General features: G+C 35.1%; 1 protein-coding gene across 7 annotated transcripts; it reads right to left on the bottom strand.

Annotated features, from left to right (window-relative positions):
- Positions 1-8,058: 8,058 nt before the first annotated feature.
- Positions 8,059-181,004, bottom strand: LOC123534159 (autism susceptibility gene 2 protein-like). Of its 7 annotated transcripts, XM_053518968.1 has the most exons (18): positions 180,578-181,004; positions 143,793-143,915; positions 111,855-111,998; positions 100,033-100,068; positions 94,484-94,510; positions 43,160-43,211; positions 39,395-40,103; positions 37,101-37,366; positions 36,372-36,592; positions 34,622-34,660; positions 32,471-32,566; positions 28,579-28,656; positions 22,300-22,419; positions 20,746-20,938; positions 20,275-20,337; positions 18,450-18,509; positions 17,929-18,115; positions 8,059-13,670 (listed from the first exon to the last, which is right to left on the bottom strand). In XM_053518968.1, exons 1-18 carry the CDS (start codon positions 180,815-180,817, stop codon positions 12,710-12,712), a joined length of 3,615 nt encoding a protein of 1,204 aa, XP_053374943.1. In that variant the 5' UTR covers positions 180,818-181,004; the 3' UTR covers positions 8,059-12,709. The 7 variants fall into 7 exon arrangements, with proteins under 7 accessions (XP_053374943.1, XP_053374939.1, XP_053374940.1 ...); XM_053518964.1 differs by lacking the exons at positions 143,793-143,915; positions 180,578-181,004 and adding an exon at positions 126,741-127,711; XM_053518965.1 differs by lacking the exons at positions 28,579-28,656; positions 143,793-143,915; positions 180,578-181,004 and adding an exon at positions 126,741-127,713.
- Positions 181,005-262,394: the final 81,390 nt, after the last annotated feature.

Raw genomic sequence — 262,394 nt, forward strand, 5'->3', positions numbered from 1 at the left:
TCCAAAACTAATGCAGATATGGAATTGAAACTTAACATGTTTCTTCGGGGTTATTAAACTAGTTGATAGCATCAAGTCCCATAACTCTGATATGCATTTTGGTCAAATTATGTCCCGTTTCGAACTTAAAACTCTTTCGATATTTAACATTTTGGGTAATAATTTCCTGCTTCTGTGACAATATTTCGAATAGTCGAGCTTGGCTGTCTTACGGACAGCTCTTGTTTAATTTTAAATAACCTAATATTATTACATGTTTTTTGGTTTATTGAAATATAAGAGTGAAACATAACAGGTGTTTTAAAGTGAAATTTATTTTTCATTTATCACTGGTATGTAACTACACATAGACACTGAAGAGTTAGAAATCTAAACAGGTAAATCGTAACAAAAATATACCGGTAGTTAAAGAAAGACAAAGAAGTATATTATTACTGAACAAACATAAACATTGAATAACTTTAATTTTTCTCACATGAACATTGACATGTTGGATATTGTGAACGATGTCATGAAGTTGAAATAGGTAAAATCTTATTAAACCCATGAAATAAAAAGAAAACTTGTGTATTTTACATGTAAAAATAGAATATCTTTCAGTCTTTAACACTAGACTTTGCATTTTAATCATGAATACACCGCTAGTGAAAATATTATATAATTATCTGGTGTTCACTCAGTAAAAACATTTTAATATTATACTGAACAAATATTTTCAATATTGTCAATGACGCAGAATGTGAATATGTAACATTTAAAACCTGTATCTCATTTGTTATTTAAAAGTACATTTTTACTTAGAATAGTTAGTATAGAAAATAGTATTAGAGGATTTGGTATATTATAGATTGTAGCTGCTGTAGACTGGATAATGTTTGTGAAGGTTTTATTTTTAGCTCGACTTTTCGAAGAATAGTCTAGCTATTTTACTCGCCCTGGCGTCGGCATCGGCGTCACACCTTGGTTAAGTTTTTGCATGCAAGTACATACAGCTATCATTTAAAGGCATATAGCTTTGAAACTTTATTTTTTCTTTTTCTAGGTCAATTACCAACCTCACTGGGTCAAGTTCCATAACTCTGACATGTATTTTGAACAAATTATGCCCCTTTTTGGGCTTAGAAAATTTTGGTTAAAGTTTCACATGCAAGTTACTCTCTCCAAAACAAATGCAGATATTGAATTGAAACTTCACATGTGTCTTCGGGGTTATAAAACTAGTTGATAACACCAAGTCCCATAACTCTGACCTTCATTTTGGCCAAATTATGCCCCCTTTTGGACTTAGAAAATTCTGGTTAAAGTTTTGCTTGCAAGTACATACAGCTATTACTAAAAGGCATATAGATTTGAATCATGTCCCATAACTCTGACAGGTATTTTGGGCAAATTATGCCCCCTTTTGGAATTAGAAAATCCTGGTTAAAATTTTGCGTGCAAGTACATACAGCTATTACCAAAAGGCATATAGCTTTGAAACTTATTTGTTCTTTTTCTAGATCAATTATCAACCTCACTGGGTCAAGTCCCATAACTCTGACATGTATGTTTGGTAAATTATGCCCCCTTTGGACTTAGAAAATTCTGGTTAAAGTTTTACATGCAAGTTACTATCTCCAAAACTAATGCAGATATTGAATTGAAACTTCACATGTGCCTTCGGGGTTATAAAACTAGTTGATGGAAGCAAGTCCCATAACTCTGATATGCATTTTGGTCAAATTATGTCCCCTTTTGAACTGAAAACTCTTTTGATATTTAACCTTTTTGGGTAATATTTTCCTGCTTCTGGGACAATATTTCGAATAGTCGAGCTTGACTGTCTTACAGACAGCTCTTGTTGTTTAAGATATCCAGTGTCTGCCGTTCACTGAAATATTTTATCTTTAAATATTACCTTCAAATGTAAAAAAAATCCTCATCAAATATATTTAACTTTATATAAGTACATTTTGTATGTAAAGCTATATTCATGATTCAGCATCACAGTAGTTTGTTAAAAAACTTCCAGTTTTTTAGTGGCAATACATATTTATACTGTGTTAAATTATACATGTATTACTTGCATTCTTGTTGAAACCTAATATAAAGTACCATTAATACACATAAACCAGTTAAATTTATGTTGGCTAAAGCTATAGTATAGTGATTCTATGTATTTTCAAATTTGAAACTGGGTCTAGTATCTTTTTAATATTCATGAATAATATTACTCACGAATTAAGAATATTTGTGAATACATGTATTAACCTTTAGCGTGCTGGTGGCAAGTGATTATGCCTTTGCAACTAGTGCAGACCAAGATTAGCCTGCATATCCGTGCCTGCTGATCATCGTCTGCACTGTTCACTATTCAGTAAGTAAATTATCAGTGAAAACGCCTTTTAATAGTAAGTGGTACTGCCCAAATTGTATGATGGACCAGTCCATTTTAGAAATTTAGCAGGGTAAAGGCTAAATAATATGATACAGACCATATAACTATAGGTTATCATGTCCTACAACCCCAAAACATTTCAAAATACATGAAATTGCTGAATAAAATCTGCACGAAAATGATCCAGTCTATAGTATATTAGATTACTGTGTGCAATAATTTATGTTGTTTTGTAAAAGCCAGTATAATGAACTAAAGTTATTATACTTTGTGAGGTAGCTGTTTTTTTGCTTTTTTAAAAAACATTTTATAGTGCTATTACTGTTTATTTGCTGATTTATTTTATACATTCCATTTCATCTTTTTCTTATTTTTTTTTGCTCACCTGAGCACAAAGTGCTGAATTTATGCTATTATGATACCATTGCGTCTGTCGTCGTCCATCATTAGCAATTGTCAATTTAAATCTGTTAACACTCTTTAGGTTACAATATTGGCCGGATTTGAATGAAATCAGGCCTTATTAAAATCTCAGACAAGTTTGTACTCAAGTCATATGTGTCAGCCCGGTCAAGTTGCAGAAAACCTTGCTAATACACTAGAGGCTATATTTTCGAACAGATCTGTATGAAACCTGGTGTAAACCAGTTTTAACAAGACTTTTCTGTAATTTGACTTAGTTACCTAATTATTAACCCCAGAATATGTTCAAGATTTCATATAGGGAAACATTCTGATCAAGTTGCTGAAGTTTGACCACTAGTGTTTTAACAGGAAAGACTTTTATGATCCGCAACAAACAAGGACAGATCAAGTTAGCTGAAAATGAAAGGGAGGATTTTGTCCACCATATTCAGCTAAAATAAGGGGATTTTGTTTGCTCTGTTCTATTTGAGTTGGAGGATTTTGTTCACTGTATTCAACAGAAGATTGTGAAAAAATATCTAATAGTTAAGAAAGCAGTTGTTGGACAGAATATCTGACAGTAAAGGCTCATAATGCATTTGTTTAAAATGTGGCTGCCACTTTTTCCGTTATGAACCTAAAATACATTAATTTCTTGTTAAATCCTATTACTGATTATAACTTTCTTTAACATTTGTCAAAGGTTTGAATATTGCAGAACATACTAGAATGTTTTATTGAATCTATTGTTTTTTATTAGCTCCCTTTATAGCTCTAACTAGGACAGTTCATGTGCAGTATTAAAAGTACATGTAGTGCTTTTCTAACCATCTGTCTATTGGGAAAGCTGTTTTATCTGTTTTCTTAAATAAAAAATGATGGACCTTTAATATAATAGTCCACTTATTAGTAAATGTCAGCCGCACATGTTTCATTTTGAGTTATTTATTAAGCTGGTAGAACTTCTTGAGGCATCTAGTATGGTACATTGTATAGTGCTCAGACATTTTGCTTTACACATTTTTGCTGCCAATTTATCACACCTGTGTCATTCAAATCATAACCAAAGTTTTTTTCTATACTTACGTTTTTAGTGTTACTTAAGCAGCTCTGAAGTGTCAGTCTATTAGTATTTTGCATGAAGAAAACAAATTATAAAGTTTTTCTATACTTTTGTTTTTAGTGTTATTTATGCGACTATGAAGTATAAGTCAGTTTTCATATGATGAGTAAGTGTGTACTTATTCAATTTGAAATGAGCCATGCCATGAGAAAAACAGCATAGTGCATTTGCAACCAGCATGGATCCAGACCAGCCTGCGCATCCTCACAGTCTGGTCAGGATCCATGATGTTCGCTAATGGTTTTTGTCGAGCCCACTTGCGGAAGCGAAGACATAGTTGTCCAAATGGCTGTTTGGTGTATGTCCGTGCCCGCGAAATGATGGTTAAGTGACTGCATAACGGTACTTTCTCTTTGATGTCATTCATTCCGTTCTGTTTATGTGACTATTTTTCTTTTTATGTGACTGTTAGAACAATAGAGAGAACAATGGGGGAGTCACATAAAGACCGTTTCATTAGAACGTCCGTGCGTGCGTCCGTCCAGATTTGTTTGTCCAGACCATAACTTTGACATGCATGGAGCAATCTCTTTTATATTTGGCATGAATGTAAACCTCAGCGAGACGGAGTGTCGTGCGCAAACAGCAGGTTCCTATCTCAAAGGTCAAGGTCACACTTGGAGGTCAAAGGTTAAATTCAATAATGACTTTGTCCGGAGCATTTCTTCTTCATGCATGGAGGGATTTTGATGTAACTTGGCACAAGTGTTCACCATCATGAGATGGAGTGTCATGTGCAGGAACCTAGAATTACTTCCCTTTGTTGTTACTATAAATAGCTTATATTGTAACTTTTATTACTGGTCGTAGGGAAAAATCAAGACCACTTTTCTGTAGTACAGTATGCATGTTACATCCAATTTTGAGGTGTATTTTAACCCATCTCTACTGGTAAGGATTTTTGTGTGGACTTAGATTTTTTTTAAGATTTACTTCCCTTTGTTGTTACTATAAATAACTTATATTGTAACTTTTTGCAGTCATTTTTTATTTGGCATAAATGTTTGCCTCAATGAGACAGGGTGTCGTGTGCAACTCCTAGTCCATTTGACAGCTGGTGGGCTCGACATGTTGCCCGTTGGCATCTAGTTTTAATTGCAATAGGGTTTGAAAGCAAACAGCATGGATCCTGATCTGCGCAGGCTGGTCTTGATCCATGCTGGTTCCAAACGCATATTGGTTTTCTCATGACACGGCTCAAATTTTCAAATGAAAATGTTTACCACAGGTCAGGTATCTATCATTATGTTTTTCAAAGAAAGAGAAATATGGTGATTCTTAGCTGCAGGCAGTATATAGGTTATTATATTTGTATTCAGATACTTGCAAGAGTTCTGCAGCGGAAATATTGCACCTTACATTAGAAACACACTGCTTCGGATGGGCTCGAGGATGAGTTCCGAATAGCATCCGTAATGAACTCACAACTTATTCGTAAGTCATCCAGTTTATCCATTCAGAAGTGTGCAAAGTTTTAAACATGCTCAAAATTTTGCCACTGATAATATTATTGTAAGGAATCCGTAACAGTTCTGAAAAGATTGTAAATTTCAGGAAGACAATCACTATGGTAAAAAAAATACGAGCTATTACAGTTTTTTTCCAGATGCAATAAGGTTAATTAAGATTCTGTTATGATTGCATTATTCGCAAAATCCTTTTTTTAGTTCCACATCAGGAGCAATCCGAGGATGAGAATTTCAGAACTCATTTGCAAGCCCATCCAGGGCAGTGTGATTCTAACTGTAGGAGCGCAGCCAGTATTATTCTGCGAAAGAACGTCATTACATACACATACTACACTTGTAATTATCATATATGATATGACTTTGTTCTTTAGCCCGGGTAAAATTGAAATTATTGTTGTTTAATAACTTTAAATGCTATGATAAGAACTTAAAACATGATGATATGCATGAAACTGACATCACAAATGACATCAACGAACCCTGCAGTTCAAATATCAGTATAGAAAAATATTGACATTTCAGGTTCCATTGTAACTTAAAGCCTATGTATAAATGCTCTAATAATTGTTATGCCCCTTAAGCAAGGCAGATAATAGTTACACCGTTTGATTGTTTGCCCGTTTGTCCAAAACACTTGTGTCTCAGTCAGACTTTCAAACAGGCAGCCAATTCTAAAATCACTTTAAACAAATAGAGGTGTATCAGAGGCATGAGTCAGGTCTGTACCACCAAGGTCAAGGTCACAGTCACAGGCAAGGACACTCCACTTCTAAGGCATTTGTCTTGTATTTGTGAGAACTAATTATACACCGTTTAAAGCTTCCAGGGCCAGATAAAGCATATTTGAGCCGTGCCATGAGAAAACCAACATAGTGGGTTTGCAACCAGCATGGATCTAGACCAGCTTGCGCATCCACGCAGTCTGGTCAGGATCCATGCTGTTCGCTAACGGTTTCTCTAATTCCAATAGGCTTTAAAAGCGAACACCATGGAGCCTGACCAGACTGTGTGGATGAGCAGGCTGGTCTGGATCCATGCTGGTCGCAAACCCACTATGTTGGTTTTCTCATGGCGCGGCTCATTTTCTTTTGACATAGTACACTGTATTTAGGATCAGTTGCATCAATTTCTGTCTTAAATAGTTTCACAATCCTCTATTTGTCAAGGACAGAAGGTTTCTTTTAGAGCTACAGCCATCTTTTAGAGCTACAGCCAAATGAAATTCAGTTTGAGAAAAAGACAAACATGGTATTACCTCAATGTTGTTTTTGATTTTTACAGCCTTTTGAGTGATAGTTGTATTTACTGTGTTTTGTGTCACATGGATGACATTAGTGTTTTCTCGAGCTTAATAACATTAATAATGCATGTGGTTAAATATTGTATTGTTAAGTACTGATATAAACTTAAAATATTTAAAAATAAAATTAATGTACAAAATTTACTATTTTGTTATTTTTTGCTGTATATTCACTGTGAAATCATTAATAGAGCTGCACCGTGAGACATAGTGTATTTGCAACCAGCATGGATCCAGACCAGCCTGCGCATCCGCGCAGTCTGGTCAGGATCCAAGCTGTTCGCTTTCAAAGCCTATTGCAATTACAGAAACCATTAGCAAACAGCAGTGATCCTGACCAGACTGCGCAGTCTGGATCCATGCTGGTCGCAAATGCACTATGTTGTTTTTCTTATGGTGTAGCATATTGGTGGGACACTTCATTTCATGCATTTCAGAGTTATGACAGTCTATAAAATTAAGTCCCATCAAACAAACAAAATTTAATCCAAGCAAACATGTAAAATTCCTATTGATTTTATGTTCAAAAGTTGAAATCCACAAATTCACATCCCAACGAAATTGCCGTTTTTACCAAACTTACGAAATATGCCCACAAAATTAAATGATTTTACAGAATTTTAAATTTGAAATCCATGATTTAATGGCTCTGCAAAGTAGCAATTTTTGCCAAAACCACGAAATTAAAATAATTTCACAGTATATTGTAGATGACATTGTAAAAGAGATTCCTTTCTCTGGTCTAATTCTTAAATGGGTTTGTTTCATTCCTTATTCAATATGCTTCTGAGATGTTATAATTTACAACAATATACGTAGCCAGAGGATGGATCTGTTACCACATAGTGTCCCTCGCGTCATGTCTTGCCGTGGGATTCAACTTGTAACCTTTACGATGGCATTCTGACAGTCAGTCTTATCACAAGAGACATGTATGCCTACATCTAGGTTTATACCAATTTATCAGGCATACCTTACAGGCTTGGACACTGAACATGTTCTGTCTGCATCCAAAGCCAAGAACACATGTTGCCTGTATTTCAGTTGGTGGACACTGAACATGTTCAACTCGTAGGTGAGACGCAAGGCTAAAGAGGCCACTAGTTTATTCCCTTAGTGAAGGGTTGTCCATGTCATTTTTGACAGAAGTCAATGTATCTGAAGCTATTCATCCTCCACCTCTGATTCAAAGTTGAAAACTTGTCAGTTACTTGCAGAGAACATGCCAGCACGAACACAAATACCAGAAACACTGGATAGGTCAACTGTTTAGTAACTGGAACTGTTGAAAAAAAAGTTTAAACTCCTCCAACAAAGTTCAAATCATTTACTTGTTCACTTCAGCAATATTAGTTATGGGGAAAAACAAAAGAAAAAGTTTACAATATTTTTGTCATTTATTCATAATTTGAGTGAGTGCAGTTCACATATTTAAAAGAAAAAAAAACAATGAAGTCTCACTATTTATAAATAGTCTATATATAGACAAAAATTATTACACTATTTCATAGTGAGTGAAAATTTACACATAATAGCATTTATAATAACTTTAACCATAACATCAACATATCATCAAAAAAAATTGCATTCATTTCAAAATTAAAATGTAGGAGATATGAATTTTGAAACAACATGCACAAATGATACATATATATATATATATATGAACAAATAATGTTTCATTTATGACGGGGCAATTATGCTAAAAGTTATGAAATTATAAACAAGACCAATGAAGAAAACGGCAGTATGCTCGGATGGCAGCAACCATTTTAATATGTATAACGCAAAACTTGTTTTTATTGTAAAGGTTACCAGAACAGGTAAGTTGATTTTAAACAACTTATTTTAGGGTTATTTTACTTAGTAAAAATTTCTTAAGACATACAAGGTCTACATGCATATAGAGAAGACTTGCCAATTTACCTACTGTCTATTTTTTGTTATGTAATTGGAAACAAACAATTATTCTTTTTATGTCTGAACAAAACTTGGGAAAGGACTGGCTTTCTACACAAAACATTATGACATTGATTCCTATGCACCTGTTTATAATGCTCTTTTTTATGCCAGCTCAAACTTCTCTTTTTTTATACAAGGTCAAATTTCTTGTTTTCATGCAATCTCAAAAGTTGTGTTTTTATGCAAGCTCGAAGTGTTTCTATAATGCATTCAGAAAAATACTTTTATTATTAACATGCATCTTGAACAAATAATATCAGGTTCCAATTCTATAAATTTTGACTTCGGGGACCAGTCTAGGAATGCATCTCTGCCATTGGTCAATTTCAAATTTAAGCAGAGAAACAGTCAGTCAGATGCTGGAGTTTGAGACTGGTCTCCAAACTCAATTTTTACAACCTTGGGATCTAGTTTACTACTTGAACACAAAGACAAAGGAACAGAACAGTGATAAAAAATGCTTACATGCTTTACCGGTAATATAAGTAACTTTAAGCCACATTTTTACCTATATGTAAACAGAAATCAAAGTTTTATATATTTACTACTATACCCATACTAGATATTTCTCCTTTTAAAATAAATACAGGAAATTCTAAGAAAAAAATATGTCTGAAAGTAAAAATTCATTAACACTTTCTAGGACTGGTAACCAGTCTAGTTAAAAGTTTGACTTGTAAAGAAAACAATATATTATGTAATTCAATGTTCACTAAAAGTTGATCTGGGTTCTGAACACAATTTCATGTCATAAACACAATTTCATTTTCAGTATATAATTTGCATAACAAAAATAGAACCTATATAGAAATAAATAATGTAAATATTACTACAAACAAGGAACCATTCCAGATCCAGGTTATTTTGCTTGATTAGTCATCAGCCCTACTGGGGTAAAACAAGAATAATTCTATGAATGTACAAATACTTGACCATAGCCCTTACCCTGCTAAATTTCTATAATGAACTTGTCAATCTTTCAATATGGATAGTACCATTAAATATTAAAAGGGGTGTTTATTAAAAAGTTACTGACTGAACCGCGAACAGTGCAGATCTTCATCAGACTGCACAGATGTTAATCTTTTCTAAATTTTTAAAATATTTTCTTAATTTCCATTTTTTTTTTTTTAAATATTTTCTTAATTTCCTTTTTCTTCACTTGAACTATCTGAGCAAAATTCTGTCCTGGCTATTTGTAGGTTTTGAAAAGAACTGGGGGACAATTTATGATTCAAAATTTGTATAGCTTCAGAAGTTGTCTCCCTTGAACAAAACATTTGGTGTAAACCAGCTAAACGATTCCAATCGCACTAAATTACTCCCCATTCAAGCTAAATCACCCCAATCAAGGTAAAATACACCAATGAAGCTAAATCACCCCAATCAAGCTAAATACCGAAATCTGGAAATTTGCTACGCATGTTCATAGACCATTCCACATAACAGTATTATATATATTAATTGTGGACATGGCAATATATTTCATATATTAAGAATTACATTTGTCTTAGTTTAACAAATGTTCATTTCATGAAAGAAAACACCCTGTCTAAAACTATTTCTTATATTATTCTCTATATAGCACTATGTAAAAAGCACTTCTAAAAATTTAATTTCATGCTTAACGGTCATAATTATATTTTTAACAAATTGATAAATAGGACACAAAAAACTAAATCAAATTTTACAGCTTATTATCTTATTTTCAAGTATATTTGGAACGGTATACAAAAACATGAAAAAATAAATTCAAAAGCATCAACATCGATATGAAATATTGCTATAAACAAAGATTTTTTTTTTTCAAAATGGGATCTTCACTGACACAACAGATTTGATATAAACTGAATATCGGACATTTAACAAGAGAAGTGAAAACTGCAAATACTACATCGTTTCCATGCCCTTGATCATTCATAATGTATTTGTTTCTTTGACTTGGAAAAAGCAATTACCTTGTGTAATTTTTCTATATTATCACTCTTTCAAAGCAATGAACAGTGACAAAAGCAGGCTTGACAGCAGAGGCCGTCTCTGAACGGAGACAAGACAACGGAGTTACATTCCTTATACAAGCCCCTCCTCCAGTCAGGTGACCCAACCAGGTCACATGACCAACAGTCAAAGTTCAGTGCTGAAGAACACTAGTGTTATACCGTCGAAAATTACACCACATAAAATACATGCTCCGAGTCAACGACACAAATAATTCATATTGGGAAAACTAGTGATAAAATTTTTTTGTCATCTGGTAAAACTGTGTTGAAAATGTAAAACTGTGTTGAAAAAGTAAAACTGTGTTGAAAAAAGTAGACTTCTATCCGAGATTTCCAAACATGTAGAGGATATTTGTCTGTTTAATAAAAGACCAAAATATATTTCTTCCAGTAAGCACAATATGCAATTATTTCACAAGTTTTTTCCAGTAAGCATAATATGCACTTTCAAAAGTGACTTAGCCAAAAGTAGAAATGTAGTGTTCATGAATGAAAATTTATGTAAAACAAATTTTGTTTAATTTTTTCATGTTTTTTCTATGGTTTTAACTAAATGTTACCTCTTTAGATATGTTTTTAGAAGTTTTTTTTACCAACTTCTACCTATTTTTTATATTTTTCTTTGTTAAATTACCAGACATATCTTAGTGATAATAAAAATTCACGAAAAAAAAAAAAAAAAAAAAAAAAAAAAAAACATCAGTAAGAATATAGTTAATGCCAATCCTTAAAACCCTTCAGAATATGTTTTACTTTTTTATTTAATTTCATTTAAATAAAATGGTTAAATTATCTACCACATATTCACTTATAACACCACCCTCTCTCCTCCTAATTTCCAAATATTTTTTTGACGTAAGTGAATACCAGCAATATGTTAGTGCTATAGTTGTTTAAATTCCTTCATCATTTGAGCCGTGCCATGAGAAAACCAACATAGTGGGTTTGCGACCAGCATGGATCCAGACCAGCCTGCGCATCCGCACAGTCTGGTCAGGATCCATGCTGTTCGCTTTTAAAGCCTACTGCAATTAGAGAAACCGTTAGCGAACAGCATGGATTCCGACCAGACTGCGCGGATGCGCAGGCTGGTCTGGATCCATGCTGGTCGCAAACCCACTATATTGGTTTTCCCATGGCACGGCTCATTTGTTGTATTTATAGTTATATTTATCTAAAAAATAACCTGATGAAGGTATTCTAAATACCGAAACCGATTGTTATAAGAAATAAGTCTTAAGCATTTCTGGTATTCAGACATGTTGTTCTCCCCTCCCACCCTTTTACTTAAGTTTTATTTAGAAAATGTAAAAAATACCCCATTTTCACGGCCTGAATAAATGCCCCCCACCCACCACCTATCCCCACTTTGCAAAATGTAACCCCCCTTCCCCCGGAGGTGTTAATAAGGGAATATATGGTACATTATATAATGTCAAGCCTACAAATTATAATCACAGACAATAAATGTTCAGAAATTACAAAGACAGTACCAGCGTATTGGCAGTAATACATGTTCTTCCAAAACCCTGAAGACTTTATCCAACATCAATTCATCTAATATTGTCATTTTAAATCACAGCTTGTTATTTTCAAATGAATCACAAAATTCTGTATTTGTGAATATATCTAGGGATAACGTTACAACGTTCTCCAGCTGTTCTACATATTTACACTCAAACCACAATCACCAAGTTATAACAATAAAATGGAAAAAGAACACACTATAATGATATATCCATATAATTAGTTTTCTCTCAAGAATTTCTATCTTTTTTAAACTCTTTTTTGAGACAGTGAAGTCTGAAAAGTTGTAAATATTTATTTTGTAAGCACTAAGCTGAAATAGACTTTCTGCTATTTCATTTATTGAAATATAAATTATTTTTCACACAGTAATTCACCCTGATTTTTCCATAAACGTATTTTTACAAGCTGATACACATGTAAAAATTTCTCATGTAAAAAGATCCAATATATCACACATTTAAGGTTGAGGTCAAGGTCAACATTTCAAGGACAGTCTAATGTATGACCTTGATCACCTCACACATTTTTCACTCATCACCATGACTACCGCGAATGAGCATCTGGGTCTGTAGAATTGGAATTACTATCCCTTTTACTCTCCCCTACCGAGTCTGTGGGGCTGACCCCTTTAGTTTTATTCACAGCTGGAGAGTTATGTCCCCTTGAACCGTGTGTACTTACTGAATGAATTAATGGTGGGGGCGCTCCTGGTAACATTGCCGGAGAACTACGTTTTATATGGTTATGTAATGCTGGACTACTTCTTGAAAAACTGTTACTCAATGAAGGATGTAAATGGTCTTGGGGACGTATTCCTTGAATTTTACTGTTTTCATAAAACATGCGTTCTCGTGTAAACGCTGGCAGTCTTTCAAGATAATCTCTTTCCCTTTTCTGTGTCTCCCTAAGAATCATTTCATCACGTAAACGTTCTTGTTCAAATGGCGACAGACCAGGAAAACCTGGCTGCAACCCAGGTCCTGGAAATCTATTCAGTAATAATTGTTCCCGAGCCTGCTCCATTTCTCTTTGTAAATTTTGTCTGATATTTTGAAAATCCACTGGTCCTTTATCAAAAGGGTTCCATAACGATGGATGTGGCGGTACCCTATCAGTCACTGAATACGCCAAAGCTGGATTTAACATCCGTGCCCTATCCATTACACTTCCTTGCAAAAATGCATCGCCAGTTCGTATGCTATTTGCAAGATATTCATTTTTCAACAACCGTTCTCGTTCTGCCGCAGCAGCCGCCATGAGATCATCTTCACGAGTAAGACTTTCTCGTCTTTCTTCTTTTACTTTCATTATATTTGAGTCCTCTGATCTCCTCTCAAAACTTCTTTCAGACTTCACAGAGTCAGCACGTCCATTTCGCATTGGTGACCTTGACCGTGACCTAGACTTCGCTAACATTTCACTTTCTCTGAAGCGATCACGGTCTCGACTCCTCTCATCAAGGGAGTTAAATCTGTGCCGATCTTGTTCCAATAGTCTTCTTTCCCTGAAGAACGAGAAAGCAAGATTCAATGTTAATTTTTGTATCACTACTAAGGATAAAGAAACAAGATTAAAAATTTCATAAAACACTAAAAAACTGATTTGCAAAATTACTCATTTAAAGTAAAACAAACAAAAAACAGTGAAATTATAAAAATCTAACAAGAGGACCATGATGGTCCTGAATCGCTCACCTATCCCCACATGACCCAGTGTTGAACTGAGTATGACGTCGTTATTTCTATTATTTGACAAAGTGACCTAGTTTTTCAGCACATGTGACATAGATATCATCAAGATAAAAAATTCTGACCAATTTTCATGAAGATCCATTGAAAAATATGGCCTCTAGAGAGGTCACAAGGTTTTTCTATTATTTGACCTAATGACCTAGTTTTTGAAGGCACGTGACCCACTTTTAAACTTGACCTAGATATCATCAAGGTGAACATTCTGACCAATATTCATGACGATCTCGTGAAAAATATGGCCTCTAGAGAGGTCACAAGGTTTTTCTATTTTTCGACCTACTGACCTAGTTTTTGAAGGCACATGACCCAGTTACGAACCTGACCTAGATATCATCAAGCTGAACAGTCTCACCAATTTTCATGAAGATCCATAGAGAAATATGGCCTCTAGAGAGGTCACAAGGTTTTTCTATTTTTAGACCTACTGACCTAGTTTCTGATCCCACGTGACCCAGTTTCAAACCTGACCTAGATAACATCAAGATGAACCTTCTGACCAATATTCATGAAGATCTCATGAAAAATATGGCCTCTAGAGAGGTCACAAGGTTTTTCTATTTTTAGATCTACTGACCTAGTTTTTAGCTCCACGTGACCCAGTTTCGAACTTGATCTAGATATCATCAAGGTTAACATTCTGACCAATTTTCATGAAGATCTATTGAAAAATATGGCCTCTAGAGAGGTCACAAGGTTTTTCTATTTTTAGACCTACTGACCTAGTTTTTGACCGCACGTGACCCAGTTTCGAACTTGACCTAGACATCATCAAGGTGAACATTCTGACCAATTTTCATGAAGATCCATTGAGAAATATGGCCTCTAGAGAGGTCACAAGGTTTTTCTATTTTTAGACCTACTGACCTAGTTTTTGATCCCACATGACCCAGTATCGAACTTGACCTAGATATCATCAAGGTGAACATTCTGACCAATATTCATGAAGATCTCATGAAAAATATGGCCTCTAGAGAGGTCACAAGGTTTTTCTATTTTTAGATCTACTGACCTAGTTTTTACCCCCACGTGACCCAGTTTCGAACTTGACCTAGATATCATCAAGCTGAAAATTCTGACCAATTTTCATGAAGATCCATTGAGAAATATGGCCTCTAGAGAGGTCACAAGGTTTTTCTATTTTTAGACCTAATGACCTAGTTTTTGACCCCACGTGACCCAGTTTCAAACTTGACCTAGATATCATCAAGGTGAACATTCTGACCAATATTCATGAAGATCTCATGAAAAATATGGCCTCTAGAGAGGTCACAAGGTTTTTCTATTTTTAGATCTACTGACCTAGTTTTTGATCCCACGTGACCCAGTTTCGAACTTGACCTAGATATCATCAAGGTGAACATTCTGACCAATATTCATGAAGATCCATTGAAAAATATGGCCTCTAGAGAGGTCACAAGGTTTTTCTATTTTTAGACCTACTGACCTAGTTTTTGACCCCACGTGACCCAGTTTCGAACTTGACCTAAATATCATCAAGGTGAACATTCTGACCAATTTTCATGAAGATCTTGTGAAATATATGGCCTCTAGAGAGGTCACAAGGTTTTTCTATTTTTAGACCTACTGACCTAGTTTTTGATGGCACGTGACCCAGTTTCGAACTTGACCTAGATATCATCAAGGTGAACATTCTGACCAATTTTCATAAAGATCCCATGAAAAATGTGACCTCTAGAGTGGTCACAAGCAAAAGTTTACGGACGCACGCACGGACGGACGCACGGACGACGGACGCCGCGCGATCACAAAAGCTCACCTTGTCACTTTGTGACAGGTGAGCTAAAAACAGTGACACAATCATACTAATGTGTGTGTGTGTTCGGGTTTAACGTCTTTTTCAACAATTTTTCAGTCATATAAATGAGTGTCTACTTGTAGCAGTGAGCACAATGCCCAACTTTATAGTGCTGCCTCAATGGAATATCACGCCGTAGACACGTGACATGATACCCCACCCAGTCACATTATAACCGACACCGGGCTGACCAGTCCTAGCACTACCCTCTTATTGCTGAGCGCCAAGCGAGGAAGCTACTAGTACCATTTTTTACGTCTTTGGTACAATCATACTTAAAATGATTCTCATAACATATACAGTAACACACAGAGCGCTCAAATATGCAAGGAAATGCTGGAGTTATCCAAGTTTTGAGTGATCCAAACATAGCGAATGTAAGGTAAATGGCAATAGACTCCATAAATCATTGAAATCTGCCCTGATACTTAAACCACAGATGCCCTAGCGAGTGGTTTCTGTGGCAAAACACCTTTAAATAAAAGCAACTAGAGCTATCACTAAAGGTGATGAATGTACCCCCCGCATGCACTGACACAGTACATTGCAATTTTACGCACACAAGATTGCATAATTACCTGGACTGTATGTATATAGACTGTATGTATACAGTAAAGTAACAAAAAACAAAGTCCTATAACTATGCAGAATATTTATCTAAAAGAATGTAACATGCACCAGCCCGCCCGCTTAGCTCAATAGGTAAGAGCGTTGGTCTACGGATCTCGGGGTCGCGAGTTCGATCCTCGGGCGGGGCGTATGTTCTCCGTGACTATTTGATAAACGACATTGTGTCTGAAATCATTAGTCCTCCACCTCTGATTCATGTGGGGAAGTTGGCAGTTACTTGCGGAGAACAGGTTTGTACTGGTACAGAATCCAGGAATACTGGTTAGGTTAACTGCCCGCCGTTACATGACTGAAATACTGTTGAAAAACGGCGTTAAACCCAAAACAAACAAAAAAGTAACATGCACCATGCACAACTAGGGTTGATACTGATCACTTGTGTGAAGTTTCATTAAATTGTGTGTAAGGGTTTGGTAGATTAGGCATGCACAAGATTGCATATGCAGACATAGTATGTTAACAAGAAACAAAGTCCCATAACTCTGCAATTTTTGTCGCTGAAAGAACCTAACATGCCCCATGCACAACTACTGTTGATACTGATCACTTGTGTGAAGTTTCATTAAATTGTGTCAAGGGGATGAGGAGAGATGGTGCGCACAAGATTGTGTCTATGTATATAGTACAGTAACAAAAAAACAAAGTCCCATAACTCTGCAAATTTTTTTTCTGAAAGAACCTAACATGGCCCATGCACAACTACTGTTGTTACTGATCACTTGTGTGAAGTTTCATTAAATTGTGTCAAGGGGATCAGGGGAGATGGAGCGCACAAGATTGTGTCTGTGTATATAGTATAGTAACAAAAAAACAGAGTCCCATAACTCTGCAAATTTTTTTTCTAAAAGAACCTAACATGCCCCATGCACAACTACTGTTGGTACTGATCACTTGTGTGAAGTTTCATTAAATTGTGTCAAGGGGATGAGGAGAGATGGTGCGCACATGATTGTGTCTATGTATATAGTATAGTAACAAAAAAACAAAGTCCCATAACTCTGCAAATTTTTTTTCCAAAAGAACCTAACATGCCCCATGCACAACTACTGTTGGTACTGATCACTTGTGTGAAGTTTCATTAAATTCTGTCAAGGGGATAAGGAGAGATGGAGCGCACAAGATTGCATCTACGGACAGACAGACAGACAGACAGACGAACAGACAGACAGACAGACAACCTGAAACCAGTATACCCCCCCTTACAACTTTGTTGTCCGGGGGTACAATAAGCACAACATATTCATTTGAAAGGAACCATTAAACCTCAGATTTCCTGCTTCAATATAAATAATAAAATTTCTATGTTACTGTAACCTGTAATATGTTTTATTGAACACTGGAGGGTAGAGTAGAGTGTTTTCACCGATGCGAGAAGAAGAATATATCACTTTAAAAGTAGTTGTAGGTTCAAAAGGGAATATACTGATCTCTGGGTAACTAAGCACAGCCTTGTTACTACCTAACATTTACCCTCAAGCCAGATATTCCAATCTGAGTCTACAACAAGTGAAATACAATGTACTCTTTTATCATATGTAAAATTACAGCACTGAAGTAATCAATACCTCTCTCTATCTTCTTCCCTCCTTCTGTCTAGACTATGTTCTCTTTCTTCTTTCTCTCTATCCTCTGTTTTTGTCCACGGACTTGAGAACGTGGACGAAGAAGAGGGGCGATGTATCCGTCCCCAATCCTGAGATCCTGAAGGAACACTATGGGGCCCCTCACGACTAGTCGACGGCAATCCATTACCTTTGTAGATATATAAAAATGATAAGAAATTCTTGGCATTCAAATCAAAAAAAGAAATCAGAAAATTTAAATTCCAAAGTAATTTTTCAATAAACAATACAGAACAAAACTTATTTACCATTATTCAGTTATAACCAGTTTCTTTTAAATTGGAGAGAAAATTTTCCAAAATAACTGCTAAATTGAATACTGCAAAAACCCTTAAATTCTGTTAGCAAACAGTTAGGGCTTTTGGCCAAACACCCACTTCCACCAGTTCTAGTGCTGTATCAATGATCGGCAAAACAGAAAAAAAATTATGCGGAAAAAAAAAAAGGTATATTTATGCACTTACCTATACCTAAAGGTAAACTACTGCCTATGGAATATGGTGAAGGCCGTGGGAATGATGAAGCTAAAAATAGAAATAGCAAACACTGAAATTTTCACTAAAAATGATAAAACATATGACAGATACGGATTTAACCCTAACCCTGCTAAATTTCTATAATAACTCTGCCATCTTTTCAATTAGGACAGTACCATTATTAACTGTTAAAAGGGGTGCTTACCAAAAAGATACTGACTTAATGGCAAACAGTGCAGATAATGATCAGACTACACGAATGTGTAGGCTGATCAAGCACTGGTCGCAAAGGCAGAATCCATCATGTCCAGCTTGATAAAGGATAAACATAATTTCACTTCAATTTGGCTAGACAATTAACTTCAGGATTCAGGAATCAAAGGTAGACTGGAATCAGAAATAATAGCTGCCTCTACCTAGGTCCAAGGTTATAAACCTGAATTTGGAGACCAGTCTAAATACTCCAGCATCTGATTGGCTGTATCTAAACACAATTCTTAAACTGACCAATGGCAAAGCAGCATTCCAAGACTGGTCTCCAAACTCTGTTTTACAACCTTACACCCAGAGATCAAAAACCTATCCTCTAGACTGGTACTCAGGCAATCAACTTAATCTGAAACTTAGTATATGAAACTACACTATAGTTACATTAGCAAATTACCTTCCCTGTATACATGTCTTCACAGTTACAACAACAATGATAATTTGAGGAAGGTAATTAAATATTATCAAATTGGCACTCCTGGGTTTCTATCTTTCATAAAAAATTATATCAACAGTTTTCCAAGGAGGCAAATGACCTGAACTGCACCCATATATATGATAACTATGTTAATATGAATGTTTTCTGGACATGATAATACAGCTAAAATATGCTAATTGACTATTAACTTTGTGCACTGTCTCAACTTTTCTGGGAAAGGATGTTTTTCATTCTGCTAATAAATCTAGTCATGTATAAAACTAGAATTGTGTCCGCTGGCAAAACTATCAAAAGGCCATATCTGCACTTCAAAAATTCCATTCTTTGTGGCCATTTGCTCAACAAGCTTGTTTATCCATGAAAGTTTGAAGCAAATCAGGCTAATAGTGTGGAAGGAGTGTGACACAGAAGCTTTTAGGACATACATACAGACATATGGACAGCAGCAACGCTGTATGCTCCCCACATAAATGTGGGAGGCATAAAAGCAAGACCTTATTTGGTAATTATACGATTTAGTGAGACTTCGCTCTGTCAGTCTATATTCTTAAAAGAATTTCATTATCTGTTTTACAGATTTTGGTCTACAGTTTGCTAGTTAAATAAATAAATGAATTATACTATATGACATACAGAATAGTGTTAAGGTGTACTCTAAATAAAACCTGACTGAAGGAAGCTGACCTTAATAAATTATTAATTTCAATTCAATGACACATTCTCTGTAATTAATTTGGGCTTTTTGGGCTCGTACAAAAACCATGTATTGATATGAGCTAAACTGACCCCCGTAAAAATGCCAGAATAGCTTATGAGAATGCAATAGCAAAGAAACATCTACTCCACTGACTTGAGATTTCTGTAAGATGAAATAATTTGGCTAAAAAAGTCATGTCAGTCCCAGTCCACTATAGATGTCAGGTCCCAGTCCACTATAGATGTCAGGTCCCAGTCCACTATAGATGCTCCTATTCCATTACATTCACATTGTACAACATTATAGATTTTTGATAATGAAGCAATTCAGCAAGAAAGATAATTATGTTAAGCCTTATTATGTTGTATAATTGATTATCTCCCTTTTATCATATAGGAAAAGTTACATACCTAGATGACTGGCTGAATTTAACAGACTGTGAGGGTTGGAATCAAACAGGCCTCTTCCTGAACCTGAAATATGTATATCAATGATTATTTTACGTTCATCTTGGCTAAATACTCTCTCTTAATATTTTTTTACAGCTGACAAGTGTTTATTAACCCTGACCCTGATAAATTTCTATAATGAATTTGTCCATCTTTCAATTTGGACAGTACCATTAACTGTTAAAAGGGGTGCTTACCAAAAACATACTGACAGAATGGCAAATAGTGCAGATCATGATCAGACTGCACGGATGTGCGGACTGATCATGATCTACACTAGTCGCAAAGGCAGAATCAATCGTGTCCAGTATGTCAAGGGTTAATAAACAGACAAAAAATTCAAGTCTACAGAAGTTCCTGAAATAAGCAGATGGGGATTCCTCATCCCAAAACTAATGGAGATATATCCTAGCTAAGAAAGCGATATTTTACCCATTAATGAAGAGCTAGCGCTGTTTGGCAAGTCTGTTGGTCGTGCCAATGTTGGGCCCTGAATCAGGTGACTAGGTGGCCTCAGTGGGTCCGAGGGTTTCGAGTCCGAGCCTTTATCTGAGTTCTGTTTCTGCTGATGATGATAGATCTCCCAGGCAATACGAACATGGACAGCACACCATTTACCAGGCTTCTGAAGAAAGAAAGTTGTACAATATATATTTCGTGTACATTGTATTAGTAAGAGTATAAACCACATTGGGACTCCGTGCAAATCCGTGAAACAATGCCATTTTGTTAATTCTTTCTTGAAAGATATCAGACTGCTCGTAAACCTCACAGAAAGTGACATTTTATATTACTTCACCAATACTTTTTATATGAAAATAAACAGTTTTTCTTTCTATACAAAATTTACAGTGAATAAAAAAATTTCAAACTGAATTCAGTTAGTTGTATACAAGTAGTTTAAAATAAAACTTTTACAGCTATCATGTCTATTTTCATGTCAGCTTGATGTCTATTTTTGAAAAACTCTTTGGAAAATCTTGTCTGTTGTTGTATTTGGGGGTAACATTACTTCTCTGTTCATGCAGAAGTAAATAAAATCAGTTGCCGCTTTCTCGAAAATATTTTTTCTTTTATCAATAATATCAATCTGCACTTCTATCTTAAGCCTAATGTTATAGATACAGTAAGATCCTTTGCAAACATAGAGTGCAAACAAGCAAAGGTACAACAGAATTAGTTTAACACAGTCTGTTCATCAGACTTTTTCTTCAAGTTATAAAAAGTTGGGGACCAGTCTCAGAGCAAAAAGCCTACCACTGGTCAATTTCGAAACGAAACAACCAACCAGATGATGGCGTTTGGAAAAAGTCTCTTAATGCAGAAATGCTCTCATAAATTTGTCTACTTTCTTATATGAAATATGGGTGGACTAATGAATTTTAAAACCAACATTTTTCTCTCTCTTTTTCAAGAACATTGTATGAATAAAACAAGTCAGTCTTTAATATTACTGATATTACATGCAACACAAAACAGGATTGCTAAAATCATGGCTTTACATTAAAATGTCGTTTCAACACTCCCTAACACTGACTTTGTCATCAGCACTGTTCAGTGAAAAAACAATATCTTCTTCAGTTTGGCTGTTGGGTCAACAAGTTTAGAAGATTGACTGGTGCATGTTTGGGAATGTTCAATTCTTACATTAGCAGTGTCTGAGGAAGTGTGACATGAATACAGTTCAAATACAAAGATCTGACTGTGGCATACGAGTAAGCCATCAATGTTTGTGCATAATTACGCCAACACATTTCAGGTCATGTCTTAACTTTCTAGCTTTAAAGAAGACCCCTGATACCCTTTCATGCATCATTTCTGGCACAGGTGGGCACCTAGGTAGAAACAGACCTTCCGCAAAGCCAGCTGAATGACTTTCTCACATGATAACCCAAAATAGGTTCAAACCTTAAGAGATGATGTGTAAGTTAGAGACCTTTACCATTCTTCCACCCCTGGTTTGACAGATCAGTGTAAAAATCTTACCTTTGCAGTAGTTGGTAAGTTTTGCTGGGGTGCTGATGGAATGTGAGCTGGTGACTTTTCCAACTCGCGTCCAGGACCTATGAACAGTGGTCCTACAGCTGGATGAAGCGTAGCTATCCCCTGTAACATAAAACATGCAAAACTGAAACAGTGATCAAAGCTTAGAGGATGCAAATTAAAAACTACAGGAATTTGTTTCATACGGGTCTAATGTTGTTTCTCAACAGTATTTTAGTAATGAACTCGCTGTCTGCTAACTTAACCAGTGTTCATGGGCTTCCTACCAGAAACAGCTTATTCTCCAGAAGTTATGGACTGCTTCTTCACATGAATTGAAGGTGGAAAACTAAGATATTTCATTATATATCAAAACTTTTGTCTACCCTGATGATATAAAACTTCTAACCAATCTCTTTTCACTGTCTATTTCTCCACCCACTAACCCTTTCCCTGCTAAATTTCAAGAATGAACTTGTCCATTTTCAAATCTGGACAGTACCATTAACTGTTGAATGGGCAGCTTACCAAAAAGATACTGGCTGAATAGCAAACAGTGCAGATCATGATCAGACTGCATGTATGTGCATTATAGAAATCTGCCATTTTGAAATATTGAAAAATACAACCCCTTCAGTATGACAATTATACTGCATAAACCTATGATACATAATTCCCTATGATAAATACATTTCAATGGGACTAAAATGCAAGTTCTGGTTAGGCCAGAAAAAGGTTGTTTGTTATGAGTAACAGGATCCTGCCTTGCTAAAACCACCTCCTGGAAAGATTTTTTCCCAAGTTTTGGAGTAAAATTTTCAAAAGTAAGCAAAATCATGTGAGTCTTATTTTGGAATAAATGCAAATCGAGGGGTGAATGCGAAAGAGTTCTAAGTGCATATAAATAAAGAAGCACTTAGAACTTTTTCCCATTCACCCCTCGAAATGGACTTACATACCCTATGATGTTACCATAAACATTTTCTTTTACACATCCTTTCAAAAGTAGCAAAGTAAATTATTTATAAGCTTTCACAGATCATCCATTAACAAGCCTTTAAAGTGCCAGGTAGATATGTTTTGCTTATTAATGATTAATAAGCCATCTTGTAAGCTCATTACAGGTTTTTGTGCCTTGCAAATGATTTTATGAAACAAGAAGCAGTATGTTATTATAATCAGAATATTTAGATTGTTCACAAGCAAAATGCAAATTGCAGCCACAGAATATGTAAAGTAGAAAACTATACACGCTTGTATCCTCCACTACCTAGGCTATACACCCCACCTCCTGAATCCTCCACTACCTAGACTATACACCCCACCCCTGAATCCTCACTACTAGCTTAACCCTGAACTCATACTATTCCCACTCCTGAATCCTCCACTACCTAGGCTATACATTCCACCTCCTGAATCCTCCACTACCTAGGCTATAACCCACTCTGATCCCACTACTAGCTATACCCCCTGAATCCTCCACTACCTAGGCTATACATTCCACCTCCTGAATCCTCCACTACCTAGGCTATACACCCCACCTCCTGAATCCTCCACTACCTAGACTATACACCCCACCCCTGAATCCTCCACTACCTAGGCTATACATTCCACCTCCTGAATCCTCCACTACCTAGGCTATACATTCCACCTCCTGAATCCTCCACTACCTAGGCTATACACTCCACCTCCTGAATCCTCCACTACCTAGGCTATACATTCCACCTCCTGAATCCTCCACTACCTAGGCTATACATTCCACCTCCTGAATCCTCCACTACCTAGGCTATACACCCCACCACCTGAATCCTCCACTACCTAGGCTATACATTCCACCTCTTGAATCCTCCACTACCTAGGCTATACATTCCACCTCCTGAATCCTCCACTACCTAGGCTATACATTCCACCTCCTGAATCCTCCACTACCTAGGCTATACATTCCACCTCCTGAATCCTCCACTACCTAGGCTATACATTCCACCTCCTGAATCCTCCACTACCTAGGCTATACACCCCACCACCTGAATCCTCCACTACCTAGGCTATACACCCCACCTCCTGAATCCTCCACTACCTAGGCTATACACCCCACCCCTGAATCCTCCACTACCTAGGCTATACACTCCACCTCCTGAATCCTCCACTACCTAGGCTATACACCCCACCATCTGAATCCTCCACTACCTAGGCTATACACCCCACCTCCTGAATCCTCCACTACCTAGTCTATACACCCCAGCTCTTGCATCCTCCATTACCTAGGCTTTATATCCCACATCCTGAACTTCTTGTCATTCATGTCTACTGTAAAAGCATATATTTTCGCTGGGTCAAAATTTCGCGAATTTGAAATTTTGATTATGTTCGCAAGGTTTAATATTCAAGAAATTGTAAAAATAGTATCCTACTTGAATCTGAATTATACTAATGGTAAGTATTTATGCGAGGATTAATTTTTCGTGAGATGTAGGGCCTCGGGAATATAGCAAAATTTAAACCCTCGCAAAAATTTCTGCTTTTACAGTAAATTTTCTATTTGCAGACCATTAAATTTATTTTCCAACACTGAATTTCTATCATTGATCACTTAATTAGTAAGTACTTTTCAAATGTTGTCTAACAGATAAATCCAAACCCCACCCCAAATTACAGACCTCAACATTACTGCTTTTCTCCACAACATCAGCAGCTTTAAATTAATGTAGAAATAAGTTAGCCTTCTTAAATTAAGCTTAATTATTAAAAGTTGAATTGATTGCAAACTTCAGTAAGAAAATAGCTATAACAGAAGACAGCTAAATCAACACACAGTCGCCAAAGCAAATTTTGAAACTTCAAATCCAAATATTTTTTTTCTAATTCAAAATATGTCATGACCAGATATTAATTTAAAATTCCTCCATTATCAACAAAGCGTCCGAAAATCTGCACAAGCTCGACATTTTGATGATTTCCAAAACAAAAAATATTACCCACACAAGGTTAGATATAAAAATTTTTTTAATTTTCATCAAAGGGGACAAAATTTGACGTTTAAATTAGTACATTCATATGTATAATGGACTATGCGCATCATCTAGTTTTATAACCCTTAAGGGGCCACATTTAGAGTGTCAATTCAATCGATCCTTGATTTAGTTTTGGAGATAGAAAGCTTGCATGAAACTTAACCTGAAATTTCAAATCCAAAAGGGGGCATAATTTTCAAACTACAACCAGGCTTCATGGGCATACTTGAACCCATGAGGCTTAATGATCTTAAGAAACAAGAAAAAATTACATTTAAACTAATACCTTTAGGGTTACAGATCATGTACATGACTGGCAAAACTTTAAACCTGAGCATTGTTCATTAATTACCAAACAGGGGTTCATGATGCTCAAAATACATGTCATGAGTTATTACTTGATCCAGCTTGAGGATATATTACACTTGGGGTCTAGAAAACGAAAACATACTAGTTTATATATAACATGGCTTTAGTAATAACTAATGAATTGCACTGAGACTTATACACAGAACATTGTTTCATAGTTCAAAAGCTGGAAATTTGCGCAAAATGAAGTCACGAATTCATGGGACTTGCTGAGCTAACTGAACATGGGTTGTGATATATTACCCCTGAAGACACATGGTGATGAGTTTTCAAACTACTGACTGGTTTGCTGAGATAATTTAAAATGCATGTCATAAACATTAAACCAAAATTTTATAGTCTTAGAAATGGCGATGGCTAATTATCACTAAATCATGGCTGGTTAGGACTTTGACCCATTCACTGGAAATTGTATCTAGAAAAAGCTGAAACATGAAGTTTCAGATCTAATTACCTTTAAAATGTGCTGTAGATTATTCACTGAAAACCATAGGCCTGATGATTTCTTAACCAAAAATGGTGCAAATTATTACACCAAAATGAGAAGTCAGATATTTAAAATGGGACTTGGTGCTATCACTATGATTTATATAATAACCCCGAAACAACTTTGAGTTTTCATAAACAATGACTTGCATAGTTTTAGAAGACATGTAACTTGCATGTAGAACTTTAACCAAAATTTTTTCTGGTAATTCCAAATAGGGGCATTACATTAATGTCAAATCATACTTGTGCAGAGTTAGGGCACTTGAACCTAGAGAGAGTTAATTATGACCATGAAACAACGATAAAATGAAGTTCAAACTAAGACTTTAATGTATTCTGTCATACTTATTGAAAAACTTTGCAGGTGTACACTCGACACTACTTTGCCGAAGCCCGACGAATGCAGAGATCGGTGAAGCGAATACGCAAGCTGGGTTCATTCAATAAGTTCGAGCTAATAAAACAGCAAAATATCTGCAGACAGATCAGCTTTTAGAGTACATTTATTGAGATTTCATAAAAGTATCGCACACTTGAATAATTACGGATACATTAAACAAGTTTTTTTCCAATTTGCATTTATGTTCATAGGAGCTAAAATTTCGCATAATTACAGTAACATATTACCTTATTAAATAAGCAATATATTAAAGGTCTAAAAGTAACAAATCATTGTTCATTAGATTATCTTTAGAAAAATTAACATTTTGATGTGCCCCATAACAGAAAGCATATGTAGAGTCACCCGAACTCTTATTGCACCAATAGATTACACTGGATTTTACAATTCTTGATAATTTCACGTGTTATACATGATTGTAAGGTGCTTGTTCTGATACATTACACCTGAAACATGGGTTACAAGTTTCTATAAAACAATGGTATAATCATGGGTTTAGCTGCTTTTCATAAAATTCCTGAATACCATGGTTGCTGATAAAATTACAGTGTGAAATCATGGGTCTTAAAAGAAATTGACTTACACTGAAACCAATGGCTTCAAATAGAATACAATACATAAACCATGGTTACAAGCATTTGAACATATAATTCCTGAAACCAATGGGTCTTTACAAGAATACATTCCTTTACATTGTAACCATGTGCTTGCATGAGATTATTCCACTCACTTGTAATACATGTGGGTTTCATCATGTCTTACATTTAACCATCCTGTACATGATCTTGCATATGCTTCGTTACACTTGGAAACTCATGTTGCATGAGATGTATTACTCAGTTCCTGAAACATGTATTAACATAGTTCATTAACACCTGAAACCATGTACTGGCATGACGCTTGTTATTATTTACTTCAATTCCGGGGGACTGCATGGGAAAATGATGTTACACCTAAACATAATTGCTGAATTATATTACACATGTAATCTTTTGCTTACATGAAGTTCAAACTTACTTGTAAACCATTGTACTTCATGAGTAATTTCATGTCCTAAAGTTCAGTGAGGTGTGCATGTTAGTAAATACACTATCTGTACTGATCATGGGCTTGTTCATGGAATAATTTACACCTCAACCATGGGCTGGCATGAGCTTTTCATAACTACCTGAAACCATGGGTTTGCATGAGATACATTAACACCTGAAACCATGGGCTTGCATGAGATACATTAACACCTGAAACCACTGGTTTGCATGAGATACATTACCACCTGAAACCACTGGCTTGCATGAGCTACATTAACACCTGAAATCATGGGCCTGCCTTGGACTTGCATGAGACACATTAACACCTGAAACCATGGGCTTGCATGAGTTACATTAACAGCTGAAACCATCGACTTGCATGAGTTACATTACCACCTGAAACCATGGGCTTGCATGAGATATATTACCACCTGAAACCATGGGCCTGCATGATCTTCATTACCACCTGAAACAATGGACTTGCACAAGTTACATTACCACCTGAAACCATGAGCTTATATGAGATATTACCACCTGAAACCATGGGCTTGCATGAGCTTCATTACTACCTGAAACCATGAGCTTATATGAGATATTACCACCTGAAACCAGGGACTTGCATGAGCTTCATTACCACCTGAAACCATGGACTTGCATGAGCTTCATTACTACCTGAAACCATGGACTTGCATGAGATATATTACCACCTGAAGACATTGGTTTTCATGAGATACATTACCATCTGAAATCATGGGCTTGCATGAGCTACATTAACACCTGAAATCATGGACTTGCATGAACAATATTAGGGCCCCCACCCCTTGAAACCATAGACTTGCATGAGTTACATTCCCACCTGAAGCCATGGACCTGCATGACCTACCTTTACCGATGAAGAATGCCACAGTTAGATACAAACTGAACTGTCATTCTAAGTCCACTACCTTAATTTGAAAAAACTTTCCAGGTGTACACTCTAACTTACTTTTGGTTGGAAAGCTCCCGGAATTCCTGAATGCAGAGCATCGGGTAACGGCGAAGGATAGCCCGGCAAGCCTGGGATCTGCCATATACAATAAAGCATTCTGGGTAATAAAAGCCAGCTATAAATAGTAACAAATTTAAGCTCAGAGTTTTTACCACAATTTAATTAGATTTGCTATAACGAGGTAAGCAGGCACTTTGAATAATTACAGGGAAATTAGCGAGTTAATCTGTTACAGCAGGTTTAATTATATCTATATTGCATTTAATGTTCGATCAAAGGAGGCCTAAAATATCATGCATAAACAGGTAAGAGCCAATTAACCTTATGGGTAAATACAAGAAATATCTAATTTAAGAGGTCTGAAAAAGTTAATCAAAACAGTCTGTTCACTATATATTATATCTTTCGTGTGAAACAAAACATTTTGCCATGTCGTCTCACAAATATTTTAATTCTTAAGCTAAACAGCATGATGAAATCAGACTGACCAGATTACTAAACTTTTATTCACCCAAAAATTGCAGACTGGATTTTTAAAATGCTTGCTTTCCTGATAAAATTTCACATGTGTATAATACATGGTTATTGTAAAATGCTTGTTTTCCTGATACAATTTCACATGTGTATAATACATGGTTGTTGTAAAATGCTTGTTTTCCTGATAAAATTCCATATGTGTATAATACATGGTTGTTGTAAAATGCTTGTTTTCCTGATAAAATTTCACATGTGTATAATACATGGTTGTTTTCCTGATAAAATTTCACATGTGTATAATACATGGTTGTCCTGGTACATGAAGCACCAACTATGTTCCTGTTATACAGAATATATATCATGCTTAACTACATGAAAGGCACATGTGCTAAGTAAATGTTCCTTCAATGTTCCAGCTATTTGACAGACATTATAATGTTCCTGGTTCATGTATTTTCCATCATGTTCCTGTTACATTAGGTAACTATCAAGTTCCTGTTACATTAGGTAACTATCATGTGCTTGGTACATGTATTTTCCATCATGTTGCATGTATTTTTTCATCATGTTCCTGTTACATTAGGTAACTATCATGTTCCTGGTACATGTATTTTCCATCATGTTCCTGTTACATTAGGTAACTATCATGTGCTTGGTACATGTATTTTCCATCATGTTGCATGTATTTTTCATCATGTTCCTGTTACATTAGGTAACTATCATGTTCCTGGTACATGTATTTTCCATCATGTTCCTGTTACATTAGGTAACTATCATGTTCCTGGTACATGTATTTTCCATCATGTTGCATGTATTTTTCATCATGTTCCTGTTACATTAGGGAACTATCACATGTTCCTGGTACATGTATTATCCATCATGTTCCTGGTACATGTATCAACCATCATGTTCCAGTTACAGTAAGAAACGATCATGTTCCTGGCATATGTATTATCCAGCGTGTTCTTGTTACATTAGTTTACTTTCATGTTCCCGGGGGACTAGTCAGTTCTTTCCCCGGGGAAAAAAACTGACTGTTACACCGGTACAAGAAGCATCAATAATGTTCCTGTTAATTATTTTACATGTATCATCTTTTGCTACATGCAAAGTTCAACATGTTCTTGTTACATGTAGTACCTATCATGTTCCAGGTAAATATAGTGTCTATAATGTCTCCAGTGCATGTAGTGCTGATCATGTTACCAGTACATAATACACCTATCATGTTACTGGTTCATGTAGTGCCTATCCTGTTCTTGGTACATGAAGTGTCTATAATGCCTCCAGTACATGTAGTGCTGATCATGTTACCAGTACATAATACACCTATCATGTTACTGGTTCATGTAGTGCCTATCCTGTTCTTGGCACATGAAGTGTCTATAATGCCTCCAGTACATGTAGTGCTGATCATGTTACCAGTACATAATACACCTATCATGTTACTGGTTCATGTAGTGCCTATCCTGTTCTTGGTACATGAAGTGTCTATAATGCCTCCAGTACATGTAGTGCTGATCATGTTACCAATACATAATACACCTACCCTGTTCCTGGGTCATGTAGTATCTATCATTTTCTTGGTACATGAAGTGTCTATAATGTCTCCATACATGTGGAACCTATCATGTACCTTGTACATACATTATCTATCGGATACATAAAATAACCTATTTTCCTTCTGCATGCAGTGTCCATCATGTTCTTGTTTGATTATGTACCTATCATATTTCTGGTACATGTAGTGCCTTTCATGTTCCTTGTACATGTAAAACTTATAAAGTAGTGCCAATCATGTTCCTGCAGCATGCTGTCCTCAACATGCTCCTTGTACATGATACACCTACTGTGCTCCTTGTACATGATACACCTATTGTGCTCCTTGTACATGATACACCTATTGTGCTCCATGTACATAATACACCTACTGTGCTCCTTGTACATGATACACCTATTGTGTTCCTTGTACATGATTCATCTATCATGTTCCTCCTTTAGATACACATCGTGCCTATCCTGTTTCTCTGTGTTGTGCCCATCTTGTTTCAGCACATGCAGAGCTACCAAATTGGTTGAATACCTCAGATTATATGCTAAGTACAGAGAATGACAACCAAAGCCAGAGGTAAGCTTGAGAAATGAGACAAATGACAAATGAGGAAATGGCATGACTCCAAAGTTACATATCAAAGCTTGTATCATACATCATAGGCTCCTTACATTACAATATATTGAAAAATAGTACCACATTCAGGATGGAAGTATCTTGTTTTTGTTACTGAATATTTTACATTAAATTAAAATTTTATCTAATTTTGCTGGTATAACATTAAACCCCGATGTTTTGTGGGGACATAAATCTGTCAAGATAGTGTTCTGTATTATCATTAATATAATTTATTCCCCCCACTTGCAAAATAGTATTTTTGGTCAAAACCATTAAGTTTTGGGCCAAACACAGTAATGGGGAAATTTCTCTGTTTGTTGGCCAGAATCAAAATCTGTTAAAATTAATCCTCCTCTAATAACGACAGATTTGCAGTATAACTGAATAATAAAATAATAATCAAAATCTTAAAAGTTTTGAAAATAAGCTTTTGTTTAATACAAGCTAGATATGTAAATTTGACAGGAAGCATGATAAATGGCTACATATCATTCGGATAATCTTTTCCAATTAGCAACTCTACTTTATTTTGTTTACTTTTGTTTACCGGATGCACCCAATTTTAATCAGGGACACTGAATCCAGTTACAATACTGATGCGATCTTTATCCTGAGACAGCCTGTTAACAGCTTTTTATTACATGCAGTAAGCAGTACACATCTTTTTTTTTCATTTTCTATTTTATATGCAACATGTAAATCATGCATAATTTTCAAATACAAAATTGATTAATACAGATAAATATCTTTTTTTGTTTCTTTAAATCTATTTTTTCAAATGTTGTGTGATTATAAGTTGAACCATTTTGAATAAATGGAAATTCTTTTATCATAAAGTAAGACAGGGCATAACATAGTTGCTAAATTGATATCTGGCACAGGTAACTGGCTAATTATATGTCCTAGACATTGCATATCCATAATGTCGAATACAAGTGCCGACTCATTTATTTTACAAAAATTTAAGTTTTGTTAAATAAAAACATTTGATCATAGATTTCCTGAACTTTTGACAAGTGTTCATAAATCTATTTCTGCAACCATATTCAAATAGCGAACCTGTGTGAATCAAATCAGATCATAAACTCCACAGCTGATACCCCTACAACTGTGCTTCAATGCAATAATTCGGACTCGTATGAGTAACGTTTAATAATATTCTACAATACACAGTACGTGACTAACTGCATGCAACAATAAAACTGTCAACTACTGGAAGAATCTACGGACGTCAAGACTTACCGCTGAACTACGTGGGTGCTGGGGCATGATGGGTTTATCTTTACTTGCCGAGAGCAGTCGTGGGGCTGGCTCGGCAATTCCTGGTCTCGGTGTCAACTAAAAACGAACATGGCCAGTTAAAGCATACATAATTATTACAAACAGAAAAGTTCAACACGGACTGGGAGGCAGAACAAATAGAAACTGTTCTCTTTGAGGAAAAATTGTAACAGTCACACTGATGTTTTGAAATCATTATAATGCAGTTCTTAAAGTTTCAAGTCACTTTACACAAAAAAGTACCTTAGAAAATAACAGAATTCCATACTAAATGTTTAAATAAAAGAGTTTTCTATGTCAAGTTTATAAAAACATTAATTTTCATCATCAGTTTGCTTTGATGCACTAGGGACTTCATTGTTTCTTTCGATTCCAGGTGACTGAGGCACATTTGTTTTAGTATGTCGGGGAGTGGGGACGTGGTTTGACAGTGAGGAGTGGGCATTTGGGGATGACCAGGGGTGGGCGGGGTTTGACAGTGGGGAGTTGGCATCTGGGGATGACCAGGGGTGGGGCAGGGTTTGACAGTGGTGAGTGGGCACTGGGGGATGACCTGCTTGGACATATATGAGATCTCTGTTTCAACAAAGAGTAAAAATACATCTTGTTTCAAGAAAAAAAAAAAACAGAAAAAAAACAAATGCACATTAACAAAAAAAAACTTTTGGAGAAGCAATGTTTTACAGCATATTTAAGATGAAACTGTTGTATTTCAATTATCTGATCTCATCAAATACAGCCGAGCCAGACTTGGAGTGAGATATGGAAATGACATGATTACATGACATAGTGATTATTTAACAAGACATAATGACAGAGTATAGAGATAGCAATGAATCACTATAGAGAACAAATGTCTGCAAAAAACTTCGCTTGCATTTATATGTAAGCTCCGTTCAATTCTATAAAGCCTTTTTGTTGCTTTTTTATCCCTTTTGTTTTTCTCTCTCTTTTTTCATCTTGTTTTTCTCTCTTGATTGCATCTAAATGACATATTGCTTAATAACTTCAGAAAAGCAATAAAGAAGACAGGAGCCAATGACAAGTGGAAAGCATACCTGCCAAGTTTCATGAAAACCTTCCTCACTGCATAACTTTCAAAATTTGAGGAAAATGACCTTTGCTAAAAAAAAAATAAGACTGGTACACTCTATTTTGAATTGTGAAATAACAGTACAAATTTGTAACCAGTCAATGAAAAAAAAGTCTTATGCTTTTCCCAAAAGCTTGGCAGATATGATCCGAGCATGAAGGTATTTCAGCAGAAGATAAGCATTCACACCAACCTCCCACACAAATCTAAAGAGCAGAAACAGCAGAAATATTGCCAAAGACTTTATATTGGTTCTCCGTAAGAAACTGTGAACTGTGACAGTCACCTACATCTGCATGACAAGTTTTTGGTACAGACTGATAAATTTTTATGATTTTCCTTTTACATGCCGTTTTTATATGGGCATCAAACCCTTGTGCAACTTTGATATTTTCTCCTAAAATTGTAAAACTGTCTCTTTTATTTCACTTATATCTGCTCATACTATTATGAAGACCCTTAATCAGAAAGGTGGCCTCTTAGCCAAAAGGTAAAGGAAAAGTCATTTACATCACAACCACTTCATTAGTAGTTGGGATCCAATGTTATAAACTGGAGTTAGAACTCTAGCATCCAATTGGATATGAGAACTTTTTTTTTGAATTGACCAATGGCAAAGCAGCATTGACAGACTGGTTTCCAATCTCAGTTTTATAACATCAGACAAATGAAAGAACCATTCAGCTGGTTTGTAGAAAAGTGATTTTTACCAGGTGCCTGTCTTTGCATAACAAAACCTCTGATAGGCACCTGGTCAAAAGAAGAGCCAAATGACCAGTGCAGGATGGCTTCCTTACAGGTAAAACCTCCACCACTGCAAGACTCAAATGTCAGAATAGCAGAAAAAGATTCTATTTCAATTAGCTTTACCACTCAGCCACAGAGGCCACCTATAGGATAAAACAGTATGGTAGCAAGTAACCCAGTCCTCTCAACTGTTTGAGGACTTGGGTGGGGGAAAATATCACATCCATACTGTATGGCGCTTAAGAAAGATAGGAAATAGTTGTGTTACTTACACCCTGTCTGAAGAATGGATTGTTTGGAACTTTATCAAACTGAAACGAGAAAAATAAATAAATGTTTCATAGCAACTGTTAGCAGACTTCTGTTAAATAGTTCATTTGCTGGTATATGTTGTTGATTTTTTGCAAAAAGGAATGTTATTGGTTGGAATATAAATTCATGGATAGTAACTTTTACATCCGCAAAAATTAGTGCCCAATGACTAAAACGATGATTTTACACAATATTCAAAGCATAAGAAGACAATCACATGATATCAGATCTGATACAAGGATATCAGATTGTCACTAAATAACTTACAAATTGGACACTTTAAATGTAAATGCTACCAAAATACCAGTCCTGTTACATGATGCTACAACTAGTCTCCATTCTAGTCCTCTACTTTGTACAGGTCCCTGTTACATAATTTACAGTATTACCTCAAACATCCGAGGCAAGAATACCTCCATTCTCATTCATCAGATATTCGACATGGTACCCGAGATGAATCAGGGAACCATGGTAAACATCTGGTATGCAAGAATAGAATACCACATACTGAAACAATCAGGCTTTTAATGTACATTGATGTTTTCTCTATTGCCTCCCCTCTCACCCTACCCCACTAGTGTATCACCCCACCCACCACTAAATGTACTGAAATCTGATGTTGTGGTACAAATGTAGATTTGCGTCTGGAACTGTGAGGATGTTTGGATTTTTTTCTAGTTTCGTGCCCTCTCCTCTCTAACCCCCACCCCCAATTTATTAATACCTTTGTTTGTACTTATAGCATGCATATTTATCCCCCCACCCCCGATTTTTAATCAGCTGGTTAATAACCGCAGAAACACCTGCAATTAAAATTACCTGTCACTCAAAGCTGTGTCTCAGGATCAATCAAATACAAAGAAAACTTGGAGGAAACAAAATTCTCAAAAAACCATTCAATTTATAAATAACTACCCAATTTTTTTCTCAAACAATTTTCCCTGAAAAGTTCTCAGAATGTATGCTGCATCTCTTCAAACCCAATGAGGTCTATCAGTCAATTATCTACCAATATACGCCCCCTAGGGTACGTGCCAAGTACAACAATCCATTTTTTTTAGTAATTTACAATTTATCAACACTTTGCCCTATCAGGAATTTCATCTCGGTCTTATCGGATATATCAGTAGCGGAAAATCAAATTTTTTTTAAATGCCTTACTAGATCTAAACAAGCCGCAAAAGCGTTTTCACCTTTCAGCTGTAAAACACGATTGATATGGCAGACATTTTGTAAACATTTCTCCACATTAATCTTAATAAGAAATTTATGGGGTGCTTTTATACGAGTTCTAAGAGCTTCTGTTTAATTTCTAATCAAAGCCTGCGGGAGTGCTGAAGCTTTCTATAATCAGGTTCACATTTCTTTAATGCCAGATTATAAACAAATTGGATTGGGAACTACAATCATCAGCCAAGAAAAAAATTCTGCGGTAAATAAACAAAAAAATTCTTTTTATGTAAGACTTTTAAGAAAAGCAATTCCATTACACCCATTAAACCAGTTAATGTTGCTATTATGAAATTAATGCGATTTATACTTAATTACTACACCATAAACTTTTAGCAGGATATAAACTTCTTCACTTTACATCGACAATGGGGAAATTTCTCACAATTTTGGCGCAAATTGAACGCAATACAGCTGAAAATATAAATCGCGATGATGGTTTCGCAAGGACTACTTTTTTTAAATCATAAAAATATTTACCGGACTAGGCGTTGGCGTTGGAACTATTGAAGGTGCAGAAATTGGTGGCGGCGGCATTCCTCCATACGTATGTTGATGCTGATGCATGTGTTGGTGCTGATGTTGGTGCATATGTTGATGAATGTCAGCACGCATTAATGGCGGAATGGATCCCAGTAAAGATGACCGATCCTGTGATGCTAAAAATCTACGATTCAATTCTTCCCGTAGCAAATCTGGATCTGAAAAGAAGTAAAAAAAAAATCTGTGTTATCAAGCAACTCAAACTGTGGCAAACAATTACGCTTTACTTAATTGCTCTTTTTATTTTACTTTCCTTGCACTTTGCACAGTATCTGCAAACTCTATGTAGAAAAAGAGCCTGTTAGCACCAACAGTTACTTTACAGGTTGTATGACCTTTCCCATATGTCCATCGAAGTCTTTCAGTACAAAAACTTATAAACGAGCTCAGAAACTATGTAATATCATCAAACTGACAAAACCGTTTACCAACTGTATTAGCACCATAGACTATGCTCAAAGTACTTTACACTATCATCGACTCTTACGTAAAATGGAAGAGTAAGAATCCTTCATATTCGTGTAGGACTAATTCTCGTGGCTATCATGACTGCATCAATCCATAAAATTAAATCCAAACAAATAAATGAAATTCCCATACATTTTACTGTTAAAAGTTCAGTATGTTTTTATAACTGAAAGTACTTATTTTTTAATATAGACTTACTTGATATTGACAGTGGTGATTCTGCAGGTATATGTGAAGATGGTGCGGCACTTAGAGATCCTGGTATCGGTCCTCCTGGGAGCCCTAGGGGCAACGGTGGAGCAAACATGTTAGGATGCGGCTGAGGGGTGGAAGGATGTTGGTGCAATGAGGGGATCGCACTGGATCCTGGGAATGTTGGAGTATGACTAGGTGTGGAATGTATTGGGTGAAGTCCGGGGCTTGGCCCTAACGGACTGTATAAACTGCCTGTAGATGGCCCATGTCTGAAACAAAAGAAATCATTATGTAAATGTAAGAACGCAAGCAAAAAAAACCAAATCCCACCTAGTTAGAATCAACTTAAATCAATTTACCATGAAATAAAAGATGTGGTAATAGATTATTTATGTTTTTGCAACATTACTAGTATAATTATATAATTAATTCTTCCTGTTTTATGTTCAATACACATACTACATTTACCAGCAGTAAAAACAAACACAAAAATCCTTGACATTTTGTCACAAAAAAATATCAAGTTCTGCATTTATAAAAAGCCCCTTTTTAATAATTAAGATATTTTTTATTGGAATGCCAGTCGCACAAAAAATATACCTCGCCTACCACACACTGTTTAAATTTTAAACAAAGACGGCAAAAAACGGAAAGGAAGTACTTTTCAAGCGATACATCATTTCGGAAAACATTAACAGCATAACAAGAATTTTTCCAACTGACATTATAAATTAATTGCAGGTTTGAACGATTAAACAAGTCATGCAATGCATGTTTTTACACCATATTTGCAAATTTATTCCCCAGTCGAATCAACATAACACAGCTCATGTTACTGTAGCCAACGCATGTCAACACAACATTAACGACTTAATTAGCTAAAGATAATTTGTTATAGCTTGTAGATCATGCTGTTCACCACATGAATAATTGCCTTTAGTGCATATTTTACTTGTGAAATATTCATTATTATTACTAACATCTTTTCAATCTTCGTGTACTTACAACAGTAACGTAGACCTCTAAATTTTCCATTAAAAAATTTTAACGTGCAAAAATCATATCGGATGTCTGACATCATTTATGATGTTATTGTAACATTTAAAGTTCTTAAAAGAGATTTCACTCACTTAAACTCGCAAAAAAAAATGTTTATAACATTTGAAAATGATGCAGTTCATGATAAAAAATACTATTAGCACATCGCTGAGAAGTACTAACTTGTTCTTTTGAAGAATATCACTGTGTTCCTAAGGTTGCATAATACCGTTAACAGAATCATGCATATTTCTCTGTACAAAATTAACGTAATAAAGTAAACTCAGATACTTTCAAGAGTCTAAAAGTTTGTTAATTTCTTTCAAGGAGATTATACAATATTTGACAACAATTTGTAAAAGAAAGAGTTCAATGACACATTAAAAATGGTGAAAAAGAAAAAATGAAAATCTGACTACAAACGAAAAAGACATAACCATTTGCATACAATCCATGTAATGGAACAGCAGCCATTTTGGGCACAGTCACATCATCACTCTTTCCTTATATGGGCATTACCATATATGGTAAATCAATTAATACTAACTTAAAGATAATCATATATTTATCTTAGTTCCACTTTGAACAATATAATTTTGCCAAAAATACTTTATTTGGTTATGCCTAAATTAGGGAAGGATAAGTCACTACACCCAAAATAGCTGCCACAGGTTTGCAAGGTAGAATATTCGCAATGTTTAACCAACTCTTTGACTATTTATAACAATACCATTTCTGCAAGCATATGTTTTTGAGAATACAGTAGGTAAGAGAAAGATAAATCCCTAAAAAAATTCTGACTTTATGGTAATCTTTAAAAGAAGCTTTTTTCATACTTCAATAAAATAAAAGATGCAAAATGTATGGACCGACTCCTTTCAACGTGTGACATTTCTACTATGCACATAATGAGAAAGTAAGCCCCGTATTTTGCTGCGCAACACTCGTCACCAGATATGTAACACCAACTTGTCAACCCGGTAATTAATGTTGCAAGTTTCCTGCCTTAATGTTTTAAAACTGCAGATTTGGTCATTTATGCCTCACTTTTATTTCACAATATCAACAGACAACCAATGTATTGGCATTGTTAGCATTCATACTTGACAGATGGTTATATTTCAGAGATAATGTTGCTGAATATCATCAAATGTTCAAAGTTGTTTTTCTGGTTCAATATCGATTACAATCCTACATTAGAGTATAGAACAAACAGGTGAAATAAAATGTGTATTAACTAGTGCCAACAGTATACTAACCCAGGATATCCTGGCGAGAAGAAAGACTTTGAGACAGCGAGACTCGGAGGTAATTGTTGGTAAGCCTCTCTTTCACGTGAATCCTCACGACGGGGCGTCTTTGACCTTGACGGTGGTGTAGGTCTACTGGACTCGCGGTTAATCACAGGGTTGCTTATTACTGATGGTACTGATGTTGACGTTGTCGATGCTGGTAACAACTGGTGGGATACTGGTTTATGACGTGGTGGCGATGGCAGTCGGGACGATTTTGTAAGCGGTGGTGGCGATAATTGCCGACGTTTTATCACGGATTGGAAATTGTTTGTATGACTTGTATGATCCTTAGTAATATTATTGTTATTGTTATGAATTTTTTGTTGATTTGATTGTGTTGAGTATTTATTGTCTACAGACGAATATTTATTTTGCACTGTCGTAAATTTATTCTCTACTGACGTCACTTTGTGACAAGACTGATGAACATTTTGCTGATGATGATTATGATGATGCAGGTGCTGACTGCTACTAGTCGTATTCACGATATGGTGTGCAGTAGTTACATTGGCACTTGTCGTCGTTAGACTGCTTGTAACTAGAGATATACAGCTAGTTGTCGTGGTGACAATGGTTGCAGTAACATCACTTCCTGTTGTTGTATGCGTTGCCGTGGTGATTGTTGCACTATGAGTCGATACTGGTGGCAGAGGGGAAGCTATGTTTCTCTCACCTGAAATCATACAGTAACATATCAGTTAGTTTCTGTTATATAACGAAAGAACCTAGAAGCCAAAAATCAATTAACTGAACAACGACTTGCCAACAGAACGAGTAACGTCCAAAATAAAACTTCACACTTTTAGTTTCAACTCGGTCTTTTGAATACTACGGGACTCAAACACACAATATCCTGGGCGAGTGACCAACACCGCTTCCTGTGCTTCAACCCGCAGATGTGACCCTCCCTTCTCTAAAGGGCAACCAAATAATGCATATCCAGAATGACTCACTGCTATTCAGGATTTCAATAATAATCAAGCTGAAAAAAAAATTAAATTCAACCCAACTAATTTTAGTGAAACAGCAAGATACTGCAATAATATTACATAATTTCTGTTTCCAAATTAACTTTACATCTTATTATTATCCCCTAAAGCAGAATACTGCTGCCAAAACATCAATTTTCTGCCATATTTTCTCTCTCCAACATATTAGATGATATTACAAACACCTACTGATATCAAATTCTCTCCACAGCTTCTATAAATTGGCAGAATGTTGCCACTAAAAACATGCATTTAATACTGCAGCACATTATTAGCCAAATAATCTTTTTTCAAGGACCCCACTTGTGTTTTATGGCTGCCAAGTAATGGAGTTCTAACAGGAAATCTCTGGGGTTTACAAGTGTCTAATCAAAATCCATTCTGTCAGTTTTGATAAAGCTATCTCCTGCTCAACAAGCACTTTACACCCTTTTTTTATGAGGCTACTTTTTTTTCCATAGACAGGCGGCTGTGGTTTCTATCTCTATTCGTTATTTATTATATTATACCAGATTTATTCAACACCCTCTTCATTATAAACAATGTTCAAAGGTGCTTTTCATAGTACATACAATGGCACTCACTCAAGGAGCCAAATCCAACCTGTACCAGGATCTGACCACAGGGGTACCAGATAGGGGTACCAGGATCTGACCACAGGGTCAGAGCGAGAGAAAACTCCAATTTTTTACTTCTTCCCTTCATATTCATTGATCTAAGTATTTTTCACTGCTCAATCGAAACTAATAAACAAGCAAACTAAAGCTTCTTTTGAGAAAAGCGCAACTTCCACAACTACCTAATCATCTAGATTGGCATTTCTTCTCCATTATGAATCTGAGTCAACCATGCACCAAGACCTGTATCACTGGCATCAGTATTTTCGGTAATTCAAGGGTCATTTTTCTGTAGTGCCTAAGCCGATTTGGCTAGTTATCGAACCTGGCCAAGGACTTATTGTCCAACACATTTTGTTCAAGTTTGGTGAAGATCTGATGAGAACTGTTCCACTTAAGAGCGCAGACAAAATTTGTGACAAACACACACACACACACACACACAGAAGTAAATAACATAATTACCATAAAGTGATCTGAAGGATAAGTGTTCAACTAATCAAAATCTTTAGAATATTCCACAGACCAATGATATGATACAAACCTGATTACAGTATTCTCAGGTAACTTTGAAATGACAGTACATCAGGATAAAAACATATACTGGTAAATAAGGACACAACAGAGCAGACGCAGTGGTCCAGTGGTAACAGTCTGACTACGAAACTAGGGGTTGTTAGTTCGAGCCCCCGCTTCTCCAACTAAAAGTTACTGACATTGGGATGAGAGTCCCATGTATGGGTGCTTTACACCTGGCACGCTAAAGAACCAGCGAAGCTTCTGGAATTGGAGCATCTTCTGTATCTTGCACAACCTCCCACTAAGATTATTAACAATCCCATATTGGTTACCGCTGGCGACTATAAATAAACTTATATACAAACAAACTAAGGACACAACTTGTAACAACAGTAGTTAACAGCTAAGTATTCAGTATTTCAGTTATTCTGTTTTCAGTTATTCAGTATGCTGGACAGTTAACCTTTTAAATTGGTGTTTCTTGACTCCGACCTTGCTCAACGGACGTATTCTCTACACGTGACAACTTCCCAATATGAATCAGGGGTAGAGTACAAATGATTTCAGACATGCTGCCTTCTGTCACTATTTGAAAATTTACCTTTAGGGATCCAACACGCAACCTCACAATTTCTTGTGCCAAGTATCAAAAAACATTAAAAATTTACCACTTAAATCCATGTGCTCTCTATTCAGTTTTTTTATAGAACATTATCGAAGACCTCTCAAACTTCAAGTTGAAGTGCAAGAATCCTGATAAAAATCCTGCGCTAACCCCATACGAAGATGGTCTCTGACAGCTCATATGGCGCAGCGCTCCCGCACTCTAATCAATCAAAAACTAAAACACATTTGGAACACTTCAGACTTTAACCACCAGCTCTTTGTACTTTCTCAAGCTTGTCGAGTGTAACTTGTATTTGATTGCCTACTATTCATTTGTGGCAGAAGTAGGCCCTTAGCAAGTCAAATAGCTCTTCAAATACACTTGAATAACACTTAACCATTCTTACGGAAATAGTGGCGTTGTCATAGAAACATCATTCTGCTCAACAAGGCCTAAGAGGTTTTCACATGACAATGTTGAGTGGTTTATTAAGGACATCAGTCTGGCAATTTTAACCTGAAACTGGGGGTGTTATCTTTGTTATTTCATCAACAACAAGTTCTTACAGTGTACAAACTTCCTATTTCCACACACATCACTAATTGTGTTGTTTCTAATGTGTCATGTTTTTCAAAGAAAAGAATCTGAGGCCAAAAGCTGACAAGAGGTTCTTATTAGAGGGGGAAAAAAATGTAAGAGGATTTCTTTTTTTTTTCTGTTGGGTTTAACATCGCACCAACACAATTATAGGTCATATGGAGACTTTCAAGCTTTGATGGTGGAGGAAGATCCCAGGTGACGGGCCCAGGTGCCCCTCCATGCATTATTTCATCACGAGGGGGTACCTGGGTAGAACCACCGACCTTCTGTACAGAATATTTCAACACTCCGAGTGAGACTCGAACCCACATCGACGAGAGGCAAGTTAATTTAAGTCAACAACCTTAACCACTCGGCCAAGGAGGCCCCCAAATGTATGGGGAAGTTATTGACTTACATGTAATACTGTTATTGACTGGCTTGAAGATATCCAAACTTGCATCTGATGCCTGAAAATATACGAAAAACAGCATTTGAAAATATGCTAGAACAAAATTACTGTTATGGTCAATCAAGACAGATAAAAGAGTTGTGGACATCTCATATTAACCCTTACCCTGCTTAATTTCTAAATTGGACTGGTCCATTATTCAATGTAGGCAGTACCACTTATTATTGAAAGGGGTGTTCACTGAAAATTTACTGACTGAATAATGAACAGTGCAGACCATGATCAGACTGCACGGATGTGCAGGCTGATCTTGGTCTGCAATGGTCGCAAAGGCAGAATCACTTGCCGCCAGCAGGCTAAGAGTTAAAACCTGCTAATATAAACACGAGTAGATGCCATATTTAAGAAATAATTTATAGCAAAACCGTGTTTGAACACTAATTTATGTACGATGGGCAGTTATATGTCGGGCGTAATAATTTCAGGAGGGCCAGCCATCGTGAAATTATTTCCGGCGACGTATATATAACCGCCTGAGAGCATAAATAGTGTTCTAATAAATCTTTTATTGTAAAATTTAGATAAAATATTATAGAACTGTTTACTGGCGAATGTGTATGGCACCAAATGGTAGGTAGTCATGTTCCTTTGTTTATACACGCCAGGACCGCAAATGGTAATACATCTTGTGGAACAGTTCTATTAGGACACAAATGGTGGCGAATTATTCTGCACTGAGCTAATAACGAACTACGTGTGTGTGTAAATTAATTAAGGCAGTTATGCTATGTGACATTTCGTTTTAAACATGTTTAATATTTGATCAAATTTGAAAGCACTATTTCTCGATGCATATATGGCGCTAAATATCATGTCGACATGACGTCAACATAATATCCTTGTGATGATTAAAGCTGTGTTAGTCATTTTAAATTTCTTGATAATGAAGATCTTAATTACATGTTTCTCCTTGTTGAAACTGAAAATGAGCTACCTTAAGCTGAAAAACGCAATACAAGAATTCATCATCGCTCAGATATAAATTGTCATTAAAGGGCCATTACCACAAGCACTAAATTCATGGAAATTGTGTGGTTACTTTTATAATCCAAGAAATTAAATCCTAATGAGCAACTGAAAGTCAACTTTCATTTTCTCTATGAGGTGAAATCCTCAAATTAATGTCCCCATGAAATAGCCATATAAGGCAAAACCATGAATTTTCATGCCCCTGAAAATAAAAATGTTTTCTGGGTATAATAGTATCTTGTTATTACAGACAATTGAAGGCTCATCTTCAGCTTAACTACTAAGAAACCTTCTTGCATATACAATGGCATTTATTTTCATAATTAAAACAATAATTTTTTACAACTCCTGCCCTTAAAACTCTTTTTCTCTTGAAAAAATATTTATCTATGTGACTCAGAGTTCTCCTATATGATAAAAATCACTCTGTCTGGGTTTGTTTAAACAAATCATCCATCCACCTTTAATTTGCCCATGATGACAACAATATTGACACAACACTTCACAACTTACACTGTACTCTTTAGAGATACAAGTGTAATATTGATCAAAAAATTGTGAAATATTACACCCTCCATTTATTCATTATCAAAAATGGGATCTATTAAGTGAAATATAGCATGCTATCTCTCTTTTTATTGTGCAATGTTACATTGTCTAGAGGTAAAATATCACCTGTGATATGGTTATTAATTGCCACGGAGACAATATAACAACCTTTAAAACAACTGAAATATAACATTGTAAATTAATCTGCAACAAAACATCTCTTTTATCAGTAGAAAGGTTAATTTGTCTGGTTATCATACAAAATTAATTACCACAAAACCATACATAAACTTACAAAACCAAACAAAAAACTAAAGAAAATTCTGATTGGAAATACATAGAAACTGGTCTTTCTTAGTTCTATTTCTATGCAGAACTTGTCATGCTGGGTATGATTGATTCTGACTTTGCGACCTGTGAAGATCATGATCAGCCTGCAAATCCATGCAGTCTGATCAAGATCTGCACTGTTCGTCATTTAGTCAGTTTCTTTTTGGTAAAGTTAATAGTACTTTCCAAATTGAAAGACGGACAAGTTCATTACAGAAATTTAGCAGGGTATGTAAGGATTAAAAACAAACTGCAGTGCCAAAGGAATCAGAAAGCTTTTCTGAAACAGAAAAAGAAAAAAGAAAATTGATTAATAGAGACCTCTGAGAGCAATAATTCACTTGTTGAAGCTCCATTAGAAAGTAAACAAAGAAGCAGACTCTGATCTAATGAGAAAACAAATAGAGATAATTTGTCAGAAATATCTCCATAATTTTCCAATTTTCCTAACAATTTCCACACTAATTGGTTTCATTCAAAAACCTGTGTGTTTTTATTAGGAGGAATAAAGTCATTTCCATTTTGTCTCTACAGGATTCTAAGAGGGAAAAAATTATCTTTAAAAGTTCTCTCAAAACAGGAAAGAATCTGAACCAGTCTATGAATCACAGCAAGAAATAACAAGCATAAAGTGTGCCACATTTCCTATCAAAAAGATGGTAAGTCTCCAACTTTCTCCTGAATAAAAATCATGCTAATACTAGTCTAAAACACTGCCATTGGTCAATTTCAAAATAGCTGTTCAAAAACAACCAGTCAGAAAGCTGACAACTCAGTGTTACCAGTTAAGTAAAGAGTGTCATTTGAAGGCCAGTAAACAAGAGCACCGCCTTGCGGGTGCTGACGCTCATCTGATTTTTTTTGTGTAATAGAAATATTGTCCTACCCATGATTTTCTAAGTCTAAAAAGGGCCATCATTCTTGCAAAAAGCAGGTTAGAGTTATGTTTCTTGATGTTCAGTGTCCACTTATGATGGTGAAAAACTGTTGCAAGTTTTAAAGCAATAGCTTTGATAGTTTATGAGAAAAGTTGACTTAAACATAATACTCAACCAAGAAAATTATTTTCTAAGTCCAAACAGGGCAATAATTATTGCAAAAAGCAGGATGGAGTTATGTTGCTTGCTGTACAGGGTCAGCTTATGATGGTCAACAAGTGTTGCAAGTTTCAAAGCAATAGCTTTGATAGTTTAAGAGAAAAAGTTGACCTAAACATAAAACTTAACCAAGAAATCTGATATTTTCTAAGTCCAAAAGGGGCCATAAATCTTGCAAAAAGCAGGATGGAGTTATGTTTCTTTCTGTACAGGGTCAACTTATGATGGTGAACAAGTGTTGCAAGTTTTAAAGCAATAGCTTTGATAGTTTAGGATAAAAGCTGACCTAAACATAAAACTTAACCAAGAAAACTGAATTTCTAAGTCCAAAAGGGGCAATAAATCTTGCAAAAAGCAAGATGGAGTTATGTTTCTTGATGTACAGGGTCTGCTTATGATGGTGAACAAGTATTCCAAGTTTCAAAGCAATAGCTTTGATAGTTTAGGAGAAAAGTTGACCTAAACATAAAACTTAACCAAGAAATCTGATATTTTCTAAGTACAAAAGGGGCCATAAATCTTGCAAAAAGCAAGATGGAGTTATGTTTCTTGCTATACAGGGTCAGCTTATGATGGTGAACAAGTATTCCAAGTTTCAAAGCAATAGCTTTGATAGTTTAGGAGAAAAGGTGACCTAAACATAAAACTTAACCAGGCAACGCCGACGCCGACGCCAACAACCGCTCAAGTGATGACAATAACTCATCATTTTTTTTCAAAAAATCAGATGAGCTAAAAATGAGTTTGACAACCAGTCGCACAATGTAACCTTACCATTGGTCAATTTCAAATTTTTGCTAAAAAAACAACCTGAGTTTGAGAATGGTCTCCAAACTCAAGTTTTATCAACTTGGGCCCTACACAGTGTACTTAGACCATACTCAGCTGTTTGAAAAACACAATTTGAGCAATGTGCAAGTGAGGTAACCAATGGGACATTAGAAAAACCAAGAGTAAGGGAATCATTCTGATCCATTTGCAACAAATAAAATGATACTTCTATGTTGCCAGCTGTCACATATTGATTGTGAGCATGGATGAAATATATATACATATCTATTTCCATATAATCTTTATAGGCATAGACAACAATGGCTGTAAACCTGTTGCCACTTTTAACGAGGAAAAACTTTGTTACTTGGAGCCACATATCAATGAGATTTATACCCTAAGGACACTTGATCATAGAAGAAACTGAATTTGCAACCAAAATGGAATGAATCAAGATTAAAATACATAAAGTAATCATTTCCAAATATTGACCTGAAGTAAGAAATACAAGCAGCCGTATCTGACTGAGACTTATTCGAGACCACACATGCACGCAAAAGTTACTTCGAGGTCATTTCAACTCTCCCTTTTGCACCAGATCTATTTATAGTTACATGATCTGAAATAACCTTCTTACAAATTGGAATAATGAAGATAATAATGATAACAAATTCATCTTCTCAAAAATTTGCAAAAAAGCACTATTCCTGAATTTAAACAAGCATTAAATCAACTTGAGGTACATATTGCAAAAAAAGCTCCTAGTTAAAAGCAATGCAAAAAATACCAATTTACATCAGCAGGTTACTGTTGGAGGGTTTGTGTTTGCCTTTGAAACCTCTCATGTTTCAGTTGGTCTATTGATCAGTGGTCAGTGGTCAGTCATCTCTCTAGGGTAATTATATGGTTAATAACCTTGCAAATACAGGCAATTTCTGACCAACTGACCTCGTCAACACTGTCAGGTCAAATAAGGACACAGCTTAGACTAAGTGAAGAGAATGGTCAAAAGATTCCACCAATTTATACAAAACAAAAATAAGTATTTTCTACCAAATCAAAGAGCCATCTGCTCAGTTAAATAAAAATATATATATCTAATACACAATTTGGCGAAAGGTCCCCATAAAAGAAATTTGCAATATTTTATGTACTCTAGCTAGCAATACAGAACACGTATACATAAGCATCTTTTCATACTGAACGAGCTAACTAAAACGCGACACTCATTTAATAATTCATTTTGGAGAGGCACAAATTTAAGATTCTTTTTATCACAAGTTTGGCAGCGAAATAATCTTCTGTCTTTACCTATTATAGACAAAGTCAACTCAACAAAAACATCCCAACCTCAAAATGTAATAATGACACCAGATAATATCAAAGTATGACATGCTCCAATGAGTCAAACATGTCATAACAATTATTTAATCCTTACCCTGCTAAATTTCTATAATGAACTGGTCCATCATTCAATTTGGGCAGTACCATTTACTGTTAATAGGGGTGCCTATCAAAAAAATACTGGCTGAATGGCAAACAGTGCAGATCTTGATCAGACTGCACGGATGTGCAGGCTGATCATGATCTACACTGGTCGCAAAAGCAAAGTCAATCGTATATAGCATGATATTAGGGTTAAAGTCAATGACTGTTTACATTTTCATGTCTGTGAAAAAAAACTGCACTTGCATACATTTACAATAATTCCCTGGTTTCTGTCTGTTTCCAAAAATAAACGAACAAAACTCAGACCAATCATCTTGTATGCCGGCAGCAAATGGATAACTAACCCTTTCGATCATTCCAAATGTTTTTTTCTCACAGAATACCAGACTCCTCTGCTGCACAAAAAAAAAAACAGCAAGTTCAGAGGAAAAAAACACCGACCTCCCATTAGTTTGCCTATCTCTATAATATCTAAGTAATCTGTCCCTCCACACAAATAAACAGACAAGTTGCATGTTATTTCAGGCTTGTCTGTTGATAAATAAACAAATTTTCCCTGACAGCATCGCTGACTGACAGTTTCTTAATTGAATTACTCCAGTTTTTATCAACAAATTATGGTTAAAGAGAGCAACAAACAAACCTAGCACTGGCTGGGAAAATTGATAACTACCATTCCTTTATTATCTCACTTGGAATGTTAAAGTTTCCTTAAAATTCCATCTGTTACATTTAAATATTTCAAACAAAAAATTTTTCCTGAGATTATTCTAAGCTCAAAAATCATTTAATACCATGAGCGTAACACTTTGTAGTTTCAGGGAACAACAAGCTATCATGTAATTATGTAAGCAAACTTCAAATTCTAAATAATAAATAGCAATATTATGTATTCATTTTATAACTTTGTCTGCTGGTACAACTAGAAAACCCGAGAAAACTAAACCACGCGGGAAAATCTATTTTAGAGCTTTCTTATACAATTATGACTACTTTATCGTCACCATATTTTTTACAAATTTTACCAATATGACGTAAGCCTGTCTGGTTAGTTTGTTTGGAAGCACTCATTATACAATCAATGTAGCAGATCTGAGTTCGATTCCTATGTGTCGCAATTAAATACATGTCCTTGTTGATGACTTTATACAAGACGAATGCATCCGCACACTCCAAGAACACTAGGTTAACAGAACACCATAAAACATCTGTAGTACAAATAACAGGAAAACGAAGGGATTGATTGGTGCTTTAACTTTGTATCCAAATAAGTGGAATATTCCAATAACCAGTATTCAAATAAGTGGAATATTCCAATAAACAGTATCCAATTAAGCAGAATATTCCAATAACCAGTATTCAAATAAGTGGAATATTCCAATAAACAGTATCCAATTAAGCAGAATATTCCAATAACCAGTATTCAAATAAGTGGACTATTCCAATAAACAGTATCCAATTAAGCAGAATATTCCAATAACCAGTATTCAAATAAGTGGAATATTCCAATAATTAGTATCCAATTAAGCAGAATATTCCAGTAACCAGTATTCAAATAAGCGAAATCAACTGTACTGCAGAAACATCACAACAAACACCAAACAACCACAGGACAAATCATTCATTTAACTGACAGCTGCAAAATCATCAACAAAGATGAAAAGATGGAAAAAATAAACAAATAAACAAACACAAACTGTTAATTAATAGGAAACATGAATGGTATGATAAAGAAAATCTGTAACAGATTCTACGTTCCTGGCAAACTCATTATTCCACGCATTTCTTGCATTTCTTACATGCGTAAATATTTCATTTCGTCTTTGATTTCATACGGAACATTTAGAACTATGCCAAAAACCCTGAAAATGAAATGTGACTATCAGGCAAGAAAGTGTGTGATAAAACAAATTATTACACTGTAAAATCATTAGTATTTGTTGGGGACTACTTTTCGTGGATTTTATGATTGCATCACTTTAAGAAAATCTTTAAAAGAAAAAAAGAAAAAAAAATCCCAATTCATTTTATCATCAAAATCTACAGATTTTATTCCCGAAGAAATATATATAGCTATTTCATTCAAACATCCACAAAATTTTCTTTCCATAACATGAAATTATTAATAATGTAATGGGTAGTTTCTACCAGCTGAATACAAACATTTCATTCCTGGTAATAAACACAAACAATTCTCTTCCAATCCACAGACAGAATTTCCTACTTAGGTTGAATTCCCGACCTTAGGTAAATAAACACTATTTCTGACAAATCCACAAACAGAGACAGTTACTGTGCAATCATTAATACTCGTGGGGGACTAATTTTCATGGATTTCGTCGACGAGTCAAATCAGTCAATCCACGAAATTTAATCCCAACGAACAAGTAAAATTCCCATTCATTTTATGTTCAAAAGTTCAAATCCATGAATTCATATACGCTGTTTTGACCAAAACCACAAAATTTCATGCTCACGAAATAATTGATTTTACAGTATATAAAAATATATTAATAAGTTTCAGGTTGATGTACACTTGTAATAAATCCCTAATATCCACACGAATCCACATAATTTCCACCCAATCTGCAGACATATCACAGACATGTCATTCATTTCTGGTCCACAAACATTATATTTCCCGGTGGAAAACAAAGTTCTTGTCAATAATCTTTAACACACTTACTCCACAAATAAACCCACACATTTTTACTCTTTTGCTGATCCACACATATATTTCCATGTTCAACCAATATAAAATCCACTGTGATCCACAAACTTAACAATTTCATTTATATTTATCATCCACAAACACATTTTAAGTTCATCCACAAACATCTATCTGTCTGCAATAAAGCTAATCGCCTTGTGATCCACAAGCACATTTAAATAATCTTAGCACCTACAAATTCATGTTTTGCATATTCTCAAATTTTCTTTAAATTTCTGACAATTATATTAGTTAAATCTATTCCAAAAGAGCACACCTCTGTTCATCAATTCTCTTTGAATTTTGTATGGTGCTCCAAATTTCCTTTCTGAACAGTGAAGGTTTCAAGACTATCCAAATGGGTTTGATTTTAAATTTACTATACCTATGTTCTATATACATTAACTTTATGCCATATCCACAATACACTCAAACCTGTCCTGATAAACACCTGCTGTAACAGAGACCACTGTCACTCAAGGATTACTACAGTGAAACCTGTATTAAGCAACCGGCTGAGCCAGCCACACAACTGGCTGCTTAAGACAAAATGAAAAGAGAACAAAAAATCAATTTAGGAAATTTAATTGGGCTATATTCATAGGACGTACCAATAAAACAGAGAGAAAATGGAAAAGATGTAGACAAAGAAACCATATCGATGGCTTGGCGCAAAACCGGTCCATCTGACAATTTTTCACAAAATCACTTTTTTGCATATTTGGATAAAGCATGATGAGACACACATTCTCCGAAAAAATTGTGAAAAAAAGTCTTATTAATTAATTACATAATTTCTAATTAGCAAATAGGTCTATCTGAATCTTATCAAATTTGTAATGCAAAATAGGTCCATCTGCACTTGGTCTTGTTTTGCATTATAATCTGACTTATCTCTTAAAGTCTTTCTGCACTTGGGCTTATTTTACACTGATGTTTTCATAGAAAATGATAATGCTAATGCTAGATTAACCAGTTAGCTGTTTAAAAATTACTGGAATGTAAGTTTCAGCTGACAGAAACATACTTAATTAATATATATAGATTTTAAGACCAAAAAATAAGCTTACATATTAGTAATCTGTTATTATAATCTGATTGAGTACCTGATAAGGTAATCAAATGTCACTTAAGTAAAAGTAACAGTGTCATAGTTGCCTTTCATTAAACACATGAAGTGTTGCTTTTTTCTGCCAACTCTTACTGTGATAGAAAGCTTGTCAGTTGAGCATTAGTGCTATATAGTATCTTCTTATCAGATTTTATTTCTCAAAGACAAGCCTGTTGACAAACTATATTGTATAATGTTCATTTCAGACCTAGTCCTTTTTATACTCTACAGTAGCATTTATCTTTTAATATTATCTGTATTTTGAAGTTGAATTATAACTAGAACCTTGAATTTCGACTGTGCAAAATGGCATCAGATAAGGTAAGAATTGTTTTATTGTTCCTTTAATACATATTCTGAATGCTAAGTCAGGATAAAACATGCAAATAGAATCAACTTTTGCATTAATTAATAAGTCATTACCAGTAATATAACCTTAGGAAAAAAAGAAAATGCTTTCCTTCTTGATAATAATTCAAAATGAATATTAAAGTTTTATTATATTTATGATTTAGTAATATTGTTTACAGATAGATATTTTTTTTTATTATAAGTTGTTCTGTTGGTTTTATAGCTTTAAATCTTTTATTTCATTTCAGTTCAAAATGGAAGTTCAAGCATCTTTGCACCAAGGCGACCAAAGCTTTATGGGTGCAGGCAAACAGTGTACCTGTAACAGCCTTGTTGCCGCCATATACAGCAAAGAAAAACATCCAACAGATTGGATATCATCAGATTTAGACACAATACTTACAGAAGGGGACAAACTGTATCTAAATCTTGAAAAACCAAACGACCATCTCTTGGTATCTGAACTACCAAAAAGTGTGATGTTTCAAAACTCAAAATATCCTGTGGTATTTGATCTACCGTGCTGTGGGACACTTGACAGGAAGGATACGGAATATCCCTTATGACATTGGAAGATTCAGTGCAGAAAGTAGAAGACTTAGCACTACTAACTGTTGGATGCTATACTGTAACAATACTTAAACGAGATGACAAAGTGTTTATGTTCGATCCACACAGTCGCAATGAGCTTGGAATGTCATGTGTTGATGGAAAAGCCATTTTAACCAAACACCAAAGTCTTGTAAATCTGTGCCAATTCATTAGACATCTAGCTGCAACCACATTACCAAAGGCTGATTCTGGTTTGTTTGAACTAACCCGGATTATTGTTACTTCTGCAGAATTAGAAGAATCTTATAGTAGTGATGATGACTTTGACGCTTTCTCAACTATCAGTGATGGTGAATACGACTGCACCTTGTATGCTATAAGTGAAAACTTGAAGGACAAAGTAAATGAAATTGAAAAGGAGTTCCATGAGGATTCTCAATCTGAATTTGATTTGTCTTATGCAACTGAAGGAAGTGATCTAAGTAGTGAAAGTGACATCTCCACAGATCAGTCATCATATACTGAAAATACAGGCTCCCCAGTAGCAAACAGAATGGAAGGTGCTTCTCTAACTTCACCACACAGGGAACAACTATTCAATGACTCATTCATTGATGAAATAATTCTGCAAGGACTTGCAAATGAATCAAGCCTTTCATTAGATCTTTTACAAAGCAGTGATTCTGATGATGATATACCACTCAGTTCTGTCAGAGAAAAGCTTGTTGCAACACCTGCAAACAAAACAACCTTAGAATCCAGCTCTTCCCTAGGTAACCGTGGAAGAAAACGTATAAGAAATGAAAGCAACTGGAAGAGAAATATAGCAAAGAAATTAAGAAATAGTGGAAAGTCATACATATCAATGTCTGGAAAAAGTAAGCCAGCCCGTAACCTAAGGAAGGGTTGTGGTGATAGGTGTAATTCAAATGCCACAAAAACATACATGATGAAATGAGACAGAAGATATTTCATGAATTCTGGAAAACGGGTGATGTTGAGAGACAGAGGGATTATCTTTCATGCTGGGTAACTGTGGAAAACAAAAAGCGAAGAACAACAAATGCACGATCAGTTCGGAATATCACCAAGAAGTGGCATTTGAAAGCAGATGGGCAACTTGTACGTGTATGCAAGACATTTTTCCTGGATACTTTAGGCATTAGTCATACAGCAGTTGATACTGCATTGCGCAAAGGACCTAATAAAGAAAACCTTGCAAGTGGAATTTGTTCTCCTGACAAACGTGGTAAGCACACAAACAGAGTAAACAAAATCCGTCCAGAACAGCTTCTGCAAGTAAAAGAACATATTGACTCATTCCCAAAATAGAATCCATTATTGCCGTAAAGATTCTGAAAAATATTATCTAGAACCAGGGCTTAGTGTTCCTAGAATGTACAGTCTGTACTTGACCAAGTGTGAAAGCAGTAATGACAGTCCTGTTTCTATCTACACATACCGTTACATATTTGACAGACATTTCAATCTGGCTTTTCACAAACCAGTGAAAGATCGCTGCGATTTATGTGCAAGATACGAAAATGCTAGCGAGGAGGAGAAAAGCAACATGAATGATATGTTTAACAGACATGTGAAATGCAAAACATGGGCTAGGGAGATGAAGGCTGAAGACAAGGAGAAATGCCAAACTGATGAGGAACTAGCAGTTGCTTGTTTCGACTTGCAGCAGATACTTCTAACACCACACAGTAATGAGTCTGTCCTATACTACAGCCGTAAACTGTGTACATATAACCTGACAGTGTATGACATTGGTACAAGAAATGGCTTCTGCTTTCTTTGGAATGAGACACAGTCTGGTAGAGGACCAAATGAAATTTCATCATGTGTTTACCGCTACTTAAAGCTGAAGGCAAAACAAAGCAAAACTAAAGTCGTACTCTACTCAGACAACTGCAGCGGGCAGAACAGAAACCGCTACTTTTTGACAATGTTGTGTCATGCCAAAAAATACTTAAAATTCAAATCACTGCAGCATAAATTTCTTGAACGTGGACATACTCAAAATGAAAATGACTCGGTTCATGCTACCATTGAGCGTGCAAGCAGAGGAAAGTCCATCTACACAACTCCGCAATGGGCAGCTACAATTAGAATGGCACGCCAAAATCCAAGGCCTTACCAGGTCAAGGAACTAGATTCCAATGACTTTTTAGATTTTAAACTACTGTCTAAGTCAATAGTAAATCTAGATGTTGACACTAGAGGGCAGAAAATAAAATGGATGCAGATAAAGGTTGTGTCTTTTGAAAATGAAAATCCAGAGATTGTTAATATAACTTACAGTGATAAATCATCTGTAGAAGTGAACCTTAATGTTCGCAACATAAGCACAAGAGGATTATCAAGAACTCTAGACTTTAGTCTACCTCATCCTCAGCGGATGTACACTTTACCAGGAAACAACTTGCCAAAACTCACATCTGCTAAATAGGGTTGGATACCGGTTCCCGGTATCGGTACCGTACCGAATAATCACTTCGAAAAGTACCGGTATATACCGTTTCGTAAAGAACCGGTTCCGATTTCGGTATTTCCATAAAAGTAAATAAACAAAATAATTACCAAATCCGCGGCAAAAGAAAGCAGAAAATAAGCAAATAGTATTTGAAACACAGCAATAACGCGATCGATATTGTTTACTGTGACACCGCTCCGAGTAACATGGAGAGCTGGCCTTGCGAATAATTTCGTATGCTAAATATTATTATAAAAACATCTTTTCCTACCGTTTTAAACTAAGTAAATCATACTCAATTGCAAAATATACGACATTTTTTGCTGTTTGTCATATTCTATCAAAACAAATGAAAACAAAAATGATTTGAATAAAAAGTTACGAAACTAAGCTATAACCTACGTAAACAAGTCATCGGTTTTCGCGAACTAATAGAAATACGTTATTGTTGGTTGTTTCAAGCGTTTTGAGGGTTATTTTAGTAAGTGATGAATTTAACAGTTCTCGTCAGTGCTGAGCAAGCATTACCACAGCCAGTGAGTCCTAGATTTAAATTGCACAGTGAGCGACGTATCTACTCTGTTTCTTTTTATTTTGGAAAACTAGTTTGTAAGATATGTTTATTTTTTTTACTCTCTCATAGTTCTAGGACAACACCAAATTAACAGACTTAAAATGTTTATATATCAAAGCAAATTTTCCTGTATAACTACTTAAAAGGGTGTATTTAATACTAACCAAATCATTACTTATGTGATGTACTTCAAAGCTTGGTATCGGTATCGGTATCGTTAAAAATACCGTATCGTTTCGTTGGTATCGGTATCGGTATCGGACCGCTTCGTCCTTAACGATATCCAACCCTACTGCTAAATATAATGATCTAGTCCGTTTGTGCAGTTCAAATGTGATCCCACGAGTTCACCACAACTTTTTCTATTCACTTAGGCATGAAGATAACTGACATGGTGGACAAATGTCAGAACTTTTGAAAAAAAACTGTGCAGTTTTACTGCCATGTACACCAAAAATAGATTTTTATGTTTTGATATTGTACAGCCATAAGGTTTGAACAATTTCATAAAAATGCTGATAAAATTGTGTGTTTATAACAAAAATGCCTGACAAAATGTTTTGTTACTATCATTAAAACAAAGCATCAGAAAAGGAAGTATTAGTTTACTTCAATACATTTGAATCAGTGTTCCAAGGACATTTTTGAATTTTAGGAACGTTTGTAACATACGCATTACCTTGTTGAATGTAAATTTAATGTTTATTTCAAAGTTTTTATAAATGCACAGGAGCATAGAGAAATGCTGATACTTTTACTTCCAGTGTACTGGGGTATATGGCTGTTGTGAATTCTTTCCCTACTTTTTTATTTTGAGTTGTTTCCAATTAATAACAATTGTACTTTATTTACATGTATAAATGATTATTACTTACTCAAGAATTTGTAAAATATTTAATTATGAAAAAAAAAATCAGATAATTAAACACATACTGGTACATATACTTGTAAATAACACTCCTACTATTGTTCTACCTTATAGATATAATAAGTACAGTATAAATTATTTTATGCTTTGAATTATCATTTTCAGGACATTCTTAATGATAGGACAGTTCTTGTTTTAACTGCTTGCATTTGAAATCATAAATTAGCTTAAATTCAGAAATAAAGAAATTAAAGTTTACTTTCTTTTTTCTTGTTTTGTGTCTTTATGCTATGCAAGATAGGTTTATCTGTATTAAATTATTGACCTGCTATAGAAAAGTACAGTGCAAAATATGTCCATCTGCAGATGGACCTATTTTGCACTGAAAACCCTGGTACAAAATAAGTCCAAGTCACAAAAGTAATATTTCCATAAAAATTAAAAAATAATTGTGATTAGGAATGGAATCCATTCATATTTGTTAGTGATATTTCTTAATTTAAGTCAGTTTCATCTTTTTCTTAAGAAAAGAAACAGTTTTTTGCTTCTCCTGTAAAATTTTAAAAAATGCAGATGGACCCGTTTTGCGCCAAGCCATCGATATATTGAACATTAATCCAAAATGCATTGGAGTGCCATAGACAACTTTATCTGCAAAAACTTGCCTTGGTTTTACATATTCATACAATAATGAACATCTGAACACTGTCATTAATTATACAGCACTGTCTGATCTTTTATATTCCGTGCACCAAGTAACTCTTCTTGTGTACAGTTGTTGTTCAAAAAGTTCTAGCACACCTATAAACACCATTGGCAAAAACATTTCTCTTTCATATATCCTTCAATTGAGTGCACCAGTTTTACCATGAAGCAAACGTCAACAGCATTTCATCAGGTATCCAATATTTTCCATATTCTATAGAAAAACAAGGAGCTGTGTTCAATAAACATGTGATCCCCCAAGGTGGCATCCTTATCAATACAAAACAACCCAAGTCCAAAACGAAGTCAAGGTCAAACTGAGGTCAGGTGATGTTTGCAGATGAGAAATGGTCACAGGTTACATCTGTATTAGTATCAATTCATTCTTGTAAGCGGTACTGATGCTAGACGGTCCCATTTGGTTAACCAAGAGATGGCCCATATAAAGCAACCAAAGTCCAAAATGAGGTCAAGGTCAATGTCAAACTGAGGTCAGATGATGTCTGAAGATTAGGAATGGTCACAGGTTACATCAGGATTAGTATCAAGCCATTCTAGTAAGGGGTATTGATGCTCGACGAAACAGTCCCATTTGGTTAACGTTGTACGGACAGACGAACGAACAGACAGGACAATCACTATATGCCTCCCGCATCAGTAGATGCCAGGGGCATAAAAATGTAAATTATTTTTTCTCGATTTAAATTTTCTCATTTACTATCAGTTCTTGAAATCCATGTAACACATATATCACCATGCAGCAGCATTTCTCATTAAAATCCATTACATATAAGTGGGTAATCAGATAATTTCTAAAACAGTCAATTGTATCTCCATTATTTTCATTTCCTTCTCTGCTGGAGCATAATCAGAATACATATCAGTCACATACTGTTAGATATGAAAACAAATTTAGCACTATAAACATAACTACATATTTTTGAACTCTGACCATTCAGGTTCAAACTAAAGTGTGATGTGAACCTTTGGATGATAGACTATAGTGTTTTTGATACAAACTATATAGTGACTGCTGACAAATTTAGCTCCTGAAAAAAATCACACATCTCAGACATGGAAAAAAAAATCTCTAGGGGCCATGACACTAAACCATCAGGCTCTTTGATGATAAATGAGCTCTATATAGTGTGCCAGCGATTATGACATCACCATACCAAAAGAGAGGAGTAATATGACTATGTTATCTATCAAATATTCCGATGTCATAGACACTGATATCCCTATGGAAATACTGCCAACAGATTTATATCTTGATTGAAAAAAAAAGCACTGAATGAAACTTGGAATGAAATGAGTAAAAGAGAGTTTTCATGTGCTTTAGATTCTATGGTTTCAACTGATCACATCAACAGAACCGAAAATTAAAAAGCGTCAAAAGTGGTCAAATCAATCAGTAAAATCATGAAATTTCATTAGTCTGTTTGTGACATTCGTAACAGTAAAAAATGTCACAATTTTTATTTCCAATTAACATAAGCAGCCAAGACTAAATGGCTATCCAGGTTATGAAAATAATACTTATAATGTGCTATAAGGACAGAGTTAATATATTCCAAAAATTTGCATATAAAGAAGTATCCATAATAATAACCAGGTGGTGATAATATATTCCCTCACGTAAATTATCATTTCCAGAAATTAATTAGGGAAAAAACAGCTTACCAGTTATTCTTCGCTATTAATTTCCTTCGTATTATATAAAAGATATAATTCCAACATCAAGTTTTGTACGTAGTAATATAATCACACAATAAAATTCCAATCTTTGCCGTATATTTAACAATGAATTACATCATAAATAACAACGAATTTATCCAGCAACTCTATAACTTTACATTACTAGTATATAAAACACTCCCTTGCACAAAATTGCCACTGTTTTTTTCTATATAAACTCTGTATAAACAACTTGGCAAGCGAAGAATGCAAGCTGCATACAAATCTGGCCGAATACGTCACATAACAGCCGTATAATCCCGCTAATCCTTTGACTTCCACCGACTAATACCAGCAAATCTTTTGAGGGAGTATCATTATTGCCGATACTTCTGTTAAGATGTGTGGAGCGACTAGTCTAAACTAAATCATACACACAAATTACTGGCAGCCAGAGATGGTTAGCTGATTCGGCTGCAAATTTCGTTGTTGTTATTTTTTTCTCCTTCTCCCCGCCAAGCATGGAATTTCTATCATCATTAGCGAGTTTAGACTGTGTCACAAAAAATTGGTATTTATGTCAGCCAGACTGAACATCAACCTATTACCAGTCTACCATCATCTGGTAAACCAATAAAATAAATTCTACAATATACCACTCATAAATAATAAAAGTAAATTACAGAAAAAAAAGTCCTCCGCAAAATCTTGATTGGTTAAGTGGCTTTAATGTGCAATGATGTAATTTTCATTTCTGAACTTCTTAGCATCAAAGTACTTGTTTTGTTTTTGGCAAAAAACTTCATGCAATTAATCAATGCAGTTAAAAAGTAACAGCTGAATTTTGTAACAACTGAGAAATAAATCATTACCTACACAATCACAAGCCTTTTGAAGAAGTTTTTATATTTGTAAAAAGAAGTTATCTGTCAATCAATTTGTTTTTGCTGAGCAAACACAATAAATTATTGCAGGTCATATAGCAACTTTCAGCTTATTTAAATAAATATACCCCCAGAAGGCCCTCGACGCATTAATTCCGACACACTACAGACAGGGACCTGGGTACAGTCACCGACATTTCATATGTCAGCTAGCTGTATGGCTTCCTCACAATGAAGCAAGATTTCAGAACCAAATTGGTGACATACAAAAAATTCCAAGTCAGCGGCCTTTACACTGTCAGTAAATCATGAACATGATATTTGTAAGAAGCTCAAATTAAACATTTAAATCAACACCACCATTTCTTCCTACAGTCATCAAATCCTCCTTGAAACCAAATATAAAACACCCACACAAACAAAATCCACAACAGTTTTTCAACACTATCACAAGACTGATTGCTCAGTCCATCAAGGGGCTCTGCCTTGGTGAAACAGCTTCGGCAACGTTCAATGTAGTTTCACTGTCAAGCATGATGATTCGTGATTTCTGAGTCTGAAACCGAGCCCAATTAATCGTTGTAAATCCTGCCAAGTCATGTTGATTTCTTCAGACATAATGAGAATTATTTATTTAGAAGCACACCGCTTACGATCACAGAAAAAACATTTCGTATGTCACTATGTTCCAAACACATCCACAATCACAAACATAAACATCGCTCATTATTTGTCCGTCTCCCTCGGCACTGTTCAAACATATTGTTAATGCCCAACTAATTAGAACAATAGGTAACACTTGCAAAAAATTATGGCATTAACAATCCGATATTTTCATACAGTAACTACCTAATGACTTCTCCCTTCTAACTCAATCAACTAAAAACTGCTCCTGCTAATTCTTACCATGCATTTCTGACGACAAGGATAATGCCTTTCCCTGATTTTTGATAGCTTTCGTCTCTTGTTGGCAAAACGTTGGCACAAAAATAACTAACACTACTTCAGTCAATTCTTTGAATGTGTTTTACAATAAGATATGGCAAAAACGTCAGTAATAACGTGTCTCGGATATCCTTTGCATTCCGATATGCTTCACACATTCAGTTTTTCTATGTATCCTTGATAATTTCTCCACCATGTTTTGTATGCAACATTGGATAGCTATTAAGCATAATTCTGTATATCAAATGACGAATACTACCCAAATAAAACACGGTGATATCTCTGTCTGCAACTTTTTTTGGTCGCTTTTTTCTTTGGATACGTTTTGTATATTCATCTAAGTTACGTTATATAGTATGATATGTCATATACATACAGCAATTAAGTTAAAAAAAATATTAACGTACCTTGATTTTCATCTGTTACATAAAGGTAAAAATCCTGCTCAAACTTTTATGATAATTTAGAAAATTTATACATGGTTTTATATCATTTATCGTCAGCATTCCTTATGAATCTGATGTTCTGATTAAAACGGATACTCACTTTCAACTTGCCACTTTTTCACATGGAAATTCATTTTCAATGAATGCCGTATCAGAAGCTGTATATTTTATCAGGTTCAAATTCGGATAACCCCTTGACATACCAAGATATCATACATGACGTTATCATAGCCTGTCAGCCTTCTCAAACTCTTTACTTATGTATCAAGATAATGCTTTAAAAAATTTCAAGTACTAAATTTTTTATCACCAGCTTCTCCCCTCCACAGGAAAAATAATCTCTGAACTTTTAATCTAAACCACTTTACAAATAATCTCTAAGCCTCATTGTCACAGATTGACTGGATAAGAGGGTAACTTTGGCCTTTTTTGCTACTGAAAATAAACATATGATTACAGCCTTGTATCTAGACTGTTGATTGAAGACAGAAAAATCGGTGATACCCAGCCTAATCCTGCCGATAGCACAGACTGTAACAACACGGCTTATCACAAACACCTAATCATTCAGATAAGTATGACTTGGCAATCTTGCTTTACAGTTAATGTGAAATTATTATTTACAACAGCCTCCCAAAATATTTATGAGAGGTTCCCAAGTTCACATCTACATAATGTAAATGTTTATCACATTGCTATTTCAAAAGCAACAAAAACTTCCCAAGGCCTAGTTTGGAAGTTGTCAATAACTGGTTGAGAAATAACTTCCAGTCGAGACTTTTAAAGAAATCTCTTTAAAAACCCTTTCAATCTGTCTTTTTTTTTCATCTAAAGTTGTAATCCACTTAAGAATACGTTAATTAAACTTCACACCTAACAACAAAATAATCTGGTCTCGCTGCGATTAACATTTCATTGAACAATCCGCTAAAAACACTTACGGACATGCAAAGACTGTTTACTATACCATTAAGCATTATTTAATACAAAAAAAAAAAGATCAGCTTATATCATGGTAAAAATTAAATGTTCCATCCCACCCACAAACAAGACACCTGCCACAATTTCTCCCCTTTATAAAATCACATCAGAGATATCATTATCCAGGTACAAAGATATCAAAATGTAAAAATTAAAACAGTTGCCAAAATACTGAGATACATTAAAACTTCTTAACATAAACTTTTTTCCTCTTAAATACCCCAAAAAATACCGCAGGTATGAATACATTATAACATGACCTGTCACTATCTTAAAGGTTAACTAAGCCCAAATTTCTACCAAATCTAAAATCAGAAAATATAACCAATTTGTATGACGTATGTTGTTTATGTAAACATAAAATTAATGTTTATTTGTATTAAAAGAACTACTCATTCAGTTTAAAATAGTATATACCTGTATTATCTAAGCTTATAAACACAATACAAATGTGTAAGACCACTAAAAAAAAAAGAAGTTTTTTTTAACAGACTGGTGGACTGTTATACATACGCAATTAATTATTATATTTAGTATATTTCATCCATTTGATGAGCCTTTTATATATTTGAAGTAAATATCTAACTACCAAATTTTTTAGTGAAAGAATGGAGCATTGGATACCTTTAAATGAATAATGCTCCCCAAGAACTGCTTTGTCCCCTTGCCGGACTAGGTTAGGGTTTTTAAGTTAAAGCCATACTTTGGGGACAGGGTCTTTTTTTTTTCCAGTGACCTTTACCTTTGTGGTACAGATACGACTCTGGAACACAACATAAATTCTTGTCATGTTTAACCACCAGCATGCTTAATTTCTAAAACAGACTGGTCCATTGTTAATAGAAACATTCCCCAGTCTAAAATTGACCTTTGATCAAGCACACAAGTTGCAGAATGTACAGACAAGCTATTTGTCACTCAATCAGTTGAAAAAGTAACGAAACATCAAAATTACAAACAACAAAAAGAATGAGAAAAAAACATACAAATGCTACAATCCATCAGAAAATTCCCAAGTGTTGATTCCCCATACAAAATCACTTGTCTAGTGATGCACAATTCAATTAAACATGCAGTAACAATCCATTTGAGTCACACATTTTCGAGAATTTGTTTTCACTTGTTTCTCATACATCAAAATCACTTTTAATAAATCATTCAAAATAAACCAACATTAATCCATTATTCGCACATTTGAGCACCTTGTTTTTATCAATTCGCTAATTTTCGAAAATTACTTTTCACAAAATATTTATTTCGTTAACAGATCCCTATAAACAGGATTCTTCACACCTTTTACTCTTTTGAACATTTAAAATAAATCCAACAACAGGAGACGCATCAAAAGACAAACAATTACTTACGCGGAAATCCCTTTAATTCCACAGGAGTTCATAATTAAATTCCGCTTCATCATTGCTAGACACAGTAAAAAACTTTATTTTATATTCTAGCATGATCATTAAAAACTTCAAACCTCATAAATACGTAACGATTTTATGAAGGAACTAAAGAATTAAGCATGCATTACAAAATAACCCGCGTAATTATATATCGTAATGTCTATAACGAGCCACAATTGCCCAACATGTCACATTAAAATTTTATCCGTTTTAAAATAATCCAATTACAGTGATTGTGAAAATACACAGGTTTCTGTATCCAAGTAACAATATCATTTAACACGTAAAACGATTTTACACGATATAAAACACTCACATTCTGAAAATTTAAAGGCTCGTACAAGGTTTGATGGTACTCTGATTATCATCTTAGTTTTCAAGTATAGGCGTTATTAGGCATGTGAGTCCCTATTATCTATATTTGCCTGGTTAAAGGCCACTTTGAAGATACTTCAAATGGGCCTAGCTCTACTTCAATATCGTATCATGAGGTATCAGCAGGCACTCAAAATTCTCCGGCTACTTAAATGCATCCTAGATAGACGGGTAAACAAGATCCGAGTGAAAACTGATAAAAACCGAGAACTGAAGTTAAAAAACAGTGGCAAATCGCAGTGAAATCCTCCTGGGGAGGTTTTAGTGGCAAATTACTCAGTCGCTTACAGAAAATAATAATAATATAAATCTTCACTTAAGGAAATTAAAAACATGCAGATTGCATTCTGCAGTCATTTCCTTGCCAACATAAAAATGTCTTTAATTCTCAGAGATTAATTTTTTGTTCTTTTCCGCTTCTTTTTTTTTTCATTAATTCCCCCGCCCCCCAAACTGTATTTAGCCACAAACTACTTCCTGCCGAATGTTAGTTGTTAATATTCATTATCAAATTCCTCCTGACTTCATCTGTTATTGAACTAAAAGTTAAGGAATTTTGAAGAATCAATGTTTTTAATGTAAGTTAGAAAGAAGATACAAATAATCCCAACACTAAATTCAAGTCATGGAAGCAGTTGCAGTATTTAGGGACAAAGGGAAATTCAAATCATGGAAGCAGTTGAAGTATTTAGGGACAAAGGGAAATTCAAATCATGGAAGCATTTGAAGTATTTAGGGACAAAGGGAAATTCAAATCATGGAAGCAGTTGAAGTATTTAGGGACAAAGGGAAATTCAAATCATGGAAGCAGTTGAAGTATTTAGGGACAAAGGGAAATTCAAATCATGGAAGCAGTTGAAGTATTTAGGGACAAAGGGAAATTCAAATCATGGAAGCAGTTGAAGTATTTAGGGACAAAGGGAAATTCAAATCATGGAAGCAGCTAAGTATTTAGGGACAAAGGGAATTTCAAATCATGGAAGCAGTTGCAGTATTAGGACAAAACGAATTTCAAATCAGAGAAGCAATTGAAGCATTTGTTAAAGGAACAAAGGGAAATTAAAATCATGGAAGCATTCTATGTATTATGGGGCAGAGGGAAATTCATATCATGGAAGCAGGAAATTGAAGACATGGAGAGCTGACGTATTTAGGGGCAGAGGGAAATTCAATTCCTGGAAAAGTTGAAGTATTTAAGGACAAAGAAAAAAGTGAAATACAAGTGGTTCTATTACTTAAGACAAAAAATGACACAGAAAATAATTTGTACTTATGTTCATGTATACTATTATCATAAGAGGATTTTTTATAATTGTTGAGTAAATATAATGCAGTAATTTGCTTGAAACCACTCATACCAGCATCAGTGCTCGCTCATTCCAGGATTAATGCTCGCTCATACCAGCATCAATGCTCGCTCGTTCCAGTATCAATGCTCGCTCACTCCAGCATCAATGCTAGCGCTCACTTATTCCAGGATCAATGCTCGCTCATTCCAGCACTAATGCTCACTCACTCCAGCATCAATGCCTGCTCATTCCAGCATCAATGCTCGCTTATTCCAGCATCAATGCTCCCTCATTCCTGCATCAATGCTCGCTCATTCCAGCGTCAATGCTCGCTGACTCCAGCATCAATGCTCTCTCATTCCAGCATCAATGCTCGCTCACTCGAGCATCAATGCTCGCTCATTCCAGCATCAATGCTCGCTTATTCCTGCATCAATGCTTGCTCATTCCTGCATCAATGCTCGCTCTGTCCAGCATCAATGCTCACTCATTCCAGCATCAATGCCTGCTCATTCCAGCATCAATGCTCGCTTATTCCAGCATCAATGCTCCCTCAGTCCAGCATCAATGCTCGCTCATTCCTGCATCAATGCTCGCTCATTCCAGCATCAATGCTCTCTCATTCCAGCATCAATGCATGCTCACTTGAGCATCAATGCTAGCTCATTCCAGCATCAATTCTCGTCATTCCTGCATCAATGCCTATTGGGGCAAATTTTCTGTGTTTGAATCATTCAACAGCCTTGGATAAATCAAGCATAATTTCCTAATCCCCTTGCAATTATGAGCAACTGGTGTGTTTCTGTATACATTTTTTTCTGTGCTTTGTTATGTAAGGTATTCCTGCATAATAACCACATGCAAATGTTCGTCATGCTTTCTGCAATGTGAGAATTTTTTGCTTGATAACTATATATTATAATTCTGTTGGTATATAATAGCATATATTATGTATCTAAATGGTCCTACACTTATTATATGACTCTAAGTAACCTTTCTTTTATTATGGTTTGTTTAAAACCTTTAGACTAAGCTATTAAGTCCAACCATGCCTTTAATTTTATGTCATTACATGAAATAAATATACATTGTATATTTGCCTATAACATTAGAAGTGTAGCATAAGGCATAATAACCTTTCCAAGCTTCATTGTCAGAAGTTAAATACGAGGCATAAACACTATAAATTCAAATTGAGCTATTTGTATCACATACTTCTATCACTGAAAATGGACGTATCACGCATTCTAGCACTCACGGACATTATCTTCCCGTAGGAGCCCTACATAATATTGTATGTACAATTTTTGAAATCGCTATCTCTGTAATGATACCAATTGTTCCTCTCACTCTGAAGGACTGGGGTGAATTTATTGAAATTTATTCATAGAATATCAGTCATTCCCATTTAGAGGCATTCTCCTTTCTGTCTGTCATTAGTTAACAATGCCACATCTGACTGGTCAATATTCTATTGTGTTCAACAATGCACACACAAAAATGCATAAAAATGAAAGCTGAGTGAGACACTGAAACAGAATGCCCATCTCATATTTTAAAATCATACCTAAATTTTGGGTGCGCATTCTACATGGGTGCGCATTATACACCGGTATCTACAGCATCTGTGCCTTTAACTGAAAGCAGCCATTATTTCTGTCCCCCAATGCATGCTAAATTAATGGTTGTAACAAAGACAAAGGGTATGAAGCAATGGAAATAAGCTTATAATGATAATCACTGACCTTTAACTGACTAAAAATCCTACAGGAAAATCATAAGGAAAAACTTTTTTAGAGCCAAAATGACATAAATTTTGTACAATGTGTCCATTGTCTACAAACTCTGTTTATTTCTTTATAACCTTTTAAATTATATTAGCTTAAATTCCTTGTGAAGAAATGTCAGAATATTTCAACGAATCAGCAGGAATTTCCTTTAGAACTCAAAATACTGCCTTCCTATTGGACGATTTCAAAATTAATTCAAAATCAACCATTCAAATGCCATTATTTTTTGACTGGTCTCCAAACACAAAGTTTTGTAACCTTGAACTATATACTGGTATCTTATGAGGTCAGTTTTACCATGAACATATTGCAGTTTGAACAATGCCCTGAGAAGTAGAGATCTGGTGCTCCGTTGCACAACTGCACCCATTTCAGGAGACATTCTACTTTAAAACAAATAACAAGACATTAGTCAACATCTAACAATAAATTGTATTACTGCATTTTTGTTTCTGTCTTATTTCCGTCTCAGTACTTCCAAATTTGGAAAGTATGTGTGGAAAAAAAATGGACCTTAAATTAATAAACACAAAACAAAACATTGCAATTATTAACAAAGCAAACAAAACATATTAATGGTTGATTATGTTAGAAGAGAAATAGATCACAGGCTCTGTATATAACACAATTTTCCAGCAAATTCAGCTTGGTACAACGTTATAAAGGAAACGTTTTCTAGCTTTTTACTTGAAATCTGTAACGTTAGAAATCTTGAATCTTCTATCTGACTCACTTCTTCATTTGCTTAATCTGTCAAAAAAGCAGTACTGGATTTATAGAAGATATATTTTTTATGTCTCGCTCGTCCTGGTTCCGAAGCTTCAATTCTCTTACTTCAGCAGCCTTATTTCATTAAAAATTTGACAAATTTTTATTCGTGGCTTTCTAATATAGTTAAATTCTTAACAGTTTGCGATCCGCAGGATTCAAGTTCACGTTATAAATTAATTATAATAGGTAGCTAGAGAGAATAAAACAATACGCCGCCACAATACTCATTAAGTCTAGTCCATAGTCTAAGTCCATATAAAACAGAATTACAATTATTGTTTTCTTCTGTTTTTTCATTAAAGGGGCATGCATGCTATCAAAGCGACATTTTCTTACTACGTTTCGATTCACACCAATACATTCTTCAACCCTATCGGAATAAATACACAAGGTAATTGTAACTCAAGCTAGCGAATATCATGCCAATCTTTCCACATTATAATTAAATTGCAATTAAATCTATCATACTTTAAAAGATCAAGGATATGCTTATGATGAAGAAAAATTAGTTGTGATTTTTTTCTTTCAGTAGAATTATCATATTCATTTGAATATGAGAAATATCTCATAATAAACTCAATTGTAAAAACTTCAGAGATTTGATTAAAGTTAAATTCATGAATAACTTTTGCGTATATTTAGTGAGGTAAAAAATGAAAAGCTCTTCAATCTGCGTTAGCGATAAAGATGCAAAGATGATGTGCAATTAACAAAGAGTTATGTGAAAATGATTTTTTTGTAAGCATTAATGTCTACACAAAACCTATGAATATAACTCATTCCATAGACTGTAAAAAAATATCTAAAAGCCTAAAACCAATCCAATCCTTGTTGATTCTGCCTTTGCGACCAATGTAGATCATGATCAACCTGCACATCCATGCAGTCTGATCATGATCTGCACTTTTTGCTACTCAGTCAGTACCTTTTTGGTAAACACGGTCCTTTTAACAGTTTATGGTACTGTCCAAATTGAAAAATGTGCATGCTGATCATGATCTACACTGGTCGCAAGTAAAGGCAGGTTCAATGGTGTCCAGCATGAGAATTAAGGGTTAAAAGAATCCGGTGCGTTGACCTTGCAGTATGTTCAAGAATTTGCACCAGAACAATCTTTCAATCAAATTCTAAAAATAATTTTCGAAGCATTATGGTCCAATAAAAAATGTTTACAATAGGCATCTGACGCCCAGAACAATAATTATATAAATAGCTCACCTTTGATTTTTATAATGGGCAACATTATTCAGTTACTTCCCCTGATTATGTCCAAGATGTAGATTGGTCCTTCCTTGGTTTTTATCGTTGACTTCTTTGTAATTTTCAAAAGCAATATCTGTACTCAATTTCACTGGATTGGAAAATGATTAAGGACAGGTTTTCTTTTAGTGGCCCTCTGTTAAATTTAGGTTGGATTAATCATTTTATTTAGAAACCTACTCATAAAAAGCATATTAATTTTGACCAACCGCAATATCTTGGATAAAGGTTATAACGAAAAAGTCAGAGGAATCCAACTGAAAGGGACCAATATAATATTTGGTTATCCTTGCGCTTTATCATACAACAATTCAAGGGAAGTAACAAGCTAATGTTCCTCTACTAATTTGGCATATTTTGTAAGATCAGGGTAAAGTATCTTTTTTAATTACCTGAAGCAATTATAACCACTTTGACACCTGCCTTCTTGAATTTCTGGCATTCCTTCAGCTAGGTCTATTAAATCATTTTAAGATTGGAAACTACTCTCGGGTGATTGACAATCTCTTAATTTGATAGCTAAAATTTCAGGACCCCTCTGCGTTGACTTATTAAATGTGCCACTTATACTCTATTTTGAGGTATTAATAAGCTATTTTTTGTCCAACTGTGCCAAAAAAGATTTATGCAGAAGTGGAATTTGACACTTACGACTGTCTAGTAACAATATCACTTAAAGACAAAATCAAACAGACCATTATACCTACCTGGTCAAAGAACACTGATTACATTCCTTGAGAAAGACATGTGTAGAAAACAATCAAAATTGCCAATTAGATTTATTACAAGAAATAGTCACATTTTTGCTTTTTAAAGCAACTGTTATTTCAAACTTGTCTGTTATAATCTTCAACAGTGGTTTTTTTTCTTGGGTTTTAAATTTCTCACGAATACAAGCCATGCTTAAGGTGACTTTTTAGCTTTAATGGATGATCAGAGGACTGCAGGGACTCGATCCTCTGGCCATTCTGTCAGCTGGCACCAGAGGGCACCTGAGTCCTGGGTAGAACATGTGACTATTCTTCTGCAAGCCAGCTTAGGATAGCTTTATAACCATTATATAGGGCAGCTATAATTTCACAGCACTGACCAAAACCAAATCACTTGAAAAATGAAGGAAGGTATTGAATATCAGAATGTCAAAATGTGCACATAACAATGTCAAAATACAGAAATTTACAATCAATAAAAATAAGCCTTGCACCGACAACTTTCCATTCTCCCGCTAAGAAGTGCACATACATGCATACACTCTTGATACATGCATATGCTCCTGATTTTATCATCGGAGATCAGTGTACATTGCCGTCAAAAACAATTACCTCCTAACTGAAACACATGTCGAGGGAAACAATCGGAGATCCCTATCGTACTCTGGGGAGCTACCCGACCACATGCTCAATTTGCTATCACCCATATCGCCTATGCTCGCCCATTTTTCTTATCAATCATTAATGATACAGACATGTTTCATATCCTCATTACAATAAAGAAAACAATTCCCTTGCCATACATCGGAGCATGAAAAACACATCTGCAATATTAATGACAGTTGTACATAAAAATGCCATTTTCTACAACAAAGGCCTAAACCATGCATATTCATATCGCACTAAAAACAATTTTCCAAAAGATGAGAGAAATGCTTGAAAAGACCCATCAATGATGCATGTATGTTTTCAGTTCAAATCATTTTGTCACTTTGTTAGTGATTTTTAACATAATATCAAATGACATATAGACACTTTGTTTTATTTATGTGTTAATTTGGCAACATTCTTAAAAGTTTTCCTATATAAAACTGTGGTTGATTTGGCATTAAGGTAATTTGGATCCAGTCATCAATGGGAACTATTACCCACTAGCATAAATAAGTCATCTGAGCACATATATCACAGATCGAAATGACAGGGCAACAGAGTGGTGTAAGCTGACAGGGTGACTGAGGTGATCGTAACAGGGTGACAGAGATGTGGTAGATGACAGAGTGATAGAGGTGATAGATTACAGGGTGATAGAGATGTGGTAGATGACAAAGTGATAGAGGTGATAGATTACAGGGTGATAGAGATGTGATAGATGACAGGGCGATAGAGGTGAAAGATTACAGGGTGATAGAGATGTGGTAGATGACAGAGTGATAGAGCTGATAGATTACATGGTGATAGAGATGTGGTAGATGACAGGGTGATAGAGGTGAAAGATTACAGGGTGATAGAGATATGATAGATGACAAAGTGATAGAGGTGATAGATTACAGGGTGATAGAGATGTGGTAGATGACAGGGCGATAGAGGTGATAGATTACAGGGTGATAGAGATGTGATAGATGACAAAGTGATAGAGGTGATAGATTACAGGGTGATAGAGATGTGGTAGATGACAGGGCGACAGAGGTGATAGATTACAGGGTGATAGAGATGTGATAGATGACAAAGTGATAGAGGTGATAGATTACAGGGTGATAGAGATGTGGTAGATGACAGGGCGAAAGAGGTGAAAGATTCCAGGGTGATAGAGATATGATAGATGACAAAAGTTATAGAGGTGATCATGACAGGGTGACAGAGATGTGATAGATGACAGAGTGATAGAGGTGATAGATTACAGGGTGATAGAGATGTGGTAGATGACAGAGTGATAGAGACATTATAGATGAGAGGGCCATACAGAGGTGATATGTGTGAAAGATGAAAAGAGGTTACAACTTTTGTTTTGTTTTATTTCACATCCAAAGTATACTTCTTTCCCGCCAAAAGACAAGCAAGACTCCCTAGTCAAGCGGGCAGTATTTCTGGCCGAGCAGGCAGTTTTTCTGGTTAGGCAGGCACTTGATAGCAGCTGTCTGTAACATTTCACACGCCAGCTGTCTCAAGCAAGACACTAAAAACACTAAAACCCATATCCAGGATGGGCCAGCCACTGGTCAACCCGCAATATGTATAATCATATATATAATACACTTAATGCAACACAGTTTATACTGTTAGTTACAAGACAAAAATGATTTCACCTCAGCAAAATAAACCTAGACAGCTTATAGATAGGGCAAAAGATCTAAGACTTCTAGATTAACCTCCTTAATTCATTCAACATGGCACATTATTCCCATTGATATACCTAATAGACCACTCACAACCTCTCTTCTAGTGGAATTTACAAGTCTTTGATTAGCTATCAATAGGTACACTTCTATGATTAGCGAGGTAATTAAGTATCTATTTATTAGCAGAGGTATTTGATTATGTAGGTAATTAGATAATTTGGCTTGTTCGAGATTGTGATTAACACCTTCAAAGGTTATTTGCTCCCTGTTTTATGAGGAAATAAAACAGACTGTACTTTGACTTCTAGTTTTTTGTTCTTCTCTTTTTTCTCTCTGTCAAATATGGCATGTATGTTTTTATAAGCCACCCACATCATGTGAAATATCAAAAAATATTAAAAACCATAAATCTTGGTAAACTTGAGCTATCAATGTAGCTGATTAATACCACTAGACACACTCGGATACAGAGAACTAATTAAGGTGCTGAGAGTACACAAGTACCTGAGAATGTCTGAGACTGTACCTCAGCTTGAAGTGGTAATCAATATAAAAATATTTCCAGCTATTTAAAAGAAATGGAGGGGACACAAAATAAAACTTTTTTCAGCCTTGACCTCAAATTGTGTGACACTGGTCATGCATGCAATCTGCACATTGTCTCACTGAGTAAACTTTATGAAAATCCTAATCTAGAAGTTTAGAAGATATGGAGCAGACATGAAATGAAGCTCTTCGACCTTTGTCCACTAAGTGCAAGAAGTGCGACCTTTGACCTAGTGACCTTGGTAGTATGTGTCTTTTGTCTTATGCTGTTTAAAATTTATGTGCAAGTTATTTTAAAATCATTTTAACGGTTACAGAGACTGGCCTCCAAAAAGGAATGACAGAATAGACTGACAGATATGTGCGGCTATATATTATCTTGGGGTATAGTTATATACAAGGTCAAGGTCAATCACTGAAGCAACATTCCTAACAATGAGGTCAATGCAGAAAGCTGCCAGGACAGTACATTGCTTCCCTATAAAGCAATTATTAAAATTGCACAGTTAAATCTCGGCACGTGCGCAGACATCTATTTCCGGATGTAAACAATAATCAGTGTCAGGCCACAATAAATCGTGACAGAAGTGATAACGATTACGTGGAAAAATAATTAACACTTCGTAAACCAAAACATATAAGTTACGGTCAAATTATCTTACCAATTAAAATCTCGGAACTACCATATTGCTTGCTTTCACCTTTGTTGACTGGTTTTTTTTAACCAATGGGAAAACTCGACAAGAATGCTATACTTTAAATTTCACGTTCTAGAAATGTTTCGGCAATTAGTGATTACAAAGTAGCAAAATAGGAGTTAAATACAATTGAAACTAGGTATCCCCAATTCCAAGGGATTGAGCGTTTTACTTTGAGATAACCAAAATTTGACTTAAAATGATTCACGATAGCCAGAATTTTGAGAGATAAGTGAATCCGAGATATCGAATTTCGACTGTATCATAAATAAAAAGATATAAATGCTTTGCATTTAGTAAGTATATATTACCTACATCAGTAAAAATAAAAGTTTTCTGCAGCCAAAAAAAATTTGAACTTTAAACAAAACTACTAAACAAATCTGAAGCGACAACAAAAAATTGTTCACAAAAAACCTTGTTCACAATGACAGATCTGTTCCTGAATTTTTTATGATTTATATGATGTTATGTCCATGTTTTGTCTACTTAAAGCAATCAGTATGACCTGGTACACTAACGGGTTTTTTTTGCATGTTAGACTGTAAACAATGAAAACGTTATCCATCAAATGTAACAACAAAATAAAAACACCTACAACATCCACTGACAAAATTAAAGTTGTAAAGTCGACTTTGAATTTTAATGTAACTTTAAAACCACATTTAAATAAATGTCATGTTCCCCAGGCTATTTTAACACCTTTATCACCTTTTATGATGTTTTTTATGTCTATCGTAATAATAAACCTGCAGACAAAGTCCTGCTAAAAAGTCACTTTGGAGACATAATAGCTATTACCTCACTTATATACTTGAATATGTCAATCAAGTGAGCTAAAGTGCTTTATTTTAAGTTTATACTAATTCATTTTAGTCTACATTTTTGTCTATAACTTCTATTAATCACTCTCGACACCTCATTCCTGATGGAGAGAAAAGAAGCTACTTTCCCTTACAATGCTGAGCGCCGAAGAGAGTTACTGGTACCATTTTCTATATCTTTGGTATGACGCGGACGGGGATCAAACCTGCATTCGAAGTGGACGCTCTACAACTAGGCTATGGAGGGGGTGCTTTACTTGTTTAAAAAGTGACTATGAAGCAGAGTTTTAAAAATACGAAAAAAATTTATCAAAACCTTACTATCAATTTTTTCTTTGCTGTTCTTCATCTTCAACTAATTTTTTCAATCTAGACTATTTTTTTTTTTTTTTTTGGTCCAAAATTACCAAATATCATGTTACCAGGAGACCAGTCTCAGAAGCCCTGCATCTGATTGGCTGTTTCCGAGGACAACAATGATATCGACCAATGGCAAGGCTGCTTTCTAAGACTGAGCTTCAATCGTTATTTTTTACCTTGGTGACACACAGTTTCCTTTACTTTCTATATGGTTTCCGGCACTCCATGACAAATTAAGCTGCCAGTGAAAACGTGTGCTTTACTTGTGGCAACAGATGGAGATTGTATCAAAAGTCAAAAGACGTCATATTTCCTATAAATATTTAGATTTCTAATAAACAGTAATGTTACAATGAAAATTCTGCAACATTTAAATTTACAAAGATCATTACTCTGAACTATTTTTCCATCAATTTTTTATTGTTGTGTACTTTCATTAAATGTCACATGTATACAGAAATGTGACATCTTGAAATGGACCCAATTTAAAAAGACATTTTCATACATTGCTAAACAAAGTGAGAGAAACTGGCTACTTCACTTTACAATACTGGTAAACAATCATACCTTATACTCCAATTAAATCATTTTTTGCTGCTGTACGTCACACCATAATCGGTCGCTGTGAAACACTCAAGAAAGCCTCGGTATAAAATCCAAACAAAGTCAGATCAACACAAAACCATTCAAACTGGAACACATTTTGACCCCAATTCCCCATAAACCTTTCAATAAAAATGTCCAATTAAATTGCCTTCCCTATTCCCTACAATAACCCACAATAACACAAGCAAACGTTGACAGTTAATGAACACGATCAGAGATCCACAGACATCAATTCATGGATTCACAATGAGTATCGATTTTGCCATTCTAGAAAATCTCCATTGGGAGAAAGCTATTAATAAGTAACAAGATTGTTTATTGGCTATTATGTTGGTATCAGGGGACACGGAGATGACAGTCAGTGCAAAAAAAATATTTCGAGAGACTATCATAGGAGACTTATTACGCACATAACTGATACCGATCCTTTCAATACAAATTAGCCACTTTTGAAATGTGAGATAAAAACAATAAACTGCATTTACAAAAAACAAAAATCATGTCTCTTCCATGGTGTATGACCAAAAATGTTGTTTTCTCGAGGTTTTGAGATTAAAGGTGAAGGTCAAGGTCATCTATATATAAGTTAATTTGTAGGTCTTGCCACAAGGTTTGTGGAGTGTGAATATGAACTAAATTGGGTCATTTATGTGGGCTGTAGGATCAAAAATGTTGTTCGTTAATGTATCAAGTTTGAGGGTGAAGGTCATATGAGGGTCAAAGTCATTTACATATAGGTCAGTTAAAAGGTTTTGCCACAAGGATTGTTGAGTGAGTATGAACTAAATTGGGTCATTAATGTGGGCTTTAGGCAATTTGGTTCGTACCGCGGATGGACCGTTAAATCACTATAATATATTATGCCCAGAGGCATAAAAATTCTATCATTCTACCTAAATATTATTGTTTAGTTTATTACAAGTTTCAAATACTGCAAAATCATCAATATACGGCTGGGGACAAATTTTCAAAGATTTCGAATTTCACGTCACAACGTAAATACAGCTCACTTATCTCAAAATTCTGTCTATCTTGAAAACATTTTCAAGTCCCATCCAAAAAACATTTGCCAAAATATCATTTGAAGTTGAAAGTTCCAGTATCTCTAAGTAAAACACTCAATCCGTTGAAATTCAAGATATGAGTTTGAACTGTAGTTGTTTTTTGTATGAAGAAAATTAATGACCGAGAAATTAAATGAGCTCATAGTCCATATAATATAGGTAGCTAGCATTGGAAATATCAATACAAACTTAATTTCTTGAGTGTCATTAAAAAACAAACTTTCATCTCCTGTTCTCACATCTCTGTCTTCTCTTTTTTTTTCAAAAAAAAAAAAAAAATCCTTTGATTCCTTTTATATAAAATCTTCCCATTTTTCAGGATGCGATTTTCTAGTTGCATGGTATCAGCCCGTTTTCCCTCCTCCTTTGATAAAACGCAATTTCCTGTGTGTCACATGTTATACTAATTGATTGATGGGATCGCACAATAGCACAATTAAAGTAATAAATTGATTCCCAGAATGCCGATCTCATGTCATTTCCACGTCAAAGTATGCAAAAATGTCGCATCGCACATGAGCTGTGAGGAAAAAGCTTGATCGTGAACAACCATAACAAGATTTCCGCGTGATCCAATCAACATCTTGCAGAGACCTCTTTTGTTGACACTTTACCAACTTACATCATTTTTTTCCTTTCTTAAATGTAACTATTTTTTCACCTATGATGACCATTGTATCATCAAATGACGACCACGCAGGTAGACAAAGTTTCAGATGAGGAATAAAAAAACCTCTGAAGTGCACACTAAATAAGAACTGATAAAAAAGGAATTTAAAATAAATACAATTTAAGTAAAGGGAAAATTTCACTTATTTCTTTTATTAATGCAGCAATGCACCAGTTTACACCACTTTACACCATTTTAACACGGCACTTTTGACACTACTGCAAAATGCAAATTCAGGCAATTAGTAAACATTAATTCTAACTTTTCTGTATATTTGTACTGAGGTCTCAAATAAGCCCCTCCCTCTATCCCAATCACCAACCCCCTTTTTTTAGAAATGCTTCAGGCTCCCTCAATGTATATGGTATTTCGAAAACCTCTGTAACAATTAGATTTTAATATTCTTATTTGTTCTTCAATCTATTGACTGAATAACAAATTCCTATAAAAATGAGTTTGTATAATTGTGTTGCCATCTCTAACAATGTCGGGTTAATAACCATATTAGTCGTTAAATGACAGGTTCTAATTCCCTTGTGGATCAAAAGCCATAAAAATTAGATGGATCCATTAATACTTGAGGAGATTGTGAAGCAAAATCTATATCTGTTTAGTCATATCACTCTTAACAGAAAATACATTCTGAAAAGCATTGCTGGAAATATTATGATCACTGTAGCAATTTCTTATTTAATTCTTTATAAGGGACCGGGGTATCAGGAGCATTATGATGGGAATCTGTCACATCCCCTCAATTCAGATTAAATTTATTTGTTTGTAAGCTTATTTACAGTCCCCATCAATAACCTACACAGTCGACTCCACCAGAAGGCTGTTAGTAATATTAGTAGGATAGTGCAAAGTTACTGAAAATGCTCTGATTCCGGAAGCTTCCCTGGTATAAAGCAACCATACACAGGACTCTTTTCCCAATGGTATAGAGATATTTTGTTGGAGGAGTGGGAACTCACTACCCCTGCTTTCGTAGTCAGTGCTACCACTGGACCACCGGATCTGCAGTATTTAATTTTAAGTAAAAGGCTCAGCCTTTACTGCTTTTAAATGGTGAAGATATACCCTCAGTTCTATTTTTAGACATTATTTCAAGCTTTTCAATGGTGAAGATACCCTCAGTTCTATTTTTGGACATTATTTCAAACTTTTCAATGCTGAAGATATACCCTCAGTTTTATTTTTAGACATTATTTTTAAGCTTTAAATGGTGAAGATATACACACAGTTCTATTTTAGACATTGAATTTTTTCAACCTTTTATACCCTCTGTTCTATTTTTAGAAATTATTTCAAACTTTTCCATGGTGAAGATACACACCAAGTTCTATTTTCATTATTTCAAGTGCACACATGGCAAAATTGGCTACCTTCAGCAAGCCAATCAAATTTTCTGCTTCTATATCCAGTACAACCTCTCCAGAGTGGCCCTCTCTTAAGCAAAAACCTCTCTATAACAACATCATCAAAGTTTCCCTAAGCTGAAATATAATATCAAATGTATCTCTCCAGAACAACAACTTAATAACAGTCGATATTTGTATCTCCCAAAGTGTGCTGCTCTACAGAGGTTGCACTGTATCCCTAGCAGTTTCTAATCCACGGTGACGGCCATGAGAGGGAAGTGACTAAATGCCTAGTCAGCAAATCTGGGCTTATACTAGCATGTTACTGTTACTCCTACATGAACAATAACAAACAATACAAACATGAAACCACCTACTGAGCCTTATTAGCAAGTCTGTGGTATAGGATAGTCTTATTACTGAGCCCGTCTTATTAGCAAGTCAGTCTTATTAGTGAGTCAGTCCTGTCCTTAGAGACCAGAATGGTGGACAGGGAAGGGAAGAGGGAGAGGTGACAATTGATTTGCTAAATGAGATAATTAACAGGGAAAGTATTCATGTTCAAGTATAATTTCACATGATAAACAAAGAGCAAAGACTACTGAAACATGGTAGATACTGACAACATTCAAGTACTTTTCAAGCTCGAGATCTTTCTTTACTTCTTCAAGGACTTTTTTTTAAAAAAAAACGTTTACAACGTGGTGTTGAATGCACCCTGTGTTTAACTCACTGATAAAACACTGTCTGGTTGTGACCGCTTCAGGCCCCGTGTTCACAAAACATTTTCAGTCTCAGCTGAGTTTGATAACGAAACTTTATTTGTCATTTATATCTAAACAGCATGTTTAAAATTCGATTTGAAGTTAATAACTATTTTCAAGTGACTATTTAGTACTGATGGTCAGTCTCATTTGGAATTTAACCATGAAGTTCTAGTAAAACCGATATTAAAATTTCCAACTCAAACTCAGCTGAGACTGAAAAATGTATTGTGAACACGGGGCCTGGTGCATACCAGCTCAAAAAACGACCAACAAACAGCATAATTTTCTTTCAAATAATCTTCATTTTTTCTTTATCTTTTTTTAAATTAATTATTTTTAACATACAATTTGCAAGTTTCAAAGGACTAGCTATAAGCATAATTCATGGTCTGTAAAACTCTGTGAAAGGAATACAACAAACTTAAAAAAACAAGAGGACCATGATGGTCCTGAATCGCTCACCTATCCCCACATGACCTAGTGTTGAACTGAGTACGACGTCGTTATTTCTATTATTTGACATAGTGACCTAGTTTTTGAGCACATGTGACCTAGATATCATCAAGATAAAAAATTCTGACCAATTTTCATGAAGATCCATTGAAAAATATGACCTCTAGAGAGGTCACAAGGTTTTTCTATTATTTGACCTAATGACCTAGTTTTTGAAGGCACGTGACCCACTTCTGAATCTGACCTAGATATCATCGAGGTGAACATTCTCACCAATTTTCATGAAGATCTCATGAAAAATATGGCCTGTAGAGAGGTCACAAGGTTCTTCTATTTTTCGACCTACTGACCTAGTTTTTGACCGCACGTGACCCAGTTTCGATTCTGACCTAGATATCATCAAGAGGAACATTCTGATCAATTTTCATGAAGATCCATTGAGAAACATGGCCTCTAGAGATGTCACAAGGTTTTTCTATTTTTAGACGTACTGACCTAGTTTTTGACCGCACGTAACCCAGTTTCAAACCTGACCTAGATATCATCTAGGTGAACATTTTCACCATTTTTCATGAAGATCCATTGAGAAATATGGCCTCTAGAGAGGTCACAAGGTTTTTCTATTTTTAGACCTACTGACCTACTTTTTGACTGCACATGACCCAGTTTCGAACTTGACCTAGATATCATCAAGGTGAACATTCTGACCAATTTTCATGAAGATCCATTGAGAAATATGGCCTCTAAAGAGATCACAAGGTTTTTCTATTTTTAGACCTACTGACCTAGTTTTTGACCCCCACATGACCCAGTTTCGAACTTGACCTAGATATCATCAAGGTGAACGTTCTGACCAATTTTCATGAAGATCCATTGAAAAATATGGCCTCTAGAGAGGTCACAAGGTTTTTCTATTTTTAGACCTACTGACCAAGTTTTTGACCGCACGTGACCCAGTTTCGAACTTGACCTAGATATCATCAAGATGAACATTCTGACCAACTTTCATAAAGATCCCATGAAAAATGTGACCTCTAGAGTGGTCACAAGCAAAAGTTTACGCACGCACGAACGCATGGACGGACGGACGGACGCCACGCGATCACAAAAGCTCACCTTGTCACTTTGTGACAGGTGAGCTAAAAAATGCACCCCCCCCCCCACTCACTCCAGAGATGGGATTTTGAAGTAATCTATGCTTGTAAAAAAATTTCTTCAGATCATTTTGATATTGATTTTGCTAAGAACAGAGGGAAAATGACTTGTCTCTTTTCTGGAACAAGATCTATTAAATTCAGATACATATCAACTGCTTATTCTTAGCTCTTGAATCCACCAAAAGACTGAATTCTAAAAATAATTCACTTTCTAAAAGAGACTGTGTACTGAAAAGGATCAAATTAGCAGTTAAGGACCTTTTTCTGTTTCTCCCGGCTTTGTATAAAAAAGCAAGAAAATACTGTTATTGAATTAGACAAAATCCAATTGAAAGGGCTAAGACGCGCTAATCTATTTATGCTAAATCTACTTAGAAGAGGTCAAACGATGTTTCAGACATTTCTTGGAAATATTCTTCCGCATTAGTCGTCTAATCTAATTCAATAAATAAGACGAAAAGAAAGCATAGACTACAAATGAAGAGATGTATTATTGAAGAGCCACGCATCCAAATATAATCCCACAATGAGAACACTACTGAATCAATAAATACAGTACAACTTCTGATAATGACACCCCCATCGGCGATATATGTCCATTTTGTGTCGATTCGCCGTAAAACCCAACTCACTCACTCACCCCTTCACTCCCCACAGGCACATACTGTAAAAGCAATTTTTTCACGAGGTTTTTATTTTCGCGAAATTTCGCAAATGAACCTTCTCACAAATTCATCTGTCTCTCTTAAATGTCTGTCTTAATATCATAAAGTATTATATATATATATATAAATATCGGAAATTCCCGATTTTGATGTGGCAACCTTGCGAATTCAAAAACTTGCAAAAAAAATCGGAAATCTGAAAAAACACACACAAAAAACCCTGCGAAATATAACACTTTTACAGAACTTCCTTTCATGAGAAGACTCCAGTGCTTTTTTACCCACTGATATGGAATACAGAATAATTGCGTAATTACATGGTAAGAAAAGTGGTAATATTCAATATTGTACAATGTCATGAACTTGCACAGTTATTCACAAAAGGGAGGTAATCAAAAACAGTTATACTTCATACCATTTTAATCAACAGACAAACATTTAACCAATATAAGATTTAACAAGAAATTAGTATAATTTATGTTGATAACAAAACAATGTGGCAACCACATCATGATTTAACAAAGGCATTATAACTCTTTAAGCCTTCTCAGTCGTGTTCACTTTAAAGAGGCTGCACTGTAATATTTAAGTTTCAAACTATATTAGCTTAACCTAAATAAAATACTGTATGTCATGTGACGTAATCTGACTGCCTACTGTAATTCAAAAGGTCATGTGACATAATTTGACCCAATCAAAACTGTCTAGACATAAGTGTGACTTTATGATCTAATGTCACCAAATGTCGAAAAGTGACAAAATTTTTCACTCCCTGTCATTGAATTATATCTTAATCAACTGAAACTGATAAAAAAAATTTGACATCAAATTATTCTGTGAAGACTTTGATCAGTTATGACTGCTTTTTAGGGGCTTTTTTATATGTGTTTAGGGACACACTTTTTTGCTCAGTAGCACCTTAGTAATATAAAGGCAGACAATTTACCTAACTTTTGTTTACGGCTTTTCAACATAAATGGCCTGGGCAGAACAAACCTCAGTTTTGAAAAAAAAAACTCAGTATGACTCAAACAAACCTCGATCAGTATGACTCCCACAAATAAGTGTAAGTTATCAGAATATCCACTGGCTGACCAAAATCTGATTAACCACCTTTAAAAAGTCCTACATCTATTGTTAACTTTGTAAATGGTCACTTGTAGAACTGCTAACAACATTTGAATGAACCGGGATATACAAAATGAGGAATAGTGCTACACCTATTAAACTTCATTGATGGTCATTTAGTATTACTTACAATGTTTACTGAATGGGGATGTACAAAATGGGCCAATTAGACGGGTGATAACTGTCAATAACATTTTATTATCGCTTCATTGTATGTCTGCATTCAGAAATATTGACAGAACTCGATGACTTTGTTAACGACTAGCGTCAACCACAAAATAAACAAACGCTCAGTTTGCTAAGTAATAAAGCACCGAAAAAATCTATTTTCCATGTATTGGTATTTCCCATTTGGATACAAAGATCGCAAAATTGAGCAGTCACTCTCCATAGATCAAAGTAAAAAGCAAACACACTTGTGTTTGAATATGTATAAACGGCTCCCGCGGTTGAAGTCAAACCAATAGAACTATTTTCAATAGCATTTTAACAACTTGCGCTACATCAAAAAGAAAAAAATAATATCTATGAAACACGTTTGAGAGATGATAATTATTGGTATAAATAATTTCAAACCTAGTTTAATGGTGCAAATATGAAAATTGGCCATTAGAGATGCTTAAGTGAAATTAACCGTGTGATGTTACTGTGTTAAACATCTTAAAATTGATTTATAAAGTAATCTAGATCTACTTAAGTAAATGTCTCTGTTTCTTTTATCCTGTTTTTTCGAATTCCCCTTTAATTCTCAGGCAATTTTACAAATATTTCAAAAGTAAAATTTTAAAGATGTTTTTGCTCATGAATAAATAAACATTTAAATAAGTTGCTTTCTACAGGGTAAGAAGTCAACTCTGGGACTTTCTAATTATAGTTGGCCAGAATCAGGCAACCTCAAACCATGCCACCCTTTCCCCAAGTATTGCCTATTATCGTTGCTCACTTTCACCAACTTAAATTATACATTAATAAGTTTATGATTACCACTCGAAACTTGAAATAAAACCATTATAACCAAACTCATAATTACCACAACAGATTAACAATAAAGACAAACCCACCGTAATGCCCACCTCAATATAACTACACTGCCACCTCAATATAACTACACTGCAAAACTTCGATCTCAATATAATGGCAATCTCAATATAATGGCCGACTCGATATAACAGCCATCTCAATATAACAACCATCTCAGTATAATGGACACCTCAAAATTACAACAACCTCAATTTAACAGCCATCTTTATATAACAGCCATCTCAATATAACGACGATCTCAGTATAATGAACATTTCAGTATCACAACCACGACGAAATTAAATTAAACAATCATCTCAATACAACGACAATCTCAATGTAATAACAACTTTTTTAATCAACTGCAATCAACAGCAAACAGCTTTAATACAATCATTTAAACGTTATATATACATCAGCTTTCACTTCAGAAAAAAATCACAGACATAAAACTACTCTTGGCAAAAAATAAATGACATAAGACATGGGTCTAAAAGATGCAGATCTTGTGATAACTGTAATCAATGGGGATGAATTACTGGAATTATGCAGCATTTGCGACGTGCATTCAGGGATAATAGGCCACCAGTAATAATAGGGAAAAATTACAGTTCCCCACCGGCAAAGACTATCATACGGAGATACAAATTAAATATGATTACATAGAACCGAATGCTTCCATCCACGCCCCTATTGCCAATTTATCCCAATTTACAATAATTGCTACTCTGCTAATAACATGTCTGACAAATCATATAAGAGACCATTTCTTGAGACGGAGGTCTGACAGGTTTAATAGTACGCCTTCCCTACAATTTCAACAATTATACAGTACAATTATACCTCTTGGACCCACGATCATTCAAAGTATTATCATTTCAACAAATCGAGGACAACATTTTAAAACATAAACACTAGTTCTTACATTTCAGACCTCAAATTTCAGTATGTAATCACCCGCACATAAGAAATAGATGAAAAAAGGTTAAATGTGTTAGGAAAAATACCATTATCTTCTGACGATTTTCAAAACTTGATAACATCGATCTAGTAAAGTACGAGCCCTTTCATCTTACAAATTTATGCATTACATACCTAAAACGCTTTTCACATCAAACAAAAAGGAGAGCTCGAAACACTTACATCAGTAGGGCCATGCATATCCGAACATAAAGCAGCTAATAAGAGCGAAAAGTACTATATCATATTCACAGTATCTTGGGAGCGATAGAATTTCATTACGGCAGCCCTCCGTGAACATAAACTGTCTGAATTGGTAAAACGTAAAATTGGATATGAAATGTTAATGGTCTTAGCCCCTCAAAATCCCCAAGCGGCTTATGAAGTTGAGTTAGAGAGAAGCTTTTCCACAATTATCGCCACGTTTTTCTTTGGTGCGGAAAATGACAATTAATACAGGTCTGCCAACAAGCTTCTGCGTAACTCTGTACAAATTATGCACTCGGGGGAAATTTTCCTCGCCCCAAATCAAATTTAGGCACAATTCTATTTCAGCTTTTTCCAAGCACTTTGATGTCTTCTCCGTCGCTATCTCCCAAAAGCGTGTATTATTACAAAGCAACCTCTCACCAATAATTTGATTTTCTTTGCAAACCTTTATGGCAGTAAAAGACTTCTCCGTCAATTAGCATTCTGAACAAGATGGAAGTGTTGTTTAAATGACAAATATCAGGATTCACAGTGTTGAAACAAGACTAAACATGTAATTACGTACCAAACAGCAAACATGTCTGTATCAAGCTAAACCGCAAATTTTACTTATTCAAATCGATCACAACGATTCTCACTTGAGAAAAACTGCTCAAATCTTAAGTTTGAAATGAATATAATCAGTCTTCATTCGAAAAGAAGTCCAAATTTCAGAGATTTCTCTTTATCAGTTATCCAATCATTGAGAGAATTTCTTACAGTTTTTAAACACTACAGTTTTTGGAGTTTTCTTAAGATAATGCCTCCAGCATAAACATGGACCTCAAATCAAAACACTGACCCGCAATGAAAAACACAGGTAACAAACTGACCCATTATGAAAATTAATAGAAAATTGATAATTTTTGTATAGTCACTCAAAATTATAATCATTTAACAATTATATGCACTTTTGACATTGCTTGACTGAATCCCTTTTTAGATGCTTCATAAACTTTCCGTAACAGTCAAGCAATGCTGAAACCACATAGAAATAATTATAATAGTAATTGTACGGAAACCTTGTTTGTTACCTTTAAGGTTTCGATGGAGGCCTTGAGAAACAAAAATCAAACAACACCAAATCATAGAAAGAAAGAGTTGTTTGACATGAAAATTGAACAGCATGTAAAACATGTTTATTACTTTACGAAACAAGTGTCAGTATACTGATATAAACATTGAATTCCAGAAAAGGGCTGCCTAAAGGGGCTCCACTTCCGGACAGTTAAACGCCTTTAAAAACTCACCATTTTCAAAGAACTGTTACACATGTTCGTTTTGATGCATTTGCAATAGCGTGCGAGTGGTGAAATTTCGCATAACAAGGTGGAACACAGTTTTCAGCAATTGTTTATCTTTATTTCTTTACAAATGGCATTCATTTTCAAAGGGAGACAACTTTTTCTCAAAGATTACTTTAAATAATCGGAAAAAGTTGTTTCCCTTCGAAAATGAATGCCATTTGTACTTAAAATAATCGGGAACAGTTGTCTCCCTTTGAAAATGAATGCCATTTGTAAAGAAATAAAGATAAACAATTGCTGAAAACTGTGTTCCACCTTGTTATGCGAAATTTCACCACTCGCACGCTATTGCAAATGCATCAAAACGAACATGTGTAACAGTTCTTTGAAAATGGTGAGTTTTTAAAGGCGTTTAACTGTCCGGAAGTGGAGCCCCTTTAGGCAGCCCTTTTCTGGAATTCAATGTTTATATCAGTATACTGACACTTGTTTCGTAAAGCAATATACATGTTTTACATGCTGTTCAATTTTCATGTCAAACAACTCTTTCTTTCTATGATTTGGTGTTGTTTGATTTTTGTTTCTCAAGGCCTCCATCGAAACCTTAATCAAACTGTCATCAACGAAATTCTTGTTTTTTTCTTACAGAACATTTACTTCAACAGAGCAGGAGAAAATTAATGAAATCTTTTCTATGAACACTTCTCTGCTAACAAAGTTTAACCTCATTAAATTTAAAAATCTTACCTTTTATGTGAATACTTCTTTCCATATTCCCAAAACGAATATCCAACTTTTTTCAAGATCTAGGTAACTTGAAACCTTTATACACAACATAAAATGTCAACAATAGAGCTGGGAAGTAAAATGTGTGTAAAGCATTAAGCCATCAACATAATGTCATTATTCCAAGCATCCATGAATAATGCATGTTTCTTTTTGTCATTCTGTAACACAGTAAAACATTGGGTGCTAGGTAACATCTGGCAAAACTTTTACTGCTGCAATAAACACATTATTAATGGAGCTTTTCTTTTTGCCGGATTATTTTTGCAATAGCAATTATCCAGTTTTTTGCAGTACAATAATCAATCCAACAGTTGACACAGGTAATTATACTTGTGAAGCTATTCACTACACTGACGCAAGGTTTAATGGATGAAACCTAGGAATCGGGTGGAGCAAAGCCAGGGTGTTAAGGGAACCTATTCACTAAAACTTGTGAAGCTATTCACTACACTGATGGCAAGGCTGTGGATGGAACAACTTTTGAAGCTAGGTGCTACGCTACACTACTTGTGCAGGACACTGAAGCAAGCGAGGGGGAATATTTTCAGTACTATGTTCAAAGAGAAGACACTCCAGTACCTTTCCCACACCAGCTATATCACTTGCATGTAGATGAAAGACAACAACTAACTGGACTACAGGTATCTATTGCTAAGTTGACATCATTGGAAACTTCTGTATGGCCTTTAGTGCCATTTACAGCTACTAAAATTCCAAAGAATACCGTTGGTTCGAAGTGCAGCTAAAATTTTAAAGAATACTGCTGTTTTGACCTATAGAGCACAAAGCAAGGACTTAACTATTCTAATGGTACCTTAATTTAACTGAGTGCAGAAAGAGGTGCCCGAGTCATTCAACTGGGAAATCTTGCTAATGTTTTTAGCTTAACTAAATGCTCGGTGTATAATCCACATAATTATGACTGTGCTCTTCATTCCTGTGGTCAATTTAAAATCAGTGTGTGACCAAAACATCTGTTATAAACTCTTTAACATAGACACTTCAAAAACCCTTTAAAATCGTTATAATTCTCCCATTACCATATTAAGGTGCTTAAAAGGTCACCTGTCACGTCTGACCATTTACGATTACACAATCTGAAAATATGCTCCCTTAATACATCATAATGCTTTGAAGTGGATTAAACAAAGTCCAGTTTAAAAACCCACTTGAACTGAAAATTATGTATATTTAAATCACGTATTAATGCAGGGGCGCAGTAAAGATTTTGACAGCATTTGTAAGTAGCCGTACTAATTTTTTTAAGTACTCTTCAAACGTTAAGAGGTTTACAAACTAGTTTTACATGTATTTTAGGTTTGTTTAAAGTGTACACGGCACATAAAAAATAACAAGCATGATATAGCATAATTTACGACGCATTCAGATCATTTTTTTGATAAAATTATTCATGCATTTGGCAATTTATAATTTATATCTTTAAATATATTGACATACAAATGTACCTTAATAAACTATCATCATTCATATTAAGATTAGAAATCTACTTCATACTTTGGCAGATATTGACAACACTGAAAGATAGAACTCCGCTGAACCCCTTAATTAGTGAAAAAGGACAACATGGCAGCGACAACAATGAAACCATTCTGACAAATCTGACAATGTATAAATGTCATGCAGCAAAAAATTGACAAGACAATAAGCTTTTGACAGATGTATGAGCACTGGCTTTATTATGATTTCTTGTTAATTTGCATTGGACGCAGTTCAGTTACTCAGTACCTTTCAACACTTTCTTCAAACAATGTTCCTTGACTTACTTACAACTTCCTCATTCAAAACAGAAGTGGAGGATAAATAACTTCAAGCAAATAAGTCATTAGAAGTGTTGCCATGGTAACAAGTCACCTTACCTGGTGCTAAAAAAAAGCCCAAACCCGAGATGTGGTTTTCCTACTTCCTTACGTAAGTAACCACAAGAAGCTACATACATCCAAAACTTGACAACAAACTAATAAAACTAAGTAAACAGTAACCACAAGCAAAAACCACAGGTTTAATACAGTAGACATTTCAGTGCAAGCAAATTCACCTGAATATAGCAACAATAGCTCCAAATGCCAAAACAAACTGGTCTGAACAACTGGAATCAGCAACACTAGCTCCAAATGCCAAAACAAACTGGTTTGAACAACTGGAATCAGCAACACTAGCTCCAAATGCCAAACCAAACTGGTTTAAACAACTGAAATCAGCAACACCAGCTCCAAATGCCAAAACAAACTGGTTTGAACAACTGGAATCAGCAACACCAGCTCCAAATGCCAAAACAAACTGGTTTGAACAACTGGAATCAGCAACACCAGCTCCAAATGCCAAAACAAACTGGTTTGAACAACTGGAATTAGCAACAATAGCTCCAAATCGCATGTCAAGCTGGTTTAAACAACCGGAATCTGCAACAATAGCTCCAAATCGCATGTCAAACTGGTTTAAACAACCGGAATCTGCAACAATAGCTCCAAATCGCATGTCAAACTGGTCTGAACAACTGTAATCAGCAACCATAATAAGCTTCAAATGGCAAGCAATAAACAGCTTTAAATGGCTCGTCAAACTGGTTTGAACAACTGGAATCAGATAACAATAGCTTAAATTAGCACGTCAAACTGGTTTCACAACAGTTACTGTAATCAGTAACAATAGCTTGAAATGGCAGTCAAACTGCTTTGACAACTGGAATCAGCAACAATAGCTTGAAACGGCACGACTGGAATCAGCAACAATAGCTTGAAACGGCACGTCAAACTGCTTTGAACAACTGGAATCAGTAACAATAACTTGAAACGGCACGTCAAACTTGTTTGAACAACTGGAATCAGTAACAACAGCTTGAAACGACACTTCAAACTGCTTTGAACAACTGGAATCAGTAACAATAACTTGAAACAGCACGTCAAACTTGTTTGAACAACTGGAATCAGTAACAATAGCTTGAAACGACACTTCAAACTGCTTTGAACAACTGGAATCAGTAACAAAAACTTGAAACGACACTTCAAACTGCTTTGAACAACTGGAATCAGTAACAATAGCTTGAAACGACACTTCAAACTGCTTTGAACAACTGGAATCAGTAACAATAGCTTGAAACGACATTTCAAACTGCTTTGAACAACTGGAATCAGTAACAATAGCTTGATACGACATGTCAAACTGCTTTGACTGCTGGAATCAGTAACAAAAACTTGAAACAGCACATCAAACTTGTTTGAACAACTGGAATCAGCAACAATAGCTTGAAACGGCACGTCAAACATGTTTGAACAACTGGAATCAGCAACAATAGCTTGAAACAGCATGTCAAACTGGTTTGAACAACCAAAATCAGATAACAACAATAGCTTGAAACCAAACTGACTTGAACAACTGGAATTAGCAACTATACCTTGAAATGGCACGTCAAACTGGTTTAAACAACTGGAATCAGCAACAATAATTTCAAATGGCATGTCAAACTGGTTTGAACAAATTGGATCAGCAACAATAGCTTGTAACGGCCGATAAAACTGGTTTAAACAACCTGCAAAAGGTAACATCATACAAACTGGTAATATTGATAAACAATGGAAGTGTGAAAAAGAAAACAAAGCTTAAAACCTCAAAAATGAAACAAAACACAAGGTTTGACACCTTAAAATAACAAAACAAAACAAGTAACAACTTCTTTCTTCACTTGATTTATGGTTTATGCACGTGTGAAAACTATATTCCGCTGATGAATTTCTTTCTTCACTTGATTGCAAGATTTTCTCACAGGTGAGAACAATATTCCACTAATGAATTGAAGGGTTTTGCAAAAATACCTTTTAAGACCAAAAACAAATATTTTCCCAATGCATTCTACCACAAGTGATATATTTTTATTAAGGATCATAGAAGAAGAAAAATAATTCCAACAGACAATAATAAAGGTCATTACAAAAGCTTGTCAACTGAAATACATTTTGTATTGCACCAAGATAAAATGTTAATTTAGACAACAAATGGACGAACTAAAGCTAAAAACTATCTACATCACAACCTTTCTTAATACTGAGTGTTTGCTGCAGTAAAAACAATTTTATCCAATATAAAAAATAATAATATCTGCCTTTCAAAAGGGGATGTGTGATTATAACAGGTAAAACTGTAACACAAGTTCAAGGTTGAATATGCTACAGAAGATTCCACATAATAAATCAATATGCACATGTTATTCCACATAATAGATTAATTTGCACTGGCTATTCCACATAATATATTAATATGCATAGGCCATTTTACATAATATATTTATATGCATAAGCATGTCTGAATCATCATAAATATTCATGAAGACCTCTTTATTTTACCTTATTTCACCTCCATTTTTCAAAAGTCAAGTTTATAGTGCATTACATAAAAAAAATCTCATTAACAATTTTCAAAACCAATTAGTTGCTGTGAAAATTAAAATATTCAATTTCTGTCTAACATTTAAATCATATAAATAATACTGAACACTTCAATCTGCGTAATATATATCAGCAGATGTGAGCTTGAGCTAAAAAAAATAAATAAATTCAAAACAAGACAAATGCAGAACAAGAAAACCAGAGAAAGTAGTTCTTCCCTTAACAAATTAATACAAACAATTCATACTCACATTCACATAATGTTTTTGTACTCTATTAATCCTTTTCTTCAACAAATTATTTGAAAGTTTTTAAAAACAGTATTCTCAATAAACTTGCTTTCCAGTTTGTACAGTTTAAACCACACCTCAGACAAATTTAACCACATTTAATTTAAATCATTAATATCCAACTAACCCACACTCTATACTATCCAACCACATATAAATATCAAAGTAAAATTTAACTCCGCAATATCTCACCGTTATTCAAATTCACAAATAACAAAACTCCTACTGAAAATCAGACAGAAATTTCCGTCTTAAAAACTGCTAACTCTTTATTCCATGAAGTCAAAACAACAACAAACAGTGTCGATTTTACTCCCTGTCCGTGAGTCGTTCAAACGATCCAATACGAGGTCACACAATATTAAACGTCTTTGTGCCTTCCAGGGGTATGAAAGGCTATCCATACGGAAGAATGCATTTGACAAAAACTTGAATAAAACTTGGCGTAGTTAATATCTCCGATAGTATCAACTAAAGACCAAAGGCCGATCTAAATTAGAAGTAATACAAATAATAGGTTATATGATCTCGGTAGTCGTTTGTCAAGTATCTGCAGTCCTGCGTCACGCTCGAGTAAATACACACACTGAATGTGTGGCAACCTGTCAAAAAACGAGAAACGGTGACAGAAATACTTTCAATGGTCCTTTTCAACACCTTGACGCCAAATAATTATAACGAGACTCATCGTAAAAAAAAAAGAAGAAAATTCAGATAATCCTTCTTGCACTCGTTCAACTCTTGTGCATTAATTGTTGCGGTAATTTGAGTTACGGGCAATGAAATTATATCAATGCAAAATTGTAAACAAACTTGAGCTTGTAGGTAAAAACTCTCACTGATATTTTCCACCGATATTAAAGAAACACTTGTCATTTGAATGGTTATACCTAGATTACCCCCCAGTAAACATCAAACTTATTTTGAATGTAAACACTCAACGTCAAGTATTTTGACATGTATGAATTACTTTGGGGATATATCAGATTTTTGCCTCTAATTTCCACCAATTTAAAATTAAATTTGCGAAAACATGTTTTTTGAGTAATTGCTCTAATCATCGTGGCAAGGAGAAAGTGATTTGTCATCGAGACAAGAAGCAAATAAAATGTGCTTTTTTTGTTGTTGTTTTTTTTGCTTTCATACACCTCAGTGGCCCATAAGATCTCTGCTGAAAAAATATAAACAAGACAGTTTTCTTTATTTATGAACCAAGTGTATATTAAGACAATTTAAGTAGTATCAGAACATCCCTATGGTATACGAATAACATAGTTTTCCTGATTCATGCACCAAATGTATACGATAACACAATACAAGCTACATCAGAACTGTTGCATCCCTCTGGTATGATTAAAAAGAAACAAGGAGCTGTGTTTTTAAAATGCAAAATCATGCCCCCAGGTGTAAGACCAAAGATGTCGTTTTCTAAAGGTTTAAGTTTAAGGTGAAGATCATAATGAAGGTCAAGGTCATCTCTATATAGGTTAGCTTGTAGGTCTTGCCACAAGGTTTGTTGAGTGTGAGTATGAACTAAATTGTGTCATTAAAATTTATGTGGGCTGTAGGGCCAAAGACGTTGTATGGACGGACGGATTATTATGGACAAACAGACAAACGGACAGACAGTTCAATGACGTTATATGCCAATGGGCATGCATACCATACTTTTCATTATTCATGAACCAAATATATATAAAGATTTTAAATGTAACACCATGCAAGCCATCAGGACTATTGCACGGCTATATTATTTCAAATATGATATAATACAAGCCGCAACCAGTGTTGCACTCCTTTGGTTCAAGTATCTTATGCTGTAAATATTCACTTGTAACTGGATATAACTATCTGTATCTTTATTTTTGATTGGCTCTGTGTATTGTCCCTCCCGATTCGCTACAGCTTTGAATACCTTTGAATACCTGTATCTCTTTGACTTGCTGCGTCAGTATACTGTCACTTCTGATTGGCTAGAAGTATGAGAATCTGCACCCCTGCTTCTGATTGGCTGAATCTATGTATCATTTCTTTTGATTGGCTATAGCTGTAATAGCATCTTTATAAATGTCTGTAACCTTAAAATGTCACTTCTGGCTGGTGACTGGTCACATACATGTACTTGTCCTGTTTTGGTGGGCTCCATTTTTAGTATCATCACTTCTGAGGGAGTACCTTATCTCTTCATTTGATTGGCTACATTTTTGTACTGTCATTTCTGATTTGTCATTCATCTTAATAATTTATCACTTTTGATTGGCTGCATTTTTATACTTGTCATTTCTGATTGGTCATTCACTGGAATACCAGATCTCTTCATTTGACTGGCTGCATTTTTGTACCGTCACTTCTGATTGGTCAATAAAGTTAGTAACTACATCTGTTTCCCTGACTGGCCAGAACTGTGGGCATTTCTATCTCACCTTCTGGTTATAACATTCACTCCCAGGCAGACTTGGCTTTCCTCAGAAAGTCTTCACATCGGTGCAAAAAATGTAGATAACCGCACTGGCAGAATAAACTGATCTACTTTTTGGGCCCAGGTGCTTATTATGTTATTATAAAGTATAATAATTATAAATTCTAACAGAACTAAAGGGCTATTCTAAGACAAATGGAAGACAGTTCACTTACCCTCTCATCTCCGCTTTCACTGTCACACTGTAAAGTATAACAAAACACAGCTTTAATATCATTTTAATATCACACAATTTTCTTTTACAAAATATCATATTCAAAGGTTTTTGTTTACAGACAAAAAAAACTCTCTTAATATCACAGGAATTTTTTTTTTACAAAACAAGAGGACCATGATGGTCCTGAATCACTCACCTCTTCCCACATGACCCAGTTTTGAGTATGACGTCGTTTCTTCTATTATTTGACATAGTGACCTAGTTTTTGAGCTCATGTGACCCAGTTTTGAACTTGACCTAGATATTATCAAGATAAAAATTCTGATCAATTTTCATGAAGATCCACTGAAAAATATGGTCTCTAGAGAGGTCACAAGGTTTTTCTATTATTTGACCTATTGACCTAGTTTTCGAAGGTACGTGACCCTGTTTTGAACTTTACCTAGATATCATCAACGTGAACATTCTCACTAATTTTCATGAAGATCTCATGAAAAATATGGCCTCTAAAGAGGTCACAAGGTTTTTCTATTTTTATACCTACTTGACCGCACATGACCCAGTTTCGAAACTGACCTAGATATCATCAAGGTGAACATTCAGATCAATTTTCATGAAGATCCATTTAAAAATATGGCCTCTAGAGAAGTAAAAAGATTTTAATGATTTTAGACCTACTGACCTAGTCTTTGACCGCAGTTGACCCAGTTTCAAACATGACCTAGATATCATCAAGATGAACATTCAGACCAACTTTCATACAGATCCCATGAAAAGTATGGCCTCTAGAGAGGTCACAAGGTTTTTCTATTATTTGACCTACTGACCTAGTTTTTGATGGCACGTGACCCAGTTTTGAACTTGACCTAGATATCATCAAGGTGAACATTCTGACCAATTTTCATGAAGATCTCATGAAATATATGGCCTCTAGAGAGGTCACAAGGTTTTTCTATTTTTAGACCTACTGACCTAGTTTTTGACTGCACATGACCCTGTTTCGAACTTGACCTAGATATCATCAAGATGAACATTCAGACCAATTTTCATACAGATCCCATGAAAAATATGGCCTTTAGAGAGGTCACAAGGTTTTTCTATTATTTGACCTACTGACCTAGTGTTTGAAGGCATGTGACCCACTTTCGAACTTGACCTAGATATCATCAAGATGAACATTCAGACCAACTTTCATACAGATCCCATAAAAAATATGGCCTCTAAATAGGTCACAAGGTTTTTCTAATATTTGGCCTACTGACCTAGTTTTTGATGGCACGTGACCCACTTTCAAACTAGACCTAGATATCATCAAGGTGAACATTCTGACCAATTTTCATGAAGATCTCATGAAATATATGGCCTCTAGAGAGGTCACAAGGTTTTTCTATTTGTAGACCTACTGACCTAGTTTTTGACCGCACGTGTCCCAGTTTCGAAACTGACCTAGATATCATCAAGACGAACATTCAGACCAACTTTCATACAGATCCCATGAAAAATATGGCCTTTAGAGAGGTCACAAGGTTTTTCTATTATTTGACCTACTGACCTAGTTTTTGATGGCAAGTGACCCAGTTTCGAACTTGACCTAGATATCATCAAGGTGAACATTCTGACCAATTTTCATGAAGATCTCATGAAATATATGGCCTCTAGAGAGGTCACAAGGTTTTTCTATTTTTAGACCTACTGACCTAGTTTTTGAAGGCACGTGACCCAGTTTCAAACTTGACCTAGATATCATCAAGGTGAACATTCTGACCAATTTTCATGAAGATGTTGTGAAATATATGGCCTCTAGAGAGGTCACAAGGTTTTTCTATTTTTAGACCTACTGACCTAGTTTTTGATGGCACATGACCCAGTTTCGAACTTGACCTAGATATCATCAAGATGAACATTCTGACCAACTTTCATAAAGATCCCATGAAAAATGTGACCTCTAGAGTGGTCACAAGCAAAAGTTTACAGACCCACGCACGCACGGACGGACGACGGACGACGGACACCGCGCGATCACAAAAGCTCACCTTGTCACTTTGTGACAGGTGAGCTAAAAAATCATAGATAAAGGTTTTTATTATATAGTTAAAATCTTTATCCTTCTTTCTCACTATCTTATTACTGGTTGAGATTTTTGTCCGCTTTGGATAAAGTAGCCTATGCTGCAACACAGCAATTAAGTCTCCAAAATTGACCTTTGACCTGCTGGCTGCATGCGTCTAGTGCAGACACAGCAATTAAGTCTCCAAAATTGACCTTTGACCTGCTGGCTGCATGCGTCTAGTGCAGACACAGCAATTAAGTCTCCAAAATTGACCTTTGACCTGCTGGCTGCATGCGTCTAGTGCAGACACAGCAATTAAGTCTCCAAAATTGACCTTTGACCTGCTGGCTGCATGCGTCTAGTGCAGACACAGCAATTAAGTCTCCAAAATTGACCTTTGACCTGCTGGCTGCATGCGTCTAGTGCAGACACAGCAATTAAGTCTCCAAAATTGACCTTTGACCTGCTGGCTGCATGCGTCTAGTGCAGACACAGCAATTAAGTCTCCAAAATTGACCTTTGACCTGCTGGCTGCATGCGTCTAGTGCAGACACAGCAATTAAGTCTCCAAAATTGACCTTTGACCTGCTGGCTGCATGCGTCTAGTGCAGACAAAGATCAGCCTGCACGAACATGCAGGCTTATCATGGTCTGCACTGTTCGCTATTCAGTCAGTAAATTTTCAGTGGACACCCCTTCAAATAATAAATGGCACTACCCAAATTGAATGATGGATCAGTCCATTTCAGAAATTTAGCAGGGTAAAGGTTAAGAAAGACACCCTGACAATGCAGTTAGGAATATACTGTCCAACCTGTATATGACAGCCACCCTTGATAAATGTTTATGTGGTTTAAGTCAATGGTTGATTAAACTGTATGTAAAAAGGAAAAGACAAAATGTAGAGAATTCAAGGCTTTGGTCAAGACACCCTCAAAATATTCTGTGAACAAAACCATTTAAACGAACAAATAAAATCACCTACTAAGCATTTTCTTTCAGTTCCTAGAAAAGTATATTTTCTTCAGCTTTTCTCATTAAATTCATGTATGTCATTTTGCGATAGTCAATAAATTTTAATCAAAGTTTCATTGCTCTTTGTGTACATTTATGTGCATTTTAACCATTTCTCACATACATATTAAACTTAAGACTTGGGGTTTATTCTCCCATGAACAGTTTCTTGTCTGTCCAAAAAATTCTCTAATCTACATCAAATTAAAAAAAAATCTGATTTACACAGAACACTCTATTCATACACATCTTTCATAATCTACTTAACAAAAGAAAAGAAATCACATTTGGTTCGAAAATTCACAGGCAGTAATTTTTTAGCAGAGTGAATGCACTTGGTTTCAATTCATTTACTACAATTTTCTATGATTATGAGAGTGCTAATGAAATGCAGATGAAGTGAAAAATTAGCGAAAGTGAACATGTGTCACAGATCTCATTTGGCGATATCAATGAAATGGAAAAAAGACTACCGTATATTTCCGGCCATACGTCGAGGTTTTTTGACCAAATAATTAGCTCTGAAGTCAAGGGTCGACTTTTGGCTGCATAATTAAACGTAGTCATGATCCTCTATCCATTTTCGGATCGAACACAGCGCATGTAAGGCATTCTAATAAGTTTGTTATGATTTTCGCCATTTTGATAAAGGGAAACTACTCTTTGCGCACTAATTGTCTAGGCTAAAAACAACGATTGCCGTTACGTTCCGTAACTAAACAAAATTAGTTTTATTTAAAGTTAATTGTATTTTGAAAAAAAAAATGAAAAAATCGTAAATTTTATTATACCTTTAACCGAGATCAAACTGCTGTGAACAACAAAACTGACATGAGGCATCTCACAAATTGCCGATAATTACTGGCCATTTGATCTATAAAGTTTAACAGATCGTTACAAAGGACTTTGAGTTTTGGTTTGAATTAAGAACTTGATGTCATTCTGATTCCATTTTTGTTGATACATGCCGGGGCATTAATTATCTTACCACCTATTGTCACAATCGGCAAACAATTAACAGTTTAATGGTACACTTAGACAGATCCACTGTCACATTTTCAATCTCGCTAATCAGAGCCAATTTAAATCAATTAATTCTAACCGCTTACAACCTTCAAATGTACAACTCCCCTTTGCTTTGAAATTTACAGCTTCAAAAGACTTTCATTGTCTTAACAAGTTGTAAACAATATCCCAGGTGTTGTTTTGAAGTATGCCGAGGTAAATGTCATGTCTCACTGAATGGCCCTTTATCGATCTTTGGTTGGCTAAGGGCAGTTTGATTGACAGCGGAGGGCGGGGAGAAGACAACATAATTTGCTGCAACTGCATTGAATTTTCATCTGAGAGTTGTTGACAGTTTTATTGCATTTTATCAGGGTTTTTTTTTAACTAAATGGATCATTAATTTATGAAAGAGGACAAAGAGGGTCTTGATCCCTGTGATTTAGTGTCATTACTGATAGAGAATACTCGATAGTGATTATGTTAGTGAGTCTGATGGATTTTAATGACTGATGGATAAACCACTGAAACGTAGGTAGAACTACAAATCTTTAATTTTGTTCATGTGTCTGATTATTTTTTTTTTCACTTAGTAATTTTTCACGCTTGTTAATGGTGCTAGATAAATCGCGTATTTTAATGCTTGTTTGTACGGTAATTAACAAATGTTTGACTATCGTTATAAACACATTTATTGGTCATAAAATGAAATAAAATAAAGGAAAATTTTATTTTTTATTTTTGTTTGTTCAATTATATATGCCTTTACTGTAAAACTAACAGTATACTTTAACACTATTACGGCAGTAATAATTTATCGAGGAAACGTAACAAAAACGCGAGCGAAATTAGAAAGATAACTTGCCAGAAACATTTTTCTTTTCACAGTTTTTTGTGCCATAGCAGTTGTTAAAATGCTAGAAATATCCATCCCTCGACTTATGGTCGGGGCAAGTTGAAAATCTAAGATTTTTTATCCAGAGTAGGCTCTCGTCTTATGGCCGAAGTCGACGTATGGCCGGATATATACGGTAATTCACCGTGAAAACTGATGAAAGGTGTCAACCATAATTCTCCAGATTTGTTAAAAAAATGAGAAAAAAATTGATGCATTCAACTTCACTACATTTCTGTATCTGAATAAAGTAAATTAACATTTTAAAATGTATTTTGTTACTCTTGTCCAAAGTGACTCAAATAACAGGGCTATTACACATTCATCTTAAAATATTTACTAAATGCAACCATTAAACTAGCAAGAAAAAAATATTTGCTGTAAAAAAAAAATTTTTTATGAAGGGGTAAATTTACTAACAATTTTCAGCTGGAAAGAAAACTTTGTCGTTGCAGAGAGGTGTTTACTCTGTAGAGGTGTCGTTATAGAGAGGTTATATTATAGAGAGGTGTTGTTATAGAGAGGTTATATCATAGAGAGGTGTCATTATAGAGAGGTTATATTATATATTCATTATACATACCAAGTATCCAGCACCAGAGCTTGACCTTGTGCTTACCTGAAAATACAGAAAAAATCAGATTATACTGAAGCCAATCAAAAAAGAAAAGTTTGATTCCAGGGCGGCACAACTACTTCTCTTTAATTCCGGGGTGAGGTAATAAGATCTCAGTGATTCCTAGGCGAGTCAGTTTGTTCGCTGTGATGGGTTAGGCAATAACTTCTCTGTGTTTCCTCAGCAAGGCAATAACTGAGAACTCCCCCATAAAAATGGTTGAGGAAATAACTTCGCTCGTCTTCTGTGTAGGGCAATAACTTCCCTGTGATTCCTTGACTATGCAATAAATTTACTGTGATTTCTGGGCAAGGCAATAATTCTCTGCAATTACTTGGCGAGGCAATAATTTCTCTTGTCTTCTGGGTAAGGCAATAACTTCTCTGTGATTCCTTGACTATGCAATAAATTCTCTGTGATTCCTTGTTGAGGCAATAACTTCTCTGCTATTTCTGGGTAAGGCAATAATTTCTCTGTGACTACTTGGTAAGGCAATAACTTCCCTGTGACTCCTTGAATGTGCAATAAATTCTCTATGGTTTCTAGGTAAGGCAATAACTTCTCTTGTCGCCCAGGCTAGGCAGTAACTTCCCTACTGTTTCTGGGCAAAGCAAATCGATGGGTCAGTGCAACACGGTCGTAACTCATTTTTTGAAAACTTTACAGGAGAAGCAAAAAACATTTTTGTATTCAAATGATGTAATGAAAAACAATACAATCCATATTATTTTTATCAAATAACAATAATAACTACAATACTATGGGAAAAAATGTCAAAAAAATGTTCACTGAGGAGTTATTTGAAAGTTTTTCAGTTACGACCATGTTGCGCTGAAATGTGTGGAAATTTTGTCAAAAACTTAGTGCAACAAGGTCGTAACTAAATGATAACAAATAATTTATTGGAGATAATTCATAACAGAGATGTTTATTCAAAAGTCTATTAATTCAATATTTTTAAGCATATCCATTTATCTTTTTCTGTACTTTCATTGACTTGTTTTACTCGCAAAAATGTCAAAAAAAAAATCATATAATATGTAGAAATAAAAATGTACTACTACAAAAACACATTTTAAATTATTTAAAGTATTTTACAGTAAAAAGACAATAAGAGCTTGACTTGGTCCAAGATATTTGCATATTTTACTGAATGTAGGCTCTGAGAGTTTTAATATTCAAAGTTATTTCAGTATTTTACAGTAAATGGACATAATATAAGAGCTTGACTGATCAAAGGTACTTGAATATTTTACTGAATATAGGCACTGGGAGCCTTTATGGTCAAACTTATTTCATTATTTTACAGTAAATGGACAATAGAAGCTTGACTGGTCCAAAATATTTACATATTTTAATGAATATAGGCTCTGAGAGCTTTTATGGTCAAAGTTATTTCAGTATTTTACAGTAAATGGACAAAAAGTGCTTGACTGGTCCAAGGTACTTGAATATTTTACAGTATGTAGACACTGAGTGTCTTTAAAGTACAAGATATTTGCATATTTTACAGAATATAGGCATTATGAGCCTTTAAGGTCTAAGGTATTTGAATATGTCTGTGTTTAGTTATTAGATTTTCAACAAGAAATATGCACTGGTTCTGCAGCATGAATAACGCATGCCCCAGGAGCAAAATACTATTCTGCAAATAACATGTGCATGCTTCTTGATACAAGTCTAAATGTCTTTTTATTACATAAAAATCTACACTTAAACAATTATCAATGGTATAAATTTGTTCTTTAGCTTGAGTAAAACTGAAAATGTTATAATTAAAGAACATGATAAACACAACAACACAGTCACATGAAACTAACATCAAAAATGATGCCATACACCTGATGTAAAATTTGAAAGTCAGTATGGTCTGTTCCTGGAAAATTTTGTAATATATGTATGAAGTGGCAGCCTCTGATGCATATTTTTTGTCTAAATTTTCAGGTATTAAGAGGGTCCCCTCTTCCTATTAGGTTGGTCAGCGGGGTCTCCCTCTGGAATATAGGTATAAAATAGAAGCCTCTAGTGCCTTTTTGGGTCACAACTTTGAGGTACATGATGGGATACCTCCCTCCTGTTAAGGGGGTCAGGTGGTTCTCTCCCTGGATTTTCTTTTTTAACATAGGTATGAAATGGTGGCCTCAGGTGCAATTGGGTTTAAATGTAAAGGTATAGAAGGGGTTCAGAGGGTTTCCCCCCTAGAAATATTTTAAACATAGTTATGAAATACTGGCTTCTTGTGCATTTTTGGGTCTGAATTTTGAGGTACAAGAGGTTAGCCCTCCCTACTGTTAGTAAGACTAAAGTGAGGAGAGAGGGAAGGGCTCTCCCCTGGAAATTTCTGTAATTTAGGTATGAAATGGTTGCCTCTTGTGCATTTCTGGGCCTAAATTTCGAAGTACAGGAGGGGATAACGCCTTCCTGTTTGGTATAATACCTCCTTCCTATTTGGGGAGGGGGAATGTGTCTCCTCTGGAAGTTTTTGAAAATTAGGTATGAAACTAGAGCTGCTTTTGAGAAAAGCACATGTCTCCCACAGCTGCCAAGTCACCAGAATAGTAGTATGAGATCGGACGAGAAATGTTCAAGCGTAAACCTTTCTCCCTATATATTCTTAATTCCCAATCAGACTTCCAGTTCTTTGATTATCAAAAACAACCCAATCAGACTTTCAGAGCTTTGATACAACCTAATCAGACTTCCAGAACTTTGATTATCAAATACAATGCAATCAGACTTTCAGTGCTTTGTTTATCAAAAACCAATGTTTCAAGGGCCATACTTCCAAAGTGCCTGGGTTGATTTGGCTAGTTATCAAACTTGGATGAGGACTTATTGGCAAACACATTTTTTCAAGTTTGGGGAAAATTGGATGAGAACTGTTCGACTTAAAGAGTGTGGACAAGATCTGTGATAGACGGATGGATGGACAGACAGGAGTTAATCAATATGTCTCCCACCACACAGTGGTGTGGGAGACATAATAATGGCCTCTAGTGCATTTGCATCGGTCTATATGTTTAGGTATAGAGGGGATACTTCCCTCCTGTTATGGGCTCGGGAGCATCTCCCCTCCTGGAAATTTTGAAATGCAGGCATGAAATGGTGGCCTCTGGTGCAGTTTTGGGTCTATATATTGAAAAAATATTATTTTGTTTGCATGCAACTTCGATGAGTTTAAGTCAGTGTGGGGTGGGGATATAGGGGGAGCATGGGCTCTCTTGGCCATGGCCCTTGATCAGCCAGGCCTTTATGTTGGTGTTTTGCAACATAAAAATCAAGTAAATCATTCATTAAATTTAAATGTAAAATTATTAATGCTGATCATTTATGTTTTAGTGGTTTAACAACTTATACAAATATTCGATATACCTAACAAAATCTTCTGTATATCCAAATAAAACTTATCGGAATACGAGCTTTACAAGCAGAAGTCATGCTTCACTTATAGCACAGAAAAATTTCCACCTTTAATAATACCATTTTGTATTTTGCACAATTCATGGAAATATGCATACAAAAGGAAAAATGTTCATTGTTATCCTTTCACAGTTTTACATGAAACTTGCATAAAGGAAAGTTTATTTAAAAATTATAAGTATAAAAAGCATAGCTGTCAAGGCTCCACAAAGGCCACGAGTGTGATCGGGGTTCAAAGGGAAGGTTTTCCCTCATGGGGGTCTAGAGGGCGATAATCCCTAAAAGCCGGAAACACCCTCACACGGAAAATATAGATTTTTAACACAAAATATATCTAGTTTTGAATAGTCTCCTTCCGTGTTTACTTTTTGTGACGTTTATTCATGAGGTAGAAATAACACGTTGCACTGGTGAATGTAAAAGCTGTATTATACGGTATGGAAACACCGTGTCAATGTCTCCTCGCATGTTTGATTCAGTATTATTATAAATTTTCTACGAAAAAAAAAAAACAATTGATTTCTTTATTTCTTTAAAATGCGTGTGACCTTGAATAGAAGGCATGTGAGCGTGATCTAGGGCCGAAATGCGTGTGTCTTAACAGGTTTGAAAAAGGTGCATTTTTTCCTCTTAAAATTAAGTCAAGACATTATGAATAGGGCTTCTGATGCTAAAAACTACTGAATTTGGAAGAGGTTTTGCTGAGAAATAGTTAACAGAGTATTTTTTTAACAGAGCAAGACTTTTTAATGTTTTGGTAAAATCCTAAACATGTTGGTCAATAAATTCTTAACATCACTTTGCATTGATAAAATATGAAATATGGTAATAATATTAATTTTGTAGTATAAATACCATTTCTAAGTTGTTTAAAAACTAAAATCATCCTTATTTATCATTTAACTATTGTAATATGTTACTCTTTGTGAGTTACAACCATGTTGCACAGAAATTTCAAAGTGAAATAGCATACTAACTCTGTGCAACAAAGACGTATGTTGAGTTACGACCATGTTGCACTGACTGAAAGTGTCTTCCTGAGATACAACCTTTTGACAATTTTACTTTTTTCACTTTAATTTTAAGAATGTGATTTAGATATTTTAACAAGTGATGTATTTCTGTTAAATAAGGCAAATTATGTAAAAAAGTGTATTTGGTAAAAAAATCAAGTTACGACCATGTTGCACTGACCCATCGAAATACTTCTCTGTGACTACTTGGCAAGGCAATAACCTCTCTGTGATTCCTTGACTACGCAATAAATTCTATGTGATTTCTGGGCAAGGCAATAATTCTCTGTGACAACTTGGTGAGGCAATAACTTCTCTCTGATTCCCTGAATATGCAAAATATTCTCTGTGATTCCTGGGCAAGGCAGTAACTTCTCCGTGAATTCTGGGCCAAGGCAATAACTTCTCTGTGATTTCTGGGCAAGGCAATAACTTCTATGTGTCTACTTGGCAAGGAAATAACTTCTCTGTGATTCTTTGACTATGAAAAAAAAATTCTCTGTGATTTCTGGGCAAGGCAATAACTTCTCTGTAGTTCTGAGCAAGGCAATAACTTCTCTGTGGTTTCTGGGCAAGGCAATAATTTCTCTGTGATTTCTGGGCAAGGCAATAACTTCTCTGCGATTCCTGGGCAAGGCAGTAACTTCTCAGTGGTTTCTGGGCAAGGCAATAACTTCTCTGTGGTTTCTGGGCAAGGCAATAACTTCTCTGCAATTCCTGGGCAAGGCAGTAACTTCTCCGTGGTTTCTGGGCAAGGCAATAACTTCTCCGTGATTTCTAGGCAAGGCAGTAACTTCTCTGTGGTTTCTGGGCAAGGCAATAACTTCTCTGTGGTTTCTGGGCAAGGCAATAACTTCTCTGCGATTCCTGGGCAAGGCAGTAACTTCTCCGTGGTTTCTGGGCAAGGCAATAACTTCTCTGTGCTTCCTGGTCAAGGCAATAACTTCTCTGCGATTCCTGGGCAAGGCAGTATCTTCTCCGTGGTTTCTGGGCAAGGCAGTAACTTCTCCCTGAATTCTGGGCAAGGCAATAACTTCTCCATGATTTCTGGGCAAGGCAATAACTTCTCTGTGATTTCTGGGCAAGGCAATAACTTCTATTTGTGTCTACTTGGCAAGGAAATAACTTCCCTGTGATTCTTTGACTATGCAAAAAATTCTCTGATTTCTGGACAAGGCAATAACTTCTCTGTGATTCCTGGGCAAGGCAATAACTTCTCTGTGGTTTCTGGGCAAGGCAATAACTTCTCTAAGGTTTCTGGGCAAGGCAATAACTTCTCTGTGATTCCTGGGCAAGGCAGTAACTTCTCTGTGGTTTCTGGGCAACGCAATAACTTCTCTTGGCTCCTGGTTAAGGCAATTAACTTCTCTTGATTCCTAGGCTAGGCAATAGCTTCTCTGTGGTTTCTGGGCAAGGCAATAAATTCTCTGTGTCTACCTGGCAAGGCAATAACTTCTCTGTGATTCCTTGACTATGCAATAACTTCTCTGTGGTTTCTGGGCAAGGCAATAACCTCTCTGTGTTTCCTGGGCAAGGCAATAACTTCTCTGTGGTTTCTGGGGAAGGCAATAACTTCTCTGTGTTTTCTGGGCAAGGCAATAACTTCTCTGTGATTCATGAGAAAGGCAATAACTTCTCTTGACTCCTGGGTAAGGCAATTAACTTCTCTTAACTCCCAGGCTAGGCAATAACATCTCTGTGATTCCTGGGCAAGGCAATAACTTCTCTGTGATTCCTGGGAAAGGCAATAACTTCTCTTGGCTCCTGGGTAAGGCAATTAACTTCTCTTGACTCCCAGCCTAGGCAATAACTTCTCTGTTATTCCTGGTCAAGGCAATAACTTCTCTGTGATTCCTGGGCAAGGCAATAACTTCTCTTGGCTCCTGGGTAAGGCAATTATTTTCTCTTGACTCCCAGCCTAGACAATAACTTCTCTGTGATTCCTGGTCAAGGCAATAACTTCTCTGTGCTTCCTGGTCAAGGCAATAACTTATCTGTGATTCCTGGGCAAGGCAATAACTTCTCTGTGGTTTCTGGGCAAGGCAATAACTTCTCTGTGATTCCTGGGCAAGGCAATAACTTCTCTGTGGTTTCTGGGCAAGGCAATAACTTCTCTGTGATTCCTGGGCAAGGCAATAACTTCTCTGTGGTTTCTGGGCAAGGCAATAACTTCTCTGTGGTTTCTGGGCAAGGCAATAACTTCTCTGTGATTTCTGGGCAAGGCAATAACTTCTCTGTGCTTCCTGGACAAGGCAATAACTTCTCTGTGGTTTCTGGGCAAGGCAATAACTTCTCTGTGATTTCTGGGCAAGGCAATTAACTTCTATTTGATTCCTCTGCAAGGCAATAACTTCTCTGTGGTTTCTGGGCAAGACAATAACTTCTCTGCGACTACTTGGTGAGGCAATAACTTCTCTTGGCTCCTGGGTAAGGCAATTAACTTCTCTTGACTCCCAGGCTAGGCAATAACTTCCCTGCAATTCCTAAGAAAACTTCTCTTTGATAACACGACAAAGGTCAATATATCTTACATCATCATTCTCCATATCCACTTTGAAGGAATGTGTGGGGGAGTTGTGTCAATTACTTGCATGGAAAATACTAGCAGGGAAAATGTGGAGAAGTTTTCATGTTACTTGCATGGCTAATATGGGGAAGCTGTGTCAGTTACTTGCATGGCAAATGTGGGAAAGTTGTGTTAATAACTTGCAGGGAATTGATTAGTACTTGTAAGGGATCTAGAACACTCAGGTTCTGTTAATTAACTGCCTTCACATAACTTTAATCTTTAGCCTGCTGGCGGCAAGCGATTTTGCCTTTGTGACCTGTGCAGACCAACATCAGCCTGCACAAAAGTGCAGAAGTGCAGGCTGATCATGGTCTGCACTGTTCGCTATTCAGACAATAAATTTTCAGTGAACACCCCTTCGAATAATAAATGGTACTGCCCAAATTGAATAACAGACAAGGCTGTTTTAGAAATTTAGCAGGGTAAAGGTTAATTGTGTGGTTTTCAAACTTACAAGCTATCAAACTAGACTAAATTCAGTGCATTTAGGATGAAAACCAATAACTGACAGCAAAATAATATAATTACTCCAGTCACATAATTATATTTGGCATGTTTTATTTTCGTAAAGTCAAAAAATGAATTATGCGTTTATTTTAGCACAGTTGCATTTTGTTATTATTCATTTACCATAGGAATACATAAGTTAATAAGAAAACTTGAAGCGAAAATGTCAGCCCGCCAAGACCCCGTTAAATCATATCTGTCAAGGGATGACAAATATGTCTGGCTACCATTAAGGAAGCATAATGCCAAAATAAATCATATTTAATTTGAAAACGTGGGTAATTTTTCAAGTAAAATTACTACCTTTGTATTTTCCTAATGTCTCTTTCATCATTTGTTTTTAATGAACGGTTTGAATTATTACTCTAGATTTTTATTATATACAGACTATTATGGTTGTTAGTTTACCAAGGTTATATCTTAATGTAAAAGGATTTTTGCTTCATGTAACCATGTGTGGTTTTATGATTGATATTTCTAGTTGGTAGCGTTTATTTTTTCTTTTGCCTATTTTTGTTCTCCTTTTTTTTTCGCTTTGTTGTTTTCCCCCCTTTTTTTTCTGTTTTTGCTTTACATAGTCTGTCTGTGTTGAAATAACATTTACCTGAAAAAACACTGGACAAAAAATCAACAGAAACTGAATTATGCTTTAACCTTTTAAGTGAATGGAATGATGTTTGCACTAGTATAAACAAGAGCACCGCCTTGCGGGTGCTGACGCTCATCTGATTTTTTTTGTGTAATAGAAATATTGTCCTACCCATGATTTTCTAAGTCTAAAAAGGGCCATTATTCTTGCAAAAAGCAGGATAGAGTTATGTTTCTTGATGTACAGTGTCCACTTATGATGGTGAAAAACTGTTGCAAGTTTTAAAGCAATAGCTTTGATAGTTTATGAGAAAAGTTGACTTAAACATAATACTCAACCAAGAAAATGATTTTCTAAGTCCAAAAGGGGCAATAATTATTGCAAAAAGCAGGATGGAGTTACGCTGCTTGCTGTACAGGGTCAGCTTAAGATGGTGAACAAGTGTTGCAAGTTTCAAAGCAATAGCTTTGATAGTTTAAGAGAAAAAGTTGACCTAAACATAAAACTTAACCAAGAAATCTGATATTTTCTAAGTCCAAAAGGGGCCATAAATCTAGCAAAAAGCAGGATGGAGTTATGTTTCTTGCTGTACAGGGTCAACTTATGATGGTGAACAAGAGTTGCAAGTTTTAAAGCAATAGCTTTGATAGTTTAGGATAAAAGCTGACCTAAACATAAAACTTAACCAAGAAAACTGATTTTCTAAGTCCAAATGGCAATAAATCTTGCAAAAAGCAAGATGGAGTTATGTTTCTTGATGTACAGGGTCTGCTTATGATGGTGAACAAGTATTCCAAGTTTCAAAGCAATAGCTTTGATAGTTTGGGAGAAAAGTTGACCTAAACATAAAACTTAACCAAGAAATCTGATATTTTCTAAGTACAAAAGGGGCCATAAATCTTGCAAAAAGCAAGATGGAGTTATGTTTCTTGCTATACAGGGTCAGCTTATGATGGTGAACAAGTATTCCAAGTTTCAAAGCAATAGCTTTGATAGTTTAGGAGAAAAGCTGACCTAAACATAAAACTTAACCAGGCAACGCCGACGCAGACGCCGACGCCGACGCAGATGCCGACAACCACTCAAGTGATGACAATAACTCATCATTTTTTTTCAAAAAATCAGATGAGCTAAAAATAGAATTGTGAAATTAAAAGCTACTGTAATGCTTTTACTCGACTAAAGCTGTTTTGAAACAATTGTTTTTTATGGATGTTTTGGACAAGCCCTGTTTTTAATATTGGACAAACAGCTGTTTAACTAAAGCCTGCTGCCGGCAAGTGATTCTGCCTTTGCGACCAGTGCAGTCTGATCATGGTCTGCACTGTTCGCTATTCAGTCAGTAAATTTTCAGTAAACACCCCTTGGAATAATAAATGGTATTGCCCAAATTGAATGATGGACCAGTCCATTTTAGAAATTTAGCAGGGTAAGGGTTAAAATGCTTCTGAACAAAATGTTTCTAAAGCTATTTTAGCAATTATTTAACACTTTGTGCTGCATTGTGGTGAAGAAGTTACTCATTGGGTATGAGTCTGTCCTAGATTGAGCTTGGTGTGAAACAGGGCTTGGTACAAGTCTGTCTTAGACAGAGCTTGGTTTTAAAGAGAGCAGGGTATGAGTCTGCCTTAGATTGAGCTTGGTGTAAAAACATGGCTGGGTAAGAGTCCATTCTAGATTGAGCTGGGTGTTGAACACAGCAGCTAGGTACAATTCTGTCCTAGGTTTGAGCTAAGTGTTTAACACACATGGGTACAAGTCTGTCCTAGGTTTGAGCTAAGTGTTTAACACACATGAGTACAAGTCTGTCCTAGGTTTGAGCTAAGTGTTTAACACACATGGGTACAAGTCTGTCCTAGGTCTGAGCTAAGTGTTTAACACACATGGGTACAAGTTTGTCCTAGGTTTGAGCTAAGTGTTTAACACACATGGGTACATTAGTCTGTCCTAGGCTGAACTGGCTATTAACACAGCTGGGTACAGGACTGTCCTTGATTTAGTTAGGTGTTAAGCACACCTGGAATGAGTCTGTCCTAGACTGAGCTGGGTTTTCCAACCTCTTACCTAATGGTTTGTTGAAAGTGAAAACTGTCCCTTTGGTTTGCTGTTGTTACCAAAACACAAGTCCTGAAGTCTCTGCAAGATTTCTGTTTCAGTTTTGCAAGGAGGAATGACAAAGACAGGAACCTGTATGTCCTGTCGCCTTGTTTGATCAAGTCAAAATGTTAGTCATGAATACAGTAAAGCATCTTCACATCTTGGACACAAAATTATGTTACTATGTTACAATTACTTCTGAAAACTTTTCATGTACAGCAACTGTATCTATAATTATCTCATTTATCAGATAATACCAGACCGTAATCATTATCCCATCACTTAATTATTGTGATAATGCTACTGAGTAATCATTAACCTTTATGCTGGACACAATTGATTCTGCCTTTGCGACCAGTGTAGATTATGATCAACCTGTACATCCATGCAGTCTGATCATGACCTGCACTGTTCATCATTCAGTCAGTATCTTTCTGGTAAGTACCCCTTTTAACTGTTAATGGTACTGTCCAAATTTAAAGATGGACAAGTTCATTATAGAAATTTAGCAGGGTAAGAGTTAATATTCACAAGGGACTTGAATTTTCGTGGATTTCATGGATATGAGTCAATACATAAAATTAATTCCAGATGACTTGAAAAATTCATTTTATGCTCTGAATTTAAAATCCACGAATTTCATATCCCCACGAAATTACTGTTTTGGGCCAAAAGCACCAAATTTTGTGCCCACAAAAAAGATTTTAGAGTATGAATTTCAAGGTTGACCGTAGTCGAAGTTCATATAGATCTATACCGTGTGCAGTAGAATACAGGATAGGGCTATCTGCATTATGAATGATATCTGACAATATCATCAGTCCTCGGTCACCCTAGAACAATCAGCAAACAATCCACCATTACCATTCAACTAGGCCTTGTTCAGGTGATCACTATCTACGACACCTCCCTCGACACTTATCAATTCAATAATTACCTTCATAACATGGTCAGATAACATTATAAATATTTGATAATGCAATCATCTATCTATCACAATCTAGTTTTAAGGTCATCATGGTTAGGTAAAGATGATTTTAAAATAACACAAATAGATTTAATTAATTTTAGACCAATGAAGATTAATTGAACTATTGTTAGATCGATTATTTGTTTGTGTGACGAGTTAACCTAACAAGTATCTTGAATTCAGTACCAGTGGAAAGCAAAGGATCAGACATGCTGTCTTTTGTGGATCACTCAACGCAAAGTGGTTGGTTTAAGACCTTGATCCAGCCGCAAGATCTATCATGTGAGAATGCATCCATGCTATATACATGGAGAATGCTGAAGACCACATCTGGGGTAATGACAGCATGCAGGGCCACAAGACCACACAAGAGGCCAAAGACACTGCACTTGGGTTCAAAGATTGCGGCAGAGACCTATGACCACACCTGGGATCCAAGATGGCACCAGTTGTCCGTGACAAAAGCTGGTGTCTTAAAGACAACATTAGGGTTCTAAGACATCACCTGCTGCCGAGATAGCCCCTTTGGTCAGAGACAGCACCTGCGATCTTCTTTTATTACAATGTACTGCAGACACAATTTTAGTTATGACCAAAAAAAACAATGAAAAAGAATATACTTACATCACTGAACCGTCTGGAGATTGTTTTCTTTGGCCCGTTCAATATCAGGTTACTGGTATCCAAATGGTCTGTAGTCTCGCCGCTCGATTCACTGTCCGCAGCACTGTTATTATGTTTCTTTGATTTCGACAGATTTGTTGGAGTCTGCAAGTACAAAAAGAAGATCAAGTATAAAGCATATGTAACCATGGTTATCACAGATGTTCTGCCAGTTTTTGACTGTTTAATATCTATCAACAAGCTAAATACCATTTAATAAATATCTCATTATCTGCTGTCTAATTTCTTGAACAATTCCTAATTTGCAGCAAACGTGAACCTGACCTCCATTCTTCTAATATAGCTAAAATTGTCTACATCACAATACCTAGACATCCTCTGTCATGAATTTCTATACTAACAGATAATTATACCAACTTTTTTACATTTTCAAATCAAAATGAATATGCTTTCATGTCGTCTGCTGATAATCCATGTATGAGTCCTGACCAAGACCAATTTATCATCGGTATACTTTTTGTCAGACGTAACCCTCCGGAGATCCCTATCTATTTTCATACAATAATGAAACATGGCTGAATTGATGAATTGTTTGCGTTTATACGTCTATGAATAATGATGTCCCTAACGGGAGTTAGAATATAATCACAATAGATCTCGATAATTCCGGAGGAAAATGGAATAAAGAGGCAGTTAATGTCAGTTCTCGGAGAAGTTTTTATGCTCCCATATAATGTTACATTATTGTACGGTTTCTGGATATTAGACGCACTGTTTATAAAGTTTGTGGCATCATTCGAGACTGTATAGTTTATCATATAAGCTGTTTTATCAAATAGGAACAGATGATGAGACTGTTTATGCTGATTACAAACTTTCTAATATATAAAAATAAGCCGTATCCAATGACGGCAGTTTTCGTCAGGATTGTACATGCTAATTTCGCTATGACTGTTGATAATATAAGATACCATGGCTCCAACGTCTAGCAATTTGCAGACATACCTTGAGCATAAATGCAGAAAATTTTAAACACTTGATTGACTATATTCTGTACCTATATAAGCAAATTTCACAGACTCATACAAGTCGAAAACTTCTCTTTTTTGTCTGACTTTTGAAGCACTATACTTTTCAAAATGAACTGGTAATATGAAGTAAGATCGGAAATAATCGCTAGCAGATTAAATTCTGTAATAATGTAAAAGATACCCCACATAAAGTTAGTAATTGTTCCTTACATAAAAGGAAATATAGTGAGGAGGGTGAATTATAAAACTTGCTGGGGACGATAAAGAAAATTTGATGTAAGTTTTACGACTCCGTTTGACAGACATAAAAAAGCGATATTGACTATTAATTCCTATCTGGTTTGGTCGCCGGCCGAAATGTGTTTTACCGATAAGACATGGCATGTAATTATTGTAGCTTGATTGCACCTCTTGTATCATTGAGAGCAATAAATCTGCGCTATTCAATCGCTGATAACCAGAGAAGAAAACTATCGCTGTCAACTCAATCACCTTAGATAAATGTTTTTCCTCAAGGAGACGGGACTCAATCACGAAGATATCTCTGAAATTAATACTTCTGACAATGTAACAACATGAAATTAAAGTTAAGAGATATCGATGCCATGCAACATTATTCAGAGATCTAACAAAACTTCGACACATTTTTTTTTCTGGTGCAATTTATGTCAATTCATCTGCACAAATAGGTCACTCTGACGATTAAAACTGCATGAGGCCTGAACCTTTCACCCAAAAGATAAGCGGCAAAAACCTTACCATACTTTGCAGTCACGCAAAACACAAGAATACCTTTTCTTGATTTGGTTAATGTTGCCATATTCTTCATTGAAGTGAAGTTGTCAGTTACTTCATCAACTGGAGGGACTTGAATTAAGTGCATCAATGCACCTGAACCTATAACCGAAATCATTTCTGAAACTGACACAAACACGAATATTCTTGATTCCCCATGTGACATAAATTTAACATCATAGAAACAGAGCGGATATTAATTGATAAAACTTTAATGCTCCATCCCCTTGATGAAGTGCGAATTTAACACTTCCAGCTCCGAAAAAGCGTTCAAAAACACCACAGCAAACATTTCCCACGTGTAGCCAGGAGTGTAAAGTAATTTTCTAAAATTTACCAAATCGGATATTGCATGATACAGCTGTTGACTAAAACATTCCGCAGAAATTACTGTGCTACTCCCGGGAATTGCATGAGAAATGAACGTAAAATTTTACCCATCATGCTTTACTGTCAATAAAAACTGACTACAATACTCCATTAAACATGAAACCATATATTTCAGCTGTATTCAGCCATAATGGAACACATAAAAGCCGGCCTATACTGTCTTAAGACAGAGCTTAATAACAATTCACGACTTTATACGTAACTACACGGAACTATGCAAAAACAGATTTTGTCTTCCGTTTGACATACAATGTTTATTTTTTCGTGACAACTTTAAAGCAGTTTTTCAAAGGGAATCTGACTGGCTTGTTATTCTGAACTAGACATTTTTGTTGAGTAAATGACAGTTTCCAAATACTGAACTGTATTAACACCATGAACTATTTAAGACTAGTTTATGAATAATTCTCGTGGTACAAATCATGAATTAAACATAGGACAATCATGAAATGTCACCGACACAAAACAAACAAAGGACAATCATGAAATGTCACTGACACAAAACAAACATAGGACAATCATGAAATGTCACCGACACAAAACAAAGGACAATCATGAAATGTCACCAACATAAAACAAACACAGGACAAACCATACTACAAGCACATGGCAATCATGAAATGTAGGTGGTCAAAACAGTAAAACAATGAATATTACATCATCAGAAGGGTTTTAAAAGCAATTTGTTAAAAGCCAGTGACCTTCACCACTTTGCCATGTGCCACAGAGGCTCCAAGTTACTTTTTAACAGATCTCAGATTAACCCACAGACAACAAAAACAAACACAAGGCAATTATAATAGCTAATTCATTGCTACCAGCGATAAAAACTCCAACTTTTGCAGAATGGTAATTACAGTCTGTACCAGCTGCTTCTGCAAATAGCTAGTTAAACCTTATTTTCTGTTTCCATGAAAACAAAATGGATTAAATCTGTAAAACAGATATAAAAACTGTCAATTCTATTTTTTATCAATCACAGAGAAAACAAATTTAATCAGCCATGCCTTCAATTTTCTGCAGAATGTAACAGTTTCTATCAGTCATTTCTATGATTTCCATTTTCTGCGGGCGGGCGGCCACGCCATTTGGGAGATGTACAGCTAATGTATCAAAATACTCTCTTCCAGTCATTATGTCAGTTAATCTAACGACACCAGATATATTTTCTCCAGCCAGTCATCATGGTGAACACAGAGATTTGAGCATAGTACCTCCTGAATATAAGTCTTGTGCCAGATGGCCCCATTATGAGCAATGATGCTCATTTCATACAGTTGAACCTGCCTTAGCCAGTCACCTCTATTAAGCAGCCACTTGCCTTAACCAGCCAGTCGGCCAACTTCCAAAATTGACTTTCTGTTCTAATTTCAACCTCTCTTAAGCAGCCACCTGTCTTTAGCAGCCAGATTATACTGCTCCCTTGGCTGGCTGCTTAACACGGGTTTGACTGTATATTGCAAGGTCATTAGAGAACTCATCAGCAAACACTAGAGGCCACTCTTTGCCATTTTTGGTTTTACAGACCAACCTTAAAATTCTAGTATGCAATTGCTTGAAAACAAAAATCTAAAAGGTTTTTAGGTCACCATTTGGTCCCCAAGCTCAGTTTGTAATGTTTCATCAAAAAGGTGCCAAAACATTACTTTGTCTCATTCACACTCTCCAGGAAAATTTAATTACCTATAAAATACAGCAATGTTGTATAAAATATTGGGAATGCAACAATAAAATAAAATTATGCATTTCAAACTACCAATAAGTACAATTAAGTCTTGTGAGGGAAAATTTAGATAGAAGAAATAGAAAACTTCCCCACTAATCATGTAGAAATCTCCTTGGAGTAATCAAGCAACTCCAGCAGACACATAAAAATCAATTAGCTTGCAATTAGTTTTGAAATTCAATCAAATCCTCCTGGCAGAAAACAACAATTATTCTAGCAACAGTTAAAAAAAATCAACTCAAATTATTTCCTTCAGTAAATTTTCATACAAGAATTGAAAAAGGTTTCCATGGTTACGGGGTTTCAAGTTTTGTTTTTTTCTAGAGAAAATCAAATTTTCTACTGTTTTAGCACACAGAAACCCCAGTACCTAATCTCTTTTCACACTTTTGAATCAATCTTCCTCATTTTCCAAAGTAATCTCTTTTATTTGATAAAAGCTATAAATTCTTCCTCAAATCTCTTTTAATTCTACCATAAAATTCATTTCCATAAAACATGACAACTTTACATAGAACATGATGGATGTTCTGACATAATAAACATCCAGTTTTTTGTGACCCATCTTCAATTATCTTGTTTTACATAAAACACACTGCACATATTTCAAAATTTCCTCTTTTATTTCATGGGATCAGTCATTATTTACCCAGTATCTAGTTTTTTGACTTTAATAACTTATGTAAGGTCATCACATCATTGCGTGTCAGTCGGTTGTATCTATTTTAAAAACTTTAAAAAAAAATTAAATCACAATTTTCTCCTTCAAAAACAAATTACTCTATAAATCAAAGTACAGATAGAGAATTCTTTTTTTTTTCTAGGGAAAACACTACCAACTATATTTAATTGAAATTCCATAAAATGAGATTTAATCTAGTGTAGAAATGTCAATTTGTTTTTGCCTGCAGCTACTGTTTATAGTTAGAAGATAGAGAATTATGGGGGCGGACGTGCTATTTCACAGGCATATCGCAATGTTCTTGTTATTACCTCCCCTCAAATAATAGAGGGACAAGCCATACACATTTACTTCCCTTTCATATACAAATGCAAAACTCTTCATTTCTTTTGTTTTGTTTGGGTCTGCACATTATTTCCACAATACAACATGAAATACATCTTGATTTTCATGAACTGAGTCTGTGGAACACCTAAATCCTTGCAACAGCACACCTGACACGAGAAATATTTAAAATTCAACATACCAAACCTCACCCTAGAACTCTTGGCTATGACACACTTTCTCATAAAGCTGAACATTTGTACTATTAAAGTTTCAAAGCAATCCCTTGTGTCCTTTAAAAGTTAGATGTCCAGATTCAAAGTATTTCAGAAGAAGGAATTTGTTTGCTTTCGGTTTAACGCTGTTTTTCAACAGTATTTCAGTTATGTAACAGCATGCAGTTAACCTAACAGTGTTCCTTGATTCTCTACCATTACAAACTGTTCTCCACAAGTAACTGCCAACTTCCCCACATGAAGGTGGAGGATGAATGATTTCAGACATGTCTTTTATCAAGTAGTCACGGCTGAGAACATACGCCTCGCCTGGGGATCAAACTCATGAGCCCGCGATCCAATTAGATCTGCGCTCTCCCTACTGAGCTAAGCGGACGGGCCAGAGGAAGGAATGAACAAACATACTAAGGTATGGACAGTGTCCCGTCAGGGTAAATAGAAATTGTGAAATAGCATTACACTTGTGACAAACAAAAGAAGAAACAAGTTTCTCAGAACACATTTGGGTCAACAGTCTAATATTTTTGTCTGGAAAAATTTCCTGGTACAATATGACACTTCATTGCCTAATTCTGTCTGCATTGTACTGCATTATCGAAATATTATTACATTTCCGAAAGCCTATATTACAGACAGCGTGCCATTTCTAATAGATATCACGCATAAATCTTAAATACTCAAGGGAAATATAGACTGATTCGAAATGAATATTGGATATTAGGAATAACATGATAGGCACCTTGGGACCGAAAGAATACACGAAAAATATATCAATATCAAGTGTAATCATCAAATATTGATGTCCGATTTCATCAATTGCGACAGATTTGTAGTTTCGGAAATAAGATATTCAGTAATTCTAAGTTTGTAATTTATTTCCCCTCAGAAATCGTTTCATTTCCTCGGCATAAAACTTCTGTTTTGCCCCAGCTGGCTATTTGATTGATTTCAAACGGTAACTGGTAGCTTTAAGACAAAATATATGGGAATTTTGTTTTGTTTGTGGAGATATGATTTCTGCATGTGTTGCTCAGGGAAATTAGTCCCCTTGGAATTCTATGATGTAATGGACAGTCAAACATTCCGATGATTATTAAAACAAAACCTTTGACTCAACTGAAGGCATTTTATTTTTGTTTTGTTTTTAAATGTTGCATATTCCAACAGTATGTTTTGGGTCAAGCGCCATATTTCAACAGTATTTCACAGCTATAACATGTGTTTTCTGCAAGTGACTAAAAACTTCACCACTTGAACCTGAGGTGGATATCGAGGATCAGTGATTTCAGATGCAATATCTTATCATATTGCCATGGCGAATATTATATTGTAACACCTTGTTCAAGGATTGACATCACTATCACCCTAGCCATTCATTTTTGTGCTTTCCTCCCCAAGAGATCAAATGATTCATAACTCATAGTGCACTATAATGCACATGCTGCCATCCTAAACACTGCACGGCTGGCTCTTTTTCTCATACTAACAACTTTAGGAAATTTTTAAATGTTGCTGATCTTTGTCAGAAATGAGACCTTTAAGTGTACACAATACCCATGCTATAAGCATGCAATCAGTAAGTTTACCCAAGTCTGGATACCTAAAATGGACTGTATATTCACCCTCCAAACTAAACAGGCTCAAAACTCCACTTACAGTACTACTTTCTTACTACCAGACTGATTTCTGGAAAATCTTTTAATTTGCTGGTTACCGCAGTTATTATTAAAAGTTTAAACAACTTACTAAATCCACATCTGTTTTAACAATATTAAAAGTAGATCCGACGGTCACAGGTATTCATATATCCAAAAATATTTGACAAGTTTTTCACAAAATAAACTCGGAAACACATTATAACTTCATAAATATTATCCAATTTATCCTAGTGTACAATGGAGCGTCACTTTTATTTAACAAACAAAATCTTTCTATCAACAATCCTCAACAAATATACAGCTGAACTGAAGAGATATACTTCAGACGAACCCAACAACTAATTCCGCTAATTCCCGTCAATAACAGAACATAGGGAAAATCAATCTACAATACTTCGTGTCTAAGGAATTCGTCAAGTCGTGGAAATAAACGTAGGACAGAGTTATGACATTCACAAGTAGCTAAAACACCGCACTTATCAGCCGGTATTTTATCACCTCCACTGGTATATATCGACAGTCAATTTAAAATAATCGCATCTGAAAATAAATTTACGTAAGAGATAATCGGTTTTTGCACTGTTAGCTTCACTTAAAAGGATAATTTACAAATGATGAGTGCAATTTATCAAACCGCATAACTCGTGAGCAAACCAATATAATCCTCATCTATAATTTAGATGCCCCGCGTACAAGCGAAAGGATTATGGTGAAAAGCTACATAATCTTTAAAAATCTTGTTGTCAAATGAGGCTAATCCCCACTAAATCTGCTTCAAATCCCCAAATAATCTCATAAACAGTTAGTTCGGATAGACGAGAGTACCTGTTTCATGCCAACCAACGAATGTTACCCCTTCACTTAATTACTCAATAGAAAATATAAGCTTTATTCTATCAAGACGATAAAACATCTGTGTGAAAAATGAGCATTTTATGCTTTAATGAATAACTTTATCAATCTTAGATTGTTCAGATGAATTTTATCAAAAAATCAATTTTTCACTCATTAAAATGCATAAAGCAAGAAATGCCAAGCCTCTGATTGGTTGACTCTAAACTCAACCTAAAAACTGACCAATGACAATTTATTTATTTATTTATTTTGTTGGGTTTAACGTCGCATCGACACAATTATAAGTCATATGACAACTTTCCAGCTTTGATGCTGGAGGAAGACCCCAGGTGCCCCTCCGTGCAGTATTTGATCACGAGTGGGCACCTGGGTAGAACCACCGACCTTCCGTAAGCCAGCTGGATGGCTTCCGCACATGAAGGATTCAACGCCCCGAGTGAGGCTTGAACCCACATCGATGAGGGGCAAGTGATTTGAAGTCAGCGACCTTAACTACTGGCCACGGAGGCCCCGACTAATGACCTATGACAAAGCAGGAATCTTGGATTTGTCTCTATACTCATGAGAGTTATAATCTCATGTCATGCACCCTGTTGAAAAATTAATGAGCTATTCATGAACCACTCATGAATTTATTCATGAACAAATTCATGAACTATGCATGGAATGTTCATGAACTGAAACTGTTCACAATCTATAAGACATAAACTGTTTTTGAACACATTTTAGAATTTATTTATTCATTATCTGTTCATGAACAAATCCCTCAAACATATTCATAAACTTTCAGTTCATGGATAATCTATGCACAGTTCATGAACGAACTGAACAAATCCCTCAAACATATTCATAAACTTTCAGTTCATGGATAATCTATGCACAGTTCATGAATTTATTTCTTAATTAGTCATGAGTATAAAGTTCATGAACAGGTCATTAATTTTCAATTAAGGAGAAACCCTGATTTTGGGAGGAACCACCAACAATGCTTAGTTACAATCTTTTGTGTTTGGTCTAACAGATGGCACAAAAATGCAGTCAAAACTGATCTAAATAAGGTTTTCAAATATAATGAATGAACATTTTACTGTTCCTGAAAGTTCTTGAATTGTTTAGAATAAAGTTTGCTTGATATATGTATTTAACTATTTCAACTTTGTTCTTGAATACATGAACTTTACAAACTGGTCAGTAGTTGTTCATGATCATGAACTGCTCATGAAAGTTCATAAACTTCATCTCAAACTGTGTTCTGACAGACTATGGTTTTAATGGAAGCAGTATGAAAAACTTCACACAATTTTATCTGCCAATATTCAATGATGATATCAGGTTTTTTACTGTACATATCTGAACAAGATCAACAATGTACATAATAATTATCACATAATTATGGTTCCACAAATGCCAAGATGTTGCAGAATCTACTTTTAGACCTATCTTAGTCATTTTGCCATTTATAAACTTTAATAAACCCTTATCATGCTGGACCTGACTGATTCTGCCTTTGCAACCAGTGTAGATCTTGATCAGACTGCACAGATGTTCGCCATTCAGTCAGTATCATTTTGGTATTCACCCCTTTTAACAGTTAATGGTACTGTCTAAATTGCAAGATGGACAAGTTCATTATAGCAATTTAGCAGGGTAAGGGTAATAACTAGCAGGACATCAATACCTTATTGCACTGTATTGCATCCTGTTTGAACACCTGACATTTAGCAAGAAAGCAATGATGGCCTTGCATCACTTGCCTGAATGCAGCATACAAGTTAATTAAGGTTTCAACAGAATGATAAATACTACCACAGTGAAAATACATTCATATGTACTTAAACAGAGCCAATTCTCTGCTGTTATCATAATGACTTGCCTGTGTTATGCAGACAACATCTCTTTGTTTTTTCAACATGCATTAAGTTTTGTAATAAGTACTCAACATTAACTTTAACAGCCTACTGGCGGCAAGTGATTTTGCGTTTGCGACCAGTGCAGACCAAGATCAGCCTGCACATCCGTGCAGTTTGATCATGGTCTGCACTGTTCCCTATTCAATCAGCAAATTTTCAGTGAACACCCCTTTGAATAATAAGTGGTACTGCCCAAATTGAATGCTGGATCAGTCCATTTTAGAAATATAGCAGGGTAAAGGTTAAGAAGCATCAACAGACAAATCACTTTATGCCCAGGTGAGCTAAAAGAATGAACGAGATGACACTGAAAACAAGTGACTTCTATCCCCTTCAGAAATTTGAGACTAGTCTAATTAAAGAATGAAACAATTTAATTCCATTGGTCAATTTCTAATTTAGACTCAGAAATGTCCAATCAGATGCCTCCAATTCAAGACTGTCTCCAAACTCAATATTATAACCTTGATCACTAGACTGGTTGTCTCTCCCTAAGGCAGACTGGTTTCATTAACAACAAGATGCTCATCTGTTAAAAATATTCTGTACAAATTGGAATCAATACTGTCAACATCTGATTACATAAAACAATTGCATCAAGTCATGAAACAATTAGCCAAAGGGAGATTAAACATCCAAACGATTCATGACAAACAACTGTGGTCTGTGAACTTATCTATGGCCTTGCCTGGCCGAAAATTCATCTCACTGGGCCAAGCCAGGCCAGATATTAGAACATGCTTGTCAAAAGGTCTTGCTAACTATGTTAACACTGAGAGCTTCTGTGATTTTTCTTTCCCATTTTCTAGCATAACAGTAAATTCCCCATGGGAGAAGCTGTCAATTATGTGGCTGACAAAATCAGTTATCCTATCATATATGCAAAGCTTTGTAAAACACTTCTGGGAAATATCAGTCTAATTTCCATAATGCATTTTTGAATAATTTAGATTGTTTGAAAATATCATTTAGGTATCTGAATACATGATACAGTTTAATAAATCATTTTGCCACTTTCAACTATGACACCTTTAGTAAACTTATGTTTACCCCTATTAACCTGTACCAAGCTTATCCAAGTAGTCAGCTGCACTTGCAACATTCAAGTACATTGCTACATTTAAGGATCAATTAGGTAAACATTGCTGTATTCAAGGAGCAATTTGGCAAACATTGCTGTATTCAAGGAGTAAATTAGGCAAACATTGCTGTATTCAAAAGAGCAATTTGGCAAACATTGCTGTATTCAAGGAGCAATCAGGCAAACATTGCTGTATTCGAGGAGCAATCAGGCAAACATTGCTGTATTCAAGGAGCAATTAGGCAAACATTGCTGTATTCAAGGAGCAATTAGGCAAATACTGCTGTATTCAAGGAGCAATTAGGCAAACATTGCTGTATTCAAGGAGCAATTGGCAAACACTGCTGTATTCAAAAGAGCAATTGGCAAACATTGCTGTATTCAAGGAGCAATTAGGCAAACATGCTGTATTCAAGGACAATTAAGCAAACATGCTGTATTCAAGGAGCAATTTGGCAAAAATTGCTGTATTCAAGGTGCATTAGGCAAAACTCTGCTGTATTCAAGGAGCAATTAGGCAAAACTGCTGTATTCAAGGAGCAATCAGGCAAACATTGCTGAATTCGAAGAGCATTCAGGCAAACATTGCTGTATTCAAGGAGCAATTAGGCAAACATTGCTGTATTCAAGGAGCAATCAGGCAAACATTGCTATATTCAAGGAGCAATTAGGCAAACATTGCTGTATTCGAGGAGCAGTCAGGCAAACATTGCTGTATTCAAGGAGCAATTAGGCAAATACTGCTGTATTCGAGGAGCAATTAGGCAAACATTGCTGTATTCGAGGAGCAATCAGGCAAACATTGCTGTATTCAAGGAGCAATTAGGCAAACATTGCTGTATTCAAGGAGCAATCAGGCAAACATTGCTGTATTCAAGGAGCAATCAGGCAAACATTGCTGTATTCAAGGAGCAATCAGGCAAACATTGCTGTATTCAAGGAGCAATCAGGCAAACATTGCTGTATTCAAGGAGCAATTGGCAAACACTGCTGTATTCAAAAGAGCAATTTGGCAAACATTGCTGTATTCAAGGAGCAATTAGGCAAACATTGCTGTATTTAAGGATCAATTAAGCAAACACTGCTGTATTCAAGGAGCAATTTGGCAAAAATTGCTGTATTCAAGGCGCAATTAGGCAAATACTACATGCTGTATTCAAGGAGCAATTAGGCAAACACTGCTGTATTCAAGGAGCAATCAGGCAAACATTGCTATATTCAAGGAGCAATTAGGCAAACATTGCTGTATTCAAGGAGCAGTTAGGCAAACATTGCTATATTCAAGGAGCCAGGCAATCCTTGCCATATTTAGGGAGTCCAACAGACGTTACTACATTCATGGAGCAAGGCGAACCTAAGTCATATTTTGGCAATCAAGCATACCTTACTACATTCAAATAGCAAGCCAAGCCTTGCAACACTGAAGGAAAAAAGTCAACCTTGGCAAGTTGCCTTATTCAGGTAGCAAGAAAATCAAGCAAAGTTAAGAAGCAAGGTAGTCAAGTAGACATCTTTGCCACATTATAAAAACGGCTAAATTCAGTTTGTCCAGTAAACTTCAATTTTTATCCTTAATTATAGAGTTACAAAAACATTTTTTCCACATTCAGTTTGTTAACGAATTTTTTTTATACCAATCAGGTAGTCAAATAAAGTACTTGTATGCCAATGAAAACCCTTTTGCCATAGTGTGAAGCGACAAAGTAAAACCTTACACACATAAATTGAAGTTCCAAACTTCAAAACAAAAAGTCTTGAATTTTGCCATAGATCACTTGAACACCAGACATGTTTTTTAGAATCACGTCTTGCTCCAAAAATGACAGATAGCGTTCACACACAAATATTCTCTGGGAAAGGGCAAAATCGGTCTAATGTATTCTATTATTACTTCAATGCTTTTAGCAGAACTCCCAAGAGCATCATCCTGCAATGCCTTATACTATTCCTTCATTAAATCCCGCCCCTCAAGGGAGCGGCAATGTCTTCTAGCTTCGTTTTTATCTCCCATAAAGCACAGCCTTTCATCAATGCTTGGCGCTTTTAAATCCCAACTGAGTTTTAATTTAACAAATAGGGTCACATACATGGATAAAAACAACTCTCTAAGATGTGATTCTGGTAAAACCTGTGCGAATATAGATGAGGATGCAAAGTAATTTAATGATGAATTATCAGAGAAGGTGCAGCTTAAAAATAATGTTTCAGAAACTTAATCTCGGTAAAAATCACTATTCTAAAATATCGCCTACATTTTAATCAAATTTTATTGCAATACCTCTTGCTGAATTAAAAGCCAAGACATCTATCAAACTGAGATTTTAGTTAAAGAGAAAACTACACACAGAACAAGAGAGCAGGATATGTGAATAAGCCACTTAACCTAGAGGACTGAACATGTTCGAACACTGCTGTTACAGTCATGATTCTGGCATGAATTTCAAGTGACATCTGTACTAGCTTTAGGCATACACTTATTTGTGGAATGGAATGAGATACTTATTCCATTCCATTCCATTTCACTATCTCCTTCCATTCCATTCCATTCCAAAATATACTGATTTGTTTACATCTTTAGGTCATATCTCATTGCATTTGTAACAGATTGACAAACCAAAGTTCAACTTTAGGTAGAATTGGTTCATTAAACTGTTGGAAAATCTCAAGGGATATCTCTTGCAGAAAATTATCTCACAGTTATTGTCTTATTGTTATATTTGAAATTATTCAGATGGCTATGTTATTGTTGTTTTGCCAGAAATAACAAGGTCATTAGGTCATTAGATTCTTTTTGGGTCTGATTTTATTTGATTATGGGGTGGGGGTGGAGTGGAATAGGGATCGAGTGATATCAGAACGGATTATTTGTTTTGCTTTGAAACATTAAAAATAGGGCCAAGTTATTTATTCTGATGTTCATTTGGAGCGCTGGTCCCTCATGGGGGGGGGGAGGGGGGCGTGGGTTCAATTCCGAATCCGGGTCGGAGCATTTCCCATGGCATTTAGTCAGGGAGTTTCTTCACCCCCTACCTCTGTTCCAATAAGGGAAATTGTTACTTCGTATAGGAAATTGTGCACCAAGTACCGGTAAACTGCGGTAGCTTGCCCAGAATTGGTATGTCACTAAACTAATCGTCTTGATATGAATGAAAAAAAGTTGAATCAGGGCGTTAAACTCCAAAACACAAACCACAACTCATTTGGATCCAAAGCCAGACATTTTTATTCAATTTGAACTTATACAGAGTACTGTGTAGGTGAGGACACGAAAAATAGTATGAAAAGATTAGATCCCACAGCTTCAGACTACTTGTCAAGACTCTAAGTACGCTAGTTTGCCCTTGACATGCATGATTCCAATTAAATATTCTGGGACATTACCAAAATGAATGGAAGTTTGGAATGGAATGGAATGGAATGGAATGAGATACTGGAATGGAATGGAATAAGTATCTCATTCCATTCCACAAATAAGTGTATGCCCTAGCTTTATGGTTATAAAATTGAAATTGGAGACCAGTCTGAGAAAGCTGATGTGCAATTGGTCAATTTGAAAACTGCTTTCAGAAACAGCCTATCAAATGCTTGCATTTTGAGACTGGTCTCCAAACATAATTTCACAACCTTGAGTGACTAAATGACGCTTATTTCTTGCTAAAATAAAGAAGATCATGCCAGTGTCACAACAGGAAAGAAATGTTTTCGACCTAATGACACAATTAAACAATCATTTCTTTACTTAAATCTGATGAAAGCTAGACAAATTTCAAACTTCTGACAAAGACTGAAAGTCCTGCAAGATGTGACAAATAAAGCAATAAATTATTATTGATAATATATTTACCCAATTTAACTGATCATGTTTTTACATTCCATTTAGTGACCCATTTTTTTACATTTGACCTTAAGTGACCCAGTTTTTACAATTATGTCATAATAACATGTCACTGACCAAAATAAGATTATATAAGTCATTGTCTGTATAAGAAATGTGTTCTACCTATATATGTAATTCTTTTTTTTTTTTTTTTTTTTTTTTTTAAAAATACTGAATCCGGTAAAACCTATTCTTGTTTCTTAAGGATACAGTTTCCTGTGTCTAATATGGAGTTAGGGGATGTCTACATGCCTGTAGTCTAAGATCTTGCATCTTTAAACTACTAAAATGACTTATTAAATCTTCCATTACAATACCAACCTTCAGAAGTTCCAACCATTTTTTGTCCCTCTGTTCAGAAGAACGAGTAATATTTGTGAAGGAACCACCATCCAATTGACCTTGACCATTTTCTTTCACTTTTACAACACTTTCATTATGACCTTGAACTTCAATATCTAGGCCACTGTCAATTACATCATCTCCATTTTTTGGAGTCTCAGCAGAATTACATTTTACTGATTCTTTAGCTTTGTTTCCAGCATCACCTTGCTCTTTTATAATGACATTGTTCGCTACTTCATTTACAGTCATTTCAGCTTCTTTTCTATTTGCATATGTCTGTTTTTTACCATTTGTTTTACATGAAGTATTCTTATCTTTAGTCTTTGGTTTATCAAATTTATCAATTACATTATCTACTTTCGTAGCTTCATCTTCTTTGTCATCTGCAATTTTTTGTTCCTCAAGCTTCTCTGTCTTTATCATTTTGCACTTTAGAATATTTTCTGCGGTTTCATTTTCCAGTGAATCTGTTACAGCATTTTCATTCGCTTTTAAGTCCTTCTTGACACACGTTTCCTCCATTTTGGAAAAAGTAATGGAAATCTGTTATTCAATAACATCAACCGAATCACACAAATCACTTGTAATTAGCAAAAAAGAATCTATCGTTCTCCGATTTTCTTTGGCAATTGTTGATAATAACTATCACCCGCGATGATCTTTTACGAACTAAAAACAGTAAAGGCTCTGTTTCATCATTTAATAACAATATCGATCGACCTCGCCAGCGTGCATTTAATAATACATCTAAGTTTTCATTATATCCTGTATTATGGTGGAAGCACGTCAGGCTGTCTGTATAATTTGATTTGTACAAACGTTACAACAATAACGCTAGATTGATCTTCCTCAATACAAGACGTATCCTTTCGCCTGGAGCTTAATCATCCTCAGTTTGCTAGATCGAATTTATCGTCCATCAAAAGAAGCGTATTTACCCATGCAAATCTCTCTGAATTCATCGATCGATATGAAAAGGCAATATAGCACCGTATTAAAAGGTATTAACTGCCAGGATATAAATTAATCCCAAACTGACATTTACTTTTATCTGCGTTAATGAATTACAATAAGAACACAATATTTTTAACTTAATAGCCGGCACTAATGTAATAACATTATTACTACTTTGATACACTTAATTACAGTTCATGTGTATCAAAAGAAAACGTATAATGTGACTTAGATCACAAACATTTTAAATGCGATTACGAGAAACTTTTAAAGCAATAAGGCTTTTCAATCTTTTACTTATAAATTTCAACGCTGATTTAAGTGCCTTGAAGTCACTTAGATGAATCATCAAAATCAGCACGATGTATTTTTTTTCTCTGTTACTTCACATTACATAATTTTTACGATCATGCTATTTCATTCCATTTCTTACTAATGTCTTTATAATCACACAATTAAACTCTTGTAAGAAAACTAATCACTTCAAAATAAAGCTTTTAATATGTGTAGTTTTACAAGACACAAGTTTTACAAATTTTATCCGAAATCTCTTGAATTAATTTCAGTTTTGGTAGCATCTGGCCTTGCTTCATTCCCGACTGGTTTGAGAAAAACAATGTGTCACGATCACTCCAAACGCTTGACAAATGCATTCAATACAGTAGACATCTCCAAGTCTATTCGTCTTCCTTTGTTATCCAATAGGAAACACACATTTTACTGAACTAATCTATATGGCCTTCTGCCACAATATATAGGAAAATTGTGCCATGTGACATTTAAAGTCTGAAAATCTCACAGAGAAATGGCAAAATTTCTTGCAACTACGGCTGATCTTTTCTAAATTTATTCATAGTCAAAACCTGTGCTTTTAAGGCTACCTCAGCTGAACTGCCTAAACATTTTTTGAACCACTCTGGAGTCAATATCCTGGAAAAACCAGAATTGGCATCATATGAGAAGTTGTGGTCATGACCCTAGCGGTGCTTGAATGTATGACCTACGACCCCCGGGTTGAGCTGCCGCCACCTTAACAACTAAACCACCACTACCCTTCCGGCCAATCCAACTACAAAGACCGCTATAATCAATGTTGGGAAAGTCTGACAGAAAACAATATGATAGTTACCTTCATTGTCTTATACCTGTAGTTCAGGTTTGGAAGTTAATACTTGTTGATAACAATTTGTTTCCAGAGAATTGTCATTGAATAGATTAACTGACTACTGTTAATAACAAGGGTGAAAAAAAATGTCTTAAAAGCGAACAACAATTATAGTTTTCCCCCAGAGGAATAATCATCTTGGAACGATCCACAAGCTTAATTAAGTGCAAAATAATCAATTCGACAACCATTCAGAAATATGAATATTTCAGTCAAAATATCACATTAACTTACCAGAAGGCACTCTAGCTGACATTCTATCATAAAATTATTCCAAATTTTAAAATATTTTCACCGCGATAATTGAATGGAACGACTAAAACACTTCACTCATCCAGTTTACGTAAACATTAAACGTGTGCTAAGTGTAACTATCAAGCGCTTTAAATCCTCCTAGGAACAAATTAACTGTTGAGCGAATAGTATACAAGGTTCCATCATTAATCAACGGAATACGTCTTAAAATTCCATGATTGGAGAAATTATCTTCACGATTAAAGCCGTGCCATGCTTACTTAAGATAAGTTGATAGGCTGGTTGGCCGGTAATAATCGCCTCATACCTCAGGTGTGTAGTGCCGCGACAATTCTGACATAATTGGCAAGATAAAAACACTATAAACTACCCTCATTCATTATGATTAACCAAAACTGGAAAAATAAAATTTCATATATTTTTTAAAGTTCCGCCCCTACTCTAGTAGGAGAAAAAGTGCACGCTATCATTTTGTCTGTCTGCTTTGGAACCTAGGTACTTATTATAGAAGGATTAAGTATGCCTGAATATATGTTACTTAAGTGTCAGGGACAGAAGCTGAAATTGATACTTTTGTATCACTGAATCAAATATCAAACCTACTCAAATGATACATGTATCGCAATATCAGAAAATATTCACTTTTTTATTTGCTATTTGCAGACAGTGTCAATCCTGTAAAAACAAAAAAAATCGTTGGGTAACAACTGTGCAATTCACACAGATTATCGCTTATCTACCATACCATTCAACATTCCCGCTACCCTATCTACCAGATATACTCCGACCATTACTTACTTATCCGAACAAGCAGGCCGGATTTACCAGTGACCAATATTGTCAGATTATTTATTCTTCATTTGCCAACTGTATCGATCAACGAGTTATTCTTGATCAAGATTGATGTGTTGCCGGGCCGAGGTGACAAACATTTTATTGAAAGCTATCAAGAAGGTCTTCTTTTATTATCTTTCCTTTTTTCCATTTATCCATTCATTTATTATCCTCCAAAATAATATGACGTTTCACATTGTTACTTTAAATCATGTTGCTGAGCAAGTGCTACAATAATGCCAAATGAAAATGGAAATGTTTGTAACACAAAGACTGCTTTTGAATATTATAGATTTGAGCCGTGCCATGAGAAAATCAACATATTGGGTTTGTGACCAGCATCCGCGCAGTCTGGTCAGGATCCATGCTGTTCGCTAACGGTTTCTCTAATTGCAGTAGGCTTTAAAAGCAAACAGCATGGATCCTGACCAGACTGCGCAGATGCGCAGGCTTGTCTGGATCCATGCTGGTCACAAATCCACTATGTTGGTTTTCTCATGGCACGGCTCATTTCTAGATTTCGTCTGAAAATGGAGATAAGGTGATCTAATAATAATCCCTACAACAACACATAATCAAATAATGTAATCAAGTAATCAGCCGTTTTCATGTGATAACGAAAATTCCTGAAAATTCTCGTACACTCTTCTGTGACTTCTGTAGTTTAATCGACCTTTCCGGCTTTCTGTAACATTTGGTAAAGACAAAAAAACATACCGGGATCATAATTATCGAACGGAATTTGGAATTTGCCGCATATCTTTACAGATCCCATAACTTGAATCATACTAATCTGAACATAAAATACATCTGACTCTTCAGTTTATACAAACTTGTTTTAGATCTAGCGTATACTCTGCATTTCATTTTACTTATCAACTTATAATTGGCACTTGTATTATGATAGAGAGCTTACATGATCATTTGTCTTAGCTTTAAGAAATTACTCAGTACTTAACTTGACCGAAGAGCAAACTCAGTACTTAACTTTATCGTAGAGCTTACTCAGTACTTTACTTTACCACAGAGCTTACTCGTTACTAAACTTTACCACAGAGCTAGCTTACTTGTTACTAAACTTTACACAGAGCTTACTCAGTACCCTACTCTACCACAGAGTTTACTCAGTACTTACCTTGGTAAGAGCAAACTCAGTACTTAACTTTACCACAGACCTTACTCGGTACTTAAACTTTACCACAGAGCTTACTCGGTACTTTACTTTACCACAGAGCTTACTCAGTACTTACCTTGACCTAAGAGCAAACTCAGTACTTAACTTTACCACATAGCTTACTCGGTACTAAACTTTACCACAGAGATTACTCAGTACTAAACTTCACCACATAGCTTACTCAGCACTAAACTTCATCAGAGAGCTTACTTGACAGTACTAAACTAAACTTACTCTGTACTTTACATTACCACAGAGCTTACACAGTACTAAACTTCATCACAGAGCTTACTTGACAGTACTAAACTTCACCACAGAATTTACTTGACAGTACTAAACTTCACCACAGAACTTACTCTGAGTCAGTACTTAGCATTACCACAGAGCTTACCCAGTACTAAACTTCACCATAGAGCTTACTCAGTACTTAACTTTACCACAGAGCTTACTCAGTACTAAACTTTACCACAGAGCTTACTCAGTACATTACTTTACCACATAGCTTACTCAGTACCTTAAACTTTACCACATAGTCTATCCAGTACTCAACTTTACCACAGAGCTTACTCAGTACTTAACTTTACCATAGAGCTTACTCGGCACTCAACTTTACCATAGAGCTTACTCGGCACTTAATTTTACCATAGAGCTTACTCGGCACTTATCTTTACCATAGAGCTTACTCGGCACTTAACTTTACCATAGAGCTTACTCGGCACTTAACTTTACCATAGAGCTTACTCAGTACTTAACTACCAAAGAGCTTACTCGGTACTTAACTTTACCACAGAGCTTACTTGGCACTTAACTTTACCATAGAGCTTACTCGGCACTTAACTTTACCACAGAGCTTACTCAGTACTTAACTTTACCAAAGAGCTTACTCAGTACCATAGAGCTTACTTGGCCCTTAACTTACCACATAGTGTATCCAGTACTTAACTTTACCACGGAGCTTATTCAGAACTTAACTTTACCATGGGGTTTACTCAGTACTAAACTTTACCAAAGAGCTTACTTAGTACTTTACCATAGAGATTACTCAGTTCTTATAACCTTACCATTCTAACTTACTCTGTACTTTACCATAGAGTTTACTCAGTGTTTTACTACAGAGCTTACACAGTGCTTGCTTCATCTTAAAGCTTACTGTGAAATCATTAATATTCATGGGGGACTAATTTTCGTGGTTGAGTCAATCCACGAAATTTAATCCCAACGAACAAGTTAAAGTCCCATTCATTGTTCAAAAGTTGAAATCCACGAATTCATATCCCCACGAAATTGCCGTTTTGACCAAAAGCACGAAATTTCATGCCCACGAAATCAAATGATTCTACAGTATCCAGTACTTCAGTTTATCGTAGACCTTATTCACAAATTGCTTTTAGAGCTTACTAAGTACATTCTGTATCAAAGAGCTTAAAGCTCTAAGCTCCAGCTTACTAAGTACTTGCTTAATCAGATGTACGTGTATTTTGCAAATTGGCCGCTGTTCTTTTTTCACCCCAGTTTTTAACAGGGATATATGGTAACCTTTTACAATCAGTTAAAGATTTGTTTTGTTTTTGAAAATGCTACATCATTACATTGCGGTGCCATTTTCTTAACACATGGAAGAAGAGGATAAACTGATGGAATAATAATGTTACGTTCATCTTTCCAAACAAAAAATCACTTGAAAGTCGAGAGCCAAATCCTCTAAACATCAATTTCAAACCATTTAATGAAAGGTTCAATGAATTAAAAAATGAGAATAAAGTACATACATTACATAAAACACTTCAATGTCTTTAAATAACTTAATGATATTTGAGTTCATTGAAGAGCATTTAGTTTTTTCAATATGACTACTTGAAATTCATGAAGAGGGTACCCCCCACCTGTGCTTTTATTGTCAGGTTTGAAATGTAACAAGAGCATGATAAAGAACACTCAATTAACAAGACAGTTTATCCAAAATAACACAAGTTATTAAGTAATACAAGTTTCATGTACCATAGGCACTCAGAAACACAGTGGCAGGTGAAAATTGACAGTGCTGGTTAAATATAAACAGTGGCTGTCGAAATAATCTAGGGGTTAAGGGCCAGGGGACGGGGACTTCCCCCTGCAATAGTGGCATGAAGCCCTGGCTACTTGTCTGGGAGGTATAAATGACGACACCTGTCATTGTATCCACTAGAAATAGATGTCCATACATTCCAGCTGGGGACTTTCTTGGCTACCTAAGAAACCTTTAGTCTATTTTTAGTAATGATTTTACAGACATAACATTTCTGTTCAATTTGGTCTTCCACATCACACAGCCATCCTAAACTCCAGTCAACAAAATCTAACACATCAGAATTCACTTTAGTAATGATGCCTTATGAGAAGGAAGTCATGCATGCACGGCCCAAGTGAGATTCCAGCCATTATCTTGGTCTTGAGCACATACTGTATATCAATCTGACTAAAGTACATCTCCTATTACGCTACGCATAGGATCTGAAAACGACCTATTCATTGCCTCGTTCTGACGGCTCTTTCGCTAGCCAATCAGAGCCTAGCTTACAACATCTTGCAAATCTACATGTAGCATTGACTTTTGATATTAACAATTCTTATGTCGTAATGTATCAGATAGCCGGTTAGCTCAGTCGGTAGGCCACTTGCTTTGTAAGCGAGGGGTCCCGGGTTCGAGTCCTGGAATAAACGCATATTTTTCTTATCCTTTGACAATCGAACAAGTCGTCTGATTGGATAACATAAAAATAGCAATAATGGAAATCCAAAATATACAGAAGACGAATGTGAATAGGTCGTTCTCAGATCTTCGTTTAGAAGATCAAGTACTTTAGTCAGATTGTACTGTATATCAAATAAGTGGTAAATTCCACCCCAATCTGACTAAAGTACTTGATCTTCTAAACGAAGATCTGAGAACGACCCATTCACATTCGTCTTCTGTATATTTTGGATTTCCAGTATTGCTATTTTTATTTTAGCCAATCAGACGACTTGTTCGAATGTCAAAGAGTAAGAAAAATGTGCAGTCATTTCAGGGCTCGAACCCGGGACCCCTCGCTTACAAAGCAAGTGGCCTACCGACTGAACTAACCGGCTATCTGATACATTATGACATAAGAATTGTAAATATCAAAAGTCAAAGCTACAGGTAGATTTGCAAGATGTTGTAAGTTAGGCTCTGATTGGCTAGCGAAAGGGTCGTCAGAACGAGGCAATGAATAGGTCGTTCTCAGATCCTATGCGTAGCGTAATAGGATATGTACTTTAGTCAGATTGATTCCACCCCTCCTCTTTGCTGTAATTCTAAATAGCTTCAATGATTGTTTAGTTTATACTAATTTCTTTTACCTTGCTTGTGATGAAAGCTTAATGCTTATTTGAACCACTCGCGAGTCTGCTTCCTGGAAAAACCAGTACTCAGGTGTCGTATGAGAAGTCTTTGTCGTGACCCCAGTGGGGCTCAAACCTACCGCCCCCCGAGTTGAGCAGCTGACACCGTAAGCACTAGACCCCACTCCCCTTCAATGACTGCCGATGTGTAGTTGGAGCACCACAAACTGCAGGCTCATCAGCCATAAATTCTTCAAGCCCCATGAAACCACTCTCCTGGAGTATTCTTTACTAGAATACTTCTCCCAGTGTTTTTTTTTTCTCGACCAAGTGTGATAAATGCACTTGCACATGAAAAAACATTTAAATCTTTATAAATACCCCCACTGACTATAAATGAAACACCTGGTATAACAATGCTAGTGGTTAAAATACAAGTGAAAATTGCCAGAAATGATTGTTTATCTTTCTTGAGTGTTCTTCAATTTCATCTCATCCATAGTCAGGTAGCTTTCCTAATGAAGTATTGATATACAAATGTCAAAATCAAATGTTTTTTTCAATGAAAACATTTTGGCAAAGATACCCCCTCAAAGATTATCTTTATGCCACATAAAACAGCTTTATTTAGACATTTTGGTTTAAAAAGTATTTTCTCCTTGTGATTTATATAAATTATGACAGACTTAAGGATTCTGAGCCTTAAATTCCAGTGTTTGATTGGTTGATTCCTGAGCTGAAACTGACCAATGGCAAGACTGCATTCTGTGAGTGATCTCTAACATTAAAGTAGTTCTGCATGTTTGATAAAGCGGGTGAAGTGGCGTAATGATATCAATCCGGATAACATAGAATAATGCCAGAATTCTTTGGATCAAAACAAAAATCATTTCATAAATTAATGGCAACCCCTGAGCGAGCAAATTTATAAAAACGGCAATGTTTCTATCTTTCTAAAGATACAATATGATATGAAAATGTTTGATACAAATGATTCTAAATAATGTCTTAAAATCAGCGTGTAATGTGCGGATTCTCTTAAATTAAAATAATGAAGAAATACCTCAAAAACAAGCACACAGACCTATACCTTTTATTTCACCATATATAAGAACATAATTATGTTTATTTGCGACTGTGAGAACTTTAATTAAAATCCACATTGTAGAAAAATTTCTATCCTTGAAAATGTTTTCAAAATTGTGACTTTCCAATAGATACTCAGTACAACAACTTATGTAAGGTCCAAATTTTTTCAAATCAGTCTAGTAAACAAGAGGACCATGATGGTCCTGAATCGCTCACCTCTTCCCACATGACCCAGTTTTGAGTATGACGTCGTTTTTTCTATTATTTGACATAGTGACCTAGTTTTTGAGCTCATGTGACCCAGTTTTGAACTTGACGTAGATATTATAAAGATAAAAATTCTGACCAATTTTCATGAAGATCCATTGAAAAATATGGTCTCTAAAGAGGTCACAAGGTTCTTCTATTATTTGACCTATTGATCTAGTTTTCGAAGGTATGTGACCCTGTTTTGAATTTTACCTAGATATCATCAAGGTGAACATTCTCACTAATTTTCATGAAGATCTCATGAAAAATATGGCCTCTAGAGAGGTCACAAGGTTTTTCTATTTTTATACCTACTGGCCTAGTTTTTGACCGCACGTGACCCAGTTTCGAAAATGACCTAGATATCATCAAGGTGAACATTCAGATCAATTTTCATGAAGATCCATTGAAAAATATGGCCTTTAGAGAGGTCACAAGGTTCTTCTATAATTTTAGACCTACTGACCTAGTTTTTGACCGCAGTTGACCCAGTTTCAAACTTGACCTAGATACCATCAAGATGAACATTGAGACCAACTTTCATACAGATCCCATGAAAAGTATGGTCTCTAGAGATGTCACAAGGTTTTTTTATTATTTGACCTGCTGACCTAGTTTTTAAAGGCACGTGACCCAGTTTCAAACTTGATCTAGATATTATCAAGGTGAACATTCTGACCAATTTTTATGGAGATCCATTCACAAGTATGGCCTCTAGAGAGGTCACAAGGTTTTTCTATTTTTAGACCTACTGACCTAGTTTTTGACCGCATATGACCCTGTTTCGAACTTGACCTAGATATCATCAAGATGAACATTCAGACCAATTTCCATACAGATCCCATGAAAAATATGGCCTCTAGAGAGGTCACAAGGTTTTTCTATTATTTGACCTACTGACCTAGTTATCGTCGACACGTGACCCACTTTCGAACTTGACCTAGATATCATCAAGATGAACATTCAGATTAACTTTCATACAGATCCCATGAAAAATATGGCCTCTAGAGAGGTCACAAGGTTTTTCTATTATTTGACCTACTGACCTAGTTTTTGAAAGCATGTGACCCACTTTCGAACTTGATCTAGATATCATCAAGGTGAACATTCTGACCAATTTTCATGAAGATCTCATGAAATATATGGCCTCTAGAGTGGTCACAAGGTTTTTCTAATTCATGGTTCATACAGGACTTGGCAAAAAAAATTCAAGGACTTTTTAAGGACTTTTTATGGATTTTCAAGGACTATTTTAATCGCTTTAAATCTTAAATTACAAAACCATTTAGGCTCTTCATAAGGCATTATGACAGAAGAAAAGTTACAGAACAGTTTTATTTTCCATAAGCTACAATAGCATATCTTAACCTTTATGAGATCTTCAATGGGATTACCTTTTATGAGCTATATTTGCCTGTTTACATACTTAGTACATGTTTCATATAAGTCTTTCAAGCTCTTAAGACTAGTGCTCAATTTGTCCTCAAGGAACTTCACTTCTTGTTTTCGCGCGTGATTTCAACGCACTTTCTCCCATAGTTCCGACATCAATGAGTTTATCACATACACTTATGCTTGTCTGACTTAAACTCCTTTTACCACGATGAATAATCATCCTGTGTAAGCCATTTATTGGCGAAACTACATTTATTTTTTGGGCCACTCATTGTTGTTGTTGATAAGTCACGCTAAAATGACCTTGCGCATAATATTTTAACGTTGTGAAAATCGCTATTCCGTATCTAACTTCCGTACCGAAACGGTGTTCAACTAGCGTTCCCTCCGTGGATATGCATGTATTTTTATTTTACACCGTTTTTCGCTTGTTTTGACTTATTTATTATTTATTTTTTGTATTTTTCCCCTACAATACGATTGCACCCCCATTTTTAGCAAAATTTAAGGACTTTTCTACCTTTTTTTTCAAAATTCAAGTACTTTTTCAGGGGATTTTTGGAAGAAAAAAATCAAGGATTTTCAAGGACTTAGGATCAAATCCAAGGACTTTCAAGGACCTGTGCGAACCATGTAATTTTAGACCTACTGACCTAGTTTTTGATGGCACGTGACCCAGTTTCAAACTTGACCTAGATATCATCAAGGTGAACGTTCTGACCAATTTCCATGAAGATCTCATGAAATATATGGCCTCTAGAGAGGTGACAAGGTTTTTCTATTTTTAGACCTACTGACCTAGTTTTTAAAGGCACGTGACCCAGTTTCGAACTTGACCTAGATATCATCAAGGTGAACCTTCTGACCAATTTTCATGAAGATCTTTTGAAATATATGGCCTCTAGAGAGGTCACAAGGTTTTTCTATTTTTAGACCTACTGACCTAGTTTTTGAAGGCACGTGACCCAGTTTCGAACTTGACCTAGATATCATCAAGGTGAACATTCTGACCAATTTTCATGAAGATCTTTTGAAATATATGGCCTCTAGAGAGGTCACAAGGTTTTTCTATTTTTAAAACTACTGACCTAGTTTTTGAAGGCACGTGACCCAGTTTCGAACTTGACCTAGATATCATCAAGGTGAACATTCTGACTAATTTTCATGAAGATCTTGTGAAATATATGGCCTCTAGAGAGGCCACAAGGTTTTTCTATTTTTAGACATACTGACCTAGTTTTTGAAGGCACGTGACCCAGTTTCGAACTTGACCTAGATATCATCAAGATGAACATTCTGACTAACTTTCATAAAGATCCCATGAAAAATGTGACCTCTAGAGTGGTCACAAGCAAAAGTTTACGGACGCACGCACGCACGGACGGACGCACGGACGGACGACGGACACCGCGCGATCACAAAAGCTCACCTTGTCACTTTGTGACAGGTGAGCTAAAAATCAAGCACACAACACTGTCTTTTTATTTGCTGAATTTTCATTCAAATTGTAGAAAAAAAATGTTACCAATGCGCAAAACTACCACTGGAGCCAGTCGAACTATTTTTTGTGTAAAATTCATAGGAAGCCTTTAAACAAATATACAACTAGCCAGAATCTACAAATTTGTTTATGGTAATTTCTCAAACAAACTTTTTTGACCTTACACTAGACTTGTACACAAGAAATCATCATCACAGTGCACACAGGAGTGTTAATGAGTCTATACCATTCAGTCAGTGTCTTTTAGAAAAGCACCCCTTTTTGCAGTAAATGGTACTGTCTAAATTGAATGATGGACAAGTCATTATAGAAATTTAGTAGAGTAAGGATTACATTTGGAGGTGTACCTCTTTAGTATACTTCATAGAACATAACAGAAACTGTGCTGTTCTTGATATTTAAACTCTGGATATACACTCTATGACAGCAAGACAGCAGTGCTTATAAAACATCAAATTCACTGAAATGCTCTGGGTTTATTTCTTTCTCAAAATCCTGTTCTAAGGGAAACAACTCTTACTGACTCGCTTCAACAGCAAAGATAAATTACTCTGCTACTGTTTTCTCTGATACTTTCTTGTCACAAAACAAGCATTTAACTGACACTGATTTAAATGCTTTCAAACAGTCTTAAAATTAATGGAAAACCTGTTGGTCATTTAAATACTCCAAAATATGACCAGTATGTAAACCGTGTATTGAATAAAACGTTTCTTTAAATGCTTAGTATACTGTCATAACATCTAAATATCTTCTTTGCATATTCCCCATAAAATTATCTTAATACCTTGTGCGCATCTGTCTAACAACAAAGTGTGAATCACTCAGTCCTACGGTTTTGGGTTCGACTCCCAAGAGGTTCACAACAATGAGAGGTCAGCCCCCACCCCTCTAAAAAATAAATTACCTCAAATGTTACCATGACAATATGACATTTCATGGGGGTGTTTTTTACCTATAGTAAGCAATAAGTGCCCCCAATGACTAACATACTGAAAAACAAGAGCACCGCCTTGCGGGTGCTGACGCTCATCTGATTTTTTTTTGTATAATAGAAATATTGTCCTACCCATGATTTTCTAAGTCTAAAAAGGGCCATCATTCTTGCAAAACACAGGATAGAGTTATGTTTCTTGATGTACAGTGTCCACTTATGATGGTGAAAAACTGTTGCAAGTTTTAAAGCAATAGCTTTGATAGTTTATGAGAAAAGTTGACTTAAACATAATACTCAACCAAGAAAATGATTTTCTAAGTCCAAAAGGGGCAATAATTATTGCAAAAAGCAGGATGGAGTTGTGTTGCTTGCTGTACAGGGTCAGCTTATGATGGTGAACAAGTGTTGCAAGTTTCAAAGCAATAGCTTTGATAGTTTAAGAGAAAAAGTTGACCTAAACATAAAACTTAACCAAGAAATCTGATATTTTCTAAGTACAAAAGGGGCCATAAATCTTGCAAAAAGCAGGATGGAGTTATGTTTCTTGCTGTACAGGGTCAGCTTATGATGGTGACCAAGTGTTGCAAGTTTTAAAGCAATAGCTTTGATAGTTTAGGATAAAAGCTGACCTAAACATAAAACTTAACCAAGAAAACTGATTTTCTAAGTCCAAAAGGGGCAATAATTCTTGCAAAAAGCAAGATGGAGTTATGTTTCTTGTTGTACAGGGTCTGCTTATGATGGTGAACAAGTATTCCAAGTTTCAAAGCAATAGCTTTGATAGTTTAGGAGAAAAGTTGACCTAAACATAAAACTTAACCAAGAAATCTGGTATTTTCTAAGTACAAAAGGGGCCATAAATCTTGCAAAAAGCAGGATGGAGTTACGTTTCTTGCTATACAGGGTCAGCTTATGATGGTGAACAAGTATTCCAAGTTTCAAAGCAATAGCTTTGATAGTTTAGGAGAAAAGTTGACCTAAACATAAAACTTAACCAAGAAATCTGATATTTTCTAAGTACAAAAGGGGCCATAAATCTTGCAAAAAGCAGGATGGAGTTACGTTTCTTGCTATACAGGGTCAGCTTATGATGGTGAACAAGTATTCCAAGTTTCAAAGCAATAGCTTTGATAGTTTAGGAGAAAAGCTGACCTAAACATAAAACTTAACCGGGCAACGCCGACGCAGACGCCGACGCCGACAACCGCTCAAGTGATGACAATAACTCATCATTTTTTTTCAAAAAATCAGATGAGCTAAAAATGGTATTTAAAACCCTTCAAACAAAATCATACATCACATAAAATTATAAATCATTGCCAATATTCCGCAGCTACCACTTACAGTAGTAACTAAGCTTCCAGACATGTTATCTATAATTCATTATCATATTAATCAATCCTATTACCAACAATTTAACATGCATGTACCGTTTTCAAGGTCAAAATTAGATAATTAACAGATTTTGTTTCAATTAGTAGATAATTACCCTATAGATAATTTATTTCCCTACAGCACATAATTAACCATTAATTGTGTTTACAGTAAACCAATCCCTAGTTTAGAACTGTATGTGTGGTCTTCACTGATTTTTTTATGGAAAGAAAGTTTGGACTAAACTGAAAGCAGTCTCAGGTGTTGTCAAAATTTTGATTTCTCTTAACAGTGACTCACCAACATACAACAGAAGGTTTCTCATAATGTGTCAAAATGTGTCCTTTTACGGACTTATTAAATTAATAAGACTTTCTAAAAAAGAATCATTTAAAGTTCAGAAACAAATGTTTTGAAAGATATTTATAATAAACTGTCTGAGATAAGACATTCCATTTGTAAAACCCCCAAGTCATATCACATCTTTTGTTATTTCTTAATACCAGATAACACATTTTCTAAAAGATACATGCAAATGAACCGAGTATTCTTTTCAGTGAAAAAGTGGGTTAACTACACTAATACAAACAAGCAGTAAACCACTTTTTGCAGCGACATGCAGATATTCAAAACTTTTATCCCTAAACTGCAAATGAGAAAAGCTTTAAAAGCATGCAAATACATTTCTGAATAATTTAGCAGACTTAGGAATCTGCATATAATTTAACCATTTGTCAAGACAAAACATTGATCAATGTTTCAATACTAAAATAAGTGGATTTGAGCCGCGCCATGAGAAAACCAACATAGTGGGTATGCAACCAGCATGGATCCAGACCAGCCTGCGCATCCGCGCAGTCGGGTCAGGATCCATGCTGTTCGCTAACAGTCTCTCCAATTCCAATAGGCTTTAAAAGCGAACAGCATGGATCCTGACCAGACTGCGCGGATGCGCAGGCTGGTCTGGATCCATGCTGGTCACAAACCCATTATGTTGGTTTTCTCATGGCGCGGCTCATTTGTCAATCGATGTTTCAGTACTTAACATAAAAGGCAATTGTTTTAAAAGCTGGGAAAAAAATCTAACGTGTATCGTAAAATAATTTTCATTAATTGGGAACTAACTATTATTAATTTCATAATTACATCTATCCGCAAAATGAAATCCTACAGACACAATTAAAATTTCATACAAAAGCACACAACACCAGGAAGCAATATCTTATTTACAATAAGAGAGAAGGAAAATTCGGTACTTTTCAGAACTTTTTCCCAATTTCATATCATTTCAAAGATAAGGTATCTAACACATCTAAATGTTATATATATATATAATGTTTTTAAAAAGGTTTGAGAGACCATCACTGGAAGAAGTCTGAACTTTTACTTTTAAAGTATAAACAAGAGCCATGTTGTACATGGCCATACACTCCCCTCCCCCAACTCAGCAAATGTTTGTGTAAAAAGTGGCTGAAATCATGTGTTATAGAATATTCTAATACAACCCGTCTAACACTGTAACTCAGGCATAATTGTTGCTGGATTTGTTGATAATCCAGTGTTTTCCGGCGAAGTGTTGATTTATTTTCCTGTCAATCAAAGAACACCGAAACTGCACACTGTCTTACTGCACACAAAATCACTTTTAGTACGTGACAATTATTACGTCATCAAATAAAATGCAGCGCGCTACAGAAGGAAACCATACAAAACAGGCAAATACTTATGTCGTCAAAGATAGATAACAGTCTCTGATATTATGTTAGAATCAAAGTAATATATTTAATACAGTGATTTACATTTGAATAAAATCGTGGTTTGTCATTCTGAAGCACCCTCGTAATATACTTCCCTTGCCTCTGAACTCATAAACAATTAAATTTTATTCAACAACAAATCATTGTTTGGACATATTATTTTTTAACTGAATCATAATTATGCTTATTCAACTTAGAGGAGAAAGGGTTATCAGAATTGTTTCTGTGTTTTCAATATATCTGCATGAAAGAGTTGTGTTTTTTATGCCTGCATGCCCAACTACTTAAAAAAAAGATCTTGACATTTTTTTTACCATAATAATACTGGTATTCATTCTGCATGACATAATTATTATATTTAAAGTTCTTTTTTTTTTCATTTCTTTTTTTTTAACGAGGGGCATTTATTAGGGCGGATACGTTATTTGGAATATCTATAAATTCTGCTGCCGATATTTTCCATGAAATATTTCCAACATAGAACCCACTGATCACAAGAACTAAAATTGTCTGTAAATTACAATTCACAGACATTCCCCCACTAACTTTATCTCCCCAAAAGAATCATCTCGGAAATTTCACTTGACAGTTTCGACAAAAAATGGAAATAAAGCTCTTTCAATGATGAGCAAAATATGCATGCAAACTTTTTATTCAAATTGCAGATGATGTATTTCATTTAATTGGGTCGGTATTTCACTCAATGTATACATCACTGAAACTATTATCTCTTAATCACAGATTGTATTCAAAATAGGAAAGAGAATTTCTGCCTTTTTTTGGTGTAGACAGAAAGAACGGAATAAAGGCGGTAAGACCTGATGAACAAAATAATGTCAAGGAAAAGACGGAAATAGGCCAGACAGTGTCCATCTAAAAAAACGATATTGCACAAGATCACTGTAATCACTTTTCTGTGCGACTTAAACGTTACAAGACAAAATATCGTCATGGAGTTACAATGGCGAACAAATAATTACGAAAGCAAAACATGGCACGTACCTTGTCTTTTTTCTTGACATGTTGATGTCTGTGTATATGCCTTGCCGGAGAGATGGAGTTATTCCTCTTTGGTGTACATTTATCACCTCCTGCTTTGTTTGTCAATTTACCCTGTGTGAATTTCTGAAAGAAAACAAAACTATTTCATTCAATTATCCTGATCTTCCATATTTATCAACAGACGAATTTCGTGTCACTCAATATCAACAGATGACTCTGCTAGGATCTATGGTCCTGTATGGTCTGTCAATATATCTTGCAGACATTTATTATTCCCAACTGACATCAAGAGATATTTATATAATTTAGACCTACACATTATAATAGGATCAGAATCAGTCTAGTTACAGTAGCTACTGTGAAAAACCATTAATTTTCATGGGGGACTGGTTTTTAAGGGGACACTAATTTTCAAGGGGGACTAACTTATATTCATGGAGGACTTATTTTCAAGGAGGGCTAATTTATATTCATGGGGGACTAATTTTCAGGGGGGTCTAATTTTCATGAGGGACTAATTTTCATGGATTTCATGGCTGAGTCAATCCATGAAATGAAATCCAAACAAACAAGAAAAATTCCCATTTATCTGTGTTCAAATTCTGAAATCCACAAATTCATATCCCATGAAATAGCCATTTAAGCTATACCATGAAATATTCCCACAGAATTTCAATCATGCTCATGAAGTTATATGATTTCTGAATATACACCAAAACCAGACCACTGTGATGTTGGTAAAAATACTGCAGCAATTCGATTTGTTGTAGTGTTTTCATCCGTTATTTTTACAACAATCCAAATTGCAACAATCCATATTTGCTGCTGGTAAGACATAATGCTGCAGAAGTCATGTGACTTGCTTCCATAAGCCATGTTGCTGCAGCAAGTCATGTTGCTTCCATAAGCCATGTTGCTGCAGCAAGTCACGTTGCTTCCATAAGTCATGTTGCTGCAGCAAGTCATTCATGATGCTGCAGCAAGTCATGTTGCTTCCATAAGTCATGTTGCTGCAGCAAGTCATGTTGCATCCATAAGCCATGTTGCTGCAGCAAGTCATGTTGCTTACATAAGCCATGTTGCTGCAGCAAGTCATGTTGCTTACATAAGCCATGTTGCTGCAGCAAGCCGTTCATGATGCTGCTTCCATAAGTCATGTTGCTGCAGCAAGTCATGTTGCTGCAGTAAGCCATGTTGCTGCAGCAGTTAATGTTGCTTCGGTAAGCCATCTTGCTGGAGCAGTTAATGTTGCTTCAGTAAGCCATGTTGCTGCAGCAAGCCATGTTGCTACAGCAAGTCATGTTGCTGCAGTAAGTCATGTTGCTTCGGTAAGCCATGTTGCTTCAGTAAGCCATGTTACTGAAGAAAGTCCAATTGCTTCAGTATGCCATGATGCTGTAGCAGGTCATGTTGTTACAGCAAGCCATGTTGCATTAGTAAGCCATGTTGCTTCAGCAAGCCATGTTGCTTCCACAAGTCATGTTGCTTCACATGGTTCATACAAAATTCTCTTACCAAAATTCAAGGACTTTTCAAGGTTAAATTTGTATTTTCAAGGATTTTTTTAAAATCCGTAACCAGTTCAAATTATACAATTATGGCAATGTATTTCATGAACACGATAACTATATATTAGTTTCTAACTTTTTTAAATAGTTTCATTACTGACTAGAAAACACAGTTCATTTGTTAACAACAATGGCCTCCACATACAGTTACACACACTAAATGAATTATTGTCACCAGTGATAAAAAAATTAATGTCAGTTTATGTCAATCCTTAACCAATCCCCAAATAAAGACATTTTAGATTTAGATTTTAGAGTATTTAACTGTTACCACTAATAAAATGGCAGGCCATGTCAACCCCTAAGTAATCCTGACTTCACAATATACTGATTAATCCTTGTTGGCCCTTGGGGTCTATTTACAGTTTCTGAAGTGGGTTGGGGTGGGATAGTCATACCAGTGACAGAACTTTCCATCAGTTTCAAGAGTGGATGGGGGAGGTAGAGTTGAATTATTGTTGATATCTCGGCTACTGCCAGCACTAGTTTCGCTCTTTACATTGAAAATTCCTTCCTGTCGAATGAATGCCACCCCACACGATGCCAACGACGATCTCACTTCTTCGCTTTTCTTATGCTTTGCACTCTTAGCATGCGACGCACTTACACCCATGTGCGTCAAGTCAATATCTTTCATGTATAGCGTGCACCGGGCTTTGTGTTGGTTACTCGTGGATTTTACCCACTGATACTTTGCTACCCACTTGTGCTGGAACGAACACTTCTTCCCGATTTTCCCCATTTCTACAAAACCATGGACGCTGCCATTTTCACAATTTCTAGTGACGTCATACACAAACGTTTAGTATAAAACCCGTACCGTACAGGATACTCGCTCTCGTACCGGCGACTTTTCGTACTCCTACACAAACGTATTTTAAATTTGCCGAAAAAAAGTTTTTTTATTCATTTTTACACCGATAACATACGATTTTGACAACAGACAGAAACTGTTAATGGATTTTCAAGGCTGTCTGCCTAAATTCAAGGACTTTCAGTCAAATTCAAGTACCCTTCTTGCATTTTTTCAAGGCAACACTAAATTCAAGTACTTTTCAAGGTTGCAACCAAATTCAAAGACTTTTCAAGGCCTGTGCGAACCCTGCTTCAGTAAGTCATGTTCCTGCAGCAAGCCATGTTGCTTCAGTAAGCCATGTTATTGTAGAAAGTCCAATTGCTTCAGTATGCCTTCAGTAAGCCATGATGCTGTAGCAGGCCATGTTGCTACAGCAAGCCATGTTGCTGCAGTAAGTCATGTTGCTTCTGTAAGCCAAGTTACTTCGGCAAGCCATGTGTCTTCCACAAGCCATGTTGCTTCAGTAAGCCATGTTGCTAGAGCAAGCCATGTTGCTTCAGTAAGCCATGTTACTGTAGGAAGTGCAATTGCTTCAGTAAGCCATGTTGCTGCAGCAAGTCATGTTGCTTCAGTAAGCCTTGTTACTGTAGAAAGTCCAATTGCTTCAGTATGCATCAAGTAAGCCATGATGCTGTAGCAGGCCATGCTGCTTCACTAAGCCATATTGCTGCAGTAGGCTAAATTTCTGCTGTATACCATATTAAGCCCTGGTGCTACAAAATGCATATAGCTGCAACAAGCCAAATTGCTGCATTGAGCCATACTGTTCCAGCAAGCCTTACTGTCGCAGTAACCTATACTGTTTCAGTGACCAATGTGGCTGCAGCCTGCAACAAATCAAAATGCTGTAGTAAGTCATATCTATGTAGCAAGAATGTTGTTGCAGATCCATATTTCCATCAGCTGAACGAAGTTAGTCAACGTTGCTGTTGCAGTACCATAGATTCTGAAGTATAATTCAGTTTGTTTTTTTACTCTCAGAACCAACCCCCTAATCGTTGGTGAATATTATACACAGGGTTAGTAGATTTTCTAAATTAAGTGAAAATTCTAGGCAGTTCATCCTGCAGGACGAAGTGTTGGAAAGAATTTGTTGAGCCCTGTTTTTGTATTTTGAGGTCAAATGGTATCACCAATAAAAGTTAGTTATTATGACTCAGTCAGTGTTATATCAATGAGCTGCAGCAATATGCCATCTTAACCCATAACATGCTGGACACGATTTATTCTGCCTTTGCGACCCGTGTAGATCATGATCAGCCTGCACATCTGTGCAGTCTGATCATCATCTGCACTGTTCGCCATTCAGTCAGAATCTTTTTGGTAAGCACCCTTTTAACAGTTAATGGTACTGTCCATACTGAAAGAATGGACAAGTTCATTATAGAAATTTAGCAGGGAAAGGGTTAAGTCTTTTGCAGAGATGTAACAAAATATATGTAACAAAATATATCTCTACTCCAATATCAATAATAAAAACTTCCACATTTCTAGACAGTACAAACAATTAACTTCTATCAAAAACTTGTTCACTACCAGCTTTATGCCAGAGATAGACATGTTTTCTGGTTAAGCTGTCTACAGAGAGCTCACATTGTAAAAAAATAAATAAATAAATGTCTGTGTTAGTAGCCATTCTTTAATCAGACACATCACTGTCAAATGTCTACACAAAACTGTTTCCTTTTCTAAAAGAAATTTACCCAGACATACATAAATCTTCATAATCCAATTGAAAAACCTTTACTGATAAGAGTTCTACACAAATTGAGACAGGCATTATACTAAGAAAAGGCAGATTATTTTGTCTTTTAGCTCAACACAAGTATGCACACGGGCAGAATGTCGAGCCCACCAGCTGTGTAAGTGTGACCTTGACCTTAGACCTAGGACCTGGTTCTTGTGCATGACACTCAGTCTCATAATGGTGAACATTCATGGCAAGTTGCATTAAAATCCCACCATGAAGAAGAAATGCTCCGGACAATCTTCAATTTGACATCTGACCTCGAACTGTGACCTTGACCTTTGAGATAGGAACATGGGGTTTGTGCATGACATTCCTTCTCATTGAGGTAAACATGCATGCCAAATATAAAAAGATTGGTCCATGCATGTCAATATTATGGTCCAGACAAAATCGAACGGATGCACGCACGGATGCACGCACATACACTGACCCGCCAAAAGTGACGACTAAGTCGAGCTCACCACAAGTGGGCTCGACAATAAAACTATGAGTTACAAAGCAGCAAGTATTTTTACTCTACAGTTCCAGGCCTATGTTCTCGAGATGAGTGTATGTTGACGAGTGAAGTGATGCATATGTTCTTGGAGTGAGGCATATGTTTTTGGAGTGATGTACATGTTCTTGGAGTGAGGCATATGTTCTTGGAGTGATGTGTATGTTCTTGGAGTGATGTGTATGTTCTTGGAGTGAGGAGTATGTTCTTGGAGTGATCTGTATGTTCTTGGAGTGATCTGTATGTTCATGGAGTGATGTGTATGTTCTTGGAGTGAAGCATATATTCTCAGAGTGAGGCATATGTTCTTGGAGTGGTGTATGTTGTTGAAGTGAGGCATATGTTCTTGGAGTGATGTGTATGTTGTTGGAGTGAGGCATATGTTCTTGGAGTGATGAGTATGTTCTTGGAGTGAGGCATATGTTCTTGGAGTGATGTGTATGTTCTTGGAGTGAGGAGTATGTTCTTGGAGTGCGGCATATGTTGTTCCTGGAGTGATGTGTATGTTCTTGGAGTGAGGCATATGTTCATGGAGTGATGTGTATGTTCTTGGAGTGAGGCATATGTTCTTGGAGTGAGGCATATGTTCTCAGAGTGAGGCATATGTTCTTAGAGTGATGTGTATGTTGTTGGAGTTAGGCATATGTTCTTGGAGTGAGGCATATGTTCTCAGAGTGAGGCATATGTTTTTAGATTGATGTGTATGTTGCTGGAGTTAGGCATATGTTCTTTGAGTGAGCCATATGTTGTTCTTGGGGAGAGGCATATGTTCTTGGAGTGAGGTATATGTTCTTTGAGTGAGGCATATGTTCTTGGAGGGAGACATACTTTCTTGGAGTGATGTGTATGTTTTTGGAGTGATGCATATGTACTTGGAGGGAGACATACTTTCTTGGAGTGATGTGTATGTTCTTGGAGTGAGGCATATGTTCTCAGAGAGAGGCATATGTTCTTGGAGTGAGACATACGTTCTTGGAGTGAGGTATTTGTTCTTGAAGTGATGTGTATGTTCTTGGAGTGAGATATATGTTCTTGAAATGAGGCATATGTTCTTTGAGTGAGACATATTTTCTTAGAGTGAGGCATATGTTTCTTGGAGTGATGTGTATGTTCCTGGAGTGAGACATATGTTCATGGAGTGATGTGTATGTTCTTGGAGTGAGGCATATGTTCTTGGAGTGAGGCATATGTTCTTGAAATGAGGCATATGTTCTTTGAGTGAGACATATGTTCTTAGAGTGAGGCATATATTCTTGAAGTGATGCATATGTTCTTGGAGTGAGGCATATGTTCTTGAAGTGATGCATATGTTCTTGGAGTGATATGTATATTCTTGGAGTGAGGCATATGTTCTTGAAGGGAGGTGTATGTTCTTGAAATGAGGCATATGCTGTCAGAGTGAGGAGTCTTTTGTTGGACTGAGGCATATTTTTTGGAGTGAGGTGTACGTTGTCATTCCTTCTGCAGATCTTTATTTCAAAGAGAGAGGATGTCAGTTTCTTGTGGGGAACAGGTCACTGTATTGGTACAGCACCCTGACTGCCTTTCATAACTGGCAACCGTTAAGCCAAAATCAATCACTGTGACAGACCTTTTTTTTGTATATTTTACTAAACAATCAAACAATCTTTTCAAGTCTGTAACATTTTAAAGCTCTTAAAGCCAGCAAAATGATACCACAACTCATACATCCGTGCAGGCTGATCATGGTCTGCACTGTTCGCCATTCAGTCAGTATCTTTTAGAACCCCTTTTAACAGTTAATGGCTCTGTCAAAATTGAAAGATGGACCAGTTCATTATAGAAATTTAACAGGGTATCAAGGGTTAAACTCTAAATTTGATCACTTGAAACCCTGGATAAAGCTCCCGGAGAATTTTACTCATCCCCGTGCCACCTCCAGCAAATTGTGCTTTACTGTAATTCTACTTGCCAATATTGTCTATATACACTTTCATCACAAAGTTTATTTTTCTATAATTAAGGTAGTGGAGCTGACAGCTGGCAGTTTCCTTCCTGATCTTGTATTATTGTTTAGGCCGTTTGGCACCCTTTGGATGTAACTATAGTTCATCTGTGCATTATAGGTTTCTGTAAATTCCAGAGAATACTGAAATCGAACTATAGCATAAATACTGTCTGGTCAATGACTGCCTCCTTACTCTAACAGTACTCAGATATACCTATATTCAAGCCAGACATTCTTTCTCCTTAAAGCTGTAGTATCAATACTATCTCCCCAATGATTCTAATGTTATTCAAACTGACATAAATACCATGCCATGATTTATCTCCAAATCATCAACTGCTGGAAGCATCTTGGAAAAAATGCCATCTTCTTTTGAGAACCTAATTACATAATTATCGTTAGCACTGCCTCTGATATTTATAGAATACAAAAAAAAAAAGAATACATGCATACAGTCTGGATACTGGTATTTCTGAAACGTTTCTGCATTTTTAGTCCGATTTTGGCCTTGACCCAGGGTTCATACAGACAAGGCCAAGTCAAATTCAAGGACTTTTTAAGGACTTTTCAAGCACTAGTCTTATAGTTTTCAAGGACTTATTTATAAATAATACATACACAGATTTGTAAATTCTAGCCGCTATTCATTGACGCCATTTTAGTCAGGGGAGACAACGCTAACAGAAGGTACGAAACATTCGTACCCAACTTCACTTTCGTCCCGAACACATTCGACCTTTTTCATTACGGCGTTTTCGTAGCTCTGCCCATTGCTCGAAACTTGCCGATTTTATTCTAAAAGATTTACTTTTGATTTTCAGGGAGATTTTAATTGTCTAGCATACGAGAAAATAAGAAATTCAAGTACTTTTCAAGGTCTTTGGGCAATTTTCAAGCACTTTTCAAGACAAATTTTGTTTTCAAGGACTTTTCAAGACTGCCCTTCATTTTCAAGTACTTTTCAAGCCTGTGCGAACCCTGTGACCACATAAGGTCATGTAAGTTTATAGTGTCCATGTAAAACCACAGAAATGTTCCAGAAGATCCTTCAAGCATATCTTGCGGAGAAGTTATTCCAAGTTTTTTTATAATGTTTCTCAGGGACTCCTGATCAGAAAGTTAGGTCCAAAAACAATCAATGACAAATAGAAATGCAGCGCACCTCTTTAATACTGAGAAACTGAAGCTCTGTGAGACAGGACTCAGCAATCCCATTTCAACATCACTACTACATATGGTTGAAGGTTATAAAGCCGGAGACTAGTCTGACAATTCTCACATATGATTGGCTGATTTGTACAACAATCTCTAAACTGACCAATGGCAATGCTCCAACCTAAGACTGGTCCCCAAACTCAAGTTTTATAACACTGGAACCAGCTGGTGTTAATCATTATTTTCATACTTTTCTCATATATTAACTTTTTGAAACCTTGTTTTGTACCGTCATATTACAATGTTATATTCCATGTTCGGCAATGAACATATTGTATGTTTTTGCCTAAATAAACTATCTTGAATCTTGAAAAAAAAATCTTGGTCTGAAATAAGACTTAAGTAGCACGCTATGTGAACTTCTAGGTATTAACTGAGATTTAAAATAATGTGTTTAAAGTTTTACACAAACACATCTAACATCTACATACCTCGCTTTATCATTAAAGTCATTGAAATCTTCTTTCATCTTCAAATAACATGAGAATTATTAAACCAAGTAATCATATTTCTTACAGAGACAAACTTGTGAACAAGCTGAATACGTTTTAACAAATTAAGCCTATCGTATTTCAATGAAAGACTCAAAATCCATTTACACAGTCAAGTTTCAATACAGCAAACAGAATAGTTAATCCGGTCTTAAAAGACAAGTGTCTGAAAAAAAACTTTGTTAACTCCAATTAACAAAATTTTATGTGATTTTACACATTTAAATGTAATCTCTTCCAATTAGCAATTGATCTGTTTCACAAATCCTGTTTCTAATTGTTACTTGAATTTGTTCTATACATACTGCCTTATTCCTCACAAATTACCAACATCTTCCATCTTTCCCCACAGCCCCCCGCATGCAGGGCTGAATAACTTCATACACTAGTCTTTCATCTAACTGTCACACAGAGAATATAGTATTACACTGCACCCTGGGATCAAACCCATGACCTCTTCATTTATATGTCATGCATTCTACCCGATGTGCTACTACCAGCTCGGCACAGATCAGCAACATAGCAGCTTACTTCTTCAAAGTAGATAAAAGCATTATGTTTAATTAGTTAGTTAGGAAAATCTAATCAGACAAATGCTTTTAGGACTTAGACAAGTCTTGTTGCCATGTTTCCAGCTGGAAAAAAAAAAAAAAACAACAAGAAAACAGAAACAGAGCAGCTTTTCTAAGATTCGTCTACTGTTTTTCTGCAGATGGTTCCACAATGCCAACAGCCTCTCAGTAAGTTCATGTAATGGTCACAAGATCTGATGGAATCCAACAAGATATGGGAAAGCAGAAATAGTCTGTGCAGTAGATAAACTGATTAGTTCTAAAACTAACAGAACATGGCTTTTTCCGAGAACATTTTCTGGCTTCAGTAAATACAGAAACATAGAATAGGATAATATTATCGACAATGTTTCTTCAAGAATTGGAACACTAGACAATAATTACAAAGTTCCTGATAAATTTAAGTGATAGATATGCACACAGGAAAGTCATTGTCCTAAACAAATTCCAACAGTACTCCAAAACAAAGCTATCTGACTGGTATCACGTAATTCGATAGCAACGAAAATGAAAGAATGCAAAATATGGTATGCTTACTGTAACTTAACCCTTACCCTGCTAAATTTCTATAATGAACTTGCCCATCTTTCAATTTGGACAGTACAATTAACTGTTAAAAGGGATGTATACCAAACAGATACCGACTGAATGGTGATCAGTGCAGAGCTGCAGATCATCAGACTGCATGGGCATATTCAATTGTGTCCAGCATGATAAGGATTGAGAAAAGGAGCCCTTCTGTTTTTAACAGATATTTCACTCAAACCTATATTCTAGTTGTACCAGAGCCGATTTGTTCTTCTTACAAAAGATCATTGTCCGAAATATTTAATTATTGGCAGTTTCAAGCAGGTTTTAATGTTGAAAATCTGGACCAGTGAATTTCGACCGTGTACAAGTAGATTTTTAAGTCTCACTTGAGTGAAAAATATTGGGATTTCCACACCCCTGAAAATTGAATGATCAGTAAATATTGTGTCCTGAATTTTTATTGAAATATGTCAACATTTGACAGAAATACAAATGCTTCAAGAAAATGATAGAGCTGTTTCCTCTTTTACAAAATTTGGAACAGAATATCTTTCTTTAAATAGATACTGCTATTTAAAGTTATTTTCTAATCAGTGCCAGTACAACTCTGACAACAATGGTGATTTCAAACATCTGACACTGACAAACAATATCCTTTCCACTCCAGCCACTATAATCATCTCCTTCACTGGAGAGTATTATTCTATTGTATTTGAAGAGCCCTGATTTCTGAATATCAGTCTCTATGACAACAAGGGCATTGCACTCTTTCTTCATTACTTATTCAGGAAGCATGGCTGCCAAAAACTGTCTCCCTTTACTACTTTGTTATCACAATACACCTGTCATCCCTCTGATAACAATAAAGGTCAATGTACATATCTGCAAATTTACTGATTTATAATTAAAAAAAAAAAACAACTTTAGTTGCACTGTATTGAATCTGGTAAATTACCAAAACTCACAACAAGATACAACATACATATGTAACAACAACCTCAGTGTTAGAGAAACTTTCACTTTCAAAAATGTTGACCTAGCTTCCACTTCATAAGAATTATCTACAAACCACATATGCAATGAAGGGCACTACTAGGCCTAATTTTTCTCCAGCTATTGATCAGTTACCACTTTTCATTTCTGACCTTTAACACTGACCTTGAAATAATAATGGTCAATAACTGACCACGAGCAACCATCCAATCAGGTTTTATAGCCAAAAGCCTAAGTTTTCTTCATTTATTGACTGCAATTGTTATCAGTGTGGGGGTCACTGTAATCTTGACCTTTGGCCTCCCTTCTGCCATAAATAAACTGACCACAGGTAATCATCTACGAAGTTTGTCAACCGCAGACTTAAAGTTTTCAATTTCAAGGTCACATTAACCATAACCTTTGACCTTCTGCCCTCAAACACAACAGGGCCAATCATCCTATGAAGTGTTATAACTTCTCCTTTACTAATCAGAAACTGTTTCCAGTTTCAAGTCACAGTGGCCTTGACTTTTGACCTACAAACATCAAAACCTTTAAAGCATCTACTGACCACAAGCTATCATCCCTTAAAGTATAACCCCTGCATTTTTCAGTTCTTGAATGGACACTGTTTCAAGTCTGAAGGTCACTGTGACCTTGACCTTAGACTAAATACTGACAACTAAAACAACAACATGCAATAATCATTTTAAGGCTGACTACTGTGGATTAAAGTCTTCTCCAGTTAACAGGTAGAAACAACAAACTTTTCAGACTGAAGGTCATTGTGACCTTGACCTTTTGACTTACTGACCCAAAAAACAACACGTCATCTACTACCACAGGCAATCACCCTATGAAGAGTCACCAAGGCAGTGCAGAATGTTTTCCAGTTATTGAACTGAAACCAAAATGTCTACATACCAACAAACCAACCACCTGACAGACATGAGCAAAACATCATACCTGGGGGCATAATTAAACTTAACAACTAAGTAATCTATTACAATGTCACTGAAATTACACTGTGGCATGTGCATAATAAAAATTTTGCTGAACAGGCATCCCACTAAAACTTCTTTTACAAAATAACTCCCAACTTCGAAGGGGTATATCTTCACTTGGTGCAAATCTGCGCATACAAACTTTAATATGTCACAGTGCCAGGGACCATGTTAAAAATACCAAAAGTAGTCCAAAAACAGGGTTCAATATAGCATACAAGCTAAATGCTAGAGGAATTTTGGAATAGCTATTGGTCTTTGAATGTACTAGCTTAGCTAATTTTAATAAGTCAATAATAATATATACCAAACAAAATTAATGTCTTCAGTACTTTTAATAAAGTTTGTTTTTTGTCAATAAAGGGATGTAATCATTTATAAATGTTTTTTTTTCATTGTTCAACAAAACTCATGCATGATGTACACATAAGAATGATTACAAATAACAATACTGAACAGCTCAATTGCATTATTGCAACAACTCAAGGTAAACTTGGTAGGTTTTCAAATTAGTTGGCAAGTGGATAAAAATGGCACTAGCTCAAATTCTTTTATCTAGTAGAAACTATTTTTATCAATTATTTATTAAGTTTTGGCCTGTAAAATATAAATGCAATTATTAAATATTATTAAATATTATTGTTTAACTTTATGTAGTTGCTTTTCCTTTCTACTAAGCTAGTGAACAAAAATGGCACTAGCTAATTTAAGCTAGTAATCAAGAGGGTCATGATGACCCTATATCTCTCACCTGGCCTTGGAATCATCAAGATTAACATTCTGACCAAGTTTCATGAAGATAGGATTATAAATGTAGCCTGTTAACAAGCTCTCCCTTTGACTTTAGTGGTGACCTAGTTTCTGAACCCACATGACCCAGTTTCGAACTTAGCCTAGGAATCATCAAGATAAACATTCTTACCAAGTTTCATGAAGATAGGTTCATAAATATGGCCTCTAGAGTGTTAACAAGCTTTTCCTTTGATATGAGCGGGTGATCTAGTTTTTTATCCCACATGACCGAGTTTCAAAATTGGCCTAGGAATCATCAAGATAAACATTCTGACCAAGTTTCATGAAGATAGGGTCTTAAATGTGGCCTCAAGCGTGTTTAACAAGTTTTTCCTTTGATCTGAATGGGTGACCTAGTTTTTGCCCCATATGACCCAGTTTCGAACTTGGCATAGGAATCATCAAGATAAACATTCTGACCAAGTTTTATGAAGATAGGGTCATAAATGTGGCCTCCAGGGTGTTAACAAGCTTTTCCTTTGATTTGACCTGGTGACCTAGTTTTAGACCCCACATGGCCCAGTTTCTAACTTGGCCTACAGATCATCAAGGTAAACATTTTGTGCAAGTTTGTAGCAGATCAAAGCTATATAAATGAAACCTCTATATGGCTGAAAGGGCCAAAATATAAAACCCATGAAGGAATCTAGACAGTTTTCGAAAGGAACAGAGATATTATTGTGACCTAAGTTGTGTTTAAGTATGGTTAAAATCAAATGTAAAAATGTCACTTCTATCATGTTCACAAGGTAAAAATTTACAAATTTCGGCTCTTTCAGGGGTCAATCAGGGACCATAACTCTGGAACCTATGATTGGATCTGATGGATTCATCATGGAATCCAAGATCTATTGTTGTTTAAGAAACTTTGCAAGTTTGAATCAAATCAAATCATAAATGAAGTCTCTATATGGCTGCAAATTAGCCAAAATAGCAAATTTTGGCCCTTTAAGGAGCTGTAACTCTGAAACCCACGATGGGATCTGGCCAGTTTTCGAAAGGAACAGAGATATTATGCCAATACAAGTTGTGTGCAAGTTTGATTAAAATCAACTGCAAAATGTGGTCTCTATGGTGTTCACAAGAAATTGTGAACAGACAACTGACAGACAATGGGTGAAGCGAGATGACAAAGCTAAAACTATTGCTAAATTTGACCCCTGTAAAACAGGAGCTTTTACAGACTTGGCAACAACTCTGGTTAATGAACTAGGTTTGCCACAGATCAACTTTCTTAAATCACAAAGGGGTCATTATTCATAGTTCTGGCTGATCAATTAATAACTTCACAGTGTTAATCTCACATTTTGATGAAAGAACCATTATTTTCAAAATTTCGAAGAAAACAATATAACCACTGCCAAACGTTTCTATTCAACATAAAAAATCAAACACTATTGACAAATTAACAGCTCTTGAGAGATACCAAATGTTGATAATTAAGATTATTCAATTAAATAACACTAGAAGCATAATCAAACAGTGTATATAAAACAGTTTTTTTTCCCCTGTTTTCTTATTTTTTCTCCTCTACAATAGCATAAGCACCCATTTAACAAAACGCATTATTTCCGCCACTTGTTTTCCCCGATCAATATAACATTGTATGCATACTGAATGACTTGCTGGGCAAGTCGACAAATATATGACATGATTGATTTGTTTGCTCTAGGGTTGAATCAGGTTAGGGGATTGGGGTTAAAGTGCCTTCTTTCACAAGATTTTAATCATATTTTAGTATTAAAATATTTTTGTAACTTTACAAAACGTCTGAATAAAGGTGAATGACAAATAGTTGTAATTTTATTACAATTTCACAAGTGACATTCTATGACTAAGCATTTAACCGCAACTATATTATTATATTTTCTTAAATCGTAACTCAGTTTAACATTCCTAAAGGCTGCGGTACTCGCTAAATGTTTAAGCGTAATTAACTTCTTTACCAAAAAGTGGCTACAACATATGAAAAGCCCTGAATTTTCCATGTAGGTCTCGGAATATTTGCAGCAAGCAAGACAATTCAGCATACATGTCATTACACATTTTGTTTGTGATAAAAAAAAACTAGTGTTCCATTCTCAGAGCTTTGACAAAATAAAACTCAATATTATGTATCGGGTGAAAAATTAGCGGTTACCTCTACTAGTCATTACCGAAAATAATGTCAGTATGTTTATTTGGGTTAAGCGTCATTTTGCAACAGTATTTCACCTATGTAATGGTGGGCATACCTGACTAATCTGTTCAGCGTAAGTGTCAACCTTTTCACATGAGATACAAATACAACACACATTTCCCTTCAAATGTGTGTGCGCATGTGTGCGTGCATGTTGTGCGTGACTGTTCGGGTTTAGCGTCATTTTCAACAATTTTTCGGTCATATAGACAATGCTGTCTTTTAACTTGTAGCACTGAGCACAACATCCAACTTTAACATACCCAGTCACATTATACTCATAATGGGCTGACCTACTACCTTCTTAATGCTGAGCACCAAGCGAGGAAGCTACTAATACCATTTTTCTGGTCTTAAATTGGTATGACATGGCCTGGGAGCAAACCCATGAACTCCCGCACTAGAAACAGGTGCTCAGTACCACTAGCCTACCAAGGCAGTAGCTTAATATTGAAAACCGACAAGTCATCGACAACAACTATACAAACAAGTCATCGACAACAAGTATATAATCTAACGAGTGTAAACTTAAAGTGTATACTTCCCAGAAATTAAGACTGTCCTCCAGTCAAACCCAATAACTGTCAAACAATAAGGTAGTCAGCTTGTTGACACCACTAAAAGCCATCATCAAAATTCAAAACAAACAAAGTTTCCCCTGGATAATATTCATTTAAACATTTTTCGCTAGAAGTCTTTAAAGTCTCTATCTCCATAAACTTGTAAAAATCAATCCTGAGAAAACAGACACATGTTTTTTGTTGAAAATAAAATCTACATCTTCTCTAAGAAGTTGAAAAAAGATAAAAAGATTTTTTTTCCCAATTTAATCATTACATTCAAACTTTGATAACTCAATCGGTCCGAAACGAAAATCCTGACATCGGCGCTACCCCACCCACCGCATTCCCAATATTACATATTTTGTAAAACGTGATAGGGTAAAGAAATAAGCATGTCATGCATTAAAACTGAGTTACCAGTCACCGCGCGTTACCATACAATGAAGACAGTTATTCAGTGTTATGTGTGAACGTTACTTTGTTTAAATTTCGATGTTTTTCCGAGATAATACGAGGCATTGACACCGTGTGTGTAACTAGTCTAAAAGCCAACGCACGTGACTTCGATACCGTATACACGGCAGATACTTTGTGATGTTTCCTCATTCTTTGACGGAATTCTATAAAATACAATGCGAGTTACACGACACATATTCTCTGCTAAACAGCCTCAGTATTTAAAGAATACTCTGCCGCGGACCGAATGTGTACGTTATTTGAATGCTAAGATTGAATTTCCCGCATGTATAGTAAAGTTATATGTTCTCCTCTGATGTAAACAAAATTTCATTTTGAAACGTTTTTTAAACGACCGATTTGATAAACAGTGCCACTCTGGTTTTCTTTATCATTCGTGGTTGCCCGTCCATTTTTTTTCTTTTTTGTACAGTCGGGTTGCAAAGACGATTTTCTGCATTTGTTTCAACTGGAGCCCCAACAAAATGAATCATGTAATTTTTTCAAATCAAGTAATTATAAAAATTATTTTTACCGGTTTTCCGTGTGATGTCTCATTAAATCAAAGACCTTTAATGTACAATTATAGCTCTTTGATTCAATGCAGCGACCATTTGTTTGTTACCGTGATCAAACATAGCCTTTTGAAATAAACCATCCGTCGGATCCTAAATAAAAGAACTGGATCCCCGTCGAAATGATTTGGATCCAGTCAGAAACGTTAGGAAACCAGTCAAAAATGTTAATTACACCGCAGTCGGCTGTCTGCAAACATTAAAGGATGTGCCGCGCGAGCACTGATTGCATCACGCGCTCATTACGGACCGATTATCAAAGTGACAATCAGACCGATTGACACGTTTATTGATTATCTGAAGGTGCGACCAACAATTTCCTACTTGGCAGGTGATCGTGTATTGAGATATCAGACCGAAATTTATACTTTTCTCCATTTTTCACGGGACCAATTTTTTTCGTTTTTTCACTTCAGGAATCGGTCTGAAAAGTCAAAAATCGGTCCAAAACCGACAAACCGGCAAATTTCCGAACCCCTGATTCAAACATTTTCATGACACTGTGCTCATGTAATGGTTGCACGTCTATAATATATTCATTTTAAATGTGCTTTTTTTTTTTGTAAATATTGTATATAAAATACAGAGGTATGACCACTTTTACTTCAATGTATGATCTCTTTCACTGTTACGAATATTGGCTGTATTAAATTGTTTGCCAAAAAAGACCCCTCAAATAATCCTGCTTACACTACACCTGTATTCAATTAATGCAGCATCTCAGGTGTCAAAAATCAAACATCATACTCTTGTATCAGCTATACCTGCCAATCATGCCGCATTCTCATGGTGTTGTGTCGAATTGTTAAAGAGTTGTATCCTATTGCAATTGTGTTGTATCACATTGTTGTTGTGTTCTTTCATACTGCTGGTGTTGTGTCACATTTTTGGAGTGCTGTGTCGCATTACTGGAGTGTTGTGTCACATTGTTGGTGTGCTGTGTCACATTACTGGAGTGTTGTGTCACATTATCATTATGTTGTGTCACATTAATGTTGTGTTGTGCCACATTGTTGGAGTACTGTGTCACATTACTGGAGTGTTGTGTCACATAATCATTATGTTGTGTCACATTAGTGCTGTGTTGTGCCACATCGTTGGAGTACTGTGTCACAATACTGGAGTGTTGTGTCACATTATCATTGTACTGTGTCACATTAATGTTGTGTTGTGTCACATTGTTGGAGTGCTGTGTCACATTGTTGGAGTGCTGTGTCACATTATCATCATGTTGTGTCACATTAATGTTGTGTTGTGTCACATTAATGCTGTGTTGTGTTACATTGTTGGACTGTTGTGTCACATTATCATTATTTTGTGTAACATGGTTGTTGTATTGTATCACATTGTTGTTGTGTCACATTATCACATTCTTGGAGTGCTGTGTCACATCGTTGGAGTGCTGTATCACATTATTGGTGTCACATTGTTGGAGTGTTGTGTAACAATGTTGTAGTGTTGTGTAACATTTTTGGACTGCAGTATCACATTGGTGGAGTGCTGTGTCACTTAGCCAGAGTGTTGTGTCACATTGTTGGGAGTGCTGTCTTACACTGTTTGGGTGCTGTGTCACATTGTTGGAGCGTTATGCCACAGTGTTGGACTGCCATGTTACACTGTTGGAGTGCTGTGTCACACTATCAGAGTGTTATGTCACATATGTTGATTGTTGTGTCACATTGTTGGAGTGTTGTGTCACACTCCTGGGAGTAAAGTGTCACATTCTTGGAGTGTTATGTCACACAGTTGGAGTGCTATGGCACTGTTGGAGTGTTGTGTCACATTGTTGGAGTACTGTGTTACACTGTTGGGGTGCTGTGTCACACTGTTGTACTGATGTGTCACACTGTTGGGAGTGTTATGTCACATTGTCCGAGAGCCATGTTACACTGTTGGGAGTGCTCTGTCACATTGTTGGAGTGCTGTGCTGCACTGTTGGAGTGCTGTGTCACATTGTGGAAGTGTTGTTTCACATTGTTGAAGTGCTGTGTCACACTGTTGTTGAAGTTGCTGTGTCACGTTGTTGTTGTGTCACATCGTCTGAGTGCCATGTTACACTGTTGAAAGTGCTGTGTCACATTGTTGGAGTGCTGTGCTGCACTATTGGAGTGCTGTGTCACATTGTTGGAGTGCTGTGTCACATTTTGGAGTGCTGTGCTGCACTGTTGGAGTGCTGTGTCACATTGTTGGAGTGCTGTGTCGCACTGTTGGAGTGCTGTGTCACATTGTTGGAGTGCTGTGCTGCACTGTTGGAGTGCTGTGCTGCACTGTTGGAGTGCTGTGCTGCACTGTTGGAGTGCTGTGCTGCACTGTTGGAGTGCTGTGTCACACTGTTGGAGTGCTGTGTCAAATTGTTGGAGTGCTGTGCTGCACTGTTGGAGTGCTGTGTCACATTGTTGGAGTGCTGTGTCACATTGTTGGAGTGCTGTGCTGCACTGTTGGAGTGCTGTGTCACATTGTTGGAGTGCTGTGCTGCACTATTGGAGTGCTGTGTCACATTGTTGGAGTGCTGTGTCACACTGTTGGAGTGCTGTGTCACACTGTTGGAGTGCTGTGCTGCACTATTGGAGTGCTGTGTCACACTGCTGGAGTGCTGTGCTGCACTGTTGGAGTGCTGTGTCACATTGTTGGAGTGCTGTGTCACATTGTTGGAGTGCTGTGCTGCACTGTTGGAGTGCTGTGTCACATTGTTGGAGTGCTGTGCTGCACTGTTGGAGTGCTGTGTCACATTGTTGGAGTGCTGTGTCACATTGTTGGAGTGCTGTGCTGCACTGTTGGAGTGCTGTGTCACATTGTTGGAGTGCTGTGCTGCACTATTGGAGTGCTGTGTCACATTGTTGGAGTGCTGTGTCACACTGCTGGAGTGCTGTGCTGCACTATTGGAGTGCTGTGTCACACTGCTGGAGTGCTGTGCTGCACTGTTGGAGTGCTGTGTCACATTGTTGGAGTGCTGTGTCACATTGTTGGAGTGCTGTGTCACATTTTGGAGTGCTGTGCTGCACTGCTGGAGTGCTGTGTCACATTGTTGGAGTGCTGTGCTGCACTGTTGGAGTGCTGTGTCACATTGTTGGAGTGCTGTGTCACATTGTTGGAGTGCTGTGCTGCACTGTTGGAGTGCTGTGTCACATTGTTGGAGTGCTGTGCTGCACTATTGGAGTGCTGTGTCACATTGTTGGAGTGCTGTGTCACACTGTTGGAGTGCTGTGTCACACTGTTGGAGTGCTGTGCTGCACTATTGGAGTGCTGTGTCACACTGTTGGAGTGCTGTGCTGCACTGTTGGAGTGCTGTGTCACATTGTTGGAGTGCTGTGTCACATTGTTGGAGTGCTGTGCTGCACTGTTGGAGTGCTGTGTCACATTGTTGGAGTGCTGTGCTGCACTGTTGGAGTGCTGTGTCACATTGTTGGAGTGCTGTGTCACATTGTTGGAGTGCTGTGCTGCACTGTTGGAGTGCTGTGTCACATTGTTGGAGTGCTGTGCTGCACTATTGGAGTGCTGTGTCACATTGTTGGAGTGCTGTGTCACACTGTTGGAGTGCTGTGTCACACTGCTGGAGTGCTGTGCTGCACTATTGGAGTGCTGTGTCACACTGCTGGAGTGCTGTGCTGCACTGTTGGAGTGCTGTGTCACATTGTTGGAGTGCTGTGTCACATTGTTGGAGTGCTGTGCTGCACTGTTGGAGTGCTGTGTCACATTGTTGGAGTGCTGTGCTGCACTATTGGAGTGCTGTGTCACATTGTTGGAGTGCTGTGTCACATTGTTGGAGTGCTGTGTCACATTGTTGGAGTGCTGTGCTGCACTGTTGGAGTGCTGTGTCACATTGTTGGAGTGCTGTGCTCCACTGTTGGAGTGCTGTGTCACATTGTTGGAGTGCTGTGCTGCACTGTTGGAGTGCTGTGTCACATTGTTGGAGTGCTGTGTCACATTGTTGGAGTGCTGTGCTGCACTGTTGGAGTGCTGTGTCACATTGTTGGAGTGCTGTGTCACATTGTTGGAGTGCTGTGTCACATTGTTGGAGTGCTGTGCTGCACTGTTGGAGTGCTGTGTCACATTGTTGGAGTGCTGTGCTGCACTATTGGAGTGCTGTGTCACATTGTTGGAGTGCTGTGTCACACTGTTGGAGTGCTGTGTCACACTGCTGGAGTGCTGTGCTGCACTATTGGAGTGCTGTGTCACACTGCTGGAGTGCTGTGCTGCACTGTTGGAGTGCTGTGTCACATTGTTGGAGTGCTGTGTCACATTGTTGGAGTGCTGTGCTGCACTGTTGGAGTGCTGTGTCACATTGTTGGAGTGCTGTGCTGCACTGTTGGAGTGCTGTGTCACATTGTTGGAGTGCTGTGTCACACTGTTGGAGTGCTGTGTCACACTGCTGGAGTGCTGTGCTGCACTATTGGAGTGCTGTGTCACACTGCTGGAGTGCTGTGCTGCACTGTTGGAGTGCTGTGTCACATTGTTGGAGTGCTGTGTCACATTGTTGGAGTGCTGTGCTGCACTGTTGGAGTGCTGTGTCACATTGTTGGAGTGCTGTGCTGCACTGTTGGAGTGCTGTGTCACATTGTTGGAGTGCTGTGTCACATTGTTGGAGTGCTGTGTCACATTGTTGGAGTGCTGTGCTGCACTGTTGGAGTGCTGTGTCACATTGTTGGAGTGCTGTGCTGCACTGTTGGAGTGCTGTGTCACATTGTTGGAGTGCTGTGTCACATTGTTGGAGTGCTGTGCTGCACTGTTGGAGTGCTGTGTCACATTGTTGGAGTGCTGTGTCACATTGTTGGAGTGCTGTGTCACATTGTTGGAGTGCTGTGTCACATTTTGGAGTGCTGCGCTGCACTGCTGGAGTGCTGTGTCACATTGTTGGAGTGCTGTGCTGCACTGTTGGAGTGCTGTGCCGCACTGTTGGAGTGCTGTGTCACATTGTTGGAGTGCTGTGCTGCACTGTTGGAGTGCTGTGTCACATTGTTGGAGTGCTGTGTCACATTGTTGGAGTGCTGTGTCACATTGTTGGAGTGCTGTGCTGCACTGTTGGAGTGCTGTGCCGCACTGTTGGAGTGCTGTGCCGCACTGTGGGAGAGCTGTGCCGCACTGTTGGAGTGCTGTACCACACTGTGGGAGAGCTGTGTCACATTGTTGGAGTGCTGTATCACATTGCTGAAGTGTTGTTTCACATTGTTGAAGTGCTGTGTTTCATTGTTGTTGAAGTTGCTGTGTCACATTGTTGAAGTGCTGTGTCACACTGTTCAAGTGCTGTGTCTCATTGTTGGTGTCACACTGTTGGAGAGTTGAAGCCAATTAGGATCAACTAACTGAATTCATTTATACACTTATATAACTTAATTAGTATCAGCATTTTCATTGCAAACATTTTTTCAATTAATCTTGTTTTCTCACTATTTCAGTTCCAAGACTTTTCCTTATTGTTCAGAAGCCTTCTGTCAACATTCTATTACATCATGGACTTGTAGAGACAGGGTTCAATTAGTTCCCAACTCACCCACTTTGCATTGATCAGTGGTATTACAGTGCAACTAAATTAAAACTGATTAATTCTAAATGTACCTGATTAAATCAAAAAAAAAATGCAGTCAGGTTTTATTTGATATATCAAACATTTTATCATATAATCAGTAAAGATCAATTGTAAAACACTTCTACAATATCCTGCCAATTAATTTCCCAAATGTGCACTCTGCAATTAACCATGCACACAGCTAAGGTGACATTTCATGTTTAATTGAAGGTGATACTTCAAAAGTTTCACCGGGTTTAACAGTTAAGTATTTCTGTCATTTCACCTACTGTGGGCACTCTCTAATCAAATACGTGACAACTTCTTCACATGACCCAGAAGTGGAACATGCTTCATACCTACAACATATTCAAACCAGGCATATAATATATTATGCATAGTATATGTTGGCCACCTATCATGAAATAATTAATCAAACATACAAGTAACCACATTATTTCATAAACCAAAATCGTAACTGCCATTTTTGCCTATTTTTCTGCTTCATGTAAAAAAAAACCCATTAACATTGCTCGGAGCCTAATCCAAAGTTACACAAGCACACAAAGAATAAATTACATTCGACCTTTGAACCGTGACTCGAGAGCTGATTTATAAGTGTTTACAAAGCACAGCATATAACGAAAAAATAGCAAAACACCAAATACACTGTAATTTAACAAACAAGCAAACCGATGTGGAACGTAGGACTACATGCGTATCAGCGTGATCCAGTTTGTCTTTATCTCTTAAATAACAGATAACGAAATAATATTATAAAGCCGCTAGAACACTGTCGTCTGCTCTTTACAGTATAATTTCAGCTTTTTAAGATCGATGCACAAGCCAAGCTTTAAAGAAAATTCATTTGAAGTGTTGGAAAATGCAAATGAAGCTTCGTCAATTCTACTCATATTTTAGGTGGTTATACCGAAAAACCTGATCTTTCTGAAGATTAAATTATAGAAGTATTTTATTTTCTCTTATAACAAAATACAGGTGAGCAGGAGATGTGCTTATAAGTTCAATCCATTACATGCAAAGAGACTGTAAATGGGTCACTGTTCAAAAAAAAAAAAAAAGAGAAATTCTGTGAGACATTTCCTATAAGCTGCCACTTCAATATTGTATAAGCTTACAGAACTCAATGCTACTTCAATATTTTATCAGAGACTAGCTTTTTATAAGGTGTTACAAACTTTAAAACACAAGTAAGTTATTATGTCTATGTGTGCAAATAATCATTTTTATCTATCAAAACATCTCTAGTTATTTTTTATCTCTCTTAACATCTCTTAATTTATTAGAAAACCATTTACCACTGCTTCTCAGAGATCTTTCTTCAATAAAACCATAATTATGTCTCCACCCTGCCTCGTAACAAATGGAACATGACATGTGCCAGGTCCAAGGCAGGATAAAGGGCAGTAACTCTGAAAAAGAGTCATCTAATTGCAGGTATGTGTTGCTTTTGTTAGTGGTGTGAAAATCTGTGAATTCCTGTGAGTGAGTCATCATGGCCAGACGGACATGCAGACAGACAGAGTTATGAAAAGCACAATAATTACTGTAAATTCACTGACTGACACAATGGTGCCAGAAGACAAAACAAGAGCACCGCCTTGCGGGTGCTGACGCTCATCTGATTTTTTTTGTGTAATAGAAATATTGTCCTACCCATGATTTTCTAAGTCTAAAAAGGGCCATCATTCTTGCAAAAAGCAGGATAGAGTTATGTTTCTTGATGTACAGTGTCCACTTATGATGGTGAAAAACTGTTGCAAGTTTTAAAGCAATAGCTTTGATAGTTTATGAGAAAAGTTGACTTAAACATAATACTCAACCAAGAAAATGATTTTCTAAGTCCAAAAGGGGCAATAATTATTGCAAAAATCAGGATGGAGTTACGCTGCTTGCTGCACAGGGTCAGCTTATGATGGTGAACAAGTGTTGCAAGTTTCAAAGCAATAGCTTTGATAGTTTAAGAGAAAAAGTTGACCTAAACATAAAACTTAACCAAGAAATCTGATATTTTCTAAGTCCAAAAGGGGCCATAAATCTTGCAAAAAGCAGGATGGAGTTATGTTTCTTGCTGTACTGGGTCAACTTATGATGGTGAACAAGTGTTGCAAGTTTTAAAGCAATAGCTTTGATAGTTTAGGATAAAAGCTGACCTAAACATAAAACTTAACCAAGAAAACTGATTTTCTAAGTCCAAAAGGGGCAATAAATCTTGCAAAAAGCAAGATGGAGTTATGTTTCTTGCTGTACAGGGTCAGCTTATGATGGTGAATAAGTATTCCAAGTTTCAAAGCAATAGCTTTGACAGTTTGGGAGAAAAGTTGACCTAAACATAAAACTTAACCAAGAAATCATCAAGTACAAAAGGGGCCATAAATCTTGCAAAAAGCAAGATGGAGTTATGTTTCTTGCTATACAGGGTCAGCTTATGATGGTGAACAAGTATTCCAAGTTTCAAAGCAATAGCTTTGATAGTTTAGGAGAAAAGCTGACCTAAACATAAAACTTAACCAGGCAACGCCGACGCAGACGCCGACGCCGACGCCGACAACCGCTCAAGTGATGACAATAACTCATCATTTTTTTTCAAAAAATCAGATGAGCTAAAAATAACCTTTAGGCTGCTGGCAGCAAGTTTTTTATTCTGCCTTTGCGATCCGTGCAGGCTGATCATGGTCTGCACTGTTTGCTATTCAGTCAGTAAATTTTCAGTGAACTCCCCTTGAATAATAAATGGTATTGCCCAAATTGAATGATGGGCCAGTCCATTTTAGAAATTTAGCAGGGTTAGATATTTTTAGCACAATAATCCATCCTAACTAATGTAAACATCCCTTATACATGTATAATTAAACTGTGATTCACAAGTAAAAAAATCTAGGATAAAGAAACATTGGGAAACAGTTAAAACATCTAAGGCTCATATATCAAGATGGAAATCTACCACTAACAAGACACAGCATAAAAAGAAGGGGAATAAAGAGCCTCTTTATTAATGTAAATGCCATATGTCTTAAGAAGTAACAGCAGAATAAAAGTTGCATGGGAAAAAACATAAAGCTGCCTACTCCATAATGTAATCTACAGAGACTGCTGGTATAAAAGATCTTAATTTGTGACTTTTGAGAAAAAAAAAAGCAAAGATATTCCAATGAGTCAAACTGGTACTCGTATAACACATACACAACTTTTGAGGGTTTAGTTTATACCACAGTCACACACACGGCGCAGGTAGCTATGTCTAGCTACGGATAAAAACGTAGTTATTCGTATCGATCCGTACCTGAGCCGTACGGATTGGTACGGATTGATACGGGTTACTACTTTATGGTACGGCTCAGGTACGCATCGATACGGATTACTACGTTTCTATCTGTGGCAAGACGTAGCTATCCGCGCCGTATGTGTGACTGGGGTATTAAAGCATTTGTCTTTAATATTTTCAAACTTGACAGTACATTGAGAAAGGTGACCTGAGTCTCTAATATTAATAAATCCAGCATCTGACTGGCTGTTTCTGAGCACGTAGTGAAAATTATAACCAATGGTAAATTGGCATTCCAACACTGATCTTAAATCTCAGTTTATAACCCAAAGCATGGTATACACGTGTGTCCATTACTTCTAAAAGTTACTGTGGTCAAAAATCACTCTCAATCACCAGGACTAGGGTTGGATACCGGTTCCCGGTATCGGTACCGTACCGAATAATCACTCCGTAAAGTACCGGTATATACCGTTTCGTAAAGAACCGGTTCCGATTCCGGTATTTCCATAAAAGTAAATAAACAAAATAATTACCAAATCCGCGGCAAAAGAAAGCAGAAAATAAGCAAATAGTATTTGAAACACAGTAATAACGCGATCGACATTGTTTACTGTGACACCGCTCCGAGTAACATGGAGAGCTGGCCTTGCGAATAATTTCGTATGCTAAATATTATCATAAAAAACTTCTTTTCCCGTCGTTTTATACTACGTAAATCATACTTAATTGCAAAATATACGACACTTTATTGCTCTTTGTCATATTCTATCAAAACAAATGAAAAAAAATTATTTTAATAAAAAGTTACGAAACTAAGCTGTAACCTACGTAAACAAGTCATCGGTTTTCGCGAACTAATAGAAATACGTTATTGCAGGTTGTTTCAAGCGTTTTGAGGGTTATTTATAATGAAAATTGTGTTGAAAAAAAAATGTTGCAATTTAAATACATTACTAGTTAACCTGGTTGAAGATTTATTATGAGTGACAACGAGTCTGACTTGTTAAATGGGTTAATTTGAAAGCTAGAGTGTTGAATTTCACAGTTCTCGTCAGTGCAGAGCAAGCATTAACACAGTCAGTGAGTCCTACATTTAAATTTCACAGTGAGCGACGTATCTACTTTTTTTTTATTTTGGAAAACTCTAGTTTGTAAAATATGTTTATTTTTTTACTCTGTCATAGTTTTAGTACAAAATCAAATTAACAGACTTAAAATGTGTATATATCAAAGCAAATTTTCCTGTATAACTATTTCAAAGGGTGTATTTAATACTAACCAAATCATTGCTTATGTGATGTACTTCAAAGCTTGGTATCGGTATCGGTATCGTTAAAAATACCGTATCGTTTCGTTGGTATCGGTATCGGTATCGGACCGCTTCGTCCTTAACGATATCCAACCCTAACCAGGACTCAAACCTGGAGCCTCTATGTTCAACTTTACAAAACTCAGTTGGAGAACCAGTCTCCAAACTCCAGCATCTGATTGGTCGTTTCAGAGCACAAAGTGGAAACTGACCAATCACAAGGCAGTATTCCGAGACTGGTCTCCAAACCTGAAAGTTTCACTACCTTGGCTCAGTCTACACATACAGAATTGCACATCCAACCACATCCAGGCTGGGTAAACTTCTTTTCTATCATCTGGTCTTAAGTATGCAGGTTTTATAATGCTAATGACAATAAAATTTTAACTATTAAAATTTAACTTCTCATTTTAAGTATCAATCTGACACTTTTATATTTCTGTAATTATACCAATCAAAGCCCCTCAAAATAATATGGGCTCATTTTTCGAAATCTTAAATTGAGCAAAGCATGCACTGTTACAATAAATTTTATTACTAATTAATATAACACCATCCTTTTATTGCTAGACATACCCAAAATCAATTCTATCTTGAGGCTGCATGCTCTGTGTCAGTTACATGCAATTTTATTCAGCGCATTTTCCTATATTCAATCAAGCGTAAACTTTGATCATGATAATTATGACCATCTGTTTAGTGTTATGATACCATCAAACAAAATCTCCAGGTTTACATTTACAACATTCAATATGCATTAAAACATTAGCCAATAAGTTGTACAGACAAAAACGAAAAACAGGTGTTGAAAGTTGCAAAAGCAAGGAACTTGATGCACAAGGAAAATAAACAAACAAAAACCTTTCATCACACTCCAAAACAATAAATATGCACACATACACTTAAAAGATAGTATTATCCAGGTAACATGATGCATTCCCACTTTAGTTTTTTTTTGTGGAAAAATCCTAATGTTACAATGTAAACTGAGCTTGGGCTTGAAACATTATCAATTAAATAATGGCAATGAGCTTGTTGAATCAGCAATGACACAAAGGAAACGACAGGGACTAAAACATTGGGCTATTTTAGGACCAAAAGTTGCTTCCATTCCATTCTGCAAGAATATGTTTTTCCCATCCCCCTACCACATTTTTGACAAAAGTTCTCTTCCAAAAATTTTTTACTACTTTTAATTTTGGTGCAATTTCCCCCTATTTTATATGGTCGCTAGGATACAAGTTTCTCATCGTTATGAACTGGCTCCGCCCCCCTTAGACTTTCAGCTGGGCGGGCCTGCATATCTAAATGTGCTTCTGAACATGGGCCTTCTCACAGATTACTTGGTAGATCAGCTATGAATGTTGACTTTCAAACTAATGAACCTTTGGCAAGCTTTCATACAAGCTACAGGCTGAGTTTACTTTTACAGACTGTTCACTGTTGAATTTCCCCTCATAGCAACAATATAAGACGGCTTTCAAAATACTTGCTGGACTCAATAAAGAGCTCAGCAAAAATGAGATCTGCAGGATGCGACACCAGAGCTCCCCTGACCCCCACCACCACCTCCTTCACAACCCTACCTCTCAACCCACTTTCTAACAAAAAATTGCAAGTTTATCAATGTTAATTTATCTATAACAGTAGATTAAGTGCAACAAAGATATTTCCCTGTAACATATACAAGGATACTCTCCACAAGATCAATACTGATGTTCCATAGAGATGTGCCACCATTAAGAATTAATTTTCATTAGAAAAACAAAAGACATGAGAAATGGATGAATGTGACATGATGGGATTATAAAGGAAAAGGATTTGAGTTCACTCTGCAAAAATTGACACTAAAAAAAACCACCTGCCTACAATGTGACTGAAATGGCTGTAACTTCCAACATCAAAAATATATGGTCCACATGTACTAAAATGTCATTTTTTTTTTTTTTTTTTGGAAATTTTAGATTATGAAAAATTCAATTTGATATGTATTCCACAAATTTCAATATGTGAATTATCCAAATTAAAGTCACCCCAATTTCTTCAATTTTTTTGTGTGACATTTCAACATAAAAGTAACTTCGTACAATTAAAACCTTAAATTCGTACGCATATACAAGATTTACTCCAGACCTCTCATCTCAGATGAATGAGTCTGTTAATACATAGAATGAATTAACAGACGCCGCACAGTCATCAAACTTCTGTATTCCAAGCCCAATATTGCCATACTGCCTTCACCCATCCCAGACATCAAAAATTTACTGGACAAAGACATAAGAATAAAATCGGACATCAACTTGAGGAACAATCCAACTCCAAGTAAATGCAGCAACGCTGAAATCTATTGTATGGATAAATCTCCGGCAGAATTTGCAAAGATAATTAACAGATCATCATTTTGAACTGTACCTATCATGGAATATTTGGTATATTTAACCTTAACCCTGCTAAATTTCCAAAATGGACTGGTCAGTCATTTAATTTGGGTAGTACCATTTATTTGGGATGGGAACGAATATTCGAATATTCGCAAATCGGTCGAATATTCGAATCTGAAAATCAAATTCGAATATTCGTAAATTATTGTATATTTTTTTTCAAAATAAATATCATTGATTTTGGGCAATATGAGCATGCTAATTCTACAGAATAAAACCATGTCATATTTGTTTATCGAGTATCAAAAGATGTCCAATTAACAAGAAAATAGCAATGCATAATTGGCAGGGGCCAACGTTACGGATTAACAGTTTGCAACAGGCGTCAATGTGTCAGATGCATGTCAAAAGATGTCCAATTAACAAGAAAATTGCAATGCATAATTACCTGGGGTCATCGCTACGGATTAACAGTTTGTATTAGGCCTAAATGTGATATCTTTTGTTCATTTTTATCTGCGCCTGTTTTATGTAACAAGTTGTAGAATACCAAACTTGTAGATATTGCCGATCTTTTCACAATATTTTGTACGACATTTCAAACCATCCGCAGAATCGGTTTTCATCCACAGTCTGCCGTATTCGAATTAACTTTTGAAGTACTTTATAATAAAATCAAGAAATAACATATGACTAATGCATAAGTTCATGTTGAAGGAGGTTTAAGTCCGCCTTATTTTCTTTTTACACGACGATTTTTACACGGCCATTGAAAATTTTCAAAAATTGCGACGGTAATACAACAGCATGTCACATGTTTAAATGGGACGACCTGCTATTTTGAGATAAATTTGCGACGGTCTAAATTATAATCGATTTGATTTTTTGTATCATTTTTGAAGCTAAAACACTGAATTAGTTAAATATGTTCATGATTATACTGACAGAATCGTGAATTAAAATGCTAGGATCACCGGGTTTTGCTAGGTAGGATCCGGTTACCCAAAAAAAACATTTTTTGGCCTTATTACGTACGATGATCCACGCTTTAAACAAATTAATACGTTGTGTATATGCCAATCACTTAATAAGAATTCAAAGCTTCCAGTAAAACAAACCGAATATTCGAATATGGCAAACCGAATATTCGAATATTGATTTCAGTATTCGTTCCCATCCCTACCATTTATCATTCGAAGGGCTTTCACTGAAAATTTACTGACTGAATAGCGAACACTGCAGACCATGATCAGCCTGCGTTGACGTGCAGGCTGATCTTGGTCTGCTCTGGTCGCAAAGGCAAAATTACTTGCCGACAGCAGGCTAAAGGTTAAAAACAATGACTAAATCATTTTCACAGCTTTATTTTCACATTTACATGACTGTACAATAGGATATTCTGACAATACTCCAACTTGTAACTATTTTTTGTAAAACACGTTACTATTTTAAGCATCAAATGTAACATACATGATGGTGTATTTTTATTCTTCAATCATAAAATTGGGTATGTTATTAATTATTCTGACGAAGACTCATATTAAAGTCAAAACTAGTTGTCAAATGATCATAAATAAAAATTGTTTAATATATCTGGTGTTTTTGACATGTTGTCCCTCATACCGGTTTTATTTATTGTTCTGTATTTTTAATCAAATTAGTATTTTTTTTAAATATATCTTTCACTAAAAATATCTTTTGAATAAACTTAAAATCAGTGCATAGAATACAGACTATTTTCTTATACAATAAAAACAAACACTTCAAATATTATAAAGTACCATAATAATTGTCTCGAAAACTTTAATTCATCCTGACAGTGAAGTAAAAGTCAATCAAATCTATAGATAGATTGATTAAAATATCATCAGAACATGTTCTTTGTACAATATTTTCTCCTTGTTATAACTGTAGCCAGGCCATATTGTGTTACAAAATGCTATAATAACTCTCTCATCTCCTCCTTGGGAGTTCATATGCAAATGAATTCCGCATGCACGCAAAAATCAATGGAGCCCAGGATGAGAAAAGGAGTTTGGAGTGTTTGCCTGACAAATAGATTAATCTTTAAACTATTTTGCTTAATATCACCCTGATCACTTTGAGTAGCAACAAGGTTCAAACATTATGTCAGTTTTGTTTTGCTTTCATTCTATTTTTCCCCTAGATTTTCAAATGTTTGGTATTGAAAAAAAATTGTAAAATGGATCCAATTACATATGCTATTATTTGATATTGCCTTTGTTTAATTTCTTTTCAAAATAACTATTTATCATAATTTAATGTTCTAAACCACTGGTAAATTATGAGAAGCATTGGTTTAACAAATGAAAATGGAAAAGTTGAAATCATGCAACCACTTAACATTCAAAACTTACATTTAAGGCCTACTTGAATTTTATTAATCTGTCTGACACATCTGTAATCAGCAATTTATTTCCCCCCACAGAGTATTTTTTCCCCAAGTGACACTGACAAGAAACTTAATCATCATCTTTTAGACCTTTAGCCTGCTGGCGGCATGTGATTCTGCCTTTGCGACCTGAGTGCAGACCAAGACCAGTCTACGCATCCATGCAGTCTGATCATGATCTGCACTGTTTTGCTATTCAGCCAGAATCTTTTTGGTAAGCACCCCTTTTAACATTTAATGGTACTGTCCTAACTGGGAGATGGACCAGTTCATTATAGAAGTTTAGCAGGGTAAGGGTTCAGCAGCCAGTTGCCTTAAGCAGCTGGCCACTGAACATATCAAACTGACATTTTAATGTTTCTATTTCAACCTGACCTATACAGCCACCTGCCTTTAACAGCTAAACTGTATTGATACCTTAATTGGCTGACTGCTTAATACTGGGGTGACTGTACTTTAATTGACAAGAAGTGTTACTTGGTCAAATGAAGTACATGTAACATTTAACATATACATCCATATACTCCCCCTCCCCTCCCCCCACACACACAGACCACCACCACCACCACCCTAGGATCCTTGTCGTAAGTGCTGGTTGTGTTTTGGCAGTTGAAATTCATTTATTAGAAGTTGACGTTACAGTTTACATATATTTTTTTTAAATCCTGTCCAAAATGCCCCCTTCTGAAAATTTCAAAGGCCCCATGAGCATTTATTTGGGGGTGTACAGTAGCTATTTCTAGTCTTGAATTTGATATTGTTAATCGATGTTTGTATGTTTATTTGGTATAAGATTTTTCAATGTCATACAGTCCTACAATGTACACTAAAATGGAACATCACTAGCATAACCTAAAGTTACTAATTAAAGCTTTTGTAAATATTTGAAGGTCTGTAACGAGTATCCGAGTACTCGGACATCCACGAATTCAACCAAAAGTTCGAGTACGGATATTCGTCATTGTCAAGATCGTTGGATCGCGATCTTTTTCATTAATACATGCAGTATGTAAAATTCTATCAATAAAACTAAATTAAAGCCACATTTAACGTCTTCAATGAATTTTCTTGCACATCAAAGACGATTATACGCATTGTCAGATTCTAAACCAGATGTAAACAAATGTCTTCGGTAGAGTTAGCATTGGTCTTATATTCAAACTAAAATTAATATGAAGTCTGTCAAAACAGTGAAAAAACATTCATCACTTAAGTGATTGAATTCAATAAAACGTTAAATACGAAATTTCTTTCCAACAAATAAAATTTTCTTATCAAAAAATGCCAAACTGTTACTAAATATTGTGATATTAATGACCGACGTCATATCGTTCATCTGCAGAAACGCCGAACATTACAGAAGTCCATCCATGAAACCTCACTTTAATTAATGAGCGAAACATTAAACATAAGTCAAAACTGATAAACTGAGCGCTATGAAAACTGCAAAGTTTAGATTCCATAAAGAAAACGGTACCTATATAACAGACTTGCATTTTTGTATCAATTTAAGTTGTTGCTGGTGATCCGTGGTTCGATCTGTGAATCGTCAGCCTCGACTCGCGGATTGGATCGCCACTTGCCTGACGATCCACAGCCCTATATTTGAATACATTTTCACTCCTAAATATCAAGAGCTTAATTCAACTGACCTCCTTTAAATAGTCTACAGATTTCTTCTTCCCACACATCTATCTCATTCCCTGCCAATTAGCAACTTTAACATGTAGTCTAAGAAACTGCTAATTGATAATACAGCAGCCGTTTATAGCATTTACTTAATTAAATAAATTCTATATTAAAAACAAAGATTTTGCATAGGATTGTCAAATTATAATTATGATCTTTTTTTTGTAATTTATTAGCCCAAATCATGAAAGTTCCAACTTTCTAAAGAATTTCTGAACCTTAAGCTTTCACTTCTTTCTACAGAGTTCCCTGCTACAGGAAGCAGTAGTATGGTATAAATTACCAGTACAAACTACCAGTTTTTTATGTTTCTGTACATTATAGTAACAGAGAACAACTGCCTGCCCTAGGGCTCAAACCCATGACCTTTGGACCACACCTGTGTAAGTGTTTTCATATACCGGTACATTGACAGTCTAACAGACTATAACTAGAAAATGCAGTCCTTGACCTTAGTATTGCTTGACCATAAACAAGCTACCAACAAAGCCTTGTATATGGACTGGAAAATATAACTAGCAGCTGCATGCACACACATCACCAAAGGGGACAAACACACTTGTTTAACTTTAAGGACTGAACAGCTGGACACACAAAGGTCCCAAGCTCTAAGATTATTCTAGGCCAGAAATAGGCCAAGTCACAAACTGAAAATACCATGTTTCCCCATTGACTGATCTGAGATACTTTTCTTAAAATTACAATTTACTGAATTACGCTTAGCTCAGTAGGGAGAGCGTTGGTCTACGGAGCGCTGGGTTGCAAGTTCGATCCCCGGGTGGGGCCTATGTTCTCCGTGACGACTTGTTAAAAGACATTGTGTCTGAAATCATTTGTCCTCCACCTCTGATACTTCATGTGGGGAAGTTGGCAGTTACTTGCGGAGTACAGGTTTGTACTGGTACAGAATCCAGAAACACTGGTTAGGTTAACTGCCCGCCGTTACATTACTGAAATACTGTTGAAAAATGGCGTTAAACCCAAAACAAACAAAACTGAATTACTTCCAATGGACTGACAGTCAATTTAAAACTCATATATATTTACCAGCACAACTTCCAGTTCTGTTCAAATGCTATTATGCACCATATCCTAGTAGTATGACCGAGTGAGTGAGTCAGCTTCAATTTAATATTAACAAAAGAAATAAATCCAAACTGCCCCTTCCTACACATAAAAATTCTCAAATAGAAGGCCTCTGGTCCCATCTGAAAATTGGCAGAATAGCCCTGGAGCTGCCTTGTATCCCTTCTGCACCAGCTGCTCACATGGCACCCTTGCTGGTTCACCAATTCGAGATTACAGTAGCAGGCAAAGTTCACCCTTTTCACCAATTATTAAAGTCTTTTTCCTAATTTCATCATGTATTATTTAATTACATCATCAGCTATATATATGAATTATGATTCTTTTATCTATAATTATAAATGTTCTTTTTCACAATATTTCAGCTACAAGCCTTAGAAATTCTAACTTATGGAATTTTATTTTTCACATAATCTATATCAATTAACTTAACTGCTTCCGAGTCTTAAAAAATTAATCATCCATTAAAATTTTTGAACTTGGAAGAACTGTTTCTCGGTTAAATGTATTATTTCAGCTACTGTCAGTTTGGTGACAGAGAGAACCGAGGAAAGCACCAAATGCTACAAATTCAAAGAACTGGCAACAGATTTTTTAAAGTGGCTGCAAGGATTTTATTAAAATCTAGCCAAATTTCAGCAATTTGGCTTCAATTTGGCAGTTTCTCTCAAAAAGTGGCTACAACTTTCTGAGGCCCAGTGGAGGCCCTGAAGCCTGATATATACTTGAATCATTATGCTTCCATGTGCCTCTACTGTGCAGCTTCAGGGCTGGGCCTTATAAAGTTGTAGCCACTTTTTGAGAAAACGTGCCAAATTTAATCTGAATTGCTGAAATTTGGCCACTTTTTAATAAAATTCTTGTCGCCACTTTCAAAAATCTGTAGCCAGTAGTCTGAATTTGTAGCATTTGGCTACAATGTACATTGGCGAATGGCAGAGGAGACCATGAGCTTCCAACAGATAACAGACTGTTACCATTCATGCATGCTTGCCTAGATCATGTAGATCAAAACTGTCTTTAATAATTAATTGTAATAAAAGATGAAAACTGCATATTCCCAGACTAAGTGTGGAACCACTACTCCACTACAGTAGCTGAGCCCTAAAACCACTGGTCAGAGCTCTATACAGCAGTATGTTGGTGGATTACCTGCCAATCACATACACTACCATCACAGTGCAATGTCCTGCTTATCAAAGGATAAACAGGCTTGGTTAGTAGTTTGAAGTCAGCTGATACTTCATTCTAATCAAAGTTAAATTTCTGACAAATTCTGCAATCAGCAAGACATGCATCTGACTGGTACATAACTAGACCAGAGTATGTGTAAAGGGTTGAAAAATGTTGCAACTCATGTTAGATGCGTCTTTCAAAAACTAAAAAGTTACAAACATTTTATGAGATAGAAAACGATAAAATTTTGTCCAAAAAAAAAAATTCTTATGCAAATCATGTTTACATCTGGAACACTCTTGTTTATGAATATGATCATCCAGCTATTTTAAGTTTCACTGGATTTAATAATTGGATCGTTAAAAGCAAGTATGGTAAAACATTACTTTCAACTGCTGTACACAATTGTGAGTTTTCTACACATAAAAACTTTCACTCTGATGACCGTGATGATATGTCCGAGTATAATGTCCATAAAGCTACAGATCAAGTCTATCAGGATCTGTATTGCAGGTAAGCTACATGTAAATGCAGTAGAATGTAAACTGATGAGTTATTATGACATAACATTGTAAAGATAAAAAACGTTAAAAGATCAATTTAAACATAAATAAAAACTGATATATATGTATTATGTCAGGCCTCGAATTTAGGACTAATAGGCAATAAGTATTCAGGACTAATAGCAGGCAATCAATTTTTGGACTAATAGGCAATCCATCTGGGGTCCAGACTAGTCAAAATAATTTGACGGTCAGATTGTTCTATTATCATTATATTTGTGAAGGGCAATCTAACTATCAAAACTTCGAAGGACCAAAATAATGGAGGCGCAGTCATGTAAAGTTATTGGTTTTATCGCTTGCGCATATTGCTGTGGTAAAAGTTAATTGTGTACAGTACATACATAGATTTAAATCACCAGAAAGTCGTAATTTTGGAAATTATTTGATAAATTTAATATAAATCAATGAGGAATTGAATCCCCTTTTGATATATTGTAAGGTTTATTCGAATCTATATCATATTCGCCACAAAACCAGCATTTAAACCTAAATCGGCAGCAATGACAATTTCATCCTCCACTATTTTGGTCTTTGGAGTTTTTGATGCCAGTGGAGATATCGCACCAAAGAAAAATAACTCAATATTTCCTAGAATTGCGTCAAATAAGTTGGACTAGGCAAAGATGAAAGAACTATAAAATACACAGAATGGCAACTGGAGATAATCTCGCGTCAGCTCGTGTTAGCGCGTTATCTTATTTCAAAGCGTTTGCCGACTTGATCAATCGTGGTCAAATCAACAGACGCTTACTGAATTAAAAACGGGCGGTACGGCCGGCACGTAATAAATCAAATCAAGTCAATTTTTCAAATGACAACTGTTGATTTCTCAGACTTCCAATCATAAATTCATCCTTCCCCATGTAGAAAATACTAATAACATTAAAAAAAAACACCAAAAGTTATCATTATAAACAAACGGTCTGATAGAAAGTTATCTTATTTCAAAGCGTTTGTCAACTTGATCAATCGTGATCAAATCAACAGACGCTTACTAAGTTACTATGAGATCTCATTCAGTTGCCATGTGATGTTGGCGAGATTTGCTCTATATGCCTTTCAAGTTGCCGATCTATTTATTTTTATAGCTCTTTGGACTAGGATCCAGACCTGAGACCTCTAGTATATAGTCAAGTGCTCTATTGAGCTGCCTACATATATTATTGTTTCAGTGATTAAGTTAAAAGTTCTATGATAATGTTCAATAAGAATTAAAAAATACAAAAATGCTTGTAAGATTAACATAGATATTCGATGATGAAATCTATACATGAAGGCCTGGGCCTACTTATGACAGCATCTGAGAAACACATCTCAAAACTGTCAACTTTTTTTTATAATACCATAATACACTTATACAGATGGCAATGCATGTACACCATACCTGTAATTCTTCCTTGGACTTGAAACTGATAATTGCGAACCCATCGATAAAGTCCTCCTCGTAAGTCCCGGGGCTCTTTTTCTTCCGGGGCTTCGACCTACTTCTCTCCTTCGAGCCCCTTAAAGGGGACTGATCATCCCCTATTTTCTCCCCTTCCGAATCACTCAATTCAAGTTGCAACTTCTGTGCTCGTTCTCGTCTTTTCCGGTGATGAGCTCGCGCTTTGGGCTCGCTCTCCATCGCGATTTTTATCTCCAGGAGACCCAAAGTCACGAACGTATACACATAGGTGATAGTAGATGAATCGAAGAATGTATGATAATATTCCAAACCTTGTTATTTTACAGTTAAATGTGTTAAATTCCAGATAAAAGTTAACGATTTAGATCCATACACAGTTCAAATGGCGGACAATACAATGGAGCCGCATTACACACCAATATTCTATACATAGGTGCTTACGCGGGCACTTGTCTTCGGAAATGAGTTCTTAATAAATCTGGGTTTAAACCCATTAATCAAACGCAGCAAAAATAAGAAATATAATAGATTTAGAATGTAACTTCTATGAATAAATGATACTGAAATTTCATAGACATTTTACTACGAGGATGCAATACACTAATTTACACAAATTATCTTGCGTATGAATATTCATCTTTAGTTAAAAAGAAAGTAGATCAAAGGGGCATCGCCGAAATCGGGTGGTGTAGCCAATTAGATCGGTTGATGAAGCGTAAAATTGGTGCGACATCTTAAATAACTAGGGTGCGTTTCGTTGTACAGTGTTTATCATGCCACAAAAAGGAAAGAAATTTAACACGTGCGCAAAAAGGAAAAAAAAAAGTTTATGAAACGGGAGTTTCGTTGTTTTTTGCAGGGAATTGTGAGAGAGTTATATCAAATGATATGAATTTGATAATTCGCCTGAAAAGCAAATGACACGAATCAAGAAATGTATTATGTTTAAAACCTGGTTTAAGCGATTTTTTAAAATTTTTAATGTATTTACGTATTTCTTTATTTGTAACCTGGCACATTGAAAATGATTATAACAAAAGATGATGATAATGATTATAATGATGAAGATGACGACTACGAAAATAATGATAAAAATATTATCATAATGAATTATTATTATTATTATCATCATCAATTTATTAATTAATTATATAAATTTTATCATCATCGTCATTATTATTAATTAATTAATTAATTAATTTATTTATTTATTTATTTATTTATTTATTTATTTATTGTGATAACGAGATGATGAGGATGAGATCTGTGATAAAGACCACGTCCATAAAAAAGCCACTAATATCTTATAACTGCCTGTTCTGGTATGTGTAAGGATGCTGAACAGTTTTAGACCTTTAAAGTGATTGCCAACTTCTGAGACCTGTCATATGGGGACCTTTATGGTCTGCTGACTTCAAATCGCTTATCCCTCGCCGCTGTGGGGTCTAAACATTGCCTGGGATTTAGAACTCTTTCATGTGACGAAGCCAACCAGCCGGCTTGCGGAAGGTCGCTGGTTCGAACCAAGGTGCCCACCAGCGGCAAAAATAATGTCTGAACGGGGCACCTTGGGTCTTCATCCGCGAGGCTGAAAAGTCACAATTTAATATAAATTTTGTCTGTGTGACCTAAAAAAACGTTACCGTTAAACATAGTTTGATAATAAACGGCATATTGATTGAAGGATATGTAAATCTAAATAAAGATTAAAAGATGCTTTTCTCTAAGAAAATATTAACCAGACAGACACTCGCAGCCAGGAGCTTTTTTAAAATCAGACACTCCACTTAAGAGATTTCTTTTTGATCAATTGGGAATTGTAACGCAGTGGGAACAATGTCTATCTATTAACATGGTTGAGAAACAAAACAGAATAGAATCAAAGCAAAACAAGGATAGGATACAAATTCGACTATATACTAGTAAGCCGTAGGTTTATGCCCCACCATCCGCTTTGATAGAGATGTACTTCCGGTTCAAGACCGATCGTCTCAGACTTCGGCTTACGATCATAAACATCAAAGCTGCATTGCGTAAGTTTCGGTTATGACAGCTGTTTATACTAGGCACTCAAGATCAAGGTCATTGTCTTACGTTAGTGTCCTTGACCTACTCAAATCTTACATTGTCGATTCTCAGACTCGAGATTACAACTGTTCAGCTTCAGTTGCAAGGTCAGAAGATGAGCGAAACTGATTCTAGACAAAAATGTCAAAGTTTGTATCTTACGTATGTGGCCTTGACCTCACATTCAGTTGATTTCTAACCTGGGTTGCTTAAGGTTAAAGACAAGTGGTATAAATCGTCAAGGTCTTTTCCTCATAATTCTAATATGCTTTGTAATAGTTATAGTATGTGTGAGAGTGTGTTACCAGGATATATCAGAGCTAGGGGTACATCGAGGGTATTTTTCTCTGCACATATCGTCGAGGCCGGTAGGCCGAGACAGATATGTGAAGAGAAAAATAACGAGATGTACCCCTAGCTCTGATATATCCTGGTAACACACGAGCACTACATATTATAACTGTTTTATCGCATAGTTTATCATTAAAATTTATATATCATTTTCATTTAAATTTGTTTATTATTATTTTTACTATTTTGATTCCCTTTCTGCGCCTCGCTGACTGAAACACTAAAACTTCTGTTTTAGAAAATGTGTTCCCCAGATAAAAGTACCCAACAAATTTCTGCATTGGTTTTAAATCTTTGCATTTCATTGGCCAGACATATTGTAAAGCTTGTTGTTTTGTTTGTAAAAAAAATCAAAGAAAAAGAAACATTTGAGAAATCTCAGAATTTCATATATTTCATGTATTTCTGAATTTGGCAATAACTATCAAGTTTTTGAAATATTCTAGTTTATTATTCTTTTACTTTATAAATGTAGGTGTTTGTGACAATTCTTTCTCTGTGAACTGTAAATTGGAGCTAAAATCATCTTTTCTTTGAAAGGAAAAAATTATACTCCCTTGATAGGACCTCAATAGAGAAAAAGTGTTCCGATATATATCGGAACAGTTTTACTGTGCTGATATATATCGGAACACTTTTTTTCTTATGAAACTCCATAGAGATTTCCGTGTTGATATATATCGCAACAGTTTTGTAAGATATCAGCACAGTTTTGTAGTAATAATGTGTGTTACTATGTATAACATGCTGCAAAGATCAAAGGAAAATTGCCGCACTATGCGATAAGACACTCTTACGCTAGAATGACGTCACGTTAACGTGCGGCGACGTCAATGTTTTTGTTAAGGGCATATAAGAATCGAAATAATTTATAGCAAAAGAGTGTTTTAACAATATTTATACACTCGGGCGGTAATACGTCGTACAAATAATTTCACTCGGGCTGCACCCTCGTGAAATTATTACGCCCGACGTATAACCGCCCATCGTGCATAAGTAGTGTTAAAACACTCTTTTTCTATAAATTATTTCTTAAATGTAGTACTGACCTTTTCGCTTATAATGCAAATAAAATATGACTGCAACAAGCTCATATTCATAATGAAGTCGCTGACACAACTCATATAACATTTGTTCGGCTGCCTGAGCTATGGACATGTTTTTTAAATTGTTCAGTATGGCAGTAATAGTTTAATACTTTAAATGATTTATGTGGAAATATAACGCTACAAGTTGTTTTCAAACTTTGACATTTTTTTCATATCAAACTGTCGAGAATTCAATATTCGTATAATATATATCCATTATACCAGCAAAGAGATAATTGGGGAAAAAACACCCTTTTCTATTAACTAGAACACAAATATTACGACCACATACTCTAGTCGAAACTTGTAACACCTCAGCAATATCATACATGGTATCATTCTATACAGTTTACGACCTCTACCCAATCTTACAAAAAAAAATAAAAATCGGGAAAGAGTTTCTAAAAAAGCTTATTAGCTTACTACTCGATACCTTGCTTTTGTAACATATATTGTAATCACATGCTATTTGTTGAATAAAATATTGTTTAAACCAAAAGAAAAGGTAAGGGTAGTTTTCCTGGAAGCACAGAGAACAGCAAACACGGCCAGAGCCATGCATCGCAAACAAAGTACTAGTAGGCACGCAACAAATTTGTTTTGGGTTTAACGCAGTTTTTCAACAGTATTTCAGTTATGCAACGGCGGGCAGTTAACCTAACCAGCGTTCCTGGCTTCTGTACCAGTACAAACTGTTCTTAGCAAGTAACTGCCAACTTCTCCACATGAATCAGAGATGGAGGACGAATGATTTCAGACACAATGTCTATTATCAAATCTCGTCACGCAGAACATATGCCCCGCCCGGGGATCTAACTCACGAGTCACGATCCGTAGATCTTCGCTCTTCCTATTGAGCTAAGCGAACGGGCTTGCAACAAATAGAAACTATAGTGGAGAGATATAGCACACAGTTTGCTTAAAATCCAGCAAGTACATTTTAATTATATGCAAGATGAAAAATGGATATGTAGTTGAGAAAGGGATGGGGTTGTTAAGGGAAATGGAAAAGAAGCAAGGATGAATATTCAACAGGGAAAGCCACGCTCCAAAAACGCAGTCTCCCTAGCCGAACTCTTGACAGAAAAAGACGGGAAAGTAACGCCACCAACAAACAAGACAAGATGCATTACATGTAATACGAAACGGACAAAAATAAGTTGAAAATAGGGGTCACTGCTTGGAACGGTCAGTAACCTATTAAATGAAATTGAGGGTTTAAACGCGTTTAGTGCATGCCAACCTCGCACTTACAAACAAATAGTTAGAGTTTACGAATTTCATTTTAAGAAAGGACAGTTATAATTATCTTTTTAATTTCATAACTTGGAAATAAAATTAAATCCGATTTGATATTTGACCATATTATAAGTGCAAATTCAATATCTACACTTTTGTATCCTTTATAAATAACATGCGTCCAAGCATTTATGTGTATTTGATGAAAGGAATGATATCACTTAACTCTCCTTTACTGTTCAATTTATCTAAATGTTTGAGAAAGTTCATAAATGTATTTTTTGCATTATGAGAGATATTGTAGGAAATTATCTACAGGCGGTTAGAAATTTCGATTAGATTTAAACTGAAGCCGACGATGAACTTAACAATTTGTTTTTTCTTTTTGAATAGTTGAAATATCAGTAACCCTTTCAGAAAAAAAACACATTTCAGCAATATTTGATATATCAGATACAGAATAAATTGAACCAGCACTGCTATGTTACAAACCGTTTTGTAATAAAATAGCAAATTGTAATAACAAAACGGGTTGGGTGTTAATTACAATATGAAATGAACATCGCAACCCGTTTTGTAATAAAGTTGCAAAATGTAATAAAATTTCTGAGTGTGTGTAAACGCATTTGTGTCATATTTCTAAGATTCACGATGTGAATAAAAGTGAAAGAAGGCAAGTAGTTAGAAAATCTAAGTGAACATTTATTAAATCATTAAAACTGTTATCATTGTTACAAAACGGGCTGGAGTGCTCATTACAATGTGAACTGAAGATCGCAACCAGTTTTGTAATAAAATTGCAAATTGTAATAAAATTTCTCAGTGTGTGTAAACGCATTTTTGTCATATTTCTAAGACTCACTATGTGAATAAAAGTGAAGGAGGTGAAGATGTAATGATTGTGTCTTACTTTTGACAATAGGGCTTTTTCTAATTATATATAAGTAAAAGAAGGCAAGTAATAAGCCAATCAAAGTGACCGCTCATTAAATCATTGAATTTTTTAAAACGGGTTGGAGTGCTTGTCACAACCGTGAATTTTGATTGCAACCCGTTTTGTAATAAAGTTGCAAAATGTAATAAACTATCTTAATGCATGTAAATGTCACATAGGTCATATTTCAAAGTTTTCCTATATGAATGAAAGCCAAGGAGATAAAGATGACATGTGTCCTACTTTTGACAATGTGTTTTTCACCCATTTTATTTAATTTGTTAGCAATCAAAATGAAATTTCATAAAATCAACGATATTGTTATAATTATTAAGAACTTAATAACGGGTTAGAGTGTTGATTACTATGGGAAGAACCAGTACCAGACTCACGCTTTGTAAAAATGTCAACTTTCCCACATAAAGTGACATGGTCAGAAAAATCATAAAAAATTCCTCGATGTAATGAAAGTTCACCTTGATTTGCTACCCATTTGCCTTCTTTTATTAAAAATAAGGACCAAACATTATATGTCAAAAGTAGGACACATGGCATCTTCACCTCTTTGACTTTTATACACATAATGAAACTTAGAAATATGACCAAAATGACATTTACTCACACCAGGATAGTTTATTTCATTTGGCAATTGTATTAAAAAACGGATTGCCATGTTCATTTCACATTGTAATAAGCACTCTAACACGTTTTGTAATAATTATAACAATTTCATTGATTTAATGAAAGTTCACTTTCATTTGCAAACGATTTTCCTTCTTTTAATTTCACATAATGAGTGAAGAACATATTCTCAAAAGCAGGCACATGTTGGTTCCATTCATAAATAGAAACTTTAAAACTGTATTACATTTTTGCAACTTTATTACAAAGCGGGTTGTGATGCCCATTTCAATGTTTCAATAATTCAGTTTGGTTGAAATATCTGTACTTTAGCTATATGTAGAAATTACAAACATAACCAAGACACTGCTACAGACAGCCGGTCGGACGGATGACCGTCAAGGCAAAGCAATGATTTCTTTATGTGTTCCTCGTGTTCACAAAACATTTTTCGGTCTCAGCTGAGTCTGAGTTTGAAATTTTGGTATCAATTTTACTAAATCTTCAAGGTAAACTTTCAAATGATATTGACCATCAAGACGAAATAGTCACTTGAAAATAGTTATTAACTTAAAATTCAATTTTTAACATGCAATTTAGATATAAATGACAAAAGAATCATTATCAAACTCAGCTGAGACCGAGAAATGTTTTGTGAACACGAGGCCAGGTCTCAACATTTTTTTTTGTGCCCTGATAGACGGTCTGCCTGATGGCTATTTCCCGCTTTTTCCCCCAATAGTTTTGTACTTCTAAACCTATTGAAAACAAATGAAAAATCATTGTTTTCTGTTTCCTGAAGGCTCCCCTGTGGAAATGTTAAATGAGCCGTGCCATGGGAAAACCAACATAGTGGGTTTGCGACCAGCATGGATCCAGACCAGCCTGCGCATCCGCGCAGTCTGGTCAGGATCCATGCTGCTCGCTTTTAAAGCATATTGCAATTAGAGAAACCGTTAGCGAACAGCATGGATCCTGATCAGACTGCGCGGATGCGCAGGCTGGTCTGGATCCATGCTGGTCGCAAACCCACTATGTTGGTTTTCTCATGGCACGGCTCAAATAAACTATAACATGTAACAGTTTCTTTTGGCATTTTTTCTTGTAAAATCAAACTTTTTGTAAGCATTTCAAAATGAAATATGTAAATATTTCCCATATATAATTGACAAGATCTGATTGAAATGTTTGAAATGCAAGGCAAATAATTAAAGGTTTCGAAGGAAGAAGGAAGAAATATATTAGATTATTTCTTAATTTCTCCAAAGAATATTAGTTTTTCTCGAACAGGATTGCCTTATATAATGTATTTAAGATTTAATTCACAATACATCCTCCTGATATTTTTCAGTTTGATAATAAATCACGTTCTTTAACACGGATAATTCTTATTTTGCTAAAACCCTTGAAAGAAGTTCAGTGGATTCGGTCACTATTGTATCCTTTTGGTAACTCTCTATATATCAGGATATCATTCATACAAAAACTATGAAATTAGACCGGGTAATCATGTCGAATGTTTCCATTACAGTCAATACTCTTCTTCAGCAGAGCTACCTTTATCACGAACTGCGAAAATACTTCTCGTAATTCGAATTTCGTTTTATATAATAGTACATGTTAGACACTTTCTGCGATTTTTTATGAATACGTCTTTAGAAACTTCGTAAGATTCAGGTATTATGGTAATTTTCGCATTGTATTTGGTAAATTTCTAAAACGCTTTATTCAAAGGTGCTATGATCCGACGTTGCATGTTTAGAGTTTGGTCCTTTAACAGCTTTGATTGGCGCTGGTGGAATGGGTTAGGCAGTAGTAAAAGCCTACTTGCACTGGGCTGCTCTTTGCTATTTTTCTCCTGGTCCATTAAGGGTGTTTCTCTTCTGGCTCTACTTTTGGAAAAAGTATTAAGAGCGGGCATTTTGGTGTAAAGTGCTTTCTTATCTAAAATACTCATCAAAGTTGTCTATGTCTGATGCCTTTTCACTACGTTATTAACTTACCTATTGCATTTCGTATTGGCCAAAACAATATTTATCGCCAATACGCCATTCTCTTAAATACTTCCCAAATGCAGACATATTTTCTCTTAATTAACTACGAGCTACAGCTACTGTTGATTGCCTTCTGCCTGACATAACATCAACAAAGACATCAGATCATATTGACGTTTTCTCGTCTAGACACATAAACTCCAATTTATACATATTAACACTTTCTTAATTAAGCACAAACATACTATATTGCAATACTCATAGACAAATAATACTATAATACAATGAGAAAATGATATAAAAAAAATTAAAAAAATAATTTCCTGACATAGATATTTAATACTTTCCATTGATACAGCTGCAACTAAAATATTGAATAATACAAACATTAAGTACTTTTTACATTGATATTATTTCTATTAAAACGTTGAATATTATAGATATTTAAAACATTTTTATTGATATTGTTGAATGATGCAAATATTCAGTACTTTTTACATTGATAAAAATATTTAGTACTTTTTACATTAATGCGGTTTCAATCAAAACGTTGGATAATACAGATAGGTAAATTTTTACACCGATATTTTTGCTACAAAAACGTTGGACAAAACAGATATTTAGTATTTATTTATATTGATATAATCGCAACTAAAACGTTGGGCAAAACATATATTTAATACTTTGTACACTGATATTGTCGTAAATAAAATGTTGGATAATAAAATATCTAGTACTTTATACGCTAAAATTGTCGTTAATAGTATTTTTACATCGATATCTTCGTAACTAAAACGTTTAATGTTATAAATATTTAGTACTTTTTACATTGATATAGTCGCCTTTAAACATTGAAAACTGTAGATATTTAATACTTTTACAATGATATTGTCGCAGCTTAAACGATGGACAAATATATATTTAGCATTTTTATATTGATATAATTGCAACTAAAACGTTGAATAATACAGATATTAGTACCTCTTACATTGATATTGTTGCTCCTAAAACGTTGAATTTAATAAGATATCGATTACTTTTGAGACTGATATTGTCGGTAATATAGATATTTAGCATTTTACATTGACATTGTCGCCTAGCAATTAAAACGTTGGAATTTACTGATATTTACTGCTTTTTACATTGATATTGTCGTCTTTAAACATTGAATAATGCAGATATTTAATATTCTACATTGATATTGTCGCAACTAAAACGTTGGACAAACACAAAGATAATTATATTTAGTAGTTTTAGACTGATATAGTCGTAACTAAAATATTAGACAATACAGATATTTAATGCTTATTACATTGATATTTTCGCAGTTAAAACGTTGGATAATACAGATATCTAGTATTTGTACATTGATACTGTCGCAAATAAAACGTTGCATATTATAGATATTTAGTACTTTTTACAGTGATATGTCGCCATCAAAAATTCAATTATACAGATATTTAGTATTTTTACATTGATATTGTCGCAATTCAGTCGTTTGATAATATAGATATTTAGCATTTTTACACTGACTGTCGCAACTAAAACGTTGGACATTACAGATATATTGCATTTTAACATTGACATTGTCACAACTTAAACGTTGGACATTACATATATTTAGTATTTTAACATTTATATTGTCGCAACTAAAACGTTGGACATTACAGATATTTAGTCTTTTAGCATTGATATTGTCAAAACTAAGACGTTGGACATTACAGATATTTCGTATTTTAACATTGACATTGTCACAAGTAAAACGTTGGACATTATAGATATTTAGTATTTCAACATTGATATTGTCGCAACTAAAACGTTGGACATTACAGATATATTGTATTTTAACATTGATTTGTCACAACTAAAACGTTGGCCATGACAGATATTTAGTATTTTAACACAGATATTGTCGCATCTAAAACGTTGGACATTACAGATATTAAGTATTTTAACATTGATATTGTCGCAACTAAAACGTTTGACAATAAAGATATTTAGTACTTTTTAAATTGATGCTGTTGCAACTAATGCGTCAAATGATACAAATATACTTATTAAAAATAAAATGTTGAATAGTACAGATATTTAGAAGTTTTACATTGATATTGTTGCAAATGTTAAGTTTTTTTTTAATAAATATTTTTTATTGTAAATGTTGCACTGAATATTATAGATGTTTAGTTAATTTTTCATTGATAATATAGCAATAAAAACGTTAAATAATCTTGACATTTATATTTTTGCAATTCAAACATTAAATGATATAGATATTTTATTTTCACTCATATAAACAACAATGTCTACTTGTAGTAGTAGTAGTGAGCGCAATGCCCGACTTTATAGTGCTGACTGACTGGCATATCACGCTATAGACACGTGACATGTTACCCCACCCAGTCACATTATACTGACACCGAGCTGATCAGTCCTAGTACTATCCTCTTAATGCTGAGCGCCAAGCGAGGAAGCTACTAGTACCCTTTTTCACGTCTTTGTTGTGACGCGGCCAGAGAACGAACCCACGACCTCACGCACCCGAAGGAGGTACTCTACCACTAGGCTACAGGGTCAGTTAAAATTCAGAATAGGTTATGACTATTTTACTTCAACATTTCTCAATTTCCTCGAAAAAATCCTGTCCTATGGGATTATTGGAAAAGCCAATAGGACTTTTCATATCTCTTGCTCTGCTGGAATTTATGTAGAATTTAAAACTAGATAAAACCATTAGACTATGTAGTACAGTAGAAAAGGCCCGATCTGTCTGAAAATCTTTTTTTTTTTCTATGCATTTTTTTTTGTGTATCGCCATTGAAACAAACTTGGTGCAAGCCGGATTTACACGACACAATTGTCGTTTTTATTGATATGAGGAATTTCTAGTTAAATATGCCATTTTTAAAATTAACCTCAATGCAAACAATTTTTTCCTATATATTGGCACGATCTGGACCTTCAGTTATTTTGACCTTTACATCAAAGATTCTGTCTGACATATTTCCAAAGGAAATGTCCTGATATAATTTGCCATACATCTAGACGCACTGTACAATTCTTGCTTCAGCATAAACATCTTACATGTATATATGTCTATACAGTACAGTGAGAAAATGATCATTTGTTTCAAAATGTCTAAAGGCCAAAAGACAATTATTAAATGCTACCACAATATACAGAAGTTAAAAGTTTTAAGTTTTAAAAACGTTCAATCTTTCTTAGCTGCAGTGTATGTATATAATTGAGCCGTGCCATGGGAAAACCAACATAGTGGCTTTGCGACCAGCATGGATCCAGACCAGCCTGCGCATCCGCGCAGTCTGGTCAGGATCCATGCTGTTCGCTAAGTTTCTCTAAATTGTCAGTAAGGCTTAAAAGGCAAAGAACATATAACTGACCAACTCCGATGCGCATGTGTCTGAAATTCTAGTTTTAAAACCACTTTTGTTATCTCATGGGAGGTCATTTAGACGAAACCCAGATTTCATTGGGCTGATGAAAAAAAAATCAAAATGTAATTTCTGTTGAACATTGGCTTCAAAGGTTTAATTTTTTTCAGTCTAAGATCATCGTAATGTGGACAAACAAGGAGATATTGATATCAATATGGACCTTTTTTAATGCGCAAGAATTAAATATTATTTGTTTACTTGATATACTCCATAATTCCATCATAGATGTTGAGTGTAGCTCATACGCTCCTATGCCAGACGTATATGCGATTCGTAAGTGAGTATCCACCCACAACATGGGTTGGCTCAAGTTTTGTTTGCTTAAAACATATAGAACTTGAAATTGATAAAGGCATCAGGTTATTATTTTTAAAAAAAACAACACGTAATGGATTAAAAAAAAAAATTCTTATTTTGATTACAGAACTTTATGCGATTTAGAATGCTTCTAACTTAAGCCGTGAACCAGGCTTCACGCTACGCCACTGTCTACTTTACTTGTCAAAGATTATATTTTGGTCAAAGCGTTATTTCAGTGCCAACATATTTCCGAGCAGCAGTTACATATATTGACAATTGCTTTCTGTCTGATAAAACTTCAACATAAATGTCCAGATATATTGCCGTGATAAGCTTACTTTCAATATAGAGCCCACTCACTCTTTATGGAAGTATACAGTCGTGAATTGGCATGTATACACAGAAGCAGGGTTTTTTCTGCGGGCTATATTTGACATGCACTGTTTTCTTAATTTCTTTGATTTATGAATTTCGTGGAACTTATGCAGTGAAACATTCAGGCTGTCTAGAATTCAACATAGATAAAACCATCTAGTAATAAAGCAAAAATCTGTTTTTACACGACAATCAAATTTAGTTTTGCCCTTTTATCAATGAAATGCACGTTAAGCGCCACTCAAAAATTGTTTGTAATTTTAAAATATTTAATACTTCTAAGCCTTAATGCTCCCCTATGTTAAAGTATCGAACCTGGATTTTCATTAGACAGATGGCTTTCTTACTGGCCATAAAATATGTCTTAGCCAGTACGCCATTTGTAATATAAATGTCTTTGGAAATATATCTCTTTATAAATGGGTACGAGTTGCAGTTAATTGACAAATGCAAAGTCTGACACAACATACACATAAATGTCAATATATATTGCCGTTAAAGGCTTGCTTTCTTTACAATTCATAGACGTCTTCGAGCGTGCTTATTTCTACTAAATCTTATTTGTTGTTTCAAAACGTCTGACGTAAACGAGGTTTTGAATGTTTCAATATAATATATGTAGACATATTTACAGAGAAAACTTAGCTCATAGAAATAAGCAAACTCTGGGCTGAAATTAACTTTTTATTCCAATACATAAAGAATATAACTCACGTGCATGCGTTCAATATTTCTTAATCAGTATTACATGTTTATATTATAACATGTGTCCATTGCAGAATAAACTGGTTAACATTAAATACGTGTCTCAACAAAAATAATTCTACTAGATTAACAAATAAGTGCATAGCGATAGTGTTGGGTGGAATATCTGTAGGAACTAGAACGCAGCCAAATAGAATAATAGCAAACTCGATTTGATTGAGCATAAAGAAATGTGCAATACCCCTCACACCGACTAGGACAGGCTTTTGGCGGAATTGTGTTATAATATCGTTGTCTTTCTAAAGATTAAATATGATTATAAGTATGTTTGTACGTGACATACTAGTGTAGAATTCAAAATGGTATATTAAAGTTTTTCATTATATCTCAGTACTGATCTCACAGATCTGTACATTTTATTTGACCTTATAATTGAAAATTGTTGTTTTACAATTATGAAGTTTCATTGTAAGCTTTTTGGAGGAGTATATATCATTTCTAGGGATCCTATTGATTTATACACGAGGATACGTCAGGAAATTATTATTTTTTATATCATTTTCTCATTGAATTGTAGTATTATTTATCTATGAATATTGTCATACAATATGTTCGTACTTAATCAAAAAAAAATTATGTGTAATACGGAGTTATGTGTTTAGACGAAAAAAAAAAGATACTATTTTCGGATGTCTCTATTGATGTTATGTCTGACAGAAGGCAATCAACAGTAGCTGCTACTCTTAGTTTATTACGAGACAATATGTTTGCATTTGGAAGTATTTCACAGAATGGCATTTTGACCAAAATCATATTTTTGGCCAATACGTAAGTCAACAAGTAAGATAATAACGTAGTGAAAAGTCATTAGATATAGACAACTTTAATGAGTATTTTAGATAAGAAACCATTTTACACCAAAATGCCCGCAATTAATACCTTTTCCAAAAGTAGAGCCACACCATTAATGGACCAGAATAAAAATAGCAAAGCAGCCCAGTGCAAGTAGGCTTTTACTACTGTCTAACCCATTCCGCCAGTCCAGCTCAGCTGTTAAAGGACCAAACACTAAACATGCAACAACGGACCATAACCTCTTTGAATAAAGCGTTTGAGAATTTTACCAATACGAAAATTATCATATAGATTTATATCTTACGATGTTTCTAAAAACATATTCATAAAAATCACAAAAGTGTCTAACAAGTACTATTATATAAAACGAAATTCGAATAACGAGAAATATTTCCGCAGTTCGTGATAAAGGTAGCCCTGCCGAAGAAGAGTATTGATTGATATTCTAATATGCCTGTTTCTGTTAAAACACACTTACGCTAGAATGACGTCACGTAAACGTCACTCGGGCGGTAATACGTAGTACAAATAATTTCACTCGGGCTGCGTCCTCGTGAAATTATTACGCCCGACGTATAACCGACCATCGTGCATAAATAGTGTTAAAACACTTTTTTGCTATAAATTATTTCTAATTGATTAAGGTCATTGAAATATTCGACATGAGTACCCGGTCTGATTTCATAGTTTTTGTATGAATGATAACCTTATATAGAGAGAGTTACCAAAGACCGAAATGTAAACTTTATTTAACTGAACCTCTTTCAAGGATTGTAGCTAAATACGAATTATCCGTGTTAGGAAACGTGATATATTTGGGAAATGGATTTTTGTTTTGCATGTTTTGTTTGCAAATAAAACACGGTTTTTGAGTTCAGATGCGAAGTAATCTAATCACGAAGGCCGAAGGAGTGATTAATTACGGTGCATCTGAACGAGAAACATGTTCGAATTACACTAGGAAGGGATAAATTCTTAAAAGTGTTAGAATGTTAAATTGAAAAATATCAGGAGGATGTATTGTGAATTAAATCTTAAAAAACATTATATAAGGTTATCCTATTTGAGAAACTCTTATACTCTGTGGAGAAATTAAGAAATAATTTAATATATTTCTTTCTTCGAAACCTTTAATTATTTGCCTTGCATTTCAACCATTTCAATCAGGTCTTGTCAATTATATATGGGAAATATTTATTTATTTCATTTTGAAATGCTTATAAAAAGTCCTTTATAAGAAAAGCTGCGAAAAGAAAACGTTACACGTTATTTCCGCAGGGGAGCCTTCAGGAAACAGAAAACAATAATTTTTCATTTCTTTTCAATATGTTTAGAAGTAAAAAAAACTGTTGGGAAAAGGAGAAGATAACAAGCAAATTGCATCCACCACTGATTCATCAGGCAGACCGCCTATTAGGGAACATAAAAAATGTTGAGACTTGGTGGAACATACGGAAATCATTGCTTTGCCTTTACGGCCATCCGTCCGACAGGCCGACTGGAGAAATACTTTGGTTATATTTGTAATTTCTACATATAGCTACAGCACAGCTATTTCAACCAAACTGAATTATTGAAACATAACAGGACTGGTTCAATTTATTCTGTATCTGATATATCAAATATTGCTGATTTTTTCTGTAAGGTTACTGATATTTCTTTTATTAAAAAAGAAAGAAATATTTTTATTAAGTTCAAAGTCAGCTACAGTTGATTTCTAATCGAAATTTCTAACCGCTCATAGATAAGTTCACACAATACCATTCATGATGTAAAAATCATTTGAACTGTTATTGCCCTACTGAATAATCTTAAAAACCTGTTCATAGCTCCCGCAGCCGAACAAATGTCATATTATCATGTCAGTTTACATTATGAATATGAGCTTGTTGCAGTCATATATCCTATTGTCATTTTACTTGCAATATAAGCGGAAAGGTCAATGCCACATTTGTGAGGAAAATACCTTAACGATTTACGCCAATCATTTATGATCTTATGTAATTCAGATTTTGAGGTCAAGGTCACATACGTAAGATATAAACCTTGACCCTTTTGTCTAGAATCAGTTTCGGTCAGTTGTAATATCGAGTCTGAGAATTGGCCAATGTAAGATTTGAGTAGGGGTCAAGGACACAAACGTAAGACAATGACCTTGACCTTGTGTGTCTAGTATAAACAATGGCCATATCCGACTCAAGGGGCAGGACGTGAAGTGGTTGCACACTTGGTTCAAGCGAGCGAAATGGTCGCAAACTTACAAAATGGCGGATATTTTCTGAAATCATCGCGTGTTCGCTTGCTTTTTTATCAGGTAAGTGGGTTTCAACGGTACTTTGAACTCTATGAATATGTGCATGCATCAGTTCTATGTCTACGTCACACTCGGGTTTGCGTTTCAGGGTTGTAGATTTTAAATTCTCGAAGTTATTGAAGTTATAAAATGGTCATATCCATGTTTTGAAATTTGAACTGTGTCGTTTCTTGCCGTTTTTAACACTCTAATGATTAAACTAGCCTGTTTTTGGACCCTTAAACGAGACAAAACAACTAATTGTGAAGAATTCTGTAAACGTTTGGCTCTGCATGTTTTCGGGATAGTGCTATACCCAAATAAATCTTGTTCAAGCTCTTTTTTGTTGCAAACTTGTACTTCAAGCAATTTCTATTGCAGACTTTTTTCTAAAAAAAAATGTCCAGCTCTCAGTGAATGTTTATTGTGCAACTGGTTGAAGAGGCAAATCATAAATTTCCTCAAAGTTGCAACAGATAGCGCGAAATTTCAGATTTCTATTTCTAATCAGGTATAACGACTTTTTGGCACAAAACAGAGACTTATTTATAGCTTTTTGTGATTTTGGAAGATCAGTGAAATAATACGATGTAGCCGGTTTTGCTATGGTGTGCACTTGCCAAAGAAATTACTTAATGCAAAACGGATAATCTGACAAGTTCTCGTCTCAATTCTTAGTCCAAATTCTAAGTTCCCATCTCCATTGACCTGTATTTATAATTGACAGAAAATTTGTTAAAGATATTTTACATAAAAGAAATATTATAATCGAACTAATATATAGCAAACTTATTTTTAATTTCAATCGATCTGAAATCTACAGTATTGTATTTACTTGTTCAATTTATTTTTCAGGTAAAAACGCAAGACTGCGACAGCGGTGGGAATTCTCCTCTGGAATGTGGTATTTGCGAAAAGAAACCCCGTTCACGGTCTTTGATTCAACGCATTTTGTCGTCACATGAAACAACAAACTACCAGGATATATGATTTGTTCATAAAAACTGTTTTTCGTAAAATATTAGTATAGGTAGTTTTGATAGAAAAAAAAAACACAACGCATTTATATACAACAGTGATGTAATAACATAATGACATAAATGTCGTATCGCTTTATGTTACATTTCTAGATTAATTGTACAAAAATATATCCCAGTCTTAAGATATGATTATGATGCAAAATGTTTTGAGCTCATTACAAGTTATAATAGTTGTTTATCCACCTGCGCAATCTTGTGTCGATATAACATGATCATAATACGAAACAAGGCTTTTGAGTATTGGTGATAAGATACATGTAAAATACCCCTTTACGGACATGCGGCATAGTTCATATTTTGTTTCTGCAACACAAATAGTCGTCTTTGAATATCTTATAAGTCATACTACTGTGTATCAAAACAATAAATAATTCGATACTAACACTAAAACACATGGACGATGTACAATGAGAGTAAAACTGAAATAAAATGTTTAACTCATCTATGTTACAGTGTAACATCTGCTGAAACATGAACGTAATTCTTATCATTTTGTCACGTGCTTAATTTTGTCGTTTAAAGTTTCTGGTTGGAAAATTGAATGGTTTTAAACAGAAAGACATACCACAAACAACTTCGGAAAAGGCAAAATCCAAGTTGCACGGTATCCAAAAAGATGTAATCTTGGACACAAGCAATTTTATTAAGGCAAAATTGAAAACAGTAGATTTGGCATTTAAATTTGTGGTGGCAATCAACAGAAAACATCATAATTATGTTTGTTTATTTTCAGAGAAGACGGATTTAATCGCAGCCGAACATTTTCTTGTTATAGTTTATCAATTTCAATCCACTGCATGTATACAGCGTAACTGTTGCGCTGTATTTTAATTTGTGAGTTCGCTCAAAATATAGTCTTAGTGGACTCTTCAACTCTGTAAAGTGACTTAACTGGCCGAACACCCCTTGGTATATCATTTAATTTTCTTAATGTTCCATACTTTGGTATGCTTCCTTTCCCTCGGTTAAACTCGTGATCTCTGCAATAAAAAGTAACACTGGTAATTTGTGTAATATATTGCAATGTAAATGCAAAATTAACAATATACAATATAAAGAACTGAAAATTCAACATTATACACTGTTTCACTTGACGCTTTTGTTTTGTTTCTAACAATTAAGATACATTTTGCAAGTAAACGGTATTTATGTTGGTCCATGCCATTCATTTCTGTAGCAATACTTATATGTCTTCTGTATTATGGCACTGCAATTAATTTACTTTTCATTACTGGTTGGTAACCAATATTGCTTGTGTTTACTATAATATTACGCAAAAATGTATCTGACTTCAGGTTGCTAAAATTGTTGGTTCAGAAAAGGAATAGAAAATAAGAATAGGCTTACAAAATTTCATAAATTGTCTTTGATACCAGTAACACTTACCTAACGGTCATTTCTGATATACGTGTTAGCGTAGTTTGTTCAACTAATGAAGATTCATGTTCATGTTCTCGGGTCATAATAGCGTCTGATGATCATAGCATTTAGACCTGAAAAGATCTGAAAGAAAACAACTGCATGTTAAAGTGTGTATAGATGGACAAGATCCAAAAGACAAAATGCTTCTATACACAATAGTCTCCGAAAGTTTGTTTTCTGCTTGCAATCCATACAGCTGAATCTATAAACAGGGAAGATGTTAAAATTATGTATGAACACTAACCCTAATCCTACCAGGTTTCATGAAAACATGATTAGGATTTTTTTATCAACAGTTATATTAAAACATCAAAGGGCTATTTGATGCTTTAAAAATGTACGACCGTAAACAGAAAAGAAATGTACACGAGTTGCACAACAAACATTCTCTGATACAAATGTAGTTGGACACTACTTTTTCAGAAAAAGTTTGCAACAGAAATTGCTTGAAGTACAAGTTTGCAACAAAAAAGAGCTTGAACAAGATTTATTTGGGTATAGCACTATCCCGAAAACATGCAGAGCCAAACGTTTACAGAATTCTTCACAATTAGTTGTTTTGTCTCGTTTAAGGGTCCAAAAACAGGCTAGTTTAATCATTAGAGTGTTAAAAACGGCAAGAAACGATACAATTCAAATTTCAAAACATGGACATGACCATTTTATAACTTCAATAACTTCGAGAATTTAAAATCTACAACCCTGAAACGCAAAACCGAGTGTGACGTAGACATAGAACTGATGCATGCACATATTCATAGAGTTCAAAGTACCGTTGCAACCCACTAACCTGATAAAAAGCAAGCGAACACGCGATGATTTCAGAAAATATCCGCCATTTTGTAAGTTTGCGACCATTTCGCTCGCTTGAACCAAGTGTGCACCACTTCACGTCCTGCCCCTTACGCAATGCATCTTTGAAGTTTATGATCGTAAGCCGAAGTTTTTACCAATTTTCCGGAGACGATCGGTCTTGAGCACATCGCCATGAAAGCGAATGGAGGGGCATAAACCTACTGCTTATATAGTCGATTTTGTATCCTATCCTTGTTTTGGCTTGATATTTATTCTTGTTTTAGAGCATACAACTTTTAAAGAAATGTAAACTGATTCATCTTGATCAAGGAAAAACCAGATTTTCTTAATAAATCTACTTGATAATACCAACAAGCTCTATTCCGAGTTCACTTATTTGTAAATCTATTAGATGCATTCATCACATCATTTTGCACTTAAGAAACATTTTAACATCAATCAGATCGTCCATGTTCTATTGATTTCAAACAAAACTAAAGTAAGAGTGAGCGAATGCATGTGATCTTGTATTATTGCCGCATAGGAAATAAAAGCTTAATCTAAATTTACCAATTCATGAAATCCTAATATAAGAGCATATGTTCGGCTGAGTCAATTAAATAATTGTTTTTCATAAATGAACCATTAATGTCTCTGTTCCAATACTAGTACTAGTCAGCATCCTGGGATGAAATCGTGGTCGAAATCCATACTTATCTGCGGAATCAAAAAATATTTTCAAAATATCTTTAAAATTAATCAGTTACTGTTCTAAAAGCTCACATGGACTTAGCTGCACTGACCTTTTTTTCTGCTTTGTCTCGCCGAAGGTTCCAAAGCTGCCCCCCACCCCCCTCCCCCACTGTATTTATCCTTCATGTCAAATTGTTATGCTTTGTCTATGTTAATGTATCGATACATAAGGTTCGTGTTAAGGTACTTCTGCACGTTTTCTTCATAAAGTTATGGGTGTGCGTCTTTGTCGGGATAACCTGGAATGAGTCACGGGTCAGCTACAACAAAACGTAAATTCTAATATGACTCGATTTGATTTCCAGTTAAACAAAGAAGGAAATCAAGCTCTGTATATTATGCGATAAACAACAATTAGCGCTCTGACCGGTAAGAGAGCATTATGACGTCAAATATGACGTCAAATTGCCGCATGACGTCCGATACATTACTACTCGGGTAAATGAAGTCCAGCATAATATTAAGATATGTCAATGAGCATGTCAGAATGAAAACAATCACGGCCTTCTTGTGATTTATCGTCTAATTTACCACGGTTCATCGTTCAGATGCTTCAGTATTTAACCACTTGTGCTAACACCCGCATGGTTCAATTCCTACGCATCTGAACTCTGAACCGTGGTAAATTAGACGATGAACCACTCGAAGGCCTTGATTATTTGTTAAACATTACATGGCAGCAAGAAAAATTAAATATGATAACACAATTGTATAGTATGTTATCTGTATGTTAGCAGTAGCTACGTTTGGATGGACAAAACTGCAGGAATAAAACTGTTCCATCTTGATCACGGAAATGACACACATATTTTGTAAATGTTTTGAGTACTGGTATCATACGAATATAAATGCGATGGGGAACTTTCCATTTGGGAAAAAAAATAAGAAGAATATTAGAACGAAAGTGGAATTATATTACTCAAAATCGACTCTAGATCTTGTTCTTATACTTAAAGCAAACATCTGGAAATATATTTGAATTGTAAAATGAATACTCAAAGTATAAATACGTTATAGATGTTTCACATGTATTTTGGTCATGGATTTACGTAAGCAAGTGTTTGTGTAGCATAATCAATATTTTAATGACTTTACTTCGGGCATGTTATCAAGTGAACGGTAAAGGGCCATCCTCACCCTCTTGTTTATAATTGCAGACGGACAACACGGTTTGACATTTCCTTTAATAATCTATTCTATTCCATTAGATGCACGATGCATTATTAAGGTTTCAGTTTCAGAGCAGAAATTGGCATTAAAAGTTCCACGAATGCTTCACCGATTGCTACTGCTAACATACAGATAACATCCACTGCATGTATATTTTTCTATTAAATCTATTATTTCTACTGTAGAGCTCTGATGTCTTTCCATATACCGTTTTAGCATTATCCTGCGAAAGTCATTTTTGCAACGATGTAGCTCATTTATTTTCGGATGCTTGCTTAAGTATAAAAAACAAGTAGATTTTCAGCTATATAAATCCATTTTTGTCATAACATTCCTCCTATTTTCTTCCTAAAAAGAAATTCCTCCCTCGCATTGATATTTGCATGATACTAGTATTCTAAAAATTAAAAAAAAATGTGTGTGTCTTTTCCGTGAAGAAAATGAAACAGTCTTATTCCTTCAGTTTTGTCCATTGACACGTAAAAAAACAGTTTAAATTATACGGTCAAATAAAATGTACAGATCCATGGGACCAGTATTGAGATATTAAGTTTGTTTGTTTTGTTGGGTTTAACGTAACACCGACACAATAATAGGTCATATGGCGACCGGCTTTGATGGTGGATGAAGACCTCAGGTTCCCCTTCGTGCATCATTTTATCACGAGCGTGCACCTGGGTAGAACCTGGGTGTGCTCAGATGAGCTAAAATCTATCAAATGTAAATTCTGTGGCCAATGACACCAAGGTTTAAAATTCTCCGGTCTAAGATCAACGTAATGTTAACAAAGAAGTAGATACTGATATCAATTTGAACTTTTCTTTAAGCAAAATAAATGAATATTATTTGTTTGCATTATATACTCTGTAATTCCATGATTTAATACAGGCTTATAAAGAAGATGTTGAGTGTACCTCATATGCTCCTGTAACAAATAAATAGCCAGATGTAAATGCGATTTGTAAGTGAGCATCCACCCAAACATCCCGGTTCGCAATCAGGGCTGGCTCAAATTTCGTTTGTTTTACTCTGATATATTACACTTCAGATTTTTTAATTGCCTTTATTCAAAAGCAGATAATCAATCCAACAAGAGTTGAAAAAATAGAAGACACCTTCCGAAGGTTTAGTGTGTGCTAAATTTTATTCACGCGGACAGACATAGAACTTAAAATGGTTAAAGCCATTAGATTATTATAATAAGGACACGTAATGAATTACTAGTATAAATTTTTTCTTTCTTGTTTTAATAACAGAACCTTATGCGATTTAGAGTTTCTCTTTATTTAAGTCGTGAACCATTATTGGTCAAGATTACATTTTGGTCAAAGCGCTATGTCAGTGCAAACATATTTCCGAGCAGCAGCTACATTTATTGACAATTGCTTTCTGTCTGATAAAACATCAACATAAATGTCCAGACATATTGCCGTGATAAGCTTGCTTTCAATATAGACGCCCATTCCTTGTTTATAGAAGTATATACAGTCGTGAAGTAGCATAAACATAAACAGGGTTTGTTTGTTTGTGGGCTATATTTGACATGGATTGTTTTCTTAACTTTCTTTTATTAACGATTTTCATCGAAATTATGAACTGAAACATCCAGGCGGTCTAGAACTCAAAATAGACAAAACCATCTAGTAACGAAGCAAAAATGTGGTTTTTTTACATGACACTCAAATTTAGTTTTGCCTTTTTCTTCAATGAAATGCACGTTAAGCGCCACTCAAAAACTGTTTGTAATTTTAAAATGTTTAATATTTCTAAGCCTTAATGCTCCCTTATGTTTAAGTATCGAACCAGGATTTTCATTAGACAGATGACTTTCGTACTGGCCATAAAAGACGTCTTAGTCAGTACGCCATTTGTACTATAAATGTCTTTGCAAATATATCTCCTTATAATTGGGTGCGAGTTGCAGTTATAGATATTGACAAATGCAAAGTCTGGCACAACACACATAAATGTCAATATATATTGCCGTTAAAGGCTTGCTTTTTTCCAATTCATAGAAGTCTTAGAGCGTTCTTAATTCTACTACATCTTATTTGTTGTTTCAAAAAGTCTGCCGTAAACGAGGTTTTGAACGTCTCAATATAATATATGTCGATATCTTTACAGAGAAAAGATCGCTAATAGAAATAAGCAAACGCTGGGCTGAAATTAACTTTTTATTCCAATACATAAAGAAAATAATACACGTGCATGCGTTCAATATTTCTTAATCAGTATTACATGTATATATTATAACATGTTTCGTTGCAGAGTAAACTGGTTAACATTAAATACGTGTCTCGACATAAATAATTCTACTAGATTAACAAATAAGTGCATAGCGATAGTGTTGGGTGGAATATCTGTAGGAACTAGAACGCAACCAAATAGAATAATAGCAAACTCGATTTGATTGAGCATAAAGACATGTGCAATACCCCTCACACCGACTAGGACAGACTTTTGGCGGAATTCTATTATAATATTATTGTCTTTCTAAAGATTAAATATGATTATAAGTATGTTTGTACGTGCCATACTAGTGTAGAATTCAAAATGGTATACTAAAGTTTTCTTGATCTCACAGATCTGTACAATTTATTTGACCATTTAATTGAAAGTGTTGTTTTACAATTGTGAAGTTACGTTATGAGCTTTTTGTGGAGTATATATCATTGCTAGGGATCCTATTGATTTATGCACGAGAATATTCTTCAGGAAATTATATACGTATATAAAATTTTCTCATTGTATTGTAGCATTATTTGTCTATGAATATTGTAATACAAAATATTCTTACTTAATCAAGAAATTATTTATATGCATCAATTGGACTTTCCAGATTTTATTTATGTGTCTAGACGAAAAAAAAAAAACAACCTATACTATGTTCTGATATCTCTGTTGATGTTATGTCAGACAGAAGGCAATCAACAGTAGCTACTGCTCGAAATTAATTACGAGACAATATGTTTGCACTAGGAAGTATTTCACAGAATGGCATTTTGACCAAAATTATATTTTTGGCCAAAACGTAAAACAATAAGTAAGATAATAACCTAGTGAAAATTCATCAGACATAGACAACTTTATATAGATGAGTATTGTAGATAAGAAACCACGTTACACCAAAATGCCAAAACGTACCATACATAAATGCACTTAATACCTTTTCCAAAAGTAGAGCCACAAGAGAAACAGAAGTAATGGACAAGAAGAAAAATAACAGAGCAGGCTTTTAGTTCTGCCTAACCCATTCCGCCAGCCACAATCAAAGCTATTAAAGGACCAAACACTAAACACGCAACGTGGGATCATAACCTCTTTGAATAAAGCGTTTTAGAATTTTACCAAATACAATACGAAAATTACCATATATATCTTACGATGTTTCTAAAAACGTATTCATAAAAATCGCAAAAGAGTCTAACAAGTACTATTATATAAAATGAAATTCGAATTACGAGAAATGTTTTCGCAGTTCGTGATAAAGGTAGCCCTGCTGAAGAAGAGCATTGATTGTACATCTTATATTGATTACCAGTCATTGAAACATTCGACATGATTATCCGGTCTGATTTCGTAGTTTTTGTATGAATGATGTCCTGATATATAGAGTGTTACCAAAAAGGATACAATAGTGACCGAAATGTAAGCTTTATTTAAGTGAACCTCTTTCAAGGATTGTAGCAAACTACGAATTATCCGTGTTAGGAAATGTGAAAAATTGCCCTTACCCTGCTGAATTTCTATAATGAACATGTCCATCTTTCAATTTGGACAGTACCATTAAATGTTAAAAGGGGCGCTTACCAAAAAGATACTGACTGAATTTCGAACAGTGCAGAACTTGGTCAGACTGCACGGATGTGCAGGCTGATCTTGATCTACACTGGTTGCAAAGACAGAATCAATCGTGTCCAGCATGATAAGGATTAAATTGAAAAATATCAGGTGGATGTATAGTGAATTAAATCTGAAAAGGCATTATATAAGGCAGTCCTTTCTGAGAAAATTTGTATTCTGTGGAGAAATTAAGAAATGATTTAATATATTTCTTTCATTTCAATTACTAGTACATTTTTTGAATTTCAATCAGGTCTGGTCAATTATATATGGGAAATATTTATATGTTTCATTTTGAAATGCTTACAAAAAGTCTGATTTTACAAGAAAAGCTGCCAAAAGAAAACATTAGACGTTATTTCCGCAGGGGAGCCTTCAGGAAACAGAAAACAAAAATGTTGCATTTGTTTTCAATATGTTTATAAGTAAAAAAACTGTTGGGAAAACAAAGGAATTTCATCCATCCCTGATCCATTAGGCAGACCGCCTATTAAGGAACAAAAAAATATTGAGACATGGTGAAATATACGGAAATCATTGCTTTGCTTTTACGGCCATCCGTTCGACCGGCCGGCTGGAGCAATATCTTGGTTCTATTTGTAATTTCTACATATAGCTACAGCAAAGCTATTTCAACCAAATTGAATTATTGAAACAAAGCAGGACTGGTTCAATTTATTCAGCATCTGATATATCAAATATTGCTGACTTTTTTCTGAACGGGTTACTGATTTTTATTTATTAAAAGAGAAAATATATCTTTGTTAAGTTCAAAGTGAGCTTCAGTTTTAATCTAAACGAAATTTCTAACCGCTCGTCGACAATTCCACACAATACCTTTCATAATGAAATAAAAAACGTTTAAAGTATTTAATTATCATTATTACTGCCCTACTGAATAGTTTTAAACACGTGTTCATAGCTCCCGCAGCCAAACAAATGTCACATTATCATGTCGGTTCTGTCTGCCAGTAACTTCATTTCCTACTACTTACGCGAAAAGGTCAAAGCCACATTTGTGAGGAAAAGACCTTGACGATTTATGCCAAACATTTTTGATCTTATGCAATTCTGTTTGAAATCTCAAATTAGAGACAACTGATTGTGATGTCAAGGTCATATTCTAACATTGCAAATGAAGTTGAACAGCTGTAATCTCGAGTCTGAGAATCGACCAATGTAAGATTTGAGTAGAGGTCAAGGACACAAACGTAAGACAATGACCTTGATCTTGTGTGTCGAGTATAAACAGCGGCCATAACCGACCATACACAATGCAGCTTTGAAGTTTATGATCGTAAGCCGAAGTTTGTCCGAAGACGATCGGTCTTGAAGCTGTAGCACATCGCCATCAAAGCGGAGCATACAACTTTTAAAGAAATGTAAACTGATTCATCTTGATCAAGGGAAAACCAGATTTTCTTAATAAATCTACTTGATAATACCAACAAGCTCTATTCCCAGTTCACTTATTTGTAAATCTATTAGATGCATTCATCACATCATTTTGAGAAACATTTTAACATCAATCAGATTATTCAATATTGTTGCATGTTCTATTGATTTCAAACAAAACTAAAGTAAGAGTGAGCGAATGCATGTGATCTTGTGTTATTGCCGCACAGGAAATAAAAGCTTAATCTAAATTTACCAATTCATAAAATACTAATAGAAGAGCATATTTTCGGCAATCAATTGGAAATATAATTGTTTTCCATCAACCATTAATGTCTCCTTGGATAAAATCGGGTTGAAATCGTGGTCGTAGTCCATACTTATCTGCGGAATTAATATATATATATAAATATAAATAAAATTCAAAATATCTTTACAATTAATCAGTTAATGTTCTTAAAGCCCATATAGATTTAGATTCACTGACCTTTGTGTTCTGCTCTGTCTCACCGAAAGTTCCAAGGCTGTCCCAAACTGTATTTATCCTTACTGTCAAATTGTTATGCTTTGTCTATGTTTATGCAAAGATACAAGAGGTTCGTGTTAAGGTACTTCTTCACGTTTCTTTTTCATTCTTTCGCAACGGAAGTTATGGCTTTGCGTCTTTGTTAGGATATCCCGGCATAAATCACTGGTCCGCCATAACGTAACGTATAACATTACATGGCAAGACAGGAACAAATTATCTTTCTAAAAAGTTAATATGATAACAAATACAGTTGAACGTGACATACTAGTATAGTATTCAAAATGGTATATTAAATCTTGAGTTTCTCCTAATATTTCAATTCTGATCCCATAGATCTGTACATTTTATTTGACCAAATAATTGAAAATGTTGTTCTACAGTTGTGAAGTTTCCTTGCAGGGGTTTTGCTATACTCAAAAATGCCATAGAAATATGAGTTCCAACATGACAACATAATTTGCTTTTAATATCTGTTTAGGAAAATGAATCAAGCATACAGTACCTCAATGTGTTATGTATGATGCTTTGAAAAATCAAGGTGAAATCAAATCAATAGGTAGGAACCCTTTTATGCGGACGTTCGGAACTAATCTATGGGGCTGCTGTCTCAGAACTATTCCTGTTGTATCTCAGTCCTTGCTTTTGAACTTGTACTTAGAGCATGTCTTGATGTATATTTCAATGCTTCTCGTGACTATTCAACTGAAGTTTCAATTAGTAAGATTGTCTGCGTTCTATTTGCAGGTTTCAGTACTTTATATGTAACAATACTTGTGTTCAAATATGTGTTTACGTGTGAATGGACAAAACTGAAGGAATAAAACTGTTCCATCTTGATCACGGAAATGACACACATATTTTGTAAATGTTTTGGGTTCTGGTATCATACGAATATCAATGCGATGGGGAACTTTTCGTTTAGGAAGAAAATAAGAAGAATATTAGAACGAAAGTGGATTTATATTACCCCAAATCGACTCTAGATCTTGTTCTTGTCCTTAAAGCAAATATCTGCAAATATATTCGAATTGTAAAAATAATACTCCAAGTATAAATACGTTATAGATGTTTCACATGTCTATTGGTCATGGATTTACATAAGCAAGTGTTTATGTAGCATGATCAATATTTTAATGACTTTACTTCGTGCACATTATCAAGTGAACGGCAAGGGGCCATCCTCATCCTCTTATATAATTGCAAATTGGCAACACGGTATTACATTGACTGTTGTTTGCGTTAATAATCCATACTACTGTTTTACATGCGAAATTCATTAATACATTCTATCTATTTTTAAAAGTGTTCAGTGTAATAAAGTGGTTTTCAGAGCAGAAATTGGCATTTATAGTTGCACGAATGCATCACTGATTGCTACTGTTAACATACATATAACACTGAGTGTATATGTTTCCAATTAAGTCAATTGCTTCTACTGCTTCTACTGTAGAACTCGGATGTATATACATATACCATTAAAACATTATCCTATGAAAGTCATTTTTGAAACGGCGCAGTGCTTTTATTTCCAGCTGCTTGCATTAAGTAGAAGAACAAGTTATAAAGTCGATTTCGAGTTATTTAAAGCTATTTGGTCCTGATATTCTTCCTATTCTCTTCGGAAAAAGAAGTCCTCTATCGCATTGCTATTCACATGTTCCTATGGCTCAAACAATTTCAAAAATATGCATGGGCTCACTCTTTCTTTAGTGTTGTTTAAAATCAGTAGAACATGCAACGATCTTGAATGATCTGATTGATGTTAAAATGTTTCTCAAGTGCAAAATGATGTGATAAATAGATATAATAGTTTTACAAACAACTGAAATGACATAATGCTTGATGGTATTTGCATTATCAAGTTCTCAAAAATCTATATTTTCCTTCATCAAGATGGAACACTGTATATTTCTTAAAAAATATTTATACTCTGTTTTAACCCTAGTTTCTTTGGAAATTTCGATTGCAAAAGCACCTTGAAATGCCAATTTATAAAATAGTATTCAAACATAAATGTTTAACATGAAAAGTCACGCCCACTTTACCAGAAACCTTACAACAGTATATAGGAATATATGCACAATATATATATATATATATATATATATATATATATATATATATATATATATATATATATATATATATATATATATATATATATATATATATATACACACATGTTTTAACAAAATAAAAAAATAAAGGACAATACAAAACAAATGGTACAGCGCCTGAAATATAAATGGTAAAGCACCACCACAAAACCCTACTATGATCCAAAGTTGTGAAAGGATAATGTTAATAAAAGTTATTCGCGTCACGCAAATACGAAACAAATGTTCATTTAGATATATATTAAAAAAGATAACTGACGAACCATATCTAAACTTACGCAGTAACTTTGCAGTGGACAGTGTAACAAGAGGTACCAGTAAGTTCCTGGCAAAACAGGGCAAAATACAGGTGTCAAAGAATGTTAATCTAAGAGTGATTTGAGCACGTTATTTGCTTCGTATTTTTGTACGTATATCGGTTCCGTACATACATCGCATCCTGGTGCGTTATTTTCCAGACTTTTCATTACCACTCCAGTGAACGCTAGGCAAACTGCTACAGAAGACAAATATTTAAAAACTTTTATCTAATTTTAGCTTTTACATATTCAAGTTTGAATTGACCCTAACGCATCATTTGCCAGTTTCATTGAAAGCAAGGAACGGCATCGACCTTTTGAAGTTTATTCAAATTATCTACTTGATTGAGACTCTTCTGCAGACTTAAATGTTGAACATGGAACGATCTTGAATAATCTGATTGATGTTAAAATGTTTCTCAAGTGCAAAATGATGTGAGAAATAGATATAATAGATTTATAAACAACTGAATTGACATAATGCTTGATGGCATATGCATTATCAAGTGCTCAAAAATCTACATTTTCCTTCATCAAGATGGAACACTGTATATTTTTTTAAGAAGTATTTTATACTCTGTTTTAACCCTAATTTCTTTGGAAATTTCGATTGCAAAAGCACCTTGAAATGCCAGTTTACAGAATATTTTTCAAAGCTAAATGTTCAACATGAAAAGTCATGACCACTTTACCTGAAACCTTAAAACAGTAAATAGGAATATGTGCACAACATATACACACATACATCAACGAAATAAAATAATAGAGGACAATACAAAACAAATGGTACAGCGCCTGAAATATAAATGGTAAAGTACTATCACAAAACTCCACTCATGATCCAAAGTTGTTAAAGGATAATGTAAATAAAAGTTATTCGCGCCATGCGAATACTAAACAAATTCTTATTTGAATATATATTAAAAGAAGATAACTGACGAACTATATTTACATATACGCAGTAAATTTGCATTGGGCAGTGTAACAAGAGGCACCAGTAAGGTCCTGGCAAAACAGGGCAAAATACAGGTGTCAAAGAACGTAAATCTAAGAGTGATTTGAGCACGCTATTTGATTCGTATTTTTATACGTATATCGGTTCCTTACATACATCGGATCCTGGTGCGTCATTTTTCAGAATTAAAAGAAGATAACTGACGAACCATATCTACATATACGCAGTGAATTTGCATTGGGCAGTGTAACAAGAGGCACAAGTAAGGTCCTGGCAAAACAGGGCAAAATACAGGTGTCAAAGAAGGTTAATCTAAGAGTGATTTGAGCACGCTATTTGATTCGTATTTTTGTACGTATATCGGTTCCATACATACAGCGCATCCTGGTGCGTCATTTTTCAGACTTTTCATCACCGTTTCACACAAAAAGGGCCAGTGATTGCCAGACAAACTGCTACAGAAGACACATATTTAAGTACTTTGATCTTATTTTAGTTTTTATATATTCAAGTATGACTGGTATTTTCCAGTTTCATTGAAAACAAGGAACAGCTACTCGAATAAGCTCCTTCTGCAACCTTAAATGTTGATATTTGCTAGTTTAACAAAAATTGACATACTGATGGGTAATGGTTTAATTTATGAATTAGATTTTGATTTTCAAGCTGGTTGCACTTGAGCTTTTGTTCTCGAATTTAAATTAGATATTAAAGCCAAGTGCCCACGCTCAATACTCTTTAGTTGTGGAGTAAACCGACTGACACAAAAACGTGTCTCGAGAGTAAAATTATGTAATGAATAAATATTTTAGATTAACAAAAAATTCTATGGCGATAGTGCTGGGTGGTATCATCTAAAATGTCTATACAATAATAAAATCCATAAGAGGATTCTTTTGAAGCATAGAATGTAACGGAGCAAATGATAGGAGACTCGATCGGATTAAGTTGAATTCGTTATGTGAGGAAGCCATCCAGCTGGCTTACGAAAGGGCGGTGGTTCTATCGAGGTGCCCACCCGAGATAAAATAAAGCACGGCACAAGAGGTCTTCCTCCGACATCAAAGCTCGAAACTCGCCATATGATCTATAATTGTGTCGGTGCGACGTTAAACCCAACAAAAAATCAATCTGATTAAGTTCATGAGAAGTACTGGAAAGTGAAAAACCCCTCACGCCACCTAGCGCCAGCTACAGCGGAATGCTATTACATAGATACTGAACTGGACTACATGGTCCAAAAGGTTCAGAAAATATAGCAACAGAGTATCTAGGAATTGCAGAAAAAAAACATTACATAACCATTTTTCAATAATATTCACCACAAAGCCTGACAAGATGGTTAATTATCTATAGTTTATATCTCATGCTGTTGAGGGTAATTGTTATATAAAAGAAACGCGGATACTTGCTTCATGAATGTATTGTTACATGCAGTATTATAATGTACAATAAAACTCATGAATCCAATGACAAATAGACGTAAAATGGACATGACCACAATATTATGATACATAAAACTCATTACATCAATGGTAAATACACGTACTTCGAACACAATCATAATATCGTCATACATTTGATTCGGTAAATCATGTATATGGAAAACAATCACAATATATTGTCATACCTTAGTCTCGTACACAAACCGTAAGGACACACTAATTAGTGAGATGGTGCCTTGCTTAACATGGTTTTCTTCCACATTTCCAAAATAAAAAGCATGCTATGTAGAATACCAAACCGAAGGGGAGAAATTAATATATAGCTATACCAAGGTACTATTTTAATAAGATTTTATGCATGAGAATTCAACATTCTCGGCAGCCTGTATGCAAAATGAATGAATTTCTTCCTATAATAATTAAGAGAATTTAAAGCCGCACGTTGCTCATCACGACACAAATGAAAATGTTTCAGGGTCGGTTTCATTGAGCATGTTCATGAAAAGTATCGGAAGTGCATGCCACCATCCATTCCTTCTAGCCCCGGGTTGAAGAGAATTCAACATTTGCACATGCTACAGAGCCAAAATACAATTTAGAGACATCCAAAGATTTCTTCGTATACATACATTAAACTTTCAGTGATACACGAGAATGCAATTCGATGAAAAGCAGCGTATGATACCCATTTGAAATAACAGACTATCCTTAACTAGAGTTAAATAAAGACAAAATCAAAAAGCAGGCACCATATCATCTTTAAGGTTAATAGTTACACTTTGGAATTATATTCTATTTACCGACTGGCTGTAGTCGAGAATATGCTGTTCTATTCAGATTGTCTGAGAATGTTTTGTTTCAGCTCAAACAAACCGAGCCTGCAATATTTTCGTTTTTGTCGTGTTGAACGACCTGTGGAGTTTCCACTTTTTCTATTGTATTTACTGTGATTAAGCTTGTAGAGGTACAAATGCACATGCATGGTCTCGCAATTCCTTTGGTGCTGATTGACAGGAAAATGTATTGGAGTGCATAAATAACTCTAATTTAGAAATAGATAATTTCATGACAAAAGTGCTAGGTGGTATTAGCAGGAATTGGTCACATTAACACTTTAGTAAAATTCTCCAGGAAAGAACAATAATATATACTGGTATGTAATAGCGGATAAAGACATTTGAAATGTGATAGTGCAATAATGAAATAACATTACAACACTAGTCTAGATCCTTTATGATAAGATCATTTGATCTTCATGTACCTACCGGGCTGGGTGTATTAAAATCCTGTAACTGTAGACAGAACCTAAAGATTTTGATTTGCTCAGAAGACAATAGAATGCATGTATATAAATAAACCGGACAATGGAAATAAGGTTTTAAAATTCCTTAGTAAAAGCTCACTGTAATGTGGTCTAAGGAGACAGTGATATCAATGTTCGCATTTTCTTGAAGCACATGAATTAAACATCTTTTGTTTACAAGAAGTAATCGATACCTTCATATTTTTGATATAACCCGGTAAGGAAGATGTCGCATATAGTTCATATAAGACAACCTTAAAATCTTCAAATAGCCTGACGTAAGTGCGACTTGTAAGTGTAGCACACCCAAACATTTTGATTCGCAACACGGGTTGGCTTGCAAACTTCCAATCAACCTTTGTTTTTCTGCACTCGCTATATTGAGTTTGATTTTTCTCACATTCCTTTATAAAACAAATACCGTCGGCAGAAAATATATCCAAAATCAACGAAACTTTCCCAAGATTTGGTGTGCGCTGGATTTAATTCAGGTGAACAAGCATTGAACTTAAAATTGATGAAACTATCAGATTATTATAATAAGGACATATAATGAATTCTAGCGGATTTATTTCTCGTTTTAACCAAGAACTTTCTGCGATTTAAAGTGTTATGTGAAAGTTTCAATAAACAATTGTATCTCTTTGCTTATGTCTTAAACCAGGCTACGCCACTTCCTGCTTTACTGGTCAAAGATTATATTTTGGTCAAAGCGCTATTTCAGTGCAAACATATTTCCGAGCAGCAGCTACATTTATTGACAATTACTTTCTGTGTGATAAAACATCAACATAAATGTCCAGATATATTGCCGTCCACGATAAGCTTACTTTCAATCTAGACGCCCACTATACAGTCGTGAAGTAGCATACACAGAAACAGGGTGTGTTTGTTTGTTTGTTGGCTATATTTGACATGGATTGCTTCCTTAAATTTCTTTTATTGATGAATTTCATCGAAATTATGTACTTAAACATTCAAGCGGTCCTGAATTCTAAATATACAAAACCATCTACGTAGTAATAAAGCAAACATCTATTTTTACACTACCATCAAATTCAGTTTTGCTTTTTTTCTTAATGAATTGCACGTTAAGCGGTACTTCAAAACTGTTTGTAATTTTGAAATGTTTAATATTTCTAAGCCTTAATGCTCCCTTATGTTTAAGCATTGAACCAGGATTTTCACTAGAGAGTTGGATTTCGTACTGGCCATAAAAGACGTCTTAGCCAGTACGCCGTTTGTAATATAAGTGTCTTTGCAAATACATCTCCTTACAATTGGGTACGAGCTACAGTTATAAATATTGACAAATGCAAAGTCTGGCAAACATACGCGTAAATGTTAATATAAATTGCCGTTAAAGGCTTGCTTTCTTTCCAATTCATTGACGTGTTAGAGCGTGCTTGTTTCTATTGCATCTTTACTTTTGTTTGAAAAAGTCTGACTTAAACGAGGTTTTGAAGGTTTCAGTATAACATATGTAGACCTATTTGTAGAGAAAAGATAGCTAATAGAAATAAGCAAACCTTGGGCTGAAATTAACTTTTTATTCATATACATAAGAATATAAATCACATGCAGGCGTTCAGTACTTCTTAATCAGTATTACCTGTATATATTACTAGTATAAATGTTTCATTGTAGAGTAAACAGTGGTTAACATTAAATACGTGTCTCGATATAAATAATTCTACTCGATTAACAAAATTTGCTGGGTGGAATAGCTGTATGAATAGAACACAACCAAATAAGATAATAGCAAACTAGGTTTGATTGAGCCTGTCCTTGAGAGGTAAAGAAATGAGCAATATCCCTCACACCCACTAGCATCGGCTTTTAGCGGAATTCTATTATAATATTATTGTCTTTCTAAAGATTAAATATGATGAGAAGTATGTTTGTACGTGACATACTAGTGTACACTTCAAAATGGTTTATTAAAGTTTTTCTTGATCTCACAGATCTGTACTATTTATTTGACCATATAACTGAAAGTATTGTTTTTCAATTGTGAAGTTTCTTTGCAAGCTTTTTGTGGAGCATCTATAATTTCTAGGGATCTTATTGATTTATGCACGAGTATATTCTTCAGAAAATTATTTCCTTCTTTATATATATATATATATATATATATATATATATATACATATACATATACATCATTTTCCCATTGAATTGTAGTATTATTTGTCTATGAATATTGTAATACAATATGTTCGTACTTAATCAAGAAATTTTTATATGTATAAATTGGAGTTTATGTGTCTAGACAAAAAAACAACAACAACAACTGATACTATGTTCGGATGTCTCTGTTGATGTTATGTCAGACAGAAGGCAATCAACAGTAGCTGCTGCTCGAAGTTTATTACGAGATAATATGTTTGCACTAAGAAGTATTCCACAGAATGACATTTTGACCAAAGTTATATTTTTGGCAAATACGTAAGACATAAGTAAGATAATAACGTAGTGAAAAGTCATCAGACATAGACAACTTTAATGGGTATTTTAGATAAGAAACCACTTTGCACCAAAATGCCAGTGTAAATAATCAAACGCACCATACACACATGCACTTGATACCTTTTCCAAAAGTAGAACCACAAGAGGAACAACATTAATGGACCTGAAGAAAAATAGCAAAGTAGCCCAGTGCAAGTACGCTTTTAGTACTGTCTAACCCATTCCACCAGCCCCAATCAAAGCTGTTAAAGGACCAAACACTAAACATGCAACGTCGGATCACAACCTCTTTGAATAAAGCGTTTTAGAATTTTACAAAATGAAGATACGAAAAATACCATATATATCTTACGGTGTTTCTAAAAACGTATTCAGAAAAATCGCAAAAGTGTCTAACAAGTACCATTACATAAAACGAAATTTGAATTACGAGAAATGTTTTCGCAGTTCCTGATAAAGGTAGCCCTGCTGAAGAAGAGTATTGACTATATATTGATTACGCTCATTGAAACATTCGACATGATTACCCGGTCTGATTTCATAGTCTTTGTATGAAGGATATCCTTAGATAAAGAGAGTTACCAAAATGGATACAGTACCATTAAATGTTAAAAATGGTACTTACCAAAAAGGTACTGACTGAATTGCGAACAGTGCAGATCTTGGTCAGACTGCACGGATGTGAAGGCTGATCTTGATCTACACTGGTTGCAAAGGCAGAATCGATCGTGTCCAGCATGGTAAGGATTAAGTTGAAAAAATATCAGGTGGATGTGTTGTGAATTAAATCTGAATTACATTATATGAGGCAGTCCTAGCTGAGAAAACTTGTATTCTGTGAAGAAATTAAGAAATAATTTAATATATGTCTTTCTTCTAAACCTTTAATCATTTGCCTTGCATTTCAATTACTAGAATTCAATCAGGTCTTGTCAGTTATATATGGGAAATATTTATATGTTTCATTTTGAAATGCTTACAAAAAGTCTAATTTTACAAACAATCTGCCAAAAGAAAACGTCAGAAGTTATTTCCGCAAGGGAGCCTTCAGGAAACAAAAAAAAAAAAAAAAAAAAACAATATTTTTTTTTTCATTTGTTTTCAATATGTTTAGAAGTAAAAAAAAAACTCTTTGGAAAAGATGAAATAAAAAACGAATTGCATCCATCACTGATCCATCAGACAAAGACTCCCTTTTAGGGAACAAAAAATGTTGAGACATGGTGGAACATACGGACATCATTGCTTTGCTTTTACGGCCAACTGTCCGACCGGCCGACAGGAGCAATATCTTGGTTCTATTTGTAATTTCTACATATAGCTACAGCACAGCTATTTCAACCAAACTGAAGTATTGAAACAAAGCAGGACTGGTTCAATTTATTCAGCATATGATATATCAAATATTGCTGATTTTTTTTCTGAATGGGTTTTCATCTATTAGAAGAGAAAATAGATTTTTGTTAAGTTCAAAGTGAGCTTCAGTTTTTATCTAATTGAAATTTCTGACTGCTTGTCGACAATTCCACACAATACCTTTCATAATGAAAAAAAATGTTTAAAGTATTTAATTATCATTATTACTGCCCTACTGAATAGTTTTAAAAACGTGTTCATAGCTCCCGCAGCCAAACAAATGTCACATTATAATGCTAGTTTTGTCTGCCAGTAACTTCATTTTCTACTACTTTAGCCAAAAGGTCAGTGCCACATATGTGAGGAAAAGACCTTGACGATTTATGCCAATCATCTTTGATCTTATGCAATTCAGCTTGAAATCTCAAATCAGAGACAAGGTGTGAGGTCAAGGTACAAACCTTGAGCTTTTTTGTCTAGAATCAGTATCGGTCATATTCTAACCTTGCAACTGAAGTTGAACAGTTGTAATCTCAAGTCTGAGAATCGACCAATGTAAGATTTGAGTAGGGGTCAAGGACACAAACGTAAGACAATGACCTTGATCTTTTGTGTCGAGTATAAACAGCTGCCATAACCGACCTTAAGCAATGCAGCTTTGAAGTTTATGATCGTAAGCCGAAGTCTTCACAAAGTTTTGCACTTGAGAAATATTTTAACATCAATCAGATTATTCAAGATCGTTCCATGCTCTATTGATTTCAAACAAAAACTAAAGTAAGAGTGAACGAATGCATGTGATCTTGTATTATTACCGCACAGGAAATAAAAGCTTAATCTAAATTTACCAGTTCATGAAATCCTAATATAAGAGCATATGTTTGGCTCCAGACAATTGGAAAAGAAATTGTTTAATGTCTCTGTTCCAATGCTAGTCAGCATCCTGGGATGAAATCGTGATCGTAGCCCATCCTTATCTGCGGAATTAAAATATCTTCAAAATATCGTTAAAAATTAATCAGTTAGTGTTCTTAAAGCTCACATGAACTTAGCTGCACTGACCTTTTTGTTCTGCTCTGCCCCGCCGGAGGTTCCAAGGCTGTCCCCAACTGTATTTATCCTTACTGTCAAATTGTTATGTATTGTCTATGTTTATGCAAAGATACACAAGGTTCGTGTTAAGGTACTTCTGCTCATTTCTCTTTCATTATGTCGCAACGGAAGTTATGGCTTTGCGTCTTTGTTAGGATATCCTGGAATATATCATTGGTCCGCCATAACGGAACGTATAACATTACATGGCAAGACACGAACAAATTATCTTTCTAAAAAGTTAATATGAGCCGTGCCATGGGAAAACCAACATAGTGGGTTTGCGACCAGCATGGATCCAGACCAGCCTGCGCATCCGCGCAGTCTGGTCAGGATCCATGCTGTTCGCTAACAGTTTCTTCAATAGTAATAGGCTTTGAAAGCGAACAGCATGGATCCTGACCAGACTGCGCGGATGCGCAGGCTGGTCTGGATCCATGCTGGTCGCAAACCCATTATGTTGGTTTTCTCATGGCACGGCTCATATGATAACAAATACATTTGTACGTGACATACTAGTATAGTATTCAAAATGATATATTAAAGCTTGAGTTTCTCCTAATATTTCAATTCTGATCCCATAGATATGTACATTTTATTTGACCAAATAATTGAAAATGTTGTTTTACAGTTGTGAAGTTTCCTTGCAGGGGTTTTGCTATACTCAAAAATGCCATAGAAATATGAGTTCCAAGATGACAACTTAATTTGCTTTTTATATCTGTCCAGGAAAATGAATCAAGCATATAGTACCTCAATGTGTTATGTATGATGCTTTGAAAAATCAAGGTGAAATCAAATTCAACAAGTAGGAACCCTTTTATGCGAACGTTCAGAACTAATCTATCGGGCTGCTGTCTCAGAACTATTCCTGTTGTATCTCAGTCCTTGCTTTTGAACTTGTACTTAGAGCATGTCTTGATGTATATTTCAATGCTTCTCGTGACTATTCAACTAAAGTTTCAATTAGTAAGATTGTCTGCGTTCTTTTTGCAGGTTTCAGTACTTTATATGTAAAAATACTTGTGTTCAAATATGTGTTTACGTGTGAATGGACAAAACTGAAGGAATAAAACTGTTCCATCTTGATCACGGAAATGACACACATATTTTGTAAATGTTTTGGATACTGGTATCATACGAATATCAATGCGATGGGGAACTTTTCGTTTAGGAAGAAAATAAGAAGAATATTAGAACGAAAGTGGATTTATATTACCCAAAATCGACTCTAGATCTTGTTCTTGTCCTTAAAGCAAATATCTGCAAATATATTCGAATTGTAAAAATAATACTCCAAGTATAAATACGTTATAGATGTTTCACATGTCTATTGGTCATGGATTTACATAAGTGTTTATGTAGCATGATCAATATTTTAATGACTTGACTTCGTGTATATTATCAAGTGAACGGCAAGGGGCCATCCTCATACTCTTATATAATTGCAAATTGGCAACACGGTATTTCATTGACTGTTGTTTGCGTTAATAATCCATACTACTGCTTTACATGCGAAATTCATTAATACATTCTATCTATTTTTAAAAGTGTTCAGTGTAATAAAGTGGTTTTCAGAGCAGAAATTGGCATTTACAGTTGCACGAATGCATCACTGATTGCTACTGTTAACATACATATAACACTGAGTGTATATGTTTCCAATTAAGTCAATTGCTTCTACTGTAGAACTCGGATGTATATACATATACCATTAAAACATTATCCTATGAAAGTCATTTTTGCAACGGCGCAGTGCTTTTATTTCCAGCTGCTTGCATTAAGTAGAAGAACAAGTTATAAAGTCGATTTCGAGTTATTTAAAGCTATTTGGTCCTGATATTTTTCCTTTTCTTTTCGGAAAAAGAAGTCCTCTATCGCATTGCTATTCACATGTTCTTATGGCTCAAACAATTTCAAAAATATGCATGGGCTCACTCTTTCTTTAGTGTTGTTTAAAATCAATGGAACATGCAACGATCTTGAATGATCTGATTGATGTTAAAATGTTTCTCAAGTGCAAAATGATGTGATAAATAGATATAATAGTTTTACAAACAACTGAAATGACATAATGCTTGATGGTATTTGCATTATCAAGTACTCAAAAATCTATATTTTCCTTCATCAAGATGGAACACTGTATTTTTCTTAAAAAAATATTTATACTCTGTTTTAACCCTAATTTCTTTGGAAATTTCGATTGCAAAAGCACCTTGAAATGCCAATTTACAGAAAAGTATTCTAACATAAATGTTTAACGTTAAAGTCACGCCCACTTTACCAGAAACCTTACAACAGTATATAGGAATATATGCACAATATATATATAAATACACACATGTTTTAACAAAATAAAAAAATAGAGGACAATACAAAACAAATGGTACAGCGCCTGAAATATAAATGGTAAAGCACCACCACAAAACCCTACTATGATCCAAAGTTGTGAAAGGATAATGTTAATAAAAGGTATTCGCGTCACGCAAATACGAAACAAATGTTCATTTAGATATACAGTTGAATACCTTTACCTCGATATTCAAGGGACTGTAAAAATTGCATCGACGTATCCGAAGTTCGACGTAACGATGTCGACTATCTGGGATTACTTTGTACTTGTGTCGGACGTCTATATTGTCATTATATCCAATGCTTTTTTTAGTTTTTAGAGGGCTTGAAAGGGGAAAGAAATAATATAAAACATAAATAAGATTTTAATTTTATTTACAAATATAAAAACATCTAATTAAATACATACATATAACTTTTTAATTTTCAAAATATTCATTTAAACATTAGCAATTTTATTCCTTCCCTATACAAGTCTGAATGCAGCGGTAACGTTCCTAGTTGAGTAGTCATTTTGACTGTTTTGCCAGTTAAATATTGTTACTCAGTCCTAAATGGCAGATTTTACTCCGTCAAACAGAAACTATTTCATCCAAATTAGTTGTTATATTTGAAAATCGCTTTCCTGCTTGCAGGATGTTTTATTACACTAATTATTGGGAATTAAATGCAAACTTCCCGACATTTAAATTGAATTAAAGATTTAATAACAAACAAGGCATACATGCAAACTAACTTGAATATGATTAATACATCGTCGGACAACAATAGGTTGATTTTCACACCTTAAAAATAACATGGATATTTTTTGACAAGCTGTGATATCGACGAAACCAGGTGTAAAAACAGTACGGGTAAGTTGACGGGACTGAAAAATCTCATCGAGCTAAACAAAATATCGAGCTAATCATATCGAGGTAATGATAAATAATTACATTAAAATAAATAGGGAAAAATCGGGACCGACTCAAACACATCGTGCTAACCGGAGTATCGAGCTAAGCGATATAGAGGTAACGATATTCGACTGTATATTAAAAAAGATAACTGACGAACCATATCTAAACATACGCAGTAACTTTGCAGTGGACAGTGTAACAAGAGGTACCAATAAGGTCCTGGCAAAACAGGGCAAAATACAGGTGTCAAAGAAGGTTAATCTAAGAGTGATTTGAGCACGTTATTTGCTTCGTATTTTTGTACGTATATCGGTTCCGTACATACATCGCATCCTGGTGCGTTATTTTCCAGACTTTTCATTACCACTCCAGTGAACGCTAGGCAAACTGCTACAGAAGACAAATATTTAAGAACTTTTATCTAATTTTAGCTTTTACATATTCAAGTTTGAATTGACCCTAACGCATCATTTGCCAGTTTCATTGAAAGCAAGGAACGGCATCGACCTTTTGGAGTTTATTCAAATTATCTACTTGATTGAGACTCTTCTGCAGGCTTAAATGTTGAACATGGAACGATCTTGAATAATCTGATTGATGTTAAAATGTTTCTCAAGTGCAAAATGATGTGAGAAATAGATATAATAGATTTATAAACAACTGAATTGACATAATGCTTGATGGCATATGCATTATCAAGTGCTCAAAAATCTATATTTTCCTTCATCAAGATGGAACACTGTATATTTCTTTAAGAAGTATTTTATACTCTGTTTTAACCCTAATTTCTTTGGAAATTTCGATTGCAAAAGCACCTTGAAATGCCAATTTACAGAATAATTTTCAAAGATAAATGTTCAACATGAAAAGTCATGACCACTTTACCTGAAACCTTAAAACAGTATATAGGAATATGTGCACAACATATATATATATATATATGAATAAACACATACATCAACGAAATAAAATAATAGAGGACAATACAAAACAAATGGTACAGCGCCTGAAATATAAATGGTAAAGTACTATCACAAAACTCCACTCATGATCCAAAGTTGTTAAAGGATAATGTAAATAAAAGTTATTCGCGCCATGCGAATACTAAACAAATTCTTATTTGAATATATATTAAAAGAAGATAACTGACGAACTATGTTTACATATACGCAGTAAATTTGCATTGGGCAGTGTAACAAGAGGCACTAGTAAGGTCCTGGCAAAACAGGGCAAAATACAGGTGTCAAAGAACGTAAATCTAAGAGTGATTTGAGCACGCTATTTGATTCGTATTTTTATACGTATATCGGTTCCTTACATACATCGGATCCTGGTGCGTCATTTTTCAGAATTAAAAGAAGATAACTGACGAACCATATCTACATATACGCAGTAAATTTGCATTGGGCAGTGTAACAAGAGGCACCAGTAAGGTCCTGGCAAAACAGGGCAAAATACAGGTGTCAAAGAAGGTAAATCTAAGTGTGAGTTGAGCACGCTATTTGATTCGTATTTTTGTACGTATATCGGTTCCTTACATACATCGCATCCTGGTGCGTCATTTTTCAGACTTTTCATCACCGTTTCACACAAAAAGGACCAGTGATTGCCAGACAAACTGCTACAGAAGACACATATTTAAGTATTTTGATCTTATTTTAGTTTTTATATATTCAAGTATGACTGGTATTTTCCAGTTTCATTGAAAACAAGGAACAGCTACTCGAATAAGCTCCTTCTGCAGCCTTAAATGTTGATATTTGCTAGTTTAACAAAAATTGACATACTGATGGGTAATGGTTTAATTTATGAATTAGATTTTGATTTTCAAGCTGGTTGCGCTTGAGCTTTTGTTCTCGAATTTAAATAAGATATCAAAGTCAAGTGCCCACGCTCAATACTCTTTAGTTGTGGAGTAAACCGACTGACACAAAAACGTGTCTCGAGAGTAAAATTATGTAATGAATAAATATTTTAGATTAACAAAAAAATCTATGGCGATAGTGCTGGGTGGTATCATCTAAAATGTCTATACAATAATAAAATCTATAAGAGGATTCTTTTGAAGCATAGAATGTAACGGAGCAAATGATAGGAGACTCGATCGGATTAAGTTGAATTCGTTATGTGAGGAAGCCATCCAGCTGGCTTACGAAAGGCCGGTGGTTCTACCGAGGTGCCCACCCGAGATAAAATAAAGCACGGCACAAGAGGTCTTTCTCCACAATCAAAGCTCGAAACTCGCCATATGACCTATAATTAAACCCTACAAAAATCAATCTGATTAAGTTCATGAGAAGTACTGGAAAGTGAAAAAATCACCCTCACGCCATCTGGCGCCAGCTATAGCGGAATGCTATTACATAGGTACTGAATGGACTATATGGTCCAAAAGGTTCAGAAAATATCCAAGAATTGCGGAAACACACATTACATAACCCTTCTTGAGTAATATTCACAGCAAAGCCTGACAAATACTGCTTAATTATTTATAGTTAATATCTCATGCTGTTGCGGGTAATTGTTTTATAGAAACGAAAATGCTTGGTTAATTAATGAATTGTTACATGCAGTATTGCAATATTGTTATACCTAAAACTCGTGAAATCAATGACAAATATATAAATATACAAATGACAAATATACGTAGGATGGACACAACCACAATATTATCATACATTAAACCCATTACACCAATGGTAAATACACGTATATCGAACACAATCATAATATCGTCATACATTTAACTTGTTAAATAAATGATTAATACACGAATATCGAAAACTATCACGATTCTCGTATACACGTATGCCATACCTTAAGGATACACTATGCAGTGAGGGGGTGCCTTGCTTTAACATGGTTTTCTTACACATCCCCCCCGCCCCAAAAGCATGGAATGTAGAATACAAAAATGAAGGGGAGAGATTAAGCTATACAACTTTCTGTAATACTAGTTATTAAGAAAGTTGGAAACCGCTAGTCGCACATTGTGGCACAAACGAAAAGGTTACAGGCTCAGTTTCATTAAGCCATGATAAGTATCGGAAGTGCATGCTACTGTCGCTGCCTTTTAGCCCCGGGTTGAGCAGAATTCAATATTTGCACATGTTACAAGTACCAAAAATACAATTTGGAAACATCCGAAGATTTGTCCATACGTGTGATCGTATGTATAAATTGAACCTTCAATGATGCAAGAGAATCAAATTCAGTGAAAAGCGGCTTATGATTCCCATTTACATAACAGACTATCCTTAAACAAGACAACAGTGTGCCAGTGTGCAAAATTAAATAAAGACGAAATAAGAAAAAAAAGCCGGCACAATACTAGTATGATCTTTAAGGCCAATAGTAACATTTATGAATTTTATTTTATTTTCCGAATGCCTGTAGTCGAGTATATGTTGTTTTATCTTGCCTCCTACAAGTTTCTTGCATTTCTATTGGTCAATAGACGTCACGTGGAGACAGGATATATTCCATATCCTGCTAGTATATTTCAGATATGAATTTTGATTAAAACAAAATGGCTGCCACACTGTTGGCGTAATTGAATCAAGTCAGATTATTTTATAGCTCCAGCGATAGTATCGTTTCCGAGAGTAAATTTAGTGTTTTCTTGCCGATTTTATTCTACTTAAGTTGAGGCTCATGAAGTTTGACAAAAGTTAGCCGTAAAAGCGGAATAACTCTGTACAGTATGGGATACACAGACGTTGAAATCTTGTTTAAGTTAAATCATCGTAAAATAAAGAAACTGACATATTTGTTACTCAACAGTTTGTTGTAGGATCATTTAATCTACGTGCAACTGGAAACGGGATAAAAGCCGAGGTATCAAGAAATTTGTGACATCGTGAAATCTGGCGACTTTCAAAGGGATGGAACAAGAAGTATTTTAAGTGTTTCTGATCCAAACCAGTTCATAACCTGTGTAAATGAGCTTTTGTGTTTTGTGATTTAAACAAAACACAGGTCATTGTGCATTTTATGGCTGGTGTAAATCAACTATAAACAAAACATGATGACCAAACAAATGATAGTAGGAGTCCAGTCTGCACTCTAAGTAGCTTTGTTAATTTACAAAATGTGTTGACTATAGCATGTGACAAAAGGGTAGTCGGCAAGATATGGATTTCCTCGACAGCGTATATCCCGTATCCTGTCACCGACAAGCAGTGTAACTAATAATATCAGATGGCATGAGAATGTTGCGTATTTACTGTAATTAAGCCTATATAGGTACAAATGCACGGTCTAGCAATTCCTTTGGTGCTGTTTAAAATAAATAAAACTTGCCTTTTGATTTTCATAAAGATGTGTTCGAGTGCATTATGATGTGAAAAACAACCCTAATTTACAGATAAGTAAGTTAATGTCAAAAGTGTCGAGTGGTATTAGCAAGAATCGGTCCTATTAGCACTTTGATATAATACTCAAGGAAAGAACAGTTATATAAGCGAACAAAGACATTTGAAATGCGACAGTACAGGAATGAAATAACATCATATCACTATCTTAGTCTATGTTCTTTATGATACGATCATTTGATCTTCATGTGTATATTTGGCTATAAAATGCTGTAACTGTAGACAGAACCTAAAGATTTTGCTTTGCCGTGACGATAAAATTCTGTGAAATGTAAATAAAATCGCCGAATGGCAATAAGGTTTCAAAATTCCTTAGCATAAGGTCACTGCAATGTGGTCTATGAAGACAGTGATATCAATTTCCGCATTTTCTTAAAGCACATGGATTAAATATCGGCTAACTCGTTCTTTAGTTTTGTTTGAAATCAATCAACAGAACGTGAAAAGGGATGTGATAATACCAAATAAGTGAACATGGCTTGGAGGTATTAGGAAGGATTCAGAAAGTCTGTTGTTGTTTTCCCTTTGATCCAGAATAAACAGGTTATATTTGTTTAAAAAGTATTTTATGCTCTGTTTTACCCCTAATTTCCTTGGTAATTTCCATCGCAAAAGCACATTGAAATGTCAATATCGTGCTTACATAATAGTTTTTAAGGCTAAATGTGCAACATCAAAAGTCACGTCCCCTTTAAATAAAACCCTGTAACAATATATACATGGATATGTACATAACATATATATTTAAATACACACGTACACAGACGAAGTTAAAAAACTCACTCAGATCAGGACAATACGGAACAAACGGTACACAGCCTGAAATATAAATGGTAAAGCACTGTTGACAAGTTTAAACTGTTAGAGAAATAAACAGCAACACAAAACCCCACTCTTAATCTAAAAAAATGTACTAGCAGACTCGATTTGACTGAATCTGAGTGCAAAACCCCTCATTCCCCTTGCATCCAGTTAAGCGGAATTCTTTTACACAGATATTGAATTAACCCAATGATCCCAAAGGACATGAAAACATTAAAATTAATATAACAGTTGTGCGGAAACACACATTATATTTGCCCTCTTGCACAACATTCACAGAAAAACAAACAGACAAATATTGAATAATTATGTATTAGTAATTAATATTATATTTCATTTCTGTTTTTGCGTGTAATTGTTTTATCTTGGCAAAATGCCAATGCTTGTTTAATTAAAGAATTCACATGCTGCATCACAATTTTATCGTACCTTTAAGTCGAAAAGTCAATTACAAATATACGTATATAGATCAACATGTTCTTAGTCCTCGGAAATTCTTATTTATTTAAAGGCGTGATCTAAAGTACACGTCATTTCCAATTTTGTAATTCAATTTCTTCATTAATAATGCATCTAAAGAAAATGACATTGATTTATCATCAATCATAATGGTCCTGTATCACTCACCTGAGTTTCATTGCTCATACAGTTATAAAAAGCATGCAGAGAAAATTTACCACATATACGGTCATGTTTTTTTAAACAAAATCAATCATGATGTCGTGTAAGAAATTGGCGAAGAATCATATATTCCGTATTCGCGAAAAAGAAGCAAATTTCTTTCGTAATTTATGCATTTACGATGACCTGCTCATTTTGCAACACATTTTAACTATGACGCGCATTAACGGAAAGCATGTATGACGCTACAAAGACGTACACAGCGTAAAGTTCCATTTCATTTTATTATTTGCAGCACGACGTTACAAAATTCTTCTTAAAAAGTAAAGTAATTTGAATGGAGAAATACACTATGAATAACAAAACGCGACTACAGTTCTCACCCTGTTTTACGAAAGGAATTGGATAGTAATACACAATGCATTGATAGATAGACAAAGCTCTATAACTCATAGTGAGTGATATGCAGAGGATGATATCTAATAAAACAAGTTTTTCATCAATTAGCATAAAATAAATTAGAAGATATAGAAACATATAATGCATCAGATAGAAAAATAGTAACGAACCCGGTTCAATCGAGACTGTTTATAAGAGGTCGAAAACTTGTAAGCAAACTAAATGAAATTCTTCATGCAGATTTGACAGCAACTTAAAATAGCAAAGGTAGAAACCCACAGCTCGCCCAAAACGACTAAAAATGCAGCCGTTCACACCCTCTAGCCCAGGGTTGAGCAGATATCTGCATCTGCATAATTATGTTACAAGTACTAAAGATACAATTGTGAAACATCCGAAAATGTGTTCATACGTGTTTTTATACGTGTACATGGAGCTTTCTATAGAAATAAACCAGAATTTAGAATGGGGATCCGAGGTTAAATATGGAGCTTGCACATCACATATCAAAAGACAAAATTAAAAAGCAGGTACCATTATTATCATCTTTAAGGCAAATAGTTACCCGTATAAATTATATTCTTTCTTCCGACTAGCTGTAGTCGAGCATATGTTGTTATAATCAGATGGCATGAGAGAGTTACGTATTTACTGTGATTAAGCCTGAATAAATACAATTGCACATGCAGGATCTCGCAATTCCTTTGGTGCTGTTTAAAATCAATATAACGTGCCTTCTGATTGACATAAAGGTATCTTCACGTGCCTTCTGATTGACATAAAGATGTCTTGGAGTGCAGAATAATGTGATAAATATCTCTAATTTATTAACAATTAGTTAATGGTAATTGTGCTAGGTCGTATTAGCAGGAATGTTATGGAAACGCTCGATCACATTAGCACTATAACATAATATGTAAGGCAAGAACAAATCATTATATGTAATAGTAAAGTGATAACTTTATTGATAAGTGATAACTTAAAGTGCGACTGGCCAAAAGCACAGAGCACCTCAAACACAGTCATAGAATCATGTGTCGCAAAGTAGGCCCCCAACAAAAGAAACTGTAACGGAAAAGTAAAGTAGCCACTAGTGTATGTTCTTTACGACAAGGTCATTGTGATCAATATATGTGTGCTGGGACGTATGTATCACATGTATTATGTATCAAAATGCTGTACTGTAGACAGAAGCCATAACAATATACCCTTGTACACATTATTGGTCTTAAAATGTTTGAAAACATATTTGTATTAACTTGCTATCAATGCTTAAAAACGACCAAAGAGTTGTAATGATAGAATCAACACCCTGCTTCGTTTAAATGCTTTATGTTATACCTTACTATAAACAGTAACAAAAATGGTAATTACTGTAAATCTTGAGCGAGCGATAAAATGACACAGTGAGCCTCACGGGCCATAATCATAACCAGAACGTCCACTCGCGTTCCGATGTAGAGGTCATAGAACAATAACAACATTTACGGTGATAATTGTTTTGACAGATTTTCATGTTTTAATGGATAAATAGAAAGGTGATGGCATGTGCCTTCTGGCAATAATATAACACTTGTTTTGGGATAGCATTTAGACTAAATGCCATTATTCCCATAACACCGCACACCGAGTGTTACTACATTTTTCAGGTTGACGATATCCTATAACTACACCAAAGTTGGACGGCAATGATAACAGAAAAAATAGATATCTAGAAATTCATATATTCCTCTGCATATTTTTGCTAGTAATTAGGGACTTACCTCTTGGCCTATTGGAAACACCTTAATACTCCCTTGTGAACATCTAGAAAAAAAAGGTATATCTTGTAACCATTTTGTTTTCATTTTGTCTTGTTAATCCAGTTTGATTGTAAATAAATTGAAATGTAAATGATCGATGATAACTGTTGAGAATAAGATCTATGCGGTAAAAATATTAACGCCTCTTGATATTTCTTTTAAAAAAACTTCATTTTACTATTAGCCATAAAGACACATGTTACCAGTAGCTCCCTTGCTTCGGCCTCAGTACTCATACACACATAGCGGTGGTTACCACCAAGCATGATTAATAGTGTGTAGAACATTTTTCACAATCAACCTAAAATACAATGGTATAACCAGATTATGGTTGTAATGTTTATATCCATTACCGTTTTTTAAATCGTTTATAGTATAAAATATAGACCAGCTTTTATTGATGCATATTTTCTGTAAACTATTTGCAAAGACATTCAAGAGCTAAACACTTAGAATTAGCTTTGTCGATTTGTCCCCCTATGCTTGAGTTATAAACCAGACTTTAGATCTTGCCGATGTCTTCATTATTGGCCTCAAAATGTATATTTTGGTCAATATACCAATTGCAAAATAAACTCTGAGCGTTATCACATATAAGGTACTACTTTCTTTCTTACGTATCATCAACAGAAATGTCCGGATACATTGTCGACGGAGGCTTGCTTTCAATCTAGACGTACATCCTAATTTGTGGAAATTTTCCTGTAGACCTGATATAAATGATTTTTAGAATGGTGTTAAAGCATACGCTCAAAAACAAAATCATAGTTTACTACGTAGGGTCAGATCAGGGGATGCTTGTATGTATACGTAAGCTATATTTGACATTTTATTTTCTGAATTTACTTTATTTATAACATATTTGTTGGAAAAGCTCGTGTCTGATAGGTCTCTTTCCATGTTTTGACAAGGCAGTTTTTTTCGCCTTGAATTTTAAAGAGACAAATAAATCAGAAATTCTAGGGGAAATTTTGTATATCTGACTGTAGCTCTACGATTTTCAATACATCAATGTCTTCCTTGTTAGTCATAAGATATATCTTGGTCAATACTGTACTTGCAAAATAACTCTGAAACATATTTGGCTGTAATTCGATATAAGCTGCAATCGAGTGAATTCTGCCTGATCTAAAAATGATCGGAAATGTCCGGATATTTTCGTCGGAGGCTTACATTTCCTCTAGACACAAAATCCAGTTTGCAGATGTCTTCAAACTGCCATACGTAACTAGATGCTGGGCGGACAAAAATCCGTTTGGCTTTTGTCACGTTTATTTCGTGTTCTGGATTGCTTCTAGGATCACCTTGAAACTGTCAACATAGAAGAAGGAAATAATATTAATATAGCGTGTTGCCCGATGCATAGAATAATCAGTTTAATGTTTGACATACAATGACATTCAAAAACTGCTTCATACATTTTTATGTCTAAGGGTTTTTCTATGTTTTAGACGCTGACTGGCAAGTTTTCGTTTAGGAAATGAAATAATATCTTGTTTTCAGTGTAAATAACTCCAACTCTTGCTAACTGTTGACATTATATATACACAGAAATTTCTGGATAAGTGCCGTTGGACGCTTGCTATTCTATACACGCATACATCTCAAAATTGACAGTTGTAAAAGATGTTTCATATGATCTAGATGGAATGCTATTGTATTACATCCGCCAAAATATCTTTTGAAATTCATTTCTTTGTCAAATTACTTTCCATTTGCTCAGGGGTTATTTGTTTGGTTGTTTATAGGTAAACAAGCTGACTTGATCATTCATAATTGTAGGAATGTCCAATATTTTCATTTAAATAATCAGTTGAATGCTTCCTGTTTTGTGTGTGGTGTCTTTCATCTTTATCCTTAAATAACTCTCTAACAGACAACACGAGAAGTAATAGAGTCATATGACTGACCACCTTGAAACATAAACGCAACTTTTCATATATAAGTAAGGTATACTCTAGGAATTAGTTTTAAGAACAAAGATCCAGCAGTAACAGGGACGTGCTAAGACAGCAAGTCCCTTTATTAGTGCATGTACACATGTGCTGATAACGAACATTTCAGTCTAAATAAAACAATAAGACAAACAGTAGAATATGATTAGATATAGAAACACGGTAGGACACTGCCTTTTTGATCCAAACACGTACTCTGGCAAAAGAAAACGTGACACTTTCAGTTCCATACATACACATATTCAACAAAAAAGAAATCGTGAATGCGTATTTTGGTTCCATTCATATGCATTCTGACAAGATCTTAACATATTATTTTGGCAAAAGAAAGTGTGAACTACACGTTTAGTTCCATACATAAAAGAATATATTGACCGGATTCTAACACGTCCTTATTAAAAAAATTGTTTTAAACCTGAATGAACTTAATATCAAAGCTAATCGTGAATTAAAGAATTACATTTTGTTTTCCAACTGACTGCAGTGTCCTTATATTCAGATTTCATTAAACGGAGTATTTAAATGTGATTAAACCTTTATTTCCTGTACAGCACTCATAATCCCTTTGGTATTGTTTATAATCAATAAAACGTCTCGTTGTTGAATAATCTGATTAGCAGAAGTGCAAAATAGGTTTAATATGTTAAAAAATAGTGTTGGAGTAATAATGCATGAATTGTTCGAATATAGCATATCATGATTAGCGCTGTTCAGAGAAATAGCAATCACTATTAACAGTATGAATGCTTCGCCCTTTGTAAAAAGATTTTTTCTTATTTAAGAAGACGCAAATGTTTGTGTAATTATACCGAAGTTTAAATTAATTTTTCTTGTTAGTTGTCATAATTAGAAAAGAAGAACAAAGTAAATAAAAAAATTCAATTATATTTGTAAATGGAGGTGGTCTACAATAAGAAATGAAGGATTTCCATAAAATTTAAGGTATCCGATCCACAGATAGAAAACATTTCGATCCCTAGTATCATTTGAAAGAGTTGTCTTTGCTGAACAAGAATTAGTTTTGATGGTCAAATCAATATGCACGAATCACTACAGTCATTGTTTCGACTGCGAAATGATCAATCTTACACTGTAATAACTGGACTTCTATTGAAGTATCATTGAAAATGAAAGTTCTTCAACATATTTTTGTCATGTTATTTATATTTTCTTTTTCAGATAAAAATACACTTTCAAATGATACCAAAGTTATAGCTTACCAGGCATCAATATTTGATATATTCTAAGAGCACTGTTATTACAGAATTTGCCTTTTTCGTGGACCATATTCCTTAAGACGATCATTTCGAAACACAGAACGTGTCGTAGGGTAACAACATACATTGCATGATTATAGTGAATAATAGTAGAGTGGTCGTTGTTTTATTGTATATTCCATTCCTTTAAATTGCGACATTAAGATGAATTTTCTATCATTCAATAATATTTCAATAGAGGATAAATGATCTACGACAAGTGTATATTGTCATTAATTTTTATGGCATTTGTTATAGAGTTATTCTTCTTTAAGGACATATGTAGAATAAATATCTATGACAACACAGGCGATACATAGAGGATAATTGCTGGTTTCGGCGTAATATCACGTTATAATTTCACCGAGTGGGCACCAAAAGTGATGTTTTCACGAGTGGCGCAGCCACGAGTGAAAATAACAACTTTTGGTGTTCACGAGTGAAATTACCGTGATATTACATCGATACCAACAATTTTTCTGTTTATTTTATGTCTAAAACTCTACTTTTGTTGTGTTTATTTCAATAAAATGTCGAAATTTGCGGGAAATTTTATCAGGAAGCATCGCAAAGATGACGTCAATTTAACGACGTCATCGTCATATTGTTTCCGGCTTTCAGTACGCTCGGTAAACTTTTTGACGTTAATCCGGGTATCAGATTTGATAATTTTCACTGAGTGGCCAGTGAGTTTATCAGGATATAATTCACCGTTATATTTCGATAAACCACCGAAAAACATAAAATAAATGATCTTTTTCGTGTCGATTTGCCGCAAAATCCAACGCACTCGTCTACAAAAATGGCAAACTCGGTTTGACTGAGTGTGTTAATGAGAGGTAATAAAACGTGTAACACCACTCATGTCCCTTTAGCATCGACTTAAGGTAATGGACCCGTTATGGCAATTAGCAATTTCCGTTCCTTTATTTTTTCTGCACTCGCGGTTTTAGCATTTACCGGTTGTTATGAAAAATAAGTTTAAGGATGCTGAATGTGCATGGGCAGAATACGAAAATATTACCTATTTGTGGATCGGATACCTTAAGACAGAAGTTAACAACATTTTTGTTTTTATTTTTAAGCTGCTTCATAAACTAATTTATGCCCAGCTGTTTCTGTAATTCAGGAATGTCTTTGTTATTGATCTTAACGTATCACCTGCCCAATACGCCACTTGTAAAATAAATCTCAGTGAGGCAGATTTCTCTGTAACAGGGTACGAGCTGTAGCTACAGCTATTGACTATTGCTTTCTGTCTGACAAAACATCAGCAGAAATGTCCGGATATATTGGAGAATAGGATCCTCCTAGAGGCTAGACGCGCAAGGAAGTTTGCAGACACCTTTAAACTACGACATTTAAATGGTGTTTGAAATGCTGTTAAAGCATACACACAAACATTATTATAGGGGCATAATTTTTGTAACTTAGGACTGGCTTACATACTTAGGATCTTGTTTTGTTTATTTAACTGGAGTTCTTCTTAGTTTCCTTCATTAAAAAGTCTTTGACTTAAGCTTCATGTGGCATTTGTATACATATGTATTCTGTTAACATAAAGCTCCCCTGCTTGTGAATATGAATACTCAATGTGTTACAATAATAATAATAATAATAGTAATAATAATAATAATAATAGTAATAATGATAATATTAATAATAATAATAATTGAAATAATAGTAAAAATAATAACTAATATTATGTACTTAATTTTATATAGGAAATGAGCGATCTATGACCAACATGACCCTCTTGTTTATTATTGTTCGGGGACACACTGTGAATTAATCAACGTCATTTCTTTAAGATTTGAATTTCATTAAAACAATTATTATCAACACGATAATACATTTAGTACTTTTGAGTGATTTTAGTGCATATAGTTTTACAAATGTTTCACAGACAACTGCCTACAGACAAATAGCATCTGTTTTATAAAATCACTTTATCTATAAATTTCTTCTACTGTAGAACTATGACGACATTCGAATTATGACACGGAAGAACCTGTTTTTGCTACTATATCTTATTTTATTATTTATATCGTTTCTAAGTGATCGTTTCATTTCAACAAAATGATCTAAGTTTATGCATTGAAATAAGAATGAAATTGATTTTAATACACATGGATCGTCATTTATCCATGATGTTTTTATTTTCTTCCCGAACAAGAATACACACAGAGTCGTTGACAGAACGTCCCAACAGCACTGGTATTCATATGATACTAGAAGTATTTTCGAAATATCAGTTTCTTTCAAACTTTTATTTCACACTTTTATTCATTTCAATATGATTAAGCCTCTGTTTTTCCTATCTAACGAGAATGCAAGTGCACGTGCACGTACTCCTTTGATGTTGTTTGAAATCAATAAAACATGCATCGTTGTTAAATAATCTCATTGTTATAACCGTGAACCTCAAGTGCAAAATGATGTGATAAATAGATAAAATAGATGAACAAATTTGTGAATGGCAATGGTGATTGGCGGTATTATAAAGAAAGGAATATTTCTGGAATCATACAAAGATATAATGAGGAAAGAAAACAAAAAAATATATAATAAAAAAAATAACACAAAGAAATCTACTGTAATGTATAATAATTTCTACACATTTTGATTTAATATATCATCTAAGAGTGTAAATGTTTTCTTGGAAACTGGGAACAAGTGATTGCTTTCTGTGAATATTACACCAACAGAAATATACGGACATACTGTGCCTTGGTGCTTGCTTCCTTTAAGGTAGTGGACCCGAAATGACGCTCGGTAACTTTTGTGGACCCGAGATGACGCTCGGTAATTTCCGTGGACCCGAAATGACGCTCGATAATTTCCGTGCGGTATCGTAGTCTCCCTTCCGTTCATTCAGCATTCCTCGGCAGTTACTAGCCCATGGGTTTCCGAAACCTTTGAAAAATGCCGAAATCCATATGGAGAATATGTAATGAAACGGAAATCACCGATAGTCATTACGGTTACATACCCTTAAATCACCGGTAGTCATTACGGTTGCATACCCTTAAAACACCGGTAGTCATTATAGTTGCATACCCTTAAATCATCGGTAGTCATTACGGTTGCATACCCTTAAATCACCGGAAGTCATTACGGTTGCATACCCTTAGGTAGTCATTACGGTTGCATACCCTTAGATCACCGGAAGTCATTACGGTTGCATATCCTTAAATCACCGGTAGTCATTACGGTTTCATACCCTTAAATCACCGGTGGTCTTTACTGTTGCATACCCTGAAATCACCGGTAATAATTACGGTTGCATACCCTTAGATCACCGGAAGTCAACAATATCCATGAGAATAATAGCAGCATGCAGAACGACTTTTCCATGAAAATGTCAGACGAGGGGTACTGCTGTCAGTATTTTAAGCTGTGAAATTTGTTTCAATAAATGCAAATAACACGAAAGTATTACTTGTAAGAAATAAGAAGTTTTAAAGCTACATTAACAAGAAAGATAATTTTATCTAATATTTTTTTATAAGAAATTACGTTAAAAAGCAAGATATAAGCTATTTTAAACATCTCTGTTACCATGGTTACTTTAAAATTTTAAAAAATAGGGTACCATGTAAAGTGCTTGGTATTTTGCTAATATTCCATGTTGGTCTTTAATAGAATGGAACTGAAGCCGTCGAAAACACCGTTTTCATACATAGTTGTTTAAAAATGAGAGAAAAATGTATTACCATGGAAACACGGGCCCCGCGACATATACATTTTAAGCTTATATTAGACAGCTAACGCGCATACTAGTAAAATTATCAACTATGCAGACTTCTACGCATAGCAATGAAACCAAAAAAAAAAAAAAAAAAAAAACACTGAAAAGTGTTAAATATCCGTATTTTCCTTCTTCTTTCAATATAAAATGTCTTTGGACGGTCATGTACTTCAATCCTGGATAAAAATTATAATTGAAGGGACAGAAATAAACGAATTTGAGATTGTAGCAGCTAAAACATTAAATTATACGGAATACAAAAAAAAAAATGCTGCGGTTCAACTAGGTTGAATTTACCCTGTTAATAATACTTTCTTTCTTACATATCATTAACAGAAATGTCAGGATACATTGTCAACGGAGGCTTGCTTTCAATCTAGACGTACATAACAATTTTTGGAAATTTTAATGTAGACCTGATATAAATGATCTTAAGATTGGTGTGATAGCATACACTCCCCAAAACATACTTTTACTATGTAGGGTCAGGTCAGGGGTTGCTTATATGTACACGTGAGCTATATTTGACATTAGATTTTCTGAATTTACTTTACTTATAAAATATTTGTTGGAAAAGCTCTTGTCTGATAGATCTCTTTCCATGTTTTGACAAGGCAGGGTTTCTCGCCTTGAATTTTAAAGAGACAAATTATTCAGTAATACTTGGGCAGTTTTTTTTTATATCTGACTGTTCTTCTACGATTTTCAATACATCACTGTCTTCCTTATTAGTCATAAGATTTATCTTGGTCAATATTGTACTTGCAAGATAAATCTCAAACATATTTGGCTGTAATTCGATACAAGCTGCAAGCAATCGAGTGCATTCTGCCTGATCTAAAACTCATCAGAAATGTCCGGATATTATCATCAGAGGCTTACATTTCCTCTAGACAAAAAAAAACAACAGTTTGCAGAGGTCTTCAAAATGATGGCTGACAAAAGCCCGTTTGGTTTTTGTCACGTTTGTTTCGTGTTCTGGATTGTTCTTAAGACCACCTTGAAAATAAAATTAATATAGCTGTTGCACGATGCACAGAATAATAAATTTAATGTTTTAAAACCTGTCCATTAACAATTTTTGAAAACAAAAATGCCATAAATTGACAATCAGAAAATGCTTCATATTTTTTTATGTCTAATTGATTTTCTATGTTTAAGTCGCTGACCGCCACTTTGTGTAATGAAATGAAAGATAATCTTGCTTTCAGTGTAAATATACTTCCCTTTAATTGGATACGAATTCCAACTCTTGCTAATTGTTGACAATTTTCTATTCACGCACTCATCTTTAAAAGCCAGTTGTAACAGATGTTCCAAATGATTTAGATGGAATGCTATTGTATTACATCCGCCAATATATCTTCTGAAATCCATTGCTTTGTCAAATGACTTTCCTTTTGCTCAAGGTTATTGGTTGTTTATATGTAAATAAGTGACTTGATCATTCATAATTGTAGGAATGTCCAATATTTTCATTTAAAAATCCCCATTCAATGGGGTTTTATGGAGTTGAATGCTTCCTGTTTTGTGTGTGGTGTCTTTTATATTTATCCTAAAATAAATATCTAACAGACTACATGAAAAGTAATAGAATCATATGTCTGACCACCATTAAACGTAAACGCAACTTGGAATAACAGGTGTTTTCGTATACTCAAGGATTAGTTTTAAGAACAAAGATGCAGCAGTCCCTTTATTAGTGCATGTACACATGTCTGTGCTGATAACGAACATTTCAGTCCAAATAAAACAATACGACAAACAGGAGAATATGATAAGATAAAACAAAACACGATGGGACACTGCCTTTTTTTTTTATATCAAAACACGTATTCTTGTAAAAGAAAGCGTGAATGCACTTTCAATTCCATACATTATTCACCAGATCCAAATACGTTTTCTGGTCAAAGAAAGTGTGCACGTAATTTTGATTTTATCAGTAGATATATTGAACGGATTCTGCCAGTTTCTGACAAAAGAAAAAGTGAACGTTCTTTTGGTTCTGTACATGCGCTCATTGACCGGATCCTGACACTTCTGGCAAACAGTGTGAACGTATTTTGGTTCCATCCGTATGCATTTTGACTAGATCCTAACAAATATTTTGGCAAAAGAAAGTGTGAACTACACGTTTAGTTCCATACATAAAAGAATATATTGACCAGATCCTAACACGTCCTTATTGAAAAAAGTCTTTATCAAACCTAACTGAACTTAATATCAAAGCTAATCGTGAATTAAAGAATTATATTTTGTTTTCCAACTGACTGCAGTGTCCTTATATCCCGATTTCATTAAACGGAGTATTTAAATGTGATTAAACCTTTATTTCCTGTATACAGCACTCAATATCCCTTTGGTATTGTTTATAATCGATAAAACATGTCTCGATGTTGAATAATCAGATTAGCAGAAATATGTTAGTAAAGTGCAAAACAGGTTTAATATATTAACAAATAATGTTGGAGTAATATGCATGAACTGTTCGAATATAGGCATATATTTGCGCTGTTACATACAATTCAGAGAAACGGAAAACACTGAAAAATTACTAGTATTTACAGTATGAATGCTTCGCCTTTTTTTAAAAAAAAGTGGTTTTTTTTCTTATTTACAAAGACGCAAACGTTTGGGTAATTATACCGAAGTTTAAATTATTTTATTGTTAGTTGTCAACACAAAAACATAATTTCATAATTAGTAAAGAAAGTTATGTTTGTCAACGAAGGTGGTCTACAATAAGAAGTGATCAGAAATGAAACATAAAATTTAAGCCGATCATTTCGAAACATAGAATGCATCGTATAGGGTAACAGCATACACTATATGATTATAATGAATAAATATTATATTGTGGTTGTTTTTCGTTGTATATTCCATTCCTTTGAATAGCGACATTAAGATGAATTTTCTATGATTCAATAATCATTCAATAGAGATCGAATTATCTACGACAAGTGTGTATTGTCATTAATTTTTTATGACACTTGACTTGTTATAGAGTTATTTTTCTTTAAGGGCATACGCAAAATAAATATCTATGACAAACACATCGTCTACAAAATAGGTGATACATGATCTTTTCTTGTCATTACACGTAAAATCCAACACATCGTCTAAAAAATTGGTGGTACATGATATTTTCTTGTCATTAGACGTAAAATCTAACACATCGTCTACAAAATTGGCGATACATGATCTTTTTTTGTCGATTTCCCGTTAAATCCAACGCACTCTCGTCTACAAAAATACTCGGTTTGACTGAGTGTGTTCATGAGAGGTAATGAAACGTGCAACACCACTCATGTCCCTTTAGCATCGACTTAAGGTAGTGGACCTGTTATGACAATTAGCCATTTCCGTTCCTTTATTTTTTCTGCATATGCGATTTTAGCATTTACCGGCTGTTATGGAAATTAAGTCTAAGGATGCTGAATAACGCAAAATCACAGGAAAAGCCGATTGTCATTACGGGTCTAATATCTTAAGACAGAAGTAAATAGCATTTTTTTTTTTCATTTTAAGCTGTTTCATAAATTAATTTATGGTTAACTGTTTCTGTAATTCAGGAATGTCTTTGTTATTGATCTTAACGTATCACTTGCCCAATACGCCACTTGTAAAATAAATCTCAGTGAGGCAGATTTCCCTGTAACAGGGTACGAGCTGTAGCTACAGCTATTGACTATTGCTTTCTGTCTGACAAAACATCAGCAGAAATGTCAGGATATATTGAAGAATAGATCCTCCTAGAGGCTAGACGCGCAAGGAAGTTTGCAGACATCTTTAAACTATGACATTTAAATGGTGTTTGAAATGCTGTTAAAGCATACATACAAACATCATTATAGGGGCATAATTTTTGTAACTTAGGACTGGCTTACATACTTAGGATCTGGTTTTTGGTTTTGTTTATTTAACTGAAGTTCTTCTTAGTTTTCTTCATTAAAAAGCTTTTTATTTTAGCTTCGTGTGACATTTGTATACATGTATTCTGTTAACATAAAGCTACCCACTCAATGTATTACAATAATAATAATAATGATGATAAGAATAACAATAATAGTAAAAATAATAACTAATATTATGTACTTAATTTTGTATAGAAAATGAGCGATCTATGACCAACATGACCCTCTAGTTTATTATTGTTCAGGGATACACGGTGAATCAATCAACGTCATTTCCTGAAGATGTAAATTTCATTAAAACAATAAATATCATCACGATTATGCATTTAGTGCTTTTGAGTGATTTTAGTGCATATAGTTTTACAAATGTTTCACAGACTACCGCTTACACACACATAGCTTCTGCTTTATAAAATCATTGTATCTATAAATTTCTTTTACTGAAGAACTCTGACGACATCCCAATTATGACATTGCTTTATGATACGGAAGAACCTGTTTTTGCTTCTATATCTTATTCTATTATTTATATCGTTTCTAAGTGATTCCTTCATTTCAATAAAATGATCTTAAGTTTATGCATTGAAATAAGAATGAAATTGATTTTAATACACATGGATCATCATTTATCCATGATGTTTTTATTTTCTTCCCGAACAAGAATACACACAGAGTCGTTGACAGAACGTCCCAACAGCACTGGTATTCATATGATACTAGAAGTATTTTCGAAATATCAGTTTCTTTCAAACAATTATACTCCTTCAGCAGGTATTTCACACTTTTCTTTATTTCAATATGATTAAGCCTCTGTTTTTCCTATTTTACGAGAATGCAAGTGCACGTGCATGTACTCCTTTGATGTTGTTTGAAATCAATAAAACATGCATCGTTGTTAAATAATCTCACTGTTATAACCGTGAACCTCGAGTGCAAAATGATGTGATAAATAGATAAAATAGATGAACAAATTTGTGAATGGCAATGGTGATTGGCGGTTTATAAAGAAAGGAATATTTCTGGAATCATACAAAGATATAATGAGGAAAGTAAAAAAAATATAATAAAAAAAAATAACACAAAGAAATCTACTGTAATGTATAATAATTTCTACACATTTTGATTTAATATATCATCTAAGAGTGTAAATGTTTTCTTGGAAACTGGGAACAAGTGATTGCTTTCTGTGAATATTACACCAACAGAAATATACGGACATACTGTGCCTTGGTGCTTGCTTCCTTTAAGGTAGTGGACCCGAAATGACGCTTGGTAATTGCCGTGACCCGAAATGACGCTCGGTAGTTTACGTGGACCCGAAATGACGCTCGATAATTTCCGTGCGGTATCGTAGTCTCCCGTCTGTTCATTCGGCATTCCTCGGCAGTCATTAGCCCATGGGTTTCCGAAATCTTTGAAAAATGCCGAAATTCATACGGAGAATATGTAATGAAACGGAAATCACTGGTAGTCATTACGGTTGCATACCCTTAAGTTACCGGTAGTCATTACGGTTGCATAACCTTAAAACACTGGTAGTCATTATGGTTGCATACCCTTAAATCATCGGAAGTCATTACGATTGCATGCCCTTAAATCACCGGTAGCCATTACGGTTGCATACCCTTAAATCACCGGTAGTCATTACGGTTGCATACCCTTAGATCACCGGAAGCCATTACGATTGCATACCCTTAAATCACCGGTAGTCATTACGGTTGCATATCCTTAAATCACCGGTAGTCATTACGGTTGCATGCCCTTAAATCACCGGTAGTCATTACGGTTGCATGCCCTTAAATCACCGTAAGTCATTACGGTTGCATATCCTTAAATCACCGGTAGTCATTACGGTTTCATACCCTTAAATCACCAGTAGTCTTTACTGTTGCATACCCTTAAATCACCGGTAGTCATTACGGTTACATACCCTTAGATCACCGGAAGTCAACAATATCCATTTTTCCATAAAAATGTCAGACGAGGGGTACTGCTGTCAGTATTTTAAGCTGTGAAATTTGTTTCAATAAATCAAAGAAGTATAAAATACATTGAATGGCAACTGGCTGTAATCTCGCGTGAGCTCGTGTCAGAGCGTGATTCGGCGTTATCTTACTAAAAACAAACATCGGCGAGCATGGAGTTACAATTTGTACCTTTAAAACTACATTTAAAATACACGTTAGCTTCTAAAACAAAATTAGTTTAATGTGAAATGGTCTTAAGACACGAAGTACACGTTTTTTTGCCATCGAAAGAAGAATGGTCATACGGTGATAATTATTTTACCGATGAATAATTGCTTTCGCATACAAAATAGCGCGTGGAGAAAGCGCCACTTCCGGTAAACGACTCTTACGAGATCTCGTTTTTTTGTCACGGGAGGTTGACGAGATTTGCTCTATATGCCTTTCAAGTTGCCAATCTATTTATTTTTTATAGCTCTTTGAATAAATGCAAATAACACGAAAGTATTACTTACGTTAGAAATAAGATGTTTTAAAGCTACATTAACAAGAAAAATAATTTTATTTGATACTTTTTTTTATAAGAAATACCGTTAAAAAGCAAGATATAAGCTATTTTAAACATCTCTGTTACCATGGTTACTTTAAAATTTAAGAAAAATAGGGTACCATGTAAAGTGCTTGGTACTTAGCTAATATTCCATGTTGGTCTTTAATAGAATGGAACTGAAGCCGTCGAAAACACCGTTTTCATACATAGTTGTTTAAAAATGAGAGAAAAATGCGTTACCATGGAAACACGGGCCCCGCAACATATACATTTTAAGCTTATATTAGACAGCTAACGCACAGACTAGTAATATTAACAACTATGCAGACCTCTACGCATAGCAATGAAACCAAAAAACACTGAAAAGTGTTAAATATCCGTATTTTCCTTCTTCTTTCAATATAAAATGCCTTTGGACGGTCATGTACTTCAAAGATAAAAATTGTACTTGAAGGGACAGAAATAAACGAATTTGAGATTGTAGCAACTTAAACATTAAATTACACGAAATACAAAAAAAAAATGCTGCGGTTCAACTAGGCTGAATTTACCCTGTTAATAATACTTTCTTTCTTACATATCATTAACAGAAATGTCCGGATACATTGTCAACGGAGGCTTGCTTTCAATCTAGACGTACATCACAATTTGTGGAAATTTTAATGTAGACCTGATATAAATGATCTTAAGATTGGTGTGATAGCATACACTCCCCAAAACATACTTTTACTATGTAGGGTCAGGTCAGGGGTAGCCTTTTATGTACAGGTAATCTATATTTGACATAAAATTTTCTGAATTTACTTTATTTATAACATATTTGTTGGAAAAGCTCTTGTCTGATAGATCTCTTTCCATGTTTTGACAAGGCATGGTTTTTCGCCTTGAATTTTAAAGAGACAAATTATTCAGTAATACTTGGGCAGTTTTTTATATCTGAGTGTTCCTCTACGATTTTCAATACATCACTGTCTTCCTTATTAGTCATAAGATAGATCTTGGTCAATAATGTACTTGCAAAATAAATCTCAAACATATTTGGCTGTAATTCGATACAAGCTGCAAGCAATCGGGTGCATTCTGCCTGATCTAAAACTCATCAGAAATGTCCGGATATTGTCATCAGAGGCTTACATTTCCTCTAGACAAAAAAAACAACAGTTTGCAGAGGTCTTCAAAATGATGGCTGACAAAAATCCGTTTGGTTTTTGTCACGTTTGTTTCGTGTTCTGGATTGTTCTTAAGACCACCTTGAAACAGTGAACATAGAGATGAAAATAAAATTAATATTGCACGCTGCACAGAATAATAAATTTAATGTTTTAAAACCTGTCAATTGACAAGTTTTGAAAACAAAAATGCCATAAATTGACAATCAAAAAATGCTTAATAAATTTTTATGTCTAATTGATTTTCTATGTTTAAGTCGCCGACCGCCACTTTGTGTAATGAAATGAAAGATATCTTGCTTTCAGTGTAAATATACTTCCCTTTAATTGGATACGAATTCCAACTCTTGCTAATTGTTGACATCATATCAACAGAAATTTCTGGATATAGTGCCTTAGACGCTTGCTTTTCTATACACGCACTCATCTCTAAAAGCCAGTTGTAACAGATGTTTCATATGATTTAGATGGAATGCTATTGTATTACATCCGCCAATATATCTTTTGAAATGCCTTGTCAAATGACTTTCCTTTTGCTCAAGGTTATTGGTTGTTTATATGTAAATAAGTGACTTGATCATTCAGAATGTCCAATTTTTTCATTTAAAAATCCCCATCCAATGGGGTTTTATGGAGTTGAATTCTTCCTGTTTTGTGTGTGGTGTCTTTTATATTTATCCTAAAATAAATCTCTAACAGACTACATGAAAAGTAATAGAATCATATGCCTGACCACCATTAAACGTAAACGCAACTTGGAAGCCCAGGTGTTTTCACATATAAGTAAGGTATACTCTAGGATTAGTTTTAAGAACAAAGATGCAGCAGTCCCTTTATTAGTGCATGTACAAATGTCTGTGCTGATTACGAACATTTCAGTCTAAATAAAACAATACGACAAACAAGAGAATATAATTAGAGAAAACAAAACACGGTGGGACACTGCTTTTTTTATCCAAACACGTATTCTTGTAAAAGAAAGCGTGAATGCACTTTCAATTCCATACATTATTCACCAGATCCAAATACGTTTTCTGGTAAAAGAAAGTGTGCATGTAATTTTGGTTTTATCAGTAGATACATTGAACGGATTCTGCCAGTTTTCTGATAAAAGAAAGAGTGAACGTTCTTTTGGTTCTGTACATATGACACATATTATGGCAAAAAAAGTGTGAACGTATTTTGGTTCCATCCGTATGCATTCTGACTAGATCTAAACAAATATTTTGGCAAAAGAAAGTGTGAACTACACGTTTAGTTCCATACATAAAAGAATATATTGACCGGATCCTAACACGTCCTTATTGAAAAAGTCTTTATCAAACCTAAATGAACTTAATATCAAAGTTAATCGTGAATTAAAGAATTATATTTTGTTTTCCAACTGACTGCAGTGTCCTTATATCCAAATTTCATTAAACGGAGTATTTAAAATTTGATTAAACCTTTATTTCCTGTATACAGCACTCAATATCCCTTTGGTATTGTTTATAATCAATAAAACATGCCTCGTTGATAAATAATCAGATTAGCAGAAATATGTTTGTGCAGTGCAAAACAGGTTTAATTTATTAACAAATAATGTTGGAGTTATATGCATGAACTGTTCGAATATAGGCATATATTTGCGCTGTTACATACAATTCAGAGAAATGGCACACACTGAAAAATTACTAGTATTTACAGTATGAATGCTTCGCCTATTTTTAAAAATGTTTTTTTTCTTATTTACGAAGACGCAAATGTTTGGGTAATTATACCGAAGTTTAAATTATTTTTTCTTGTTAGTTGTCAACACAAAATATTAATTTCATAATTAGTAAAGAAAGTTATGTTTGTCAATGAAGGTGGTCTACAATAAAAAGTGATCAGAAATGAAGCATACAATTTAAGCCAATCATTTCGAAACATAGAATGCATCGTAGGGTAACAGCATACAATATTTGATTATAATGAATAAGTATTATATTGTGGTTGTTTTTCGTTGTATATTCCATTCCTTTGAATCGCGACATTTAAATGAATTTTCTATGATTCAATAATCTTTCAATAGAGATTGAATTATCTACGACAAGTGTGTACTGTCATTAATATTTTATGACACTTGACTTGTTATAGAGTTATTCTTCTTTAAGGGCATACGCAAAATAAATATCTATGACAAACACATCGTCTACAAAATAGGTGATACATGATCTTTTCTTGTCATTAGACGTAAAATCCAACACATCGTCTACAAAATTGGTGATACATGATTTTTTCTTGTCATTAGACGTAAAATCTAACACATCGTCTACAAAATTGGCGATACATGATCTTTTTTTGTCGATTTCCCGTTAAATCCAACGCACTCTCGTCTACAAAAATACTCGGTTTGACTGAGTGTGTTCATGAGAGGTAATGAAACGTGCAACACCACTCATGTCCCTTTAGCATCGACTTAAGGTAATGGACCCGTTATGACAATTAGCCATTTCCGTTCCTTTATTTATTCTGCATATGCGATTTTAGCATTTACCGGCTGTTATGAAAATTACGTCTAAGGATGCTGAATAACGCAAACTCATAGGAAAAGCCGATTGTCATTACGGGTCTAATATCTTAAGACAGAAGTAAATAGCATTCTTTTTTTATTTTAAGCTGTTTCATAAATTAATTTATGCTTAACTGTTTCTGTAATTCAGGAGTGACTTTGTTATTGATCTTAACGTATCTCTTGCCCAATACGCCACTTGTAAAATAAATCTCAGTGAGGCAGGTTTCTCTGTAACAGGGTAAGAGCTGTAGCTACAGCTATTGACTATTGCTTTCTGTCTGACAAAACATCAGCAGAAATGTCCGGATATATTGGAGAATAGGATCCTTCTTGAGGCTAGACGCAAGGAAGTTTGCAGACATCTTTAAACTACGACATTTGAATGGTGTTTGAAATGCTGTTAAAGCATACACACAAACATCATTATAGGGGCATAATTTTTGTAACTTAGGACTGGCATACATACTTAGGGTCTGGTTGTGTTTATTTAACTGGAGTTCTTTTTAGTTTCCTTCATTAAAAAGTCTTTGACTTAAGTTTCATCATTTGTATACATGTATTCTGTTAACATAAAGCTCCCCACTCAATGTACTACAATAATAACAATAATAATGATAAGAATAACAATAATAGCAAAAATAATAACTAATATAATTTACTTAATTTTGTATAGAAAATGAGCGATCTATGACCCTCTAGTTTACTATTGTTTGGGGACACACGGTAAATCAATCAACATCTTTTCCTTAAGATGTGAATTTCATTAAAACAATTATTATCAACACGATAATGCATTTAGTGCTTTCCAATTATGATATTGCTTTATGATACGGAAGAATCTGTTTTTGCTATTATATCTTATTTTATTATTTATATCGTTTCTAAGTGATTGCTTCATTTCAACAAAATGATCTAAGTCTAGGCATTGAAATAAGAATAAAAATTTTAATACACATGGATCGTCATTTAACCACTATGTTTTTATTTTCTTCCTTAACAACAATACAGCACTTTGATACTAGAAGCAATTTATACTCCTTCAGAAGATATTTCATAGCTTTCTTAGATAATGCTTATCGAAACGTAAACGTATCTTGTAACTTTGCCAGTGTTGTCATATATAAATTAAATCATTTTTGCAACTGACTGCAGACGAGCACATGTTCTTTTATCTGGATTTAATATTTCAATATGATTAAGCCTGTGCTTCCTATTTCACGAGGATGCAAGTGCACGTGCATGTACTCCTTTGATGTTGTTTGAAATCAATAAAACATGCATCGTTGTTAAACAATCTCATTGTTACAACGATGAAGCTCAAGTGCAAAATGATGTGATAAAATAGATAAAACATATTAACAAATTAGTGAATGGCAATGGTGATGGGCGGTATTATAAATAAAGGATTTTTTTTGGAATCAGACAAATATATAATGAGGAAAAAAATAACACAAAGAAATCTACTGTAAAGTATAATAATTTTTACACATTCTGATTTAATATATCATCTCAGAGTGTAAACGTTTCCTTGGAAACTGGGAACAAGTGATTGCTTTCTGTGAATATTACACCAACAGAAATATACGGACATACTGTGCCTTGGTGCTTGCATCCTTTAAAGTGGTGGACAAGGAATGACGTTTGGTAATTTCCGTGCGATTCCGTACCTTATTTCGGCATTCATTAGCAGTTTCTAGCACATGGGCTTCCGTAACTTTAGGAAAATGCCGAAATCCATATGGAGAATATGTAATGAAACGGAAATAACCGGAAGTCATTACGGTTGCATACCCTTAATTTACCGGAAGTCATTACGGTTGCATACCCTTAATTCACCGGAAGTCATTACGGTTGCATACCCTTAATTCACCGGAAGTCATAACGGTTGCATACCCTTAAATCACAGGTAGCCATTACGGTTGCATACCCTTAGATCACCGGTAGTCATTACGGTTGCATACCCTTAGATCACTGGTAGTCATTACGGTTGCATACTCTTAGGTCACCGGTAGTCATTACGGTTGCATACTCTTAGATCACCGGTAGTCATTACGGTTGCATACCCTTAGATCACCGGTAGTCATTACGGTTGCATACTCTTAGATCACCGGTAGTCATAACGGTTGCATACCCTTAAATCACAGGTAGCCATTACGGTTGCATACCCTTAGATCACCGGTAGATTAGGTCATTACGGTTGCATACTCTTAGGTCACCGGTAGTCATTACGGTTGCATACTCTTAGATCACCGGTAGTCATTACGGTTGCATACACTTAGATCACAGGTAGCCATTACGGTTGCATACTCTTAGATCACCGGTAGTCATTACGGTTGCATACTCTTAGATCACCGGTAGTCATTACGGTTGCATACCCTTAGATCACCGGTAGTCATAACGGTCGCATACCCTTAATCACGGTAGCCATTACGGTTGCATACCTTAGATCACCGAGTAGTCATTACGGTTGCATACCCTTAGTGTCATCCGTTAGTACATTTACGGTGGATATCAATAATCACCGGAGATCAAGTTAACATTCATTTAAATTCAAGAAAGTTTGGGTTTGCATACCCCATTATGAATCAGCCGTTATCGATTGTTTATATGTTGCATACTCTTAGGTCACCGGTAGTCATTACGGTTGCATACTCTTAGATCACCGGTAGTCATTACGGTTGCATACACTTAGATCACCGGTAGTCATTACGGTTGCATACTCTTAGATCACCGGTAGTCATTACGGTTGCATACTCTTAGATCACCGGTAGTCATTACGGTTGCATACCCTTAGATCACCGGTAGTCATTACGGTCGCATACCCTTAGATCACCGGTAGTCATTACGGTTGCATACTCTTAGATCACCGGTAGTCATTACTGTTGCATACCCTTAAAGCTCATTGTCATCTTTACTTTCAGGAAAACACGGTGTTTGAGCGGGTGGAATAGCAATATAACAGAGAAAATAAAGTTAAACATTCATTATAATATTTTTCAATGAAAGTGTTTGGTAAAACACACTACAATTATTTCAGAAATTTCAGCTCTGTTTTATTCGATTGTTTATATGTAAATAATGGATAGATTGTTACGAATTTTCTCCTTTGACATATCAAATTCTCATTCACTTCTTCAAAATATTTTGACAAATTGGATTATGTTTGCTGTGATGGAATATTTTCCAAATGGACAAGCCTAACAATTAAATGTAGAGAACATCAATCAACTCTTGTTAAAAGAACACAGTACTGCAATTATTCCATACATCTTTAATATATATATGGAAAAGAGATCCGATAAAATTTGAAGGAGGTATGATCAACACTAAAAATGATTAGGGCGTGGACGGTAGCATGCATTTCCACTACCGTCCATGAACAGACTCAATCAAACCGGGCCTGCAACATTTTCGTTTTTGTCGTGTTGAGCGACCTGTGAAGTTTCCACTTTTCTCTATTTGATTCTTACACCCAGCGATGTTTTGTCACTTACCTTTCAGGTAGTACCCAACAGTTTTCCTTTTATGTTTGTTTTCTCCTTCTACTTTGCCTATTTTTGTGTAAACGCTAGTCGTGTATTATAAGCTGTACCAACAAGCATAGCATATCAGAAGTCTGATTGAAATAAGAAAACAGTAATGTCCAGTTACTGTATTTATTCTTAAATGATAAATACTGCTTACAACTAACGTCTAATACCACAGTCACACATACATCGCGGATAGCTACGTTTAGCTACGGATAGAAACGTAGTAATCCGTATCGATCCGTACCTGAGTCGTACGGACTGGTACGGATTGATACGGGTTACTACTTTAAGATACGGCTCAGGTACGGATCGATACGGATTACTACGTTTCTATCCGTGGCTAGACGTAGCTATCCGCGCCGTATGTGTGACTGGGGTATAACAAAGGGTTGATTATTTGATATTCTTTATTCGGCTGGATATTGCCCGGAGTTCGAAAAGCTCTCGACAATCAATAATAACGTTGTTTGAATGGCAAGTTATATTTAGACTGGGAAACTAATTTTGTAAGGCAGCTTTTGATGGATAACATCAATGAAAAAGGTCTTTTAAGGCTTTCGTGAAATGTGATACTTTTATATTACGTAAACAGCCCATCAACAATATATAAATATTTCTGATTCAAATCTGATATCGTGCAGAGAAATTACGCCTTTTCTATCGCTTTTTCTAGTTACATCGGACACCATCAATACTCAATACAATACAATACAACATTTATCTATAGTCGGTTTACGAATGTACAACAGAATAACATAAGCTATGAATAGCTTTTTAACATTATTAATTTAATTTGCCTGACTGTACACAGCACTACTGTATTCGTTGGAATATTACTGTAGTGTATTCATATTCAAGATAAATAAAATAAATAAATCATAATGATAAATATATTGTTGAAAAAATATAATTCCGCAATCAAAACTGGTTTCTTTGGAACTATCTGTTGTGCCAGTTAAATAAAACACATAGCTGTATATCACCTGAGTGTCAAACTTGTAATTTTAGATACCGGGTATTTGGTTGACAAGTTTGAGCTCTGTATAAAGTGCCGGCACACCGTGGACATACCAATCAGAGACAGATATAGATAGTGATGAACGTATTTAAACTGATATTCAAGCTCAGTTTTATAGGTAAATAAAGTTGTTTGATTAATATGATGGACGTATACACAAGTTCGTTTTTTATTGATTATTCTAAAACGCGCCGACAATTATTTTTAAAGATAGTTCTTGTCACATATCTGTTTGGTATCCTCTTATGCCCTTAATAAAAAGCCGCGTGCTAAAACTTATTTCGGCAGCCAGAAATGAGACTAATGTGTTGTGATCTTGAATGCCAGCTTGCATTCAGTTTCCATTTTATTTTTTTACTATCTGTTTCAAACTTTTTTTTCGACCAGATTTTATTACATAGTGATGCTTGACATGTAAACAGAAACTGTCTGTTTATAGAATCCTTTCACATTTTCTCTCCATTTAGGAGTTTTGCATATATTTACATATGTCCTTCAAGCCTTCATGCAGCTGAATTTATAAATGACATATTTTATTTCAGCTCAGGCGCTGCTGCTAAAGGAAAGTGAATTTATTGTCTTGTGAAACTGATAAGATATTGCACGAAATTCAGATAGCAAACACATTCTCCATAATTGTTCTGTCAGTGAAATGGCAAGAAAAGTACACTTATAATGTAATAGTATGGTAAAAGTTCTGGTAAAATGGTTCACTAGAAGCACTATTTCATGGTTCACTATTGCATTATAAAAGTCTGCTTATTCAAGCATCGCGACGTTATTTGTATGAAATTCAGCCGTTCCATGGTCTAAAATAAGATCGGCGTCATGATTTAAAACAATGGACAGTTGCATCTTTTGATCTATTTATCTATTTTGTCTTTTATTAAACTGCAATGAATCACAACATATTATTTAAATATACGTAGAAAACTATTAAATCTTTGAAAACAGTTACAGTAATTATTTTGTCTTTTGCTTATGTAAGTCATGTCTATTGATATTGTTTATGAAAATATTAGAATATTCTATTTGTCTTTGCATTTTGTTGTTATAGATTTATATGATAAGCTCCTATTGTGCAGCTATTTATGTCTAGGAACTGCTTGTACCGTGTTATTTTGTCCGGTATAGTTATGAAGTCTACTTTTACAAGTGCACTTTTGCTGTAATATCTCAAGCTCTTTGATTATCATACTTACCCTGAGTAAAACATGGACACCCTTTTTATTCCCGTCAAAGTGCGCGCAACAAGGCTCACTGTCAACCCCACCATGTTAAAGAATGAAACTAAAACTGTATTGACTTACTGTACATAGAGAGCTTTTTTTACAAAATATTAGGCGAAATGTGCATACATTATGGTGTGAAGTTATTTTTCAGTTTTAGAGATAGTTTTCTATTAATATTTTACATGGGAAGTTATAAGCAGATCATCAGGAAAAATAGAACATCCCTTTACAGCCGCCACATAACACTTAAAGTTTGCTCTTGTGTAATTAATACACTCTACAAGAAGATCATTTGGTTGCACAGAGCGCAACTAAGCCAAATAATAATAATAGCAGATACTCAATTTGATTGAGTCTGTTCCTGTGAGAGGTTATGAAGTGTGCAGTGCCCCTTACGTTCAGGGCCCAGTTGTTCGAAACTTTAACAGACTGATAAACTAACAGCCTGTTAAATTTCAATTCAAAATACTAGTCCTGGTGGGAAACATTAGTATGAAGTTTTAATTTTACTGTAAAGACGTTTCAGTGTTCATAATCCTTAAGCCATATAGTTGTTTTTCTAAGTTTTCTAAAGTGTCAAAATATTACTCTAAAGGTTAATCGACTGTTAAAGTTTTTCGAACAACTGGCTCCAGATGTAATTTTGTTATTGAAACATTTAATGGACTCCAAGAACTTGAAGGACCAGAAAGTATAGCAACACTGAGTCCACGTATTGGTGGGCACTTGCTGCTGTGATAGTTAAAAAGATATATAAGAAGATTATTTGGAACATGGAACTAAGTAATTGTACGGAATAGCTAGTAAATTAGAAGTCAATACGTTTTTGTCGTTTTGTGTGTTCTAATTTCTGCAGGGATTTCTCTCATATCATGTTAGAATTCTTGATCCTACATTTCCATATCATTGCACGAAGTACTTTGCATTTTCCACTACCTGTAGAATATTTATAGACATTTAAACCTCTGGAAACTTCTGTCGTAACGTATCTTGTAAGTCTTGTATTGGTGTCATATTACGATAAAATATTAGTTCCATTACAACCTCGACATATGATATATTATTCGACTTTGCAGACACCTTCAATATTCCTGCGAGACTTTTACAGAAAGTATGGAATCGAGCTTTCTTTAGAATTTCCATTTTCATCTCTACCTTTTCTACCACAATTTAGGATTTCTGCTTCTAAGCAGAATTAACAATTTAGGTTAAACACAATATGATATGATAACAAATTGTTATTCAAAAACAAATGTTTTCTGTTTTATCATCACTGTTTGCTAATGTTCTGTTACTATTACTGCATTTATTTGTGCTAAACTGTGCACATGCACAGCAGCTCTGTGAGTATACACGTTTACACATACCTCTACTTCTATGCGGAAAGTATTGCGTGTGCGGTTGCATTCTTTGGATATGGTAAGTCCAACAGGAGAAGCCAAATTCAAAGAACGCAGCCGCCTGTACAACACTTCACACGGAAACAGGGGTACAGTAACACAAATGAATGATATAATAATAACACAGATATAAACATACTTGAAGAAGGATCACAACAGAGTACTGCCCCAAGGTCAGTGCCAAAAACACCTCCCTCATTAACCTCAACCTTGTTCCCATATTACAAGGCAGTGTAAATGGAATTACTTCGTATCAGTGTTAATAATATTACTCTCTGCCCAAGATTATTACGAAACTTGTAAATCAAATCTCCATAGAATCAAGTTGTGTAATATCTCGATGCAGATGCTATTGAATTCTTAACCACCCTCATTTAAGTCAAAATTGAACGTATATAAAAGACACTTTAGAAAATATGTTCTTGCTTAAAAGTATTCAGAAAAGTCAAAAATCATGCTGAACACATTTATCAGTAACAAAATAAAACATGTACTCACTAATTAGTTAATTATCAGAACAAAAGAACATGGAAAGTAATTCCCACCTGGAATATCCATGTTAATTTATGAAAGTAATACTAATCTATTACACAAGTATATGCGGGTATTTGTATGTTTAATGAATGCACGAAATCACCAAATTACCGACACATTATAATGTTGTCCTTTCTCAAATATAATCAAGAAAATTGTTAAAAGATATTTTTTCCTGGCGATTTCGACTTTTTCGAACGAATAATTAAAATTGTTTTTGGACTTCAATTACCCAAGCCTGTAATTCACTTTAACTGTAGCCTTGTTTAGCCTATGAAATCAAAGTCATCGTAATACGATATCCATTTTAAAATTAATTTTATATTGGGAATATGAAAACCACTGAAATATATCATAAATGTGTTTTCGCAACAGGGTCTAAATATACAAAAAAGGATGATGACCCCTTTACTTACAAATCGTTACAAATGATAACAAATACTTTTGCAATATCAGTTTGAATGCTCATTTGTTCAGATAAGATTAATACTTAATCTGTCTTGGTGTGTTTTGTGCTGTTGTGATTTAAATTGCCTAACATACCTTTTATTTGATTCTCCCTGATCGTTAACAATTTTTATACGCTTTAAGGAAACAATCGCTAACAAGATTTTCCGAACCTCCCATATTCACAACATCATAATAAATAACATATATTCTTGCTAAGACATACATGATGTAGCAACAGAATTTATTATTTTGCGCAATTACAGGAACTTAATAAGATGTCTTCTTCAAAGATATCACTGACAGAATGTGCTGACTGATGTCAAGATACATATCACAAACTGCATATATAGTATGATGACATTGCATTTTCTCTCCAGAGTAAGTTACGTGATCAGCTAATTCTGATACAAAAATACTTTGATCTCTGTTATGGAAGTCGCATTACAGGTTGGTTAAGATATATGCAAGTGTTATAATGGTAAAGGGTCTCATGAGTGATTAATGTCAACTTTTCTGTTAAGAGCATAATAACACTTTAGTAAAATTTTCAAAGGCTTTTACCGTCGTTTATTGTTCAATTTTATATCAAGTTTCTGGAATTTCAAAACATGTAAAAACGAAACTGATCATATGGCAAGACATTTCACGAATGGGAGTAAAATGTCTTGCAATGATCAATATTTGGACTACGCCTGCAGTTAGGAATAAGGAATAATAAGGAATAACCACAACACAAAAACGTTTTGCAGCATTTTATTCACTTCACTTTGGTTAATGGGACCGTATGGATTTTTGGACAAAAATGATTTGTTTCAACTGTATGTTCTTTTTGTATGGTTAAAACCGTCTGTTACTGCACATATAAGTGCATTAAAATATTTCTCCGAGACACTGTTCTCTCAAGCAGAGGATACTGTATACACTATTTTAAAGTTAGTGTAAAATAGTTTTTACTTGGACTCAGTGTTGTTATAGTTTCTAGTCATTTGGGATCAAGTAGTCCATTCAAAAATCCACTTAAGCCGATGCTTGGATGCTTGGGGCGTGAGGGATGTTGCAAAGTCCATTACTTCACATGAATAGACTCAATCAAACCACGGTCTACTTCTATTCTGTTCGGTGGCTTTCTATGCTTGCAAAGGATCTTTTATAAATATTATTTACTGTACTTTTTACAGGTTAACAAGTATGTTTTAAATCTATTGTTCCATGCATCTCACTAAATTATATTCTTTCACTTTTTGTTTCTATTTATACTTACAAATGAAAATGTTTTCTCAATTTGAATCTTAACCTTGAAATCTTAAAGCCGTCTGCCATTTATAAGTAAAGTAAATATCATGTGAAAGGTAATTTGGTAAATGAATGTTCAACTCGTAGATTGTGCCAGAAATGATAAAACCAACTATAGAAATTTTAAATAAAGCTCAGTTCTATACTTGTTGTCAACAATTGAAACTGTCAGCAAAGCCGGATTAGATAGCAGATATATAAACTAATAACTCATTCTCATGCTACAGCTGAAGAAGATTTTAGATAGATTCAGATGCGACACCTATACCAATTTAATAGGTGTTCTTTTCATCCAATTTAGTACTGACGTTTTCCCTGCCCAAAAATAACTCAAAGAGACAATCAAATCTTTGTTCTAAATTCTTATTGAGGGCGAAATACATTTAGGACCAGACAACCATTTAAACGAAATGCGGTTACGTCCCTACAGGACTTTATTTTAAACTAAAATAATTTTTTATGCATCTTGGTTTATGCTAGTTTGGACAACAATCTATGTAGCCTGGTTTGGTTGAGTTAACGACCATTTTTTATTTATCTGAGTAAACTACTAAGTGTAGCCCGGATATTGCTATTCTCCCTCTAAGAGATGTATCGTTAAAAAGAGTTTCTTACTTATTGGATATAAATAAAGCCAGAGTCGAAGAAAAATACACAGTTGAAGTTAATAAAGTTTGAAGATATTGACCCAAAATAAGACAGCATCGGTTTGAGAGACTTAAAAAGATTTTCTTTCAAAGATATTGCTTAAATAAAATTAGAAGCTGATGACTTTGTCAATGTAATACATTTTACAGACTGCACTCCATGAAAATGGTCGTAAATGTAATATACATATCATTTTACAGACTGCACTCCATGGAAATGGTCGAACATGTAATATACGTATCATTTTACAAACTGCACTCCATGGAAATGGTTGGACATGTAATACACGTATTATTTTACAGACTGCACTCCACGGAAATGGTCGGACATGTAATACACGTATCATTTTACAGACTGCACTCCACGGAAATGGCCGGACATGTAATATACGTATCAGTTTACAGACTGCACTCCACGGAAATGGTCGGACATGTAATATACACATCACTTTACAGACAGCACTCCACGGAAATGGTCGTACATATATATACGTATCAATACACAGACTGCACACCATGGAAATGGTCGTACATGAAATATACATATCATTTTACAGACTGCAACCCATGGAAATGGTCGTACATGTAATATACATATCATTTTACAGACTGCACACCATGGAAATGGTCGTACATGTAATATACATATCATTGTATAGACTGCACACCACATGGAAATGAAAAGCATTTCTATACATGCACTGATGCAGGGTTCTGTTCGAGCTGTCCTTTTTGCAATGTCGCTATTTCCATTGCATATATGCCAGTTTTTCGACTTTCGTCAAATACTCTTTGACACAACTAGTGCTATTATCTTGTGTTTATTTTCAAACCTCTCATCAACACTCTCAAGGAATGAAATCCCATCACATGTCACGATACACTCTTAATGTTAAAATTATTAAAGTGCTCATCTGTTAACGTTACATGGAATTATTAAAACTGACAGTAAAGCTCTATAATATATCATTTGTCAAAGACGCAAATGTATTTATTACATTCAAAACCTATTAAGATAGAAGACGCAAATGTTATGGGCGCAATTTGATAGTAACATTCAGTGGTAAACAACCGTTATACAGAAAAGTATGAGAAAAAACATAGTAACATACCCGCAATAAAAACCATTAAATCTATTTCCGTATCAAAGTGATTTATAACACGTCAGTACCGGCAATATCTATTACATTTTACTGCTCTGAATTCAACGTGACTTCATCTGCACTGTGTTAGTGGAAATTCTGGTGGGGAGAGAGCACAATATATTGAAAGTAAAGTTCAAAACCGCTATTGATATCAACATGCCTTTTTTCGATACGGGTATATTCGGTGTTTTCTATCAATATATGACCAAAAAAAGTGTGTTTTATTTTAAATGACATAGAAGTTATAAGATTTTTACTATATTAGTTCATACATAAATCGCATTCAGTTTCACGATTCATTTACCATAACTAATGTACGATATTCAGCTAGTGGAGATAGTGCACTATTAACCGATTAAAACTCTCCTGTGGTGTTTTTGCGTTGCCCGCTCCAAGGACCCATTGAGTTCCTTCATTTGTTTGTTTTGTCTATTTTTGTCTACATGTTTTCTTTTGTATTTTGTATATATTTTCGGAATGTACACACCCATACATACACCGCTGTAGGCTTTTGTTTTCAGTGTTGTTACATTTTTCTGAACATTTTGGATCACGTAGTCCAATCAATACCTGTTTAAACAGAGTTCCGCTATAGCCGGTGCTACGGCGTGTGAGAGGAGTTGCACTTTCCATTACCTCTCAAGAACAGACTCACTCAAACTGAACCTACCATCATCGTGCTTGGTTGCATTTTTTGCTTCAAAAGGATTTTCTTACATATTCTATTAACTGTTACAACGACAATCTTAAAGTGCCGTGTGGCGGCTGTGATAGGTCTCCCCGTACTTGGATTGTGTTGCTATATTTTCTGGACCGTCCTTTCAATATCTGTTTAACAGAGTTCCGCTTAAATCGGTGCTAGCAGGCGTGAGGGTGTTGCAATTTTCGTTACCTCTCATGAACAGACTTTAATTAAACCGATATTGCTATTACTTTGCTTGGTTGCATCATACGGATCAAAATGATCTTCTTACATATTTTTTGCCTATAGTACGATGGGGTTGCATTCTTTGAGCGTGTCTGTTTCTATTTGATCTTTGTACTTTTGCAGCAAGTTTGAAACATTTGTTTCCCCTAATTAGTTTTGTACGATTTTCCTACATTGATTCAGCCAATCAAATTTTACCTATCATTAGCATCATATTTAATACTAGACGAAAATACAGCATACTGTGCAGACGAACATGAAACTGTTGTCAAATAGGAAATATCAAATACTTCTCTGGGACAATAAAATATTGATACTTATGGGAAGCTGTGCTTTAATATATTGTCTATAATGGAGATGAACAAAACAATAATGACTAACCAACAGCTGAGTTACATTATTTTAATTGGAAGCCGTATATATGGTAATTATAATTATCATTCAATTACAACTGTGTAATGAATAATGAATGAGTTTTGCATTAAGATTAAATCACTTTGCTTTCGGTATTGTTAACAAAATGATTATTCTTACATTTATTTTGTAAATTATGGAGTATTTAAAGTATTGTTTTTATTAAGTCGAAAAGTTACGACTAGTTTTCAGCAGAAATGAGGAAAACTGGTATATACAACATTATATATTGTGATAAAATGCAACGTTGTGATCTTTTGGTACTTGTGAGAAAAAAAGCAAGGAAAATTTCTAAAGTCTGTCCCACCTATCTGGTTAACATCATTTTTAAAGTTATGATATGCGTTATGATGCCCTAAAATATGTTTTTATATAGCGCAGATCCGTATCTCTAGGCACTTTTTTCATTTTTCCAAAAAAATAATTTTTGAAGTTGATATGTTCAGTTTTGTATTTTTCTCCATAGACCGTAATGCTAAATGACGTCGCGTTGCTTCTTGTATATAAACAATATGGCGGCGCCCTGTAATACTTTTTTTAGGGGACAACTCAAACTTATCGACGTTTAAAAGTATTAGAAAATAAAACTCGGGCCGAGTTCACACTGTATTGCTAAAATAAGTCTCACTGTTGTTTTATAAATTCAAGTAAATGTTATTAATAAAAGATGATACGAGGAACAATTGGCATGTTTAACTTCCAGTGTTACAGAGTAATTTAAACATATTTTTGAATATTAATCGTTAGTAGATCAAAATGTTTTTTAAGAGTTTCTCTAAATTTGGGTCGATTTTAAGATTAATGTTACCCGTAAAGCAGAAAAAGGTAGAATATCCTACCATTTCTCATGCCCAGTTTAATTTTCCCTCGTGCGCAACTGGCATAATTTTTTTTAAAAAAAAAGACAAAAACAAAAGGACATATCTTAGATGATGCTGTATCAGGAAGGCGATACACGATGTTGAAAGTTCAGACTTTGATGATGAAAAGCCGAACCCACAATAGTAAAAGAACGTAGCCACCCATTAAACACTGCACATGCAATAAGGGGTGCGTGTCAATGTATATACGTGCACACCGATCTATCACATTCATAATAGACAAAATTATTGCAGAAGCAACAGACAGAACTATCAGACAATGAAAATAGCAGGGCACCATTTTTGGAACGGTATGCAGCAAAATTATCACTGGGGAGTTAAAATAGTTAACTGGCGCCAAAACCTCACTCACTAACTCCGCAATGCTCATATATTACAATTTTGTGTAAATGGATTATTACACTACGAGTGAAACTGACTCACAAAACAGTAAAAATCGGGATTTATAACAAATATGCTCACGTAAAGATATATAAATCAAAACCTATTGAACCATAAAAGTATATTGATTACATATATTCAAGTTGCAAATATTTCACTTATTATTACTATTTTCTGATTATAATAAAGCTTTCGTTATATCGTGTTTAGTTGGTGTTTTATTGCTGCCTTTATGTTCATTTTTTAGGCTAACTAAAGATTGAGCTCCTATTAAGCTATGAATAACTGCATTATTATATTTACTTACATGGCATTGCAAATTACCCAAAATTGGAATAAATCAGTTTCATTCTTTTTGAAATAAATAAGATAAATTCATAAAATATTACATACTCAAAGCTCTAATATTAATAAAATCCGCAGGAAGACCCGTTTTGAGCATTGAGAAAAAAATAAATGCGTGTTTATTGTTAGGTTATTGCCAAAATCAGTTGACATCCGTTGTTCTATTTAATATTGCAGCACAGCGTAAATCATCCCATTCATTTTTTGTTTTGTAAAAAAAACCTTGTAATAAAATAGTTAAAAAATGTTTTAGTGATCTTTGGCATAATACTTAATGACCTCTTTTACTTTACACACTATATTCTTAGTCTCATAACGCTGCAAAGATGTTAAAGTTAAAACATAAACACTAATCGCGCAAGATTTTAATAATACATATTACCGTATTTTAGTCAGTTCGCTATTTGAGATATTATCTTTAAGTCTCCTGGCGACATTGCGACCAGTGCAGACCAAGATCAACCTGCACATCCTGGTCTGCAATGTTCGCTATTCAGTCAAATTTTCAGTGAACAAGTGCAGCCATTTGATAAGTGGTACTACCCAAATTGAATGATGGGACAGTCCACTTTAGAAATTCAACAGCTAAAGGTTTAATATACAGTATTTATTTGTCAGTCTATGCGTATGCCAGAATATTGAAGAGTTTCGTCTGTAAATGATTACCTCTTAAGAGTTCACAAAATTGAGACAGTTACAATGATATATTTTCCCATTATTTGAGACAGTTGACTGGAAAATACTTTAAGAGAAATAATATAGGGCAGACTGATTTGTTTGCTGCAACCAGAAAGACAGTAGCAATCAGTAGCACAATAAAATGAAACCAGACATTTTGATCCAGGTCAGTGTGGCGATTAATATGATACATAAAACAAAATTGAGCCGCACCACGAGAAAACCAACATAGTGGGTTTGCGACCAGCATGGATCCAGACCAGCCTGCGCATCCGCGCAGTCTGGTCAGGATCCATG

The sequence above is a fragment of the Mercenaria mercenaria genome, chromosome 12, assembly GCF_021730395.1.
Source record: "Mercenaria mercenaria strain notata chromosome 12, MADL_Memer_1, whole genome shotgun sequence".
Taxonomy (NCBI): domain Eukaryota; kingdom Metazoa; phylum Mollusca; class Bivalvia; order Venerida; family Veneridae; genus Mercenaria; species Mercenaria mercenaria.

Coding starts and splice junctions, on each gene's coding strand:
- LOC123534159 (XM_053518964.1), bottom strand. CDS start 127,286: ATGGAGGAAACGTGTGTCAAGAAGGACTTAAAAGCGAATGAAAATGCT. Junction 32,567..34,621: donor ATCCATTCTTCAGACAGGGT/GTAAGTAACACA, acceptor GTTCGTTTTTAG/TTGACACCGAGACCAGGAAT. Junction 18,510..20,274: donor AAATTCAGCCAGTCATCTAG/GTATGTAACTTT, acceptor TTCTATTTTTAG/CTTCATCATTCCCACGGCCT.